The 285,570-nt window shown below is 47.1% G+C and overlaps 20 protein-coding genes across 25 annotated transcripts; 6 read left to right on the top strand and 14 right to left on the bottom strand.

The window, feature by feature from the left end:
* Window positions 1-59,057: 59,057 nt before the first annotated feature.
* On the bottom strand, window positions 59,058-136,595 carry LOC128725292 (uncharacterized). The gene is made up of 5 exons (XM_053819026.1): window positions 136,116-136,595; window positions 133,397-133,516; window positions 67,956-68,186; window positions 63,966-64,405; window positions 59,058-60,426 (listed from the first exon to the last, which is right to left on the bottom strand). The coding sequence occupies exons 1-5, from the start codon at window positions 136,593-136,595 to the stop codon at window positions 59,058-59,060; spliced, it is 2,640 nt and encodes an 879-aa protein (XP_053675001.1).
* A 2,702-nt stretch (window positions 136,596-139,297) lies between these two features.
* Window positions 139,298-145,664, top strand: LOC128727480 (uncharacterized). Its single transcript, XM_053821397.1, has 7 exons — window positions 139,298-139,573; window positions 139,671-139,730; window positions 142,054-142,721; window positions 142,791-143,080; window positions 143,148-143,374; window positions 143,460-144,312; window positions 144,380-145,664. Exons 1-7 carry the CDS (start codon window positions 139,298-139,300, stop codon window positions 144,985-144,987), a joined length of 2,982 nt encoding a protein of 993 aa, XP_053677372.1. The 3' UTR covers window positions 144,988-145,664.
* Window positions 145,665-145,854: 190 nt separating this feature from the next.
* Window positions 145,855-146,444, bottom strand: LOC128725483 (U3 small nucleolar ribonucleoprotein protein IMP3-like). The gene has a single exon (XM_053819235.1). The coding sequence runs from the start codon at window positions 146,404-146,406 to the stop codon at window positions 145,861-145,863; it is 546 nt and encodes a 181-aa protein (XP_053675210.1). The 5' UTR covers window positions 146,407-146,444; the 3' UTR covers window positions 145,855-145,860.
* A 787-nt stretch (window positions 146,445-147,231) lies between these two features.
* LOC128726354 (alpha-amylase I-like) lies at window positions 147,232-149,227 on the top strand. The gene is made up of 2 exons (XM_053820157.1): window positions 147,232-148,354; window positions 148,414-149,227. The coding sequence occupies exons 1-2, from the start codon at window positions 147,486-147,488 to the stop codon at window positions 149,153-149,155; spliced, it is 1,611 nt and encodes a 536-aa protein (XP_053676132.1). The 5' UTR covers window positions 147,232-147,485; the 3' UTR covers window positions 149,156-149,227.
* A 40-nt stretch (window positions 149,228-149,267) lies between these two features.
* Window positions 149,268-152,707, bottom strand: LOC128724689 (uncharacterized PE-PGRS family protein PE_PGRS54). Its single transcript, XM_053818409.1, has 7 exons — window positions 152,227-152,707; window positions 151,662-151,808; window positions 151,475-151,594; window positions 151,220-151,405; window positions 150,324-151,138; window positions 149,896-150,245; window positions 149,268-149,802 (listed from the first exon to the last, which is right to left on the bottom strand). The coding sequence occupies exons 1-7, from the start codon at window positions 152,516-152,518 to the stop codon at window positions 149,268-149,270; spliced, it is 2,445 nt and encodes an 814-aa protein (XP_053674384.1). The 5' UTR covers window positions 152,519-152,707.
* A 1,885-nt stretch (window positions 152,708-154,592) lies between these two features.
* LOC128726353 (uncharacterized) lies at window positions 154,593-157,290 on the bottom strand. Its single transcript, XM_053820156.1, has 4 exons — window positions 157,184-157,290; window positions 156,912-157,052; window positions 155,793-156,176; window positions 154,593-155,727 (listed from the first exon to the last, which is right to left on the bottom strand). Exons 1-4 carry the CDS (start codon window positions 157,288-157,290, stop codon window positions 154,593-154,595), a joined length of 1,767 nt encoding a protein of 588 aa, XP_053676131.1.
* Window positions 157,291-161,755: 4,465 nt separating this feature from the next.
* Window positions 161,756-164,033, bottom strand: LOC128726336 (general odorant-binding protein 70). Its single transcript, XM_053820140.1, has 4 exons — window positions 163,932-164,033; window positions 162,204-162,425; window positions 161,931-162,123; window positions 161,756-161,853 (listed from the first exon to the last, which is right to left on the bottom strand). The coding sequence occupies exons 1-4, from the start codon at window positions 164,031-164,033 to the stop codon at window positions 161,756-161,758; spliced, it is 615 nt and encodes a 204-aa protein (XP_053676115.1).
* Window positions 164,034-169,112: 5,079 nt separating this feature from the next.
* Window positions 169,113-186,103, top strand: LOC128726866 (2-oxoglutarate dehydrogenase complex component E1-like). Of its 3 annotated transcripts, none has more exons than XM_053820708.1 (11): window positions 169,113-169,192; window positions 173,977-174,192; window positions 174,274-174,414; window positions 174,488-174,691; window positions 177,133-177,235; window positions 178,972-179,462; window positions 179,537-181,152; window positions 181,235-181,379; window positions 181,446-181,600; window positions 183,581-183,715; window positions 185,044-186,103. In XM_053820708.1, exons 2-11 carry the CDS (start codon window positions 174,106-174,108, stop codon window positions 185,141-185,143), a joined length of 3,177 nt encoding a protein of 1,058 aa, XP_053676683.1. In that variant the 5' UTR covers window positions 169,113-169,192; window positions 173,977-174,105; the 3' UTR covers window positions 185,144-186,103. The 3 variants fall into 3 exon arrangements, with proteins under 3 accessions (XP_053676683.1, XP_053676682.1, XP_053676684.1); XM_053820707.1 differs by lacking the exon at window positions 177,133-177,235 and adding an exon at window positions 175,674-175,791; XM_053820709.1 differs by lacking the exons at window positions 177,133-177,235; window positions 183,581-183,715 and adding an exon at window positions 175,674-175,791.
* A 1,517-nt stretch (window positions 186,104-187,620) lies between these two features.
* On the bottom strand, window positions 187,621-188,318 carry LOC128723630 (RNA-binding protein 8A). Its single transcript, XM_053817389.1, has one exon. It carries the CDS (start codon window positions 188,264-188,266, stop codon window positions 187,772-187,774), a length of 495 nt encoding a protein of 164 aa, XP_053673364.1. The 5' UTR covers window positions 188,267-188,318; the 3' UTR covers window positions 187,621-187,771.
* Window positions 188,319-188,502: 184 nt separating this feature from the next.
* On the bottom strand, window positions 188,503-194,141 carry LOC128722526 (iron-sulfur clusters transporter ABCB7, mitochondrial). Of its 2 annotated transcripts, none has more exons than XM_053816196.1 (7): window positions 194,013-194,141; window positions 191,819-192,003; window positions 190,750-191,133; window positions 190,528-190,682; window positions 190,297-190,463; window positions 189,026-190,207; window positions 188,503-188,956 (listed from the first exon to the last, which is right to left on the bottom strand). In XM_053816196.1, exons 1-7 carry the CDS (start codon window positions 194,139-194,141, stop codon window positions 188,705-188,707), a joined length of 2,454 nt encoding a protein of 817 aa, XP_053672171.1. In that variant the 3' UTR covers window positions 188,503-188,704. The 2 variants fall into 2 exon arrangements, with proteins under 2 accessions (XP_053672171.1, XP_053672170.1); XM_053816195.1 differs by having other exon boundaries at window positions 190,750-191,149; window positions 191,835-192,003.
* Window positions 194,142-194,344: 203 nt separating this feature from the next.
* Window positions 194,345-196,554, bottom strand: LOC128723387 (vitamin K-dependent gamma-carboxylase). The gene is made up of 2 exons (XM_053817120.1): window positions 196,103-196,554; window positions 194,345-196,027 (listed from the first exon to the last, which is right to left on the bottom strand). The coding sequence occupies exons 1-2, from the start codon at window positions 196,552-196,554 to the stop codon at window positions 194,521-194,523; spliced, it is 1,959 nt and encodes a 652-aa protein (XP_053673095.1). The 3' UTR covers window positions 194,345-194,520.
* Window positions 196,555-201,547: 4,993 nt separating this feature from the next.
* Window positions 201,548-203,781, bottom strand: LOC128724688 (uncharacterized). The gene is made up of 3 exons (XM_053818408.1): window positions 203,684-203,781; window positions 202,504-203,580; window positions 201,548-202,415 (listed from the first exon to the last, which is right to left on the bottom strand). The coding sequence occupies exons 1-3, from the start codon at window positions 203,779-203,781 to the stop codon at window positions 202,184-202,186; spliced, it is 1,407 nt and encodes a 468-aa protein (XP_053674383.1). The 3' UTR covers window positions 201,548-202,183.
* A 4,105-nt stretch (window positions 203,782-207,886) lies between these two features.
* Window positions 207,887-225,291, bottom strand: LOC128727177 (uncharacterized). 2 transcript variants are annotated; one of them, XM_053821056.1, is made up of 12 exons: window positions 225,070-225,291; window positions 224,841-224,968; window positions 218,246-218,498; window positions 217,719-218,156; window positions 217,381-217,647; window positions 215,957-216,079; window positions 215,099-215,101; window positions 214,266-214,576; window positions 212,527-214,194; window positions 210,073-212,445; window positions 209,739-209,998; window positions 207,887-209,668 (listed from the first exon to the last, which is right to left on the bottom strand). In XM_053821056.1, the coding sequence occupies exons 1-12, from the start codon at window positions 225,274-225,276 to the stop codon at window positions 209,427-209,429; spliced, it is 6,273 nt and encodes a 2,090-aa protein (XP_053677031.1). In that variant the 5' UTR covers window positions 225,277-225,291; the 3' UTR covers window positions 207,887-209,426. The 2 variants fall into 2 exon arrangements, with proteins under 2 accessions (XP_053677031.1, XP_053677030.1); XM_053821055.1 differs by lacking the exon at window positions 215,099-215,101.
* Window positions 225,292-234,492: 9,201 nt separating this feature from the next.
* Window positions 234,493-235,863, top strand: LOC128727691 (dynein axonemal assembly factor 10). Its single transcript, XM_053821629.1, has 2 exons — window positions 234,493-235,458; window positions 235,523-235,863. Exons 1-2 carry the CDS (start codon window positions 234,557-234,559, stop codon window positions 235,728-235,730), a joined length of 1,110 nt encoding a protein of 369 aa, XP_053677604.1. The 5' UTR covers window positions 234,493-234,556; the 3' UTR covers window positions 235,731-235,863.
* On the bottom strand, window positions 235,827-243,243 carry LOC128724687 (tetratricopeptide repeat protein 27). Its single transcript, XM_053818407.1, has 3 exons — window positions 242,765-243,243; window positions 237,368-238,216; window positions 235,827-237,294 (listed from the first exon to the last, which is right to left on the bottom strand). The coding sequence occupies exons 1-3, from the start codon at window positions 243,241-243,243 to the stop codon at window positions 235,827-235,829; spliced, it is 2,796 nt and encodes a 931-aa protein (XP_053674382.1).
* Window positions 239,013-241,842, top strand: LOC128727578 (DDB1- and CUL4-associated factor 8-like). The gene is made up of 7 exons (XM_053821507.1): window positions 239,013-239,188; window positions 239,250-239,574; window positions 239,695-239,951; window positions 240,014-240,106; window positions 240,180-240,900; window positions 240,979-241,130; window positions 241,210-241,842. Exons 1-7 carry the CDS (start codon window positions 239,013-239,015, stop codon window positions 241,730-241,732), a joined length of 2,247 nt encoding a protein of 748 aa, XP_053677482.1. The 3' UTR covers window positions 241,733-241,842.
* Window positions 243,244-243,539: 296 nt separating the features above from the next.
* On the bottom strand, window positions 243,540-244,914 carry LOC128726175 (general transcription factor IIE subunit 1). Its single transcript, XM_053819966.1, has 2 exons — window positions 244,268-244,914; window positions 243,540-244,197 (listed from the first exon to the last, which is right to left on the bottom strand). The coding sequence occupies exons 1-2, from the start codon at window positions 244,912-244,914 to the stop codon at window positions 243,540-243,542; spliced, it is 1,305 nt and encodes a 434-aa protein (XP_053675941.1).
* A 377-nt stretch (window positions 244,915-245,291) lies between these two features.
* LOC128727673 (rab-like protein 3) lies at window positions 245,292-246,557 on the top strand. Of its 2 annotated transcripts, none has more exons than XM_053821610.1 (3): window positions 245,292-245,345; window positions 245,737-246,098; window positions 246,185-246,557. In XM_053821610.1, exons 1-3 carry the CDS (start codon window positions 245,300-245,302, stop codon window positions 246,548-246,550), a joined length of 774 nt encoding a protein of 257 aa, XP_053677585.1. In that variant the 5' UTR covers window positions 245,292-245,299; the 3' UTR covers window positions 246,551-246,557. The 2 variants fall into 2 exon arrangements, with proteins under 2 accessions (XP_053677585.1, XP_053677584.1); XM_053821609.1 differs by having other exon boundaries at window positions 246,170-246,557.
* A 21-nt stretch (window positions 246,558-246,578) lies between these two features.
* On the bottom strand, window positions 246,579-247,097 carry LOC128727672 (adenosine 5'-monophosphoramidase HINT1). Its single transcript, XM_053821608.1, has 2 exons — window positions 246,974-247,097; window positions 246,579-246,913 (listed from the first exon to the last, which is right to left on the bottom strand). Exons 1-2 carry the CDS (start codon window positions 247,085-247,087, stop codon window positions 246,644-246,646), a joined length of 384 nt encoding a protein of 127 aa, XP_053677583.1. The 5' UTR covers window positions 247,088-247,097; the 3' UTR covers window positions 246,579-246,643.
* Window positions 247,098-247,570: 473 nt separating this feature from the next.
* On the bottom strand, window positions 247,571-256,909 carry LOC128726605 (twitchin-like). Its single transcript, XM_053820420.1, has 6 exons — window positions 256,798-256,909; window positions 250,636-251,025; window positions 248,220-248,345; window positions 248,005-248,150; window positions 247,781-247,940; window positions 247,571-247,701 (listed from the first exon to the last, which is right to left on the bottom strand). The coding sequence occupies exons 1-6, from the start codon at window positions 256,823-256,825 to the stop codon at window positions 247,571-247,573; spliced, it is 981 nt and encodes a 326-aa protein (XP_053676395.1). The 5' UTR covers window positions 256,826-256,909.
* Window positions 256,910-285,570: the final 28,661 nt, after the last annotated feature.

The following is a 285,570-nucleotide window of genomic DNA, read 5'->3' as shown; positions in this document are numbered from 1 at the left end:
GTTGATCTCTAACAACCGTAAAGTAATACCCATTACACACACACACACACACGCGCTCGTACAGAGAGCGAGCAGGGCGGATGGAGAAAACAACCGCCATTACGGATCGGAAAACCTCCAAATGGCGTACGAGCAAAGCGAGGATGGAAGAGCAAAATTATTCTCGTAAAACGGAAATGTACCGCAAGGAAGCTGTTCCATCCCGTGCGGTTCCAACCGTTCTTTGCCGTTCTCTGCCGAGCTAGTTGTCCCACGCGCAGTATTTCGTTAGTGGCCCTGTACCGCTATCCTACAAGTTGTCGATCTGCCACCGTTTCGTTTGAGTCTTCTCCGGTACCGGTACCGGTGCCACACGCGGACGCATCCCTGCCGGCCCCAATCCAATCGAGCGAATTGATATTTTGCTCCACCGCAGAACGGAACGACAGCAGCAGCGGTACGAGCAACCGTCCCATCTTCCTTGGGAAGCCCTTTTGTGCATCGACATGCTGATCTTGCTCGCTGGCGTCCCAAAACGAGGCGGGTGGTCGGACCGGCGTTTTTGTGATGCGATACGATCCGCTTTTCTTTTTTGGTTTGTGCCACCCGGTGGCACCATTCTTGGCAGGCGAACCAGTTCCGTGCCATTCCGTGGGTCCGTTGATGCCGTCCATGCCGATTGTTGCTTCTCCGCTGGAAGCAACACACTGGTGGAGACGCACGATCGTAAAAGAGGAAAATGAGACACACACACACACACACAGAAAAAAACTCGGTGGGTGTTTTCTACCCTCATCGAAGCCCGACCACCCGTGGCGTTCGGATGGCAAGGACACACAAAAACCCAAGCATCTCAAAACCAAGCGAGACTCCTCCCTCGTGATAAATGAACGCACGTTCGTACGTGGGAGCTTTTCGGGGGACCACCGTCTTAAAGTCTACCACTCGAGCGGAAACGTCGCCAGGCTTCATTTCATTTCATTCTCGTTCTCGTACGGTGACATTTCTTATTAAGACACTGGGCGGTGTTCTTCGCCTTGTTTATTAGCTCTTCTTTCGGTGGGTGGAAACGTCGTGGGATAGTCACTTCTAATTATGCTGATACGCCATCCAATTGCAGCGTCCAATCTCAGTCGCGAAGGCGACAGCAATCGAGACATATTAGCTTCTGATGGTTCGGACAAGTTTGTTATGGGGGTGTGATAAATTCGGGTGCATTTCGTGGGTGAATATGTTTTCTTTTCGCACACCCGCGCATATCTCATTCATCGGAAAATGGAATCCTTAAAAGGATGAGCATGCTCCGGTGGCATGCTTGGTGGAAAACGCAAAACGCACGGAAAACGTAATTTTCCCGATCGTGAAAATAAAGTAATAAAATGCAAAAGCTCGCTGTATACCCGCGCACCGGCTATGATTTATGTATTATTGCGAGCGTGTGGAGTTGTCACTTCTTATAAGACGTTAAAAAAGCAATATCACCATCATCTTCCCGAGAGCTCGCATTTTGTGGGGGCTTTCGTACGAGAAGATGCAGAGCTTTTATCCACCATCGCGCGACACTTCATAAACCACCAGGCACTGCTCGTACCCTGTACGAGCTTGAAGCGATTGTTCAAGCTAATGGTGGATGGCGGCTGCAGCTGCAGCAACATCAACATCATCAGCATAATCATGACTCACGAACGACAGTGGGGCGGTGCAGTTTGGCCACAAGACGTGCACTGAGATAAAGGCACTGATGCTCCCCCCCGGGAAGCTGCGCGTATTGGTATTCAAATGGACCCCGAGATTGCAACTCGTGGCCGAAGTGCATATCGCCAAAACCGTGACCGTACGCCTGCCAACCAGGGGCGCTGAAGTGTAAGCTCAACTGACTAAAGAAGGACTGGTGGACAAGGACGGAGCAGGTTTCGGCCGGTTCCACCCGCTGCTTAATATTCAGCTCTCGCAGCAAACAGATAGAATTTATTCATGGCCTGCCCGCCCGCAGCGATGGGACGGGGGACCGCGAGAATGTTTGTCATTCCATCTTCCATATGACGATCCCAAAATCCAAGCTGGAGCTTTTAGAAAGGCTAGAAGGGAACCAGGGCGGGGAGGCAGCAAGGCAGAGGACGGCAAATGAAGAAAGTGGAGAAATAATGTTGTGGTTGTGTGCCGACGAATTGGCTACCGATGGTTTTTTAAGGCTAGAAATGAGATCAGGCACGACTCGCTTGGCTCAGCTGCGACCGTGGTACAGTAGTTTGCAATTTATAACGTGCGCGAAACCGATAGTGTCGATCAAGAGCTTTTCTCTTATTGAATCGAATGTTACCACCCACAAATATCGAACGTTTTATATCAGCGTTTTCCTCGGAAAGGTATTTCAACATAAGCCTTTGGAACACCATTGGTATAAAAAACTGCTCACCACTGTATGCTAAGCGCTAAACGAGCCAACGATCGCTCGTGCACACTAACCATGATCACATACGGGCAGGGTCCAGCGAAAAAATAAAAACGGGACTGTAAAAACCACCGAAAGCATAAACTTGCCCGACCCGGGGAATAGTTCGGAAGGTGGGCTTTACTTCATTTGAATACATATTACTGGCGAAATTTGCCGGCCCCGTTTGCACGGTACCATGTGCAAACGTGGGCAAAAATGTCACAGCGCCGGTTACGGAACGTGGCGCTTGCGGTAGTGCTGCAGTGCAAGAATTGAATTGCTCGCTTTCGGACCGCTCGCCGGTGTTTTGTGTGTCAATCATTAATGGCGAAGCGAGTTGGGAAAAGTTCTCCAACTACGTGACATTGGCTGAATGGAGGCGGTGTCGCAAAAGCACAAGCGAAAGGCAGAGAAAAAAAAACATCACATCCCACGGGGTTGGTGTTTGTGCGCGGGAGGCACATAAAGCGAGATTGGAGCAAACATTTGCAGCACACTTTTAGCGCGGTGTATTGAGCTAATAATGATTATGTGCCTTGTACGTGGTGAACGCGATTTGACAACAAATTTGCGCTTTCGAAAGTTCGCTTGGAGAGCAATGCCATTCGAACATGTCACAGCCATCTAGGATATCGTTGAAGATATTATGTTTTGAAATTATTTTCATAGATTTTTGTGCTGCGAAAGTGTAATAAAAAATCAACAATATATCCGATCTTTATCGAACGCGAAAACCCACGAATAGCCTTCACGTGCGTCATCCTTACCTTGCGCTGGACATAACACCAACCGGTGTGGCGGGTACTAACGAATATAAATGGTCCTAACACCGTGTCGATGTTCGATAAAGTATCATTATTTTCCAGACCATCGAAACCACGGGCTCAGTTCTGCAAGAAACACCCGAACCAAAACGAAAAATGCACCCCCGAGGTGTATCCACGGCACGGCAAGGAAACTTCCCCAACCGGCCATGGTTCGACAGGATTTTGCACGACCAAAACCGACGATCGGTGCTCGGCCAAAACCACAAAATATTAGCAAATAAAAAGTCCCGCAAATGCGTCAGCCCACCACAGCAGCAAGTGCAACCCAAGGGCGCATAAATATTCGTTATCGTGCGATGCGAACCATGAAAAGCATACGCGTGGTGTCTGCTGCCGTGGTCCCTAGGGCGTGTGCAAAATACAAACAAGCAAAAAAAACGCGAGCCAACTTGCACCCTCCGAAAAAATGGCACGCCAGCGCTTGGAGGATGCTGAATCGATTTTCGGCCCAATTTCGTTACTGACCGAACGGGAGGAAAAAGTGTCCATTGTTGTGTAAAATTGTGCTCTTGTGATCATGGCCAAATCTCGTTACACTATTTTACTCCATTCGTGCTGGCGATGGATCTAGCGTCGTAAAAATTACTATGCTGCTTGCGAACCTTTCCATAGTGACTAGCAAATCGCAAACGAACAAAGCAAGTGACATCGCATCAGTGGTTACTGGCGAAATAAAATAAAGATAACGCGCACAAGTCGTGCGTCGCTTGGCTAAAAATAAAACCATACAAAAGCAGGAAGATGGAGGTATGCCCAAGCCCATGCCGTGGAAACTGCCGTTGAAGCTGCATAAAACAATAGCTGGCCCAGTGGCGGCCAGCCTCAGTCAACGCGAACTATCAACCGACCGGCCAATCAATAATTCAGATCACAGATAACAGAGAGTGGAAAGGGACATCCAGCAGCGGATGGATCGGATGGCTAGTAAAAGGGGAAGCACAAAACAACCCCCAACAAAGGGCGGTACAAAAATCGAACGATCAAGCAAACACGCCTCGGGGGAAGGCAGTCGGGAAAACCGATGGAAAACTACATCCCACATATGGAGCACGGTACCGTTTTGGGGTGGATTTGGGTAGCCAGGCTTCACCTTGGGTCCTCGGCACCGGAAGAGATAGCGGGCGACGGAAGTCCCGGGTGGTGGGGGTGGATTGAAAAGTGCGAACCGGATGCCTTTACTTCCGACTAGCGACCAGCGGCGGAAATGGCGAAAGCGAGAACACAAGAACCAACCCCAAAAGGCGTCCGTTTGGCAGTTGGGTGGATGGTTTTTTTTTCTATTCGTAAGACGTTTTTCATCTTCCGTTTCGCTTGTTCCCGTGCTCCCGGTAGCTTCCGGTTCCGTGCGAAGACCGGTGTTTATGCTTACGTGGAAACTTGCCCCGCTTTTTTCACCATACGCTGGCCGCCGCTTTCCCCGGCCCGGAAGAGATGAAAAATTAAATGGATGTATAGACAATTGGCACCACCGCGGCTAGGGTTCGAGCCAAGTTTTGCGCCATCCCCATTTCGCCAGCCGCCATTTTGGGCATCAGAAACAAACCGCCCACCCGACGCCGGGCGTGGGAATGTGTTTTAGAATGATTGCATGTGACCTACATAGCGGCACGGAAATCTGGGCGCCCGTTTCCAGTGGCGGCCTCCTTCATGGACCATGCGATAACGCAATCAGTTTTCGAATGGTTTCCAGCGGTGGGAGAGCGTTTTGCCTTCCGTTCTCGGGCTGCTTCTTTATGCAGCCCCAGCGAAGCGCTTTCAAATGCTTCCCGAAATTGGGAATAACTTCTTGTTTATGCATTTCCTTCGGGCTTCCATTTGGCAAACGGGTTCAATTCTGTGCCCTGCTCGAGCCGTGGCTACCTCAGGCGGCAAACTTAGAAATAATCTCCCGCAAACTAGTTTTTGTACCGCTTTGCTGGCGCTGATTTCCTTTTTCCATGGTTTTTTTTTTTCTGTGAATGATTCACCCCCAGCCATCCACACCCGCGCGTGGTTACGATCGTTTGATTTTCATCTGCCAGATTGCGGAAAATCGCTCCCCATCCGCACGTTGAACGGTTTCATGCATTATTTACAAAACACTTCACTCGCCCACCGGTACCGAAGGTTATTTCATCAATGGGCCACACCGCTGCTCGGAACAACACCGGGCGTCCGGTGGGAGTTTCCGTGCGCACTGAAATATACATGCGAAGGTATGAAAAGTTCACAGTCACCCGCTTCTGTCCCTCTGATTCTGGGTTCTGATGAAGCGGCCACGCTCGAGAACGAGTTTCTTGAGCCACCCGGTAAATTTTTCGTATCACACGGCGAACGCCGTTGGGCATGAATAGTGCGGTTAAGCTCGTGATAAGCGCGTGTTTTATATGAGCGGTTAAAATGAGCTGCTGGCAAATAAATATCGACTCGCTTTCACGTTGGCACGGCCACCGAACTGCCGTCCTCGTTCGGGCTAATATTTTGACTCGAGCAACATATTTATAGCGGGGGGTTAGAAGAATGTACTGCCAGCACAACATAAAGCCGCTGATTTAATCTCATCCAACACGCACACGCCAAACACACTCACACGCACTCTCAAGTCGGTCGCTGGAAGGGGAACGATTAAGACGGTTAAAAAGAACAACGCCGTCACGGCCAAGGTAGAGCACGGCAATGGAAGCGAAAGCGGAAAAGCGATAGAAAAAAGAAGGTGGAAAATGCTGGATTTTCCACCCCGACATTTATGCTCGTGTTCGACGGGATATGGCTTTATAAATATCCAGCAGCATTGGACCGATGCGGGCAGCAGTTCGAACTGCCAAAAGCCATTTCCACCGAGCAGTTAGTTTATTGTGAGGAACGGCAACCCTCGACGCACTGTAAGATAGTTGCGAGAACTCGGGGAACCACTTAATTTGTCCCCATTCAGCTTGCTCGGCGGAATGGTTAGTTTGTTTCTTTTCTGTTTTTTTTTTTCGTTACTGCAAGATTTACCGCCATCCGGACCCGGGACGGATGTGAGATTCTCGACCGAACGGTATTTTCCTAATGTTGCTGCCATGCTGTGGGTCATGTGACACCCGTGTGACGCCCGACTTTATTATGTTGCCTGAGGTCCACGGTAATTTTAGGAGGCCCTTCCTGTGTTTGCATGCGTTCTGTGTATTTTTCCACCCTCTCTCACGTGGTCTTTATTTTCCTGTGATCGTCAAATCAACATACGCACCAGCCTACGGTGAAGCAGACAGCCGAGAATCCGGCGTTGTTTATCGTTACATTATGGGACACAAATATAAACGGACGCCATCGTCACCGAACGCACGCACGCCCATTAGCTTCCACCGATAAATTTGCCCAAAATATCATGTCAGAACAAATGATCGCGATCTCGCTCAGCGCGGCCCGCGTATTCTTAGTCCAACCCGGTAGCCAAACCGAAGCGAGGCACGTGAGAAGGATCAAAGCATTTTCCCTCATTTCCCACCCGAAACAGAGCGCACCGTGGAACAGATGTAATTGTGCGCCCGAAGTGACGATTGCCTCAGCTATTAGCGCCCGTGTACACTCACTTAGCTCATGGCCAAACCTGCTCGGTAGTAATCCACTCTCCTACCGGGTGTTGGGGTGGCGCTCGTAAAACCACCTTCACCACCCACCGAAAGCCCCGTCAATATTGATTTAGTGGGGCATCAGAAAGCGGCCAGAAGTTTTCACTTACCTGAAACGAGAAACGAGAAGAGAATCGAAAATAACTCGATTAGAATTTGTTATCGCATCGGAACCCATAAACTAAAGCAGCACCACCCGGCAGCTAACCTTCGGTGGTAGGGCGTACGCACGATCGTTTGTTCGTCCGAACGCCGTCCATACTCGAGGCGTACTCATAAAACAAGATTTTCGTCTTTGCCAGGGACCAAGGACCACGGTGGCCTGAGCCTCACGAAGGACTCACGGTTGATTTATCGTAATAATAAGGAAAAGGCCTGCCTCGGACGGTGCTCGAGGTGCGGGAAAATCGATTCCCCCGAAGGAAAATGCCCCGAATGTTGCTTGCGCCCTTCGCCGAATGTTACTCCAGCGTGTAGTGGGGCTTCTTAACGCAATCAAGGAGATAGAATTGATTACTCTTCAGCAGGGGGCCAAGAAAGTAATAAGAGAGACCGAAGGAGAGAGAGAGAGAGAGAGAGCAAAAAAAAAGACCTGCCTACAAGTAACCCCTTCGAAGGGGTTTTGTGTGGTTCGGTTTGCTTGCGCCGTGGACCGGAAAAAAGGACATAAAGTTTTAATTTTTTCCTACTCCCCCAATGTCGCCCTGCGCTGGGCTCGTTCGTGCAGAAAATCCATCGGCTTTGGCATAAATAAATAACAGCTTGCCATCAATATTAATCAAAATTCGGACCACCGGAAGCCAACGGCAAAAAGGTGGGCGGTTGCGTGCCGTCCAAGCCCGCCTAATCCTTGCCGAGTGAATTTCAATTCCCAAAGCACACAGCAAGAAGCCGTCCAGCGGGATATGCATGTGTTCTGTGCGAAATGCACACACCCGTGGCTGGAACTCCAGCAGGATGTCACAGTGCAACAGCACCGAATTGGGGGGGGATCGGTACGGTTTAATTGATATATAATAGCCATAAAATGAGATCCCACCAGGGAAGGTCGTAAGATCGTTCGGTAGTCGTAAACATTCCATTCGACTCCCGTTCGAGCCAAGGCTAGCTGCTACAATCAAAGGGTTCTGCCAGTGGGTGGGTCCTGGTGACCAGAACTTCCTGACTTTCCTCTCGTGTTCCCGGAAGGTCTTGCTGGGAAAATTTTCGGTGAAAATAACGGCTCGGCTAGCCTTTAATATTGATCACTTTTCCTTATGCCTGCGTGCCGTTCGCTACGACGCTCGAGGTTGTAAATCGTGTGTAATCGCCGTAGCCCATGGGAGGGCTCGTTTCATCCTGACATTTGACTTTGATTGTATTTTTGCCACCAAGGTTTATAGAGCAACGTATGAGCAGGGAGGCTCCATCATTAGTGAAAGATCCTTTTACCTCGTAATACGCCTAGACAGTGTCGTAAAATGAATTTGATGGTGTTTTGAAACAGTTCGAAATAGCTTCTGTTCATTTTTTGAAGCTCATTGCGAAAATGAAATGACGCAGGATCGAACCAAGCGTTCTGTTTCTTCGATTCTTCTTCAAGTAGGTATATTAAAATCCTGCCACAATGTCTGCCAGTGACGTTCGCCCCGCTAGAGCAGGACCAATTTGTATTAAATTTTTATCGCTGCGTTTCGCGACGAGCGAGAAAAGAAAACCCAAACAGAAATGGGGGATGTCCCTTCGGTATTGCCTGTCGGTTCTCGGCGATCGGGTAGCAAATAAAAAATGAACAACCAAAATCAACCGATTGGCGATTGGATTCGAGCCTCCGTTTTACTGCTTGGTGACTTCGCTCCGTGCCTCCGTTAAGGCAGCGTGTACGTTTTATTGTTATTGCCTCGTATCAACAACAATCAGGGAAAAAATGGCCCCAAACATGGACGACGAGTTTCCAAGCCGACAGGAAGCATTAAAAAAAGAATAAGGAGAAGGAAGAAGGAGAGAGAGAGAGCAAAACCGAGAACAAAAAAGCAACACTGGAGACTTTCAACCATTTTCCGTCAAAACGGTTCACGAGCGCCGAAGACATGGCGGCATACAAATCCCTCCGGAAAAGCCCCGTTTTGAGCGATGGGCAACGCCGGAGAAATCGATGCCAGGCCGAGGGGTTGAAGTTTTGTCAAGCCCGGTTCCGACCGGTGGTCAAATGTGGGAGCATTTCGTGCTTCGAAACGTTGTTCCTCCCTTGGGGAAACCGGCACACTCCACGACGACACAGCTCGGCGCCGTTGAAAGCTAGCGAAAACATGCCAACCTTCTGTCGGCTCGATCGATGAACAACGCAGATGGCTTGTGTTCCCTCGCAGAAGTGAGAACGACAAAAAGTAGCGTTGTCACAGTGAGTAAACTATTGCAAATATGAAAAGTTATCCAATTTAAACTAAACTGCAACCATATCAATATATCCTGAATGCAACAGATTGGAAGGGTGGGAATGAAAAACAAAAATCACACCCCCTAAGAAAGGACGTCGGCGATCATTAGTTCGGTCGCAAATAATTCCCGGTGAAGGCGTGCTTCAAACTTTTGACCTCCCCCGCTCAAGTGGTGCTTTTCCATTTAATCTTCCAAAGGCACCTTCTAAAGAAGCGCAGCGGGACAAGCTAAACGTAGCAGCAGTAACAAAAAGAAAATCTCGCCCGTCTCGTGTCTGCAAATAATGTAATTACATTGCACTCGGGCCACTTTTCGCAACATGCACTCGCCAGATTCGTAGCGCTGGTCTTACTTTTCGCACGTTGCGCTTCAAAATATTCCAACGCCGTCGTTCCACCGGCTTACGCGGCTGCTTTCACTCTGCTCCTGGTGAGCTTTCGACCCGTTCTAGATGCTAGTTTCCGAGCGATAATCGCTGCTCGCGTGACCAACTGTTTACCAGCGCCCGGGCAAGGTGTGAAAATTCGATCCGCTGAGTGCGACCTTTTCTTGAGGAATGAACTTTTGCCTCCGAGCACGGGTGGCAATGGGTTTTCTTGTTTGCCTTTTTTTTCCTACTCTCATCTTCTCTTTGTGTCTGGGTCTGTTCGAGGGCTTCTGCTAGTCCGTGATCTTCAACCTCGCAAAGTTGCATCAACGGAGAGAAGAAAAAAACGCAACCCAATCGAATTATATCTCGTTCCAGTCCCCGAGCAAGTGTGAGATGGCTTTTTTTCACTGCTCTCGCATTTGCTCGAATAAATTCGCACCATTCGAGCGTTTATTGGAGTGCTTGTCGTTCGGTTTCGTGGTTGTTTATTTGTTCCCTCCCTTTTACGCGTCATCATATTTCTCCAAGCTTACCGGGCAATCGAGAACCAAACCGAACGATCGCCATTCGATCGGCTTAAACCGAGCAAACTGTGTACATTCCAATTAACACTTCCGGCCACCGGCGGCCTGACAACTTTTCCTCTTCAGTCGCTCCGGTCGAGTGTTTGCTTTCGTTCCGAAGCTACCGTCGCGGCTTCTCCAACCAACAAGCGAGGCGCCTAAAGCCGTCCCGAAGATTCAAAACAGCTCGTTTTCGGTCGCCCACCCAGCCACACCATCTCGGCGAGAACCGAAGGTAAACTAAAACTAGTAACATCATTATTTTTCATCTTCGCTTGTTGATACCCTCGGAAGGACGCGCTCCTTCACCGGGCGCCATTCCGGGTTTCTTTGCATCTTATTGTTGACACGGCTTCTCGCTTTTTTCTCCACCTCTTTTTGTTCGTTTCTCTGTTAGCTCATCCATCTTGCGCTCGGTGGTGCTTTTGTGGCGAGGGCACGCGAGCTGGAGATTTCTACATTTCCCCCGGCAATCGGAGTGGCAAAAGTGGAGCTCAAGCCCAGAGATGCTGCCACCGGGTCCGTTCGGGCGTAGGTAAACTGCTGATGCCACGAATTTATAATTTAATTTGATATAAGACGCTAACCGAAGCAGCACGATCCGTACACATACAGAGGCGGTCCCGTACTGATGATCTATTTCCTCCACGTAAAAAATAGATGACTGTTGCCTGGAAGGGCTCCGGAAGCCCGGTTTAGGTGCTCGATCCGCCCAAAATGTTCGAGATCGAAGCTTGGGGATTTTTTTTATGAAAACCACACCAAGTTCATCAACTAAATTGCATGAAAACGTACAAAAAAATGGCAGATGTCAAAGATGCTCTTGCATAGGAAAATAACTCATTTGAATTTCCCTTAACTGCTCGCCACGACGATCGTAAAACACCACTACCCGCACTAGTTCCAGCTTGCCGTTCATCATCATGGATGGCCATTTTCGCATCCCGCCGCCTTTACGATGGACGCAGGAGTGCATCCGTGGCACCCGAGAGCGCGCGTGATGCATTAACCGACGCTTACACGCGCAGTTACGATGCGTGGTCGGACGCGCATAAACATGCCATACCCGCGAAGCGAGTGCCGGACCGGAAAAGCGACACGAAGGAAAACTCCCATTAAGCGGAGCAACGACAAAAAAAAAGCGAAACACTCACGCTTAACCGGTGGCCGCTCATCAGTATGCAGCGTGCGGGCTTCAGTTCCTGGCCGATGAAGCGCATCCGCTTTGGCGATCGTTTACGAGGCTTTTTTTCCCTTCGCTTCGGGGTGCCATTATTTGCAGCGTTTTTTTTTTGTTTTGTTCATTCCTTCTCCATCCCGTATTAAACATTTATTAGCCTTTTATGCCCGGCCGGCCCTATCACTTTCGAATAATTTCCCACGTACACACGCACGCAGGCACACTCACACACACGCCCTCTAATAGGGGAGGGCTCGATGCTGCGAACGATGCTGAGGCTAAACACCAACGAGCGTTTGGGCTGATAGAAAATCACCACAGACGGGAGCACACAATGGAGGAAAAATACACACATACAACATACACACACACATATGGTCCATCGTTTCGTTTCCGGGACCCGGCCCCAAAACGATCCTTTTATGCTATTCCGTGCGTGTTTTTCTTCTTTATTTTCTCACTCTCTCTCTCTCTCTCTCTCACGCTCTTGTTCTTCTCTCGACTCCGACCCATCCCTTAATTCATGCTGACATCGATTTGGCAAACTGGCTCCACAGGGGGTTGCCGGCTTTTGTTTTCTTCGGTCGCATCCCTCCGGCAATCCTCGGCCGCTTAAGGAGGCTCCAGAAGGATATCAACACGCAAATCGACTGACACTCGAAGCGGATAAATATACCCGCACTCGATGCCCAGCTCGGCTTCCCTCGATCTTGAAAGGAGGTGATGTTTTGGAGATGGAAAAACCGCTCGTTTTCGGAGGGAGCGATGAAGAAGTAGCAGTGAATCAAATGGGAATGGGGATTTTTCTCGGGTTGCTGGAATCGAGCAACGTCGCTTCGACAAAGCAAACAAGGATACACTCAAGGACCACCGGCACATTAAAGGGGTTGTAGCAAGTCACTAGTTGTTTGATTGTGTTTGACATTTATTCAAAAAAGGACCGACGGCAACCGATGCGAACAATGAAACAATACACTAGTGGTGCACGAACAGGATGTCACTTAATGTCCTTTTCTTTCGTGTTTTTCTACCTTTTTCATACATACAACGTTGTGCTAACACAGCCATACAAAATGCGCGTTTCTGACGAATCAATCCGGCGGAAATTTGGCCCACCCAATGGGCAAAACCGGCAATTCGACAGCATCGATAACATCAAACAAATCGTCCCCGCGGCTCGTTCGTCCTTCACGCACAGCAGGGCCACTCTGCCTGGTGTCGTGCTGGGATTCAATTAGATGCCCGAATGGCGCTTCCACGAACGGCCGGTACATATGTTTGCCGATCCGGAAGCCAGATATAAATCGGCGGGCGTGCTTCCGGCGGCGTCCGGTATCAAACGGCGCATAAAACAGCACAAAACACCGCGTACCGAGCCGGTAAATTATGCGCAATTCCCAATTCATAAAGCTGCCGGTGGTGCTAATATTTAAATCCCGCAGCATCCCCATTCATCTCGGGGACGGGGTGGCCAACATCGTTTTAGCGTTTCCATTCACGACCATCTGCTGGAGACCGACAGCTGGCCCCCGTAAGCAGCAGCTGCTTCCGTTTATTCCCGCGCAGCGAACAGAAAATGAAGCACCTAATAGATTTATTGCCTAACGATGGTGGCCAGCACCAGTAGTGTGTTTTTGGAGAGTGAAAAGTTTCATTACACTCGTCCCAATGCCGTCCGCATTTGCCTCCAGCCCCAGCTAACACGACTTCAAACATAGCGCTTTTCACTCGCACTCTGATTTGATCGCCAAGTTCTTCGCCGGTCCAGATGGGTGAAAACTTTTCCTTCTACCCACCCACTCGAACCGGCTACCCAGGCACGTGCCGGTGCCGGTGCTGACTCATTTCATTTCGATTCATTATCGCACGGATCCCATCGGATGCTGTTGCTCGTGCCGCAAAGAGCGGACCGTGGCCCGAAAAATCTCCGCCACTGCACCGAAGCGGAAGGACTTTGTCATGGCCCGAGTGCCTCATTACTCCTGCCACCCGTCCAACAGAACCGGTCCGACCGAACCCGACTGCTGATCCGGTCGTAAGCTTGGTTTTATACAAGGATAATTTAATAAAAATAAGCCCGGTTAATTAATCCTTGCGGAATGGTGTCCTTTTTTCGTTTGCACTCGAACCGGCATCGGGTGGGGTTTCGGTGCGCCATCCTCGTGACCGAATTTCCCGGCCGATTCTACCTGCTTTTCTTCGTCCGGGTCGTTAGGAAAATACTGCAACGATTTGCCACCGTTTTGCGTACCGGATTTTCTTTGTCACCGAGTGCCCGTGGGTGCGTGTGTAGAGCCGGAGCCTTGAGCCTGTACAGCCTCCCACGGGTGCCGAAAACGGTTGAGAACGTCCGTGAGCACGATTCTAGCAACAAGCGCTAGTTCGCACTCGTAGCACGCAAAAAAAAACGAAAGCGTTGTCCCTTAGGGAAGCGCTTCTTTTATCTTTTTTATTCTTTCTTTTTCTCTCTCTCTCTCTCTCGAGCTGCCATAGTTAAACATTCTACCACGGCAGCGAATAGAGCCCAGAACGGAAAAGAACAAAACGCTAGACGAATGTTAATTTTGTGGAAAAGAAAATGAACCAAAATCGAAATTGGATTTCCCTCTTACGGGCTTTTTCTTTTCCCACCGCCTGGCCGGGGGGCAGTGTCCTTGTGCGACCGGAAACACCTCGGAACCACTCCACCACCGTTCGCTACTGTTTGATTGAACTTATTACATCAGGGAGCCCTGGCTCGGAATGCCCGCGAACCAAAGCGTATCCTTGAGAGGATACTCTTGTTTTTTTTCGGGCCCATTTCCTTTCTTCTTCAGCTCTGTCGCAAACCCGTAGTCCTGCGGGTTTGCAGGGTGGATTTTTTTCATCCAACTCGATGGGCTTGCTGGTGCGCCACGGGCGGAAGTAGTAAAACTAACAGAGACTAAATTTATCTTCAAATTAAAAGTTAACTAATTAGGGCCCGCGTCATCGCCCTCTCGCCTCAGTGATATTTGCTGACGCCGCCCACCGGTTTCTTTCTGCCCAGGTAGGGATGAGCTTTGATAATGACATGCGAAAAATAAAGCTGGGATGGAGGAAAAAAACATTACACCACCAACGCGGACAAAAATCAATACCGCACCCGAACCGTAATCATCATCAGCCGGGTCCGCATCCGCTGCTCGGTTCGCCTTCGCACAAGGGCTCCGGATCGTAACCAGACAAACCGAACGACTTCGGGAAGCGTTCGGGAAAATTGAATGAAATTATAACTTATAATTGAAAACAGCCAGCGTCGGGGACCGGAAGTGGATGGAATTAAATAATGCGCTCGCTTCCTTTGCGGTGTGCGCAATTTTCTTCGCGCCCGTCGTGCGGCGGCAGAATTTTTGGTAAATATTTAGCCCGTAGTTCCGTACGGCGGCACCGTTCGCTGTTTGAAATAATCATATCGAACGCGAATTCCATCCCGCGTCGTTCATTGCTGCTATTTACCGCCGGCGTGACAACCCTTCGTTTTGCCCTGTGCTTGGCTGGCAGCCAACGTGGGAGCGCAAAAGCAACGTGGGGAAGAAAATTCAAATTCGAAAATATCTGCCCGCAACGAGGCTGCTTTGATGGGCGAACCATCGCGATGGTCCGCTCGCTTCGTTCATTCACAAGACGAACCGTACTCCACGGGTTGCCATGGCAATGGTGGAGGAAAACGAGCCGCAAAAAGGACGTACGACAAGAACCAGGAAAACCTATGCTTCTACGTAATGAACCGCAGCGGTGCGTACGTCAACAAATCGGGCCCTCACTCGGGATCACAGCACAGCAGCACACGGCCATGAATGACAAATTTCATTGATTTGATTAGCGACGGGAATGCGAAAGATTTCGGCCAGGCCTGCTTGAGATAGGCTCCGTGGCAGAAAGCGCACAGGAACGCACGAATAGGGCATCTCCTCCCAAAAACGAGACATTCGCCGGTGGTGCTGGTGGGCGCTCGAACGATTTTCTATTAATAATCGACCTGCCCTCGGTGCGGCAGACAGATGAATGGCCTCCGCCGCGATGCTCGAGCCACGACAAACATTTAGCCAATTAAGTGGTCACTAATTATGAGAAATTGTTTCTGTCCCTGCCACTAGCCTGCCATCGGTCCATCTTGAATGCCACCGGCCCAGCAGGGAATGTTTTGGGAAGATTTCCACCGCTTAGATCAGGTGCAGACCGACCGATTGCGGTGGGAAATCTCGCCTGAAAGCGAACCGGAGCACACGAACGGACCTCCCAGCGCCGTCGAAGGTGGGTAAAAAAGGGCTTATCTTGATTACATCGGTGGATTAAACGGGAGAAAAAAGACCGCCAGGTACGCCACCGGGAACCCACAGACCGCACAGCATAAACGGTGCGTCAGCTCTGCCTTTCATAAGGCCGCCCGTGTTTCGTCGTCCCGCGTGGCGAAGGGAACAGGGCATAATTTATTGTTTTTATTATGAGACCTGAGGCCGGTCCGTCGTGAAGGGCTCGCGTTCGCGTTATCGTGCAGCCAAAAGGCCACTCAAATTATGCCAAAAACGACGCACACGGCCGTCCTTCGCAAGGGCAACGGGCAACGTATGCGCGGTGGGAGGGCGGCATAATTACAATGTGTAACAATGATATTAAATATTAATTAATGAACACCGCGCGAACACATTCCGCGGTGTCGCCCTTGGGTTAGGTGAAATTATGCCGGCGGTTTTTGGTGCGGAAAATGAACAAGGAAGGGTTGAGTCATGTGCCTCAAAATGTCAAGCGTTGATTAACCTGAGGAAAAGAATTGTGTGATTTTTTTATTATTTACAACTTTTTGAAAACTAATTTTTAGAAGTGAATTTGCTCTTATTTTGAAGCGAATATTCTTACTTCTCAGGCAAATTTTGAAGCTCAAGACGATTTTCCCTCTAAAGGAAAATTGTGTCATCTTAAGTTTGTTCATTTCAGATTGCTTTGAACATTTGAGACTAGTCCTTTCTTAAGTGCAAGAAATACTAAAGGTAAACCAACTCTTGTAAAGCCCCCCAAATGGTCTCAATGCTAACCTTTCCCTCCCACAAATACGGTGACTAACCCTCTTCGGCGGGGAAATCGATCTGTTCAATTTGGTTGAAAATTTGATGCATTGCAGCTCATTGTGCACGACCGAATACGCGCGCTTGCATCACGTTGCAACGATGCCAGTGGCACGTTCGTTCGATTTAACGTTCTCCTTGCGGCTGGATGGCCACCCCGGAGCAGGAAAATCCCTTAACCACCAGAACGCATGTGTGTGTGTGTGTGTGTGTGTGTGTGTGTGTGTGTGTGTGTGTGTGTCTGTCCTTACGATCCGCAGCTCGAGTTTTTCGTTCTCCGAAGCTCTCTGGACGATGTCATTGCGAACCCAGTCCGCCATTGCAGCTGCACGTCTCTTGGGTGTGTGTGAGTGCATTTTTTTCTCTTTTCCTGCTTCCTGTGCAGCGGAAAAATTAATGAGTCGTGTAATTTTCCAAATCCGCACCGAATCGCACGTCCCGCGGCTTCGATTCCATTCCGCACGTTCGGGCGATTTGAGCGAAGTGAACGATGAAGAGCTCTTTTCTCTCTCTCTCGCTCTCTCTCTCCTCGCACGATCATTCTATTTTTTTTTCAAGGAAAATCTATTGGAAAAGCAGATCAATATGCAAGACATTGGGGAAATAAACGAGCCATGCGCTTTTTTCCCTGCTTGTCGAGCGCTTTTTTTGCCAATTTCTTATCATGCATTTCGTTCGGTGCCATGCACTGTGCTCAGCGAACGAATGAACGGACCTGAATGAGAGGTCTGCAACAAAGTAGTGCCACCCTTCGGTTTGTGTCCTCTCCCACGATCACGAAAGAGCCGTGCACATGCAGGAGTGCAGTATAATTTTTGGCGACCGCAATTGAACCACCCACCCGCTCGTTCGCCGACAAACAAACCACCACCACCGCTAATGCCAAAACGACCGGCGAAATTACCCTCCGTACGGACCGCATTTCCCTTGTTGCCGTGCATTTACATGCGTTTGTATTTCACTTCTCCCGCAAAACGCCATTCGTGCCGACTTACGTACGTCTTCGAGCGGGTTCCAAACGCCGGAGGAAGAAGCATAAACACAAATAAGTAACTAACTGAGGAGCGATAAACCCTTTCCCAAACGTTCGTTTGCGTTCCGTTGGAGTTTTTGTTTTTCGTTTTTCGAGACCTTAGTTTGTTTTCCAGCAAGCCCGCTTCGAGCCCAAAAGGGGTGGAATCGTAAATTGCTGTGGTCGGACGTTATCAAGATTCATTTTCGTGCGATCGCGGCCCAGCCGGGCTGGAAGTTTACTCCCTTGATTTGGTGCTGGCAGGTTTTTCCCTCAACCGACCGGCAGTGGCAAAAGCGTTGGTGTTATTTTCACCGGTCGGGAAAAAAAGAGATGCCAAGCATACGGCGTTTGGCCGAAGGACGCTAAAAACCGGCCCCGTGTGCGGGTGGAAAGTGGATTTTATGGTGAAGATGGTACGTGGAATGTCTGCGCTGAAAACTCACCCACAATCCCGGAGGGCCGAATGGAAAGGAGCGCACGAGAGTAAATTTATTTTTATGACACAATCAAAGCCCAACGCCGCGGCCACGGTCGCTCATAAAAAGGACGCGACCAAAAGGGCCCATCTAGGGTCCCGAGGCCTACAACCCCACCCGGGGGGAGACATTATCGTGGTGGATATTTAAAACGCGGAACACAGGTTTCTGAGTGCCGGGGCACTACGAGTGGGAAAACATCTCCACCGTGACAATTATAAATAGTGAGCAAGGATAGCACACAGCGGTTTGGTTTTGTTTGCCGTGTCCAACCGACAGCAATTTATATTTCATTATCGTTGTACGACTTTTCCCGGGCGATAAGTGTCTCATAAAACATTCCTTCGCTTTTATGTGACTGCTGCTCGCGAAGTGTTGCAAATGCAACATAGAAGTGGAGTGGAGATGAAGAAAAAAAAACTCCCACGCCATGGCCGCTCACGATGGCGCTGCAATGTCGATTATGTATCATCATAAACAACCTCAAAACTGTTCCGCTTCCGAGTCAGAGTTCACTATCGTAAAGTTTAAAATAAAATCAACTCGGGACGTAACCCTTTCCCGCACGAAGCACACCAAGCGGAAATGGCGTCCTTGTGAAGGCGCATCACCACCAAACAAGAACTAGAGCTTCCTTTGCCCGATCAACACATCGTAGGCACGATATCAATTTATGCAGCCATACACAGCCATCCGCCGGGCTCTGGGAGCGATGTGGTAGCGAAGTTTGTTTTCCTTTCACCTCCAGCGGCAGATGGCTTTTCATATTTCCGTCCACCAGCCAGAACCCAGCGAAAGGATGTCTCCGAGAGTGAAAAGCAAAAAAAGAATGAAAAGCCGTAAGAACAAGCATCATTTCAGCACGGAAAGGACAACATCGCATGCGGTTCCTACCGATTCTAGACCGCCGGAACGGATAAGAGAAACTCACCCGAGTAGCCGAGACAAGGAGGCGACTGGAAGTAAAATAAAAAGCATCTGCTCGTTTCTGTTGAGAATACGGAACGAGAAGCTTGATGCTGGAAAAAGCTCGCACACGTACACGCTGCAAAAAAAAGGTCCTCCGCACACTTTATCGCCACCAGCCACCGAGGTTTGCCAAGCCGAGGTTATGCCCGGCCCAGCAGGAAAAGTTATTTATTGCCAGCGGGCAGCCTTAGGATCGGGCATACACGCACCGGCGTCGGCTTCCTCCTAGTCAGTTGTGTCGTATGAGCTATCGCTAGCCAGGATCAATTTTCTGCCCAGGCACGAACGCGGAATGCCAGCCAAAACACAACAGCACCCGAAACGACGGCAAAAAGGACACCGAAATGCCCGTGGAATGCTACCCTGGGAGATGTCCTCCGAACCATCCCGGCGTGATCCCACTCGGGTGGAAAAAGGAAAAGAAAAAGAAAAATCCCCCCTGTGACGAAAATGTGTTTTCAATTTAAATTAGTTTGGAAAACTGTCAAACCCACCGAACGCGTGCCGTGGACCGAGCGAAAGATCATCATAACTTTCGATTGAGTGGATACACGGCTGCCGGGATCATTCGGTCGCGGTCGGTGGTCGTGTTTTTCGGTGGTTGCGCTTATTCTTCTTCCTTAGCCGCTGCAAAAAGCGGCGCATTTTGTTTTCCTGTTTCCTGTCTGACCCTGACGCACGCAGCTCCTCAGTTCTCAGTTCAACCGCGCTGGGTGCGTTGTGGAAATTTTTCAATCTAAGTACGCCATTTCGGGTCGCCACTGTCGATAAGTTTATCCTTGACATGCATCAATGGAGGCGCCTGGTGCCTGCTGGCAGCCCGGGCTCCATGGGGCGGAAGTTTACAATCCATTGAGCAGCGGGCGCGCATTCGATGACAAATGACGGTTGCGAATTGTTGATTCATTGGATGGAGCATATTTGAACCCCTTTCGATCGGTGCGCTGTAAGTGGTGGTTGCGGCCAAATGGCAGGTACATAAAATTGCGATGACTTTTTGCGTCCAATCTGTGTGTGCGTGTTCTTTTTTTTGCTCTCTTTTTTTCCCGTCATCCGCAGAGACTTAATGGATTTATGCAAATTTCACAGAGGTTTTGTCCGTGGTTGCAACATTTTAGTTCTTTTTCCAGCTTGGCCCTTGAACTCCAACGGAAGCATGACAGCAGATCACAAATTATACCGATTTACGGTGAATGGTGGAGAACGGAATGGAAAAATCATAATAATTGAAAACACGATTCGCTTTTTTAGTACACTCTTGAAGCATAATGTTCTTGTAAAATGTTGTAAAATCAACGCCACCGTAACACAACGCCATATGGCTGTGAAGGATGAGAGTAAGCGAAATGGCGTACCAGAAGAAAAAAAGAAACTGTTACATTGACAGTGGCGCAAATCAACGCCTGCTTCGACGCAAATGAAGAGTAAACACCGTTTCGCGAAGGACAAAAGTGGTTCCTTCAGCTGCCAAAACCACGTCGAATGTGGCGTGGCATGCTATCGTCTCCTGTCAGACGAACCCGAGATCCACCGCGACGGACCGCATTTTGTAATCTAACAAATTCGAAACCGATACAATTTGACAGCGTAATAAAATGCCTCCATCGGAGAGCCATCCGTGGTTCCCGGTATCGCAGATGGGTAGGCAGCAGCAAAGCCAAAAGGAAGCAAAGGTTTTTGTACCTGTCCCAAAACAGCCATAGGCAGAGAAATGCGACACCATTGGTGGCCGCGGATGGAACTCCGTGGCGTACAGATGAAACCTCTGCGATCGGAAAATTCAACCACACACACACACACACAAGCAAGTGCATGAAATACCGGTAGCTGGAAAAGTCTCACATTCGGCATTCTGGTAATGGTCCGGTTCTTGCTGGTGCCATTTCTACCGGTAATAGGACCGTCGAACCTGAAAAGCCTACACGCACAGTCGGAAAACAAGCCTCGGTGGTGGTCCAAATTGGCTCAGAATCAATTTCCCAAACATCAACATACATCGCACAGGATTTTACATTTGTGTGATATGTACCATACATTCCGGATTCACGCATTATTTTGACCATTCAACATCCTCTCAAATCAGCCCACTATACACCCGTGCCGATCGATTCAATAAAGACAAACCCCGAAGCCGCCGGTTTCCCAACGACAACGGGTTTCTCGCGTGGAAAATGCTGGCCACCACCGCACCCTCTCGACACACAGAAAAGGCCCCTCCCGAAGCACTCGGGGCTCGGAGCGGCTTGAAGAAAAGATTTTATTTTCGGCAACTTAATGAAATGTCGTGAAATGCTCGCTACCAACCCGCTTGTCGTTGGGGGCCGCTCGCTTGCCAAGAAAACCGGCCGAAGACGTTGTCGAACACGGGACCAAACCGTCCCGGTGCCGGTGTCTCAACGCTGCTCACGTCGCCGAGAAGATGCGCGCTGTTCGTCTTCTTCGTCGTGGCCACGCACCATCCACGAGGTGGCAGTATGAAGAGGGGGGGGGGAGGAGGGTAAAACGCACCACCCACTCACCTCACTCTCACCCAGCTTAGAACGCGTCCCAACCCCAACGGGTCTCTATCTTTCCCGCGGCGCGCGATCTACCGTTTGCGTCTACGCCATAGCATACACGTCAGATCGGCCATCACGTGGACCGAGATGACGACAGTGCGCGGAAAATATGTTCCCCACTCGATGGTTTTCCTTTTGCCCCTTTTCGACCCTCGCTTGCCTCAGATGTTTCGTCCGCTCGGTCACGTCAGAGGTTCTAGCGATGCCGTTTTTATTCACCGCACTCGACCCGACTCGAGCTTTGCGATCTTATCACCGGATGTTGCTTCAGCCGGTGAAAGGACTCGCCGCCGAAACGGTCCGGTAATGGATGGCCGATTATTTCAAACCTCCCGTTCCCCGAGCAGTCGGGATTGCTTGGGATCGAACGTGACGAAACACGAACCAAACCTGGGGTTGACCTTTTGCACCGTGTTGCTGCCCCGGTTCCCGATAGCGCTGATTCAGCACCAAGCCACCAGCATGAGTGAGAGCGATCTGGCCGCTTTCGGTTCCATGTTCAGCTTCGCGTTTAGCCGCCGGTTCGGTTTGCGGTGCGATCGGGCATCGAGCGAGTAGCGATCGGTGCTAAATTTGTGCATTGCAGGCAAAATACCACTAAACTAATTTTAAACCGGGCGGCTAAAATTAACCCTCCGGCACTGGCACCGCGGGTCCGCTGTTCCCGCTCGCCGGCCCGTAAGAGACTAAGTGACTCGGGTCTGGTCTGGCTGATTGACGGCGGCGTGAGGCGTATTGGTGCGATCTCCGAGTGCGCTCCCACAGCCAGACCAGGAGTCACACACGGACCCCAGCACGGCTTGGGATGCTTTGGGTCCCATCGACGGGGTTTGCTTCGAAACGCACGGTCCCGTTTGGAGTGAGCACGTGAACCCGCCTGTCGGTGCGGTGCGGCTCGGTGGCCCGGAGGTTCGTGTAATAAAAAGTATTTTTATGATCGTACCCAAATAATGGGACAGCGGTGCGGCACCGGCATTAGCTGACATTTGCAATTCATCACGCCGCCATCGCTGGGCTGCTTCGTTACGGTTTTGCGCGCGTTTTTTATTTTGTTTTTTTGCAACAACCGATGCGCCGCGTTGTTGGCACAATATGCTACGCCTATCGAACGATGTCTTATGATTTATCGACGGCAGATGATGATCTGTTAAGGGTGCGTGCGTACCGGGGCTCGTTCACGTTCGTCCGTTCTGTTCGGTCGTTGTTTTGAGAGCCGTTTAGGTAAATTACAGTGACATTAAACACGGGCCGCGTTTGAGCACGGCTTTCGTACACGCAATTTTACGCACAACATTAAGGCGACAGGGTGATTCAGCGCTGAGACGATTCGCAAATGGTTGCTGTGCTCGAGGGAGAAATAAAACGAAAAACCAAAATCATCCCCAAAAACCTCCCCCATTATGATCTCGAAACGGACACGTTGACACGGACGCTATCTGCATTTCGAAATCCGCTTTCGCTCGCCACTCAGCACCATCGGAGCCATTTTACGAAATTTCAATCAAATATTCCCACCACCACGTTCGGATGGAGCCGAAGAAAAACTGCAACCGAAACCCATTTCCAATTCTCTCGATCTCGGTGCAACTTTTTTCACCAACCATCGAAGAAGCTCCCAACAGCGTTGGTTGCCAGCGATCGTTTTTCTTTATTTCTCGAAGCAACCCGAAGCCACGGGCACTTGTCAGGATTTCTTCTCGACCGATCGACGTACGATAACGATGCCGCTCGGGTGGACGGCCAGAGTGTGTGTCGGTGTGGGTGGCACAAGGAAAATGCGCAGGGAAAGCTCAACCCCGTACCCTGCTCGAGCGTCACCGCGGCTGCTGGCAGCGCTCCAAAACCGTGTTACAGTTTACATTTTTGTTTGTGCCACATCAGCTAGAAGCCATGGCCACGTCCACTTCCTGCTGTGGCCATTGCTTCGGACGTGAAGAAATAACCTTCATAACTCAGCAGTATTTGTGCTTCCACCCGCACCGGCCAGCGGCAACGGAAGGCTTGGTATTCTCGATAACGAGGGCGAGAGCGCTGGGACAGCAAAAAGAAAACAGAAGAAAAAAAAAATAACAGAACACAACCCATTCTAGGAAAAATGCAGCACGTAGGATAAAGCAGGGAAAAAGCACCAGCAAACAAAAGCTCGCTCTTTTTCATTCACCCTTCGTACCACCTTAATCATGCTGGCGCTTTCCAGCGTGGCCGAGGCTTGCATTAGCCGATGCATCCCGCCAGGACGACGGTGAGGCTCGCGAGGAAAGGAATAATTCGCCCATTTTCCAACCGGGCAATCGAGAGCCCCATTTTGGCACCGGCAATGCGGCAAAAGCGAATGTAATCACAACATACCGCGTGCGTCCTTCACCCACACCCATGCCGATGTTGCCCATCCCCAGGGATCGTGGATGACGGCATTAAAAGAAAGTAGATGTGTGTATTTTGCCGCTTCGCATCTGTATTTTTTTTTTCGTTCGTTTGCTTCCGAGAAATGATGCAGATTGCTGCAGCACCGCCCGAAACCACGCTACAGTTTGCGGCATGTTTTTACGCTCATGTGAACCAATAATTTAAGATAGCAAAATGTAAGCGCAAACAGCCGAAAAAGATGCCTGAAAGAGCAGAAGGTGAACAAAAAAATACTGTTTCACCACCACCACCACAAGGAACGTGAAACCGCAGAACGGAGCAGATTGGTCGTCGAACCTATTTTTAAAAAATGCTCAAAATCATTACATGCGCCGCACCGTAGCCGCCATCTAGTAGCCTTTGTCGTGCCAATGGGAGGATGCGTTCGCAGCATGCAGCAGCTGCTGCTCGTATAGGGGTGGAGTGCATGTGCACTGCCAAAAGCGCCCGAAACCAATGCACACTCGATCGGTTTGACCGGTTTGGCGAACCGTTAAGCATTTCTCTCTCTCTTTTTTTCCGTTACCACCCTGTACGCTATCGAATGGGTTTTCCGCGGAATTCGGCGCTAATTCTCGACCGTTTGAGCAGCAGAGGTCACTGATTGCTTTACCGGCACCACAATGTATGCACTCGATGAGACCGCTTGTACGTAGTACGATGAAAAATGGCTACGAGCAGCTGCAATCACTGCAAGCAAATGCATTATATTAGGGCGTGCCTCGTCAACCTGCCAAAATGCCACAGTAGGAAGCGTGCTTGCGATTTGCGGCCCATCATCGATCAGCCATACGTCACTGCGAGGCATCTTGCAAACCGGACGGTGATGGCACGGATGTGATTGTGCAAAAAACCAGTTGCCGATCTCTCCTCCCGTTTGGGGTCGGCTTGCCATTTCCCGGTGCCAAATTAACGTCACGAAACCATCGAGCGGATCGGTCGGATGCTGTAATGGATTTCCATTCCATCTGTCGTGGGGTGCATGTGGCATGACTAATGCCGACTTCGAGCATGAGCAGAGGAAAACCGACGTTAAAACGAAATGCACTGTTTGTTCAATTCCAACGAACCGACTCTAAGCAACTGGGTTCGATTACGGCGCCGGGTGATGTGAAGCCTTTCGGAAAATCGGAAAACTCACCTAACGACGTTTGCCTTGGCATAGCGATTACGGTCGGGAAAGCTGTTTTCAATCCAAATATTTTCCCACGCCCCATGCAACTACGAGGTCACTTGCACAATCGCAGCGAGTTCGACATATGGGTCCGCTCCTGCTACTGGATCGGGATGCATTTCTGCCCTTTCCTCACCGAGAACGAGTTCATTAAGCGAACAGCAATCGCACCCTGCGATCGGTGGCAGACCAATAAACATATTCCGCCCGCAACAACAAACAAGAAAAAACTATCCGCCCACTAATTTGGATGGTTATTAATTCGCCGCTCGCTGCGTCGGAAACGATGCTCGGAAAAACATATTTCCCTCGGCTGGGACACGCGTCCCGGCCAGGTCGGGATTTGTTTTTCAAACCTCTCGCATCAGCCCCCACGCGAACCGATCAATTTAATACCTGCTAAGAGCCCCGTTCCGTCTCGCTGGTTGCGTATAAATTCCAATCCACTTCAAGTCATTCGATGCCCGCTGTTTGAGGGCTTCGGGGTGCTGGCGCATAAAAATGTCGCCCCATAAATCATGCGCATCGTTCGGCGTACCTTCACCTTCGGTCGGAGGCCGGATCGGCGAAGCAGTAGGCGTCAGATGAACACGACGATCGCGATCCTCGGTACGGTGGACGCGTACGAGGGAAAAAAATACACGGCTTCATTTTTCACACCGTGTGCGAACTGCACGCATCCCGGTGAAGGTTCTATTTTCTCGAACGCCTCCAAACGTAGGCCCCCGGTCTCGTGGAAAGCGGGAAAAGCGATTCACTTGTCAGCACCACCCCCGCACAAGGCAGGCAGGTCCGGTCTCCTCCCGGACGAAGGTTAATCGAGCATTAGAACACCGGTACGACCGGAGAAGCGAAAACAAATGCCTCCACATAACGGTTTGTTTTGCTTCGTGATGGAATTTTGAATGCGAAATAACATAAAACCCACCCGGCCCCGGGGATCGTGGTTCGATCTTACACGATTAGTTCATCCACGCGTGTGAACGCGTAATCGAGGTTTGGAAGTGCGCGTTTTTTTTTTTGCTTCTCACTTCGAACGAGAGCGATCTTGCGATGGCTCAATCGTAGCATCTCCATAAAAAACCGGAACACCGCACCAAGGCCATGGTTTGAATTTCAATTATTTTGTTTGCCCATCGGTGAAGGTTTTAGATCAGCTAGAGCGTTGTGTATTCTTTTCCTAAGGGGGTATCCTCAAAAACTTCACTCTCAATCAGCATATCCACGCTGAACATCGGCTCCAATCGAAACCGAGACGGTGAAATGGACCGAAACATTCCAACGGCCAACAGCACCCATGGCAGCATGACAGCAGCATCAACTTGTATAGCAAACCGGTCCCAAGCGACCCAGCGGTGGAAAATCATTCGGAAAAACCGCGTGCCATTCTTCAACATCGACCGACGACGACCACTTGACAGGCGCCCGCGCAATGGCGAGACTGGCCGGGAGTCCCTTCCGGCAATTCCACCCTTCCGAAACTCTAACCTTTCGTAGCTCCAACGCCAGTCTACAGTTCAAAAAGGCTGTGTACGACGATAATGACGCTGCGAACCGAGGCAGCTGGCCAACTGCATGGTGGTGGCTTGTCAAGGATGAAGCGAGAAGCACGATAGATAGAGCAGACAAAAAGACACATTGCAAACGCAGGTTCACTTTGAGTGAGAACGAAAGCATGCCTCGCTTTTGCGTACGAACGGAGAAAGAGGACATGATTCATGCAAAAGGTCTGTTAAATTTCAATGTGAAAAGTCACATTAGAAGCACCCGGGGGGGTGGCTCGCGGACGGAGACTTCTCCGTATTTTTAGCATTTGCACTTCGTCGATGATGGATTTACTTTGACTTTTTACTGCCAGCCAGGTACACACGGATGCGAGCTGTTTGCTTGCGCACTGGTTCACTTGCGTCGCATTGTGCAGTACTCAGGCCGCCTGTGGTCCAAGATGGCGGTGCGCTCTGACATTTTTGTGACGTCTCGCGAATTGTCGTGGCGTCTTACAATGTGTGATCGAGCTTGTATGATGCGTTGATGCTTACCTGGAAATAAAAGAGAGAATTGAAAATCCGATCAGTATCACTGCGATGCATTGCATTTCGCGTTTCGTTTGTATGCGAGAGTTGAAAATTACTGCAACGAAGTGGCCATCCCGTACAATAACCCCATCCTATCGGTTAAGCACACGACGCATTGGTGCAATAAATTTCACGAAACAATTTGCGACCATCCGCTGCACAATGGGGCTTGCGTCTCCCATCGCATAAGAAAACCACCCCCAGTACCATAAAATCCACCACCAAAACCGAGCTTCACCCGAAACGATAAAGCGCCACAATGACAGCTTCATTAGCTGCCGCACGATAAATTAGCACGGCAAATAGGTACGATAATTTGTTATCGTTTGGCATCTCATTTTTGCAAATCCACCCTGCGCCCGGTGGTGCGGTCGTTTGCTCGTCGATCATTTTCATCCCCTCCCATCGCCCGTAATCGTGCCACAAAAGGGACAGAAAACGGGACCCTTTTGCAACCCGCGGACGCACGAACGCGTGCGATTATCTGGCGCTCGGGTGGGTTTCGCACCAGCATAAGCACTGCGAAAAGGGCTGGGAAAACTGCTGCATCGGGGCATGACCCCGATTACCGCCTCGATTCGGCTACATAATAAGCGCGCCATAAATTTCGTCGTCCTCGAGGCCCTTCCGCACGAGTATGCCCTCCAAACGGGTAGAAATCCACAAGTGAGCTCGCCCACGTGGCGCCAGAGCCCTTTCCGGAGGAGGGTGTCTTTTCACGTGCTTCAAAGATTCGCCAGCACAAGCATGATGCGCGAATGATCTCCTTCGATTCCGTCCCGGCGCGATGCTCATTAGCTCGGAATAAACACCCCATGCGCGCTGTTGTGTTTGAAGGGATTTTCCACATTAATCCTCCCACCGTGGAGCGCCTCGGTTCACTTGCAAATTGGACTTTTTTTTTCGATTCCCCAAAGCCGTTTGAAGCGTTGTTGGAATGTATGTCTCCACGAGCGCGGGGATATTAAATTGATCAATCATGTCCTTTGAAAGCGATATTTTCCCTTTCAATGTTCTTCGGTGTATCTCCTTCTACAAGACAAACCACTTCTCTTCGCTTCATATTTTCCCTGACTCCCAAACCGTTTTTTTTTCTTTGGTTTTCATGGAAAACCACCCTCAAAGAGACCCGCGCACCTGCCGTGCGTAAACATCATGACGGAAATCGGGCAAACATTTCATTCCCGTCTGGCCGGTAGCATGAAATCGTACCTCAATTACGACCACACTAATGTCGTCTACCTTTCCCCGGACCACATCGTTACCAGTTGGGCCGCTGCACCCCGGTAGCGCAACCCGGTTCAGCTTTAAATAAATGACGGACCAATTTTTCCCGCTTTTCTCCGATCACGGGATGGTGCATTTTTGTGTGCCCACCGTGCTCGCACTCCGGCTGTCCGACGAGGAGGGGATGATTTTCCAACCCCAAACCAAACCTGGTGTAATGAAGTAATGGCACATAATTGCCAATAAATTACAGTGTGCGCGCTCGCGTAATGGCAACTGCGGTTGGACGTCGGGTTCGGTTCATCAATGTCGTACCGATCGGAATTCAATTGACCAGCCCGGGTGGTCCATGGCCGTCCCGGTTGTAATGGGTGTAATAAATTTAGCTATTCGCCGCAAAGGCTAATTCAAATTTCGATACGGCACGGTGTCGCTTTTGACCGTTTGGTAGGTAGCTTTCATAAACCGACAGCTCGTTTCAAGTCGGGAACAAGTTTAACTGGAGCTCTTTCTGAAACTCCAATAAACTTACTCAATCAATTGATAAGCCACGTTCTGAAGCTACGGTTCGTGGTGCATTATGTCGCTTTAAACAGCTCCAAAAGTATATTTTTAGAGTTTTCTCACTTCCTCCAACTCCATCGCTCTCGCTCTCTCCCTTTTGCCTGTGAAATAAGAAAAGTTTTGTGCTGCCTTTTGCTGGTTCCTTTTCTCCGACCTGCAGTACACGTGGAGAAACAGTCGAGGTGCCCATGGTGGTGAAGCTGCACCCGGACCCGGTTCCGAAACCCAGCCTCGAAACCGGTCATAAATCATCCACCCAAAACGCGAGCCCCGAGCACAGCGTTCGCTGAATTGCAACCATTTGCTAATGTCCCCGCTCGGAATCCCACTTCCAGCGCACCCATATCTGTCACGCCAGCCTCAGAGAGCCGGAAGCCCCCACCCAGCAATTGGAAATGACATTTCGATTTATTTTTCTGACAGTTCCACTGTCAGACTTTCGCCACAATCCGCACCACACAATGTAACGGCGGCCGCTTGGGGGCAACTTTGCATCGCCGGTCACGGCCGGATGGATTTGTCTTGCCGCTGGCTCGGGCAAGCGGGTGAGCCCACGGATGCTTCGATGCGAAGTATTTAGCGCTTTATTTATTACGCCAAACGTGTCTGCGGATTTGCCGACTGACCGTTAGAGGCTAAACCGACCGCCAGAGCGATTGCCGCGAGCCGCAACCGACTCGATATCTCACTTACAGCTGATCGGGTTTTGCGCCCCGAGACGAACTGATGGGAAGCAATCAATCAATTTCAGCTTCCCCCGTTTGGTGTTTCGCCACCCTTTGGGAAGTGGAGCTAGCCACCACGATTGGCCATTCGTGCGGTCGCAAATGCCAAAAGGATAAAGGAAAACACTGGAGGGTGTATCATCTTGAAGACGCCACCCTGCCCTAGAACGCTGCTATTATGTGCCGCTCGAGTAGCTGCCGTCCCCGGTGAGCAAGATTAATTTACCCACGAGCCATTGGACTCGGAGCACCAATGGCAGAAAAATGGAACCGGATCATTCGGGGCAGTAATAAACAACCCGATTCCCAGTGAATCCGGTGTTGTTTATTGGCGCTAGTTGTAAGCTCTTGCTCAAGCACACCATCAAACCACCGCTCTTTGGGGCGTGTTTGTGGCCAAATATTACCTACCTTCCGCGATTAGGAACTGCTCACATGCGTGGTAGAGCAAATCCGGCAAGTTTTTCGTGGTGTTCTGTTAAAACGCCTCACTTAAAATGCGCCTGTCGACAACGACCAGGCGTCTCCATCTCAAGTGGACCGACCGAGATCGCTGGTTGATCTGGTAGCGGGAGACTTTTTTTTCGCTAGTTTTCAACGCACCTAAGTGCGATGGCTGGCCATGGCCAATGCGATCGAGCGAATGATTCAATTCCCCACCCCCCAAACATGCCGAACATCGGTGCAAACATGCTCCGAACCCGCAAGCTCCGCGAACCGTTCCGCATCGCGTAGGTCAGGACTATTTATACCATCGGCACCGAGCGATCGATCCCGCTCAAAGATTCGGCGATCAATGGCTTCTTTTGGGGAAGCAGAAGCACCACCAGAAGTGCGCCCCACCAGAATGGCCATTCGAAACCGGCGTCGGTTGGTAGTGGTATCTGCACGCCAAGGATCGGGGTAGTTGTGATAGCGGGTTGCAGCTTGAAACAATTTCGGCTCACTGTGCTGGCATGTGCTGGCAGACGAAACACTGATCTCATCACTCGCGCTTCGTGTTGGATGGCGATCAAAGGGAAGGAATTGAACAGTGTTGCCTTTTTCTATCGAACTAGCACTAACACCTCCACTAATTCGAGACTTTTCGGAGCGTAGCGGATACTATTTTGATCGCCGGTTCTTCACTGAATTAAATCGAATTAGTTTTTATTTGAACAAACATGCTGCCATTCGATGCAACATCGTATTGACTCTCGTTCACGTGTACCAATCAATCAAAAACTCACTCGACAACATCATAAACCACCCCATAGATCGAATGCATCTAAGCATAAATCATCACCTGCGATCGTGGGAAAGCATCTCCAAAAGGGGCTAGCTTCTTCAAAGAGGTTCACTCACAAAACGACTCAATTTTCCTGCACCCCTGCAGTTTCCCAGCTCAACCAGGCCATTGCGATGATGCAAGCTCGCGGTGGACAATTAATTGGAAGCGCAAACGGTATGCCCCGCAATATTGACTGTTCCGGGACTCGAGGCAAAGGCAAACACACAGAGCCATGTTACACCGGGTGTTAATAAATTGTTCGAACAGCCCTACCCAATACCCCATGAGCGACAAGCAATCGCTCGTTATCAATCACTCGTCTCTGCTCGAGTAAAACCACCACGATGAGGGCCACTTGAAACGCCACGCCATCTTCGATCCATCAAATCGCCTCTCCGCGTCTTGTCTCCGGCACCGGTGATAAGTGATCCCCCGATCGGCCCACGGAGGTCGGGTGCGTTCGTCGATCCACTTGCACGAACGGGGTTGAAATATAAATCAATTATGGTTTATTGCTAATTGTTGCCGTTCCCTGGCCCCATGGCGAGCGAAGACGGAATTGGACACGATCGGGCACCCCTCCCGCTTGTGTAAGTGGGTTTTGGTGTGACACTCACTTATCACCACAGGAAGATGTCAAACGCTGATACTGCGAGGATTGATTGCAGCTACGGCTGACGGCGCCAGCGTAAGGCACAACATAGCCACATTGCGATTGCCACGGCCTGCAGGTGGACGGTTGCATCGGCAAACAAAACTATTACCGATGGCGTGTGAATAAGATGTTGAAACAATATATGTCACACACGTAACGTGGCGCCCACCCGGGACGCGTGCGAAAGGGTCACCTTTCCACATCGGGATAGACAAGGGCAGTCCTTATCACAAGGTGTCTCGGTGCGTTCAAATGTAACGCCATATGGGCGCGTGAAGTGTGGAATTAAAGATGCATTAAAGAGCCATTATTTAATGACAAGGTACACAACGTATACGTGTAATAAACGCACCTCACATGGTATCGGGAAATGAACTCGTTCCGAGAAGCATTCCGATCGTCTCGCTTTCACTCCATTAACGCCGACACCAGAAGCACCAACACCAGTACCTAGCGAGGATGATGAAACAGTCCAGCGTCCAAAACAAACAACGCCGTAACTCAGAGATCGCTCCGGAAACGGTGGGCCTCGGTCACCAAACACACGCCCAACCAGCGCTTCGTGCGAGTGACCGTGAAATTTTCTTTCGTCCCGCTATGAGGAAGGGCATTCCAATTCCTTCATTCAGATGGTAGTAAAATTGATTGAACAACAACCGCCTCTTGCCGCACCCGTACTTCGGCTAATGTCGTCACTGTGTCACGGTACATTTATGATAATTTCACTGCGTGTGTGTGTGTGTCTGAAGGGGAGGGATATCTCAAAGCACACGCTGGGGTATCGCAAGACGTCCCGCGTTTCGTCAATTCTTCAATCAAGATCCATTGCGGGTATCTGCGCACCCGCGGGCCCATTGCGTCAGCGTTATCATCTCGTGCGAGCACCAAACGGACCAGTCTGACGTGAGGAAAAGACTAATGAATCCGTCCATTAATCACGCGACTCGCACACATCAACCGGCACTGTTATGCTGCGAGAGCCCTCGACACCGATGACAGGTGTAATTAAATCAACAAATGTTGAGCAGACCTCGGGTCTTTTTATCTCTCTCTCTCTCTCTCTCTCTCTCTCTCTCCCTTCTAGCTCTTACCCCATTCAAGTGATAATGCATCAGTTGTCGTCGGACGGGAAAATGATCGCACTCGATAGCGTCTCAAAAATAGCCCAGTGGTGTCGAAAATAGCTGCAACCGGATATGGGGAATTTATTAGCTTGCCACCGTAAAAACACACCGTGGCCGCTCCAATTGGCGCAAAACCCATTCGTCAAAAGGCGATGTCGAAAGGTGACGGTCTAATTGACCCGAGAATAAACATTAAAAAACGTGTTTTCCCACAACCCAATCTCAAACCACTTAGTGGGTGGTGAGGAAACTTTGCCCACATTTTCAAGCACATTTTAATGTTGAATTCGTTTTTTTTCTCGTTTTTGCCTGACTCATTTTCACCCTAACCCAGATGCTCGGTTTTCGGTTTCCAAAACATACGTGCCCTCGAACCCCGGTAGCCCAAGCGATCGGAAAATAGGAAAACTATCGCGGCGAGCTTCGTCTCCAGCGGCCTAGCGGGCGCACCCGCCAGCATGTTTTGTCAACATGCGCCGTGTCGATTAGTGTAGACAACATGTTTTCTCATAAAACGCTCATTAACACCCTGCCGCGAACGGAACAACCGGAGCAACCGGAGTCGACCGGGGCTTCCGCTTCGAACGGGTGCTTCTGCTGGGTTTTACGTTCGTTTTTTTCTCTTTCACTCTCTCTATTTCTCTGCTGTCCTCGCCGATCATCGATCGAAGCAAGGGAAGCCAAAGCCACCAAGCGACAAATGCCGCGCTAGTGGCATTCCGAAAAACAGCCTAGAACGAAGGAACGAAGAAAAAAAATAGCCCCAAGCGAGCGAACAAACCAGCACCCATCCGAACATGGCAACATTTTTCACATTAGCTTAGTTTCGCTAATTTTAAATTTGTATTTACCATTAAAAACTCGTCTTCGTGCTTTCCGTGCAGCCGCCCAGGCAGGGCAGCATAGAACGGATTGCCACGGTAGTGACTCTACGAGCTTTGGTGCTTCTGGCACCGTGTCGCGTTCGAGCATCGGCTTCGATGGCCTCGTGTCGATGGCGATGTGTCAGTCAAAGTCGTTCGAAGGAAGATTTTCTTCGACGTCTAGGTGTGTGACTGCTGCTGCTGCTTCTGCTGGTGTTGCCTTTTTTTATTTTTTGTCACCCCCTCCCATAGTCACCAAGGTTCGATTCTTATTCCTACTCGACTCTCTTCTCTCGCGAACGTTGTGCCGTTGTTGTCTATTTTTTCTCACCAACCCGTCCCTAAAACCGAACCGATTCCACTCGCCCAGTTGTCGTCGAACTACCCTTTTCGCCATGCCCACTCGATGGTTGTTTCATTTTTTTTTCTTTCTCGTTCTGGTCCGTTTCTTTTTCAAAATCCTCGCAGCATTTTCCTCGCTGTTGTCGGGCGGCGATCGACGAGCGAAATAAAACAAAGATTCGTGTCATGTGTCACATTCGAGTTCGGGGACACCACACCCCGCTCAACTCTCGTCCCGTACCGCAAGGACCCTTCACTGATCGACCGGTTGCTTGGGGATGGTTTTTCTTTCGATTCCTATTTGTTGCATTACGCTTCCTGTCCCTTAAAAAGGGTGGCTGAGACGGCTTTACCGGTGTGCATTCTCGCTCTCGCTCCCTTTTCGCGCTAAGCAACCTTTTTTTAGGAGCACCCAAGCATCGAGTAGTCATTGGAAAATGTGACCGTAATGGTGGGACACGCATCGTGCAATCGTCACCCGGAACGCGTCGCTTTTCACCTGCTTTATCCACGTGTCCTTGTACGGTTCCCGTTCGCGACTTTTCGCAAATGGCTGCCGCGCCTAATGCGATCGCCGAAAGCTTAGAATTCTAATGGCACCCATTAAATGGGAGTGATTTTCGCCGTACTTTTTGACGGCGCAAGAAAAACGGCTGCCTGCGCCTACTACGCGATTCCAAACCAGGCGTACCGATACACAAACACACCGGTAGAAGTATCGATTTCGCCGCGTTTTTTTTTCGGTTGTGGGCTGCTCACTCACGTACCTTCATTATTGTTTCCCGTACCGTGCCATTCGTTACACGAGCTCGGGCTTCGGTTTCAAGCGCAGAATGAAGGGGAAATGGCATCCAAACCACCTTACGAAGAGAGGCTCCATTTTAGCCCTCCCACCCACCCACATGTACAGCCGAAGGACGAACGAGGTCGAACTTTTTTGACTGACTATTTTCACATTTTCGGTGCATGATCTGCGCGCACGGTGTTTTTTTTTCTTTACCTTCATGTGTTGTTCTTTTCTGCTCTCCCCCAGCTACCATTTTCCAGCCGGTATTGTGTCGTTTTCAGACCCCTGCTCAACCGTTACAATTCATTCGCCGTAACGGGGGTTGACTTCCGACGTGGGAAGCGTAGGTGGTATCGAATAATGGACCTGTGTGTGTGTTATGGTTCGATATTTCCTGCAGCACATTTGTTTCCCGACGGGCGCCCGAGGTGCCACACCAGACGCTCAGATCCTTCGGAGCCTTTTTTTCTGGCCTTCTGCAAGTTTCTATCTTTTTTGTCGCGCTTCGAACCATTGAGGGAAACACGTCTACGTCCCTGACAAAGAACGAAGAGCAAATTCCCATACAATGCAGCGTGCGCCATCGTTGCACACGGTTCCATGCAGGTGTAACATCCTGCTGTCCTTTTCGCACCAATGCGCACCAGCTTTTCCCACACTCGATGGAACCGGCCTTGCCTGGTTGAGGCCGGAAAACTTGAAGGCTCGTGGTGAAGCAAATTTAGGTTAAGTGTGTATCGAAGCCTCCGGCGTGCGGCCATTCCACCCGAATCCTCGCTCCCTGCTCTGGTGGGCTTATCTGGCGCTCAATACATGCACGTGAAAATGAATTCCACAACCAGCTCATTCATCCCGTTCACTAGCACCAACGATGGAAGCAAGAACTTCAGATAAGGCAAGCAGATTGAGCGGATGGAAAGAAATGAGGGAAAACAGCCCGCACCAAAACGTCTCCCACTCGGCCACCGCAACGAAGGAAACTCGCTCCCGGCGAACGGCATAATGAAGCGTTTTCTATTCCAGCCGGCTACCACACGGGAACGGCCTTCTTGCTCCACCGGCACATTATGCACCCATGCACGCCCTTCGGGAGGCCTTTCCCTTTCGTTAAATTTTGCCCGTCTGCTCCAGCCCGGAAGTCCCACAAGCACAAGGTTCCGCACGGGGTTTCAAAAGCGAAGCCAATCCTTCGAAGACACCCCCGACAAGGGCCGTCTCAACCCGCAAGCCCAACATGGGCAAACAGTGGTGCTAGTGCCGTGCCGGCGTATCGAATAGGGTCGGGAATGGGCCTTTCGGTCGACCGAATCCGTCATCCGAAAAGGTCGAACCATCATCCGGTCTCTGGGGGGCGGTGGGTCGTGGCTGGTCACAAAAGCTTTGCCCTGTGGTTGGGCAGGAAGAGATTGGAAAAATTCTGCCAACGTAACCGTACTCTTTCTCTCTCTCTCGCTCTCTCTCTCTCTCTCTCTCTCTCTCTCTCGCACTCTCTCCTTCACATACATACATTCTTTCGTTTACACGATTAGCAAACCGTCATTACCATCCCCGTACGGGTGCAAGCCCTGGGAAGCCTTAACCCATCCGGAACAACGTCAGGTTTCACCTGAACCATTTCGCCTCGAACACCCGCAAACGCTACAATTCTCACCCTCCAAGGAAAGTTACGTTTGCCCTACACCCCACACTCTCTCTTACTTTTGCCCATCCCAGAAGCTCGTTAAGAACCGTGTTTGCCCTGGTCGGGTTTACCTTTATTTACAGCTTAGAATCCGCCGCCCTTCGCATGCGGCCCCGTGTAAATCCCATTGCCGTCTGGCAGGGATCCCCCCCACAAGGGAAAGGCAGGAAGAAAGGCGGAGAAAGTTTTGTTAAGTTAACCACCCTTGCAGAGATAACGACGAAATGAGTGCACGAATGTGGCGCTCTTTGCACTTAAACGCCTTAGCGTCTTGAGGTCAGTGTTTACTTGCCGTACTCCTCGAGGGTGGGTGTGTGTGTGTGTGTGGTTGGGTGGAGGGGTTTGGGGGGGGAGGCGAGTTCTACCCACCCACGGCTTAGCCCGCTCTCAGCCAGGTGTACCAGGAGGTAGGATGGGATTTGTGTGAGGGAAAAAATAAACTTTTAACTCAACATGACTTTGTCGCGCCCGGACCCCGGGATGGACTTCCTTGTTTGCGAACAAGCACGGGGCGGACAAGAGCCGTCTGCGTGGAGACACTTCACGTCACGCAGGTAACACAATGTAAAAGAGGCGGAGGGTGGTGGTTGCATTGTCACACCGAACCCCTTTTTCGTGCTCGAGTGCGATGCGAAGGACGAGACGAGAAAAATGGGGCATTTTAGCTGCCACGCCATCACCGTAATGCGCTCGATTTCAGCCACGAGATTACATTTAGCACCGAGTTTAGTGCTACTTTGTCGAGCTTGTGTAGGGCCTTTCCGAAACCCACCACCGGCATTTTCTATTTTACAAACCGCGCACTTGAAGGGTTACAAAAAACCACCCTTACGCCCGATATTTGGCTGTCGAAAACCCCGTCGAAGCATCACCACGCGCATCATCGGATATCGGTTTCATCACATGCAGCTGATGCTCTCGAAAACTCCACCGTGCAGCGAACATCCCCGAAAACACCGAACAGGGTGCTAATCGGGAGGGAAAATACATCACTTAGTGCGCGCGTCGTAAATGTGTTTGATATCCGTTTTCCAAACCCGACAACCGTGCCGGCTTCCATCAATCCACCCGCCCATGAACCGATCGTTTCGTTTAGCACGCTGCGAACCGCGAGCGGCGTGAATTAGATCAATAAATTCCTCGCTACGCCTCGAGGAAAGGCCACGACGGGCGTCTGGTGGCAAATTTGGAATCGACACTGCCAGCAGCCCGCTCGGCTAGCGCAAGCAACTAATCAAATAATCGCAAAACTCGCAACAAGACCGACTCGCGAAGGATGCTCCCAGGGATGCTGGCGAGTTTTGAGCGTCTTCCCAAAATGCAAAACCCCGTCTTCACGTTTCGAGCGCACGCTTCAAAGTAGTTTGCCGAAGCACGGAACGGTTTCTCATCAGCGCGGGCAAAACTACTTGCATGCGGCGTTAGACCTCGCTATACTCCACAAGTCAAGCGCGTACGAGCGATCAGATTATGCCCAAGCACGTCCCCAGGCATGGTGGGGATTTTTTTTTCATTTTTTTCCACCACCTCCCACACCAGGGAAGTTAGAATCGACATTGGCAGCGCGCCGTACTTGCCATAAACAAACCCCGTTTCGCAGGCACTTGTAGCGCGCGGATTCGACGCAGTCGATTAAAGAGAAATCTCTTCAAGAATTTACGGCCGCGGCGTGACATCGAAATCGTCGCTTTGATGTTGATTAAAATCAGCGCCTCCCCCGCTCGAATCCTGGCGTGACAAACCTCCTCCCTTCGGCCTCGTAATTGCGGCAGACAGATATTTTGGAGCTGCATATTTCATGCGACCACCTCGACAAAACCTCCCGCCCGGGTGGCCATTAGTGCCGGTGGGGCGATGCGCCGAAGATAAATAATATGCATTTCTCGCGCGGGCGCTTGCAAAAAGCTGTAAGCGCAAATATTCGCACTCATTGCAGCCGGCAAATGCGGTGAAGCGAGAGGAAAAATAATCACCCGATCATTTCGCTCCACCTGGCGTCCCCATTTGCATTCGTTGGCGTGCGATTGGGTAATTTTTACCGCGCGTCATATCGAATAAATTAAGCACCGGCGTACGAAGGACCTTGGCCGGGTGCGATGAGTGTCATCGTGTTTGCTTGGCCCGGGGGTTGTGAATAATCACAGGTAGCCACGGGGATCTTCTGGCGCGCGTTTGTAAGACTGATCAACGAACGGGACGTCCTATCCAGATCGATGGATACCCATCTCTTAGCTCGTTAGTGTCGGGGAAAATATATCCACAGAGCCACATGCAAGTGGGAGAAAAGCAAAACATAAACGACACCCCCCCAAAAGCATGTAAAAATAATCCCCCGGCATCCGGATCGACATGAGTGAGGCGACAGTAAAAATTAAAATTAAAATCCCACCCGCGCTACATTGTTGGCCCGTAAATCACGGGCTCCCCCACATGCGCAGGCCATAATCCCGACCGGGCTTGGTTCTAATTAGCCCAAACCAGTCCAACCACCCAGGTACCGGTGCGCATTCGGTGGAAATTAGCGTTCGCGGTTTTTATTGCTCCCGTACGTTTGCGCGCGTTTTTCGGTGCCGGCATTCCACTGGAACGCCACAAAAACCCCAACGACCCCGTCCAGCTGCAGCCGTGCAGCATCAACGTCGGCACGTTCGACTTTTAACACGTTTTTCCCACCCATCGAGGGCAGCCGCTCGACGTCGTAAAATGCCAATCCTGGCCACGCGGCCGAGTACGCGGATGGAATTCCAATCGCGGCCAGTTTCAGTGTCAAGTGCGGGATCGCCCGTCGCCAACGAACGGTGAGAGTTTTCCACACTCACACACACACACACACACACACACACACACACATGTATGTGGCTGCTGCGCCAGGACGTCCGCGAAAAGACACCCGCCTTCGGGGCGGTTGTCGGTTTGCGATGGCGCAACTCCCGCACCGCTAGGTTACTGCGCAGCATCTTGACAGCCGCGGGATTACGACGCGCGAGTCGACCGCGCAGGGCGGAATTATTATTAAGTAATATCTGCCACATCCGGAGCGTGCCGTATCGCTCGAGCTGGGGAGGTAGCTCGAGAAGTGGCGGTCGTCTGGCAATAAAAAAGAAACCTGAAGCAACTGCGACACTCGTCGCACCAACCTGACCTGGCGAGTGGTGCACTACAGTGGAGGCCGTATGTTTGATGTTGCCGGTGTGGTGTTTTTTTTTTCTTCTGATTTTATAGCCAACTTTAGCGAGAACATAGAAATGTTTTGCCATTTAAAATTAAATACAATAGAATGTGTGTCCAATCGAATGTACCGGTGCCGTTAATCAGGGAATATAAACACCTGTCAAATTGACACGCTGGAAGCTTCATGGCATCCTTGGTTGTGTTAACGAAGCTCCTTATTGAATCGATCAATTTCCATGCCAGCCTTGCTTGGTGTTACGTCCAGCAACAGTGACGGCTAGCGTCCTGCTGTCATAGTTTATTTCCTCTACGCGAGAAACCACATCCTCCCTATCACTTAAAGTAAGTTGTCAAACATGTTTTACTATTTCTACCATGTGTAGCAATGCTTGGCGGCATAAAAAAAATACAACAAACCAAAATACCCGCAAGGCACTCTTTCATCGATCCAGTACCGTTGCGTGCAACACTGTAGCGCCCGGTCGGTGGCGCTTAATCAATTCGTACCGCACCGAGGTCCGTGTGTTTTGCACAAAAATGGTTGTTTTTCTTTTTCTCTCCCCCCCCTTCCCCTCCACCCGCTGCTCGCTAATTCACTCGCTTGTTTTATTTGCGCCTCGCTCTATTGCGCACTGCACGGTGGCTTTCGCGCGCATGGATCGTTAGTGATAAGAGCGGGTCGCGCAACTAGTACTCTCGCGGTCGTCCTGCGTTCGGTACGTGCCACATCATACGAACAGCATCAGCAAACCCTTTCCCCGGGCGGAGGGGGAGAGGAGACGACCCCGTTGCGAACGAAAACCCACCCCTTCACCCGGCAGACCCTTGGGATGGCAGATAGCGAGACAGTGAAATCTCCGAGCCCAATCAATCGACCGAAGGCCGCCATTTGCAGCCAGCTCTGCGCCAGCACTGGTTTGTTTGTGCAACATTGTGCTCGATAAACAACCGGCGGCTCGCTCCCGTGCCGACAAATGAAAGTTTTTCGCGAGTGGAAACCCTCCCCCCCCCACCTCCCACCTCTGCTCCTGGCCGTCGTCGGGAAAAGCGCCCCACCGACACTTGAAAAGCCAATTCGCTCGAACAAACAATTTCACCTACCGGCCAGATTTTCCACGAAGGGGGTGGCGCGACAATCGGTTGACAATCGATTGTTGCCGAGGCCGGCCCGTGGAACGGCCGCACAAGAAAATGGCCCCCAAGACGCGGCGTGTGCAAAGAATGAGCCGCTTCCTGCGCGACTCCCAAGACAACCGCGCGAAAGGAGGCACGCGAAACGAGGTCAATTGACATAACTGTGCCCCGTATCTGTCTGCAGTCGGGCCTCTCCAAACCTCCGTGCGGGGTCGATATGGGAGGGATGCGTGGGGTTGGAAAATAAAAATAACCTCCAATGGACGGGTGGGGCAATGTTTTTACGATTCTCCGAAGGATTTCATCTCACTTCCCAATCGACCAGTTCGAAGCGGACACACTTGCGCCCCACCGGCCGGTTTATGCTGTTATTCGGTGAGCGGAGAAATTGGAAGCATGAATATTTCACGCTAAATCTCATCGACCACGGGAAAAAGGGAAAATGTGGCGCACCTTCCACCGGCTGCATGCCTTATTTATTGCGTTGTTCTTTCATTACGTTTTTTTTTCCTTCCATCCATCCTTCACTCAGCGTCAGATCGCCGGACGGTTCCTGGGGGCATCTAATCACTCCAACACGCGGTCGTTAGAGGCATACAAAAAAAAAACGCCACCATCACCGGACGACCGATAACCTTTGCATGTTGTTGCGCCCTTTTCGGTCGTATAAGTGTTGAGAGCGCGCAGGAACCGGGTCGGCGGGCAAGGAAACGCGCTTAATGGTAATTGGCCAGGCAACGGACCGGACGAGATCGCACTTGCTGCTTCATTCTGCAGCAAGTAGCGCTCGTTTACTTCGTGACCTTGACGTAATATATTCTTTTTTTTTTCTTACGCTTCCTCCTTCGATGACGATGGCATAACATGGCGCTACGATCGTGCGTTCGTTTTGCGATTACATCGCGCGATCAATTCACATCCCTCTCGTATATACACACACACACAGACCCCTTGCCTCAATCTTGCTGGTTGTGACACAATTTCCAACAACGACACCCATGAAATGGCACCCCCTTACGAGCAGCTAATGGCCCTGGTGGTGGAATAATGCGCGCCCCAAAAACCCGCACCCACCATTACTTACTTTGGACATTTTCCAAAACTAATTCAATTAATTCTCCCACGTACTAAACACCCCCGTTCGGGGCTTCCGGCAACAATGTGTACCGGGGGCGTTTTGAAGTCGTTCGGGTGCCAAAAACACACACACAGGAGAAAAAAAAATTATGGGAGCATAAAAAAGACTCCTCCACCGGAACGTTGATCGATCGATTGGTAACCGATTGGCGGAAAAAAAATGCCCCCTTCAGATGCCAAGCGGGTGGAAAACAGAACCGGGTGTTTCCATGAACGTGCCGTTGATTGGCGGACCCGAGGATTCGGTGCTGTAAATTTACAAATAACAAACGGCGCTTGGGCGAAGCGACAAGCAGAAACACAGCTCGGACACACACACGGACGGACCTGATTGGGGTGAGTTTCCCAACTCGCCTCCCACGCTACGGCTTCCAATTCAGAAAAGGGATGTGTGCGTGTGTGTGTATTGTTGATATGCGAAATTGCTAAACAAAGCATAAAATCACACACAAGCACACACACGTACGAAGCGAAAGATCGACGAGAGGATCGATGTGCAACTGGAGCACCATCGGGGCGGTTAATGCAATCGAACCGGCTTGAGGGAACCAGCATTTTCCGACCATGTTTTCCTGCTGGCGGGTGTGTTTTTCTCACCCACCTTCTATCCTTCTCTCTCACACTCTCTCTCTCTCTCTCTCTCTCTCTCTCTCTCTCTCTTTCTCTCTCTCCCGTTTTAATCTTTTTATAAACTCCAGCCAACCGGCAGAAGTGAAACCCCGGTCGTGCGGATGATGGCACGCGTGGAGGTGGCCCGGCGATGAGAAAATTCTTCACGATAAAAATAAACCGCCCCCCAAAACGCACCCGGCGTTGTTGCCGCCTCCATCACCCAACCACCACGCCGACATCTCGCCCCCTCCCTGCCCAGCCGACTCAGAATTACGTGGGCGAAAATTTCCCAGCACGCGACCGATTTCCCACAACTCCGGCCACCAAAAACCCTCCCACCCTTTCGGTCCTTCTCTACGCCAATTGGGTGCGTGCAAATTGTGTTTCCCGACCCATCGCGTGCTGGTAGTGGTAGCACTTTTTCCAACCTCCCGTCTGGTCTGGTCCGGTGGAACGGAACGCACCGTGTCCCGACGTGCCCGGGTCGAGGCATTGTTTCGGTGTGAGAGCAAAAACCGCGCCCTTCCAAAGGGTCGCCATTTCAAGAACGAACTGTGTGTATGGGTGTGGGGTGGGGGGGGGGGTTGGGAGGGAGGGAAGATCGGTGGGTGGAAGAAGAAAGAGAAGAAGAAGGGAATGACCGAAGCACACACGGGGCTTGTGCTGTAATAAAATGACATAATGATAGCTCACAATAATTACGCCTAACCTGACGATGATGGGGCGTTGTTGACTACAGAGGGGTGGGCGGGGGGGGGGGGGTTTAAAGGGAAAAGGGGTGGGGTGGGGGTGTCATGCGGGAGGGTACCGGCATAACAACAAAACCCCCTCCCGTTTGGCCGTCGTCCGGCCGGTGATGCGCACGTTGCGCATTATTAAGCGCTCGTATGTGCGCTCGTTTGCGAGTGCATCCGACCCGGTTTGTGTTGCGCGATGCACCCGAATGCATCCGATTGCATCGTCCGTCCGTCCCCCCCTCTCTCAGTGGAGTACAGTGCGTGTGTAATGTTCTGTTCTAGCAGCTGGAGGCAATCCTTTCACCCGAGACCCGCTGTTACTAGCTGACCGATCTCGATCGTATCAGCTGATGGAGGCTGATGAGGTCGATATTGCGCTATCCGTTATTAAGATGGAACCAAGCCAGGTCGTTTGCCAAGCGTTTTGTTACACGATTCTGATCAAGAGGGGCTTGTCATGTGTTCTAAATTAAGGGAAATGTTAAGCGATGCTTGTATACCTCATCGGCTAGATTACTTTAATAAAGATTTATCAACAAAGATAGTTTTGCAATAGCAATGTGTTACAATAACCTTGTGAAATAACCTTTAACAAAAATGCAATAAACAGTTATCAAAAACATGTAAAAGCTTACATCGCCCTGTATCGCCCAAAGTTCGCACCGCATTGTACACGCCATCGGTCTGGCGGCTTCCACAACCGGCCGCTCATTTATCTGTCCCGCACAAAGTCAACCTGCGCCGTTTCCCATGTCTCCACCCCCATGGGTGTCCATAATTTCACCACCCTGCCGCAACGTAACCACCCACCGGGGGGAGAAATCCCCACATCAACACAATCCTGGAAACGGGTTGCGCCTCAACCTGCGGGTTGCACCGGCGGCCAATTGGAAAGCCTCCGTCTCGCTGCTTGCTGCTGCGGGATTTTGTCGCATAGTGGGCCATAAAAAAAAACGCCACAAACAAGCAAAAGCAAAAAAGGTGGTGCAAGTAGATAGAGACCAGATAGGGTAAGAAGCGTATCCCCGGGAACCGTATCGTCCTCGCTGGCGCATCGGTCGGTGTTTCGTACAAATCGATTTACCGCAAGCAACGTCGCGCTTCTCGGCCACCGAACGATACCGATTACGACAGGTAATTATCGGAATAGCCTCCGTCCGGTCGTCGCGAAGGGTCAGGCGGGAATTCCTGCTGGAATCACCCACCCATAGGGGGTGGGTGGGGGTTGGGGGGAGGCGCCTTCCATACACGTGCTCGCTTCGCTTAATAGGTGATTTTGTGGGATTTCTTGGAATTATTCAGCCATAACACCCAATACGGCCCCAATATCGTAACGTGTCTCAGGGGGTGGGAATGGGAGCGAGAGGGGTTTGTGTGTGGGAGTTTTGTTATTGCTTCCTGTACCACCACCACCACCCCCTGCCCACCCGCCCTGCTGGGATGTTTTTCGTTTTTCACTCCAATCCCACCGGGAAAGGACCACAGAAAGAAGATGAAAAAAAAAGAAACGTACCACGGGGGGTGATGGGAATTAGCCCTTGAAGAGGGCCACTTTTGCGAAATGCCCACCTTGGGTGGGTGGGGGAAGGATTTCGATTCACTTGCCATTGCCCATTTCCAGCCGTCTCCATCGCGCGATCGTTACACGGTGCCAATTTCGGAGGCCGCCCAGGACGATGAAACGCCCCATCAACATCGATGCAATCCGGTGAAATCGTAAAACAAGTAACCTCGCTCCTGCCGCTTGCTGGACCCCCTTTTCTTCCGTCTTATTCCCTCTCACTCTATTGCCGCTGCGTATCCTTCGTCCCTTTTATCGCTCCCCGTTCCAAAAACCAAACCTCGGAGCTTCCGTTCGCGTGGCTCCACACAGTATACTATTGCCACGATTTATCGATCGGCTCGAGCGAAAAAGGACCAGTGGCTCGGTCGGTGAAGTTGTCTTTACGTTGGCACAACACACCCCCGCAAGACGAATAGGCCCTTCACCCTGTAGGGTGGGTGCTGACCACGAAGAAAGAATCCTTCTCTCGCTCTTCCCGCGGGTTTGGGTCGGGTTTAATGGTGTCTATTAAAATTATAGAAAATCATTCCAATCCGCCTGGAATTTGACGATCAAGGCATTAGCCCGGTGTTCGAGGCCGGGGGCTGGAAAACGTCGTAAAGATTAGCCGGGTCCGATAGAGCTTCCACGGTGAGCGAATGGGGCGGGCAATATAATTCCATCATCACAATGGCGCAGCGAACCAGCCGGACAGCTCAAGCTGAAGGTTCTTTAATTTGCATCTGTCGAGAGGGTTTCATTGTAGAGCTGATGGAGCATTTAAGGCTTTTCCTTTCCCTCGAAACTAAGGGGGAAAATTAACGCTTCAAATAGCGCATTAAGCGATACGGCGTCGGGGGCGATGTCTTCATTTTGAAGTCTGCTTTGCACGTCTAAGCATTAGCCTTTCATTACCTAATAACGGTGTAATGCGATTGTAATTTGACGGGAGAGTCGAGCGAGAATAATGAAAAATGCTGCCTTACTTTGGACATTCGGAACGAATTGCCCTGTTCGAAAAACTCATTGGCAACATTTTGTACTCAATTTTTTAGCCCCTGCGAAAGCTAATCCATCGACGACCGGTATAAATGATCGATCGGTCTTTGTTAGGCGAAGGCTATAACAACCCGCTTATCCTGCAACAGCTGCAACACCGTCACCCATATCCGTCGAGTATCGAGGTCAAAGGACAAATTATCCCTGCTCCCGGGAACCGACCGTAATGCACCTTCCCAATCGAATGCATTCCTCGCTAACGGCAATTGAATTGCACCGCTTCCATTCGCAAAAATTGATTAATTTCCCAAAAAGCCCCTGGCCGGCCCACGGGCCACCCTCCTCCGGGAAATGTTGCGAAAATCGATCGACATCCCACCCACCTGGAGGAGGGCCACTCTTAATTTTATCACGACACGCTTCTGCCCGGCTCCAGCTCGACGGCGTGATTTGGCCCAGTTGGCTCGGTGCGATCGAAATGGAAATTGTAACAAAAAAAAAAAAAAGAAAAACCGACTAGCCGAATCTGGTCCACTACCAAACCCATCTAGCGCAATTCCAATCCATTCTCTCCGGCCAGATTCTCACTCGCTTCGGGTCGGTTTTGTTATCACCGTCGGACTTCATCGATTTAAAGCCACCTCTGAAGCCACTGGAACACACACGCCTCGTGTGGTATAAACTCAACCCTTGTCCTCTTCCAGTAGTCCCCAGTGCACTCACCATTCGTCCCGCTTATCAGCGGGTAGTTGCTATCGCGGCCACCTATCAGCGTCTTTAATCCCGTCTCGATCAGCGTCGGTGACGCTCGCTCCCGATCGCTCATGATTGCGGCGGTTGTTGCAGCAGCAACTGCTGCTGCTGCTGCTGCTGCACCTGCTGCTGCTGCTGCACCTGCTGCTGCGGAGGCCGCCTCCGGCGATGAACCGCCACAGATGCCGCCCCGGTTTTGCTGCTGTTGTGGCGTCCACGAGAACAGCGGGACGTCGGACGCTCGCACTACGGGCAGCTCTATTTTCGCCGCCGTGGTTCCGAACTGGGCGCGCCGAGGATCGAGCGAACCTTTCTCTCACTCTCTCTCTCTCTCGCTCACTAACTCGCGCACACACACACGCACTCACACGCACAAAGGACGTTAACTTTTAGTGGGGTTTTGGGGGTTGGTGGGTGGGATGTAACAACGTGGACGAAGAACCAACCCAACAACCGACCGACGGGGGTTTCAACTTTCAACAAATTATCAACTCGCAGCACTCGTGCCAACACGCTAACGCAGTTCCCAGGATATGGTGCGGCAGGATATCGCGAATCCTATCCCACCCGCACTAGTATTGCTTTGGTGAATTTTTGCGCGCCTTTTTCTTCTTCTTCCGCGCACCGAATCACACGTACACGCGACCCGCTCGGGATCGCATCACAGCCAGGAAGCGGGGAGCGATTTTTTTTGTTGGCTCGCCGGACGGGGAGGTTTTTCTTTGCTTTCTTGGAAACCGGGGGGCGGGGGTAGATGGAAATCGAAGCGCTCCTGAGGGCAACCGGATCCGGATCCGGTACCACGCGGGACACCTCTCAAGGTGAAGCTGTAACAATTCACCACGCGCGCGCTCCTTGAGGACGCGTAGCACAAACACTGGCGTAACAAAAACCAACGGCGCGGCAAACAGGACACACGGAAACGGAAACAGTGGGAGCGGTTGGGTTGGGAGGGTCACACTTGAACGGAAGGTGGCTGCTACTAACTGACACGGTACGATCGGAACGAACCAACAGCCACCGGTGACCAGCAGATCATTTTACGCCACAACCGCGTCCCGGGAGTCGACAGTTTCACTTTGCAGGCACGAGTTTCGGGGGTGGGCGTGTTTTTTTTTTGTTTCACGCGCTTTTCCGGAGCGTTTTTCGTATTTTTTGTTTTGTTTTCGGAGCGTTGTCCAGGAGGATGGGCGCGATCACAGGTGCTCTAGAAGTACTCCCACTCCCAGAAGCCACTGGCCGGGTTCATTTAGCTCGTGTTGGTTTTGACAACGGCACGTGGTCCTCCCGTCAAACGTACGCTCGCCTGCTTTGTCACCACAACGAGCAAACCAAACACGAGGACGCAGAAACGAGCGATTTCAGCCGATCGGAGGGGGTTGAAATTTGGTGGTTTGTTTTCGTGGCGCTGCCGTCCGTCCGGAGAAGCGTATCCTTTACACACCGTGCCGCGGTTTACTACTAACTGTGCACCCCGAACGGTAGTCGCACGGAAAATTCAGCTCGAATGCCCGTCTCCTCTCTCTCTCTCGCGCGCTCGCGCTTTTGCTCTTTTCAACACTCGCACACACACGCGCACACGGTTTGCTCACCCACCGGCTAGGAGCGCTCTCGATTTTCTCGCCACGCCGGAGGAAAAATCGTAGCAACCATTGCTTGTTTTTCCCCCACCCCGAAAAAGGCAATCCTTCGTTCGGTCGTTCGGGTTGTTATTGCTTGCTTTCGGTTCGGTTTCTTTTTTTTTCGAGTACTTTATCGAGCACACACCACACGTTCGAGCAGTTCCACTTTGCACTACTAGCCTACTGAGGCATCTCGGTTCGCTGGCCGGTTGAAACCAGGGGGGGGGGGGGATTTCCGAAATTTTTGCAACACACCCGGAAAATGCTCACGTGCACCGTTACTCGATACGGTGGCTGCTTTTCTCTCACTCACGCTTCACTCACTCGCACACAGCTGCGGCAAACGGTACACGAACGGCACGCGGGACACGAACCGTGCTAGAAAAGTCGTTCAGCATCAGATATGGGCGAAGGAGTTTTCCTGAACCAAAATAAGCGGTGCAGTCTCACAGTTTTCCCACTCGCGCACCGGGTTCGAAGGGGGGTTTTTTCTTGTCCTTTCGGCGGAGGGTTTTTCTTCGTTTCGTTTTTTTTGTTTCTTTGCTTCCTCGCGAGCTCTCCCACGCTCGAGCTCTGGCTCCGTTTGCTTCACATGCGTACCGTTGAGCGTCTGAGCGCGCGATGATTCCCAACTCTGGCGCGAGGGAGTAACGTGCACCGCCTACTGTGGTAGTGGTGATAAGGCTCACCGTATTCGGTAGAGGAGGCACTAATCACCCTTCGTCACTATCGCACTACCATTCGTGCGCTGTAAGGAACAAAACAAACGCAAAAACCTGTACGAAACAATAACAACGGCCCCGTGGAGTAGAAAATGCGAACGTACACACACGCGCACAACAGGGGGTGGTTAGAAGACACTTTACATTTTCCCACACACTTGCTGTTGGGTAGTAAGGATCTCCCGGTCGGTGTCCCGTTTATTCGTCACGATTGTTCACGTGCCTCTCGCAGGACATAAACATTTCTGATTGCGCTGGTAGGATGTGATTTCTACCTGCTACCCTGTCAGCCTTCTTTCCACCCACTTCGCAAGGATATGCTGCCCACCCAACTAGCTCCTGGAGGCCTTCGCTAGCGCTCATCGGTTCATCGATTCTGCAGCGCCTAGAATCGTTGTAATTACTTTTACCGATCAGAGCGGCGAAGCAGAAGCAACTTTTTTACCACCTTTGGACCTATTTCCCTTCCAAGCTTATTTTCCACCACCCCGGTTGACCCCACACCACACATTAGCTACATTCTGCCACTCTCCCAATTCTGTCTATCTCGCTTTTGCTCTTGCTCACTGCCCCGTGCTTGGAAGAAGGCGAAAAGCTTCCCATTTGAATCACGTTCGACAGGACACGCACGATTGCACCGAAGGAGCCATAAAATGCTCCTCGATTCTTGGCCCACCTCCCACTACTGGGAGCCGACAATTGCAGGATAACCATTAAAATGAAGTTTTACTGCCGGATCGAGCATTGGCGCCTTCGCGAACCTCGGGCCCTTGCAACTTACACTTTATTATTGCTTCTTGGAAGGGATTCTTTTTTTTTGTTTTAGTTGCTCACAACCTTCATCCTCACAGACACACACACACGTACACACACATCTCACTCGATAACAGCGGGAGGGGAGTTTTTCGGGAAGTTTTGGCTACATTCCTGCGCCCTGGCACAACTTGTGTGTAAGTATTTTTGTTTCTTCTTTCACTCACGGGGCTGCAGATTCCAAATTCCTTTTCACAAGTGTTTGTCCCTCCCCCGAGCACTTTCGGAATGTCGCCGTTTTGGGGGTGATTATTTTCAATGTCCCAATCCCGCGCTCCACCAGCGTGTGAAACGAGGAAAAGCTCAGTGTCGTCACTGGCGAAGCCTCCCCGTTTCAGAGCCCACGGTGAGCCTGAGCTTTTCCCTCTCTCACTTAACCTTTCGCTCTCTCTCTCTCTCTCTCTCACTCTCTCTTTCGTAACTTCTCTTAGAGCCCCACAGTGAGACCATTGGGTTGGGAGATTTTTTTTGGCAAATTTCACGAGCACCTTGCTCTTGTTTTCCTTCCCATCTTCGCTTCGTCCTTCGAGTGTTCCACCCACACCGATTGAGCACCTGCCACCCTCGGTTGGGGTTGTTTCGTTGAATGAAGAGAGCAGCCACACTGGGGCGTCTTAGACACACGGGACCCAACAACACACCACGGAAGGCTTCACGTCACGAACGAAACACACACCCTTCAAATTGAACAGCACGCACTTTTTTCACCCGGCTCTCCCGGCCACCCAAAAAGGTCCTGGTGGGGGAGGGATGCGCGATCGAACTTTTCCACCGGGCAACGGAAACGCACCGAACGAGACGCACGCTTCGTTGAGTTCTGACAGCGCGCGCGGTCATTCTAGTCGTGCTTCACGTTCTGGGAGGCACTCAACGCACTCACGAGAGTACCACCCCCCCCCCCCCCAAATGGAGCACGTGAACAATCCCAAAAGATTGAAGCCACTCTCTCTCTCTCGCTCTCTGTGAAAACAGCCGTGAGAACAGCCACGCACCTCCATCGATGGATCGGAATTGATGCGAGAACAAGAATGTTCTGAGTGTGCAAAAAAAAAAAATAACAAGAACCGATCGACACGCGGTCGAGTCGCGCACACACCAACACTGCAGCACCAACGCGCGTACGCACGCAAAATGGAGTGCGTGTATCCCTACGCCATCACGCCAACAACACAAAAAACCTCCTCGCCGGGAGTGTCACTAACGCGCCCACCAAAACCCACCCACAGTCACTATCACCACCCACCGCTAGTAGAGGCGCTAGTGTATGTGTACGCGTACGCGTACGCGTTCGTCGAGCGATGCTTGCACGCGTGCACTAGCCGAAAGCTAATGGCGCGCACCGGGCTGCTGATGGGACACTAAACCGTCGTCCCGGCGGTGACCGCTATCTTGAGCCTGTAACGGTACCTGTTTCGTGCTTGATTGTGTTAGCTAGTTATCACGTCGGCTCCGGCTTCACCGGTCGCAGTGTTGAATGGTGGCCCGTTTTTTATTGTTGGCCTTCTCAGAGGAGGATAAATTCGTGTGTATTTTTTTTTGTTCGTTTTGGAATACGCGTACGTCACTTGATTTTTTTCATCTTCTCCCGCAGCCCAACGTGCGCTAATGCGTATTCGAATATTTTCTGTTTTGTGCAGTGCGTTTATTTTTTGTGAATGTTCAAAGTGATCCAAACCTGAAGAAAAAGCGCACGATAGAGAGAACGAACGGTTTGTGATGGTGCACGCGGTGCCACGCGAGGTTTCGAACGCCTAAAACAGACAGGCAAACAAACCGAAGCAAACGCAAACGAAAAGTCCGCCATTTGCGCATTTTAACCACACAAAAAAGTACAACATACCACCACGGTGGGAACTCGATCTTGGCCGCGGAAAGACGAAACGACCGGCAACTCCTCGCGGGGTAAAATCTTTCTTCATTTAGCCGGAATGAAAGCAAAACGCAACACGCGGTCGAAGGCTTACCAAAATGTGCCTTCCTAAGCAGAATGTTTAGCGGCGCGTGTATGTGTTCGATCGCGACGCAAAGAACCTGTAGATAACACACCCGAACCGCGTGGTTTTTTTTGTTCGCCTAACACCGGCCCAAGCCGGTCTGTTATCTGTTTTCTTCAGCCTACCCGTGCATGATACCCTCGTACGTGTTTGTTTTTCGGTTAATGTCTTCCTGCTATACCATCCACTATCTCTCCTTCTCTCTCTCACTCTCTCACTCTCATTCGTTTGCTTTTGCTTTCACGTTCTTCACTCACACGCCAACTCCATTTCGTCCTTTCTCGTGCCGGTGGCCGATTCTACCTCCCGGGAGCCGATCGATAAGTTTAACCTTATTCAAATTTCGTCACCTACAGGCGCACGAATATGAACCCCGGTGCGTGCCCTTTCCACCATCGACGCCACTAAGTCATGCGCACCAACGTTAATTTACGAAACAAAACAAAAAACAAAAGAAACACGCACGAAAGAACGAACGCTCTCCATCGGGCGCGAACATTTGACTGCTCAACGCGCAATGAACGATCTCTATCCAGATCCATTCATTCTCTCCTTCGCCGTTCTCTTTCTCACTCTCACTTTTGCATCTCTCTTTTTCTTCCTCGCTCGCTGTCGCATTCTTTCCAAAAAACCAAATGATCTTAACAACTTTTTTTGTATAACATCTTCAAAGAGCCGTATTCGTCACACGTCCAATTGGAAACGAACGTCTTGCAACGTCAGTTACGGTGAGATCGCGCATGCGAAGGCGCTTTAAATGTTGCTCCAGCATTAATGCAAAGGAAATGCAAATGCAAATGATCTCTGCTTCTTTTAGAAAATCTGTTAAATTTGCAGCTCGAATGGAGCAATATTTGTTTTAATCAAAATAAAATGTTCGCAGTTCCTTGTTTGTGTCTCTTTTCCTTTCCCTTTTTCCAAACTCTGTTAAACTCAATCAGCGAAGTGCATGGAAAAGGAATCACACTGATCAGTCTCGCGATCATTCAAATGCTGTTTTTTGCTTCATTTTTATCTCTCTCTCTTTCTCTCTCGCTTTTTCTCATTGAGTCTCCTTCGATTCTGTTTTGCGTGTTCCTTTATTCCTTTTCTTATGTCGCGTTTTTCGCTCGTCTGAAAAAGCACGTGCTGGAGGGAAATTGTCGTCATCCAACTCGAGAGCTGTCTGCCCCAAAACGAGCCTCTTGCCAACCATTGCGAATCGAACTAGTCCCAATGGCAAAGGGTTAAAACTGAACCACTGATGTCTGAGCTGAGTCTGCTTTTGTTTCGGGCTCTGTTTTGTCTAACGCTTCATTCGCGACCCATTTTGTCTACCCATTTCACTAAATAGCATTCTTTGGCGGACGTTTTCTTTTCGCTTTTCTTTTCGGAAGCTAGATTCCACGGGAAGGATTGGATACATTCGTCAAACGTGCTAACTTGCCATCTATAAGCCATCATTCTCGTTTGACGAGTTTATAAACCCGCCGGGCACTCGGTGTGCCAATGACCGCACTGAAAGCCACTGCTATAGGTCCTGCAGCAACCAAACAGCAATGAAATTGGAAACAATAAGTACATTAAAAACATTGCCTCGCTCTAACATTTCCATGCAATAGAGAGGCTGTTCGAAGGCAGGAATAAAGCACGTGTACGCTGCTTGTAGAACACATGTTAAGGTTTTTGCATTACATAAATGCAACAACAAAAAAAATCATTATCACCAAACTACATCCCCTTCGCTATGAAATGAGCCCCTCCAATTGTTGAACATTATTTGATTTGGAAAGGAAAAACTCCACAAAGGTCAACGGGGGACGAAGGCCCAAAGTCCATCATGGACGTGTTCCGCGTGAAATACGTTTATTATTATTATTTCTTCCTCACCTCATCGGCGTATCGAACTAACCTTTACAATGCTGATAAAAAATAAACGATCTCGCACGGAATTCATAAAATATCGCCGATATAAAAAAAACCAGCAAACAATCCACCACCCTAAAACCCACCCGATACGCGCCTGAATCGATGATGCTCTGAACAATCGCAACATTACATTCGCCCTGGTACATGCCAAATGCGTATGCGCTGTATCGAGCCAAACGCAACAAAAACAACTCCCGCTCTAAGTTCCTAATCCACAACCTCGCCCGGTTGGTGGGATGTTGGGAGAAGGAAAAAAAAACGAGCGACATGTTTTCGAAGAGTGAAGTTTTGCAAATGGAAACAAAACCAAACAAACAAACAAAAAACCGTGGCTCGGGTCACCGCTGCTACCGCACCGGAATATATATGTGCCTTTGCCCTTGCGTGCCTTGATGCACTGTGACGCAAGAAGCGTTACGTTTTGCAATTCTAGGCCGGCCGGCCCAGGTCCCAGGGCGACAAACGCGAACACAATCGGCCGATAAATGGCCACCGGGTACCGCCCTACGGAGCGTTCTTGCTAGCCCCGCGTCACACTATAATGAACGATGATTGGAGATCATTTTCAACGGTAGCGCACACGACACACGCCGCGCGTGCGGTGTTCGTCACCTAATACGGCTTCCGAATTGGACCACAACGGACACACACAATCCCGCCGGAAACGGGCCCAGTCCGCGTGGTGATCACGAACAGATCACGATCACGGTGTGTAACGCAGAAATGGGCGAAAGTTGTGTGCAACACTGTCACTCAGAGGGTTTTTGCGCACTTTGCAGTGGGGGAACCGTTTGCCAATTAACATAGGTACCCTACCCGTCCACGGTTGTCTGTTTCCAAGCAGTCATGCTGGCGCGCTGACTTTCCGAGCTCGGTTTTTCAAGATTCTCGCGGAACGAGCAGCTGAGGAACGTCAGCAAAAAAACGTCGGGGACACGTGGGGTCCTCACGGCGGAGACCTAGCCGAGATGCGTTACGAGGGTTCGTTGGGGGTGTGCAAGAGGTGGCCCTTCACCACCCACCCAACCACCCACTGAGGCTGTCACGTGAGGCTCATCCGTCATCATGTTTTTCCTGCAGCATGTGTTAAGGGGAGCGAATAAGAAGCGGCAAAAGATGGAGAGAACCCCAGCGCTCATTTGCTCTCGAGTGCCGGGTTAAAAGAGAAACAACAGCGAGAAAGAGAGAGATAGAGAGAGAGAGAAAGAGAGAGAGAGAGAGAGAGAGAGAGAGAGAGAGAGAGAGAGAGAAAGAGACTCACTCTCTCGGTAACCCCTCACGAGAGCTGCGATCAGCACTCGATCACTTAAGCCAATAAACTCGACCAAACAACTTCTAAACGATCTACGCTCGATCTTCAAAAAATGCTGCGTCCAAACAACTGCTTTGGCATGTGCGCGATCATGCTTTTAAAAATAATACTCCACCATTTCGCGCTCTTTGATGGCGTCACAAGGTAGCTCATCAGGCTCTGTTTTGTTTGGAGTTATGAAAGTTTGTTTGTTTCGAGTCTTTTTTCTTTGCCATTGCTGTTGTCGTCAGATTATCACCACATAAAAAACCTAACGAGTTGGAGGAGGTACACCTTCAGAACCGGTATCGATGGAATACCCTGATCGTGTGGTTCTCGAGCCACGCACAAGCCACAGTGTACAATGAGGGGCTTTCCTAACCTCGTGATCGACCTCCCGCACCGGTGCTGGAACGTTTTGCTTCATCACCACGTGGTCGATGTCGCGGAGGTGCCTCGTCGACGCCCTTCGAACGACCTTCGATCCCGGTGCAGTTACGCCTCGATCGGTCGCGTACTGATGGCAGAGACAGAGAAGGTTCACTGTGCGTAGTAAAAGGTCTCGTTATTTATACTCACTCAAGTTGCACGGTGTGCATCTCGGGATAGGGTTTGCCCTTTCGAATGTTCCCTTCAAGATGGGGTGCTCGGTTTGGGACAATCTTTTCCGATCGCGTGTTCTTTCTCGCCCTAGGGCAGAACAGCTGGTCAAGAACACCGTTCGCCGGTTTGCGTATGCCACGCCAGGCATACCCAACAATGCCGCCCGTTGATTAATAATTCAACAGCACGTGGTCGCGGGCTACGATAAGCCCCGCGTGTTAGATTGTTCACGACCACAAGCACGACAAACCTGGGCCGTGCCGTCACAAGCACATGGATGCGTTTTTTTAGCTGCCGGTTCGCGCCACATCCCCAAAACCGTCCGGCCCCATGTGACTCCGTGTGGGGAGATAACGAGATTTCTTAACTAATTCCACGCGTGCGTCGTCGTTAGCATGTTGATTTGCGGACCGCGCAACTATGTGTTGAGCTGCCGCTTCGAATGGTAATATTGCTCCATGAACGTAATTTCAAATTGCTTTTGAACATCGGACCGTGTAAGGAAAAATAGAACGAAAAACGAATCTAGCCGCATTACTTTGATAACAATTTACGCGCAATTTATAAAAACTTCGAATCATTTCAAAACTATTAGAAAATATTGAAACATTTCAGCGGAGTTTGCAATTTCAAGTGAAAACCACAGCTATCAAATTTCATATGAAATATTGAGCAAACCAGTTGGCATTAATTTGTGATATTGTAAAAATATGAATATACGACAAAAAACACCTAATTTTGTAACGATTGCATCCCAGCAAAGTCCGAAAAATATAATAAGGCAGATCAAAAACTAGCTGCGAATTCAAACTCTTGAAATATTTCACGCGTTGAAAATGGTTGATATGCTTCATTCTTTTATACAGCGCCTTCTATGAGACAATGTGTTATACTTGTCATACAGCGCTACCTATGGGAAAATGTAGTATACTAGTCCTACAGCGTCATTTATGGGAAAATATGTTTTACTTGACATACAGCGCTATCTATGGGAAAATGTGTTATACACTGTCATACAGCGCCATCTAGTGCGCGTTACATGAAGCACATGTGGTTTCAAATTAGCGCCATCTATTGGTCGATCAAACGGCATGCAGCCTCCTAGCTGGTATGCTCTCCTGTTACTTCGCCAAAAAATGGGCTCGATTTGACCGAAAAATTGGCTCGAGGGAATTTTCTGTTTTCACGCCGATTTCACAGAACAGCTACAGGAGCGCATGTGAACGGGAGATGGCATTTTTTTAAATCGAACCTTGCTCTTTGAAGTTAGTTATACATAAAACCACGACATTTCTCAAATGTTTTACATAAAATAATCGACTTTAAAACTTTGTGTGACGCGTCACCCAAATAAGGGTGACGGCAAAAACGCTTGATTTTAAAATGCATTTTTTTAGTATTTAGAACAGCTATTATTCTGAAATATCAAACTTATGATCAAACAGAAATACGAATGCACGTTTAGAAAGCCAAAAACTCATCACAAACGTAGAACGTGAAGAATTAGAGCCGGTGTAACCGTGGCTAAAAAACGCTTGAATCGTGGCAATATGAGGAAATTCCTTTAAAAATGCGCGGTACACAAAGTGTTAAAACAAAAAAGGATTCCTGCGGAGGAGATTTCGGACCAATTTATCTTGTTTTCTCAAAAATATAAGCAGTTAAAAAACATACAATTATAACGATTATATTTTATGCATTTTTCTTTATTTTAGTAGTTCGGGTAGTGTTGTTAGCAATAGATGGTACGAGAGTTCGTCGCTGCAGCGGCGTGTTCTGTTATTGCAATAGTACAAAGTTAGTTGTAATGAAACTATGAACATTGGAGTATCGATAGAGTGTAGACGGGCGTTATTCGTAGGATTTATTTTAAACTCAATTTTGAAACATAATTACTGTCGTAAAACAGTCGCTCAAATAAATCAGAACCCATCGCATGGAGATTTCATTCAAAAAGGTTCAATTTCGATGGAAAGCATTACTCAAACGCCTTTAGGACCTTCTGGCGGATTGCGGTTTTACGATCGGGACACATTGTGTATCATACATATGGATGGAAAAACTTCTGTTTCCTATCACCTGGTACATGTTAGCGATCCATAGCAAAGATTTGGTGTTCTGTTGGCGGGTCCTGCATTTACCACCCTTCTGATTACTTTCACTCGACGACGCCATCGACGCAATGTTCTGTTGCTGCCTGCATTACACAAATTAAATAGCTATTGTCCTCTTGATCTCACGCTGCTGGTGACTGCAAGCCAGCAGCCGCCGTCCGTTTCGTTTAAAACAAATTATCATCCTTGTTAATCCGTTAGAACGCGTTTAAATGCCTGACGTATTCGTACTGTTAAACTAGCGTTACATTCTAACTCTACGAGATACACGCGTCGCAATGCGTTCAATCATTCGATTACAAAAATGATTTTTATTCGCCTTCTTCGGCCATCGCGACGCAGCGTTACGGGTATTACGATGCTAGCCCTAGCGGTTGATTAATTCGCGTTAAAATTATCGCATATAATGCTTTCATAGTTACGGGGGCCATAATTTAAAAGAATGGAAAACTTACACTGCACGAATCTAACATCTTCTTAACACTAACAGCTGAAGGAGTCAATGCGTTTGAGCCGACCACTCATGTACCTCTCTCTCTCTCTCTTCTAAGCTGCCCCTTTTCGACCATCATTTGGAAGCCACTGTGTTAATATTATTTTCCTGTACCATCCCGCTTCCGTTCGCTCGACATTCCGCAGAATCTTTGTATTCCTTTGGTTGTGTGTTTGGGTATATAAAAAAATCAGCTTTCTTATCAGAGAAGTTTATTTCAGCGCTTCCGTACATTTTGCAATGGATTAGTTTTAATCATTTTCCGCGGAAACGACACAGCAATGGCCTGGGTGTAACATGGTACTTGGTGTGTTAAGTACTCGCTTAGTATCCCCCAGGTTGTTCTGCTAGTTCACACATTGAAATATACATTTTTTGTTTCGTGAGCTTGTCCTGTATCGTAAACGCGCATGTAAACTGTCGAATTGATTACGCCGCGTGCCATAGGTTAAATCACTGAACAACGGGTATCGGAACGAGCGCATTTGTTCCGCTAGTAGGTATCTTTTATCAACTCATTCTCGCTCCCGTGGATTTGGCGAATCTTGCGACACCGTCGGATGTCGTATAAAACGTAGCCTGCTAGCAGTGTCCTTCTGGGCGAGGACAAACGCAGAACCATTTCAGCATACGTAGGAAATTAAATGCAATTGATAATCAGCCTGCGCTCGGGCGATAAAACGCGGTCTCTGCGGGGACGTAAATGGGGAACCGCCGTGGGGACGGTCGTGGATGTCCCGAAATTATACATGACAACATTTGAGGACACATTAGATCAGTATGTAAGAATGTACTAAATAAATTATTTACATAAAACAAGGAGAGAGAAAAAAACACCACCGTCTGACAAACTGAAGAGAACGAAGTGTTCTGCTAAACTAATCCATTCGGGGTATGAAAGGAGGAAGAACGCAAACAAAAAGGCTGTCTAATCGGGACCATCGGGGGCCTAAGCGGCTTCTTTACAGTGCACAAATGCAGTGGGAGAGAAATGCGAGGAAACCTGCAGGGCGACGGCGTCCGGTGGCTGCACCTTCCGGTCGCTTCTATCTCTGCTACACCCAGAGAACACGCGACACGGTGTCAGTCTCGCTGGCGTGTATCTTCAGCTTCGGTGGCACCACCGGGGCCGAATCCCACCGACGGTGGTTAATAAAGTGCGTATGATGCTCGTAGCTGGCCGATTGTGCCACTCGCAGCGGTGATCCTCCGACCGTGGTCGTTCCAGGCGAGCTGCCACTTCCACCGGCGCTCGTTGAAGTGACCGTCGCGGTCACACTACCCATCCCCGAGCCGGCGGCTTTACTGCTGGACGGTGACGATGGAATGCCCAGCTTGTTGGCACTACTGTTGCTGTTCGCCATGCTCTCACCGGCCCTGTTCCCGATCGTTGTCGGGATGACGGTGTTTTCGCGCAACTCCGACGAATCATCCGACACACCGTACGCACTGGCACCGGCACCACCTCCAGAACCACCACCGTTACTGCTGCTCGTTGCTCCATCGGTCGAGGACGAAGATCCACCCCCAATCGAGCCGGTGCTAACACCGTGGCTGCTTCCCACCGACGACAGCATGGTGGAGTTGATCAGCGGCAGTCCGATCTCCTGGAACGAGTTCATCGAGCTAAATCCGCTTTCGTCCTCCGCCGAGCTCGAAATCATCATCTCCTTGATCCGCTCGATGTTGGCACTGTACCGATGCGCCGGATTATGGTGATGATGGTGATGATGATGATGGTGGTGCCCATTTCCACTGATGCTCCCGTTGCCGGAAGTGCTGCTGCTGCAGCTACTGCTGCTACTACCCCCACCAGCCATGGTTCCCGCTCCATTCACACCCCCACCACCCGCCTGGTGGTGCAGCAGATGATGATGGTGATGATGGTGCGCTAGTAGCAACGGTGGCGAAGGACGATCCGTGTTGTCCTCGTCGGTCTCTGTCTTCGTGGAGGACGAGGTCGAGTGCACCGAATCGGCCGTGCTGCTGCGTACCGAGAGGCGGCTTCCGCGCATGTTCAACTTTCGGCTGAACCCAACCGTACTGCGGGTGTTGACCAGTGGTCCGATCGCGCCCGAACCATGCCCATTTGAACCCGCGATGTTCCCTCCGCTACTGGAAGCTCCTGCACCACCACCACCACTACTGCCGGTTCCGGTGAGGGTCGGAGTGCTGCCAAGGACGGCACCGGAAGCGGAAAGACCGACACCGGTGAGTGTGGTGTTGCTGCCGCAGCTGGATGCCGCCGTTGAGGCCGAGATCAGGCTGTCCAGTGCGTTCGTCGATTGGGCCAGCGTCGGTTCCTGGGTGTTGAGCAGGTTCTGCACCGTCCGCAGCAAACGGAACGCCTCCTGGGCCAGCTTCTCCGGGTCAACTTCGTTGCTGGAAATTGGCAGAGTCTGGGTTCGTTTCGGTGAGCGTCGCCTGCAAAGGGAGCAAAGCATAAATATATGTATTAGTTGAATGTTTTAGCCAACCGAAAAAAGAAAGGGGAGAAACAGAAGTTTGTGCTTGGTGGCAGCAAATGTGTTCTGACACCAGGCCGCAGAGACCTTTCCATTCCACGCCAGCCAGGCGTGATTGGATAATGGTTCGCGCTAAAGGAGACGCGCACAGGGACACCCGGACCAGGCGCTAGTTGATTTATATTTGAACCGATTTACCGAAGACGACCGCGTCCTCGTGCAGCACATTCCCGCCACGGCAAACTGGCCATCGTATCGGTTACCATCAGCAAAAGTATCGCATTTCTGGCACACATTCGAAGGCGCGAGAAGTGTTGGCCGTAAAATTACCAGCATCACCAGGAGGGTGTCGTAGTCTTCCGGCACACCACCGGCGCGAATACTCAATCTGACAGACGGCTCAATTGGAGCGCGTAAAGACGATTCCAAAAAATGGGGCTGGCCCTTTACGATCTCCCACTCCCTGGGATAGTGCACAGTCGATCCTTATTCAAGTACCTTAATCATGTAAAATGCAATGAACGGATTTCTTTACTGATTTCGATGCAGAATGTAGCATTCTTCGCGTTACAAAGATGTGAATGCTTGAGAACGTGCATTAGTTGATGGGGTATATTGTTTTTTTACTTGTTTTTTTTGGGGCATTCCAAACCCCGAACCACCTAACGGATGTAAGTTTTCGCTCCACAGGTCCACGCAGCGTAAACAAACAGCTGTTTTTGGGCGAGGGAGAGGATGTAATATGTGTGCCAAATAATTCAATCCCATCCCATTCAACATAATACCACCCCACGGCAGGAGTTTGTCAACAACGGGAGAATTATGTTCGCAGCATCCCGACATCGTTTGGGGCCCATCTATCACGCCCGATTACGAAATCTATCCGTTAAAAATGTGTTCCATCGCGTGGCCACCGAACGCTCGATTCGCTCCGCTTTTGCTTACTTTCCTTCTTGGTGGTGGTGCGCTTCTTGCTCACAAAAACCCAACCGTTTACATGTAGTTTGCTGGTTCAATCGTGCGGCCGCCACCACAAATCGACCATGTCCGGCGTGGCGATCGAGACACACGCCGCCTTAAAGAACCACGTCTGGAACGGTTTTCGCCCCCGGATCAACTTCGCAGACACAGGCTGCTGAACCCACCGGGATATTATTGACTATCAAGTGAAATTTATCACCTACCGACCAGCGGCCAAATGGTAAATACGGGGGGCTTTCTGCACCCTTGATCGGTGACCACGTGAATCAAACCGGTGAATATTTGCTTTTAAAACGCGGATGCGATCACACAACCGTAAACACCGTAAACAAACGCCTAGAAGCGAGAGAGAGAGAGAGAGAGAGAGAGAGAGAGAGAGAGAGAGAGAAAAAAAAAAACAAGGACCAGAGGTTGCAATAAAGGAGCATAACGAAGGAATATAATCCACGCATTTTTTTTTCACTCCAAACCGGCCTGTGTTGTTAACCAAAACATAAACACACTCTCTTTTATAAAGTTCTTGTTTTTTTGTTGTTTTTTTGTGTGTGTTTTGTCTATCGCCTATGCTCGATAAACCTGAACGACATGCAAATGTATACGAAACCGCTCCGTTTCCGGATAAATCATCACGGCTAGCAGCAACTCCTTTGGCGCTTCGGAATCGGTCAGCTTAACAGCGGAGGCGTAGCGCTGAATCATCGATGCGTACACGCAAACGCATTCCTACACCCCAGTGTTTTTCCCACTGAGCTAACCCAGCTAACAGAGGGATCCCCCCGTTCAACTCCAAGTGTTGATCCTTTCGGATTCACTGCCCTGCCTGCACGCGTGCAGTTTCCCATGGGCGAGTGGGCAGCAATGTGATGTAGGGCGCGCATGGCTCATGATTGATGATGACAAATCGATTCGCACGCAAATGACCTGCCACTGCTGCTAGGACGAACGGGACGACGCGTTTCATCCAGTGGCGTAGATAATTTTACCATTTATATTCTTGCGTTCACAACGCAACACAGAGTCCGACCAGCAGCCGGAGATTCTGTAAGCGACGCGAGTTTACAGTCTGCAAACGTTCTTTGCCAACAGGGGATGGCTTTTGGGGCCGGATGTCACGGATTTAATGGCTCGTAATGGATTTGACTTAGTGACCCCCTGCTGATGCTCATATAGCGCCATGTATTCGGGATGGTGTTTGCAATGACAGTGGAGAGTGCAGTTTTTTAGTCGGTGCCCCCCACATGCTTATGCTGAACCTAATCGTGCATCGAAATGCACCTTGCAGGTTGGAGGGATGGAGTTTTACTTAAAAAAAGGCCCCACGTTCATGAACAAGATTGATCAATGTACGATCAACCATATGAGGGCTCAACCATGTGTTGCCTCAATAACAATCGAATTGTTTACAGTATGTTGCATTATGCATTAAAAAAAATCATCAAGCTTGGTAAAATCATGAATGATTTTTATTTTTCTGATCCGGGTAAGGCTTTCTGTTTAATCAAACATCAATCAGAGTACGCTTATTCGGGACGCAAACCATAATCTCTCGCTTCAAACAAAACTTTCCTAGTTAAAACAATCGAGCCAAGAATTATTTGGAATGTCGCCGCGCCTAAGGCAACGTGGCCAACAGAATGCTGTCTGTCTCCCGCACGTGGTAACGAACCCGAAGATGGATAACAACCTGAGGAATATAATCCAAGGCACGCTCTTCATCCCAGCCGCCGAAGGTACGTCGTGATGGGTTTTCAGTGCACCGGCGGTGGAATTTCTCGATCCATTGGCAAGCGCCGAACGTCTCGAAGACGACGGCGAACCCGACGACAGGCAATTAACGTATGTGTCTAATAAATTAGCACTCGATTTATGTATTGAGACGTTAGCGCACGAGACCCCGCACTGAAAGCTGAGCGCGCAAAGTGTGAAACCTAAATAAACCTGCGGGCGTTCGGGGAGCTTGATTTGAGGATTACACCGCGAGCATGCCACCATGCGTGATAGTGCCGTCTCGAGTGGAAAATCTCCTCCCTTGGTTTGTGGAGACAGAAAGAGTGACAGAGAGAGAGAGAGAGAGAGAGAGAGAGAGAGAGAGAGAGAGAGAGAGACATAAGACGTTCGCGCCTCCATCCATTACCAACCTGTCGCGCAGGGAAGCAACAACCCGTTAATTTTCATTCAATACTCCTCTGGGATGGAGAGTAGGCACGGGATCACGATCTAGGGAAATCTATTTTAATGCCTATTGATACCCTTGACACATGCATGGGCATGTTTCACTTACGGTATGAGACAAAAAATGCTCCTTCAGAAGCGTGTGGCTTAAACGCGATGAAGGTAGCTTATGGGATTCAAAGGCTTCTCGTTCAGTACCACAATGTGAGTAAATAGTTGATAAAATCTTCACAACAATGAATAAAGAGGTCACGATCGGAGGGTTTAGAATAGGTATGTACTTTTCTGTAGCTCCTTTGGAAGATCCCAAGAGCAAGAAAAGTAGATTGAAACAAATACACTTACCAAGTAAAATCTCTAAAATTGCTATAGGAGCTGGCAGGTGATGGCGGAACGACGCAATCGTCCTCGTGGTGCGTTGACGATACCGTATGCTGACTCGCAGTCGACGATGAGTTTGGGATCAACGTCAGGGACGATGGTTGCTGATGATCCAAACGTCCATTCTGGCCGGTTCCTCCGGTGGCTTTGCTGTAGGGCTTCTGTTGGGCATCGATCAGATTGGTGCTGCTGCGTGCTCGAGGACTGCTGGCACTGCTGCTATCGGAATCGTGCTGGTGGTGATGGTGTGGATGCTGCGTCCCATTGGTTTTGGACACTTGCAGTACACTTTTCGAACGACCGATCTGTCCGCTCTGTAGCGCGTCCAGGGAGCGATAGCAACGGTCCAGAAATCGCACGACTTCTTCCATCACCGCTCGGTGCATGCGTCTGCTGGAATCAACCTGCCGAATAAATGATTCAATCAATAACGAAGCATAACTAACATGCGTAAAATTTACCACACTGAGGTTAAGTAGCTAATCATGTAACTTTGTTTTAGAAAATATCACCTACTCAGTTCCCCACAGAACAGACAACTAAAAACAGACCTCTAAAAATCATAAAAGCACATGCGTGAAGAGAGATTTATGGCTACATATCTCATACATGAATGTGCGACACGGGTTGACATTTTCCAACACAGATCTATCCTGGATTAAAACTTGCGCAGCCACAATCCACCTGCGGTTGGCTCCAGCTTCTCTCCCAGCAATTGTCAAAACGTTAAGTGTTTTTGGGTGTTTACTTCTCGCTTCCGGCTTTGTAAAACCCAACGCAATATCTTATACTACGCCACCTGCTCCTACTGCAGTTTCCCCCAAACATGTGATCATTCCGTGTAAACATAGAGCTAAACGGCCATTTCGTACCCCTTTCTAGGCCACACCAATGTGCACATAGCGATTACCGTCATTCTCCAAACAGAAAGACCGGTGCTTCGGGAGGATTTGTATACGCCTTGTTTGTGCGAGGATTTGTAATCCATCTGCTCCTCTACAAAGCCGGCAGTTTTTTCTTTCTCCTCGTCTAGCTCTCTCCCAAAATTTCACTCAAAACTTGACGATTAGAGCACGAAAACTATACCAAGCTTGTCGAGTGCACCAGCAACGGATGGGATCAAAGTCTGAAGACGTTCTCATAATGTCGTCGCCAACGCTGGGGCAAGCAAACACCAAGAATAGATCCAAACAACCAAACATCAGTGAAGCGCATCATAAATATGGCCGGGCCATTTTGAAGATGCCATTGCCCTGGGAATACTACAACCGCGCTGCTAGTGGAATAATGTTTGCATTGATCCTGTAGCGTGTAGAACGAGCGACTGATGTTTTGATTTTACAATGCCTCGCTGCCTTTTTGGTGGGCGTTTGATGGTGGCTTGCTTTAGCTGTTCGTTTGATAGGCCTTGGGATGGGGGAATAAAACAACGATTCTCAAACTTGATTGCATCATCAATAAACAATCAGATAAAAGCGTATGTATAAATAACACACAGTTTTTCAAATTGCTGCATGTATTGTTGTAGAACTAATTTTAAAGCATTTTAACAAATGACTAACACGATTACGATCGTGTATGCCCGCGATCGTATGGTACACAAACGTGCTTTCCAGTAATTGCTATTGCCCAATATGGACGGATCAAAGAGAAAAGATCCCCAAATCCACACGGTCTTACAAAGCAAAAAAAACGGACACAAACAGCCCGCCGTCCGCTTGGAGCCGAATTCCAAAATATCTTTTTTTCATCACTCGACTCGACCATGCGATCGGTGGAACGCACGCGCGCGCGAACCTTAACGCTACCCGCTACCTACTGTCGCCATGGTTGCCGATCAGTAATTAAGCATAAATGGAGCAGAGAATCGGGAGCAAATATTCCCAACGGTGTCGCCGTCTGATGCAGCCGTTGTCGCGGCATCACGTCCCCCCATCAGTCACGGTAACGCCGTCGGAACACGCGACGCGATTGGCAGATGGCTGGCGCTACTCTCCTTGCTAACATGCTCTGGTACGCGCGCACTTGCTCATTTGGTTCCACTTCCGTTCACTTCGAACCGCGAACTCCACTGCTCCAGGCGAACAAGGATACACACCCCAAGAATTGCCAAGAGTGCAACATTCACCATCACAAAGCGAAACTGCTCAAAATTGCGCGGGTGGTACTTGTTCTTGCTAAACATTTGGATCGTCTCTTAACCGGTCCAGCGACAAAGAGCATGGTGCACGCAAAGACCTGGCGACCTGGGCTTGCTGGTTGAAATGACGGATGAGCCGCACACAGGCTGCTAGAAACCATCTGTTCCGTCAAACCAAACACTAACGGTTCTCTCATCAGCCGAGCGTTAAAAGCGCACAGCGCGGATACATTCCAGGCATTTACGAATTCGCTAAAACAATCTCAACTGCCACCGACGATGCGAGTGGAGCAACCTAGACCTACGGGCCCAAACGGCCTGGTGTTTGCAGTGGAAATTTGACACAAATGCCCTTTGATACAGAGCGAAACCCCCGGTATCGTAACAGTGCACATCAATTACCCCCAACGTGTGGTTGCGCGATTCCAATTGCCTGGCGGAGCGAAGCTTCAAGTCAGCAGATCTAGAGATTAGAGTTCGCGCTCGGGAAGAAGCGTCCGTGAAACGAAACGCACCAGAAAAAAAAGACGGAATTTCGATTGCACTTGCAAATGCACGTGTGAATCGTGATGTAACAGTGAAAAATTGCATGAAATTATTTAGTACCTATTACTCTGCACTGCCACCGAGAGTACTTCTGACCTGAGGTTACGGTACGATTTGCTTGAGCAAACGGTGTTACACAGACCTGATCTTTATCCAATCATTGCAAATGTGTATCATCTTGGTCTGTTTGCGGTAAAATTACCTCGTGGCAGCAGCCTAGGTCATGCCAAATGACCACAAAATTGATGATGAAGATGCTTGTATGCTGAAACAAGCGTTCACGCAGTTCCACCAAACATCACATTCAACGCCAATAAGGTAGAGAAGGGACAACGCTAGCTCAAGACCTTAAACAATCGTAGGCCAGCTTAAATTTACATTAAAGGTTAATGAATAAATTCCGAGCCACTCCGATGGCAGCGCGATAGCGAGCCATCAATGGGAGAGCCAGAACAAGCTAACCTCTAAAAACTGTCCCTCGATGGGCCGTATGCAGATATGGCAACGGTAAACAGTGCAGCGCTAATACTGCTGAACACCCTCTCATCACTACCCTTGTGGGCCAGTAGTTGCTGGCTGCTGGTGCTGACCGAGATGGTCAACCGACCGTTGAATCACTGAACCGGTGCACGCGGCCACTCCAACAAGGGACACCCTACAATTCCTCCCTCTTTCGCGCCGTGCTTTGTTACACGGCAAATGTCACCGGCTAAATAATTGACTCATTTGCTACCGGTGCACTAACAAAAACGCTCACACAGCCCTAGGCAGAATTGCAGTTGGAATGCAGCAGCAACGCCGGTCCGAATATCTTCATCTCTCGGCGGACTCCCTTCCACGTCGCGTGCCCTTGGTAGAACGTGAGTTGGCCAGCCAAAGTCGATCTACCCAAAAGCATGCGCTTGGCTCTAGTCTAATTAACTACGTCATCGCTTCGCGAGGGCGCAACGATGGGGTTTTCAACCACGCATTTGGTCACGATGAGGTCTGAACATAATTACGCAACGGATTGGCCCGTCCAGAGACCTCGTCGGCAATGACCGTCCTCCTGCTTTGTGACCGGCTGCGACGACTGTTACAGATCGTTACATGGCTAACTGACTGAAGAATCATTGCGAAAGGGTGCTCAAAGATGAACTCCTCGTGGGGTAATACAAATCAATGCGGATGATTCGGTACGTCGCAATGGCTCGTTTTTTAACCAAGCTCCTCATCATCCGACGATAACACGTGAAATGTTAATGTTAAAAGTCATTGGAATAACATACCTGCTTTAGTTGCCACTGCAGCGTTTCGACTTGGGTTTGCAGGATCACAGATTCAACACTAGAATAGCTTCCACCGTTGGGCGCCCCCATGCCCAGGGTTGCCAGATTTCCGGATCCACTCAACGCACCGTTGAGAAGGCCGTTGATCGCGTAGTTGCCACCAAGACTGTTTCCACCGTTGGTCGCTAAGCTTACTAGGCGACGGTTTTCTTCTATTAAATTTTGGCATTCCTGAGAAAGAAAATATAAAAACATGAAAAGTTAATTTAAAGTGTCGGTAGAATGTGAAAAAAGCTAATAAAAACTCAATGTTTAGCTAAAACATGTGAAACAATAAAAACTAATCACAAACCGCAAGCGTAAACCAGAGAAATACGTTGTGTATGGATGACTCCAAAAGTTCATTTCGAAAACGCATCGCGAAACTGGCGGATAAAAAGCGTGACTTTGCATGCCATGTGCAATTCGCACGTTCGAAGGAAAAAAAAGCCACCCAATCAAAAAGTCGTCTAATGTCCAACGTGAGGACAAAAAATGTTCAATTCATTCTCGCGTGTACACACACGAAACTCAAACGAATGCCAATGCAATGTCGTCCCTTGCATAACACAGACCTTAACCTCCACACCAGCGCCGCCAAACAAGATACGCGAAGCTAAACTGATTAGGCGTACCGAGCTTGTGCGCCACCCAGGAGAGCTAATCGTGTGCCCTTTTGTTTGCCTAAGCATAAAACCATGCGCGACGATAGGCAACGTAGGAACAAAAAAAAACAGCATCTCTCGTTTGTTCTAGTTGCTGTGGCCGGCGATTCGTGGGAGTGTGTTGATCGGGGGGTAAAACATGAAAAAAAGCCCCCTACCATTCTCGAGCACCGGGCAATGACAGTTTGGCGTCGTCGTCACGCTTGCCGGCGGAAATGACTGCAACAAATTTGCATTTAATGAGCGCAACACGCAAGTGCCACCAACCAAGCGCTGGGGCTCTATCCATCGGACAAGTGTTGCAGAGATGCCGAGGGAGAAGGAGGAGGATTTCAGTTCCAATTGGATTCGCCGTCTGGTTAGAAATTAGAAGCGCAGCAAATCGGACAAATGACAGAGGGTAGGTCCGATGATGGTTAACAAGCACCCGCAGCTAGAATACACGAGTACGAGTAGTGTGCAGTGAAGGGCATGAGAGAAAGGTTACAGTCGATGGCGGCCATCTAATCAAAATAAAAAAAGAGTCATCGAAAGGAAGAAGTAAATCTCTTTTTTGTCTAGCAACTGACAGAGGGCGACTGATGGAAGAGACTCTGTCTATCAAAAACAGCAAAGTTCAAGGATCGATAATAATTAATGACTACAAAATGCAATATTTCCGCAAGAAGAAATGGCATGATGCAATTCCGACAGCCACCAATATACGCCGCAACCACATGAAACCCGCACTCACGGGAGATTAATTCAAAACTTCCTCAATTTAAATTGGGCAGAATTAATTAGTTCGTCTACCACGACTGCAAGCGCGGCCATTCCATTCTTGAAGTTCACCACCATGGGAATACTTGTTCAGCTTTCCTGAATGCGTTTCTTCATCCTTCGTGTGTATTCGTTGCACCTAGCGGTACACGGTAGATGTAAAGTAATTTGTCACCTTTTAGCCATTTTTGGCTAAAGACCAGCATAAGGGCAAATGCGTCTACGCCTTGCCTACGGCTGGCTGCGAGAAAGCAAGATGAAGCTCGCCTCTTTCATCTGGTTCCTCTTAATTGCGAGATGTTTCCTGATTTCCAAGCTTGAACGGCGGAAGGGTGCCTCGAATAAAGCGTCAACAGGGAATGGATAAATGAACGTGGATTACTTAATACGGTGTACACGAGCTCATAAATATACTCTATCCACCCGAACGCGCGCACTTCAAACCTCGAACAACGAATACACATTGCATAATTGCACCACATCGCGACGCAAATGGACGAAAAAGGAGAGGAGAATGTTGCCCATTCTTCTGCAACCTTTCTCCCAGAGGATCAGAGATCTCCACCCGGTGTAGCCATCCTTCACAAGCTGTGCTTGCATTTCTCATTCCTTTCTTCGGGTGTTCTTGTCTCGTGACTATTCAGTTTGGATTTGTCCACGCACCATAAACTCGAAATTATTCCAATTATGTGCCCCACAGGAATGTGGCGCCTTCACTTCTCACGTGCTCTTCTCTGTTTTCTTCTCGATGTTCAGAGTTCTATAAAAAAAATCCTTCTCACTACATTATACACCGTCATATTTGTTTCCCCGGCAGTGCCTTCGCGAATGAAAACATCCTTTAAAATATGTAACTTTGTACAACCTTCTATGTTTCGACACAATACTTGATTCTTACACAGAAATATTCGCGTCTTTTTGTGCAACTTTCACATTATTTTATTTCCGTGAAGGGCGATCTTAATCTCACATACACGAAGTCCTCCGCTGAGATCTGTCTATTTGTTCCATCATCCAGATATTGCTAGCAAAAAATTGGAAGTATCTTTCTATGATATTTTTTTTTGCCAACCATTTCTTGAATTTATTATAACCATCACGCATCGTTGTGCTCTTTCCAACGCCCTTTCAATCGGACCAGAGTGAAGTGTCAAGATCTATTCAATACAGATGTGAGCCGCAGGTGAGCCAAAAACTCAGATAGTGATGATTGACAAAATAATATACCTACGATTTCGATCCTACCACAGACGTAATCAACAACATGAAATCAATCTGCTCTGCATCGAAGGCATGAAGTCCATGGGTAACATGGCTTCATTGCATTAGGGACAATAATGGCACCTCCATTTATCTGTTACCACAGCCATTGAAGGGTTTGACATGAATTCGACAGAGACACATTGAATAATGTGCGAAACGCGAGTGAACGGTTCTTATTTAATGTTATAACACGATGTTATTCAACGATTTTAATCGAGTCCCTATAGAAGGGACCGAAACATTCATTCAATATCAGTCGTAGCATGGCACTATTGTATAAATCAATTTGAGGAAACAATTTTTATCTACGTTATTACTAATAAGAAAGCTAAGAAATGTTATCTGTAGTTTCATCGGAATTTACGGAATTAACGAGCATATTATTCGAAGCTTATTATTGTAAATTGAGTTCATTATTTTTAGCAAACATAATAACTGTCTTCCTAGAATAAAATATGAATTTAATTCTGGCCATGCCTTGAGACAAGCAGCTGCAGCTGTCAACAAATCGTTGTCACTAAGAATGAAGACTCCCATCGATCGGTACATAAAGAAACAATTTCCGACGTAAATCAGCTTCGCTCTGGCGTTAAGCACTTTTCTTCATTTTCCATTGTTGCCTTTGTTTTTCATTCTTTGTTGCCATCATCCTCAACATCAGTATTGATTTTAAATCTCTCAGTTAGTGGAAGTTTACACAATATCATTCAAACTCCGAATTGATCATATGTTTATACTCAATTTGTGTATAACTTTCAATCGCTTTGCAAATAATGAAACCGATCCCAAACGACCTCAAATTTTCATTATCGAAACACGTTTGTTTACGTTTAAGCTCTATTTAAAAAAAATTTCCACCGATCGCCACCAATGTGTGCGGCGTAATTTTACCGCCTGGAGAAGATCGCTGCCAGACTTGGCCGACAACCAACGCAAATACTACCAGCGGCACAGGCTTTTTGGCACTGGGATGAAAAAAGGTTGGCCCTGTGGCGTACGCTAGCAAACCGGAAGACGGGTTTCTCTTGTCGCCCAGGATACAGACCAGGCAACCTGCTCCCTCCTGGCAAGAAAGTGATTTACTGCAGCTTTGCTGGCAATAAATTTTTCACCACCGGCGTCGGCATCACCTTCTCTTCGCATCAGCACGCGTGGCAATCAAAGCGCCGAGGCGAACCCAGTCTGCTTGCCGCGTTCCGCGGATCACATGTCCGTGCCGGGTAGGCTAGCCGTGGCCGTTGCCGAACCGCCGATTTTCGTATCGCTACGCACTAATTTGCACGATCGCTGCTCAATATTGGCGAAAATGGTTTGTTATTCTGTGCCAGTTTCGATGCCATGCGGAAGCATACGTTATTCCATAATTAGAAAAGCGTTCGAATCTTCCCGTGCCATCCGGTGAAAGACAAGCCGGTACTCAGTATTTATCTTGGAAAACGATTAACGTCACTAGAGGAAGTGTAATTATTGAAACCAATTTTAGGTGGACTATTAATAATAAATTACCACCTTCTGTGCAAAGAAATAAATAATATACAAAATATATATGAATAAAAATAAAAAATACTATAAAGTTACCATACAACGGTAGAGCATATACAGCTGAAACATAATCCTTCCTGCCACAATTTTTTTTACTGTATACTTCATTCCGTTTTCGCACCATGAAATTCACTACCGGCGTCGGCAGGAAAAAGGAAAAATTTATTTCAGTGCATTCCTTCGGGGACCATAAATTTTACCATTTTCAATAGTTCCCTTTCGTAAGGGGGAATAAATAGCCGAGCTATGGAAATCTTTCACGGGCCCAAAATGGCGCACGCAGTGTTTCGCTTTTATACGCTTGTGAAAACGCACCGATAAACCAATCGGCGGCCCGCAAAAGTGGTTGGAAGTGTAAATTATCAATCGTGTATGAACTTTTTCGTAAACGTTTCAGCACCTCCTCGGGCGCATCAGCCGTAACGCAGTTCCATTGCATTGCAAAAATACATTCCATACCATTTTTGTGCACCTGCACCGTGCTGGGTGGTATGGTGCAGTTTTGCTCGCACAACAGAGGACTTTTTTTTGCAGTTATTGCCCGCTTCCCCATTTTCCAACACCGCATAATATAACTCCCATTACACATTATGCACTCATTTTTAAACTAGTGCGCTGATATTCGTTCAATAAAATGTTGATCGTTATAAAACCTTTTTTGACATTTAAATGCTACAGTGATAATAAAAATACACTATGTTATCACTTCACTTTCTAATCTGCTCGACAAACAACGAGACAATGCTTTGACGAAGTATTAGATGCTCGAAAGAACAGAACAAAGATAGTGTCACCTAGAACATTAACGATCGACGCGTAACCCAGAAAAACAAAAACTATTCTTCTCGTCACTGTTCGATAGCAACAACTGGGTGGTGCGATCAACACAAGCACGCAACCTGCTGCCGAAACTCGGCTTTCGGCTCATAAAATACAGATTTAACACCTCAAAAATGCACTTATGAAACCACCACCAGCATTAACACGCTCGCGTCCAACCATCATTGACTATCAATCTCGCTCGCTAAGGGTTACGATGGGAGGGTTTATATGGACGAGAACGCAGAACGACCACGATGACAACGACCCGACAGGGTGGTGTTCCTTTAGTACCGTTAGCCAAGCGCCGTGCAGCAGCTTCGTCACAAATGCACTTCTAATGCAATTCCCCACTCTTGCTATCTCTCTCTCTCTCAAACTCTCCCCGACCACTGAGAATCCTAGAAGCGTGATAAAACGCCGATGATCTCCTAACGCAAGTGTAAAACTGATCTCTCCACCTTCGGTATATGTTTTCCGGATGCAGCAGTAGCAGATCTGTGAAAAAGGGGACCCTATGGCGTCGTCTCTATCCCCAAAAATAGCATGCACGTTTGGTCAACCACTTTTCGCGCAGAAGTCACGCATCGGGTACTAAATAGGGGCCAGAAATTCGATCCCTTCGCTAGGGGAATTGCCAAACCGCTACTAAACACTCGAGTTCGGCCGAGAATGGTTACACGCTGTCTCTTCTCCTATGTACCCAGTAACGATGCGACGGCACAGGAAAAACAACCTTCGAAGACAGAAATGCGAGCAGATCGAGAGGACTGCAACGATCGTTGATATGGTATCCGTGGCCTAGCAGTAAGCCATGGCGCAAAGTACGCTACTTTTTAGGAAGGTGGCGGAGATTTCCCCCAAAACGGGAACGAAGGTCTGGCAGATAGAAAAATGTTGTGACTGCGCCACGATAGACCATGTCCCGGTGGGTTCTATTCAAAACCGACTTAGGTCAGACGCTGTTGATCTGTTTTTCAAAATGAAATGCTAGAAACGACGTATCCTCGCTAGCAGACACCATAACACGTTCGTTAAAGCTGTAAATTTGCGCAACTAGCGTCAGTGCTACTAACGCACGACATCTTCGATGACAGGTCGACAGGGAATCGACGGACTTTCCGTCACAGTGATGCAGGCGTTTACGCGTGGTTTAGCGGTTAAGGTGTTGCATGTCAATCGAAAAACGGAATTGAGTTTAAAGGACATATGGCACAAGTAAGAATGAGACGAATGGACCATTATACTTTTTCAGTAGTAGGGTAGTGATATTGAACAGTGTTTCATATTGTTTCAGGCATATTCTATTGAGAGTACTTAAATAAAAAGATCTTTTGAAATGTCTACTTTTTCTCGGACAAAGTGCATGCATGCAACACACACATATGAAACACAATTTGCACACCTTATCGCATCATTTTTCAAGCCTTTCAAGAGCAGTTAAGCGCCAGTTAAGACATCCAAAAAGTGCTCATCGACCAATGAAGGCACTCCGTGCGTCGACAAATGGCAAGTACGCACTTGCGAGCCAACCGGCTGAGACAACAACCACACCAAAGGCTCCGCTCCGAGGAGGTCAGTTTCTGCTTCACCGATTTAGTAGGTCTCTGCACACGGTTGCTCCGAGTGCCCGCCCAGAGGCGTTGCCTCCGGACGAAGTCTACTGCCCGTCATCCTGCCGGGCAGGTGGTACTGAGCTTCACCGACCGATGAGACGCTTTTCCTTGGCCATGGACAACACCGGTCGTTAGGCTACAGCTAGTTAGTCGCAGGCCTCCCCCGACGAGGCAAGGTGATCGAAAACTGTTTCGAACACAGGGGCTTGGTCGCTATTTTCAATGCTGACGCGCGCGCGATCGCGTTGCGTAGCAGCGGCGCATCTTCGTGCGCGTGTGCTGTGTGTGTTATGGAAATGGATCTAGCCTTCAATTGATTGAATTGACAATGGAGAAAAGCGTATATCTATCTGACTTTGGCATTGGGAAGTTGGGCAATTAACAAATGCATTAACCTTCGCTCCGAAAAAAAATAGTAAAACAATGTCAAACGTAGCACTACTACAGTAGCTCCGGAACACCATTCGTTTCGTGCGCACTTGTTTTGGCGACCAAACATTCAAATCGAAGTTGAAAAAAATGGAGAAAATTTGGGAAACCGAAATCCAAATATTTACCAACTGTTAAACAGGGAAACAAATATATGTTCCATTTTGAATGGCTTCGTTGTTTTTGTATTTCGTCACTGTTAATCACACAGCATTCTGAAAGATGGGAAAATTTTGCAATCAATGCGGACCCATGGAACGTGTGTCCACATTTTTCGTAGTCCTCAGACTGCCACGGTAAACAACTCAAGGTTCCTTTTGAGAAATGAATATCGATTAATAAACTTCGCCCACGATCGAAAGTCAACTGGTTTACCTTAAGAATATGCTTCTCCGGCGCAGTGTGGAACATATCAACAGGCGTAAAGTGGTTTCCATTAAATAAAATAACATGGTATATGGGTCACGAAAGGAAGACGATACTCGATAACCTAGATTCGGATGCACTAATGTCGCTCTAGGTTGATGGTCTCAAACCATTCCACGCGTACACGAAACCAGGAGTTGAGAGTTTTGTTGAAATCTGCACTGCTGTTCTAAGACCCAAATGTTTGTACCTTTGCATTTATTCGCCTGTAAACCCTTTTCCAAGCAGATCGCGTCTCCGGTTTCACGACGTCATCTCCGCTCTAAGACAGCATGGTTATAACGTCCATATCAAAAAAAAGAAACGAAGCCAAAATTGCCACAGACTAAATACCGAAAGCGAAGGTGTTCCACACCACGATGAAATCACCGACCCTTGCGGCAACGACCGCCGACCGACGTTAACTACACACCGCGGGACCAAAATCACCACCGATGCGACGCCAGACGGAAATACTGCACCGTTTATTAATAGTGACAAACGATCATCCCTAATTTGTGTCATTTTCATTAGTTTGCATTGCGACGGGATGAGCGGTAAATTCCTGCAGCGGTAAACCGCAACCGACGATGGCGACGGGATCGAAGTATGGCTGTGTGCGCTATCGCCCTCTTCGGAACCGGATGGGTGCTGCTCTTCAGATGATGAAGAACATATGCACGCGCTAAGGCAACTGCGCGCTTAGGCAACCCCGACCGGACAGGCGAGGTGTGGCAAAAGTTAACCTAAATTCTTCGCCGATCCCTGACCCATCCGAACTCCACTGAATGGTTGCGGCGACATTTTCCAAACCATGAAGCATGAAGCTCAGTCACCTTGCGAGATCGTACCGTGAGCTAGAACCATCATAACTGTATCGAATCCAAACCGAAAAGACCATTACATCATCAATGGAGTACACTGCATTCCCTACACTTACATTCAGGAATCAAAATGTTGCCAAAATTAGGCGAGAAACATGTGTGGAAAAATGCCGTTTAATCGATGCAATCAATTGCATGAGTTCATAGCCTGTTTTGTGGGTTAACAGCCTGCAGTCAGCCATCTGCTCACAAGTCGAGACATTTAATTCCTCCCGCAAAGTACCGTAATTCTTCGGAAACAATAGAGGAAATTGCTATTATTTTCGTTTTAAAGAACTCTTTTGCACCTTTTTATGCCCCTCCCATCGAGGGCTGCGTTTTTTTGTTTCGCATTTGGTCTAGTTCGCTTCGCAAGCATGCAAGAATTTGCGTGAGTGTTAAGCAAAAAAGGGGGAAAAAAGCAAAAGCAAAAGGAAAAACCAGCAGAGCATTGGAAAGTGTCGTTGAACTTGAGCTGGATAGAGGCGACCGGGGGAAAACGAAATATACAGAATAGATGCGCGCAGAGAGCGAACTCGCGTGGATCTAGAAGAACCTCTAGGTCTAGAGACAAAGGTAACGCTGCTGCGCGTGCAAAACGTACACAGGTCTGGCGCGCAGCTTTCCGTTCCGGAACCGTTTTGATTCTTCGCCGGTTATGGTCTGTTTGAGGCAGCTCACAACCCAACACGCAGGTCGTTTGGAAAGGTGTATTTAGAGGCACACGAGTGGCCTAACGTGAGGAGGACGCCTCCATTCCGAAGCCAACTAGTGTGTCTTGTCGTGACTTTTCGGCGACCGGCAGCACGGTCGGCACGCGTCCAAATAATCACGGTCACGAACGGGTGCGCTCGCAGCAATTGAGAGGCTTCTTTCCCACCTGCAAAAGAGGCCCTCGAGAGAGTCTCGAGCTTTTGCCACCTCCGGCACGCACCCGATACGCCCCGGTCGTTAGAACTCTGCCAAAATCAGCACCTGTACAAGTAGCTCATGCCGCAGAAGGTTTTGTTAAAAAAAAAGCTCTTGCGAAGATCGCATGTCATGGTCGGGGGGTTGCTTTGCTGTTGCTAGGATGGCGTGCTAGAAACATGTTTCACATTTCCCGTAATTTGGTTTTCCTTTCGCAAACCGGTACTCTTTTCGCAACTGAATACGACAGGGCCGTACACGCACGCTCAACGGAAGATGATGCGGCAAGATAATCGTGACATACCTGCCCCGCCATGATGAGATATTCAGCTATCAACCTATCGTTCGGTGGAGGTCGATCAGATGATCCACCGATATCAACCGGATCGACAGAGAGAGAAATAGTGAAAGAGGGGTTAGGGTAATCGATAGGCAATTATATTAAGGCCATTCGTACGAGCCGATAATTAACCATTCTCTCGCCGCGAGTAAAACGAGGTTACGCGCTGAAATACGGCCGAATCGAGATGCCTTATCCAACCGAAACCGCGGGCACCGCTTCTCGATCGATCGAAGTGGAAATCCATCTCGTTCGATAGCAACTAACCCGCCAAAAACGGTTGCACAACACAATACACGCACTATGTCTTGCGGAAAGATTAAAAACATGCTGAATAAGACGGTAAGCGAGCCCGAAGCGCTGTGGCACGTTTTGGCCGCGCGAAATTTCTCTTCAATTATGATCCACCTTTCTCAATCTTCCAGCACTGCACCGCACGGGGCGGGTGAAAAGCACCACACGTTTGTTGACCTCGATTCCTCGATACCGTCCGCACCCGTCGATTGTAGCATGAGATGCCTCCCAGCAGCAAGGGGTGATCCCAGCTGGACGACGGGAAGCAAAACCTTGAACCGAACAAATCTCTACAAATCGGCTTACGGTCACTAAGCGCCCAACCTATGGCTCACTGTAGGAAAAGAAACGGAAGGAAAACTCGGCTGCTTTCTGATGAATAGCAAAAAAAAAGACGACCCAAGAATGTCTTTCCGATCGGGCGTAACACAATGAGGAATAAATTTTCACCTCCAGCATCAAGTCACGCATAACATGCAGCGCGAGATGATGATGATCAACTCATCTAGTTTAATTAATGTTCGCAGACGACGCCATGCATGGCGCCTCGGTGAGAACTGGTGCAAGCAGCAGCTCTCTCGGCACACGATCGAAAATATGCGGAAAATCTCATCGAATAACAAGCAGGCACATACATCACACGCCCTGAGTTGAAGAGACACCAACAGGCACCCTCGGCGCAGAGGGAGACAAACGCCGCGTGCAGGCGTTGGCGCCTTGACAAGGAAGTAGAACACCTTAGGGCGCAAGCTAGCAGCTTTAGGACCGTGGCCGTGCCGTGTTTGCGTTGGCCAGGCATAATCTTCCCATGTACTTTAATAACATACCAGCCGAGGTCACACACTAAAGCCGTGTGAAATCACTATTTTATTGTCATTCTTCAAACGAACGTTTTTCGTGGGCACTTTTTGGAAAGGGGTTTGTCTTCTATCGCCATCTCTCTTTGTCGCTCGCCAGAATTAATGGAAGTGATTTAGAACACTTGTAAGTTTTCTAGAATTAATTAGTGATGAGAAGCAGTTGGGTGCTGGAGCTCACCTTAATTTGATGACGCAGTATTTTATCCATCACGAAATTGACAAGTACCGGAAGATAAAACTAGGTATAATTATGTTCAGTTTCTATGTTTCATTTGAATAGTTGCATGCACTGAATAAAAAGAAAAGCACTTTTAAAATGTTTCCGTTCTTTACAGAAACAGCATACATCGGTTAAAAATTTGAAAATAATGTTTCACCGTTGTTACACTGCGATAAAGATATTCACAACTTTTGCTCTACAGCACAGATCACTAAAATCGAAATAGGTCTCGCCGCAAAACACTTGATCACACGTTCGACAGATCGCTCAGGAGGTTCGGGCAACACTAGCACTCCGGAAAACCGCAAAACGCTCGTTTGGCCGATGGCAAAAATAACCCTAAATGCCCCTACCCGAAATTCTCGTGGAAAATGAACGTCTTCCCGAGTCCCGCGATCCTCCAGAACTCTCCTCTGCCGGACATGTCCGTCAATGGTCAGAAAGAAGCTTTAGGTCGAGCCCCACCGGAGCGCAGGTAAGAGAGAGAAACACAAAGCTTCTCCAACCATAAAAAGACGTCTGCGGAACGTGGAGAAGAATGTTTTGTCCGATGGATGGATCATAAAGCAGGAACGCGCTCGCATTTTGGGTGAAGCGGGTAATCGCAACACGATGTTTAATACCCACATGACGTGTATACGCATTAAGACGCGAACGGGAACACAAAAAGTCCAGCTACGACAAAGCCCGACAGCGTGTCTAAAAAGGGCCCTTGCAATCTGCCTTATTTTTTGCGGAATCACCAATTTCCATGCATTCGTTTCGGGCATGGGTGGGAAAAATTACGGCAGGAAACTGGCATGGTACCGTCACGAACAGTGGGGTTAGGACATGTAAATTGTAATGCGTAATAATGCTGGCCAACAATGAATTGATATTAACCAAATTAATGCTGCGGATGACTCATAACGCATATAGATACTTTGTATGTAAATTTTTATTAAGGCTCTCTGTTGTGGCAAACACTGTCAATCTGTTTCAGGTAGTCTACATCTTTTAAAAGAGACTTAACCTAAGAAACATTAACCGCAAAATCAACAATGCCGCTAACCACCATCTTTCATGACATCTTTCTCGCGCTATCAATGAGGTCATAGAGCGTGAAGGCACACAAATCAGTAAGAAAAGGTGCCATCACGCCCTTTTTCTGCTTAAAACAGTTATAAAGCATGCCTCGAAAACGCACGCTTTCAGCCAACACGCACATAAACCATACAACCAGATTGTTAACGAAACGCACAACGAATTGAGACAATTACAGTTTACAGAGGAGTTTATCTTTCATGCACTACACTATAATTATATAACTGGTTCTAAAAACTACCGTTTCTAATAATCAACGATTGTGGAGTTAATCTTCCGTAAAAGAATTAGAATTGCGGAACGATTCTAAACCAGTGAACTACGCACATTTTCGAATATAACAACACTGTCTTAATACGCTGTGGTTTTCTACCTATAAAATCACTGTTCACCGTTCTACGAACTATTGGAATATGTTTCATGATCCTTTCTGTTGACCTACTGAACACCATCTGCACCAATGTTCCAAGTTTTGGTTGAATATGAAGTGTAAAAATGCAACACAATGACATGCGAGCTTGAAATATGCAAGACCCGCTCGAAGCCATCGAAGACAGCCATTTTTACTCACACCTTCGAGGAGATCACGATCACGATCTCCGCAAATCTGGAACAAGTTCAAATCATCATCCCACTTTCCGCTGATCGCGGGTGAAAGGTTGATCCTGTCTCTCTTTTGGATCTGGTTAATCCCTTCGTTATCTCTCTATCTTTTGCATTGCTTTCCTTCTCTCTGCATTTCGTTCCCTCTCTCACTCGCTGTTTCATGTGTCCCATCCACTGGCAAGCCACGAATGCCATGAAAGCACCCTATATCAATTAACCAGCCGCTTGTTTATGGACTACGCGTGTCCTGAAACTCGACTTTCCGCTCTCCGAAGGTTGAAGCATGCACCGTGTGGGAAGTAATCACGGTCACAAACAGGCGCCGTTGGTGGCAGACGACCCGCGATCGGTCGATAATCTTCCAGGGAGTAAATTACCTACCAACAATGGCTTCGCCGCCGTTCATCGCCGCTCTACTGACCAAGATGGCCGTACTTGACGAAGGTCGTCAAGATTCTTCGACTTCCCAATCGAACGGAGTGACCCTAGTGTGCAACAGAGAGAAAGAGATAGCGAGTACGAGCCTCGGCGGATCGCTCTCCTATTGACTACTACCCTAGTCTCAGGCTAGAGCCTCGATGATCGCGATCAGTTTGATCAACTTATGGCTTCTTGCGAGGCATGTCGGAACCTGATACAACAACAAACCGCTCGGTTTCTACCTTTGATGTTGCGATCCTATCTTGACGGGTTCGATCGTGGTGGCTTATGAAGGCTTATTCCTGCCGTGATTTTTGTTTCATCTGATCCTTTCATTCTCCTGCGCTGAGGCGTTCGGGGGTCAGACTTCGCGGCCGCCTTATATCGCTGTCGGCGATAAAGAGCGCTATTAATCGCGTGCCGGCAGTTCACCGCTGAGCCCACGCGTGCTGCAGCTGCGGCCATTGAATCTAATGACTTTATAAAGCGGTTCTTTTTTCCAATTAGGCTTCCAAAAATGAAAGGCCAGTCAGCTGGCAGTTTGGCCTTGCAGCAGCTGTTGCTCATTAGAATATGGCTAATATATTTCCGACCGCCTCACCATATTCATTGTACAGTGAATATTGAAATCTATAGAAAAAATGCCCTTAATTGATTGCTGATCATTTACCGTCTTTTGGAAACGAATGATCATTTAGTGTTACCGATACGGTGTATTTACCGTAATAAAAGTTTCATTGCGATCAGTTTTCTTAAGAAATTGATATATAAGCAAAAATAAATTGCAGTTTCTGGCAATGAATAAAATTTGAATTTTATGCGCAATAAATGAAAAGAACAAATAAATAAATAAAATAAACAGAGGACCCATTGGAATTATGTTATCGTAATTTAGTAAGCTTTGAAAAGACTTTTATTCAACATAGTAGGGCAACGAAAACATGTGTTTGAAGCAAACCTTCCTATTCAAACTCTTGTATCAAAGCTTGTCATATTTTAGGGCGACATTTCATCAAAGATATTAGCATCAGGAATAACAGCTCAAGCTAAGAACACTCCTTGCTCTCTAGTTTCAGTTTTTGTCCCGCTTCTCTTGCTTTTTAACGCATGCAAATTAATCATAATTAAATTCGTACTCGTCACTTCCCATCTCTTGCTATCGTTATGCATTTCCCGCGTACAGCAAAAACCCATCCATCTCATGCGAGCGATTGATGCAGCAATTGCGAGCAGGAAAAGCCCACCAAGCGCCACGCGCACTTGAGTTATAGGAAAATTATGATGATAAATATTTACACCTCTAATTAGCGCCTGGTGCCAAGGGTGCCTGCTTTTCCCAATGGAGAAAAGGCGAGCAAGTGCCGCCGCTATCATCTGCAGGCCCATTACTCCTTGGCGGCTCACACGCAGAGCCGGCAATTGAGATGCTGATTTCGGCCTCACCAAACAAGACAACAAACGCGTACCGACGCGGATCGCTCCGACGAAAGGGTGTGTTTTTGCATGGCACCGCTCCTTTACGGTTGTGCAATGAATCAGCGAGGCCAGAAAGAAAGGCCACACCGCAATTTAACTAGATAAAACTAACGCTTTTTTCCACCAACCGAAGGACCGATTCTCCTACGCGCGAAGTCTCCGTCGGAATAGGCATACACAGTCTAGGCGCACGGTGGATTTCCTACTCTAATGAGGGAAAATATAAATCACCACCCCACCCGCGGGAATGATTGATAATTTGGCTTCGTCTTGGAGCGGTCATGGGCCGCAGTTCATCATCAGCAACATTCGTGGAAAGGATGGAAAACGGGATCGTGTCATAAAATGCATTACCATCGCCTTCATCGTGTTCTTAAATGTTGCCAAAATATTTTCCTACTCAGCTATATGACTCGTTTTCCAAAAGAAAAATAATATCTAGGATTAATAAAGTATCGTATGAATTTGGAGAAATATATCAATTGCGAATGCATAAATTCCCACCTGCACATCTAATGGACGTTAACGATTTCCACATACGAACCAAACATATTTCGTGTTTGCCCCGCTAAATGGTTTCAGCGAAAATGATCTGAAATCTGCATACGACCCCAAAATACACCTCTATATTTTTGGCTCGTAAGCATTCTGCAAATTTTGTTAATTTCACAAATTTAATTTGTTTCTCCCACTCTTTCCAACTTCTGCGTCCCCTGCCAAGGCCAGAACGCCCGCATTAAGCGCCAAAGATACAAAGAAACGAACGCGCAATTCCTTCGATGTGAGCAATCACGATTGTGCTGGGGCTTTAGTAATTTTGGTACATTTGCATACATACATCTCTCCCTGTAATTGGTGAATTTTATAGGTGCGACATACAAACCGCAAATGAGGCATAAATGCACAATTAATTTCCATGGCCGCTCCTCTGTTGGTTAATTCTCGTTGCATTACTACGACACCGACCAGTTTAAAACAGTTTTTGAGCCAAATAATTGAATTATCAAAATATGTGCATGAATAAAAGATTCTCGAATTGACAGAAGATTCAACAATATAATTATACTTCATTAGTTACCTAGCAATGTCAAACTAAAAATTAATAAACATTTTCTTCATTCTTCAGAGAAGAGATATAATACAATATAATAAGTAAAAAGTTCAAATTTTTTAAAAGCGAATAGAAAAAGTATACTATAATATAAATCATCACCACTCGAGCTGCTCGCAAAAAACATCAATAAATAATGGCATATTTGGACTTGCACTAGCAATCGATCAACAGCTCGTTTCAAAATAACCGGCTCGTTTCCTTTTCTAGAGTTAGACCGACAGACACAGCATCTGGCCAGCGAACGTGTGAAAAAGATAAATGAAGAAGAAAGATATAAAACGTGAAATGAATAATACTGGACCGTTTGCCTTATTCGGTGCGGTCAAGATCGCCGCTGGCAGAGCAAGGATTTTGCCAACAAGTGCATATGAATGAAGGAGACGAGATGTATGATGCACCCTGCTGCTTCTACAGAAGCTATTCGCACATTTTGTCAACAAGATTATCAAGGTTACAGTGTTGAAGTTTCCTGCAAATTCACTGAAACATTTCGAAGAAATTATTTAACCACACATAACTGTGTAGGAGCTTTAAATAGTTGATAATAACATCTTGAATACTGTTTAAACACTAATGCCTGGTGTGTAAAATGTTTATGTTTTTAACTATTTTATATTAAAACGCTATAAAATCTGAAACAATTCTGAGCTACAACCGAAAGCCGCTTTGAGCCATTTGTGATCCATGGCCGAAAAAGTTTCGGAAAAAATATATAAGAATCACAAATATGTACAATGAATAAGACCAAACACGAGCGAGCATTGAAGGGAAAACTTTCCCTGATGAATCTTTCCCTACCCTACCTCAATTCGCAGGCTGCCACCCACTCGCAGATCCCGATTATTGTTACGTTACAATGCAACGAGCGTCATCATCAGTTACACGGATACATTATTGCATCGTAAAACGAATTGTGTGCTTTTCTCCCATGCGTGGGATCGACCAAGGTGTACACAAAATGTCCGTGCCCTTTTACTGAATGGCAGTGGAAGGTGCAACAAACAAAGAAATTTCGGTGCACCGAGACATCCCAGCTATCTCTACTGCCGCTGTTCCTCTGCACGAAGAGTCATTCGAACTCATAACATGGGTAACAACAAAACTCCTCCCCCACGCAAACCAAGAAACAGAAGATAGGCAATTAATTTACCATCGCCAAATTGAGAACTTAAAATCCCATTAAAAATTGAATGAATTGTATCTGTGCAGCGGGCACACAACCGGATGCATTCGTTAGCGAAGGAACGACCGAAAACAAAACGAGACACACACACACACACACCCACAAATTACAGCAGAAAAATGCGCCAGATGCACATTTCCGGAGGTTTTCATTTAACCTCGATTATTATTTCACTTGTTTTCGTTCCGCGATGCGCTTGGCTGAGAGAAAATATGAAACATTTTCCGCCACGAATATTCGGATCAGCCCAATTTGTACGATGATTTTCCAAAAAAAAATTCTCGAGAAGTTGAACATTTTTTCAAGATCTTGTCATGCATAAAAATTCAAAATGCATAAGAACTTTTACAACAAAAAATATTATCATTATTATCTCATAATATGTTCATGTTTTTTTTCTTCACATCTACATTGAGTAATAAAATCGATAGCTTTTGACATTATCGCGATGCGATCATCAATTTCATTTTTCGGCTGATGCGCATTTTATTGCTTTAAACTAAAATCCAAACGGTCATCCGATTAGGGGTGCTGTTTAACGAGCTGACACGCTGCCGATATCGATCGAGCTAGCAAAACGATGTGAATATTTATTACTTTTTTATTGGACGGCATCAATCCTGCAGCCGAGCCGCGAGGTTGTGGACAGCAACATATGGCATCTACTTTTTTGCCATCTGAAACAGATTGCTTGTCGACATTTCTGCGGTTCGTTCAGATGTCATACGTGTGTTTTTATTTTTCCTTGAATCGCGAAACGCGTGTCCAAACCCGTTCGACATCATGTGATTGATCACGTTCGAGGGAGTTCACACCTGCTTCCTATTATCTTGACGGCACAACCTTGTCTTCCTGTGCCTCTGTTTGGAGATGGCGAATATCAAAATCGTTTTTTACGTAAGTAACCAGGTAAGGTATGTTAGTGACACGGTTTAAAACGAAAAAAAAACAACGTGCTCAAACGAAAACTAGATTAAAGTAACAAGAACGCCGGTCACCCTAGGCATTACCAAATGCATTCTAGACATGCAATGCCAAAGCCGAAACTCGAAAATCGATACTCTGCACCATATGCCCTAATGACCGAGAAAAAGTCGGAAAGCACACCGGAACCGTCGGACCACAAACGGATTTGAGCTCACCCTCATGTCTAAAAGTAATTTTGCGCCCAACTTAAAAATAAAACAACTTAACGATACACCCTCATCCTTTTTGTGTCAGTGTGTTTGAATCACATTGTCCAGATGGAAGCAGTAACCAATAGTACGTACTGCCTGCATGCGATGGGTTGCAATTTCGCACAACATAACACATAAGCGCATTACGCGACTGGCCCACTTCCCACTAGGTCGCATACGACAACAGGCGACTTCTAACGTGCCATTTTACTTCAAGCCACACCAATTTGGCTCTCTCGCTCACTTCCGATACGGCCGCGCGGCATGCTTAATCTGATTCCGACAATGAAAAAGGACCTGCGGGTATTCGGCTGAGATGGAGTGTTACGCAACGCCACCGGAGACAAACAAGTCGCCCGAACACTGCCGGTTGCTTCCTGGACGGAGGGCGAGAAAAAAAAACACAATGCACCACACTATCGGCGTCAACGCCACAATGTGTCAACGGTTTGTTAGCAGGTGTAACGGTGGCCCAGAGCGAGAGCATCGCGGGTATGGCGGGACATATAATAAGGTGATTACACCCGAACCGAACGGCTCGAGGTATTGCTAACACGGTTACACCTTTCCGTTGTTTGCAGCGATAAATTAAACTCCATTACAAGGGTTGTAATTATTTGTTACATATTGGTACTCTCCTTTTCTTTCTCCCTTCAAGTGCCCATCCTCGCCGACCCGGTCAGGGGATGCCGAGGGTGGCCAATAAACCACTCAAGGGAGTTCCATCCACCGAGCGAGCTGCACTTTTAACGAACATCATAACAAACCCCAAGAGAGACTGCATCATTCGAGGAGGCTTGCCGTAAAGAGCCTTCGGGTGTGGATGATTATTCGCGCTCCATGCATTGCATCCAACAAATCAGACTTTAATCCGAAAATATGCACATTGCAGTCCATGTATGGCAAGTGCACTGCTCGTTCACAAATTGCACTGTAAACGATTATACGATTTATTATGGAACCACAGACCAAAAATTTAAGCACAGCAAAAAACTTAAACCCATTCTTGGCATTGATATTTCCATTTGCAGAAAACCCATAGCCAATTACTCCAACGCTGCTCATAATTTATTTTATACTTTTAAGGCAATGAAGATCCAATTTCTCAAACTCCTACGATCAAACATGGATGAAGCACCTAATTTTTGCTCAACTGAACTAAGTCCAATGGAGCAGTCGTATATACTTCGCACATTTTCGTGAACGGAAAACAACTTATGGCACTACTTTCAACCCTTGCAGAGCGGTACGTAAAGCTTCAGATTCGTCGAGGTGGAGGTGTACCGCAGTTCACTTGGAGGTTTCATCGACACCTCCGATACACCCCATTGCACAAGTTCGCCTGTCCATCTCACCGCCCGTGTCTGACCATCGACTAGCGAATCGAACGGAACGAATCGGCCTGCAGTTTGCAGCCGTCGCGCCGCTGCCACTACCGAATTTGATGCGGACAATTCATTAATTAACTGCCCATGCTCTGCTGTCGGCCGTCGTTTCGGGTGCCCCTCGAACGGAGGCCTGAACGGAGTGGAGGAGCAAGTGTTCCGCAACGCACTACTATACGCCGTCACCGCCTCCGTACAAGCGCGCTCCGACAAGCCCGTTAGGCGTGAAGGTGGAAATCGATTAATAAACCCATTCACCTATTAATTCCCACAACCACGTGCAGCGCCGCTAGTCGCCACCAAACCAGGGCGTGGAGGATAGAACACCGCCGGCTGGTAAACAAATTCACGAACAGAACCACACAATATCGACCACGGGGGCAATTTATTGCGCGTTGCGTTTCAATCAAGTTTCCCTCTTCACCCGCATTTCAGTCTCTCGTGGTGGTACGGTTTTTGGTAACGGGGCGCACCCCACGGGCATCAAAGATTTTTGTTTGTATTTCTCACCGTAGGCTGAACTCATTGCCAGTGACCTTGGGGAAGCGATTTCCTCCTTTCTCTAGCTAACTATCACAAGATAAACATACCAAAAATTCGTTTACCAAGCGCAGTTTGGTGCATGAAATCTAACGGGAAATTATTCGACCAACTTACAGGGGACGAATATAAAATGAATGCCGATCTCATTTCATCGGCATCGTAAATCACCAATCCGATTCGTGCGCCACCGACAAAGCTGTGCCATACCAAATCGATAGAGCCATTAGGACAGCGCGGACAAATTGCTAGCGATTAGGGGTTTATCCCTCGTGCAGCCTGAACGGGCTAGATGCTTGAGACTGGACAAAAAGCGCCGGTCCTTTGACTACCGGGCTTCATATTTCCTATTTCTCAACTAGCAGCCGCGCACACACAGCTAATCTACCACATCGATCTATTTGGCTTCGTGAATCGATCCTCGATATCACTCTCAACCCGTTTCCCTTGTAGTGGGGGGGGCTCACGGCATCAGAAACGAAAAAAAAACATATCGTCAAATTAAGCACACCAACCTTCGCCTACACACTACGTCCACAGCCTATTTGGAGATCGTAAAACATTCCCGCCGATCTCCTACCGCCTCGAGTGGCGATGTTCGGCATCGGCCGGCTGTTGCCCCAGAGATGTTGCTAGGATCGAACGAAAACTTCCCGCTGAGAAGTGGCCCCAAATGGACTAAAACCAATTCGCCGGACAAGGAAAAGGTGCTCACAGTTGGTGTCTGCCTGAACAAGAAAACCGCAAGGCAAGGGCATTATTCGACCCATATTACGCCCATCTTTTTAAGATCTGTTATTTCCCCCCTTGGGTTGTCAATAACTGTTGCAATTGATTCGTAAATGTTGCTACGTTCATTCATTGTTTCGAAACTAATTCAAAAGAAAAATGAAAAATTTAACTAAAACTGCGATTTCACTGTAACTTAATGCATCCACATATATTCGAAAGATGCTCTTTGGCTAAAAAAAAGCTCTTTCCAACGAAATTCTTGGCATTAGTCAACACGCATCTTGAAAAACAACGATCGTTAACCTTTCAAGTAAAAATATAAATTAATTTTATTGCTATGCCAGCAATAAAAAAATACCTGTCACCAGCAGCAATTTGCACAGCAAAACGAAAGCAAGCTACCTAGTCGAAAGCCTTGACTCCAACAACACATGCGAAGCGATGTAGCCTTTCTTTCAACTGCACTCGACGCTGCAATCGAAGGGCGTTTGGCTAGAGAGTGCTTAAAATTTATCGCTAATGGTTTACCAGTTAAACATTAAGCCCAACCGTTAGTGCTGGCCAATGTTTTAGCGTGGTAAAAATCTAATGATTTATATGGGCTTCTTTTCTTTTGCGCTGCACTTTCTTCGACGCTGGCCAATTGAACGTCGCGCGCAGATGCAAACAACAGGACGGTGGGTGCTTTTTAAGCTAGTTCTCCGCCGCGTTACATTTCACATGTTTCATCACCCTTCCGTCCATTAGCACCATCCAAGTACAGGAGACCGTTTCGTTATATTTATGCATCCATTCACAAAACTAACCACTTTTCCGCGGTAAGATACGTTTGACTTCAGCCTCTGCTACAGGAACATAAAAAAGCTCCCGAAAGCGATTATGGGTTTCAATTAAATATGAAAAAGAAAGAAGGTTATGCATTAAACACGCAAAGGGATACGAATTCTTGGCAACGAGTACGATATAGCTGACTTCGCGTGAAGCCTTACATCGATTGAAACGCAAGGCCATAGGGTTTCACTTTCCTGACTTATGATAGCGGACACGCGGTTGATAACTGACACGCGCAGGTAAGCCATAGTTACCGCGCGCAAGTTTAGCGCACGGAAGCAAAATGCAACGCGCGTGCAGCCATATCGGTTTTCCTGCATCCGCTGCACTTTTGGCGCCGCCAGCGATTACTCTTCGCGACCAAAGCAAATAAGTAGTTTCGTCATCAAATGGACGATGCATCTAGCAACAACGAATCAGTGCGTAAACCAGCGTTGAAAAAACAATCTATTTTCACCTACCGATTCATGTGCATTAGCGAGACTTAAAGAATTTTTTGCCTAATGAATGAGATAACATGAGACTTTCCGCAACGTTTACGCGTAACAAACCTATTCATGATTGTCTCTTTTTTGCTTGCACTATGGGACGTGCATTTCCTGACTGTGAGATGTCTGGAAGGGCACGCATTTGCTGCCGGCAGATAGCCCCGTGAGAGTGCACCACTTTATTGTTCTAGAATGCGGAACGAGATTGAAAGCTCTTGAAACACTTGCATAAAATAACATGACTCGTGTTTCAAGTGCGCGTCGGCTTTCTGTGACTGATGTGCTTCTTGCCGCAAACATCTCATCACCCACGAGCTGCAGAAGTACACCTCATAAATAGTATTTTCTGCCACAACGAATCTAGCGCGTACGCCTTCCCATGGCCTTGGAGTGAAGTGAAAGTCGGCAATTTCTTGACACGGCATCACGTCGCGCAGAGTCTTGGGTAACAGACAAACAAAATCGCACACGCATTACTGCAAGACCCAACGATGATCAACTCCACGACAGATCACAATCCCAGTCGCTTCTTTGTGCGGGAAATTGAAAGTCGCGAATTCGTTCCGGAACGATGGTGAACGTTAAGAACAAGCGACATCTGGCTATAACCATAGCAGCGTGGTAAGAATCTCTCCTCCATTCACTTGGATGCCAGCATTGTTTATGCTAGAAGAATCTTCTACCCCGAACGGTGGCGAGGAATGAAAATTACCTCCCGAGAACGCAAAAGCAATCGAGCAGGAATTTTGCTACTCAGCTTGTTCCAGAGCTCCCACATGCAAGTGCCTTCCTTTCAGACCTCATATCATCGATTTCTGCGCACAATGCTTTCAATTTTGCATATAATGGATAGCCTGCATCAACCGCGGCCTGCCTGTGAAGAAATTCCATCAAAACCACCTTCCACACATGCCCGCGTTCCCGCAAATCATTATCATGTGGCACTTCATTTCGCTGCTCCTTTCTGGAGCAATTTAATGAATTACTTCCATTTCTCGCATGATACTCAAGCGTGAAATCACCAGCAAACCTAAGCAAAAATACATCGTGCTTCACCAGATGAGGAACGTTGGGACGTCGACTGACCCTAGCGAGCTCGGCCGGACATCGCCTAGTGCTGTGAAATTACTTTTCCGAGCCACGGGGTCCGAGATCCGGCGGTTTGTCCGTCGTCTGGTTTAGAAACCCTCTACCTTTCTCTTTCTGCCCTTCCTTCTCTCGATCGCTCTCTGGAGTGCATCGTACCGACTACCAGAACCGGTAGCCAAGAATCGGTTCGTTCGTTCTATTACTTCCAAAGTGAATGACCACACAACATACACACCACCCTTAGTCAGGGAATTGGCCAACCGCATCGGCCAAAGCCAACGTAATTTCATTCGTTAGTGCAATCGCCCAGCCCACCACCAACCGGTTCGAAAAACCATTGTAGAGCGCGCTTTTGGGGGATGGATTAAAGAAAAAAGCCAACGCACAAATTCGAGAATCGTAGCGTGCAATCTCGTCAATGTGGCGCGGGGTATGTCGTCTTGCGCACGGACAAATTTGCCAACCATCGCCATGAAGAATGCCAAGCGTATCGTTCCTTCTTCTAGGCGCTGCTGCTTTCTCATCGGTCGACGCATTTCCGACCCTTCCGAGCGGATATCAAATTGTTATGCATCGCAGGTCTTGCGTGAAGCGGCGTGTAGCCTCAGTCGCACACAAACACCCACAACGCAAGCGCGTTCACCTCCGGTGCGGTCCGGTGGTGCACTAACAGCACAGGTGTGGTTGTTGGCCACCGCAGCTGGCCTGCCTGGGTGCTGGTTGATGAGAATTAGCACCCACATGCTGGCACCTGCCGAATGGCGGCACGGCTTGTGGCTTGCAGAATTCTCACGGACCGCTGGAAGTCGTTGGTCGATTATCTGTCTGCTGGCGAAATAGCTTTTCGTTGAATAGTTCTGGGTGGAGCTTTTTTTTTGCTACTGGCAACGAATTTCAAGGTGCGATTTATCTTCCGATGAGTAATTTATTTATGCAAACGGTTACGAGTCAGTATTTGCAATTTAGCATCTATTCGCAATTTGCGCGTAATGTGAGCAAAAAAAACAAATCCAAATAAAATCATAGACAAAAAAATCTACACTAACGTAATTCGCTGTGTCGCTATATGGTCGTAATTAATCTGCGCCATGAAACATTCAGCAGTCTATCAGTCGGGGTGGTTTAAATGTTCAACTCCATGCTGCATTGCCGTCGAGGTCCCTATATCGAGCAGCGACCGACCGTTGCTCCCGAAAGACCAATTGAAACTGCAGTTTGGCACGATTTAATTACCATTTCCCAACCCCTGATCGACTGAAAAGTCGTACCACGTTTCGCTTATCTTTACCTAAACCTACCCAGCCGGGTCGCCGGGGGATTGCAAAAAGGTTGGCTGGGAACGTTGCAGAACCTAATCTAGAGGTCGTCGGTATAAAGCGCAGTGAGCAGCACAATTAATGCTCCTGATGCATCAGAAACAATGCACATGAAAGCGTAGCTAACCGGCATGATTCACCGAGGTGTCTGGACTATGGCGGGATGGAGGTGTTGTTATTCAGGACGCCATGCAGGATTTATAGACTTTTGTCAGGATAGTATACGATAAAGAGGCTCCCCTAGAGTTCGTTTATCTCCTGACCCAGCTCTGTGACGAGGTATGCACGCGATTGATAAACTTCAACATTCGTAAAAAAGACGCGAAATTAGAGCAAAGCACAGAAATAAGCTCTTTATTATTATGTCATTTAGACATACATATTTTAAAAGGATAAATGTGAATCTCAGCCTTTTTCAAACTCAACAAACCAATTTATTTCAAAAGTAATATCCCAAAAAAATGACGTTTAATTACTTGATTATATTTAATATTTCTCACTTGCACTATGTTAAACAATAAGATATACAACAAGTGAAAACAAACACTTGAATTATTCTTTACTAAATGAATAATTATCCACTTTGCCAAATGATCCATTCAATTCCATAAATTCATACACCGTCACGGTTTTGAGTCGACTATTTAGCTACATACTAATAGTTCCCATATGTTTTTTTGTTTGTTTTTTTTTCGCGGAAGACACATGTGGAAGGACTAAGGGTTGCCATTGGAATACCTTAAGGTGACTTACTCACGATGCGTGTTAATTAAGATTTGGCCAAACAAAGGCCTGTCAGATATCAGACACAAAACAAAAGCCATTAACCTTCACTAGAATATGCTACACTTGAGCAATGGTATGGCTCACTGCTTTGAAAGTAACGTGAAAGAATGAACAGTTTGTCTGTAGAAAGAGCCCGGCTATAAAATACAACAAAACATACTTTTGTATAGATTTGCAAAACAAGATAATCTGAGTTGATGCTAAAAACTCCATTTTTTATCCAAGTCCTTTGGCACCGGAAAGATTTTGCAGTAGTGGCACAAACGGAATACACATGCAGATGTATCACTTACGTAAAACGATCGCGATATAAATCTATAGCATAATTGTACTGCTGCTAGATTCAAAATAAATATGTTAACGTGAAATTAGAGCGGAAAGGTGCCCTAATTATATACATATCATAAAACCACACCTTGCATCGCCAGCTATCAAGAACCCGCTGCAAGTTACGTAAGCACTTAATGGACTTTCCATTTCAGTACCAAAATCGTAATGACCTCGAAAGCATACAGAGCTCAGGAAATTATGATTTATGCTTCAACTCTCCACCACAATCCGCACTATCGCTAGCCGACCCAGATTGACCGATTGATCCAAATAAACGCGTATGCTATGCGTTCTTTGTACGTACGGTGATGCAACAATGAAGTCGCGTGTGGAAAATTGATGATCCACATGCCAGCTGTTGCAATGCACATACCCCCCCCCCCCCCACACGCCCATCACTTTTGGCCACTGGAAGATATATTTTCCCCTCAATCACGGTCGATCGATAGCTACCCGAAGGAAGGAGCATTCCGATGGGCTGCCGCCAGTGCAGCGAAATATAAATTCCAAAATAACCGAGGCTAAATTTAAACCATCCGCAGCGGTGAGAATTGGCTTGCCCCAAACCAACCGCCAGACGGACAGTCCCGAGGGAGCACGATAAATTCGATTGAGTCCGGCTTGCGCAAGGGATACCAATACACTTCATTCCAGACTGCTCCACACCTCGCAATAGGTGCCGGCATTGCAATCATTCGCCACCGTTGGTTCCGACCAAGGTACGAGGGATAATGAAATTCCCTTCGCATTTACCAGCTTCCTGGATGACTTAATCAACGGAATGGATAGCTCATTCCATGGGAATGCGGATTGAAAGCCTGATACAACCATAAATAGTATTTTCCAAACACCAAATTAGCCTAGGATCACGAAAGAAGGAGTAATCCAGCCGATTCAAACATTCCGTACGCTCCAACGAAAAGTACTGGATAACATCGTGGCAACTGAAAAGTACCATATTGATTGAACTGGTAGAGGCGGGCAATATCAGTTATTGAATCAATAGAAAGGATTTCCGAAGGGCCTATGGGACGATTGTGATCGATCAAAAAACCGCGGATTAATGAGAGCCCCAGAGCACGTCTTTAAAGATTCCATAACAGCCGGCTTCAAGAGATTGTCCCACTTAAGCTCGTTTGAAACCTAAAGGCAATCGTTTGCGATCTACTGGGCCATCATGGCGAAGGTAACTTAAAAGATGTAGCTCTGATTTACTGAAGGAATTGAAAGAGGTTTTCGAATAGAATTGAGGAAATAATCAACGCCTCCCTGTGGATTGAGCAACTCGATGTAGAAAACTGCTCCTACGGTTCACAGCCTTGTGGTTCAAATGTATCGAGGTCGACAAATGATGCACAAATGGCCTCGTAATCATTTCCTGTTGGCAAGACAATCACGGTGAGTTCGAAAAAAAACATATGCCACGGTTACTACACAACCCAGCACGCCAGCCAAACTGGGCTATCGAGAATAACGCCCCCGGGTCGGGGAGGTCCGTAGGTCATCAGATGAACGGATAATCGTAGGGTAGAATTGTTATGCAATGCAACAACATCCACCCATAAATGATACCTAATCTGGACTAGATCGCTTCAACTACTGTTATATGTCCGAATGATCTAAACAAGGAAGTATTCACACATACGTTTTCATCGCGATTGTTTGATGAATGAACTATGATGGCCATACCTGAAAAGAAATAGATAAAATGAAAATTTACAACTCTCTTCAATAAAAATTGACGCGATAAATATTCAACTACTAAAAACGCGAACTAATTGCAAACAACCTTAAACAGTCTTCAATAGGAAGGAAGCATAACCAGTTTAGCAACGCGGAGGAAGAAATTTGCGCTCGATTGCGTGGTTTGTAGCGACAACGCCAGCAAACGAGAGGTAAATTTTACCAAGCCAGTCTCCCGATCGATGCAATCCGAACCCGATGGCTATTCACTTATTTGTCGTTATAATTTAATTTAACGAGCACGCAACCATCGTCTGCGCACTGGTTTGCGCACTGTTAACCTTTTCTCGTGTGAATTACCCACGCGTGGCTCCGGTTAGCTTGACGCCCAGTGGCATTATTCAGCGGTCACCTGTTTTGCATGCAACTGCATCGGAGAGCTGGTGCAGGCATTGGTTGAGTGTGCTTGGTGAATATTAAAGGTATAAACTCATATTCGCCACACATACATGCAACTACATTCCAGTGATTTAACATCATCGAGACTCGAAAACGAAGTTTTTTTACGAATTTTTGAGGAAATAAAACAGCAAATACGCACAAGCTGCCATTTAACAGGAAATGTTGTCGATGAATATATATGGCAAGGCGTCTAACAACCACCTTCGTGTGATCGCTTTTAAGTGAGCGCAAATATCTTGGACCCACGATTTCCATGAACCGTCGTAACAGCTCTCACAAAAATGGCCTACGCAGGAAAACGGATGAATCAATATTATTAACAGCTCATAACCACAGCCGTTTGGCGATACTGTCTTCAACAGAAAACATACGGCGAGTTGAGGCCGTAGGTATGGACTCAACATTGCAATCGTTATCGCACTTGATACGAGACTACATGCTGAAGTTTCAGGCACATATGTTAAAAAAATAAAAACAAAAAACAGCTTTCTCCCATCTCAAAACTAAAACTTAATCAATATCTGCTTTTTCTAGCCTTACAAAAGTGGAGCACATTTTCTTTTCGTGTTAGGAAAATCTACCAACTGAAGACACTTACAAAACATTGAACATTTTTCAAGAAAAACCATAAATGCAAAGAGCCATTACATGCTAAATGAATTTTGTGCCGACAAATTGTTCGAAACTATAATAAAAGACACTTGAAACATAGCCAAGCGACGTTATTCTGAAATAAGCGTAACTCAAAGCAACTGTGGCGATATTTGAACTATGCCACTATGCATGTAGTATCGTCTTGAACGTACGTCAAATTTTTTTCCAAAGTTCGCATATTACAGCAATGGAAACCGTTTCTTAAGGCACATAAAAAATCACAAATGACGCAAATACATATACCACCTAGCCACGCCAAACAGCTGCCTAATCAACAAAACTGTAACTGCAAATTGAAAAACAGATCTATTCAAAATCGCGATCTGCTCTGGCTAAGCACACCATCCCAGCCTGACGTTGCGATGAAACTCGATAATTTTATTCACCTCATCTGCAACGACCAGCCAGTCTGAAGCTTACACCTACACGCTGCTGGTTGAAAAAGAACTCCAGCTTAAAACGGTACTCCTCTTTCCCCGAGTTCCGATATCTGGTACGAATGTTCTGCTTCCCATTTTCGTGGGAGTCAGAAACCGTTGAATTTTCACCATCCGAAAACCCGTTGGAGATTACACCAAGTTCGTGCCAGTTTACGGCGAGAACTCAGGGTTTTAGCGCGCAATTGCAACCGGTCGTACTAGCCAAGAATGACGGGAGCAAATGTATGAAAATACATCATACAACCATTTATGTCAAAAATATAAACGCCCTTCTGTAGAATGAAACGACATCACATGAGGTCCACATCTACTGTTTTCGAAATTCCCACATTTAAGTTGTGCTCCCCGAAGACACGGAAATTGGACACAAAAGCAATTGTTTGTTTATCATGCAACGCTGCTGTTCACATTGGCCCCTTTTACTCCCTTTAATATTCATTAAAATTACCTACTGGTGCCCGTATTCTTGCGATATTGGACAGAAAAGGAACCATGACAGGTCGTGGTTGTCAGCAAACAACAAAAATACAAACGGTTTTCTCCGTGTTGGTGCCAATCAATTGCTAGTTTTCATTGAGCTAATTTTTCCCTATTATATTCACTTCAACAAATTGTGAGAGCCGCACGTACGAGTACAAAAATATGTGCAGCATAATAATTGAAATATAAATCAATGAAAACAAAGCGAAACAAATGCACATTAAACCTTATGTTTATCATCGGCCTTGTTGACCCTTTGCGACCCTTTGTCATTAGACACCGTTTGTTTTCGTACTTTTCTCATCATATCTAGCAACCAATAGCACACTTTCAAACAACCTTTGGTTCCTCCCAAGCAATCATTATCCGCTGCAGATATCGACGGTAAAGGAATAGCTAGATCATTTCAAGCTCGTGGGAAATTTGTCATCATTATATCGAGAAACGAGGGAACAAACATTCGACCGTGCTTCTTCTGAGCAAAGGTAGAAACTTTCGTGAGAGTGATGCAATTAATTCAATCATTACCTTTAAAATTAATCTGTCGATGAAGGTTGCAAAAAATGTTTAAACAACATAATTTGCTGTCTCTTTTGCATAGAGGTGTTTGAATTTCTGCAAGAAACCTAATAAATCCCGGTCACTGAGCCAGCTGGCTTGATTGTTTAGTTAATTTCTTCACATGTTCCTCATTCTCCGAACATTTTTGTCGAGCAAAGAAAGCGAATCAGCCACAACGAAACCGTAGCAACTGGAGCACTTTTCTTGCTTCCCCAGCATAGGCTATTCCATATTCGCTTCGACATGCCTGCCCTACACACTGCATATGCCAAGGCCGGGTTTAGTTCAAGTCGTAATTGCCTTATACTGCTAAATATCGAACAGGAAGCAATCGAGGTGCGTGAATGGGTGGATTTTCTAAAAAAGGAACTGGAGCAACCGGTCGAATTCCGGGAAATATCTCTAGATCGGGCGGACGCTGAGTCCGATAAGTCCATCAAGCCAGTTGCATCACGTAGAAAAAATTTTCGAATACTATCGATTTTGGCAACATGAACACGAATAATTCGAATAATTCAATGATCTTTTTAAGCAAATAAAAATATTTTTCATTGAGGCTAAATAAAACAATAATTTAAAACATTAGTGAAAACAATATAACTAGCACAAAAAACAGTACCTAAGAACCGATACTACAATAACATTGATAATTAAATCGATTCTTTCGCCACAACCTGTCTAACCTTTCACATTTGTAACATTCAATTTACAGCATCTTGATGCTTTGTTTGACTTTTTAAAATTGAATTGGTTCACTTTCAATCCGTCACCGGAAGGTCGTGCCCAGCCTGTGTCACTAATTGCTAGCACCCTTGGATTCGAAAAATCGTATCGATCACTCACGAACGTTCGCACCGGTACGAAAGACGGGTACACGACAGCTCGATGGCTCGGACCGCGCATTTATCAACCTCCTAACCACTGGGTATAGCATAACTCATATCGGCACATGACGTTGCAGTTGGATTGTTTTTTACCGTTTGCTTTACGACTAATCCATCACCGGACGTAACGACCAAAAAAAATAATAATTATAAAACCATCAGACCAAAGTCAAGTTCGACCAATGAACACTGATGCGCGAAGAAGACACTTCGCCTAATTTACGACAAAACCGTGGTATAGAAATAAAAGGTGGGGATTAGAGACAGTATGAAATGCTAATCGAAAAATATATGCTCAACGCTTCAATAACCCCAAGCGATAACAGAAGCTTAACTAGATATATTTGCGAGAAATAACATAAATTGAAAAACAACAAGCTCAATATTCTTCCCACTGTAGCATTCAAAACATCATAAACTAAAATGGTAAGACTTCTGCAGTCATTAGCAAGAGCATACGAGTACAGCACCTTGAATACTTGTGAGCAATCAAAATCGTGTAACGGATGGGCCTCGACAACGGGTTCTAGAATTTTTGGAGCGAAACGATACCAACAAATTTCGAGCATCCCGTGATAAATGGTGGTAGTTACAAAATAAGTGCAACGATTTTGCTTACAGGAAACAGTTACCAACTGAAATCATACTGAATACACACGCTTTGTTTAGACAGGGTATTTTTCAAAATTGAAACCCACCTTCTTACGGCGCTACACAAAAAAAAAAACATTAAAAAAAACTGTTTATCTACGCAGCGAACTTCATCCTACGTCACACTGTATACTTTAGATTGGTGTTTTAATACATCCAAATTGAGTAAGTTTGAAGCCACGTTTACGCAATAAAAACATGGTGCCAAGACTTAGAAGCGGCTTTACTTAACACATCACATCTATGAGCATCGCTCGAAGAGATCAGACAGACGACATGACAGATTTTGAAAGAGAGTATCACTTCAGCTGACAGTTGAATGTGCAATTGTTTTAGACATCAGTTTGCCATCTGCATCTTCGGGCCAATTGAAACGAACGAATGAAAAAAACCGTATCAATCGCGAATGCAAATGATCAACGCAAACAACGTTCATTTCGATCGTTATCCATAGCTCGCTTGTTCGTTGAAAACAGTCCCTTAAAAAGAGGAGCAAAACATGCTTGATAAAAAAAATAAACAGAAGCGTGAAAACATGCACGATTGGTGCACAAAACAAGTGTTTCATTTTGCAACAAGCTGTATAATGAAAAACAACAAAATTTGAGGCATTAACAAGGTAAGAGTGCGATTATAATCTCCTCGTTTTGGTAAAATACCACAGTGTTTTAACAAATTTCATTAAAGAAACCATCCGTCTACTTGAGAACAATTATAGTTCGAATGATTCAACAGTAGATTCATGTACCTAACCTTTCTACAACTAAACCAATCGCACAACAAATGAGGCCACTTTAGTTTGATGTTAGCGCGTTCAGCAGCCGGCGACCCACATTTTGGAGCGCCTGATATTTATTTAACACCACCCAGTGCGACTTCTAAAACACCCCTTTCCGATCCACTGTAAAGGCGATTGATATAAAAACACAATTCTTCATTAACCAAACAAAAAACTAACACAACTAACAAACTTCAATCAACATTCAACGGCCGATCGGGCATAGTCGTGGTTTTCCATTCGCGCCAGAGGGCACCTCAACGAGACCTCGCGGCCTACAAATGCTTCCAAAATCGAAAGCACCAGAAGCGACGCTAATCCAAATCTTCATGATCGTGCCAGGAACCTGAGCCAAGCATTCATGACCTGTGCGTATTTTTCTCCCTTTTTTGTATGTCAACAATATAAAAAAATGCCCAAAACCAAGCGGAATCACGTGTACGTTGAGCAACGACAACGACAACAGCGCGGAAAAGGGCGAACAGCCTTTCAGTTTCTACTCGGTGGCTATCTTTTTGGGAGCGCCAGTAAATCTGGCCAGGGGCGGGTGGATGTTTGTGCGCACCTAATCTTCTCATTGAAAATTAGTTCACCTTTTCATCAGAAGCCTGGCACCAAGACCTAGCTTTACAACATTTAGAGAGGTGCAAAAAAGTCGCTGTCCTAAATAATGCTCTATTTATTTTGTAAACAAAATTTTGAGCTTTAGCTACACCCATTTGGCTTCACATAGGTGGTTTAATTTTTTGGTAAAAACCAGCCTTGTTTTAGGCGTTTATTTTCGTCATTTTAATCACTTTACCCGTTTAATAAATGTTGACAATGCTGTACGTTTGACCATCTTAAAAATGGATTCCAATCGTGCTAACAAAGAACGCTTGAACGAAAGCAAAAGTAAATCCCTAGCTCTTCTTTATCGTCATCAGTCCAAAAGACAATATGTTGCATCAGAGCCATTCCTCTCTATCGGCCCAAACGCGGAACCGTGGAAGCATCCACGTCTGTCTGTTAAGCCAGTTGGTATGCTATGTACCTTTCAAAGCAACTCCTTACTTTCGTAGTAGCTCTACGCCCTATGAAGCTTGGAGGAAGAGATTAAAAATCAAACCACTCTTGCCGACAATCAGTTGACAGGAAAGGAAGATGAATGTTTTCTCCGGCATTTACGAGTGCAAACAATGGACTTGCAGAGCAGCCGATCTGACGATTGCCCATTTTTCTCCAGCGACGCTTTCCTTCTTGGAGTGGCGTACCGCACTGGAAAATTGAATTCAACCTCTCCCACCCTTCTGAACCGATTGTGAGCCGGCTGATGTCTGTCAACCGCACGGGTCGTAGCAGCAGTACATCCAATTGAAATGACGGAAGCACCCACCCACGCCAACGCAAGGAAAGAGTTACGGAGGTGATACAAATTTCGTCTAGTTCGGATGAATATTTTGCTTTCCCATCCAACTCCCTCTCCCTGAATGTGGGAGCCATTGCCAGTTGATGGAAACTACAAGGCACGTTTAATTTCGCAACCTGTCACCAAAGCCGACGTTGTTGTATACGGAAGGTCGCACTCCACGATCTATTACAGATAAACCAAAGACAAAATAGCCATGCAGGGCAATGGAGGTGGCGAAAGAAACCCTGACTCTAAACAACAAAAAATACGTGGTAAGCAAACGTGGCTGCACCGGAACTTCAGTGGAAAACTGAAACAAAATAGCGACATAAATTAAGTAAACAAAATTGTTAGTCGGTGGAGCAAAAAAAAAACAAACGGAGCACAAAAAGAAAAAATAACACAACGTAACGAAGCTTGACAGAGAAAGTTCACAGGTGCGGGTAGCAGCACGGCTGCAGGTAAGAACGAGAAAAGCGTACCGGGACCGGAAAATTATGCATTTCCACCTGCGCGATTCCGGCGACAGCAGACGTCATTGTTGATTAGGGCACTACTACAGTTATCGAGACGACATGACGTGAGATTGAAAGCAGCATGCATTAAACGCCGGCATCGTGGTGCTGACAATGACGAGGAAAAAAGGAAAGAACAACAACATCGTGGCGACGAAGTTGAGTGATAACAAACACATTGGTTGGTCTAACGGAGGGGCCATCCAAAATGATTGTTATTTGGTTCATGTGCAAACTTAGGAGGTCTTTTCTTCTTGGTATCAATATGCATATCGAAAAAGAAACAACATAAAGCCAAATAAATGAAACAAATTTTCAACAAAAAGTTCGAGGGTCCGTGCCATAGAAGATGTCAATGTATCAATAAAATGCTAACATAAAACAAATTGCTACATCATGAGGTGAAACATAAAGATTTAAAATATGCTTTAAACTGCTCAAACTAACGTTTTGTAATTGAGTATTGGAGCACACTCTTTCCCACTTATACTCTTATCTCAGTTCAGATCCGATAGCACATAGAAACAAATCTTTATGTGAACATAAATTACGATAATGATCTACTTTCTTAAGATGTTCCTGCAGATTAACACTTAAAATTCGCCCTCAATCACCTATTTGGAGCAGATTATCCGACAGATGATTCTGTTTTCTGTCAGATAACCTTCCTGCAAAAATGCTGTGCTTACACCTATCCAAGTGTTAAGTGCCTATTACGAGGAAGAGATCAACGAACGAAAGGCTGGATGGTTCCATTCGCAGCTATTTGGTTTTCAAGTACTCTGTCTAAATATAGATAAATTTATTACCAAGATTTAGCGCATTCCTGAACGCTGCAATATTCTCTCGGAAAGCGAACCGTCACTGTCGGAATATTGCTGCCATACCACAGCAGGGAGTTTGTTAGTATTATTCTTTGTACATTTTACCCCTCTTAACTTTATGGCCGGGAATTTTCACCTCCCAACCAAACGCGTCCAGACTACACAACGCAAAATCGATTGTTTGAAAAGATGAGATCGGACGCTTATGACGGTCGTATACTTGGGAAAAACGTGCACATGATTACCACCTTACAATAAAGTGGCCACAAACCATGACGGCTGAAAAATGTCTGTCCGTGATTGCTGCAAACATCCAGGGATGAGTTCATTCTTGTCAAGTTTCTTGACCTTTCAACCGGATATAATACGGAACACGATAAAAGTGTTCTAATATTAGCTGGTTTTTTGTATATAGCCTGAGCATTTTTTTTACGACAAAAGAAATTTAGATGTAAACAAAAAGGCCTATATTAGGAAAATTCTGGCAGAGATATTAGGTTATGAAAATACATTAGAGTATAAGCTATGCGATCGCATAACTTTAAACCCTCCTCGAATAGGTTTGGAAACGAAGTACAAACAAGTGGGACCACCCAACATGCAACGTAATTGCAAAAAAGCTAGCAACCGTAATTAAGGATAGTTTTTGTGGATTATTCTTATTTTAGTTTCTAGCAATTCGCATCTCCCGACACGCAATGTTAGTCGTCTTAGCTCTCTAAGACCGTTTTCCTCTCCCACAGAGCAATTAATGCACCATCTCCCAAGTGAGTGAGCTCCTCCCTTCTTCACGGTTGGTTAGACCACCCGTGGGATCTTAAGAAGGTCTTCGTTGGCGGGTTTCGTGTCGCTGCGTCTATTTGTCTGCCTAATACTTTAGGTAAATGCGACGGTCTTTTGCTGTCCCGACGTATCAGCTCGTGTTCCTCTACGATGCTCTACAGCATTTTGCTACGACTAGTTCGTAAGCAATTGCGGGTGAAATCCAGCAACAAACGGCTACACTTGCACGCGCCAACCAAAGCAGTGATCAGTTTTTTTCCAAATTATGGCAATTAAAATGACCGGATGGTGTTTAAAAACCACCAAAGCATAGGTTTTTGCGGTGCGTGTTGCCTCCATAATACGTCCTCCTTCGGCTGACCACTTCAGATGTCTCGCTTGCGGTTTTTCTCCAACGATCAACACCGTCGTGAGACAAATAAGAGTGTCAGGCAAAGGTACCCACAAACAACACCAATCTCGCTTCACTAGAAGGTATGCTTCGTTTCGACTCATTAGCAAACGGTTTGGTCGCAAAGCACCGCGTGAGAATTGCAGCGCGTCGATGGCGGCGTGAATTGTTCCGTGCGGAACTTTCGTGCTTTAAAAAAAACGACCAGAAAATGTAAATTTCTATTTGCTGCTACAAAAAGACCATTACTATTCATTCCCTAAGGTACTGGTAGATTGTAAAACATCGGAAAATGAATTGCTCTCCGACATCCGGTTGTTTTTACTCGAAAACTAACGGGCTAACGATTTTTTTCCCGATTGAACGCTGAAACTGGCACCTGCATGAAGATTTGTTTTTTTTTTCTTACAGGAACATTAGAAAAACTTAATCCAGGTTTTTCTTTTTGAAAAAGAACTAGGTTATACATCAAATCGTAGTATTAAAATCATTTCAATAAACCTTCCACAAACAGAAGTCTTCGATGATGCAAATACTAAAAAGAACATTAATAACTTTGCCACCTGTTTCTAATACTGTAGGCAATATTCACTCCTGCCAATCGTACGTAATTTCAGCGAAACATTATCACTTGTTGCCTGTCATAAGCAACACTTCCTACAGAAATCATTTTCACTGTTATACAAAACCCCTCATCATGACCAAGACTCCTCACAGACTATGTTGGACAAGAAGTACGGGAGACATTTCTACGGCGCCACATCCCACAAATGATACTCTCGCCCCAGATGCAGGCGAATTTTTTTTTTCATTCATTGGTAATGTTTGAATGCTTCCTTGAGCACGGCTGTATGCGCCGATCATTATGTTTCCACATTATGCTGCGTACGTCTCGCGTGTTCGCTACCGCTATAGTTGGCAGCCTCATGAAATGGGACCGCGGAATTATTGCGCTACGGAAAAAAGGCAAATCATTTCATCCCGAAGAAGTGTGGCGCAGCTTCACGCCAGTTCGGAGAGTGAAAATGAAAGTACGAGAAGAAAATGATGCAAACCGGAAAATTAACCAGCGCATGGGGAGTTAGTCAATGCTGCTTTGTGCTGGCTTAAAGAGCAATACCTATCGCTGTCTGCTGTGCTTCTGTAAAATGTTACTCTTTTCCAATGCGCACTTTACATCATGAACAGTCGCACCAAATGACCCAAAATGAATATGAACATATTCTATCAACTCACATTCAAACATAAAGCTTCTGCTTAAACAACATAACTTTAACAAAAACTTAAATAACAAAACATTGAACTTGACCGAGCTCTACACTTTCCTTTTGCTTTCCGAATCAGTCTACAACAATTTCTCTTTTTTTGCTGTTCTTACTAGCTGTATCAAGTTTTTTCCCAACTCATGTCACAAAATGTTCGTTTGCTGGTCGAAACACGTCGCATGAAACGTCTTCCCACGGAAGCATGTTGTTTTAAGACCGGACAGGCTGCATGTTTGTATAACACAAACATTTAACATGCATTCGGCCGGATGCAGATATACAGCGTTGAACCCTGGTGTAGAAAAGCTTGATAATTTTAGCCGCTACAGTGAGAAACTTTTTTCTTCGTCACTGAAAACGAAAACGACTCTACGGTCAATGTCAACCTTAAGCCCTAATGTACTGGGAAAATCCGAAAAGAATGCACCGAAAGAAACGAACAAATGCAAACCATGAACATCAGTGCCGAAATTCAGCCAATGGTGGAGAAGTGGAAATAACGTTTCAGTTTCTATAGCAAATGTGTAAAACGGAACGAAACCTCGTGCCATCAATTGCTGTTTTGAGCATCTTACACACTATTAGCGGTGAAATACAATGTATTACACGTTGTCGAATCAAATGAATTTCTCTACCTATACATTCTTTGCTATGGTACATCCTAAGTTGCCGACCGGATGCACAAATCACCGGAACATATTGCAAAACTCTTTGCGACAACAATGCTTACGCGGGTTTTTATGGGTGAAATTGTCATTGGCAAGCTATTGCTATGAGTGACGAACGGCAACAATTGGGCATTTGGACTGCAAAACGAATCAATTCTATTTTTAATCGGAATCGGTACTGGGAAATTTATCTAAGGCCAAGACCATGATTGCACAACATCCTCGTAGCAAATTTTATATAGAGAAAATCTACACAATCGTGCTTTTTGCGGTAAATTAGCCCTACCAAATACTCAAAAAAAAAACATGTAAATAAAAATATATTAACGGATTGATGTGTTGATTAAGAACTTGTTGAGAAAATTTCAATCATGTATTGCTAAATTTTCGCTGCAAAAACGACACATAACCATATTAAAACTTTGGAAATAATTTGACCAGAAGTATTGTTCGATATACTCAAAGTTTCGCAATAACTCAAAGAGGAATTTTTTTAATCAATGTTGAACTACCAAATGAAATTGTATAGAAAGTTCCACACCGTTTAGATCGGTTTGTCACATTTACCACTATCGTGGATCATCCTTTGCTATTGCAAGAGAATGGATTCTTCATTTGTGATGAAATATCAATAACTCAACACATCCCATACGCAACTCAATCTCCACAGCTCACTGCACTATCGACATCTCCAAATATGCCGAGGTGGCTTCAACATGGCGCAGCGTCACATCCGGATCACGCTGCGAACGGTAGCAAGTTAACGAGCGTCAAAACACCCCAATGACCTTCGAAGGACCTTACCACACGTCGGAATGAAAACGATTAAAATTCTTCAAGGGCTTTGATGCCTTCTCAACTAGCGCGAGGCGTTTAAAACTCGTATGCCGTTATGCTACTGCTGCCGCAACAACGAAAATCACACTTTCCTACGCGATTTCGTCAAAAACCGGACAATGATGACCAAAACGCTGGCTAGGAGATGAAGCCAAGAGACTGGTCACTTGAAGTAAATCCATCCATCTAAAACCCATTATCATCCGTAAAGTGCCAACAACAACATCATCAACAGGATATCCGAAAATAAGCCGATAAGATCGACAGACCCTAGACTGACACCGTTGGGTTGGAGGGTGGAAGAAAGGCATAATTTAAGGGGTTACTAATCTCCTTCGACAGCCACGTCAACGGTGGCGCTTTTTCATGGGTTGCGAGATACCTTCCTGCCAGCCTGCACATCTTCTTCGTCTCTAACACCACCATCTCTTAATTTAACTTTCGTCAAATGAAACCTCTGCAGCAAAGGCCCTGAATTCCTTCCTTCGCGTAAGGTGTTAGCTGCTGCGTTCGCACAGCATAAATTTTGTAAGCTATTAAAAATGATTTCCGTTGACACCTCGAGAGCATGATTGAAAATAAGCAATGGTAATGAAAATTGAAAACATGAACCTAGATGGCTTTAACACAACATGGTTCAGCAATTTCCCACCCCAGTTAGCATCGATAGAAAACCGTCTAGCAATGCAGCACAGCAGACTGGAGAACATTTATTGTATTTTTTTTCAATGTGTTTTTTACATCGCAAAGCTCAACAATATTTAATATATTAAAAATTTAGTTTAATAATATTTGCAAGAATAAATAATATTTAAAATATTGATTGAGTGCTTTGAAAAATTGTCGTAAATTTATAAAAATCGTCAAGCTTTCAGCAACGTGTTAGGAAAATCTAACTCACATGTTGAGTTCAAAACAACACATAGCCATAACACCGACAATACCTACGCCGATTCGATAGCAAAACAATTTGGAACGTTGTGTTGCATATTCGGTGCAGAAAATTTCATCGAAACCCAAGCTCAATCGATTGTGTCACCCGTCTATTCTACAACGGTTTGCTATGCACGGCATTTTGTGTCATTGGGAGAGCTTTGCTATGCGTGTTTCTTTCTCCTCTTGTTCCGAAACTATTCTCTCATCCCAACTCGAGATGAACGATGGCAACATTTTACCGGAAGCACGGTTTCCAACATTGGACCAATCTACCCAAAGCTATGTTGACGCGTGGAAGAAAAAAAAAACCAGGCTAACGAAAAAATCGAGCATCTCACCAAAAGAAGCCGTTGGAATTTATTTTTCGGTGTTAATGGGGCGCCAACATGATCACGGTTGGTTGCACGAACGGCGAACCATCGCCAATGGGTGGTCCTCCCTTTGGCTGAGCCGACTACATTCCAAGGGAAGGTGCGACTTACGGTTTGTTGAATGTCAACACCCGCTGGCTGAGATGTGGAACAGCCCTTTTTCCAGATGTTGAAACTATACTCACTGACAGCGCTATGGGGATTCTGACGCATTGGAAAATTAAGCTCTTGCTCTTTATGATCTAAATAGTATCAACACTAATCATCCTCGTCTGTATGCACCGTAAGCAAATATACACACAAAAAAGTAAGTTATTCATTATACCTGCGATTAATAGCCACGATAACCTATTGGCATACCTTCTGTGTTATCATAAAAAAAAACCAAAAGCAATCACAACGAACACACACAAAATTACACTCTTCTATGGTTGTTATGATCTGCGACAAACAAAAACAGTCATTTAACGTCGAATAAATCCCATCATATTGAACAATACTCCAGAGATGCTTCAACGATTTGATCATACAAAAACTTAAATTTAAAAGCCACCAAACTATGACCAACCAATATCCAAGGTCACATACTGCAGCATTGTAAAAACTAACAATACTATCTGCTAAAACAATTCAAGAAAAAACACGAATAAAAGTAATGTAAAAAAAATCACACTCAACGCCCGTTACTTTTCAATTTTCAACCGCCAATTCACACTGCGAGATCCAGAGACAAAAATAGGTTACTATGGACAAAGGGCAACTTTCAGCAGCGAGAAAATAGCATCATATCACACTTATCAAGCTTCGCATAACGCAGTTGGATATGAGAGCATGTCATAAATCCCATGCACTCCTAACCTCAAACGATTCACAACTTCATCACCTCTCAACGACTCCCAAGACATTCCGCAAGGCGGGAATGACGAACTGTGGGATCCTCATGACATGGGAACATCACCCATTTCACAGCAAAAATCAAAGCAATCATAGCCCCAACGAGACGGTATACGGAAATGAACTGTTTTTAGTTTCTTCTTCAAAAACCTTCGCCCGCATCGAAATTGGGACGACGCAAGGGATGATATGCCTACGCCCTGTTCATCTGTTCCAACCCTTACTAGTTTTTGTTTTGAACCATGCCCTTATGCACCGATTATCTATTTTCTGACACTCGGTGGGAGTTCGCACCCATTCACGTTCGCTCGCTGGCACATAGCATCCGTGTGTCCGCATTCTTGCTCTATACTGCCTAAATACCGAACCCTTAAAAACGGTAACGGTAATTTATTGCGGGATACACGCGGAAAATGGGTTGGGAAAAAGACAGGCGCCAATTCAATGCGCAAAATTGGTTCATCTCCACACTAAACCGAAGACGGATGAGCTTTGTCAAATCATCGACACCGCATGCAAGCAAAACCAGCTCCCAGACGATGCAACGAAAATGGCGAATGCTATCAACACACTTTACGACTGCAGAGCACGACGACTGCACCACCGGAGACGATAAACACAATAGCACAGACTGAGCAACGTGGCAGCAGACCCATTTCCCAGCACACCAAAGGCCCTTTCGCAGACTTCGCGCATAATAGGGGCGTTTCTGGATGCATCTTAGGATGCGACCGCCTTGCAATTAATGCTAACCCTCATAGATGTGGCGCCATTTATGCGCTAAACGTTCCTAATCCACCAGGGAAACAATGCTCAAGCGAAACATATTTTCCAGTTTTCCCAAACCCTTTCCAAAAAATAGTACACCGAGCATGGGATGGGTTTTGGACATGAGGATGTGGTGAGCGTTGGGCGATACATTTCTTCTCTCGGTAGTAGAACACTACGAGCTGAAATGTATCTCCCATTGTTACCAGCACGGAACGTAGATTGATGGATTTTACCGACCAGCTGAAACTTAGGCTGAAACAATCGCATCGCAAAATGCCCACCTGGAACGGGAAAGCCGGTGAGAACAACGCGCCGAATGGGTGGGTAAATGGATCGTACAGATCAAACCATTTCCAATCCCCGATGGAGCTGTTTAACGTTTCGAAATGGCTCATTAAGCACGCGGTAAAGTCAGCACCCTGGCAACATCGATCAGACTGAGTCACACGTACGCAAGCGAAGGCCCACCCTGAAGGAGATGAGGTTGAATCGATCGGGAAAATGGTCGGAGCCGCGAATCAAACACCATGCAACCTATCAATTACAGCGTCCCCTAACGGAAGAACAATTTTCCTCTTCTCTAGCACCAGGCAGAACGGCGAACGGTACAATTTTGCACTTTGCTCTTTTCCCGAGATTTCTATTTTTTATGTACACCACCCAACGAAACAACCATCCGTCGTGTGTGGTGCCACGAGTTTTTCACCAAAAACAATAGAGAGTACGGTGCAACGGAAACGCCCGTCTGCGAAGATCATCCTCCCGAAACAAAACGGTAAATGCATTTCATCGGGCAAAGATCAATACGGTCGACACGGCAGCATAGCTCGGCTAAGACAAGGAAACGTAGCATACGAATTCAAGGGAAGGGGGAAGTGAATCCCGCTCGAGCCATTACGTCGAGAGAAGATACAATTGAATTGGGAAAACTTCAGCCGACCCGCGCCAAGCGATTCCTGCCCTGGGAGGGTACCGCGCGAAAACCATCATCGTCAGCATAAGATTGGTGCTCCCTGCTTGGTGCGCAAGTGGAGCATAACTTAGTCTCTTTTACAACGCTAATTTCTTTCCCTATGAACCGCTCGAAGTGAATGCCATTTCGGGCTCGAGATTGAATGTTTGTGGTCGGGTTAAATTGTGTGGTGTTACGTTTGCACCATTGTAGCGCGGACAGCTTTACAACAATGATCTCCTGCGTCCACTGGAAACGCGTGGAAAACGCGGGAAACGAGTAGGGTTATTGTTTTGGCCATGATTAGTGGCTTCATCGCTTTTCGAGTTTCCCCGACTTCCTCGATTGATTTTTGATTTACGATCCGCTAGTCCGGTACTGCAGGAAAACGATGGAGATGATCGAGTAGCTTAGTGTAACTTTGGGAGAATATATTTGCTCATTTACGTTACCAGATTAAACTTTGCTCCGTTACTACCTTTGGGAATTTTTTGAATGAATTTTGTTGCTCTTTTCTTCACGTTATTAACGCAAATTCCTACCTTTAATAAACTAGTCTTTACTTTCCACAGGATCGACTGCATTAGTTTATTGAGTAAAAATACGAAATAACCTTCGGCTAGCTGAGCTCCAATCGATGCGCAACCAAATCGATTTACGATCGCAGCAAATGATCGGTTCTTACCACCATGTAATCGATTATGAAAATGCACGCCAAAGCAAAAAAAAACTGGCAGCAGATGCGGTTAATGAATGCATTTTTATGCATGAACATTCAGGCCCTCTGCCACAGGTACTTCCCAGTCATGTATGCACCAAAGCAAGTAGATTAATTGCAGCATGTGTACCGCACAAGCGCAATCAAGATCACTTTTCCTTTCCGTGGGATTTTTTACGAACGGAAAAACCGCCTACCAAGCCGATCAAATCGAAACCCTGTGTCGGTGAGAGAGAGAGCCGCACCAGCTTCAGATCTCTGCATACAAGCCAATTTATGCGCATTGATGTTAATTGGGCATCGAAACCTACGCGCGATGCAAAAGGTGTCGATCGTATGATTGAACGGTTTCCTTGGCGCCAGAGGATCGATGCACGCGCCAAAGGCGTTGAGTTTAATTGGCCTTTTTAAAATGGCGCACGATTACTCGTTCCAGTGAGGTATGACAAAAAAGTACGCGATACCACCCGTTCCTGGGGGCAATAGAAACATGCATCGTTTATCAGCTTCATCACACGTGTGGGAAGATTTCGTTATGCGAAGTAAAAATCGGTTATACATTGGGATTAAAGCTAAATTATTTAGAAAATGCAACCATTTTATTGTCCTTTTCGAGCCATTCGATACAAAACTGTCAGACCTGGTTATGATCTTTGTGCGTCATGAAATTGGCACCATCAAGAGCCTGCGCACATCGATGCACTGCAGCATGATGCAGAGGTGCTGACTGTTGACTGAACACGAAAATGCACTCAATCGAAAAAAAAATGTCTACTGCAACGCTTTCAGATTTTTGCCAAGGTTTTTCATTATTTTACAACCAAGACTGGTAGTCAAGTTATAAACCAAGTGAGTGCATTACTGCATCCGAAGCATCTGCATGCATCAGCCGGGAAAGGAAAAGGAACCAATACGTTTCAAAACCGTGTGTTGATGCCTTAAAAATTCTCTTTTATTCCTAATGCATCAGGAACGTCCTGGACCGACTAGGAACGACCAGAAACCTTTACCATACCAGACAAACCGCCACAGTTGAAAGCTCTAATAAAGTGCGCCTCGTAATAATCGTGATATCCGGTGATGCATTCGTACAAACACAAACAATTTTGGCTCACTATTGAATAGCCGGTTCGGGGCGTACAGAAGTGATATTCAAAGCGAGAAATCATGATGCTCCCATACGACTTCCGCTTCGCTTTACACGCGTCGTGAGCCGCGAGGAAGTACGACTGCGAACGCACACGTGTGATGAGAGGAAAAATAAATAAAATCCAATGCCTGATGCACAACAAAGGCGGCCCACCGAACGGAGCAGAGCACAGAGCGAGCAAGAAAGGTTAGGCTTTTTCAACGAACACATCAATGCAACGGTCACAACTCGCCGAGCGCCGCAGCAGATAATAATGCATAGAATATTCAGGGTGCATGAAGCGGCACACCGAAAGGCTTTCCCCGGTGTACCGGATCGTTTTTGGCCTGACACGCCCTCATCGGTAGTCTTCTGCTTCAATTTGTGACATTATTTCTGTGTCACGACGCATGGAGCTTACCGGAAGGTCGACATTGAATACATTTTTATGTTACGCAAGTTTCGATTCAACCCTCCCATTCGAACCTATTGATTGGTTCTGTCGGTTTATGCTGCATTCTGGACATCGAACATAAATTAAAAATGTTTCAGCATTTTCACCTATCGACCGTTCCCTAAAGCGCAACAAACAGCAAACCTGGAAAGGTCACACAACCAAACCTGGCGCAAAAAAACACCCGTTAAACTCGTTCAGTAAAAACCATCGTTCAAGCTAGAACGGAAGTCATAACATAATGCATGGTACACACGTATAAAAAAGGGATGTTCCTTCCCATGCGCAAGCTAAACTAACACACGGTAAATATATGCAAACTGTAGGCCACCAGAAAATCTCGTAAAAAGGGTCCAAATCCCATCACTAGGGTGTTTTTATTGCATATTACACGTATCGTCTTCCGTATCGTAGAGCATCCTCAAATTTGCCCCGTACCCTTATTTCTGACAAAACCCATGCAAACCAAGTCTAACAGATTGTTCACTTTTCGTTTTAAAACGGTAATAAATATCATTTTACATTCGGTTCAAACAGTAAACTTACTTGGCCACTTGACATTGAGTGGAAATAACTAGTACCATTCTTACCTGAAAAGAAAAAGAAAATAAGGTAAAATTAATAAAGGATATTCAAATTGAAAGTGTATAAATATTTTTATTCAAAAAGATTAAGTTCATGAAGTTTTCTGTTTCAAACCAAATTCAGGACTGCGTATATTGGAAAACAACTGGTCACAAATGAGACCTCCGACCAAGCAAATACCGTCGTACAATATCCGCTCAATTAATTGCATCCATAAACATTCATTAGATGCAAAGCTGCAGGTGTTTAAACTGCACCATAAACAAGAATCGATCATGCTTGAATTCCGTAGACCACGTAGTCTAGGATGTAGCACGCAAACCAAGCAAAATCTCTTCTGAATTATTAAATGGAACAATAAATTATTACCACGATTGTTGCCGTTTCGCATTAGTATCCCGTGTTGGTGTAGCAAAAATGAACAGGCTTTAATTGCCCTCTGCAAACGGTAGCTTTTCTACCAAACGAAGGAGAGAAATACATCTGCACTTGCATATAAATAGCTTTAAATTTGGTGCATCCAATTCATTACAGCCCATGGTAACCCAGTGAAATTAAGTCATTTGCAAGCATGGAAATGAGTCATAAACCCCATGAGTTTGCATGAATTACAGTCCTTGTGCATTCGAAAAGTTGCAATTGCAATTGTTTTAATCTCGATTAAGCAATATTTTCATAAAAATATTACATACGAAAAAACGGTTTGCTCTGGATAATTTAGAGAAAAAAAAACAATGCATCAGGAAAACTCATGTGCAATGACTCTCACGAAACATCAATTCGGGTCACGCGAAAAACGAAACCAACATATACCTATTTGGTTATGCAATTTTCTTCGAGTTGATCGGCAAAAAAAAACCCCTCACCAAGGCCCTTTGACCCAGCTCTAATGACAGGTTCATAGAAGAATGCACAAACCTGTGCGACCTTCATACTTCACAAAGCAGCTAAAGCAGCATAAGCCCATTAAAATCGAATTACCAACGATCAAACGTAAGCTAGCCCTCAGAACGGGTCGGGTCGATTTTTCACCTTTCCACCAGGAGCAGGCCCGTTCGTTCACGGTCGCCAAATACGGATGTCTGAAGTTTCCTGGTCGGCGGTCGCGCACAAAAACGCACTGAGAACGGTGCAACTGCTCAGTAATGGACGGGTTTAACCTAATTTAGCAAAGCTCCAGCGAAAACGAGTACGCTACGTGAAAACGAAAAATCAATAGTCAACCTCGGGGTATATCCTACCGACAGCCACGCTGACGAGGAAATGCACCACCATTCGCGAACTGGGTCAGCAAAAATCGGTCCTTTCAGTGTGAACCGAACGAGCCGTCATATTTGTGTGTGCCGCTGCACTTGACCTTTTATCACACCCTTTCTACGTGTGTTTGTCCTGCGGGCTGACGCAGAAGGATACCACCATCGATTGCACTGTAACGATGATAGATCACGCCTGCGAATAGCACATAAGATTTCCGGGAAATTCGTGCAGCTAATTATGATATTTTAAATCCTCCTTCCCTTATTGCTGTAGGGAAAACGTGACTAATCGCTTTCATCTTTTAACCATGTCAGATTTTTTAAAGCTCCCTGCAATCTGACAAATGATGGTTTCAAGTATGATTAACTCATCAACACTAAAAAAAACTTTAAATTTGCAACATTGATCAACATTTACTCTATGCCAAACACAAGTAGAAAAGTGCATAAACAACCTAAAATGTTGCAGCATAATGATGCATAGCTATTTTTCAACTGTTCCCAAGAGGCACCTATTACTGATAGTGAGAGGCGTACAGCTTGAAGAAAGTCACGACATCTTATTTAATCACACTATACTTAAGCCTTCGAGCACTGGCTCGTTTCAATCAGCAAGAGACCCGCAGTCTGGGTTGAACAGATTCCAAACGAGTGTTGACCCCATATTTACCTATTGACCTGCTTTTGTATCTGTCCTATGCTTCCTCCCAATGTTTTATGAAAACCACTCCAGATGGAATCCGAGCGGAAATTGTTTTACACATTCGAAGCAGCCGAAAAATACGCTACAACCAACCTTGGCGCCTACCAAGTCTTGGCAACACCAGCAACATCCGCCAGCGAATAGCATCAAAATTTATGTTCTTCCTCTTTCGACATTGTCGACCGATCGGCTCTCTCATGGACCCTTGGAGGGAAATGGGAGACAAAAAAAACCTTCCACCGGACGCACAAGTGTCTATCTTCTCAATCCTACCCATCATCATTCATCGAGCATCACACCACTCACCGGGCACCAGCTGATTTCTCAATCCCTACCATCGCCCTGGTGGATGCAACGCACCACAGCGTTGTCGAAGCAACAGTCAATTAGGGGTTGAAAGAGGGCGAGCTTTCGCTGTCGCCGCATGACGTGTGTTTCCCATCCGCCGGGGTTTCTCCTTCGTCACGATGTGATTTATGCTTCACTCGAATGTCTGCTCAGATTAGTGGAGACCTTGCAAAAAAAAAAGATCGCCATTCTTTTCGGAGAGGGTTTTGTGCAATTTAATCCGAATTTCGCCAGCACGCCCAAAAGGCCCTTTCCTATCCGGCTTGGAAAGGGGGCGCTCGTTCGCTCCCAATTTCAGTCCGATTCACGGCGACCTCGCTTTCGCTTTTCCCCAGCATCATCTCTCGCGCGCGCACACACACCGAGATTCCGTTCAAATTTGGCATTCGAATGTGTAGACGAGTGGCAATTCCCGCGGCCGACAGGCAGCAATAGCAGCAACAGGAAAGATTTATTGCACTGCCCCACTAACACATCTCGCGACCGCAAAGAAAACGGTGGCTTGCCGTAAACACTTATCGCAAGGGAAATATCGGAAGCATTGCGTCCCGTAGATCTTGTCGCGACTTGGCATCCCAATCAAACGCATCAAAAGAAGGATGGATTCGAGACCGACCAGAGGATGACCCCAAATCGCAGGTATAAAACGGACTGTAAAAGGCGAAAGCCGGGCGCGACAAGAGGATCTTTGGCGGCTTATATGGTGCTGGGATGTCATAGCTTTGCCATTTGGTATCTTACTCTAAAGGGGAAAAACGCTTGGCCTTTTATGGACAAGTGATGAAATAGTAGAAAACATATCCAAGGCTTCATTTGCGTTACATCATTTGCACTCAGTGCTAAACATTAGAGGTTACGAGCTCGTATGCCATTTTCGATGAAGAAAGTAGGTTGAAGGGTATTTATGACTAACTGTTGAAAATGTTTTAATCCAGGAGCAGTTTACATTGCAGAATATATATTCATCATATGAGATTTCAAATACGGCAACTATCCACAGCTAAATATAGTTCGGACAGCGGTAATACTAATTATTATATCGACTTTGTTGTTATAAAGCGTTACTATTTTAAGGGTAGGTATTAACATTCTGAGCATGGTCCTGGCGATCAGTTAAAAAATCTAACCGAACCCAAGCCAAAGCAAACGACCACAGTCACGGCAAACTTTTAATTCTATCACGATTACGTTGGAACCAAACTGCGCACGAACCAAACCCGCCAGAACGGCTTCTCTCTCTTGTTGATTCATTGGACAATTTCATTCGCTTTTTACGACTTCTAGACGTGACTTGTCACCTAAACGCAGGCCAAAAGCACCCAAAAACGCCCGAAAAAGAGACGGCTGTATCTCGCTCGGATTTCTATGCAGACGACCACAATTAACAAACGGTTGGCGGGCCGCTTCTAGATCCAACTTATTGCGGTATCCCACACTACCCGACAACAGGTTTCCCTCCTGCGTACTCAGCGAGGATGGCAGCACATGGACCACGCGTTCGGTTGGCCCAAGAGGCGCGAGACTGGCTCTTTTCAGTGGCAATGGCGGCGACGGCGACGGTGTGATATGTTTTATGCATACCATGTATTTTACGCGCTGCAGTATCGTCGTTCATAACCTCCCGTTCTCGTTTACCCGTACGACGGTCGGGGTTGGTCGTTACATAAGCCACGTGTTCCAAACTGTCCAGTGGAAATTTCCTCATTCCGGTCGAACGTTCGCTTCAACCGTCGTTTGGTGGCGGGTGAACTTTTAAATTCTACCATGAAAAGTGAAACGAAAGCAACGGGCTTCCCTTTCTACAACTTTCATTCAGGATTTGCTGAATCTAGCTGCGTATATGCCCACAAAGGCCACCCTTTTTACTACTACAAACCAGCATAAATTTGCATAGGACAGCGATACAAATACTAAACAACAACGATGGAAAGCATTTTCCATAACTGTCAGATGGCTTCTGTTTTGAGCGATAAAGTGGGGGTTTGTTTTTCATATTTCTCTCATTAGCTGCAGTAATCTCCACCGCAAATAGCATTGTAGTACCATAAATCTCGAACATACACAGCGCGTCCGTTGATGCACCACCCTGCGGAACAGGATCGAAACTGGACATCAGCATAATTTATGTAAAATGCTATCCGATCAATTATGTCTTTCGTCCGGTCCCCGCCATGGCACGGCCATGTTCCTTACGCCAAACTTTCGAGCAACCGCACGATGAACAAAAACCCTACCCCCCGGAACTATTGCTCACCAGAGCGTATAACAATAGTCGATTAAATCAGGCAGGGAGCATCGTCTAGCACGCCCCATCAAGGAAGGGCAGGAACGAGCGCTAAAAAAATCAAATTCATATCATAAAAGGGCCCCACCGCGCAAGGGCCAAATGGTTGCTAATGCCACCGTCCGGAGGGTGCTGCTGCACCGGTTGCATCATGACGCGTCGTAAAAGAGCGCGCCCGTTTCGTTTCGAGCCCGACAGTGGAACATTTTTAATAACGGATATCTGCCATCAACATCCAGCATGATGATACCTTCCGAAAATATCTCATTAAAAACAGTGTTGATCTTTATCGTTCACTCGGTCGACCTTTTTGTAGTGTGTTGGAATTGAAAAGCGGTACAATGGTCGAAACATCGTGCCGACGACATTTGAAATTGAAATTTTCTTCCCATTCGGTTCCGCCCAAATCCAGCGAGCAATCGAATCGGCCGCTAGTAGACGCACTAATCACCATGGAAAATGCCCATTTTACAGTAATCGATTGGGTAAATGACTAGCCGAGGGTATCATTAGATAAATCATTCAAAATTATGTGACAACTTGGCAACGGACCATGTTGAGCCATAGCGTACGTACCCCAAAGCGCTCGCCCCGGCGCCTTTGCCCTCACCGGGAGGAAAAGGTCCCACCCTGAAAGCTTGCAGAAACACGGCAGCAAAAAAGACCGGCAGTAGACGAATGAAAAGTCCGCAAAAAACGGCTAATGTCACACAGTGGCTGGTCGGACCAGATGCATGCATGTGTACATAAATCTTCACCGGCAAGCGATTAATCAAAATTCAATTAAATCATACCCACAGTCGACCACCGGTCTGGTGTTGCAACGCAGATGCAGTTATACACCGGAGGGATGCTCCCCCGTATGGGAGAGAGCAAATGACGATAATCCTCCCAACAAACGATCGAAGCGAGAGCAGGGCGAACGACCGAAAGAAGGGAAACATGTTTCGGTAAGCGATTGCCAACCAGTTCCTATCCGTTCCGGGCAAGCCAATGCGCACATAGGCAGAGGTCTGCGCGCATACACACTCCCAAAGATGGCAATAATGTCGCCAGAGGTCAAGAGATTAGGCTCCGTCTCCACCGGCGTGTTAATGGGAAAAGTTTTTCCGCCCCGGGAGTGAAACCGCGACACGAAAACCACGGTGCTGATGAGGCGCGACCGATTCCCGTGTGGGGATGATGGCGGAATCACAAGCGCTTTGTGGCGCCTCGTTCACCGAAGAAGTGCCACTTACTTTCGCTGCCCAGCCAATGCCGTGTTGATGCGTGCCGTAATCATCTGGCTACCGGAACGCGGCAGAAGCACCACGACGCGGAGCCGGACCGCGATCGTTTGATTCGTGTTGTAATATTTTGCCTCCCATCTCGACACCGTGGATATGCCTTTCGCGGCGACGCGTTCTATTGTTCCGCCACACACAACGCAGGAAATCGATATGCTTCCCTGTCACGCTAAGGTGAGGCCTAAGACCGTTTTTCCACCGTCGATTCCGCATAAGCATGGGTATGGACGCACAGGCGGATGTGAGAGGAAAAACCCGCGCGCCGTTAATCGTAACCTGTGAACTCCGAGCCGTAAGGATGGATGACCGCATCGAATTCGTGACACGATCAATGTTGCCGATCAATGATCGCTCAATGTTGTCGGCCGTTCGGAACGAGCGGGCGCCGATTACATGATGGTCAGTTCCGGATGCCTCGAATGTGCCCTTCGTGGCTACTTACGGGCTCGCAAAAGGGCAGGAGAAGAGATATGGGTGTTTAAATACTTTCAACACGAAATCGAAGAAAATTTAACACTAACCAGGAATATTTTAAGCGCCAAAAAACATTGAACATGAACTTCATGCAATAGTAATTTAAAGTATACTCCATTTCCTGGACAGCTGTAAAATAAACCTAATGACCTCAAACAAAATAAAAAAAACATACATTTCATTAGTATTTGGCTGCCTTTCGATATAAGAATAAATCACTGTTCAAAGGACTCCATTCACCGGACACACGTCCCAAACGCAAAAACTGCAATGCATTTTGGCACCGCAGCCTCACGCAGGGTGACAAACAGCCGCCGCTCGTCTCGATTGCTTGCAGGATAGTTTATCTCGCATTATGCTGCATTCAGCTGTCGGAAGTGGCGATTTCTGGTTTCTGGATGGTTTTTTTCCCCCAAGCGCAAACCCTTCCAATCGACAGGCAGACGGGAACGAGCTCTTTTTCATGCGCTAACCGCAGGCGCCAGCTGAATGCAAACCGCAAGAAGCTAGCCAAGCCCTCCGGTAGCTCTCTTACTCCATTGCACGATGGAATTTTGCACGGATGGAAGGGTTTTAATCGGGTAGCGGGTGAAGTTGTTAAATGATCGAAAGTGTACTCTAGCGGCCCATGGCGATTCGGTCGTTCGAACGGCGGCACGGGGAGCTGTCGATCGCGGAGAGTGAGATTACATCTTAGCGGCTTCTGTAGATCCACCCGCAGAAGAAAGCTGCAACAAACGGGCAACATTTACGACAGAAGGTGGCAGGCGGCTTGCCGTTCGTTTGCATAACAAACCGTTCAATTGTTATTCAAATATGTAAAGTAGCATAACCATTCATCGGAAACCTACTGCTGGTTTGGTCATCAAATAGCAGTATCCCTTGAAAATTAGCCACCCACATCACTGCACGTGCAAATGCATACCCCGTTGAGATCGCTTTCTCTCTTTTTTGTAGCGAAAGAGAAGGAAATTTAGAGCTTAAGCTATTCATTTGTAACCCATTTATGCTCCCGAAAAATGATATGCAAACCGCTTCGCTCGGCTCAGAAATAAATCCCAAACGAAACCAAAACTGGCATGCAAATTAAATTCCAAATAGTTTATTCTAGATACCCGCGTTGCATTCCATGCCGATCGGCGGTGTCTGATTGCACCGCAGACAAGCTGTAGATCACATTTCACTGAAATACCCCCAACGTTCTTTCCTGCTTCTCGTAGCGTGATATCATGTTCAAGACCGCGGTTTTGTACTCGATTTTCCACCCCAATAGGGAGCGCGATTGTGTTGTGCTTCGTCGACGGCCCGTGCCAGGCGCCAGAGTGTACCCTTGCGCCATCACCAACGCTCCCAAGAGGGGCTTTTTTTACATTTTCATAACATCAACTTTAGCCGCCGCCATGGCGGCAGTTAGACGTGGAATAATCAGATCAAATATATCCACCATCGTCCCTTGGCGCGTGTTAGCTGCCGCCATCAGCCCACACCGTGGGTGGGAAAAAGGTATGCCCGACTTCCCGTTCGAAGGTGGATGTGGTTGTTAATCAGCAACACTAAACACTGTCACATTCGGGGCCGTGCCACGATCCGACGATATACTGCCGCCATGCGGCTCCACCACACGCAGATCCACTGCCTGGTCCCGGACTGGGTGAAATGCGTTCTCCTGCCTTGAACGCATTGATTTTATGCGATGCACTTCACACGCTGCACTGAAGTCTTCCGCCCTGTTTCGGGAAGGGCGACGATCGCATGCCAACCCACCGGAGGCGTCTTGTGCTTGGCGTAGTGACAATAACGGCGCCGCATCTCATTTAAATTCTTTACGGCCCGTCGGAGAGAATCACCACCGGTGAAGATCATCGTTTCTGGGCGCTTGTGCGATGGCTCGACGCGACCCCAAGGAAACTTTGCTCTTCTATGGATTACCGTTCCTTTTTTAAGTGCCTGCAGTAAAATATCGCTCCGTTGAAACCATGTCGATAATACGTGGCGGCAAGTGAATCAATGTTTTAGAACGATGAGTTGAAATCAGCACAACATATAAACACGTCTTTTCTCTTGTTGATAGCCAAAGGAAACACCGAAATGCATTTGTGCCTCACGATCAATCATACATTTCCTTCCAAATATCGCATCCTTTCCACACACCAAATTCAAACAGAACACTTCACTTTAAACCATCGCTAGTACACTTGTCCGCGTGTCCAACGATGACAATGGAGCGAGGAAGAGAGAACTGTGAACATTGACGTTGAGAAACCAGTCCCAGTCTTAAGGATGTACATCCACGATGGTAAGAACGGTAAGCGGCCAGCCGGGTGGCCACGGGAGGCATGACAACTTGATGAGTTGCAACATTGGGCAACTAAACAGAGAACCGCGCCATGAAGTACGTGACTTCCGACATCGAGAAGGGGTAGCAGAGCAGAAATAATACAGACTGTGCAGTTCCAGACGCCGGCTAGACAGACCACAGACGTGTGGAGGTGTAACCGGAAGAAAACTTTAGCAACAAGAACAGGAAGCACCACGGAAGGGTGACGTTTGTGGGCAGGGATATGCGCAGACAGAAATGGGTGCAAAGTTTCCCGGCACCGACTATTTTTCCCTGACCTGATAAGTGAAAGAAGACACACTCCAAACAACACCAGCGGGGCAGAGCAGAAAGCTAGCGAAAGAAGCAAAACATTCTTTCTCCTCCATTATGCGGCTTGCTCCGGCGGGACCTGCAATCAGTGAACAATCCATTCTGCAGACGGTAAAGTTGGTGTCGGAAAATGGGAGAAAAATAAGGAATACCGAAGAACTTCCCAATTTGCTGATTATCTGATAGAAAAGTTAGTTTGGCATCTTCTGCAACTTAAAACGATAATACGTGAGGGAAATGGATGATAAGATTCACGCCATTTACAGCTATTTAACACCTCTCCTCAAGGTCTGAACAGTAGTCTATTCTTTTACAATTGAGGATGCGGTAAACTTACAATTGCAAGCTGCATCCGTGTTATGAAAAAAGTATTATATAAGGAATGAAAATTCTCTCCAAATATACCTTCTACAAATGGTAACAAATGGTAACATCTGCTGAACGTTCTTTCGAAAAATCTCTTCATTTAGAAGAATGCATTTGCAATATGCTACCATAAATTGCAGCCACTATCCAAAGTAGAGATCTCACGAACAGCCGTCGCCAAAAAAACAGCCAAACGTGCAATCAAACTTCAAGCATATAAAGCGACGCTGAAACACGTACCAGCTCCGGCCGTTCTAGCGGTTTTGGGCAACCCAAATTGCTCTCCGCTCTGCAGCTGATCCCATGGAATGGGGTGGAATTTTGCTTCGTCCATTTCATCGAATCGATTAAACAGCGCGCTTTTCTTCGCCTTATCCGTGCACCACCGGCAACAACCCCGGCAATCAAACCCAATTTTAGACGTACCACAGAACAGTCCACAGGATGGCTTCTCGTACGGCACGTGGCACGATGCGCCGTCGTTGAGCGAGCGCAGATTAGGCATCACCTCCTTGGCTTGATGCGGTTCGATAGATTTTTTATTAGCCATCAAAGCAGCTTTGCACCGTGTGGTGCTTGCGCTGTCGTCGCATCACGGCTCGTTCCTGACATCGTCTTGACACCGTGCCAAGCTTGGGCGATGGTTTGGCAGGGAGTCATCCAAAAGATTTTCCACCAAACGAGGGTTATCGTTCTATGCAACACGCGATGCGATGCACGAATGCAGAACACCGATCCGGAACTAGCTTTATGCAGCCTTCGATGCATTTCTTTTCTCCGAAAGCAATCGGCGTTATTGATGCAATCGATATGCTACTACTGCTGCAAGATGCGCCGCTGCGATAGGAACGGAAATCATAAAAATCCCCCGAACCTTTCAAAGCCTCCGTTTCGGGGTTTTTTTCTCGCTGTGTCGATCAAAAAAAACCCTTCGCTGGCCAGGAAAAACACACCACTGCCGCCTCCAACAAGCGGACGGTTCATTCATACGAATCGGGTCGACTTGAGGTTAAGATAAGCCAAAAATAGACGCCAACTCGCCGCGGTCCGGTGTGTCCGGAGCGACCGCTTCTTCCTCCACGCAATGATGCTCTCGTTAACGCGTAGCCAGCATACGCATACGCCATCGTACGCACGCGACCAAGTCGATGGGTTTTGCCTGCAGCATCACTTCTCCACTTCGAACTCGCGCAACGACTTGCCACCGGCTTACTCGTCGCCCGCAGGCGCAGACACGCCAACAACCTGCAGGAAGATCCAGCGACAAGCGCGCCAAGGGATGTTGGGTCGCCGCGGCAAGGGCCTTACGCGCTGATTTCTTACTTTCGCCCCGTTCCCAGAACGAAACCGGTCTCGTTCGCGTGTTGCCCCGGTCTGTGCGCATGCGCTCACGCACGGGAATGCGCTCACTTAGGTGCTCGCGCTTGGACACTTGGCTAGATGTGGATTTGGTTTCCTCTTCCTACGGTGGATATCGCGTGGCATGGCGCTTGCTTGGCTCGTGCATGCTTCACCATGCCCAACGCATGTAGGAAGCCGCCTTTGGGTGAAGATTTTATCGCGCTTAATGTTGTTTTTCATTGGATTTCCCTCACACCACCGCCAGCCACACTTCCGGCACGATCGTTCTCCAGCTGATCGCCTTGTCAATAGGCGTAGCAAAACGGGGGAAATATTCAAAATCCCGTCCACGCTGGCTATTCTGCGCACAAACGCCACTGCACGTGAGTCACCGTCGCCCAAGTGAAATGCACTGAACAGCAGAGGCGTTCATTCACAGCGATATGCATCGAGGAAATCCCTTCAGGCCTCAGGCTCATCAACGCGTGGACCCCGAACCACGCAGCTTCATTGATTAATACCGAAGATTTTACGGCCACAGATGCAGCAGCCGTCCGCTCGGGTTGCGCTACTTTCGCAGCCGCTCACGCAAGCAAACACCTCGCGCGCAAGCTGAGCGTTACATACGGTGTGTCTCGCGGAAAATGTGCTGCCGTGGTGTGCGCGGACGAAGAACAGGTTGGGGTTGATGCCGGACAGGCCATCGGATATTTCGCTTCCTTGTTTCCGGCCGTACACTCGACGCGATGCTCGGTTGCAATCGAGCGCGAAGCATCGCTTGCATGCGATTGGGAAAACAAAAAAAGGAAATGTAAGCCGGGCGGTGGCTGGAGAAAATCATAAAACCTCCGCAACTAAACAACAAACATGAATAGTTTATTTACTGCTTTTTCTTCCCAGCTTGGGGGCCGGGCAGTGAATCATCGATGCTGTAAAAGGGTGTTGAACGTCTGTTGTGGCGTGTAACGATGCAAAAACATCTGGTTCTGATTACGCTTGAATTCTTGTGTTCAGCGCCACTCATCAGGTTTAACAAAGCAAATTAGTCTCAACCAATTATCAAACACTAATATGGTCAAAAACTAATTGGCCCGTGAAATCCCATCAAAAATCAATTATAATATGTCTACCATATGATTTAAGATTGCTACACGGCACTATATCCGAACCACCGAAGCAATCGTTCTGCTCAGCATTGCCAAAATTATTCACCCAAAATACGATTCGTTTCCGGTTTTGGGACCAGTGCAAACGTGTTCTGACTCAAGGCGCCCGAAACGAGCGAATTTAAAACCCCACACAAACGAAATCATTAGAACCTACGTAAAACAAGGCTCGGGAAAGTTCATGTACGGAATTTATAATGACGTGCGCAATGCAGATAACGGCCGCGACAAACCTCCTGCACTGGGTGCGACAAAAGCACCGTCGTTTGGAGGAGTTTTTCGTTGCTTTCTGTCAGACAGCTCTTAAGGGTAAGCTGACACAAATAATATAAAATATTTTCAAACAGCTTTACGTTGAATGTGAAACGAACGAAGCGTCGATTTCAAAATTGAAATATTTCGAAAAGATCCATTATATTCCCTGCACATTAAAGTGAATGTGCAAAACATTCACCTTAGATTGAAAAATTATTACCCTGGAGTGTTTATATCTACCCATAAGCACCAATAATTTCCTTCGATCAAAAGGATAACCCTTCCAACTTGCTTGTGAAAATTACCACCTAACTGGCTGCCCACAAAGTTGCATCATTCGGTATCAATTTGGAGGCAGAAATAAATAGGCCATCAACAAACCTCGATATTTCTCCCGACATCATACCAAATTACAATGCTGTAAGGTCCGGGGTCCTCCTCCTGCTCAACACGCGTCCTTCCTTTCTAACAACGCATTCGAACGAAAATGAACTTTTGCGGTAAATTGAAAAACGGCCTGGCAGTAACAACTAGGCAAGCAGCGTGGCAAAAAAAGGCGTCATAATAATTCAAAACATGAGTAAAAGCAGCTACTGGTTCAGGGCAAACCCCGGCGAAAAGAAAAACCATCATCGAAAAGCGAAAGAAATTGAGATCAAGATTAGCCTTAACGATTGCTAATGAAAGACTATCTGGAGCGGCGACCGACCTGGAGATCGTTGGGCTTCGCACCATACACACCCGACGACGGTGTACGGGGGTCAAACGTGCGGTGTTGGCTCGAGAAAAAAAAATCGCTCACACAGGAAAGCGGGAAAGTCGGGAATGGGCTCATCGCGCGTATCTCGGGCTAACACGCCAAGTAGGCAAGTAGATTGCGCCGGCCCACTGGAACAGCTCTTCGGAAAGCTGATTTTTGCTCTTTTACAACACCTGCCCCGGAGGCGACGAAAGAAATCGCACTTACCAGCGCCCCCGGGGGCAGTTGCGTATTTGGAAAATTGGAGCCCAAACAACAACAACTTTTCGGCTAGCCTTGGTGAACGAGCGCGCGCGCGCGTACACTAGCCCACCACAAGATGGCCGATTTCCGCGGAAAAGGCGGAAAGAAAGGAAACGACAGGGGTATCGGCTGACCGCAAAAGCTTGAATGGTCATTAAACAATCAATTTTCGGAGCACGGGTACCGTCGTCGCGCGGGTGAGCGCTCTAAGACAATCACTTCCTCATGGATGAAGGCGTAGATCGTTAACAGAAATGATGGCTACTTTTAGGCCGCGCGGTCTCTCGGAGGATCGCAAAAGTCATACGCCACGCCACCATAACCAGGCCTGGTCATAACGCCAATCAACTCGACTCGCAAGGATCGGACAAACTGTCCAATAATGCGATCCTTCACCTCGGTCGCGCTGCGGCACGCTGGAAAAAAGGAAGGCCCATGCGCGCTAAATCGATCAACCGATTACGGCGAGGGTGGTACTTTGCAGGCGTTTAGGCACAAAAATTGTTGATGGAGTAAATGGCGAACGTTCCGACAGCCGACGTGAACCGAGAAGCGACTCCGGACGGCAAAGAATCGTCTTGTTTCACGTCAACACTTCGGAAACATCGTGCACCCTCTCTCTGCGAAACGGGCAGCAGCGAAAATTGCAACGCAAAATCATTCGCACCCCCGGCAAAGTGGTCGAAATCGAGACCAGAGGTGAGCTGACCTTTCGGCCAATTTTCGATCGTTTCGCTCCATCATCTCCATACGTAGGAAGGTTGCTTCCTTCCCCCCTTTCTAATGGGTGCAAAAGTTCAAACCACCTCGAGGGCACCGTCGGGGGCACTGCAAATGCGCGTGGAGAGGCGCGATTAATATTAGGCGAGAGCCGAGTCGCGAAATTATCCTTCCCATTCCGATTTTGGTCTTTTTTTTTTGTTACACCCGCCGCCTCCCTCAATGCCACACAATTTTACGGCCTTTTTTTTGGCAAAAAAAATAGAAACCGAAGGTAAAACGATGATGCGGGAAAGCTTTCTTCACACCGTTCCACGCTCGTGTGATCGACAGCCAGACGTTTGATCGTCTTTTGGCAGCGAAAAACTTACACATTTTGAGTGAACCAACAGTTTTGATATTTTAGGAGAACAGAAGCATATTTCTTACGATTCCCAACAACCTGCTCTGCTCGAGCAACATACGGAGAGACGGAAGACGATGGCTGCATAATAGTATGAACCCCTTGTTAAGCACCCGAATTGGGCCATCGTGTGATAGTGCGCTCTGCCACGGATAATGACGCTAAACAGCGCGAAAAGCGAGGTCGACTGGAAATGTGATACACGCGCAGCATAAACATACACCCGCAGCATACCGACCAGCGAGCAACAGGTGTTGTTTTTCGCACAGACCCACATTCACGTTTACGTGCTCGCGCTGCCTGAAACAACGCACATGGTATGATTGCCGATGGTTTCGGGGAAGGGAAAATGTGCGTGAGCTGCCTTGCGACATCCGATACGGGGAGCCGGTTGCTAAGAAGCACCCCAGGTCTACAGCTCCTCGGTTCGATAGGTGATAGTAGCTACAACCACACACTGGTGTTTGTTACTGAAATCGGTATACTACCCATTGAGGAGGCACTTCGCACACATGCGGGAGTCAGTCAACCGAAATTCTGGCCCCAAACGTTAGCCAGTTTTCGACACTCCAAACCTACCCCATGCGCGCATGAGCGTTTCAGTGCGCATATTTCACCCTTGCAGCATGCATACACACGACGCACACCCCAAAAGTACGCCATATGCTCGCACACCAGCGCATTATGGACAACAAAAAAACAAGCACCCTACCAGAAGCGAACTCACCTGTACGCATGAAAAGCGCGACGCGCGGAGGATTTTCCACCGGCACCGGCACATACACACTCATCGTGGGGGTGCGCGTTACCCCCACACACACACATACGACGGTGTCGGCCCTCTCCTCATCCTGGGGCCGCCGTTTAGCTAAGCCTATCTCGAAATCAAATTCGACACAGATCGATGCACATCAGCGAACATTCACTGTCGTGAAACATTACTGGCGCGTTTGCGAAGAGGGGCGGCGATTGCACCGGAACGGAGAGGACATGCAAGGGCGGGCAACAGAAACCCCGGGAGGAATACCCGGGGGAGCCTCACCTGGCCTGGGTTGGGTTATGGGCAGCACAAAATTCCAACGGGAGCACCCCTAACGCGGTTGGAAGAATGATGGTTTGTATCCTGCTTTGGTTGCGACCCTTTCTCTGAATGCATATGTTCTACCAGAACCATCGGTATGAACAGGTTACGAAACGTTAAACCACAAACAGAAGCACTATTGGTGGTGCGAATGCAACTCAATTGAAAAGCGTATATCAACAGGAATCTAGTGACTCACTCAGAGACCAAAGCATCACGCCATTTAATGTTAGGAATTAATTGCCTTACGAAGGTTGGTATATAATGATTTTTTTATTGGGCACATCCACCGCCGATCAGTAGGACTGTGGCAGTATATCATTTGTAGAATTTTCTTAGAACTCATATTAAATCTACTAAAAAAAACTTTGGTAGATAACTTCACACCTTTTGCGATGTTTTTGTACCACACTGTGCTAGTTGATTTCACCTGTACTTGAACGACGACAGGTAGCATGCCATACCAGAAGCAGCGTATTGTTTATTTGAACATTCACTCTCGGTACACCGGTTGCCTCCCGCTGTGGACGGCGCCCCAGCTTCTTGGGCAACATCGGAGAAGCACCAGGTTGCAAGCGCACGCGGCTGCGCAGTAGAGCGTGACCATACGTGAGCCAGAATCTTGAACCGCAACGATCAAGATCTTGTGCCGCCGTGTGACGACGGAGCTAGGCGCGTCTCTCGATGCTTAAGGACATCTCGCTCCGACCATGCCGCATTCCATTAAGTACACCGATTTCGAAACCCTTTTGCTTGATAGGATTTAGTGGGTTTAGGGCGAAGCAACACATCATGACCCGCTGGCCTGTGTAGTACCACACCCAACATCCCTCCCAAGGCGATCGAGGGGTTAACCCTCCATAAAGATGTCCCTTCTCAACGAGCGCCCTCTCAGTGGACGCCCGTGGAAGCTTATTGCCACGACTTAATTACGAAATCAAACACCAAACGGATTGTAGGCTGGTGTGGCGCGACAAGCAAGCATTGACTCCCTCGTTTCGAGTAAAATGTTCGAATTCCAATCGACCTGCAAACGTGGGCAGCAAGCCAACCGTTGGCTGGGACCCGGACTTTACGGCCAAACGCGTCCGACAATTTATCTCCCAACATAGCCTTTCGATCTCGGTCAAGATTGTGCCGCACCGTAGTACGATTCCGTGAACGTTTGATTCTTTTATGCCATCTTAACGTTGGCAGGATCCACGGCGCAAGTCTACGGCGAGGCACCGGTGGTGGTGATGGCAACTCGAGACGACCGCAGGAGGTCATTTAGTACTTTCTAGTTTCTCGATTTGAACGTGTTTTGCGCTAATGCTAACAACACTTCAAGACGCCCAAGCAGCAGCGTGATGTATGGCAGGCCCCTTCCATGAGGCTCGTAGTACCTCACAGAACCCGACATAGCTTGAACCTCCCTTGCCAAGGACATCAGGCGATCGCTGTTTTGTTGAAAGGGGACCCGATTAGCTGTAAAACACTGGCACATCGTGGGAACCGAAGAACACGTTTCCGGGGTGTTTTGAAATTAGCATACAATCCCTCTTTTACGGATTCCTTTTTAAGCGCAAGTTGATAATCATTTTGGAATAGATAGAGCTAGCCAGATATATTCTACCCGGCCACCAAATAAAAGATTTTCGCTAACGTTAATCAAAGTTTATGCGTTTTTCCTTTGTTTCATTTCAATTTTCAATGGACTACTAACATAAATTTGGCTTTTTATTTACCCTAACATATGTACGGAAGCATCCAACATCCCTACCATAGAATAAATTCTACTATGTCAATGTAGAGCAAATTCAATTCGGAAGCAGTCGAGAAGTTAAATGACGGCAGACACAGGCTATACATTATGTCTATGTCAAGAATTTGGGGCAACATAAGCAATGCTCTAAAACTTGGCACAACCATGCGAGCTGCCATTTACTTTTTTCAAAGCTTCACCCCAGCCGCCTGCCGTCAGTGCGTAACGACATACGACGTGTTAGTTTGGACAGATTTATTATTGTAAAAATTCATCGATCACCCCACAAAGGAAGGAAGCCGCGTGCTCCAAAGTGAATATCTTCCGCGTACGAGCGCCAGCGGCCCTATTTAGCGATTGTTGAACCAGAACACCAATTCAATTATCAAGCATAACAAACTCAACGAGTAAACGATTGTAGCGAAGCCCTGGATAGAACTCATTTTCGATTCGGCTTGGTGAAGGCTAAGCCACCAAACGGTGGCGACGTATTTATTAGTAACGGTCGTTCGGCTCACCAGGTTTTTTTTTTTGGTTTTTTATAACTCAAAAAGCACGCCGAAATCGCATCGCTCCTTCGTATCGCAAAACCCATCCATACGTTGAAATTTTCCGCTTCCACTTCCTGGCCGATTGAGCAGGCAACCCGTCAGTCAACCAACCACGGTCTGATTTATTGCACTAGCTAATGACACACCGGTATAAATTATCGTCATTCCAATGCTCCCCCAGTAGTACGCAATGAAGGGTTTAATTTATGAATTAAATTTACGCCATTCGAAATAAAAAAATACACACGCACACACATCCGTATGATTTTTTACAGAATAAAAATTGCGTAAACTTATCACAAAGTACCGCAGAGCAATATTTTCCGTCGAACGCAATGGCTATTTCAGAACTCGACACCGAGAAGGACACCACGGAACGCACAACCTCGAGTTCATGGGCAGATTGATTTGCCGCATTTTCCTCCTTCTGGTATCCAAACGCCGATCGAACTGAAATTCGATTGAACCATCTTTCGAACGGATGTTTACTGACCTTCTGCCTGATCGCACTGAGCGCGCCTCAGAGTCGGCAGAACAAACGGAAAACTATGCGGAAAGAACGGAAAACCCGCCGGAAAATGTGCCTTTTTGGTGCAGATACCGACCACGATAAGAATGCGTGTCGGAGGCAACGGTGCTCGATGGCGGAGCATTTCAAAAACTATGCGTGATAAATTCGGCAATTCAAATTAAAATATGCCACTTCCTCGCTATTCAAGGAATTCGCTCGCACCAGGTGGAGAAGTGGAACGGTGCTTAGGCGAGCGTTTTTATTTACTCTGCCCCGATTGCCTGAGACGGCAGTTCCACCCCAAATAGAGAGAGAAAAAAAACTGCCCCCGAAATTACGACAAAACTGTAAGAAAGCATCGAAAGAGCGTGGAAAAATAAATCACCCGCAGATAATCGCAAACAACGGTACCGACCAAGAGAGGTGCGCGATTGCAAACCGCACTGCTAGCCGAAAAAAAAATAAATAAAAGAAGGAAGATTTTCTTCTTCACTATTCTGCTTTCGAAAAGCGGAAAAAACAACCCCTAGAGGATGTTAGTGGAACGAACCTTTTTTTTTCACACCACCACACCGAACGCCAAAGATAATCCAGTTCTTCTCTATCTCTCTCTCTCTCTCTCTCTCGAGGGAACCACACACCGACAACGGTTCGCGCTCCAAAATTACTTAATTGGCAGTTCATTACTGCGTTCGGCTTCTTCGCTACTAGTGGACCGTGAATCCGTGCATCGGAAAATCGCGCCTCTCACCCATCTTTTGTGGCCTCCCCCCGTGCATTAAACTTTTGGTCGCAGCTCTCTTTTCTTTTTTTTTTTTTTGCTGTTCGTCCCACCTTCACGTTGACATTGTTTCGCGGATACGATTCTTCCTGTGCGATATCACGAGCCCCTCCATCTGAACGCCATTTGCCATGAGAAAGCAACGTCGTGGAAACTCGTCGCTGCACCAACGGCAAGTAGCGGGAGCGCCACCTGTGCGCGCGTTTGGGGAGTGATTTTCTAGTGCGATTTTCCACCATGGAAACGCGTCATCGTAATCGACCAGAGCGATGAGAGCCGCAGCCACGTAACCGACAACAGTAGCCCCCCAACACCGTGAAGATGAGGACGCTCTTGAAAATCAAAAAAACACACAGCTGCTGCAAAGCAAACAATGCTGGGAAGGAAAAGAAAAACACAAAATTTCTAAAAAAGCAAATTACGTATGGAGCGCCTCCGCCCGACCGGTCGGCACGATAGGAGGTAACGAATGCAGGAAAATGAAATGCACTAAACGACTGAATTATATCGACCAGCAACATGGCGCCGCGTCCACATGGCGCAGAGCGAAAGAAGCAAAACAAAATAATTCAACAAACCGATACATGTCAAGGTTGACGTGGCCTGGCTAATAGACTGTACGAACAAATATTATGCTCCCCGGCGTGGGCGCCCGGGTGCGAAATACGGTAGAAACTGACCCACTGCGCGGGTGCTGCTACCGAGATACGATAAATAATTAATTCGTTTCGGTTATCGTTAAATAATTTTGCCATTGCATAAGCCACATCGTACATGGGGGTTTTCACGAACCGAACGGTGAATGCGGATCCCACAGCACGGGATCCTCCCACCCACAATCACATCCCTGGGGGTAGTTTACCTTGCGAAGACGTAAAACTTCTATCTCGTTGCCTTCGATGGATTTTCTCGATGCCAGCGTGCCGTTCGGTTTGAGTCCTATGGCCCGTTTTGCGGGGCTGCTGTTGGCCGATTTTACTTCCTGCAAGGAGATAGAAAGCAAGGAGCAATTATTAGTAAATGCAAAATTAGCAATCAATTTTCATCCCAACCTCAGGAATTAGCCGTGGCATGACTAAACAATCGGAGAAATTTTCTTCAACAGTCTGTTTTTTTGTGTCTCGGGTCGTTCGCGATCGAACCAAATTCGCCAGCCTTCACCCGTCCATCATCGGTGGAAATGGGTAGGAAATGGTGCACAAATTTAGTGGAAAACTATCGCCCGTTGTTGTAGGAAAATTGGACATATTTTTTGTTGTTGCTGTTTTCGCGCAAACACCCGTTATGGATTCAAGCGCGCCTTGCTGCACACGATGCTCCCAAATTGGTCATTTGGTCCCGCGACCGACAGAGGGTTTCCTTATTACGGGTTTATTGCGACCGAGGCGGAACCCCGCGTTTGATGGGACTTTATTTTTAGGTGTTGATGATGGTCCTCCTTGCGATCGTAGCCCCCGACGAGCGTATTAGCGATCTGTCACTGCGCAACGGAACGAAACGCCGGCAGCCCGAACGATCTGTTCTGGGATGAATCATACGGGCAGGTCTCAAAGCCATCCATGGGATCGACGATGCGCCGGTGCATTCATCAGTGCATGATGGATTTCAGAGTAAGACCCCCCACACCTAACGATACCACAGACGCGCGATGTTTGGAGCTCATTTGGCCTCGTCTGATGTTAAACCGGCAGTAAATCTTTTTCAATCTTAAAAGAGGTACCATTAATGTGCTACGAAAAAAAAGGTGGCTAGCTCACTCAATTGAAATAATTTTAAAAGTTAAAGTAACCCAACAAAACCCACGTTTGGCTATGTATTCTTGAAAGGATAATCACGCCATTTTGGTAACGATCTTTAACTCGAATTTAGCTTCTTTCACCGCACATTCGCTACATCGCACCATCATCTCAAGGGTCACACGTGCGCCCCCTCCAACCAAGCCAAGCTGTAAATTGCGTGCGCGATATGCCAAGTCCATCTACACCTCCGTGGCGTCACACAGAAAAAGGCGACACAAAATTGCGTTTTCTATTTTTACTGCTCATACGACGCCGGTCGTACGCATGCACACACACAAAAGCGCACTGCATCGGGCGGTGGTGTGCATAAGTCACGGCACGAGACAAAAAGGGTGCCAGGGGCAGCAGGGACATCCTCCGCAGCCTCCTCGTGGATGGAAAATTGATGACGGAACGGGGAAGCCAGTTTGACGAGAGTGACCGAAAACGAAAACGACCAAAAACGAAAATATAAAACGATCACCACCGCACAAACACACAAAAAAACCCCTATTTGTGCACTCTGATGCACCCGCGGTACCGATGCACCGATACGCGGAAAACGCGGCTCCCCGTGATCGGCATGGGGCATGTTTTGCATTCCCGCCGATCAGCACTCGTATTACCGAATGAAAACATGCACACACCCGATGCCGTCCCAGAACCGGCGTTGCTAGCGATTGGAGGCAACAAAAACCTGACACATTCCTGGCGCGGCACAAAATAATACATTCTCGATCGCTAAACACCCTTATCCTGTCCTGTCCGTCACGAGCGCGCTATCGGCATTCCTGTGTCCCGCGCGCCCGTTTGCTGTTGGTCAATCGGGAGCGAGCGGAAAAGCGTGGAAATCCCAAATATAAAACCAAATCCGAAAAGGTTCATCGCTCCGAGTGACTTATACCGAAGCGGGTTGCGCTTTTCTTCGAATTTCACGCAAAAGGTGCAGAGCCCTGGGAGAGCAATGTCTCGATAACGACTGGAGCACCGGCAGCGAAAGGAACGGAAAGTGCGAAGCAATAGAAAAAAAAGCATAATTAGCATAGACCTTGGACGATTATCGGGGCGAGCAGCGCACCAGGAGATGTAATTTGTCGTCTGCACCATCAAACACCCTATTCTCGCCGCCACGTGACGCCTTTTCTCTCTGCTCTCTTCCCAACAAAAAAAAAGGGGCAACATAAAAACCCATCCCACCTTGACACCTTGAAGCAAGGGTTGATATCAGATCGCGCCAGGCAATATAATTACCGACACGATCGGGAGGGGAGTGATTTTCCCAACGCAATAAAGGTGCTAATTGGGCCTGCGGGTCCTCGGCTTAAGATGGCTGATTAGAAAGGGCCACGATCACAAAAAAGCGCATCGGCCGGGCCAGATGATGGAAACCGATAGATATGTTAAACAAATTGATCTAGCTAACGAGAATGCTTTCTGCTTTTGTTTTAGAGGCGCCGCCTAATTCTGGGTATCTTTGGGGCTAGAATTTCAATTACGTAACCTCGCGATTCCATGCTAATTGCTGCCAATCCAAGGATTACATTTTTTCCACCCTTGGGAAGTGTGTCTCTCGTATTCATTGGTTAGGTGTCCAGCCATGGAAGAAAGGCGTGGACGAGCCCAGTAATGTGTGTTATGTGGGAATTATTCTGCTTCGCGGTGGAATCTACTATTCAAAAAACTGTTCCCATCCCTTTTTGGGGGCATTCGTCGGATGGGTGGCTTCTACGAAAAAAAACCTCCCTGTAATCCCAAAACAAACAGCTTATCGTCTTCCTCAACAAAGAGGAAACCAGAACCTACCTGTCCCTTGGCGTAGTTCCAGAGCGTTTTCACGATGCCACCGTTACTGGCCTCGATGCCGTTCAGTGACGCCACATCAGGATCGCTTTCGCCGCGCACCCCACCTTCGCCCTCCTCCTCGTACACCGGCGAGGCGGCCGAAGGTGTGCCCATCATCATCATCATCATCATTGGGTGTGTGGAATTGGCCTGTCCATTCACCGGATCACCGGCACCATCGTCGTTGCCCGTGATCGGATCAAAGTTCACATCGAAATCCAGCGACCGGGTGAAGTGCTGATCTGCCCCACCATAAGGGCCGCGCCCTCCGTGGCCACCACTTCCACCTCCACCCGGCCCTTGACTGAACGACAGCGAACGGGCGAATGAGCTTTTGAAGTAGTGGCACGGGGCGGCTGACGACGTCACGTCGAATTCGCTCCGTTTCTTCGGTATTCGCACCTCGTTGCTTTGCAGATGGGTTTCGATTGTTTTCGACATGATGGTGATGCTACGCGGGGGAAGGTAGGAGGAGAAGGAGGAGGTACCGACAGCTGTCACGTTGAAGGAAGTAGTTTGACGGAAGCGCTCTCTTCGCCGGAAGCGGAGAACCGAGCTACGGAAAGAGAACGCACACGTGGGGTTGCGAAACGATTGGCTGCTTTACAAATGCACTACACAGAACAGTGGCACCTTGCGGCGCATTTTGCCGGGTTATGACGAATTACACTTGGGCACACGCACGCACGGATGTTTCTAAAAACGCAACCAATTGGTTCACACACAACGCAATGGACACAGAGACACGCGGCCTACCGGAACACAGACGGTCCCTGTTTTAGAGGAAATTATAATCAGAAGGATTCGTTGACACTACCAGCTGCAAAAGCACCAACACGATGTTTGGATCGCCCGGCACAGCACCTAAATACATTAGAAGCCAAAAATGGCACCACATCGAGGCGCCATTGTGGTTTGTCAATACAACACTAAACGCACTAACCGGCAACTTTTCAACACCGGCACCGTCCTAATGCTAGACGGTCTGGGTCGGCGTATTGAAACCAAATAAGAAATAAAAACCGACTTGTGTTCTGAAACGTAACGGGACAGCTTCCGCACACAAAACCGGCATTTTTCACGACCGTGCGCCAAACTTAACCACCACTACGTCTGCCCGGTCTGCCTAGCCTGGCGGAACGATACTACTACTCACGAATATCCTGCTCATTCGCTAGAGGTCCTGCCATGCCGCACACTGTCGTAAAAGCGCATCGTGCTTTCAAAGGAAGAGCTGTCCTTCCAGGCGAAACAAATTACAAATACATTCTAGTGAGCGTGCTTGCATGCCCGCCAAAAAAAAAGTGCGAGACTGCTTATATGGTATACTTTAAAAATACTGCTTTCGAAAAAAGTAAATTAAAAAAAACATTGCATAGGCGAGAAAGACCTGAAGTTTAAAAGCTTTTAGCCGTTTTTGAAAAGAAAAATTGATTTACTGTATGGCTAATAAGTTCGCTCACTGTGAATAATTATACAAATCTAAATACGTTAAATTAATAATAATAATAACAAGATTATAACTAAATCTAACACAAACTTTTGTTATTAAACATAGTAATAGATCATGGCCCTCTACGTTCGATCGCGGAAGTTCACACTTCAGTTATGCTAAACTATTGCTACATAAACGGTATTTTTCAGGTCTACGAAAGCTGTAACCTTTCGTTATAATACCTCTGTCTCACTGTTAGTTACGGTATGCGAAATTAATTATAACACACATAAACAACTTCACGTTTTGTACCACGAACCTAGAACACGCCACGCCAGACAAACGGGAAACACTTTCGTTTTCTTTTCACCATAGACCGGCAATCGCGGTAATTCTTAGTACCCCACAAATAACACTAGCAAACTTCAGTTATATGAAAGGGATTGAAATGATTTGTATAAGAAATTGCAATAAATGGACATTAAATTCGAAGCTCTTCCAAAAGCCTCGGAATCAAAATATATTAAACACTCGTTTTACTTATTTGCGACAGGAGCTCACTCACGCAATTCACATCCGTTTCATGCACTTTTTGAAATTCGTTCCTTTTCACTGTTTGTCTGATGGTGTCTTCTTGTTGGTAGTACTTTTACATTAACTCACTGTCTTACGTTTTGTTTTACCAGTTTACTGAAACAATAGAGCAAACGCAAGGCACGGAACAACGAATATTACGTCCACACGCGACCAGCTTTTTTGAAGAAATAGTTTTTTACCGAATGGATAGCATACCCATATGCTCTGCTTACAGCGCAACTACACTGCACCACTGAAGTGTGCTAGTGTGGCACTACCAGCCACACTCGAGCTGTATGTAATTAATTTTGAATGTAATATTGCACTGAACTATATCATTAAAAAAATCAAATATTTTACGCTAACCGTAGAACATTTATTTTTCATTTACATTGCAAATACAATAAGTTTTAACGATTGTATCGCATACACTAGTGTCACACATTTTTCAATGACGTATTCTGAAAACTTCTTTACTTCAAAATGTCGTAGTACAATTTCAAACTTAAAACTAAATCAATGCAACACGGTTTGAATATTATTTAGCACTTTAATAAAAATAAAGTTTTTCATTAATTTTAAAAATGTATGGCTTTTAAATATCATGCATGTTTTGTTAACTTATCGTTATTCGATGTTCGCTTCGATTCGAACGTCAAAACGAGGCAATGCTACTTTCGTGTTAAATCTGTCATTTAAGCCAGATGAACTTTTGCTGTGCTTGTGGGCTAACCAAAGCTATTTTTTCGGTGTTAAAAGTGAAATTTCAAGACGTTTTATCACTAAAAGAGTATAAAATCTGCCGCAATCCGTGAGTTCAAGTTAAACCCCGCTAAAAAAGAACATTTGTGATACAGGTAATACTGTTTCTATTACATATGCCGCTGCAGATTGCTTAGCGTCTGAAGCCCGTGTGTTCCGCCATATTAGAATTAAATGTGTATAAAGTTCTGAAATTGAAACAACCGCACTAGAAAAAACAGAGAAACTTTCCTGTTCTTTAAGCGGCATAATCAATTTGTTTTTATTCAAAATTAATCGATTTCTATTCTTTTTGTTTATTACAGGCATTGATTTCGCCTAGTGGAGAAAAGATAAAAGAACAACAACAAGAAGAACAAGTTTGTTGAAAATGGTTTTACGTGGTATGAGAGGAGGGTACCATACTCGCGGTGGTAGTACGCGAGGCACCGGTCGAAGCTCGTACCATGGCGGAAGTGGTTACCATTCGAACCACAACAGCAGCAGCTATGACAACAGGAACGACACGCGAAACAGTCGGTATAGCAGCAGCGGCGGTGGCGGCGGCTATGATTCCCGAAACTCGCGGTATGATTCCGACTCAAGGTACTCGCGGCATGACAGCCGCAATGACGGCTACAAGCGATCCAACTCGTCGAAGTACGAGGTAAGTGGGCACAACGAACCTTTTAACGGTAGCATAAGACCACTTTTATGCCTAACTAGTTTACAAAAGACAAATTAACGTTTCCCTTTTCGTGTAGGATAATCGCGACCGCCGTTCGCCGGACCGCAAGCGCCCACGAAGCGAACACAACACGCAGGTAATTGTAGATCGAGGAAAAATGGTATTTACATTTTCTCAAGCCAAACCAAAATATTGACCGTAACCGATCTAAGTGCTAACCAGTCAATTTGTCATGTTTGATAATTAGATTCCCTAAGAGTGCCTACAAAGCACTTGGCTTTCTTCTGCAATGTTTGTTTTCGTTACCACTACCGGTTCACTCTTTATTATGCGTTACGCTACCATTTGTACCGTTTAAGATAGTGCATCTTTTTCAGTGAAACTTGCGTTTATTTCCCTCAGCTTAATCGATACGATGATATTGACCACCACATGCTATATTTCCATTTCGTCACGCAAATTTATTGATGATTTCTTTTTATTCCGTATTCAACATTGACAAATCCGTAAAACCGTTTGCAAAGAAGAAGAATCTCGAGATTAAGCTGCTACAGCTAACGATAATTTGAACATGAGAACGGGAGAACAAATGTCTATTGTGCATCCTCCCTCCCCATAAAGGACGAGGCTGTTCCAGTTTGTACCGAGCTCACCGTAATCCATGATCGCGTGCTACTTTATGTACGATCAATCAGCCAAACAAAATCGACCCTAAAGACTCACGTTATGGCGACAGAAACCCGTATCGAGGCTGAGTCATGGTCGAGGTATTGTTAAACATTTCTGTTTGATAGCGGAATGAAAGAGGAAAACTTGTTGATCCGTATTTCCTCTGTACGGCTCCATCTTCTTGGTACATATTCGATTCAAATGTGCAGATCAATACGTCTTCGACCGATACATACATGCATCAGGTACAAAAAAAACTATAACAATCTAATCTACCAATAGCTGCCGTTGCAATGTACGAATGAAGGATATGTTGCAGGAAGATGCGAACAGCAGCATGCTTCGTGCTGGGTCCGCTTAACTGCGCACAAAATAATTCTTTCAACATTACTAAGCGAAGAAGGTATCATGTCCTGATAATACTAGCTGCTTCGGAGCACTACCGATTCCAGTAACGAATGTGCCAGTCCCCTCGTTCGTTCCTCCTTCTGTTTATGTTGCATTCATCCATTTCCTGCTTCATCGATGGCGCTCTAGATAAGTTGAGATATAAAGTATCGTAAAGCGAGCCGCGTAGTTACGATCGTGTGTCATCGCGTTGCATAGCACTGGAGACAAATGATTCACCGGGCGCGACATTACACGTACACTACTGGAAAAGACAGCGCAGTTACGGCTGTTCTTATCGTCGTACATTATTTTTCTTTGTCCCTTATGTTCATCCGGTACTGCAAGTGCATTTTGACGGTGCCGTATATGGGTTTAGCGACAGTACAAACTGGCCAAAAGTTTCTCCAGCGGATGAACCAATCGATCCGATGCTAAATAGATCCACAAGGCATATGTAGAATTTGATGCACTTGCAATTAATCAGAGCGTTGACGAAGAGAAGGAGTATACTACCGCACTATTAGGCCCTCCGTGTAATCCGCTACAAATCTATCGAGCCCGCTATGCAATGGAGGAGAAAAATGCGTCGCATTGAGTCGGGAATAAGCAATATTCAAACTATCGTTCACGGGCGGTTCATGAAAATATGATCGTGTGCAGCATGATGTGTTATAAAAAAGCATACGAATGTTTTGCGGCTATCAAGGGTCGGTAGTATTTCGTTTTACTGTTGAAGGACATCGAAAGACAAAGAGAGATAAGGCGAGAAGATGAGCGAGAGAGAGATAGAGTGGGCGAGTAAGTGGAAAATGTTGATCAAACACAATCGATAAACAACACGTACATTCCATACACTCTATTGTCAGCTCCGTGTGTCTGGAGACTTTTTTTCGAAATTTTCAAACAAAATTGTAAATCGAAAAAAGTTTATGCGCGCGCGCGAAGCCCATGTTGCCACTGAGCACGTGTGGATTTGATCGCTACTACCGCAACTTGGACGCTGCTTCGGATGTGTGATATCTTCTGCCAGTGTTATCCCCAACTGCTTTATGCAACAGACGATCAAACGTTTATTTACTCAATTCGACAGCCGAATTTAAAACCAAAACCACCAATACATACCCTTATGCTATAATTCTAATGCAAATCTCTTCAACTCGAATTCCGGAACCCGTGGTGTTACAAACTACGATCGAACGGGGTGGTGTACGCGTTTGATATCGGGAAACGCGCGGTGGAACTCGGAACATGATTCATCTGCATCGTCGGGGTCAACGCACTGTGCATGCTGATATTCGCCCATCTGCATCCGCTCATCGAATCGTGAACGTTGGCGCAATCGTGATCGGCTCCACGCTGGATGGATATGGATGCACGGATGTCCCGTTGGACGAACGCAGGGAGGAAGCTCGAGGCGCGACTATAGCAGCAGCAGTACCAGCGGCGTTGGAGGTCGTGGCGCATCATCATCCAGCCGTTACCACGAGGGAGGCAGCTCCAGCTCGTCGTATGACAAGCGGGGCAGCAACGATCATCACTCCTCGACGTCGACTGGCGGAGACGGAGGCAGCAGCTCCAGCCGGAACAAGTTCGATCATCATCGTAGCAGCAGCAGCGCCAGTCGCAGCCACGGTGGTGGCGGCGATTCCGGTAGTTCTTACAGGTCTAGGGACAACCACTCTTCCAGCATGGGACCGCCACGGTCGGTGGCGATGCGGACTAACAACACCAGCACCGGGCGTTCGATGATGCGCCCCCCAATGGGTGGGAGCAATCGACCGCTCGGTATGGGCGGTAGTTCGTACATGGGTGGCGGAGGACTTCATCGCCGGGGAACTACTATGCGGGGACGAATCTCGCACTACCGCTCCGATGGACGGCGTGGCATGCTGCCGTCGCGCATGATCGGCGCGCACCATCGGCGAACGGATATGCGGCCGATGACTATGCACAACCGTCGGTTCCCTTCCATCAGGGGCCGTGGGGACATCCGCAGTCGCATCATGAGTGGCGGTAGTGACATGGGATCGAAGCGTTCGATGGACAGCACCGTAAAGATATCCAAAAAGTATGTCTTCTTCTCGCGTTTCAAACGACACGACGGTGTTCATTATGGTTTTTGCCTTTCCCTACCTAGAACTCTCATCAAGCGTGCCCTGCAGGCAGCTAAGGATGGATACGAGGAATCTCCATCCGACAATGAAGACGACGACGATGAGGACGATGATGGGGATGATGTCGATGCGGAACCATCGCGAGCCAAAAAGGCTAAGAAAACTGACGCGAGCCTCGCAGATGATGACGATCATATTAAAAAGGAAAAGGAAGAAATGTGGGATGACGACGACGACGATGAAGATGTAAAGCCAAAATCAACCCGTAACGATGACGATCGTGACGATGATGACGACGACGCAAACACAACCGGTGAGTACAACTTGGAGTGAGACATTCAGCAGTGTACCGTCTTCTAATATGCATTTTACCCGCTTAGGCGCTACAGCCGATGAAGGAGACGTGGAAAAAGAAGACGTAAAAGTGCAAAGCGTGATTAAGAAGAAAGTAATCAAAAAGGAGGACGCGAAGGACAAATCCGAGGATCGTAAGACATCGGACGAAAACGACCAGAAGCGTTCGACAAAGATCAACACCAAGTACCGCACGTCGACATTTATTAAGCTGACGTGCGTCCACTGCAAATTGAAGTGTGTCACCTTCAAGGTACGCTGAACCGATTGTGCGGCATGCGAATTAGGTCGCTGCATGAGCTATAATTCTGTCGTTTTTTTTGTTGTGCATATTCTAGGAATATCAAATGCATCTGTACGATCATTCACACAAGAAGAGAATGCGACAGCTTGCGATCAAGTGTCGCGAGCGCCTGCTCGAAATGCGTGCCGCGCAACGTAACGCCCAGAAGGACGAAGACGAAAAGTCCGAGGAGGCTGCTGGTGGCGAGGATGGTAAGCAAACGCAGCGAGCGGCGTTCTGTATGCTGTGTCGCTTAAATTACCGTCAGCCAAGGGCCATCCATCAGCAGTCTGAAGGGCATAAACAGATGAAGAAATTCCTGATGCCCTTCTGTAGCGTTTGCAACATCGGCTTCAAGAGCCCGATGGCGTACGAAACTCACCGTGCGTCGCTAGATCATCTGAAGATAAAGGCCCGTGTCGAGCGGTACGCCTCCTCGACGAAGGGTGACGATTCTGGAGAGGACACGCCAGCCGATGCAGGTGATCTGGTCGACATGGACAATCTGACCATCGTCGATGAGGTCGGTAAGGTGGATGAGATTTGTGAATCGGCCGTTGGTGGTGATGGGTCCTTCAAGAAGCGTACCTATTGGGATGGTGCGCGTGCAGGCACCGAAGACGATGATGATGAGGACGACGATGATGATGACGATGACGACGAAACGCAGATGATCATTGGTGAGGAGCACGTAAAGAAGGTACAGGTGCAATACTGCGATCTGTGTAATATGTACCTGCCGCGGCGATCGGACATCCAAGAGAAGATGCTGCGCGATCACTGCAAGAAACGATCCCACCTGAAGTTGTACATTCGTTTCCGAAACGACAAGAAGCTGCGCGAGCAGGCAGAGCGCATCCACAAGAAAAAGCTCAAGGGAGACAAGGAAGCGGCTAGTGGAAAGAAGGGTAAAGCATCGCCTTATGAGTGTTAGTGGATGACCCATTCTTACGCGAGACATAATTGCTTTTACAGGGGATGACAAGAAGACCACCGATGCAGGTAATTCCACCGGAGGATCTGCCGAAACTAAGACATCAGATGTTCCCGGCGGAGGCTCAACGAAATCCGGAACTGGCGGCGAAGCTGGCAATACGGAGAAAAAATTTGACGGCTCCACAGGGGCAGAATCTAAATCATCTACCGGTGCCAATTCCGCTGGTGCCGGCACTGCATTGCACGATGCCGACTCTTCCGAGGCAAATTTATCGCTGGATGGAAGCTCCAATTTGGCCTCAATCAGCGGCCCTGATGGTTCCGGAGCACTGACAGATGACGTCGATAAGCTGATGTGGCAGGTAGTGGACAACGACGATCTGGGAGATCTGCTTCGTGACGTGCAGGACGATGTCGAAGAGGAGGACGACGACAAGACAAACCTAGAGCGCTATGACAAGTTCCGACACACGGAAAAAAACGGACTTGAACAGAGATCTGACGCGGCTGGTGGTGATGGCGGCGAGGAAGATTGCGGCACCGGCAAAACCACCTCAAGTCAGGGGAAGAAAGCAACATCCGCAAATGGTGGCGAAACCGCTGCAAATGGTGACACGGGAAAGGAAACGAAATCGGTTGTAGGCTAGACAAGACCGACCCGAAATGTTCTTTCCCAGATATTTGTCATGTAAGGACCACGCGTGTGTTTGTGTGTATGGTAGAGCAGAAGATTGAGCCGCATTGTTCCACAACTAGGATGTAACGAAGCATTAGACGTTCGGATTTGTTTTAGCGTATGATTATTCTTGAGCACCATATGATTTGACTTCAGATCGTCCCACAATGTCCACGATGTCCAAACAAAGAATATTAATTGCACCCCAGTATATTAATGCAACAGCAGGACGCTTTATCTAAGTAAGGGCTGATCGGAAATGGCCATGGACGTAACATTTATTTAATGAGTTTTTTTTCCCGACGGCTGATGCATTTGATCAATTTTTCAAATCAATTATAATTGAAGAGAGACAACAGCTATTAACAAATTAATGTTCAGAAATGTTCAGCGAGAATCTAATTCTGTTCAGCGAGAAATTAATGTCCAGAAATGTTCAGCGAGAGAACACCATAACTAGCAGGGTACGGACTCCGAAAAGATGTAGATGGCAATGCAAAAGGTATTCAAAGGGAAATTATTCATTTTCATTGAATATGATTACCAACAACTACACGTTTATTTTACGGAATTGTTGAAGAATTATTACTTGCAGTGGTTTGAAGTAGAACTACATCATATTAACTGACTCAAATATACTGAAAAATATCAAAAATTTTAGTTATTGTTTTATATATTATATTATTCTATTATATTATTTTTGTTTTAGATATTGATTCCGCGAGCAGACTAGAAATGGACATATGTAATGGATATTTTCAAAACAGGGAAGGCTTCGGCTTTTTCTACAGAGGACAGCACTCCATTACTTAAAAACAACTCGCATATACTATGCTTGATTTATTCACATTTCAAAATCGTCTCGCATATCATTATACTCCTGCAGGTGTTTACGGATTGCCGAACCGTCGACCCAGGTGACGAAATCCTCCAGCGTGCGCGGCACTAAGAACGCGGGATCTTTAACTACTTCCACACCAACGCGCACGTGGCCATGCTCGACCATCTTGGTCGCATGGGACACGTTTTCCGACATCTTGTTACGCACCAGCACGAGCGGAAGTCTCCGGCGGCAGAACGACGATGCGCTGATCTTGTTCGCATTCTCTAGATCCCACTTTGTCGGAATTAAGCCCATAACGTACAGCTTCTCCAGCAGCAACGCACTCATTTCCGTCCGAAATGGGTGTTTCTGATCAATATCGGCAATCTTTTGTGCCAATTCGCGGACGTTCCGGGAAACCTTGTTGTATGCGGTGTAATCTTCACGCTTCTGCAGATGGTATTTGCGCATCACTTTTGACTCCTGCAAGCTGTTCGTTTCCTTCCAGTTGAAGAAGTCGACCTTTTTGAGCAGCTTTTGCTCGTGGAATTTTAATTTTCGCACCATTTTGCTTATAATTCAAATTACATCTGCTGCCCGATGCGTTTTTTCTCCAGCGCGTGTATTTGTTTTGATTCTGACTACCTCATTTGTTGTCAAAACAACACATGACAGCTGGATTGATAAGTTTCTAGTGCTATGTTTGTTTGATCACTGCCCAGTGGGCAATCCCATGCAAGCACCGGGATAAAAGTCTAGCGCCATTATTTACCACAAAATGCGATATTTATAATTTTTGTTCTGTAAAGGGTTGGATCCGACGCCTCCTGAAGGCTACTATAGGCTCTCCTTCCCAACTCCTACTCAATACGTCCGCGACGTACCGAACGGTAACTTGTCGTCTAAATATTCAAGCTTGGGTATACGGTGAAACCCACCCCCGTGGCGGATGGGCGACAAGGCTGAATTGAGGGGGGGATTAGACTGGTACTTGCAAGTATAATATAATAATTTACATAGTATAATATTCTGGTGTTAACTAAGTTTAACACTCTAGTTTCAGAATAAATTAACAACTTTCCAAAATTCTCAAATTTGTTTTCTGACTTTTAACTTTTTTGTTGTCTGAATTACTAAGTAGCTGATGCATGAGGATGAAGCTGAACAAAGGGGGGGTGTCGAAACTCAATTTAACTAAATATTTACTCTCATTAAATTTCGCTTTTACCCTTTCTTAGGTAAACACATTTATGCAAATGATTCGTTAGTTCGAGCTGAGCATGAGCTAAGCACGTGTCACATGCAACTTGCATCTAGAATTTGCATATCTTTTAAAAACCGCATGCACTCCGTATTTTTCCTCCAGTTTTTTCCAGCCTCACATCATGGTATCGTACTTTCGCTGGCTTTTGATTGCGCTAATTGCCACGTGTTGCGCCATTGAAAAAGCCAACGGTCTGCAGGTTGGGCCGTTTTCTATACCGTCGATCGATGACGGCGTCAATTTCTTTCGAAATGCTGCTTCTAACGCCGCGCGAAATGCAGTCAGTGCACTAAGTCAACTATCTAACGTTATTAGCAGACCATTTCGAAAGGAAGAGCCGAAAATTCCTGTTGCGATTGAAACAACTACAAAACCTCCAAAAATGGAGGAAAACGGTGACAGTGCGGTGAAGTCAAGTGTGAAGCTAAATTTATCATCTGCTCATGTGGAATCACATCATGAAGCACTTGATGGTGTTATCTCAACCGTTCCATTCAATCCACCGAGCACATCGCCCGAACCAATAACCCGAAATCGAGATTCTCCCATAAATCGACATGATCCTCATTTCTATCCCGGTCGGCACGTGATGGTGCATTTATTTGAATGGAAATTCGAAGACATTGCAACCGAATGCGAAAGAGTTCTCGGACCGGGTGGATTCGGTGGCGTTCAGGTGTCCCCGATCAACGAGTACGCGATAGCCCCTAACAGACCGTGGTGGGAACGATACCAACCTATCTCGTACAAAGTCAACAGCCGGTCGGGAAATGAGGAACAGTTCACGGCAATGGTACGCCGTTGTCAACGTGCTGGTGTCCGCATCTACGTGGACGTTGTGGTCAACCACATGGCAGCTGTTGGAGGCTACGGTACGGCTGGGTCTCCGAGCGATCCTGCTAATAAGGCGTATCCAGGCGTTCCTTACAATCGATCACACTTCCATGCGAATTGCACCATAAGGAACTATCAAAACGCCACCGAGGTGCGTGACTGTGCCTTGAATGGGCTGCCAGATTTGAACCAAACCGAGCCCTTCGTTCAGGAGCGTATTGTTGACTTCATGAACCGGTTGATAGGGTTCGGTGTTGCTGGATTTCGCATGGATGCCAGCAAGCACATGTGGCCTGACGATTTGGAGGCAATCTACAACCGACTGCTGCCGTTGAACCCTGCGTTTGAGTTTCCGATGTTTGCGGATCCGTACATCTACCAGGAAGTGATTGATCTTGGAAACGAACCAATAACTGCGTAAGTCTTTTCGATTATTCCATGAATGGAACGTTTTAACCACCTTTAACCTTTTGTAGTGCACAGTACACAGAGCTTGGAAGTGTGACCGAGTTCAAATATTCGTTCTTCATCGGACTGCTTTTCCGCGGGGAACTAGAAGCTACGGCACTACAAGCACTGATCGCTGAAAGAGCACCGCAGTTCGGACTGGTGCCTTCTCAATCGGCCTTGGTATTCGTGGACAACCACGACAACCAGCGTGGCCATGGAGCCGGTGGTGCCTCCATACTAACCTTCAAGGATGGCTCAAAATACGCCCAAGCAGTCGCGTTCATGCTTGCCACCGACTATGGGGTCGTCCGGCTGATGAGCTCGTACAACTTTACTGACTCTGATCAAGGACCCCCAGCCGATGAGTCAACGGTTATCCTTTCACCGGGGCTTCCAAACGTCAACGATCATGCGACCTGCGAGAATGGGTGGATTTGTGAACATCGCTGGCCAGTGGTACGGCGTATGGTGCACTTCAGGAACTTTGTGGCACCCTCCCCGATCACGGACGTGCAGATGACCAGCGGAACATTCGCGTTCTGCCGAGGAAACATTGGGTTTGCGGTGTTCAACATCGGTGCCGGTTCGCACGATGGCATATTCAACACGTGCCTGCCGCCGGGCGAGTACTGTGATCTTATCACAGGTGATAGAGTCGACACGAAGTGTACAGCTACGCGTGTCCTTGTGAACGGCGACGGAACGGTCAGTTTAACCCTTCCAAGCTCGTCAGGCGTTGTGCTGGACCTGTTAAATCGAGTTACGTGACACCAAACGCCGATGGCATATTGCTTATGCAAATAATACAAAAAAGTAGGCAGCCCCTTTTATTTAGATCAAATGCAAGGATTCGTTTCGATGGTGTTTTGCGATTTGTTTCCTATCCCGAAACACGTTTCCCATTGGTAAAGGCACCTGCATTCTCACCGAATCCGTTCGCACCATATCCCCGGAAAGTAGTAGTTTGTTGAGCTTCGTCAAAGTTAACGTTCGTACTTTGATCTGTTTCCTCATCACCAGCGAATCCTGACTGCACTGAACCATCCGTAGTAGTCAACCCGCCATCGTTCCATCTGCCAGCGTTAGTAGCAGTTCCTAAGGCACCGTTAGCCTGCTGCTGCACACTCAAACTGGGATGACGCTGTCCAATGGTAGCATCTTCTACCACCGGGCTTCTAGTAACGGGCTGTCGAGATGGTACTTGACCTCCCGAAAATCCGACAGACGATCCAGTACCAGCTCCTGAAGGAAATCCTGAACCACCTTGGAATGATCGTCCATCGTTGACATTAAACCCACCGTTAGCTCCACCAAAGGCACCATTGCCCGTTGAGCCTACTCCACCATTGTTAGCACCCCGGAACAGTCCATTCGGAACCGATAGACTTCCTCCAGTAGACCGGAAGCCCGTACCAGCACCAGCGACATACTGCAAATCGTTACGGCCTGCCGCGTTGTTGTACGCATAAGATCCACGAACATTTCCAGCACCATCCGCGGATTCTTCACGCGCTGCATCTTGCGTCTGATAACCGAACCGATACGTACCGTCACGTGCACCAGCACTACCAGTGGCAGAAGCACCATTCGGGAGTCCATTCGGAACGGATAGACTGCCCCCGATAGGACGGAACCCGGTACCAGCTCCGGCAACATACTGCAAATCGTTCCGACCAGCCTCGTTATTGTACGCAAACGCTCCACGAACGGTTCCTTCCCTGTCGGCAGCTTCCTGTCTGCTAGCGTCTGGCGTTTGGTACGCAAAATTGTACGAAGGATCGTTATCCGGACGCTTAACCACCTGCTCAACCGGTCGTTCCAGCGGACGAGGAGTTACCAATGGGTCGACGAGCGCATTCTGTCCATTATTCGCTCGGAAACTACCTCCATCGAGCTCGTTGGATACTGTACGATCACCAGCGCCTTCCAGACGAACACCGGAAGCGGTGGAAGATTGTCCATCACCGACATTACTTGCGAGACTGGGTTCGGTCGATCCTCGAACGACTTGATTTCGAGCGGTCGGACGTGAAGAATCAGCTCTTTCCGCAGGTCCTTTCGGTGGTAAACCAACAACGGCAAGCGATGCCTCATTAACGGCACCTTGAGGATTCCAGACACCTTGTGATCCGGCACCATTAACATCGTTTCTGTTGTTTCCCCAAGTGTTGACTCCAGAAGGAGTTTGTGCATTTCCACCCATCGCCGATAAGCCAACGTTACGGCCTCCATCGGGAGATGCATTTGGTACCAGCGGCAAACGAGCCCGAGAGTGAACAGACTGAGGTCCATAGTCCTCAGGACGGAGGCTACCGGGTGGTGCATTGGTTCCATCCGCACCTACATTAGTACGTAGATCTACCTCCGGCGCAGGTCCAGCACTGAATGAAAAGTTATGCTTCGCTCCATCGTTCTGGAAGCCGTACGTTCCAGCGACATTTCCTTTGCCATCTCCGGTTTCTTCACGTGCCAACGTTGGCGTGTGGTAGGAGAAGCTGTAACTCCCGTCCGGGTTGGTATGAGCAACTGGAACACGATAAACGTAGCCACTGTGACCATGCCATGGCCATTGGGTTCCTCCATAGCCGTTGAGGACCACTGGAGAACCATATCGCCAAGGTACAGACGAATGCGGGCCACCAGGATGGGATCCTGCAAAGGGTCGAGCTCCATACAGCGGACCATGCCCACAGGAATGGTGTCCCGTTCCAGCGCCAAGCCCAGGTCCAAAGCTCGTTCCACCTGGCCGGCCTGCAACCAAATAGAAAAGAAATCAACCTTTGTTATTCGACGTTCAGAAGAAAAAAAACATTTCAGCTTTTATAACGTTACCTCCGGCAAAGGCTGTGGCAGGGTTGAATCCATCGCCTTGTTGAAAACCAGCTTCTCCGTCTGTTCCATCTCCTGTACCAACATCACCACCACTTCCTACATCTACATCACCTTCTGAAGGATCACCGGCAACGTCCAGACTCTTGCCGTCTCCATCAACCCACTGTTGATCTCCAACACTAGGTCCTGTTTGTAGAAGGACAACGGATCAATTTCATCCTTCCATCATAATGCAATTTGATTCAGTAACGCTACCTCCGCTAGCTTGGAATACTCCATCGTTTCCAGAGAATCCAGCTCCTCCAAGGCCTTGATTTGGTAACCCTGCGCCGACACCAGCTGCACCTGCATTCCAAGGTCCAACACCTGCTCCAGCTGTAAAGAATTAACAGTTTCGTTTGGATGAAGCTAGATGCAAAATACGGTTGAAGTAGTGTACTACCTTGGCCAGAACTGGGGAAGAGATTGGAAGGTCCTGCGCCCGCATTCCATGGTCCAGCACCTCCCTGGCTCAGATTCGGCACTCCTCCGCCTACTCCTGCATTACCACCTGCGGCACCTGCATTCCAAGGTCCAGGACTCACTCCAGCTATAAATTGGCAATTGTTTCGATTTTAGCACTGCGTTTAATTCATGTTCGCGCGATCGATATTACCTCCACCTAACTGGCCTTGATTCGGAAAACCTCCACCAAACCCTTGGAAACCATTGGTTGGAGCTGCACCTCCAACACCTGGATTCCATGATCCGGTATCTGATCCTGCTAAAAGTAAGACACAAAGTCGATTGTTACTGTATTGCGCACTACTCTTTAGGTTCGCAAGATAAGTACTACCTCCACCAGATAAGCCTTGGGTCTGGAAACCACCTCCAACGCCGGGTGGTGCATTGGAAGGACCAACACCTGTATTCCATGATCCGGGTCCTGCTCCAGCTCCAGATCCAGCTAGAATCAAGACACCATTCCAATAACTTCTGTAACCATCAATGAGTTCCACCTGACGAACCTAATGCACCTTGATTCGCAAATCCTCCACCTGCACCAGAGAACGCATTGTACGGTCGTGGGCCTCCCACACCAGCATTCCACGCTCCAGCACCTGCCGTTCCAGCCTGACCACCTACTACACCACCAGATCCTCCAAACTGACCAGCACTACTTCCAAACGATCCTCCACCTCTTTGGTAAAACGAATTGGGTAGGTTCCAACCATTTCCTTGCGAAGATACACCCACCAAAAGTAGCACAACGAGAAGAGTAGGTTTCAGGAACACGACATCGGAAGCGTCTATCGCCATGGTTACCACTGGGATTCTTCCCTTCGTTCTAGCACCGAACACACTGTTAGGCGAGGCCTACTAGGTCGCTGGGTTTTATAAGCTGCCACCAAAGGTCTCACTAAAACAGCGCCACCACACTAATAGCCACATCCAGATGACTTAATACCTCGAGAACCGGTATAGTCGGGATGCGTTTGGCGGGGCATTCCTGTCATAAGGTTGTCCAAACGCTCGCGATATCGGATATGCGACAGATCGTCGCACCACCCGCTACGTGCATGAAACGGGGAAAAAAATACACTACTCACCTTCCCCCAGGGGGTGAAGCTTCGTCATACATCTCCGGTAATTAACCACCTTGTGCATTCTCAAAAGCCGGTTCCGTAGAAGCCCTAGCCAGCTGGCAGGCAGGCAGACTCACAGACACTGCGGGATGTATGACTACCCGCACGTAAGGGCAGCATCCCCGTGGAAGTCTCCGGCCCAAAGCCCTGCGGGCAAGCAATAATTCGTTGCGTGCCAATCCGCGACGTGCCCGTGACATCAACGTGCACTATTAGAACGTTAATTGTACCGCACCCGGGATTCGACATGCCCCGCGGGCGGGATTTGCCCGATTAATCTTTGTGGATCATCTTCGTGTGCGGGGTCCGGGACAACGTATGTTTAAGGGCGATGCAGCCATCCTGGGTTTGCGTTTCAATCACGTCAGCCCTTGGATGGTGCTTTGTAGCTAAATGAGTCCTTCGGGCAATGGCTGTTCGGCGGCACGACGATCGATGCTGTTTCAAGAACGGCCAATCGATCGATGATTGCTACCCTTTCGCTAATAATCCGGCGCAGTTTGTTAAAACAATAATGCTGCTGTCTTGGCGTGAGGTGAACTCCATTAATCTGAGGCTTATTGCTACGATGAGCGGTGTAATTTACCAATTAGCAGCGATTTTACTATTTCTTACATAGTGCTGTTGTTAGTTGATAACAGGATGTGAAGGTTCCACTACTTCCTACTTTATTAGAGGTGATTTTAATACAGGTTTTGAGTATTTTTATCATACAAATCAGTTCTACATGAGCCATACATCCGTTAAGAGGTTGCGAAACGCTGCATCGAGCAGTTGATTGGAACCAATTATGAATCCCTATGGTAAAAAGCGCATGTGGTTCTAACGCCTCCACGAGTCCGTATCTTCATCGCCTACTTCCGCTTCATGTCAAGCAATTTCATATTTGGCTGCATTCTCCCGTCATTACAATCGCGTTGCCAGGGAAACCGTTGGCGAGCTCGCTTGATCCCCTTCTCCAATTGATCGATTAGTTCGTTGTTTTTTGCTATGTTTTTTCCTCGTTCGATTGTATGCAAAAATGTGCAGTGTGAAAACATCTCGCCAAGCCCGTAGCCGCTATGCGAGGTGTTGTTGAACATGGAACTGAAAAACGGTTTAACAGACGGGAGCCCTTTTGTTGGTTTTAAATGATACAAGTGTTTCGTTGGTAGAGTTTTTTTTTTCGTTAGTGCCTACCGGATGGAAGCAATCGAGACGCATCTCATGTTCGTTCAATTTGTCAGCTGATTCAGACAAATTGACGCCCACGGAGGCGCTAATCAAAGGTGGCATTGGATCCTCTATCATTACGGTTGCTTATTTTGTGTCGATATTTCGATATAAAACCGTTACTTTTTTCATATTTTCCTTGGGATAGGTGCTTCTAATCTTTTCTGTTCTATATATCCTATAGTAGTATTCACCAATCGACTAAAAAAACTAGAATTATGAAATTAGTATGCTATATAACAACAAATTCTTGCAGACATTGAGCATCACGCCCGTTTATTGTAAGAATTAATAAAAATGAAATACAAATCATAAAAGCAGAACATGTTCATAGCGGGCGGCTTGAAAATAAAAAAAAAACATCTCGCTCTCATAGCTCACCTGCTTGCTGCTTTTAACGCACGTCTTCGCTCGCAGAGAACAACCCGATCGCTCTTATTTCTACTCGTTGTGCAATAATTTATTTACATAACTAATCGTCACCTTTCGCCTTCCCACCCACAGCCTTGCGCTTGGGGAATCTCCTTCCTGTTCTCCTACCGCTTTTCGTACGGTTTCCTGCGACCGGTAGAGCTCGATTTAGCCTGCGCCTGTGTGTCCCGACGCAGTGCATCCCCCGGTGAAGGTGCTCGACCACCGTACGGCAGCAGATCGATGTTCTGTATGTGCGCTCGAACGGATGCACCCGGTGCCAGGCCCACATACCAATCGCCCACGTTTTTGATGATGGTCGAGTCCTTGGCAAAATCACGCCAGTCCTTTTTGCGGTCATCCTCTAGCTTCTTCTGATCGTACGTCACCTCGGGAAAGCCAGCAAAATCGTTCGAGTTAAACGCGTTTGTCCCGGGGGCGGATTCACCAAAGCTCGGATACGGTGCCGGTCCCGATGGTCCACTCGAGATTGCCACATCGAACGGGCCGGAGAGTGGTGGTTGGTCGTGGTCGGGATCAGCCCCACTCGAACCAGGTCCAGATCCTCCCGCTTCGTAATCGTACTTAGGTGGCAAGAGTCCGATGATGCTGTCGTCCCCGTAACCCCCAAGATCATGATCGGATGAGTCGTCCGGACGTGGGTATTTCTCGCGGGACGCTTCGCTCGAGTCGCTTGGTGCCGTTGGACGATCCGTGGTCGGAGGACGAAGACTGGGAGGATTCGTCGTGGGACGCTTGCTATCGAAGTCTTCCTCGTCGAATCCCTGGCCCGTTGGACGACCGTTATCCGGGTATCCCGATCCGGACGGTTTCGATCCATCCGGATAAGGGCTTCCAGCGCCCGATGGACCTGTTGGTGGATCGTACGAGCCTCCTGGAGCCGTGGGTCGGTTTGAACCACCATCGTAACCACCGGAACCCGTTGGTCGAGCCACGTGGTCGTATCCTGCGCCGGGACGCTCACTGGCTGGTCCGGATGGGGCCGTCTGGTAGGAAGGATTGTTGTTGTCCCCAATTTCACTCTGCTCGACGTGGTTCACGCCGAAATTGGGCTGTGGTAAACGATGCGTCCCGGCACCAACCGTGCTCTGAACCACCTTGTAACCGATACCGGCTCCTGCAATGTACTGAACCGTACGCTGTACACCCTTATCGTCCAGATAGGAGTAGGAGCCACGCGTCACTCCATCCGGACCGGTCGTTTCCGCACGTCGCTGGTCAGGACCCACGGAAAGCAACCTATATGGGGCGTTGAAAATAGCATATATAGTGTCACGAAACCCTATCGACTTCTTTTGACTTACTTATACTGGCCAGATCCGGTAGGTCCGCTCTCGAATGCCACCTTCCCGCGCACTTGCTTGTGCGTTTTGTACAGCGGACTTTCGTAGGCGATCGTGTTCGGTGCGTCCGGAATGGGGTTGGCCACCTCGTATCCCGTACCCGATCCAGCTGAATACCGCACAGAGTGCTTCTCACCCACGTCGTCGATGTACGTGTAGAGACCGTTCACGCGTCCATTGCTGTCGGAGCCTTCCCGCCGTTGGTAGTTGCGCGTCTTGAACTGGAAATCGTAGCTCGGATCATCGTACGGATCCGCTTGCGGGTCTTCAGGCGTTCCAACGGGACCACGTGGGACCTGCGAGAGACTCTGCTTGCGATGAATCTTCGGCCCACGGGCACGGAAACTGCAGTGGAAGAAATGATAACCAAACCGTATGTACAAATTATTCCAAAGGTTCGTGTCTTATCCGGCTGTTGAAGTCTCTCGTTTCAAGCCGGCTTCAGATCACCAAAAACAGGTAACCAAAAACGTACGCACAAAATTGTGCGTTTGTGTTATCGAAAAAAAAACTAATTTAATTGCAGTTTCATGCCACAAAACGCCATAGAACATCTGCGTTAATGTATTGCGCGCGATTAAGTGTAATTTAAAAGGGCTGTTACGGTTTAAGCTCTATTATACTTTGATCCATTGACAGACAAAAATCGACAGTTAACATAAACTTCTACCATGAAGACGGCTCGCTAGTCATCTGGGTATCTGAACGAAGGATCATTTATGTACCTCACCCACCGCCAACAATGCCATCAAAATTTCCACCCAGCGTGAATGCAGACCGGTCCATCATGCACAATAGCCCCGCTCTGTTAAAAACCCATCCCAAACGCAAGGCCAAGTCCACCGGTTGCGTACCGGTTCGGTGGTATTCCCAGCACCGCAGCATGGCATTATTCTTCTCGCGCACAATCGCCACGTGACCTCTAAATAATTACGCTTCTTTAACGGTGTGATAAATGCTAAATTAGTGGCTCACTTCGCCCTCTTCGCTCTTTTTTCCTCGCTCGCAGCCAGCCGGATTCAAATAAAAATCAAGTTCAACATTGGGAAACCTTTCACCGGAGAGCGAGATCGGACTTACCCGCGTGGTCCCGCAGTGTAGATCGTTTCCTCGACGCGCCCCGTGTCCGGCTGGCGGCTTCCGTAACGGCCTCGAACAATCGTCTTCGGGTTGCCACTGGCCGTGTGGTAATGGGCGCCGGGTGTGTCGGAGTTTTTCAGGCTTCAGGCGCGACGCGTAGATTATCGTAAACCAAAAAGTAAAGCGAACAAAAAAAAACAAGAACGATCACACATCTGCTTGATACCGAGTAAAACACGGGCTCCTAATTTTTGGTGCATTTTCCACTCTACCCGAACGCAAACGATCCATCCGAGTTGATGTGATTGAAATCCGTCTGATCCGAACGCACTGTCAATAGGTTGGCCAGCACCACACAGACGATCACAAGCACTTTCATTGTGAAAAGATTTTTCTCTGATTTGTTCTAACCCTTTTTAGCTTTGAATGCTTTTTAGAAGAAATAACACTGAATGCTTCCAAGAACACACACACTTTATTATTTATCGATTCTTTTTCACTCGGGTCGTATCCCAATTTCAGCATGAATGGCCTTCCTGATAACCATCGACACTCATTACGTTCCGTTCGTCACTGTAAAAATACTCCCCTACAGTCAACGTCCAACGTCCAGATGGAGTGATTTTCCCAGATCAACCCTTACACACGCCTATCAACCCGCCACCCACGCAGCCAACTGTCTGGTGCGGCGAAAAATGCACTCCTCTTTATATACACTCCGGGTGTTCCTTAACTCACCATCCACACCCCACACGACCCTCGCTGGGTAATGGTGATTTTCCGTCAAAAAATTAGGCAGCAAAAAATGTAAAGAAAAGCGCCCCAACGTGAAGGGTGGATGGTCGGAGGTGAAACAATAACGATACCAAGATGCCACCCACCACCAGCCGAGGATGGAAGGGTGTTTGTTTTTCGGTGACGACGAATCGGGTGATGAAGCGTGGTAGAGAGGGCAGCTGAATTCTCGAGAGCACCCACCGGACCACGTGCAGATCGCCTCGTGCTAGTGCGAGATGGCGATCACGATCGCGCCTTTTGGCTCAGCTGGAGGGGCGAAAAACCCTGTTCCGTTTGGCGGTTTTCCTCGTGCGCGTGCGCGCGCGGTTCGGATTCTTTTACGAGATTTTAGATTAAGGAACAAAGTCAACGAGAGGCTGGCTGGCAATGGTGCCGCCTAGAGGCAGGGCAGCCCAACGCATGCGCATGCGTGTTGATTAGATGGTTCTATGACGCGTTTTGTGTGCCAGTGTGTGGCAAGTGTGCTAGTGGCGCGGGTCGCGAAACAATGGCGATCTAGAGGAGCCCGTGGCCCATTCCCAGCCCAAATCGGCTGCCGGCAGCTGCTCGATATTGATCTTTTTTTGCTTCCATCCCCTCTCGGTCCTTTTGCGAACTGCGCCTTGCCACGATCGAGCGAAATGCAACGACTGGGCTAGGGAACGCCAGAGCAGCAGGTCATGATTTTTGCATGAGTGCGTTTTACCCGCGCCCGAATGCACACGATGATCGTGTCCGTTGGGTGGAAGAGGTGACGCCTGGGGGAGTGGTTTTCATTCATAAAATGTTTATCTTTATGCTGGCTGCGTTCGGTTCAATGGCGATCTGCTGGAACGGTGGGGAATCGTTGTCTTCGCGTGTGGAGCTCTTTCGCGAAATGAAACCAACGTTTATGAATCACTTTTTCGAGCTGACGAGTTGATCAAAAATCAGAAGCATAAATTCAGATGGACGATATTCCTAATGAAACGTATTCTTCGTACATCTTGGGAATAAGTTGTGAATGTAACCTTAAGAGTACCTACATACAATTTTGTTGGAAAAATAGTATACTTTTTTGATTTCATAGTATGCATGATTTATATTTCAAATCTATTAGATCCATCCATAAAACTGATTTATTCTTTTCACATCTAATGCACATATTTTTTTTACAAATAACGTTTTAATAGGGTCTTTTGAATGAAGAACGACAGAATCATTTTATTTCATTCATAGAGCCATCGCCTCGGTATGTTTCGAAATTTCGTGTGCTACCGTCCATCATTACCATCTGATCCACGCCCCGCGATCGATCGCTCAGCACACCTGATAAACGGATGCGATCGCGCGAAAAAGCGCCCACAGGCTGATCACTTCACAGTGGGCACTCTCATGCAAGCACCGGGATAAAAGTCTAGCGCCATTATTTACCACAAAATTTGATTTAAATATGCAATTCGGTACTACTGAAAACGATATATGATCAGTTTTTGATAATTCTTGCACTTTTGCACATTAAAAATCCCTAAAAAAGTTTTTCATGTATTCCAACGTCTGTATGTATACAATTTGCTACTTGATCTATTAAAACACACTCTTGTGTTATCTTCCATGTGTTGTTTTTAAATAAACTTTGCCAATAAAAGGCCATATTCAAAGAAATTTAACTTAAATTACCGTCAACGACACGGGTCATAAAAAAATCATTATCTTATAATTGCCGCTCATTGGACTAAGATCAGAATATTGGACTAAGATCCATAATATTTTGGTGTTAAATAAGTTTAACTCTCTTGTTTCAGAATAAAATACCAATTTTCCAAAAATCTCAAATTTGTTCTTTAACTTTTATCCCGGCAATTGCCCACTTTGCACTGGCAAGAGTTTTCCCGCTCCCGCGAAGATACAAGTCAAGGGCAACCATCATACATAATGACGGCGCGCTTAGCCACCGCGGGATCGCACCACCATTTCAATTGTTTCCACGCGATCGCGATCACGATCTGCCTGGCGTCGTTCCTGCCCCCCAGAGAGACGAGAATCTCGCTCAATGAAAAGCACCACGAAACCATGACCTAAAGGTGGGCGAGGCTCGCGTGTCTAAGGCGAGCTTTTTGGCTGACCGGACGAGGGTTATTTTGGCAGGATTTCCTCCTTCTTCGGCACACGTCGGGATCGGAATGATGGATCGCCGACAGCATGGGTGACGGTTTCACCGGATTTTCGTACACTCGACCCAACACGAGTCCTCTCACCTTCTCAGCGGAGGCTCATTAGGACTGACCGAACAATGGCCACCTGAAGACAGTCGGATTTTCGCGAGCTACGGAAGTGGTTCCGTCGATGGGTGGACTCCGGTGGTTCTCGGTGGATTCGGACACTACTCTGCCGCATGCCGCCACCCATCGTCCATTAGTATTGCCCTCATTCACACCGGGCAGATGGCCGGTAGTTGCTATTAGACCTAGCTGATGATTTATGACTGCGAAACGATCCCAGCATGATATGCAACACCCTCGCGGGCCGTGAACCGGATGTACGGCGTGGGCGATGAAGATTAGGGTGCTGTGAAGCTACTCCTTTGCTGACGTGCTAAAACTGACACGTTGGCAAAACAGCACTTTGTTAATGAGGCTTACCATGGTTTTAACGCTTTAAATTGTTTCGTTAGCCTTTAGCGAATTATTTGTGTGCTACGAAAATGTTCACTACATACGAACACGTGTTGTTTAGACGATTCCCATTTCCCACGTTGCACGTTCGGTTAATTAAAATGACCGATAAAACGGCGATCCATCTCCTTTAGCCCTATTCGTGGCTGCATAGCGGCTTATCACGGAACACATGCGTGCGATGATGGCTATCGATCATGCATTAGAAACCCCACACAACCTGTCCAGCCTTCTTTAACGGATTGAATTTAAAATGTGTGCTAATGGAATCAGCCATCTGCCGTGTTTGAATTCAAACGTTTTTCGAAACGTGTTCATTTTCATTCACGATCACGGGCACGTTTTTTTCATGGTCATTGTGTGATTCCCTCTTGGAAATCGTTCCCCAAAATTGTGCCAAAGCAGCACCTGTAATAAGATTAGTTTTCACCTTCCTTTCCAAGAAAATCGCGCCACAGAATGACCCTCTTCACCGGAAGGATTTAATTGGATAGCTCCCCAAATCGATCCCTATCCGCTGGATCGCTCGCGCGCTACACAATGCCGTTTTCCAGGGTGTTGCGCAAAATCCACCACCGTTCACCATTCCCAGCGGTGGGCGCTTTTAGGATCTCTATTGGGCGAAGACAATCGGCTGACCGTGGTGGAACGTTCGCAACAATAAGCGCACGGGGCCAGCAAACGCAATTATATGTGTCGGATGCGATCGTAATCGGACCGTGTACTGTCGCCGAGCCAGCAACACGGTGACGCTTGTTTACTTAGCCCTCCGGAACCCATTGTCCACCCAACGGTGGCCCTGATGCAGGAAGGAAGTGTAGAACCGGTGCCGTAAAATGCTTCCTTTCCTTCTTTCCCATCGTCGTATAAGCGCATGGTCGATGACGGGACAAAAGTTGTAGATGATTTCTACCTTAATGTGGTACGTAGCTAAATATTCTTTATAAGAAATAACATCATTAGGTGGTACATTTGCGTGGTGGCTGCATAGCTTCCTTATTCGAGCATTATTCACTGCAGACGTTGTTGCGAGTCAAATTAGCATGGCATTCTTTCGTGGATGGCGCGTTATGATGATCTTCATTTAAATACGAGCAAGAAAAAAAAGGCCCCGAGTGATCATCAGAAGCTGTACAATAACCCCGGAAAATCATCAAGCCACGCTGGGGGCTCATTTACGTATCATTGTTTGGACCGTTTTCTCACAGGGCTTCCACCGAGTGATCTTCTTTCGTTTGCGAAGTGGAGAGTGAGTCGCAGAATCATAAGACATTTTTAGCGTTTTAGAGCTTTTTTTTACTAACAAGATACCAACATAAAATCACATTTCTTTCTCCCTCGCTCACTTTTACCCATAACTTATGTCTACCCTTAGGTGTTAATACCTGTCGCCTGTTGTTAGCCTAGAAAGGCTTAGTGATCATGCTCCGACTGGCCGCTGCAGTAGTCCGTGATCATGTCCGAAATGCAATCAAACACATCGAAGGCCACCTCACACTGCTCGAAGTTTTCTAAAAAATCGTTTGCGAAAAAAGCGATCTCATTAGTTCGCAATCGAAGCTGAGGATCGCGAGATTATCTGCCTTACCTGCTGCATCGTTCCGTTTGATTTGATACTTTTTAGATGTTCCCTTGAGACAGCGATCGACGCCTCGCAGCGTGGCCATGAAGTAACCGTGCTCGTTGACCCCATCCGTATAGAGACTGACCAGCCCATCCAGCGTTGGCCAGCCGTTTTTGTCGATAGCGTCATTTTTGCGGTACACACACTGCATCAGGCACTGCAATTTTGAGAAAGGTTAGTTACGGGTGCACATGGGGACTTTCCTGCTGTGAAAAGACCCGCCGGATGGAGACTTACGCCAGCGATCCACTTGTCTTCATGCGAAACGATCGTCGGGTGAGAGAAGTCCAACGCTCCCTCTGTGGCATCCCGCTTCCGGCGCTTATCGTGCCAATGGCCATGTTCCGCCGTGAAGATCTTGAGCGCATCCTCGATCAGGTCCGATTTGATCTCCTCCTGGCACTGGTAGATCACCATGTCCACCTTCTTCGAGACGGTCGGCTTCGTGAGGCATCGCTTCTGGGGAGGAGAGAAAACAAAGGCCATTCAAACGAGACGTATCGAGACATCTGCGGACTGTTCAACCCCTTGCAAGGGAAGCAGCCATTCCGCGAGCGGTGTAAAAGGCATCGGTGTAATCGCTACCAGTTTACCGGATAACAAGCCGGACCCGGCATCGGAGAAATGCAACCGCAAATTTCACATTCAACCAAACGGCACGGCTTGGGAACCCGTTTTGGGTTCGCTTTCCTCGCATCGCAACCATCCGGCGGGCCATTTTCGCGCATGAAAACGAAAACTTGTCCCCTAGCCATAATGTGCCCGCGTAAGGGTGCCTTTCCCATCCGTCCGCTTTAAACGAGCCTTCGTCTTCATGCGGGCGGTGTAAGTGGCATCGGTTGGCAAAAAAAAGCACCTTCACGACTGCGAGTGATGTAATAATTCTCCCACTGCCTCTCAAAAAGCGAGGCGTGTATTTATCTGACGTTTTTTACTTGACGATTCAAGCTAATGAATCTACAACGGTCGTAAATTTCATTCACTCGATCATTCAGATAATTTGGTGATTACGCTCGATCGGTATGATAAATCAGCGAATTACAAACTCAAAGCTCCAAACAGCAATGGCCGATTATCCAAAGCGAAAGTAAAGATATGTCTATCAGAAACATTTTTTTTTCACTATCACCCAAACGTTGGTCAAGGTGAGTCGCTTTAATAGCCACCTCCAGTAAACTAAGGCTCCCCTACTCAACGGATGGTCTACCGGCAATCTTGAGCGGATCTAGCGTCCGTAGCATGGTTCACTGGTGCCAAGGTTGTGTTTAACGTTTAAACTTTGAGGTTAAAATGCACACAAAAAACACTAACCCCCTAAACAGGCTACTTGTCCGAGCCTTTAAGATGGGCGCAAGAAGATCATATTGGACGCGTGGTTTACATACATACGACACATTAAGTTGGACCGGCAGAAACAGATGAGTGATGAGTGATGCATCATTGAACCATCCGGCTGTGGGCTCGTCATCATCGTCGGTTCATCAACACGTAAGGCCTTGCACGGTGTTGGACCGTATGCTTGTGCAAGCCGCGCTCGAGGATACCGGGGATGACTTTGAAAACGCTTGCAACGGAACGGAAAAGCCGTTACAAAAGCTCGATTTGCTGATCCGCGCCGATCGATCATTTCGCTTTCCCGCGCTCGTGGAGGAAAGCATTACACAAGAAAATTAATTCTACCATCGATTCGAACGGTAAATTGAATCACACCCGCCCATCGTAACGCCAGGTTACATGGCACGTGTTCTGGACGTTCCAAAAAGGAATCGATTACAATGACATTGGTCGGTTCGATCAAAAGGAGAAAAATGTAATCATCAAAATGCACACCCCACCACGAATTGTGCAAGTGTTTGTGACCCTCCCAATGGAGGCGCGTGCACCAAAAACGGTTGCATAACCGTAACGCGTACGGTAGCGTTAATGGATGATGGGTGAACTACAAATCAGCGCCGTCAAACTCACTTTCGGTGCATCGGCCCGGACCACCGGCTGCAGGTCGCTGCAGGCGATCGTCATCCACAGCAGCAGCAGTACGGTTGGAGCCCAGGAGCGCTGACACTTCATCGTACGTTGAACTTTCTCGCGCGATTTAAACTACACTTCTTCCGCGCCAGTACGCCACTTCACACGCACTTTTACCGCACAGTTAAACTGCACCACGCGAGCCGCTTCAAGACGCAGACAACCTTCCGGAACGGATTCACGATCGCTAGTGGCTCACCCCGAGAATCCTGCCGACCGTCCGGCGGCGACAGGTTCAAAATTTCACTCCAACCCATCCAAATGCTCCCACCCCTTCTGGCACGTTTGCGGCTCACGCGACCAAAGAGGGGTTGTTTGTATGTTTTTTTTTTATTTTTCTCCTTCGGCCACCCATTTGCGCACGCCATCGTAACGCACCGTGAACCAAGGCGACGGTTAGCTGTTTCTCTCCTTTTTCGCGGCCTCCGTTACCTTTTCTCCGCCGTCTTGCGGATCGCGGTTGTCGATCGAGTGGCACATGGTGGGAGCGGCAGGTGATATGGCTAGCGATGCATCTTCAAACGATGAAGGGAATTTGTGGCCCATTTGGAAACGCATATGCAAAAACCGGTGACCACCCTTGGGAGGGTTAATCTTTAGGTGGGTTTGGTAAGGACAGCTTTGCAAATCTGCCCTCCACGGCCATGTGGGCCCCCCATGGGGGATGAGATGCTGCTGTCGATGTTGCGAATGATGCGCAACGCTGCGCACGCCATGCAATTATGGTTTTGTGTTGTAATGTAGAGACGCACAGGCTGTGTCCGCTGAGGAAATCCTCTCCGTGGAGTGTCTTGAGCCGTTGGTGGACGTACCGGAGAAGATTCACTTTCTTCATCCCAAAAAAGTAATCATGAAAAAAAAACGGCTTTGACTGGGCTTTGCGCTGCACTGCGGAATGGTGTAGAGTTGTAAGATCAAGAGGAAGGATTGACACACCATATGCATGCGAATAAGAAGGCGTTATGCAAATTACGATCGAGAAAGATCTGCTGTGAAAAATGGTGGATCAACTTGAGCCCAATCGTATGTATTTCTCTAGCACCGATTTTTAATTGAATCCGTTGATGCTGTTATAGTTAAAATACCACTATAATCCTTTTTCGGATAATCGTGTTTAAAAATTAATCGCATTTCTCGATTGTGTTACAATAACCACCTTTTTTTGAATTAGAAAAAGCGTTACCCGATACCCGTTACGTCCTTTTTCTTTTTCATGTACTTTAAAGCGGAATCTATCCTCGTATATTTGACCCGTGAGGTCAAATTTTATATCATCAACTGTATATTCTACCCCATAATTGCCATTACGAATATCATTTGAATCAATCTTCCCGTATTAGATATGCCGATGTAAATTATTTCTCATGCTGTCTGAACCTCGAGGACACCATCGTTATCCTTGCAGTCCCTTACGTCTAAAACCGCCATCTCAGCAACTGGCCGTTCTAGAAAACCGTTTTTGGGTGTCAATATTAGCTCGGTTAAACTCTCCGCCAACAATTAATACTTCTCTTTAAAATTTATTCGGATTGGGAGAAATTACTTCGCACCACGTGTTGCGGTGGGTAATAGTCTGACATCCATCTTTGCCAGAGCATATCTGCGTTTCTTTGCTATGAGTTTATTGACTAGTTAATTAGGGATTTCAGGGCTTAGTCGCATCTGTAAAAGTACTCTTCTCAATAATGCTTTAGAGTCGTTGCTATTCTCACATCAGTTAAAATTCAGTTATATCTATAAAAAAATTCAAAAAAGACAATTCAAAAAAAATAATTACGTTACGTAAGCATCTAATTATTTATCGTGATATTTAACTTAAAGCTACGTTTAAATATGGTATTGATGCCCTCATGGTATATAGCCGTTCATGTAATATAGCGTATAGCTATGGAATTTAGCCCTTCATGATATTTAGCTACCCTTTTAGGTCCAACCTGTTCTATGCGTTGTTGTCATAAATTGAGCGCAATCACGATGCCTTCAAATTTGCCCAGTTTGCATTCATGTAAATTTGAATTTATATTTTAAAATACTTTACAGGATTAGATTTTGTACAACTCTCTATGAAAGTGGTCTTTTATGTTTTGTTAGCAAAATTCAATGTTTGGTTTTACTTACAATGCTTATGTAAAACTCTACAAAAATATATTCGACTACCCTCTCCTTGGCACATCTGCACCATATACACCTTGTCTTTGCCTCGCTCGCCAGTTTGACGTTTCGATTGAGCCTAGCGTTTCTGGTGCGTGCGTGTGCGTTGTGAGGTAAAAGAAAATTCCTTCTACAATTTGTTTCACAATTCTTTCGCTTTATTACCGCAAGTATCCTTAAATTGCTTATCTAATTCCTAATCGATAAACGTTGCGTGTAAGTTGGTGCGTTCGTGTTCCGTTGCTGGTCTCAGGTGGGCGGCTAGACGCGAACGCATTATGTAATGAAAATCGGCGCCGGAAAAGGACTATCGAGGCGGATATGAGGACCATGTGTCCTTGTGCTGGATGCACCAATTAGAAGTAGTGCAGTAGTTGCAATTCTGTGCGTGTGTGTGTGTGTGCGTGCGTATGTGTGTTTCGAAAATGTGGGCCAGTGTCGCCGAGCCAGCGTTGCACTTTTCGTATCCACGTGCCACCCCCCACGCCATGATGTAGTGTGGTGCAATTAATGGCATTTCACCGGCTGAAGCAATAGTTCGGCTTCGTGGCAGTCGCTTGTGGGGGAAAGGGGGGAAGGAGAGCTAGCGTAAAACACGGTCCTTATCGCCACCCACCTGACGGGCTTATACGTCACTGTTCCACCTTTCACCGCCCAAGTGTGATATGTTGGGAGAGGACCAAGGGTGAAGAGTTGCAAAAATGGACTGCTGGCTGCGGTATCTATTAAGCATAGAAGAGGTGGTACACGGTCCGCAAATATTTGTTTCTAAGACTCCACGGGACGCCTTCCATCTGTATTTAATGAAAACGTGTCCCTATATGCAACGTGATCTGGTGGCGATCACGTCGCGAAAAGCTGTTCCCTCTAATCTTTTTTCAGGTTAAACAATATTGTCTGGATGATTGTCCTTTTTTGTAGGATTCACTAAACACATTCGCGTAACGACGCACTAGTCAAAATGTGTGGCCACGCAGCACTCTCTCCCAAACGGGTGTACGATTAATGGGGCCCGGTGCGTTTGATTAATGAGGTCAAAAGTCTCGCACGATTATCAAGCTCGTACCTAGACGAGCCTCCCGCCTGTCAGACGCATGATGGTTGCCTTTTTTTGTTCGGATTAAAGCCAGCTGATAACCGAGCCCACACGCCACCATGTGGAAAGGAGAGGGCTAGCCCGTGCGCTCGATCGTACAATCGAATGCCCTTCATCTCCTATCAAAACACTCGCTCCACATGATACGCCGCGAAGCGGAACCAATGCTCGCACGGGTTACCACCATTCGACCGCCTGCAACCGGTTCTGGCAGTGGTGACAATGACACCAGCTTCCAGCTGGCACGACAAGAGACGAGGTATGGCGAGACGACGCGCCTCACGGGAGGGCGTTAATTTTATAAGGACGATTATTGTCGATCGAGACAGGGAAGATAGCAGGGTGTTAAGTTGCCATTGCGAAAACCCTGGGCAGCGTGTCACGAGCAAAACGATGATAATTGGATGCGGTGGCCGTGTGTCGTGTGACCACTAGGCGGAGGAAGTAGCAAAAAACTGTCACATCGCGAGGGCATTATCACCTTCCGTTCCGGCTGGATCTGGTTCACGGGTAACTTAGGAACCGAACTGCGCAGTTCATCCGAGCCGAATGCACTCGTCCGCAAGGATTGTCGATGTTTTGTGGCACGGTGTGTCCGATGTCACACCAGGGGTGTCGTTCTACTTGTGAGATGCTGATAAGCATCATTGAGCATTCAAAGTTCAGTCTCCGTAAGTGGCTATAACTGCGATAGACCGGTGTGACTCCCGGTGGCGAGAGCGCACGATGCGCCCGAGTGGTTCATTGACGGTGCGAGGGTCTTGAGAAAATTTCAAACAATTGAATTTTAAATCCCCAATCCGTCCTTCAGCTGGGGTTGGAGTTTCGCCTTTGCCATGACATGCATTGCGTGTGCAGCTGTATTAGAACCACCAGCTATTGCTGCTCAATTTCGTTCCGATCGGCGCTAGGCGATGGAACACGAACTACTTAAAACTGATTTGCTTTGATATCCTTTCTCTTGCGGGCCAACTCACCAAACGTATGATTTGTGAGGCATGGCTAATATTAGCGCAGGTATTCGATTTCGGAGGTGTGGTAGGTTAAAGACCGGATTTGATGATTGGAAGACCGTAAGCGGTGCAGGTTTCTCCTGCACCACGCCAAGGTCGAAAAGTGATTGCGGCGCTTGTTTTTAAGCAAGATAACTCCTAAGGTTGCTAAGCGTCCGAGGAGTTTCCACTATTATTGGAAACTGTTTTTTGACAGATCGTGGACACATCGACAATAGAACACGATCAGTAAACAATTCCCCGTTGCTACCGGTGACTTTGTAAGCGATTTACGGTGCCGTCTAACCGACACGACACGTGGGTTTAAATTGCACCATAGCCAACCGTTCGTGGGACCGCGCGTTCACGTTTGCGAGTTATTTCTCTCGAGCTCCCCTACCAAATCCGCGATCACCCTACCGTCAGACCCTTGGCGGAGATACTGGTCACGTTCCAAATCGCTCTCGCGGTCGCATACTGTGTCTCCGACGGTGCAAAACTCAGAGAGCCCGCGGACCGTGTGGCCGGTTCCCTTGAGGTCGTGGCACGTTTTTTTTTCGCGAATCAAAGGAATGATTTTGGCCACCCAACCACCAGACTTCAGTCAATTCGAAGGGAAAGGAAGCAAACCGGCGGGCCCCAAAATTCGAAGAGTCACTTTATTGCTTTATAGCTTTCCCTTTATAAAAAAAAACACCCCCTTTCGCAACCCTAGGATGGGAAGCACACACAGGTGGCCACAGAAGTAGGCCCCCACGGAGACGGCATTAGAGACACTGACGTGTGTTGGTACATTGTTTGCGTCCGCTAGCCTCTATCTATCCGGCTGTTGTCTCGTGGCCAATCCGCGCGCACACACGCGACCAGTCGCTCGCGAGCTGTCGTTGCGCGAACATACGAACCTTTACCGCGACAGGGCGAGATCCGTTCTTCGGTACCGTAACCATTGCTGACCGGGCAAGGTATGTTGAGCCGTGAATAGCACCGTTTAGAGAGGATTTTCCGTTTTGTTTGTTGGCCGTAAACGCGCGTGTGTGGTGGGTGGGTGGGTGAAGTGTCCTTCGAACTGTGTATCAGTTGGGCCGTACTAATAAGCTCGCCGGTATGCTTTCTGCACTGGAGATCAATATTGATCGCTTCACTGACCCGTGGGAAACCTGGCATCGGAATCGGTCTATCGAATTTGGAGGAAGATCATCGCAGAACATCGACGAAAGCGGACTTTTGGCCATCTTTTCACGTGTTACATAACGGAACAAAACGGGCAACGGAGCGTTCCTGGCTGGGAGAGGAATTGAGATCGTTTCAGCAGCATGCCAGAAATCAAACCACCTTTTTTCGACGATCGTGATGATCGATCGTCGACCACAGGCAGATGGGCTATTCCTTGCGTTGGTTTCACGCGAAAACCGGCCCCTTGCCGGGTGGATAGCCTCGGTCATTCGCATCAGCCTTGAACTTTCTGGGCCATTGATTTGTTGTGCCTGTTTATAACAGGCATGCCCTAACCACCGGTCGGTCAAATCGTTCAAACGAACCTTCGATCCCTCTTAGATAACGTCAAACGAACAGCCAACCCAAGTGGATTCTCAATTTCCCGAACGTGTTGGGGTTTTTTTTGTTCGTTTACTCCTCGCCGCTTTCCACGACCGTCGGATCCCTCGCGAGATCATTTGCCTCCCGAGATGCGATGTGAAAATGGTCAAAAATAGAAATTGTGTTTTAGCACAGCAGCTTGCTTGCCCTCCCGTTTGATGCTGCTGACGCCCGTGTGTGTTACTTTGGCTACCGTTGTTTTGTTTTTAGCGCAAGGTTCTGTGGTTATGCAAAATGACCGCTAGCTTACCCACCCGCCACCGATCGCATTTTCCCATAGCAGATCGATCGGGCAGAGAGAGGCCTCAGATGGGGGGGGAAAATCGGACCCCTCGAACAAACAGTTGTGCGTCAATTTTTCCATCACGTTTTATCTCTGACGTCTTCGGCATCGCGCTTTCTGCGCGATTGCATTTATCTTATCCACCTAACGCAGCCGGGTGTGTTTGTTACCGTGCAGCAAACGGAAGTTATTCAGTCCCCGCTGTCAATTCTAAAACACACATGATCGTTTGACAGAGAAATGCACCACCTGGCGGCATTATCGGACGGCCCTCCGGACGGACGTTGGAATTAGCGGAAGGCGTCACGTTTGACCGCCTGACGTAGCCAGATAGTGGCGTCTAATGCTGATAAACTTCAGCGAATGTCGCAGCGTAAAGGCGCGATAGGGTTTTGTTTTACACGCGGTACATTCGGTGGAAACTGATCGACCTCCAAAACCGGTGGGCGGGTTTCGCCATTAAATCGAAAGTGATCTCACTGTTCTGTATCGAATTGTTGGTGCATTGCCAAAATCACACTGAGCCGCCCGATCTACATACCTTCGACGATGAATTCTAGCAGCAACCGAGCGCACGCTAAAAGTTTACGGGGACAAGGCCAAAGCCTGCCTCAGGGCCAAAACGCGAGCCTTTACTGGGCACGGCGAAAGGGGGTACCGTCCTCTACCGTCGAAATTCGCACCGGCAGGAGAACGTTTTTGTTGTTATTTTTTTTTTTGCTGGGTTTATGCCACATCAAAACCGGTTGTGATCGGGAGAATATTACTTCCCCATGAGTCAATGAATTCACGGTCGTTATTTCCACTCCATTGGCGAAGAAACCCGGCGACAGAAGTTTTATTTCGTGCAATTAAATTCACTCAGCGACGGAACTAAAGTGTTGTTATGTTATCAAACTGTTATCCGGTTGAGTCAGGTTTTTGTCTTAAAAAAATATGTTGCGCAAAAACGCGCTTGTGACCACCGTAACCGTCGTATCTGCTTACCATGCAGCGAGCTTGGTCGTACAATTATCGCTGATTCCGTGAAATTCCAATTCCGTGCGGTTCTCCCGGGTGGAGGAGGAAACATGGATGGCACGATGCGGTGAATCACGTGCTTCGTTGATTAGCGAAACTGAGCGCGCCTCCGCAACGTGGTCAGGCTGATTCTCGCGCCGTCAGCTTCGTCGATGGTGACGCATTTTGCGCACTCTGCGTTGCGCGAGAGATACACACACTTCGAAAACGTATGCGTCATCGAAATGTGCGTCGTATGAGGTCATGGTGTAATGGAAAGGAAACGGATGTTGTGACGAAATTTTATCAAGTTTGCTTTTTTCGTCCTGAATCGATCAAAGAGTGCGGTGGCTTTCCCTGTTTTCCCCCACAAGCGATCACGTTGGCTGTGGGTTTGATTTTTAACTTGTGCTTCGAGCAGCATCGAGAATCATTTTTGCAGAAATAAACAATGCTGCGCAGTAGAACTGACCCTCCGGTATATCCTCAAGTAGGATGGGATGGGTTGTTCTTAGCGAATCGATGTTAATTAAACGTTCGTACGAGTTTGATAGCTTTCGCGGAGCAACTCGACTGTGTCGTGACAATTCTATTTTGCTACTCTCGTTTGACACGCGGCAGTAGTGCGTTGTTTTTCCACCAACCAACTCTTGGTATCGTTTTGATTACGTTCATGCACCTCACGATGACGTGGTAAATGTCATCCGTTGGAGCTGTGGATTTTCCTGCGAATTTTCTAGCGATAAGCTGAGTCGGTGATACTACCGACTTAAACCAGCCCGAAAGTCTCCCATATCTACCATTGCTGTGCACTTGTTATGTCCCAACGGTCACAATCGATAGCGTAAATACGTGCCAGGGGAAGAACACGAACCCGTATTCGCGTGGTTCAATGTCAAGGTCGCACACGATAGTCTCGCACACAGCAGTTGAACGTTTTGTGAAGGCGGCATATAATGCCGCGCGTCTCAACGGTTCCACCGTCACGCGATAATCACGTCCTGCCTTTGGTCTAATCGTGGTAAAAAAAAACACTAGACAGTAGGCTATTGACCAGCTCTGGCCACCTACTTCAGTAATGTTAATGTTTTATTTATAGCTCATGAGAGCGGTTGAAAAAGCTCATGTGCCATCGCTCAGTACGGTGCAGGATAATGGAGCAAGGGATGGCCATGAGAGGTAAAGCAAAGGTATCGGAAAATGTCGACGTGCTTAGCTTGGATACTGAGCCTTTTTTCCAATAGAGAATGAGAGAGAGACAGATGTTGGCTGAATTTTGACGTTTTTTGCTAACAAAACCATACGCCACATATTATTGGTCTGTCGTTATGCAACGGATTATGAATGCTTCTTATAGTGGCATGCCAAAATTGTTTGTTTTTCTCGTTTCTCGTTGACTTCTTAAATATAACTCAATAGTATTATAATAAGGATCATCTACATCCTCCCACTTAGAAGAACGTTTAATAATGTTGAAGAAATTTGAATAACAGATGTAGAACTCTGATGGCAATTGTATTTTACGGTCAAATGCTATAAAAACCTTCCTTTGATACTCGCCGCTGTTTTAAGAGTTGCAACTTTTAATGGCTTTGGTCTGCAGCAATAAAATTCTGGAAGAATTTTCAAACGAACTTATACATGTGCGTAATTGTCTCCTGATAGCTGTTATTCAGCTACAAACGTACCTGTCCTGCTTTATATAAACCGCTTCATTGCTAAATAAATTCGCAATTTTACCTTTGCTGCATATAAAAATGTTGGCCTGTTTAACACGTCACTGTTTCGTATCACGTTTGTTGGGCTGTTTACGGGCTATAACTATTTTTGCTCGTTTCCAATAAAATGCGATTATTCTGCGGTGTATTCAGGCGGGTAGTGAGTTCATTTAGTTGGCCACCTGGTGCAAACCGGAATGAAATACAAACAGACCATGAGCACATGTTTAAATAATTGGCCACGATATGTGAGTCTTGTTTCAGGCAGCAACAGATAGCGGCATTATGTTGCATCATCGAAACTTTATTAAGTGTACGATAAGAACTAATGACACAGTATATTAAACGTCTAGCTGAAGGACTAGACAATGAAGGCTAGGAATTACCTTTGTTAGGCTAGGCTAGGGTTAGGAATAAGGCTTGAATTACCTTTGTTAGGTAGTTACAAAGATGATCTACTTAAACTCAACTTACATACGTTTAATCTACTATGGCAATGGAATGTAAGATGATTCGATGTGTTCTAAATCCTTGAACATAAATAGCTTGAAGATATCCACGACTCATGGCGACGCATAATGGATTTTTTTCAAAGCAACGGTTACGTAAGACCGAAAAGAATAATATGCGCATCCTACTATCTGCTATAGTAAACTAATCACAAATAAGACATGTTTCTTTTAAACAAAATCAGCTGAAATGATCATTATTTCCCGAATGGAGATCATTATAGTCGAAATTGTTATTATTTGAAATGGAGTATGGCGCAGCAGCCAAGAATCGGTAGATGTCGGGGGACTACATCTTCTGGGAGATGGAACTTGGGCCGCATTCGTACTACTCCTCTCAGTTCAGCATTGATAAGCATAATCATTTGACTAGATGCTATGTCGTAGTGGTGACAATCTTCTTATGCGACACATTGATAAGGACATCGTAGTTAAGCGACACAAACACACACAGTAACGTAAAAACACAGCACGCGTGCGGGATTGTTATGCAGTCCTTTCACCCCTTTTCAACCGACAAAGTAGGCTTCGCTCTGACATATAACACTAGCAAAATTTTAGTTAAACCAACCGGCTCTGTTTTCGTTACGTATTCCAAATAATTCGCGATATTCGTTTAACCGTTTCGTTTCCCGCTTCAGAATCTGATCCAAATCGTCGTCCACCGACGCACCGTTTCTTCGGTACGGGTCACTTGAAATCCGTCGTCTGAACCTTTGGGCTAGCACCTCTCATTCAGCTCCACGAGATAAGGCAAACGAATCGCCAAAATGCATCGCGCAAGAACAGCTCTCCATATGGTCAATCCAATGGGCCAGCAGAACTTTGGTTCGTTTTTCCTGAAGAAGCCCTCGAAGGTAAATTGTGGTGTGCAGTGTTGTGGGGCCGTTTCAGCATACGAGTGAATTCAAAAAATATTTTTTCTCAATCCCCTCCAGCTGACAACGGAACTGGTTGCGGCATCATCCGTGAAGCTGTACAACTCCGCCGCAGCTGAACCATTCCTGAATGGTTCCTCGTCAAACTACATTGACGACATGTACAATGCTTGGCTGCGTGATCCGGCGTCCGTGCATGCGGTACGAAAACAATAGAAAACATGCCGTACACATTCCTTTGCAATGTCTAAACTATTCGTATTATTATGTGCAGTCCTGGGATGCATATTTCAGGAACAACTCCTACGCAGCACCGCCGAGCCTTGCCCCAGTACCGAAAAATCACGTCCCCGCCTCACAGTATTTAGGCAGCTCGCTACCGGCCATAGCTGGCGCTGGTGCCGCCGTCGGTGGTCGTATCGATGATAAGCTGATCGATGATCATCTTGCCGTGCAAGCTATCATTCGTAGCTATCAGGTAATTTTCCGTGATAATTTTTCAGCCATCCCTTATTTTTTCCTCAATATCATTCCCTATTTTCCCAATCAAAGTCTTCCCAAAAGCAGCGTATATCACGGATAATCGTCATACTTTGTGCAGGGCCTTTTGATTTGACTTTCGCCACAATCTTTTGCTCTATCTGTCTACCTATTTCGCTCATATGTCTTTCCCTGACCCTGCGACTTGTTTTTTGTTTGTACTTGCATTTTAATTTTGGCGGTTCGTACAAGTTTTTTTTGTCATAGTTAAATTCCCCAATCCCTTACTTTAATTCAGCAATAGCAACCGTATGCTCTTTTCCGTGTGTTTGTCTTCCTTATTGTTGGAGACGATTCTGTTTCGTACGCTAAGTAATTTTGATTTATCTTAATTTGTTTTGCAAACCTTTGCAAAATTCATTATTGTAATTTTTTGTTCCTATTAAACATTGCAGCTAAATATTATGATTGTGTTCTTTTATATTGACTTTCATTGCGGTCTATATATTTCTAAATCGATTTAGAATTGCATGCATGATTATTGATGTTGATCCTTGAACGGATCTTCTTTAACAGGATAATAGTCATTTTTATTTGTTTAATGAATATGGAATAGAACATGACGATAAGTTAATAATAATTATACAAAAACAATATAGGCATTAAGCAAAAATATTATTCATAGCATTGACAATTGATGATATATTCAATTGAGGAAGAAAATAATCATAACAAAACAAGTTTAATTGCCTGATAAGCCGTCCACAAACTGCCTGTAGAGGGGTATAACAATGACCATCAAACATGAACCATACTGATTGCTTGTGCAGATATGGAGAAAAAATGCAATTATTTCAGACTATCTGGTACTGATAAAATAAACGAAACACGCATCCAAACATTCACTAAACACGAGGAAGACACTAAAATTTAACATAATATATTTAATCCCCACTCCCTCATCGACACTCATTCTGCAGTCCCGTGGGCACCTGGTTGCGGACATCGATCCGCTGGGTATTCTGAATGCTGAAATCAACCCGGAAAGAGCGAATCTGCGTGCGAATGAAAAAGTTACCCGCAGTTATATGAACTTCGGTAAATTGAAATGCCTTACTTACTTGTTCCCCTTTTTGCCTTACTGCTAATACTTATTATAATACTTAGCTTCGCCTCTAATACCCAATGCGCATTTAGTTTTAAGCTATATTTCTTTCAAATTTATTTGAAAGGTTTCCTAGTTCCGCTTTAGATTGAGATTCGGATGATGCAAGAGAGAATTATTAGGTCTTATAACTGTTACATATGTGACCGTGAATATAGTGTACTCTTTATCTGATGTAAAGTTTGGATAAACTCATAAAGGTTTTAAGCAAGGCGTATTGTTAAGTCTAACATGCAGTGAGAGACTGATAACTAGGAACAAGCTATAAGTTGTACAATTACCTCAACGGACATTAACAACTAATCAAAAGTTTGTAAGAGTGGTGTGTTTTTTGTATAATCTAGTTAATTTAACTATTTTGGGCTATTTTATGCTGTATCAACTTTAAAGCGTGTTAAGAACTACTCTATTGATCATCAATCATAAAATCAGTATATGATAATATATTCCGATTTAAATTTCAATTGCATAAGATGCTTAATAATATATCAATATCTGGTTTGAGTACTTGTTCTTTTTTTAGCACGCTTTAAAATTGTCTTCTTGGTACATTTCGGAGTAAATTTTATTTGCTTTATATTTATGAGTGTCGTGTGCTGTTTTACCCTATATCCTGATCGTGTTGTGTTGTGCATTTTTTGACGTTTATTTTTATTAATGATTATGTTATTGCCGCTTATTGTCCTTTTTGTCGTCAACATCTCTATTTTCTCTATCCGTTTCCTTATGTTGTAAAACATCTTCCTTCGTTCGTCAATTCTACCATCTGCGACCTCTGATGAAAAGTTCATATGAAAAAAGTTTACTACATTTTCTCATTTCCAAATAGATTATCCTCTCATAATTATTTACTGTAGCAGAAGAAATTGAGACTGATTTTTACCTTTTTTCTCATCCATCCTTTTTCTCTTTTACGTTGGCGATTGTTTGGTATACGTATTTTATGTACAAAACGAAACGGAATCCCAAATTCAATTAAAATATTACATAAATACTCCATCCACACGTGCGTGTGCTCAATGCAAATATCTCACAAACGCAATAACCTAACCTCTGCCAACCGCTATTCACAACGATTTTCGTCACTTAACAAAACTCCAAAATTCCTACTTTGTGTGCACCACCGCAACATGCGCGATTGACGGCCGACAATCACCAACACCTCACGGAATCTCGCACCAACAATATGGGCTACTCCGTGTGTGTTCGCGTTTGGGTGTGTATGTGGCTTTGTATGTGTCTATGTATGCGCGTATGTGTGTAACGTTGTACAGATCAGAGGGCACAATGTAGCCCGCCTTGACCCGCTCGGCATCAATAGTGCAGACTTGGACGATAAAACTCCACCCGAGTTGCTGTACTCGTCCTACCGATTTGGTGAGTATCGATCGCATCGAAAAGAAAAGGATACATGTGTAATTGTGTAGAGCAGTAAGCCACCAAGATGCCATCACCTTCCAGCTACTCACGCGTATAGGGCCATTATCACCATCATATTACATCTTTCTATTGCATACCTTTTGGAGTCTTGTGCTTGTTTTTGAACAAACAAAAAAAACAAAATGTTAGGCCAGGCGCAAGATTTATCCTTTTCAAAATTGCAATCATTTCACCATATTGATTTGATGCCTGTTACATTTGTTATAAAATCTATACCTTCTAAGTGTTTCTTTTAATAGTGTGTCTTACGATTACACGAGCTTCAGATTTCCTTATTTGGTCTAGAGTATTATAAATTAGTCCGTCTTTGGAATTATGCTTGCATTCTGTTCTATTTCTATTGTTTCTCACTTCATTATCAACCTGAAAGGATCCGCTTGTCCGATATTCTGCTAGATGAACATAACTTCTATTTAATATGAGTGAATTGATAGAGCTTTGAAACAATGTCTCAATTATATTTTGTTTCTGATTCCGTTTTCTTTTTCTTTCTTTGAACGTTTTCTTCATTTTCCATTCGATGTGTTTCGTTTGAGAATTTATTTTTCACTCTTCATTACCTCAATCAAATAGTACACCAATGGATCTTGCAGTGTGTAAGCGATGAAGATCGTCTACTACTGTTGGGGATGAGTAAGGAAGAAAGAGAAAATGAATAAGAATGGGAGAATATTTATATTCCTCTGTTCACAATGAAAAATCAAGCTAATTTATATTGATACGCTAGAAACTTCTTGATGCATTATATAATAAGATGCTTCATTTTTTTAAACATTTTTAGCATCAAATACTTGTTTAAATCTATTATTAATCTTTTGTATATATTTTTATTTGTATTATTTTTATACTACTAACTACACTAGAACGTATTTGCTTTTCCTGTTTACTTGCTATGCCTGTAATGCTGTAAACTCTGCATAACTAACAATTGACTAGGGAAACTAATGACAAAATATCATTGTAGCGACAAAGAGCATATCGTGCAATGAACTCTACTGCATTTTCTTATTTCTTTTTAATATCGCTTAAGAATGTAGCAAATTTTGAAATGAGAATGATTTTTTGTTTGACACAACAGTGGTAAATTGTTTATTAATCAAGCTTTACTATGGTTATTTTTAAAACTTAATGCTTTCAATGTAAAATAATGACTGAAGAACAACACTGCATGAAATCTGACTATAGCAATTTTTTCCAGTAGATCTTTTTCTATTAAATCATTTTTAGATTTAAGTATTACAGCTCATTTTTCAAACTCCAAAATTATCCGAATTTCAATCTTATTGTTTTAATGTTGATTATAGCTTAGGTTTTGTAAGTTGCTTGAATGTGGGATGTGATGTAACTAAAATGTTGAAAAACAATTCGGTGATATACTTTAACAAGATTTTATTGTTACAAATATACACAGAAGTTTTTTCCACAATATTTTAACTACACACAACTCCAGAAATGTAGAGCTAATGTAACTTTTTAATGAAATAGCTTATATTAGTATAACAAAGAACGCAACCAGTTTAAAACAAATTAATCTTGTATGAAAAGATTGCGTTATTTGATTTAAAAATTGTGAGTGCAATTATGTGTGTCAATATTTCTATTACGGTGTTGAATGCACTCTAATGTGTGTCAAATGCTTAATCTATGTTCTTCTTGATGACTACGTACAACAGAGGAAGCTGATATGGAGCGAGTCTTTAAGCTGCCGAGCACGACGTTCATTGGAGGCAAGGAAAAGTTTTTGCCGCTCCGTGACATCCTTGGCCGGCTGGAGAAGGCATACTGCAACAAAATCGGTGTTGAGTTTATGTTCATTAACTCGCTAGAGCAGTGTAACTGGATTCGTGAGCGCTTCGAAACGCCAAACATCATGAACTACTCGAACGATGAAAAGCGACTTATTCTGGCTCGTTTGACCCGCGCAACTGGCTTCGAGGCTTTCCTGGCGAAGAAGTTCTCCTCTGAGAAGCGTTTTGGTCTGGAGGGTTGCGAAATAATGATTCCCGCGATGAAGGAGGTAATCGATGTGTCGACCCGGCTTGGCGTCGAGTCGATCATCATGGGTATGCCACATCGTGGTCGTTTGAACGTTCTGGCGAATGTTTGCCGTAAGCCCCTGCATCAAATCTTCACGCAGTTCGCCGGTTTAGAAGCTGCCGATGATGTGCGTAAAGTGGAGAATGAGTAGTAGAAGTTCATGATTAGAAATGTCATCTAACGTTACTATCTTCATTGTAGGGATCTGGTGATGTGAAATACCATTTGGGAACGTACATCGAGCGTTTGAATCGAGTGACGAACAAGAATATTCGCCTGGCCGTTGTAGCAAACCCATCTCATCTGGAGGCTGTCGACCCGGTAGTGCAGGGTAAGACGCGTGCCGAGCAGTTCTACCGCGGTGACGGCGAGGGTAAGAAGGTGATGTCCATTCTGCTTCACGGTGACGCTGCCTTCTGCGGGCAGGGTGTGGTGTTTGAGACCATGCACTTGTCTGATCTACCCGACTACACGACGCACGGTACCATCCACATTGTGGTGAATAATCAAATCGGTTTCACTACCGATCCGCGTCACTCGCGCTCCTCGCCCTACTGTACGGACGTGGCACGTGTGGTCAACGCACCGATTTTCCACGTCAACGGCGACGATCCGGAAGCAGTGATGCATGTGTGCAAGGTGGCTGCTGAGTGGCGCGCCACTTTCCATAAGGATGTCATTATCGATATTGTGAGCTACCGTCGCAACGGACACAACGAGATTGACGAGCCGATGTTCACGCAGCCGCTCATGTACAAGAAGATCCGTGGCACGAAGCCCGCTCTTGACATTTACGCCAACCAACTGATCAGTGAGGGTGTAGTGACATCCGAGGAAGTCAAGAGCGTCAAGGACAAGTACGAAAAAATCTGCGAGGAAGCTTTTGAGCAGGCCAAGACGGAAACGCACATCAAATACAAGGACTGGATCGATTCCCCATGGTCTGGTTTCTTCGAGGGAAAGGACCCCCTGAAGGTCGCTCCTACTGGTGTGATCGAAGAGACGTTGGTGCACATTGGCAACCGCTTCTCATCGCCGCCTCCGAACGCCGCCGAGTTCGTCATTCACAAGGGCCTGTTGCGTGTGTTGGCCGCGCGCAAGGACATGTTGGAGAATAAAACCATCGATTGGGCTCTTGCCGAAGCGATGGCATTCGGATCGCTGTTGAAGGAAGGCATTCACGTTCGTTTGTCCGGTCAGGACGTAGAACGTGGCACTTTCTCACATCGTCACCACGTGCTGCACCACCAGACGGTAGACAAGGCTACCTACCGGCCACTGTGCCACCTGTACCCGGATCAGGCTCCGTACACTGTCTGCAACAGCTCACTGTCAGAGTTCGGTGTGCTCGGCTTCGAGCTGGGCTACTCGATGACCAACCCGAACGCACTCGTCTGCTGGGAGGCCCAGTTCGGCGACTTCAACAACACCGCACAGTGCATTATTGATCAGTTCGTGTCCTCCGGACAGGCAAAATGGGTACGCCAGAGTGGTCTGGTGATGTTGTTGCCGCACGGTATGGAGGGTATGGGTCCAGAGCATTCTTCGGCCCGTGTCGAACGGTTCCTTCAGATGTGCTCGGATGATCCTGATTATTTCCCACCAGAATCCGAGGAATTTGCCATTCGGCAGTTGCACGACATCAACTGGATCGTGGCAAACTGTTCGACACCGGGTAACTATTTCCACCTTTTGCGCCGACAAATTGCGTTGCCGTTCCGTAAACCACTAATCGTGCTGACGCCCAAGTCTCTGCTGCGTCATCCGGAATGTAAGAGCAACTTTAGCGAAATGACCGACGGAACCGAATTCCAGAGGTAAGGTGCCGGTTCGCAGCTATGAGCAAACACTGAGTCAACGTCTCGATACAAGCTAACAAGTCATTGGTTTGCTTTCTAGATTGATCCCAGATGCTTTGACCGCCCAGAATCCAAACCAGGTCAAGCGAGTGATCTTCTGTACTGGCCGTGTGTACTACGACTTGCTGAAGGCACGTCGTGATCGTAAACTGGAGAACGATATCGCAATCAGCCGCGTTGAACAGGTTAGTAAATTTTACGCGATCAAATGATAAAGAGTGATATTAAAATTGAGCTTCACTTGTTTTTAGATCTCTCCCTTCCCGTACGACCTGGTGAAGGCCGAGTGCGCCAAATACGCAAACGCTGAACTGGTATGGGCTCAGGAAGAGCATAAGAACCAGGGTTGCTGGACTTACGTGCAGCCACGCTTCGACACTGCGATCAACTCGACTCGTGATTTCAGGTAAGATCTCTCCTAGATGCGCTAACGTGTGGTTATTTTTCTTGTGTTCGTTGCTCATCCATTTGATATTCATTTAAGATACATTAAACGACCTCATATCAGACACGAACGTAAACAAAAACTAAAAACTCCTTTGGTTCGGATTTTTTGATAAGATTGTTTCTCCTCTCAGTATTTCGATTTATTTTCGGCCTGCCTGTTCGAAAACTATCACTTTCTGTCCGTTATTAAAATTAGTCGTCTATGTTGACTCGAATCCTTCTGTATACTCCCTCCTTTTGGTATGGATGTGTACTGCAGTCTCGATAATTGGTATAAAACATGGACACATACAACACGCTCACACATATCATATCTATTATGCACTACCTTTTTCCTCATCTGCCATTTTTCCTCACTCATCCAATATATAACTGTTTTAGTCCACCTCGACAGAATACCTTTCTCTTTGAATAGGTAAAAGGCATCACGATACCTTTTGCTGCACCTCTTTTTACTTAACTGCTGTGCGATTTCTTCTAGTTTCTCTCTAATAAACAACGTACTGTTTTTCTTTAGAAAAAAGCACACCCTAAATCTACTACTACTGCACCTTTCCGCCTTTTACTCTATGCAGCGTTCTCTTCCAGCCTTGCTGTCACTCTTTCCCTATGTCTATTTTATTCTCTAGTTATTCATCTTTTACCTGTTCTTTATCGTATGCTAGTAGAAATGCGCATTAGTAGACGGTACCGTATATTAGTACACAATTGGCTATTCGGAGTTCAATGTACATGATTGGTCACGATTGGAATGATTATCCTCAACATGGGGGTTGTGGGTTAGATTATTGTGTGGCGGATCCACTGGGAGTGCGCGACTCAAAATTTCACTAGAAACCTCATAGTATTAAAATTTTGACAATTCGGTGTATTGTAAAAATTTTCAACTTATATCGGTGAAGGGGTAATGGCCTATTTAGTGAAATTTAAATTTGTAATTTGTAATGGAGCATTCTTGATCTTTGTAAATCTTGCATTTTGCTTCAAACCAATCTTACCCCGTCCGCAACAGTTTGATTTCCTCAATTTTGTTTGAATAGTATTCTGGCTTTTCTCACAAACCATTTGAAGTAGGTTTCTCATTGATTAAATCGTGTTTCAACTCCTTATATAAATCATTATTATTTGTTTTATTTACGTTAATCTACGTACCCAGAATATGTTTGAATTTCAGTTTACATTCGTTGATATATTAAGCTTGATTTATGTATTGTTTGATTTGTAGTTTTTTCCTCGTTTTGTTTGCTTTAGTTTAATGATGTTCGTCTTAATCCAAGAGTGATATAACGTATCGAATTATTTTATCGTCCCGTGTTCCCAAGATCGATACAAATTGTCCTCAAATTATAGCTAGGCGTGTAGGCACTTATGTTATAATTGCTTCAACGATAGATTTACGTATAGCTGCGAAAATATAAGTAAAAACTCCTCACTCGTTCCATAAATCAAAAACAATTCCTCACGAACACAATTGAATCCTACGCCACTAGCCAAAAATTCGACCAACACGAGGCCCTCCCTCTCGTTCTCCATTTTGCAGCGTCGAGGGAACTAGCGACGGTTACAAAGATGTGTTTGAAGCATACACACCTAAAAAACGGCCATCGACCGATAGCAACGAGGCCGCTGGCAGTGATAATCGACAACAGCCCACGGTTTCAGTGCATTCGTCTCCCAGTACAAGTACCACCTCGGTCCCCGATGGAACTGCGAACTCCTCTTGGTTTAGTCGTATCTTTGGGTTCGGCAGTAAAACTCCCGCCGCCAATGCTAGTGCTACCGCTACCCAAGCACCAGTCCAACCAACACAACAAACCATAGTATCCTCTTCATCTTCATTCCCGCCATCCACATCCGCCACCACCACCACCCTCACTAACGATAACCGTAGCGAACGTGCCAATATTCATAACCACAACCCTCATGCCCGTATTGACAGCGTGCAAGAAGAAAAGCTTGTGCAGCAGAAAACCGGCCAAGGATTCAATATCCCGCAGGGTACCTTTAACTCTCCGACGAGCGGTTCTGCGGCCAGCAAGGGTCACAAAGTGCGAATCTCAGCGCGACCACTTAGGTGAGGGGCCTCCAGAAGAACTTGCACAGACTCAATCTCTCTCTACCTACTACCCCTAATGTTGTATAGCACATAAATTCGGTAGCCGCAGCTGCATTAGGAGCGGCTACTGTTTACCATATTTGCTTTTTACTATTCGCTGGTGTCGACGGTGCGCAGTAGATGTAAATTGGAGCAATCATTTAAAATCCGTCTGCAAATGCATCTAAGTCTAGTCTCCGGGCTTACCTCACCGATCATCAGCTAAGCCGTTTGCCGTTTAATTTATGATTTGTTTCATCATACTTTTGCCATCATTTGTCCTTGATTGCTTGATGCTTTTTGTTCTTTCGTTTTATTATTGATTCCGATGCAATCGGTTCGAATCATTCTTCTGAAGAGCAATGTGCCTACGTTTGACTAGATTAGAGATGCTTCTGCATATTGTTATCGTCTTTGCTGCGCACTGTTCTCCATCTGTGTTTTTTCGTACCCAATTGGCTCGCTTGTCGGTTATTTAGTTGATTTTTTGTTGCGATAAATATTGATTGGCATTTACCTATATTACGAATTTATTCGAATATGCACACGATATTCCGTTCAAGGATTTAACATGTGACCTTATATTATTTTATTATTTATTTCTCTTTTATTTTTATTCTAATTTAAATAACAATCATATTGTACACATATATTGCAGCGCTAGGTTAATCGATATATCTTTTAATTTTATTTTTGTTAACTTCTAACGGTTTGGTCCGTATTGTGATTACTAACTTTTGTTTTGAGTTTTTCATTTGTAAAACTAATGCAATTAGTACAGTTCTTAATAGCGTAGCATGAAGTGCTTTATTTCAATACTATTGTCTGCTTCACTTCCATCCTTTTAGTCATTTATTTCTAACATTGCAATGCTTGAGCATTCCTAATTCAATATGGTATGAATTTGCTTGTAAGCGGCATGATTGTTAGTAAAGGCTAGAGCTTGTGAGCCCGTAAAGTAGCGTAAAACATTATGCATTACTCTATATACACACAAATCCATGTTTGTTCTGTTTATGTTTAGTCCCAAATTCATTTTGTTATCGCCGTATTCAACAACTTCTCCATCGTAAATATAAATGTCGGCATTTGTCATCTTTTTTGTGTTTTGTAAGAAACTAATACCCAAATTATGCAACAACGCATTTTTGTTGAGTTGCCCTAGAAATTTATAAAGGAACCTACTTATACACTGAACGAAGAAAACTGGTGCTGAATTGTTCTCATACTTGCCTGTTTTACTTTTTCCCCTCTTACGACTCTTGCCGTTTACCATCGATCTACTATCGTGCACTTGACTCTCTTAGCTATGTTGGCCGTCCGTGTGGAGCATCGACCGCCACGGGCTCCAAAGCCCAGCATATGAAGGAGCTAAAAAATCTCCTGGACGACGCCATGGCTCTGTAAATTAGACTCAACTCGTCATGCGGCACTTTAGGGTGAATTTATACTACCGGAGCAAAACCAACCTGCAGCTAAGCGACCGGCGACAACTCCTTACTGGACGAGCATGGCGCGCTGATTCTTCGAATGATGTTTCCTATCTTTTGATCTAATTGATTACCACATCATCATAATAACGATGACAACAGTGCAAAACGGTGACGCAACACGGACACAGGGACCTCTAAGAATCGATTTTGTCGACCGCTACACCATATTCTACGATATTACGAGAAGCAATGGGATATCCTTCAACAAGCTACGAGACAAGCACAGCAAAAGCGCTAGCATGCTCGGTTATTTATGAAGTTTTCGCTAGTTTTAGTAGTTCTATTTAATACCGATAGGTGCGAAGGAAGAAATGGCAACAGTAGTACATTTAACCATTAAAAGTTAGAAAGTGAGCCGTGAACGGTGAAAATACAAAACTAAGCTAATGCTTATAGCAACAGCAGCGCGGGTATGTGTAGCATCAGTTGGAGGTTTTTGTTTGTATCTTGCTTACACAACCCTTTACTCCTAATCATAATAGCGTCAAGGAAAAGGATGCAAATCCTGAAAGGATAGCAGAACTACACACACGCTAACAAGTACACGCGCATATGAATATGTATACACATTTTATTTAATTACTTAGTGAAAAATGAAAAGATAATCGCCCTAGTAGCATCCTGCTTCTTCCATCGCACGTTACTCGCAGTAGAGTGAATGATGGAAGGGCGCAAACATATTTATTTATATACATTCATATGTTCTTTTTCGCTGTTGAATGCAATAATGAATTTTGCAATCAAAACATGAACTAGTTTTTTTTTAATGGAATAAGCCAGGGCAGTTAATCGTTCTTGTCACGCGTGATTGTTGGAGGATTCAGCGGATATAACATATCTGTCGCTCAATAAATGCACAGATGAATTAAAATCATTTTGTTTATGTTGAGTTCTTTTATTTGTTAGAGTATTGCAGCATGTTTTTAAAAATTATTCTTAATTCAAGTTACATATGATTTTTTTTCCATTTTGAAACTGAAATGTTGTACAGCCATTAACATAGTTGTGATTGTTTTATGTATCAGTAGCACAAATTTTTATTTTCCCACAGTTAGCAACTAATGCGTGCTGATTCGCAAAGTTTTGAATAGTGGTATTAAGATAGATATGGGTCCTTTGAGCCTATGGACGTAGTTTTACGTTGCCCTTACGTCCCTTGGTTTTTAAGGGCGTGTCTCAGCTTTATGTAGAGACGTATGCTGTTCAGTCACTGGACTGACGCCAAGCGAATGAATTTACTCTTGCTGATAGATACAAACGTGAAACGCGGAAAACGTGAAAATATGTTATCACTATGAAACCAATTGGTGCTTTCATTTTGAAGAGAAACAACACATCTCATTCTTCTGATAAATCTTTAAGCAACCATTCGCATACGACGAACGTGTCCCGTTCGCTTTGTTGAACGATATTAAACTCACAAGTCACTACATGATAGACGATAAATACAAACAGTAAAATGTTAAACGAATACAAATCGTGAATAAGCTAACCCTATAGCTGTAGCTATTTACTCTTTTCCTCTTTATATGTAGTACACATTACCCATTCAAACTAAACGACACGTGTTATTGATAAATGCTAAAATAGCGTGTTGTAATAAGACAAAAATACCCCCCCAGCATGTGCACGCTCTCAATCGCTAATGAACTCTTAGGCAGACTATACATTCAAACGCACAAAGTGCTTTATATGGTTGTAAATACACTTGTTGTTAGGGAAAAGGCGACTATAAAATTTGCCAGAACAACCATGGACCTTGAAATGATTTAAGAACCTCTCTAACGTTATTGTAGCAGTCGAGAGGAAGAGGGCGGCAAAGCTACAAGTAAGCATATATTTTGGATGCACTTTTTAGCACTACTACTAGCACTGAGTTCCGGCACAGGTTAAAGTAAAATGTCTAACGAAACTGATCAAAACCGACCCTTCAACAACAACCGATTCCAGTGATACGGTATGAGTATGGGCCAAATAAAGCGACCGTCAGGTGGACGCATAGTTAAATTGCTGAAATACAAATGGCAACGTTTAAAATTAGACAGTGGCTTCCTTCCTGCAGATGACATTTTAATTTTTTGCTTTCGTATACTTAAACGATGCTCTGTTTGTTTCAGTTACGTCGGGCGAACCGTTTCCTCTTCCACGGCCACCGGTACAAAGGCGACGAACCTACGAGAACACGATCTCCTGATGAAGGATGCGATAAGCACAGGTAAGCCTCCGAAGAGAATGCCTCCATCGAACAATTCATTGCATCCGGGCGGAAAACCTCAGAAGACCACATTGAAAATTCAGCGCTTAGGATTTGCTTCGTTCTTGTTTTAATACTAAGTGATTCTTAGGACATAAGGATACACCATCTTTGGATACTGTGTTGTCCTGGTTTAATTTATTCGGTATAAATTTTACATGCGCATTATTTTGGGATGGGAGCGTGACTCGCGACTCAAGCTCATTGAGTACTCGCTCATACAGACGTAAGCTACTTATGAGTTTGCAGATATTTTACGTTCCATAGGTGTCCGTAGTCTCCCGCGTTCTATCGACGGCGTCTGTCGCTGGATTTTTTAAGTTTCTTAGGTCCTTTTACGAAGCACCAATCGACGGCGATGGTTTGACCCAGGACTTCCGAGCCGTTCAAGGCATCTTTGGCCGCCAACGCTTGTTTGTATGTTTCGTACTCCACCAACGCGTATCCTTTAAGGAAGCCGGTTCGGCGGTCGAGGTTAAGGTGGATGTTCTTGATGTCGCCAAACTCGCAGAACTTTTCCTGTATGTCGTCCTCCTGAGCTTCCTCGTGGATCGACGTTACGAACAAAATCCATCCCTCGACGGAGCGCTGCGGGCCTGGTTCGGCTTCCTCCTCATCTTCCTGTAGCCGCTCGTAGTCGATCGTTTCACGGGGGATGCTTTCGTTGCCGAAACCGCGTCCTTTTCGCTTGCGGGCCTTCTCCTTCAGCCGGGCGATTCCCTGATCGCCGTCTTCGTCCACCTCAAACTCCTCGTGGTTGTAGATGTCAAGCACGTCGGCCATCGTGTACTTTTCGTCCTTATTCTGTAGAATGCTTCACAAACTTTCCACGGTTGTGTTTGCAAACTTTCTCCTCCAAATGCTTCTGTTTTTCTTCTCAATTCACACCAGTCAGGAGGGCTGTCAAAACATAACTTGACATCCAGAACTGCATGCTGTCAGTTGATGCTGTGAGATAGCCTTTCGGAATGAACGAAATAAGCTGTGTTTTTACTTTTAAATTTATTCGTATTCACTGTACACTATATGCAACAATTTCCGTAAAATGATTGTAATAATGTCGAATTCTCATCACATATAAAATCATTTCCAATACTTCTTTGCTACCACTGTCCGGGGCTTCTCGAGGCTAAGTGGACATCGTTGGGGCTTAAAAGTAGTCAACAATGGTTTTTTCTTCTATTCTCTCGTGGTATGGGGCTCATGTATTCTAAAAAAAGATTATGCCTTCTGTTCGTCGTCTTTTTTGGTTGTTTTGTTGGTTCCACCGATATTGTAAAGCCGGTTTTGTGTATCCCAAAGCTTCGTGTACAAACCACCGCTTCTGAGCAGCTGATCGTGAGTACCACGTTGACCGACACGTCCGTTCTCCAGCACCAAAATTTCATCCGCATCCATCACAGTCGACAATCGGTGAGCAATGCATATGCTGGTACGATTATCTGTAGCCCGTGACAGAGCTTGAAGGATGTGCTACAAATAAGGGTAATGATTGGTTGGTTTATACTGAAAGTTGCTCAACGATTCATGCCATCAACTCACGTGTTCGGTGATGGAGTCAAGGCTGCTCGTAGCTTCGTCGAATATTAGGATGGGCGAATTTTTCAAGATTGCACGTGCTATCGCCACCCGTTGCTTTTCGCCACCGGACAGCTTGAGGCCTCGTTCTCCGACCTGCGTGTCGTACTGCTTCGGCCACTGCACGATGGATTCGTGCAGATCCGCCATACGAGCAGCATTTTCAAGCTGTTCCTGCGAGCTCGTCAAATCCCCGTAATGAATGTTGTGACGGATCGTGTCGTGAAACAACACCGAATCTTGTGGTACGACCGCGATGGCACGCCGCAAACTTTGCAAATCAACCTCCCGAATGTTCTGCCCGTTGATCAGAATCTCGCCCGTGGTTGGTTCGAAAAATCGGTACAGCAACCGCACCATGGAGGACTTTCCCGAACCAGACCCACCGACGATGGCTATCTTCTTGCCGGCTGGGATAGTAAACGAAAGGTCTTTAAAGATCTCGTTGCTCTGTGCATAGCGGAAACCGACGTTACGGAACTCGATCGAAGCTGTTTCCCGTCGAACATCAAGCAGCGGAGCATTTACTTTGCTCTGAATCGCGCTCTGGACACCCATCAGCGTGAACATGGTGCGCATGTCGAGCAGTGCCTGGCGCACTTCGCGATACACACTCCCCAGGAAACCGAGCGGAATCGATAGCTGAAAGAGCAACCCATTGACCATCACCAGATCGCCTACGGTCATTCGACCCTGGGCGATTTCATTCGCGGCCATCACCATGATCGCGCTAAGTGCCACACTGAAGATGGCATTCTGGCCAAAGTTCAGCAGCGCGAGGCTAGTGCTCGTCTTCAGACTGGCCTCTTCGTACTTCTTGAGCACGTGATCGTACCGGTTCGCTTCGTACTGCTCGTTGTTGAAGTATTTCACCGTTTCGTAGTTGATAAGCGAATCGACCGCCTTGTTACCCGCCTCATTCTCCGCCTGGTTCATATAGATGCGGAACTTGGTGCGCCACTGCGTCACCGCAAGCGTGTACGCGCTGTACACACCGACACAGCCCATCGAAAGGGCGGCATAGGCAGCGCCACATTTCAGCCCCAGTATGCTGGACACTAGCGCCAGCTCGAACATCGTCGGTACGACATTGAACACCATGGCGGTGAGAACGAAATTGATACCACGTGATCCACGATCGATGGTCTGTAAAAGCGTAGAGATCCAGAGAAAAAGAAAGCGAACTTTTAACACCACAAGCCAGTATTCGCTTCTCCCCACCGTTACAATGTTACCTTCGATAGGGCACCGGTTTGTTTGCTGAGATGAAACTGGAGGTCGAGATTATGCAGATGTAAGAACACGTTGGTGGCAATTTTGCGGATCGAATGTTGCGCTACTCGCGCGAAAACGGCATTCCGCAGCTCGTTGAAACCGGCTGCACCAGCACGTGCGATACCATCTGCAATGGAAAAAATACGTTTGGTCAACTTGCTTCCGGCGTTTCACAACACGCTAAACCGTACATCCTAGCAGCACGGATATGGTTAGAGCTGAAGCGGCTTGAGGCACCGTATCCATGCTTAGGAGGTTCAAATTGTCGACACCCATCTTGAAGAGGAACGGAACGCACACGTTCAACACCTTTGCCCCACCGAGCAAGCTCAAGGAGATCAGGACCCTTGCGGAAGAAAAGAATGGAATAAAATTAAGCGGCCCGCATAATAGCACACGACGGATTCACTCACCGCTTGCGCACCATCGCATCGTCCTTCGGCCAGATGTAGGTCGCCATCGCTTTGATCATGTCGGTAGCCGTAATCTCCGGTCCATCGTACGTGCCGATCGATTCACCTGACGCCGGATGGTGCCCTACATGGAAACAATGACGAATGGGTGTGGGTTGTTTCGTGAATGGAGCTGGCAGTAAGCTTGGTTGTAGGAAGGAAGCCTCGGTCGAGGTTAGGCTGGTAGTTCGATTTGCTAGTGGCCCCGTGAGCGGTGAGGATGGATGACACCGATTCACAGGACGATCGCTTCGATGATAGTGCCGCTGTTGGTGGAATTGTTGCCATTGCCGTTTCCAGCTGCGGTGGTTCAGGTTTGCGGAGAATCCTGGCGGAGTATCGCAACTAGACAGACCCGTTGCTGCCAGGTGGAAAGGCATTCGTTCGATTTGTTCGACAATTGAAGCAAGGAGGGAACATTTTCATTTCGATTTGTAATAGGAAAAAAGAAGAGAAAGAGAGATACGAACCAGAGAATAGCGTATTTGTATTAGAACAAATACGATCACAATTGAGCACACAGTTATGACCTGCAGTTGCATTTTTTTAATCATTCAATCAAACACATTGCCAAACTCCAACGGAACGAATAAAACATACTGCGAGTGTAAATTTACAAATCAAAACGAGTGCGACAAGTATCAAGTTAGTTGACCGGTTCTAAAAGGCCATTAGAAAGCGTGGCAGCGTGGTGCTAGAAAGATGATGGGGAATGCACATGAAAGTGCTGAAAAAACAAACAAACAAATGAAGATCCAAACAACGTGCACTGCAAGAATCGCAAGCAGAAAATCCAATGGCGAATCGAAATGTAAATGGGTTAAACAATGGGTGAAAATGAACATGTTCCATATGTGTGCTGTTCACACAGGGATACATCTTCACATAAATTTAAATTTCATTGTAAAATGATTGCTCCGATATGGTTTAATTAAAAATAGATGAAAGCTTGATTACTAATTAGTAAATTATTATAAAAAAGGGGTTTAATTGCAACATAATTTCGCGATATTTTGGTGATTAGCGAAACATCATTAAGCGCTTACCCTTTTTCTTCTTTTGAAATATGTTCAGGAGGGCGTTTTCAGTCGCCTGCTGGGTATTCTTCGGTAGTCCTGCGCTGGAGTAGCTTCTCCGCTGGATCCATGTCTCTTGCTTCCGTTTCCGAGAGTCATGGTGCAAACTAGAGACGGCGGCCGCTCTAACCCCCAGCACCTAGGCAGCCGGATTGATGAAATGAATAACTAAAATCTTTTCTTTGTTTTCTCATGCGGTCAAATGAACTCTTAAAAAATATAGCAAATCAATTTTTCTTCTATCCGATGGTAAAACCATTATTAAGCGTTGGTAATAAGGTTCCTGCTGTAGTCTTAAATAATGTGCTTTTTAAAACGAACATTCAACCGCACGTGGTAGATTTAAATATTGAACGGACTCGAACACGTGTTCTAGAAACTAGCTTTGATTTTATTCAAAAAGACTGCACACTCGCGACGGTACTCTCGGTAGGCATTACCGGCCGGGCTGAGCTGCGGAAGCGTGGCCAACCCCGCAACACTTTGGGCGATTTCGAGCAGGAGAAAATCGAGCAATCGAAGCGCGATGGCGCGAATCGGTTCGAGTGGTGGCGTCGCCGCGAATGCAACCGCGTTCATTTTGTGAATATTGCGCTCCACAAACAGCACCGTAAGGCAGACGGCGAGATTGTGGCTCAGCAGATCCTCCGGGACGAAAAACAGCTGCTCGTCCAGCCGATGGTCGGCCAGGAAGCGATACTTCTCACGCGGTAACCGCAAACATCGCAGCTCCGGATCGTGTTTGATGAACGCGTTTATGGTGCCGATCGTCAGTTCGACGAAATCGTCCGGATTCGAGGGAATGCAGAACCCGTACTCCAGCAGCAACTTGGTGTTATTGTGCGACCCGTAGCTGATGTAGATCTGCTGGCCTGCCGGGTATGCCGTGTGTGTGCGCAGGGTGTAGAACAGCTCGAGCGGTTGTTCTTTCAGCAAACGATCACGTATCTGAGAGACCGATAACGATAGCTCGCTTTTCGTCTTCGTGTTGCTCTGGTGGTTGAAGAAGTCCAGAAAAGGCGCCAAAGCCATAGTGGGTTCATCGGCAAGTATGCACTCGAAGAACGAACCATCCGGAAGGAAGCTGTTGATCATTCTCACCGCATCCGGTTCCACAAATACGCTGCGTGTGTTGACCAAAAAGTAGGCCCATTTGAATCGTTCCAACTCGATCGCAGTTTTCCATTCAGGGCGCAAAATGGACGTGATTTTCTCTAAACCACTTTTGATCAGCCCGTTTTGCTCCACCATCCTTTGCAGCAACACTTCCGACAGGAAGGCCAACTCGTGCTTAGTGCAGAAGTACGGATTCGTGAATGCAGTCGGAAGAGACCGCAAGTAGGCATCGAGGGACGCAGGTTTTGTGACGCACAAGTAAAACGTCAGTAGCGATTGGAAAGGCAGCTTTTCGGAAGGCACGATCATATCCTGCATGGCGCCCTCGTCGAACATTGCCCGGAAGTCGGCATCCTTTTCAAGGACATTCAGCCCAATCAGTGCCTCGAAAGGAAGCGCTATCAGACAGTCTCCTTCGCTGATGGGTTTGCGCGAGTACAGTCCCTTTCCGGTGTGCTCAAACGAACCGATTCTCAGCGCCGTCTCGTTGCTCCATCCTAAGGCTTTCAACCACCGGAACAGTGCTATATGCTCTACGCACTCTGACGGGTATTTAGCGCCTTTTTTTCTTCCCCTCTGTAACGAGGTCAGCACGTTGGCTGTCATAACGGGTGCGTTATGTAAGCTCGCAGCTGTTTGTACGTCCGTGCGAGCGTAATATTTGGCCTTGGCCGTGATAAGCCACCTTTCGGGCCTATTGCCCTGTTACTATTTTAAACGATGCACTGTTCCCGGTGCAACGTGCGCACGCGATAACGGAGGAAGAGAGTGAAGAGTCGGGTTGGGGCTGAAATTGGACGGATGCAGATCAGTCAATCATCATGGGGAGGTGTAATGCTAGGCGGAAACACCCATCGCGACCAGCTCTTCACTCTCAACCATCCGATATTGCACAGTCAAACCGCGCAGCAACGACGTGCCCAGCAGGAAAAGATTACACGCAGTTTGCGAGAGTACCGTCGACGAGGCATCGAGTCGTTGAGTCAGGCGAGTAAAGCCGGCACGGGGACGTAACCCACCACCATTACTTACCCGCGAATATAGCCTGCAATATGTTTCACCGAGAGGATGATGATTTTTGTAGGAAATCCTTATTCCCTCCAGCAGGCTGCGATTGATTTGCGGAGCTTGTTTTGATACGACCTGAAGCAGCGCGGCCATTTTTTACCTGACGTTTCCGACTGACAGCATTGACACATGTGACGAGAAACGTGCTACTTTAATTTAAATATTTGAATTTCTAAGGACGAATGTAATTTTACGAGTAGCGAATAGAAACAGATTATTTTATGGTACAGTAGTTAAAGTAGTATGAGAGTAGTATTTTAACGAATGTTTTGAAGAAAGAAAGAAAAATATTGTTGTCATGGTTACGTCTGGCTGTTTGGTTATGTATATTGCCAGCGATTTGTAAGATGCCAATATTTTATTTCCTTAATCCCATGTAGTCAATTCAATCTCTCTTAAAACAAAATAAAAAAAAAATCCTCTATCAACGACTCATTTCACAACATTAACACACATATGCATACAATAATTATCAATGACTATCATCGACGAGCGCTTTAAGACGCCTTGGCATCGGGACACCGTACAGCTCGTAAAGTAGCGAATTTCCAACGTGCTGCAGAAAGCGGACGAAATTTTCCCACCGATGTTGAAATTCGTCCCCCAACGGAAGTATAGCGTGTGAGGATTTCACGCCTGGGCCACCATGCAGTGTCGCCTCCCGTTCTTTGGTGCGATTAACAAACGTGTATACGTAGCAGGACGGTTCGTTTCCGATCGTTTCAACGGCATGGAATCTACCCGACTGGAGTGAAACGCTCTGCCCAAGCTGAAGGATTGTTGGGTGATCGTTTTCCTGCGCCGATTCATACCGAACCGTGCCCTGTAGCACGTGGAGCGTCACGTTGTACAGGTCATCGCTGACGAAGTTGCGAAGCGTCAGCCCCGGAAAATCCGCAATAAACAGGACATCCGAATGGTTGCTCCAGCTGAGCACCTCCTCTGTTCGGTGCCGCATAAGCGTGTCTCGTAGCCCGTTGAATTGATGCAGCACCGGAAGTACCCAATCGACGGATTCAAACGGTGACCACGTGGCCCGCAGAATGTCAACGTTCGGATTGAATACTCTCTGTTGAAAGCGCCCGTTCATGCTGCACCAGATGTCGAAGAAAATGGAAACGTTGCGACTCGCGGGAGGGATCGTACTGGGACCGATCGATGCCCATTGACCGGTGGCTTCCTGGCGTACATTTCGCTCGACACAGCGCGCAAACTGGACGGCCATGTCGGCGTGCTTCGTCCAGCGATCGTTGTCGGTGAAGGCGAACGGTTCAACGTAGTGTACCTGCTCCTGATTGTCACGATCCACAACACGGATGCCGATCAGGATCGTGTCCCAGGCGTGCACCATCATATCCCACGAGTACCCGTACAACCCATTCGTCCAGTTGTTGTATCCTTGCGTCAGGAAGTGCGAATACGGCAGGAAGAGCTGCAACGCGCAGTACACCAGCATGGCGAACATCGACCACCTTCTTCTGCGGTGTTTGTGAGTATCCTTCCCACTCCTCGGTAGCTTAGCATTCCGTTGATCCGGTTCGGTTTTTGCAGCATTCATTAGGCGAACTTTCCGTGGCCAACTAAAGCTGTAGTACAGGGGCAGCTGCGTGAGGCAAACCCACGGAAACATACCGATGGTGAAAAGCCGCGAGTTCATCAAATGAAACGCGCCGGAAAACAGAGTGGCCATTTTGCGCGTACGACCGTACACGAGGAAAAACGCAACCGTCGTGTCGAAGAAACACCCGAACCAATGCACAACCAGCAGATCGGTCAGCTTCGGGCCAATAAGCACGCGGAAAGGAAAAAACACCCAGTGGTAGCTGAGGTTCGTCATGGCGTACCCGGACAACCACTCGTGGCACAGTTTCTTCAAACCGGCCAGAAAGTACAGCACAAAGAACTGAAACTTTAGTATGAAATAGTTCCAGAAGGGCACCGTTTGCGGGCCGATGGGCTTTCGCCACGCATCGATCGACCTGCAAAGGGAAAAGGACAGCCGTGAAGATCGCTCGTTTGCGGAAAAGCATTCTTAAAAAAAAAGAAAAACTTACCAACACCGATGAGCATCGGTGAAAAGCAGAATGGTTCCCAGCAACCCGTACAGGTAGCTGTGGTTGTTCCAGACACTTTTGTCCAGCAAAAACACGTACCAGTACGTCCCGGCGAAAATGGCAGCCGATGTGCGGAAGTGAAAGCCCAGCATTATGCCGGCTGCACCGAGCCACATCAGCCCGTAGATAAGTCCCAGCTTTGGCAGTGAGGGTGGAAGCATCGTGTGGATAAGCGGAAACCGGCAGTCCCGGGGTTCACCCCAGCGCAGATCCAAATCTCCACCGCCGCGCTCCTCGGGTATGTCGATCAGCATGGCCAGTCCGAAAAGTGCCCGAGCCACACCAAGGGCCGCACCGTCCACGTGACGGTACATGCACCGGTGGACGAAAGCGTCGAAGGATGATAGACAACGTGTGTCATGTCCTGTGGTAGCGCGAAGGAACGAATCCATCCTGCCGGTGGGACCGCACGCGTGTCCATGCGAGGGATCGTCCTGTGGCCGGGTGGAAACGGAGCTTATGGCTCCCGAAGTAAGCGTACCTTCCGTAGTCGTCATTTTGGTGAAGGATTTCCGGGATGCAACGCGAGCTTTGTAGGCTGACTACATCTTACCGGGTGCTGTGAAGAACACTTGCTTTCGTTACAAGGCTTCGTAAGGTGGAGCAGATAATCCATGCGATGCTACTTACATGATTTTGGAGAGAAATTCACAGCAGAACAGCACACGCAGGATCCTTTCGAATGACTTTAATCCTAGTTCAACACAGAGTCTCGTGTGAAAGCGGAGAAATTCTCGTAGTCTTGCTTTTATACTTTCGTTTCAGAGGGCGCCAAAAGGCAGGAAAGAGACGGCTTTAAGATAGTTCAGTGCATCTCCGATGCATTACTATCGTTGGAAACGTGGGGATGCTGGATCATGCGCACTGAGCATCACTGTTTTTTTTGCTCCTTAATCGTGCTGTTTACAAATTACGACAGCGAAATAACGGATATCCTGGATGCCGAAGCAGGAAACCGTCTCTTTTTTGGTTTTCTTTTCTAGCATTTACTCGTTTCCACGACTCGTAGAACAACCAGTAAGATCGAAGATAATTTGGAAAATTATTCGCTGATTGAATTTATGCTTTTGAACGTTTGTGTTTCACGCGTTGATACGAGACCATTTCCACGACGCGAAGCACTAAAATCAATCAGCATTTGGCTACCACACCGAGATCGTGCTCCACGTAACGCACCACGTGTGGGAGAAAATGTTATAACTTCCTTCTTCAAACAATCACGGGCCACGGTGTGATTCCGGTCTCCCGCCCGGCAATAACCGGTACACGGCGCCATGTAATTGAGTTTTATTGCCCTCCCATGTTCGCTGCTCTGCACCTGTTGCTCACGTGCCGGTGAGATAGTGCACAAAGCAACATAAAAAATCATGAAACCACCTAATGAGCTCGGATCGATCGCAATATCGCGCAACCCTCCCTTTTGGCACTGATTGGCAAGGCAATAAGTGGCACACGGTGCTTGTCCTTTTGGTTTTTGGATGCTGCGGACCGACGACCGTCACCGGAAAAGCATATCCCACCTTCGTGTGTGTGTGGCGACATAATTCCCGCTGCAGATAACCGACGTTGGTTCGCAGTTCGGAAGAGTTCGCAGGATTGCGTGCGCCTTGCGATTGAATAATCTCCCACCGACCACATGCGGACATACCGACGATGCGTCATCACGGCAGATCCGCATTGCCCGTGCGGAGGTTTTTGAATGTGAACGGACGGGTGGGGGATTCACGAGAAAAAGCCGTCGGTGCCGATGAAAGTAAGCAAACCGATGTCCACCTCCGCAGTTGAGATGAGGTGTTGTTTTTTTGCCGACCCGACGACCGTGACGATGGACGGGTTGAATTTGAAGACTCCCGAAAATGGTAGCGTGAACTTTCGTTGCGAAAGTATTTCTTTTTTTTTGCCTCCCAGGGTTTTTGATCGTCCATATTCACAGTCCTTCAATTTTGAATGAAAAGGGTCAACAAATTATCACGCATGTTTATTTGCACTCTAAAATTCATAAAATTTAAAGTTTGTATTCTGTTTTGTTGAAGTTTTATGCTAAATAATGATAATTGGTTTAGTGTTTCCGAAAATTAGCTAAAAACTGCTTGATTGTTTTCAATATCAATGAATTCTATTCAGAGTCTTATTATAATATTTAGTTTCTTTGCGTAGCTTTTAACCGCACTTGTTTCTGCACGAACCATGGCTGGTGGGCGTTTCCTTCCATAAAAAATTGTAGTAATTTATAAAAATTGAACGATTTAAACACATATATTCATAGAGAATCTATGCATGCTCATAAAAAATGAAGAAATATCAGTGCACAAGGCAAATGAGGAAGAAAGAATAAAGTTTAAGTAAAACTACCCGAGCTGCATCAGAAGATACACGCTTGCATGCAACAATTGCACAAAAATCAAGCCCACGCTCGTCGCTAAGCGGTTCGATTCGGCGTCGCAATTTGAACGCCAAAATCGCCAAATTTGAATTCGCTAGTAACGAGAGATCATGCGTCGAAGAGGATGCATGCACCAGCTGGTTTATCGCACTGAATTTAATGTATTTCCCCTCCAAATGTTATCGGTACATATCGTCGATCTTTCCGGCGCATGATAATCAGCATCCCATCTCGTTTGCTCTCGTTTGCTATGGATCGCATTGCTCTACGCACACTGTACGATCTTATTGAGCGTCGTATCTTGCCGGTCATAATTCGGTCGCAGTATTTCGTCGGTTATAATAAATTGTCAATCTGGATACATTAAATCCTTTTATGATACAAAATAAAGTAGCAAACTGTGAGCGAAAACTTTCTATTCTTAAACCACTGTTCTCCATATCATTGAGCATTTTTTTATCACAAAACTATATGAAAATAGCGGGATGATGAAACACGGTGTCGAATTAGCACTCATCACTCCATAGTGCAAGCCATGTCACCTCCTACGTTCGCCTGGTATAAAATATAGTAGCTCGTCCTTGTTGCGCTCACGTGCTGCTTCCGTTATCCGAAATAGTAATCTTTAAACCCGTGGCACACGCCTTTTATCAACAGTGCCAAATCTGGCGTCGTTGCGCATGTTTTTCGCGTATGTGGATATCACAAAAATTAATTCGATTGGCCACCAATATCGGAACGATTTGAACGCACGCTGCTCATCGGAAGGATTTCGGCGTCGGATTTTGAACGCCAAAATCACCAAATTTGAATTCGCTAGTAACAAGAGATCATGCGTCGAAGAGGATACATGCACCAGCTGGTTTATCGCACTAAAGCTATTGGCTTTCCCCTCCAAATATTATCGGTACATATCGTCGATCTTTCTGGCGCATGATAATCAGCATGCCATCTCGTTTGCTATCGTTTGCTATCGATCGGATTATTCTACGCACACTGTACGATCTTATTGAGTGTCGTATGTTACCGGTCATAATTTGGTCGCAGTATTTTGCCGGTCATAATAAATGTTATCAGCACATATCGTCGATCACTCTAGCACGTGATAATCTGCAACCCATCTTATTTACCATCGATCTCATTGCTCTAAGCACACTATGAGATATCCGTATCGATCTTGGTGACCATAAGTCGTGAGATTTAAATATAACTTATGTTGTTTTACCACCTATAAGTATAGTTTTGAACGTAAAACAAAGAAGAAAACTGTATGCGACTAATTTCTGTGATGGAATTCAATATATTCGCTAGCTTTGAATGTTTGTTTTGGACGACACCAGATGATATTACACCGCTAAGAAATGCAGTGTCCGTTTGTCGTACGCGTCAGTTCATAGTGCGGTTAGACCAATCACGTCGCTCGATAACATCCATCGAGGAGGCTGCACGCTCCTGATACTATCGATGATCCTGCTTATATACTTACGCACCCACGTGCCATATGCCAAATGATAATTTTTAATTGCCATCAAGTTATATTTGACCAGCAGTGCCAAATGTGCCTTCGCCACGGACGGTTACCGTGCGCTTAAATATTCCGCGAAAAATTAAAACGACGCTGAAAAACGTGCCAAAAACGGCCCGATTTTGATGGATTCTGGCCACTTTCGTACCGAGAGAACATGCGTCTAGGAGGCTGCACGCGCCTGATCCTATCGATGAACTTGCTGTTCTGCTCACGCACCTGATCCTATCGATGATCTTGCTGTTCTGCTCATGCGCCCACGTGCAATATGTAAAATAATCATTTTTAATTGCCATCGAAAAAGGTCAAACCAGCAGTGCCAAATGAGCCTTCGCCACGGACGGTTGCCGTGCGCTTAAATATTCCGCGAAAAATTAAAACGACGCCGAAAAACGTGCCAAAAACGACCCGTTTTTGATGGATTCTGGCTTCGTTAGTACCGAGAGAGCATGCGTCAAGGAGGCTGCACCTAGCTGATACCTTGGGCAAGCGATCTCGATGGTCACTCCAGGGATGCTCTCGCTCCCACGCATTGGCAAATATGATTACTTTCTCCCTCTAATGTTATCAGCACATATCGTCGATCGCTCTAGCACGTGATAATCCGCAACCCATCTTATTTACCATCGATCCGATCGATAGCTAACGAGAGCAAACGAGATGGCATGCTGATTATCATGCGCCGGAAAGATCGACGATATGTACCGATAATATTTGGAGGGGAAAGCCAATAGCTTTAGTGCGATAAACCAGCTGGTGCATGTATCCTCCTCGACGCATGATCTCTCGTTACTAGCGAATTCAAATTTGGCGATTTTGGCGTTCAAATTGCGACGCCGAATCGAACCGCTTAGCGACGAGCGTGGGCTTGATTTTTGTGCAATTGTTGCATGCAAGCGTGTATCTTCTGATGCAGCTCGGGTAGTTTTACTTAAACTTTATTCTTTCTTCCTCATTTGCCTTGTGCACTGATATTTCTTCATTTTTTATGAGCATGCATAGATTCTCTATGAATATATGTGTTTAAATCGTTAAATTTTTATAAATTACTACATTTTTTTATAGAAGGAAATGCCCACCAGCCATGGTTCGTGCAAAGTCAAATGCGGTTAAAAGCTACGCAAAGAAACTAAATATTATTATAAGACTCTGAATAGAATTCCTTGCTCTAGGCAAAAGGAAACTACGATGAAATTTAAATTACTTTCAAAAATAAAATTCATTGATATTGAAAACAAGCAAGCAGTTTTTAACTAATTTTCTAAAACACTGAACCAATTATCATTATTTCGCATAAAATCTCAACAAAAAAGAACACAAACTTTAAATTTTATGAAGTTTAGAGCACGTGTTTTCCAAACCACAAATAAAAATGGGTGACAATTTTTTGACCTTACATTTAATTTCTCATGGACTGTCAGCTAATTGATTGATGGCCTAAAATTGTTTGAAATTAATTTATTTGATTATTCTTCCACTTACGCTAATGCACCACCTCCGTCTTGTTAATCGTCACTGCACGTGCAGTGGCTAAACGACTCAAAATGATGTGTTAAATAGTTTTTTAAAAATCACGCCGCTAGCTCATTGCGTAATCATGCGTGAACGTGAACGCCAAGCGCCACGGGCAGAATGCCGGTTTTCCCCCGCAACTCACAACGATATAATATCGCTTTTCTTCTGCTTCTTCTTCTTCTTCTGCTTTTTTTTTACTATATCTCAGTAGCGTGCGATAACCAAGAAATGAGCTTTCCCACCTCTCGCTATTCCAATTGCGCGCCTTTCCCACAGTAGGCCGGGTTGCGGGTTGCCATTAGGTACACTAGATTGCTTGCAACACACTCACCACGTTTGAAGCACCATTTTTTTTTCCGTTGATTCGACACACATACCCACGCTACTATTGGGCAATTGTCGTACAATAAATAACACCGCGTTTGGAAGACAAAAAGCTACTATTTCTTATCCACCCCTTCCGATTGGCACATCGTGGTCGTCGTCGTCGTCGTCGTCAGCGTCGTCGCTCAGCTTCCTGCTTTCCATTAGCCGGGAGCTCCCACGTGGTTTGGGGGTGGTGGGTTTTTCATCGTTTGATCAACTCACCCCCCTACTCTTAGCCGTACTGCTGCTGTTGCTGTTGGTGTGGCAAACCCTGCTGGTCGCCGTTGCTGAAGAACCGGAAAAAGCCACCCCGGTGGTTGTTGAGGTAGTACAGGATCTGCATCTCGTCCTTCGGGCATTTGGGGTAGTACGCGTCGCAGCTGTTCGCCCCGATGCCGTAGCCCAGGAGAGCCGCCCGGGAAAACTTCAACCACGGTGAGCTGTCCGGAACGGCAGTGAGAACTCTGCGAAAATGGAATACACACGAACCCGGTGAATTGAGGTAGTGAACTAATGCCTTTCGACCTCGTTCGATCCATGCTCTCTACTCACGTCGATAGTAGACCCCGGTTAACGTAACTACTGAAACCCTGCCCGCTAGAGCTGCGGGACATCATGCATATCAGCTTCGGAACACACTGCAGCTCGTCGTTGTCGGAGATGTTATCCAGCGCCTGCCGAAGCTGGCCACCGACACCCCCGAACGGGGTGGGAGCGCCAGGACTCGAGTAAACTCCCCCAGGACGCGTCGGTGCGGCATTAGTCGTCCCAAACGTGCCCGGTGCAAAGTTAAAGATGCTCTGTAACACCCCAAGGATACTCTGAGCGTTCGGTGGTTGACCAAAACCGGAAGTCTGTTGTGGTTGCGGCGTGTAGTACGATTGCGGAGGTCCTTGCTGATAGGGTCCGGTAGGATAAGGCGATTCCGAAGCGTACGGTGAAGGATATTGGTACTGATACGGACTATAAAGACCACCCGTTCCCGACGGACCAGGCGTTTGCGGGTTGCTATAATAGTTTGCACCTGAGTAAGGAGCTTTCACGTTAAACGGATACTGTGGCCTCTGCAGCTCGGGGTAGTTGTGGATCGAATTGTCGTACTGTCCCGGGGCAGGATTCGCCCCATTTGGCGTTAGATAGTTGCCCTGCAGGGGTGTTGAGAACCGTTGCGGCTCACCAAAGCTCGCGTACGCCGGATACTGCCCCTGGACAGGATCATCCGCGTGGTACACCTTCTCGTTGGCCGCAAACTTGTACGGGTTTTTCCTGCGCTTTGGTTTTTGGGGCTGCGGATTTTCTATCGGTAGCGGTGGTGGTGGCGTTATGGCGTCTCCCGGAGCACCCGCAAACTTGATCGAAGCACCCACGGTATAAAACTGATCACCCTCACGATCCCGATCAACGAAAGGTGATCCACTGGCTGGAGAACTGTCAGCTACCGTGCCTGTTCCAAAGAACCCGCCGCCGTTTGCAACACCGCTAAATGTGGACGTATCTGGCGCATCCGAAAACCGGACTCTTCCGGTGCGCTTCACTGGCACATCGGTGAATGATCCGCGAGCAGGTGCCGGTACACTCACGATCGGCTCCCGGAACACAAACTGATCCATGCCGCTGTTCGTGGCAAAGCTAGCAATCGCAAGGAAGAAATCGCACAAATTACATCACAATCACCCGAGTGTGGCCAGAAAGGGCTTTTGCTTTTTGTCCACACGCACGCCCGGTTACTTACCCGGTGTCCGTACGATAGCTGATAGCAACGGTTCGATCGGTCACCACCAGCAGAACCACCAGACACTGCACAAACGCCACCCTCGCCGGTACACGCATCCTGCCGTGTTTGGCCACACTAACCCACATTCGCGAACGCACACTGTCGGATGCCGCGAGCATGACTTCACTTCACTGTCCTCCGGTGGCGACTGGTGGCTCGAACTGGTCCCCCAATTCCGGTACGTCTGCAATTCGGTAACACACCGCGGTGGGCGACCGACGACGGGTGGACTGTCTCCCCCTATGCAGAATCCCCTACCACCGAAACCCGATGACTTCACTGGCATCCCCCTCCGGGTACGCTGAAGCCCGGCCATTTCACTTTTCACTTTTGCAAGCGCACCTCGCCGCGTTCGGTGGGTTTCGTGGGCAACCCTGAACGAAGCGATCGACGGAACGCCCGGTTTTTCGGGTGGGGATTCCGACACCCACTGGTTGGCGAAAAAAAAAAACCCGAATCCAAGGCCTCACAGTCGTCGGCAACACAGTTTTGGGTTATGTTGCTTTGCTTTTTGCGTCCGGCTCCGTCCCTGGACCAGGATGAAAGAGGAAGTTCCACTATCTGTGGAGGGGGTAGGTGAGTGTTTTTTTTTTGTATTTATGCAATACCACTCGCGATGATCGCGCATCGTTTTTATCTCGAACGTATCGTTTGCACGGAACGAGTGGCTGCATACGCGCGGCGCATAAGATCTGTTGCTCTAGTGGTGAGATAAGCCACACATGTTGAACGAGGAAATGGTTTTTATCGAAAACTACCCACAGGAAAACAGCCACATTACGAATGTGTGTCAGTTTTGAATTTCGCCCTATTCAAAACACTTACCGGTTGGGGGGTGGCCCTTTTCTTAATTTTTCTTTTCGAACACAAGTGTAGTACCTGTTGCAGGGTACTACGTACTAACCCGCTGGTTTAGACCCGTTTGGATAAAGGTTTGCCATGGCGCTTCCATAAGTGAAAGTGGAAAAAATTGGTACTCAACTAAACCCCTCTTCCGCGTGTGTGTGTGTGTTTAAACCGTCGGAAAGATATATGACCGAGCCGATTAGTAGACACGACCATGGGGGGGGGGACGAGAGAAATTGATCACAAAGAAAAGGGGCACCCGCGCGAGAGCCCTTAAGCGGCCCTACTACATGCTTTGGGGGTTCGCTGCGATCACGCTTTAATAATGCTGATTTAGCCAATGAAGCAAAGCGAACCGGAAGCAATCACGTGTTGATGGGAATACGTCTGTTTCCAGCGATCGCGATCGCGTCACATTGTGTATCATTTTAAGGGTCTTGCGGGGCAAATACGATCGTACAATTTGAAGGACATAATTTAGATTAAAAACATTCTCATTTGATAGTTGTTTGTTTGCACGATATGCACAAACACTCTCTCTCTCTCTCTCTCTCTCGCTCTCTCTCGCTCTAGCTCTCTCTCTATTTCAGCTTGCACCCTCCCTAGTTTCGGTAGAGCTTTCATTTCGCGCGGTTTAACTTGCCCTTTTTCCGATTGCCATAGTTTAGCGCGGTTCGCTGCGCTTTCGGTTTCCTTTCGCTGCCCACCAACTACCCCACCGCCAATTGCCCATTTCACCTCTGGGTCGGTTAATGCAGCATCGCTTACCGAAAATCACATAAATATGCATCGACATGTGGTGCGCAGCCGCCTCCATCGGTGCGTAACGATAGCGAGATAAGGCGGTAAAAATGGCGGCAAAAAAAAAAAAGAATGGTTAAAGTAAATCCCGCGATCGCATCGCATACGCGCTTCATAAACCGGTGTGTCCCGCATACCGCGCAAGGATGGAAAAGGTGAAACTATGATAATGCGGTACTACGGTTGGATGCGCGTTGATTTGACCTATCGTGTGTGCCAAAACAACAAAAAAATGCCATCTGCAATTTGGCCTGTGCGAAAGTGCAAAATATAATTTCACCCGCTTATGGACGGTGACCCGGTGAAATTGAACTTGAAATAGAGAGTGAACTTGAATCCGTTTTGAATTGGGGATGCTTTGCTTTATCGAAAAACCCGCGAGCTTCTGGTTGACCATGTTTTGCACACAAATGTTGCCTCCATCGCTCATCGATATCCTTTTTCTTCTTTTACTGATCACTTTCCCAACAAACGGTCCCTGCCAAACCCGGTCAGCATTGTCCTTCAGCCCCCTTTTCCCGGTCGATACGCGTGAGCAGAAATACGATTGCAGTTTCTAACATTATTGAACAGGTTTTAATTTGCATTGTCTGGTGTACATATTATGTATAAGTATATGTTTGCAAAGATTTTCTCGTGCATGCTTGTATATAGTGCGTATTGTTGTCCTCGACAGTATATGCCAATCGTTTGAAAGCGTTACAATTTAGAACAATATAACAACGGTTTTTCTTCGAATATAACTGCTCTTAAATAGGTTAAGTTACGACAGTACCTTTTCAGTATCGGTGAAGTATAGATAGATGCAGTTGTGGTCGTTTAAACCATTTAAATCTGGTTGGAATTACGGCTGTTGATATGAAAACCTTGCACGATGATCCTTTGAAAAGGAAAGCCATGATGCAAATGGCGCTTAAAATGTTGTGAATGAAAAAAAAATGCATCTCCATATGTCTAGAACTCCACTTTTTTCCAACATGAATGAGAATGCGGTATAGAAACATATACAGCCGTTTCTGCCCGATGCCCACTATTTAAACAATTTTAGAATATTTTAATTCAATCATGATCATGATCTGCCGTTTCTGAGGGAAAAACAGTAACTAGAATTCTTTGACGAGTGTACCGCTGTTCACATTTGATTTGTAAGAGTTGCCTTCTGTTCGTTTTTAGTCGTGCAGATTTTCAATTGTACATAGATAAAGCGTTACATGCGTATAAGCATTTCTTTTTTTGAGCTTTAGTGTATATCATAAGCGCATTTTTCAATGAACTGCTCTACTACAATAACAAATACTAACAACAATTTAAATGTGCCAATGTGTAATGCATTTTTCCCACGTGCGTTCTTCCGATTACAATTGATTTCCTTCAGCATTGCGCATTCTATTGGAAGGAGACTTCCCCGTTCCCTGTTTGCTTGGTGTCTTTGACTATCTGCTTTTCAAACCGTTCCTTCGAAATGTTTTCCTTTTAACGTTGTTCTTCAGTTTACGGCAAAAAACACGGATACATGTACTATTTGGGCAATATTGGACACGTGCAAACGAACAGTACCTTTTAGATGGCTAATAATTGCATGTTTACAATAGTTTTCCTCGAACGCGTGTTTAATCGTTTTCCTATGCTTATAAGTTTGTTCATCAATACAACAATTTGTAAATAGACACAATGGTTAATGATTTGTTGCGTGCCGTTCATGAATGTTTCAAAACCCATAGCTCAAGCTACATGCGTTATGCTGCGTTCGTCTAGTTTGGCTTACAGATGCAATCATTTTCGGAACAATTTGTTTCGTCATAGTTGTTTTTCAGTTTCCATTGAATATTTGATGAATGTTTTTCATTACCTCAACCATTTCTTAGACATATAATCAATCTTATACTTTTCACGCTAATTATTGTCATAACACGTCCACGATTTTGATCGTTTCCCCTCCGGGGATACTGCTTCCTACTCATACCTCTAGAGATGCTCCTCCATATTTAATAGCGCTGCCCGTGTTTATGTTCATCCTCATTTTACGTCTCAACAGTGCTCAGTCCCAGCATGGACAAACGATGAATCGTTTACTGGAAGAATTTGAATTCCTGTACGATTGGATAACCATTTCAGCAAGACACGTTTGCAACGTTCGCTGTGTGACTACAGAAAGGGATATGCGATGCAGATAGTAACAAAACAGGATGTTTTCATCATGTCCGTGATCTAATGTGTGTCTAATTGACTTTAAAAGGCCGGATATATGCCGGCCGGGCCGGTCGCTTTCCTAGTGGCTCCTATGCTACACAAAACTGAAGCGAAGTGGTGAATTCAATCGAATGTAAAACGGACGTATTGATATACACTTCTGTAAACCGTTTCTTAATTGGAGGGTGGTACCGGGTTTCAAGATACACGCAGTAGCGTATCGCGCCTGAGGTAAGTTTCTGCTGCATTGTCCGTTAGGACGTCCATACACGTGACTTCTGCGTTGTGATAGGTGAATACGATGGATGAAAAGAAAATAAAACACACCTTCAAAAATAATATATTTCTGGCATTCTTCTTTGAAGAAAATCTCAGAGCCTTAACGAGACGAATGTTCGCTAGACAAACCTGGATCAGAAATTAACAGATCAAAACAAATGTCATCCAATAATATTATTTGTTTAACACACTAGGGAATCTATAACACAGATCTCGTATGGTAGACGGATACGGCACTTGTTTTCGCTCGTGATGACTCCAATAATAGAAAATATATATCATAACTAAACAATATACGGACGAAATGATTTCGTCGCACAACAAACGCTTTCCCTAAAAACAAATCACATATTTTCCGGCCATCCGCTGTCCCGCATGTGTACGTTCACATCACAGTTTACGCATGCAGCACCTTTGGCGACGGGTTCAGACCATGCAAACGTGTCATGGATACTCATCCGAAGGGAAAATGTGTCGATTAGCGAATAGGAAAGCGAAAGCGTGGACGAAAAGCAGCCATTGTTGATCGCAAAAGTGGGATTCTGTGCTAGCCGTTTGGACAAAGGAGAAACATAACTTAAAACGTTCAAGCCCTTTCAAGGCAGCTTATTCCATTCTCACTTGTAGACCCGTCGCTCTGCTAATCCTATAAAATATTATCATGTATCACACCATTTAATGGTAGCCGGTTGTGACATGGGTGGATTTTGATTCCATTTTACATCGCTTTGCTCCTATGATACTAGTTCCTATCTCTTCGTTTCTGTTCACGCTACTCAAATAAAGTTAGCATTAACATGCGTACGTTGGTATTTTAGAAATGCATTTCTTACTCACAACGATAGAACGTACTGGTGGATGATGACCGAGTAAACAAGATTTGTGGTGTTGGCGGGAAATAAAATAAAACCTTTAAAGCTATCCGAACAGCATGCATTTGAAATTGATTTAAAATTTATGCTCGTGCATACGCACAGGAATGACAACAGCTGGAAAATGAAAAGAGCTCATTTTCCTTAGAAAACCTTTTTTCTAATTAATGCTTTTCTGATTGCCATCACCGTCACGTGCTTTCGTACTCCTCGTTGTGTGACTGATTGGATCAGTAATGCTTGCTTAAATCATTTGCAATCATTCACAGTATTGTTTGCACAATTTGGTTCCTTTCTAAATAGCATGAAGTAACCTTAATAAAAGATACCTGGTACCCAATTAATTATCTTATAAATTGTTCTTTTCCTCATGCCCCAGCATTGTGCGTAATGATGTCATTCTTTCGCTGAATATGTTTGAATATGCTAAGCTATTTTTGCTTCACAATCGGAAGATAAAAATAAGAGCAAACCACAATGCTCATCCATAAGCTAATATGAAATAAGTTTTTTTCATAACCGCAATAAATATTACATTTTCCTTGCAATGCATTTCGAGTAAAAACCCCTCCTGTTCCTCCCGTTGTTCCTTGTGCCTGGTCAACAGTACTGTTCGCTGTAAGGAGCCTCTCGGAAGAGATAAATCCCACGATTTTTTTCCATCAATTTAGGATAATTTTACATCAAACGTTCCACGAGATTGCTGTACATGTTTAGACATTGACTGCAATTGGTGAACGCGTAGTATCTATAACACCTCCAGGACCGGGCAGAGAACTTGGTTTTCCAATCAAATACGTGTCGATTTGACGAGCGGCCTGTCGACCTTCTGATATTGCCCAAACTACAAGCGATTGTCCACGCCGACAATCACCGGCAGCAAACACCTTCGGGTTAGCCGTTCCATATGTTCCAGCGGCGGTCTTAATATTACCTCGTCCGTCTAACTCCAAATCTGGGATTAAAATGAAGAAACACAACAAATATTAATATCACAATTGATGAGTAGCTAGGCTTAGACGTACTCATTTCTGTTGGGGCTTGCTTCTCCGGTCCTAGGAATCCCATAGCGAGTAAGATCAAATCGGCCGGATAATACTTTTCGGATCCAGGAACTTCCTTCATGCTCCACTGTCCAGTCGGGGTTTTCGTCCACTCGACTTGAACCGTGTTAACACCCTTGATGTGACCGTTACCATCGCTTACAAACTCCTTGGTCGTGGTGGAATACTGACGGGGATCTTTTCCCCACTTAACGCGCACTTCCTCATGGCCGTAATCGACACTGCGTGGGAATGAAGGATTAGATGATAATTATTTTGCATACATAAAAGCATTATTTCATGTTCTCAAACTCACCGGAAAATGCGTGGCCATTGCGGCCATGGATTATCCTGAGCGCGCTTCTCGGACGGAATAGGCAGGATCTCGAATGTAGTGATAGATTTGGCACCCTGGCGTAACGATGTTGCAATGCAATCGCATCCTGTGTCACCTCCGCCAATTACGATCACGTCCTTGCCTTCAGCCGAGATCCAATCCGGACGCGTACCAAGCAGCTTCTTTTGACTTGCCTCCAGGAACTCCATCGCAAAGTGAATGCCTTTCAAGTCGCGGTTCGGTAGATTCAGATCACGTGGCCATGTAGCACCTGTTGTAAACAGCACTGCGTCGTACTCTTGCTCCAGCTGAGAGCCCATAACGTCACGACCAATGTGCACGTTGCACCGGAACTCGATACCTTCTGCCACCATCAAATCAAGCCGACGTTGGACAACGGTTTTTGAGAGTTTCATCGTTGGAATGCCGTACTGCAGTAATCCGCCCGGACGATCGTTACGCTCAAACACTGTCACCTGGTGGCCAGCTTTGTTCAACTGCTGTGCCGCGGCCAATCCAGCCGGTCCAGCGCCTACGACTGCAACGCGTTTTCCTGTGCGCACTCGTGGAATCTGAGGCGTAATCCATCCCTGTTCGAAAGCATGATCAATGATAGTGCACTCGATGTTCTTGATCGTGACGGCTGGCTCGGAGATACCAAGAACACAGGCGCCTTCACACGGTGCCGGACAAACGCGACCAGTAAACTCGGGGAAGTTGTTTGTCTGCAGCAGCTGATTGAGTGCTTCCTGCCAGTTGCCGTTGAACACGAGATCGTTCCACTTCGGGATGATGTTGCCAAGTGGACAGCCATGCGAGTTCGATTGGCAAAACGGTACGCCACATTCCATGCATCGAGCAGCCTGCACTTTCAGATTAGAGCGAACGTGAGGGAAATTGAACACCTCTTTCCAATCCTGCTGGCGTTCGGCTGCGTTACGGTAGACCGTTGTTTCGCGCTTGTACTTAATAAAACCACGCGTTTTATCCAACACCTGATCAAGCTTCTTCTTAGCCAGTTGGCCATCCTGAATTGACTCTTCGATGTCCTTTACCTGTGGTTCTTTCGCGTGACCATTCGCGGCAATTGCCTTCGCAACGGTCTTCTCTTCTTTGAGTGCTTTCAATGCCTTCTGATACTCATACGGGAACACCTTCACGAACTGCTGGCACGGTTCCGGCCATTTGGAAAGCAGCTCCTTCGCTACTTCTGACCCGGTTTCGTTAACAAACTCCTGCAGCAATTCCTTCACCGTTTGGCGATCTTCATCAAGCTCGAGACCCAACAGTTCCACCATTCCCGGGTTGACCTTCGAGCGGAAAGTTCCATCGACATCCAGCACGTAAGCGATACCTCCCGACATTCCGGCAGCGAAATTGCGTCCAGTAAGGCCGAGAATGACAACCATTCCTCCCGTCATATATTCGCAGCCATGATCACCGACACCTTCTACCACGGCCGTTACACCAGAATTGCGGACGCAGAAACGCTCGGCAGCAATGCCACGGAAATATGCACGGCCTGAGGTAGCACCGTAAAGGCACACGTTGCCTACGATGACGTTCAGGTGCGACTCGAACGTGGTACCCTCCGGTGGGCGAATCACTAAAGTTCCTCCGGAGAGACTCTTGCCAACGTAATCGTTCGCGTCACCGTGCAATGTCATCTTGACACCCTTCACCAGGAAGGCACCGAAGCTCTGGCCGGCTGAACCGGTGAGATTCACATTGATCGTACGCCCGTCCGGCAATCCAACATCACCGTATCGTCGTGCAATCTCATAGCTGAGTGTGCTTGAGAAAGCACGCTCTTCATTATTAATCTTCATAGTGATCGTTAAATGCGGATCGGTTGCCGTTCCCTCGATGATACCCATGGCACGTTTGATTAACTCGTTATCGGCTCGTTTCTCTAGCACAAAGTCTTGACGCAGCGAACCGCCGACAATGTTCGTGCCGGGACGCAAATCTAAGGCGCTTTTAAGGAGCAACTCCAGATCCAAAAGCGACGCTTTGTATGACACCGTTTCGCGCACTTTCAGCAAATCCGTACGACCGATTAGTTCCTGGAAGCGGCGCAGGCCGAGATTGGCCATGATTTCACGGATTTCTTCCGCAAGCATGAAGAAGTAATTAATGACGTGCTCCGGTTTACCCGCAAACTTGGCTCTCAGCACAGGATCTTGAGTAGCAATACCAACAGGACACGTGTTTAGATGACATTTGCGCATCATCGTACAACCCATTACGATAAGCGGTGCGGTACTGAATCCGAACTCGTCGGCACCAAGCAATGCAGCAACTACTACATCAAATCCGGTACGCAGTTGTCCATCAGCTTGCACAACCACTCTGTTGAAGAAAAACCATCGTTAGTGACAATTGAAAGACTTTTCGTTTTGGGGACATCCCAAACGATGTTAACTTAATTACCTGGAACGAAGATCGTTCAGAACAAGCACTTGATGGGTTTCGGCAATTCCCAGCTCCCATGGCAAACCGGCCGATTTGATACCGGTCCAGCTGCTAGCACCGGTTCCACCATCGTGCCCAGAGATAACAATGTGTTCGGCTTTGCCCTTCGCAACACCGGATGCAACCACACCAACGCCAACTTCTGACACGAGCTTAACGCTGATGCGCGCCCTAGGATTTGCGCACTTCAAATCGAAAATCAATTCAGCTAAATCCTCGATGGAGTAGATGTCGTGATGGGGCGGTGGCGAGATCAAACCAACGCCTGGCACAGAGTGACGTGTGTCAGCAATATCTTGCGACACCTTGTATCCGGGCAGCTCACCACCCTCGCCTGGTTTGGCACCTTGTGCCATCTTGATTTGCAAATCATCAGCATTTGCGACGTACGCCGCCGTTACACCAAAGCGTCCTGACGCGACCTGCTTGATGGCCGATCGCCGGTTGTGTTGAGGGTCCTGATTCATGTAGCGATCAGCGTTCTCACCACCTTCTCCGGTGTTGCTCTTTCCGCCAATGCGATTCATCGAGATGGCAAGAGTCGAATGCGCTTCCAGGGAAATACTTCCGAAGCTCATCGCACCCGTGGCAAAGCGCTTCACAATCTCACTGGCAGGTTCAACCTCAGAAAGCTCGACTCGTGGACGACCTTTAACGAATTCAAGCTGTCCTCGCAGGGTGCACAGCTGCACGCTACGCATAGTAGTGTCACGGAACGTAGCATACGCACCCTTGCTCTCGTTAACGGCCGCCTCCTGCAGGGCTGCGATGGCACCAGGTTCGTTGATGTGACCCTCACCACCGGCACGCCAGTGAAACTGGCCTGGATTGCGCAGAATTTTTGCGTCAGTATGGTTCGTACCGTGCACAAGCTCATGACGCTCAAGGCCTTCCCGTGCAAGCACTTCTAAAGTGACACCACCAATGCGGGATTGCGTGCCTCGGAAGCATAGATCGATGACATCCACGCCCATTCCGACAGCTTCGAAGATTTGTGCTCCCTTATAGGATTGCAGCGTTGAAATACCCATCTTGGCCATTACCTTCAGGATACCCGTCTCGATGGCCGTCGCGTACGCACGGTAGATGGCGTCATCGGTCAGCGCAGGATCGAGGACACACTCGTCACGCAGGGCTCCTGCCATTTCAAACACCAAGTACGGACAGATCGCATCGGCGCCATATCCCAGCAGTACGCAGATGTGATGCACCTCCCGAGCTTCTGCAGTCTCCACTATCAGTCCAACCTTCATGCGCTGGCGTGATTCGATCAGATGATGATGGACCGCTCCTAGAGCCAACAGGGATGAAATCGGAGCCCGCTCTGCGCTTGCTCCACGATCGGACAACACCAACAGCTGATATCCAGTTTGGGCGGCCGTTTGCGCCTCGGCACAGACACGTCGCAACCCGTTCAAGTAACCCGGTGGACCCTCGTTCGCTGGGAATGTAACATCGAGAACCTTAGTTTTCCATCCGCGATGCTGGTTCCGTTTCAGAACTTCAGCATCTGGAATGCTTAGGATCGGATTATCCAACCAGATGCGATGTACCTGCGAGGGCGAGGCTACCAGCAGGTTCGCCTCTGGCCCGACTGGGCACTGCAGTGACATGATGATTTTTTCACTAAACACAAACAGTAGAAATTTAAATATTAATTATAGCGAAACGTAACAGTAGTGAAACAATCTAATTACCGGAATGGATCGATTGGTGGGTTTGTGACCTGGGCGAACAGCTGCTTGAAGTATTCGTAAGGAAGCGGCTGGAAGGCGGACAGACAAGCAAGCGGCGCATCGTTACCCATCGAGCCGAGAGCTTCCTTTTTGTTCTTGATCATCGGCAGCAAAAGCATGTGAATCGTTTCGGTCGTGTAACCGTACAGCTGCAAACGTGGATCCAGAATACCCTTCTTTTCCGCTAGTTGGCTGTCAGGATGTGCTACTGCTGGTTGAGTGGTGCCGTTCGTGGTTCCGCTGGCTTCGCGACGAATATCGTCCATGGAAATCTGAAATATTCGATTACAGTGTTATTGCAAACCATTGTACCATTTTTGTGTTCAAAGAAAAACGAAGCTAAAACAGCGAAAGCATCACGCACACGTAACACAACAAAAATTAGAGAACCTAGAAATAAACTTAACCAATTAAAAACAATATACAATAATAAATAAATTATACACATAAATTGTATAACCATTGAAAACTTAATGTATTTTCAGATACATGCAAAACTTGATAAGATGAAATGGCACGTAATCAATCGAAAAAAATGCCAATGAGAGTAGAAATTGAAAGAGTAGCCTGCATGTTATCGTTCAAAAAGCCAAATTTCTTTGCATACTACATGTAATATCTTTGTACTTCATCATGTTCAGAATAACTAGTAAAGAATTATTCACGTGAAAGCAATCAGCGTAAATTAGTTGAAAGCACGGTAAATAGCTGCAAGCGTGAAATTACTTTGTCCACTACGCACACTCAAACGCCTCGATGGGCAAATTAAAACCTATTAATTTTAATCCACTTACCATCTGTGTTGGCATGACGATGTTGTAATTTGATGATTTAGTATTGTTGTTGGAATTTGGTACATGAGGAATACAGATTTGGGGTTACAGCATTCATAGTTGTAAAGGTTCAGACGTTACGTATTGTTGTTATGAGTTTTGTATAGAATTTTTGTATAAAAAAATCCAATCGTTGTGCATAAATCAATTAGAGCGCATAACGGAGATGTGGTGAATCATTAAATCATAATGAATTGCAGAGGAGTGTTATATGAGTAGTCAAAACAGAAAAATTTAAAAATAAAATCAATCACCAATATTGGCCCATGGTAAAGATGACAAATACAGTTTATATGAGATGAAGACGAATAATGTAGACGGACGATAGCAAAAAGGAAAGAGAAAGAGAAGAAAGAAAGTATAGTTGAACAATTAGTAAGGATGACAAATCGTGAGTTTTAAGAGACTCATCATTTTTGTTAAACTATCCATTATTGAAGACCCAGACGGTACAACACCACAGATAAGGAGCAGTACATTAGTGAGGAGTTTTAACGATGCCATCAGATATAGGCCAAACACCAGAAAATTGCAAAAATTATCAAATGGAAAAGGATTTACAGCACAGACGAGGAATGAAAGTGAACTTTAACAATGAGATTGACGATCCAAAATACGACTGATTCGTGCAATAACTTCATTCTACAACATTTGTTCTTCTTTAGACTGCCACTATGTCCAGTTCTTATAACCGAACATGAAGATCCATACTGACGGCAATCGTACAAGCTTTCTGTGTCTCACCTGGGGTTTATTTTTCCGACCTATGCTATATAAAAATATACATACAAAAGATATTATTTGCAATGCAGTGCTTACCTGCTGTTTCAGCCATTCGGTATGTGGACGAGACTTTGCAATTTCCGCCTTGAGCTCGATGTCCTGGATCAGTGACTTTTGCTCCGTATCCACCAGCAGCATACGACCGGGTTTCAATCGGCTCTATATAGTCCCAAGTTGCCCATCCAACAAGATTTCCAACGTACGTCAACCGGACATATTATTTGTTCGAAAAAGTGTATTTCAATCCAGCATATGTGTAAGGATATAAAACGATGCAAGGAATTTATAATGTTGCATTCGAACAAATAGTGTCAGTTGTCGTCGTGGTAATCATACGGCAATACGCGTCGAATTAGGCAGTGAGTAGGAGATAGAGAGAACACGTTTGCGTTGCGATGTTTTAGGAAAAAGAATAGGGAAACATTGGCTTGATTAGAAAAGTTATGGATAATTTAAGGAATTGGCTATCGCCGGAACACAACGGAAGCATTATTGCCTTTCGCATGATGGTGATCCTGACAAGTGTTCAAATTCGAATGAGTCGCTGCCTATAGGTAAATTAAGGACATGCGCATTGTTTGTATGATGTTTTTTTGTTTCTATTTGTTCCTACAGCGCTAGTATGTGTATGCGATTGAATGCACGCAACAGACGAGACGAGATGAAGGAAGAGAACACGATCGTGACGATCTCTGACTGGTTAACTTGAATAATAAGAAGAAGAAAAAACATACAAGACGAGAAATGAAAATGCCTTAAGAGCTACGGGCGAGAAGCATTACCGCTCACATGTCCCGGGATATTCCCAACGCTAACGGGGGAAGATTTGTGGTGCACGCGCACAGACAGTTTAATCCTGCCGGAGCATACTCCACTGGAGCCACCAGGGAACAGAGACCCACGAGGCATGCCCAGCCACCCATGCTTTCATCCCTTTTCCACCCACACATCCACACACACACAAATGGTTCACGCTCGTCTACTGCTGCACAATGTGCACGGTTAGTCCTGCATTTGAATGCATTCAAAGCGGCCATGTTTGGCGAGCAGATCGAAGAATTCGAAAATGCTTCCGTTCACTATCTTATTGATGGCCATGGCTAATTTTCGTATTCATTTACTTCATTTGCCCATGTAGCTCGCGGAATCCTTTTGAACGACGATGACGACGATGACAACGATGGCGATGTGATCGACAACGATCGATCGGGACAATGATTCGATGGCATCAACCGATTCCAGACAGTCGATCATTCCGTGGGCAAGAAGCCATGTGACACCGGTTATTGAATGACGCAGGGTGCTTCTTGGTTTTTGCGTGATATGAGACGGTACATTGCCGTGTGTGTGGTGGTGGTGGTGGTGATGATGGTGGGGGGATAAAACGATTTGTATTTATGAGCGCATGTTTTAAACCAATCTACAAAAAGAAAAACCGCATAAGTACACAATGATTCTACCTTTAGCGTAACGTCTTTGGGATCTACGTCGTAAACGCCGACTTCCGAAGCCATAACGAGCAGGTTGTCCCGGGTAACGTAGAAACGCGACGGGCGCAACCCATTTCGATCAAGTATGGCACCAATGTAGCGACCGTCGGTGAACGAAATCAGGGCCGGACCGTCCCACGGCTCCATCACGCACGCGGACCAATGGTAGAAGTCGCGCTTTTCCTGCGACATAGTACGATCATTCTGCCAAGCTTCCGGCACCATCGTCATGACGGCCTGTAAGTAGCGGAGTGCACATGAAACAAAGATCAGTGGCTGGTCATCGGTAAGATTACACTGTAACATACCTCCGGTAGAGAACGATTTCCGACTTGAGTCAGAAACTCGAGCACGCAATCGCATGAGCCCGAATCGGAAAGGTTAGGCTCGACGACCGGATAGAGCTTTTTCAGTTCATTGCCAAACTGCTCGCTTTTCATGACACCCTCGCGGGCTTTCATGAGGTTGACATTGCCTCGCAGCGTATTAATTTCACCGTTGTGCGCTAGCACACGCAGCGGATGAGCCCTTTCCCATGAAGGGAATGTATTCGTGCTGAAGCGCGTGTGCACCAGGGCCAGATAGGTCATAAATTCGGGGTTTTTCAAGTCAAGATAATACTCCCACAGTTGATCCGACGTGAACAGACCTTTGTACACGACCGTTTTTGGCGTCAAGGAGCAAATGTAGAACCGACGTCCTGGGCGTTGCAGCTCGTGAGTGGCACGCTTGCGCAAGATGAACACCTAACAAAACACAAAATGACAATACGAGTGCATTAAAGCTCATTGCAATATACTTCGTTTTCTTCTGCGTAGATGAGCAGATCACTTACCTGTCGCTTGAATGTGTCTTCGTCTACGTCCGCGGTTACAAAAACCTGACGGGACAGCGGTTCGCTCTTACGAGCGACTGCACCAACTGCGTTCTGGTTGGTGGGAACATCTCGCCAGTAGATTACTTGCATGCCGAGGCTTTCTGCCAAAAGGTTGAACTCTTTTTCCGCCTCCACGTGCGTGATCTTATCCAGATAGAAGATTCCCGTGGCGTAACGGCCAAATTCCGGAAGTTCGATGCCATGGGAAGCCCTGCGAATGAAAAAGGATATAAAATATAACCAACCTAAATCTCTATACATTCGTTTTATTTATTAAATTTTTAATAGATCGACGATTGTCAAACCTTATATCTAACGGATAATAAATTACTTTCTTTTTGAAATTATCAACCTATCAACTCAATCAAAGTTTAATCTGTATAAATGCAATTAAATTTTGCTCAATGAAGAAAGAAAGTGATGTGAAAGCATCAACTGGAATCAAAATATACAACTGACGTAACACTGACGTCGTAGCCACTGCATAGACTAAGCTTTTGTTCGATTGCGTTCTACTTGCATCCTACTAGTCATCCTATAACGCATCAACGTAGGTTGTTATTGATCTGTTATATTTACAAAGCGAGGGAGATAAGTAATATACTGTATGTATGAACGTATGTAATTGACGTAAGTTGGCTGCTGTAGTGTATAATATGCTAGGTTGAAGATGTTCCAGATATGAAATTTCAACGCTTTATAGAATTATCAAATGTGTATTAATTGATCCCAGCAAACAAAATTTGTTGCATTTTAAAATGGTAATCAAATTTAAAAAATTAGACAAAGTGTTTTTTTTTTATTTGTATGAAACAGCTTTGGTCATTACTTTGATGGTCGGAAAGCACTGTTCGTAACGAGTTTTATCAGAACAATTAGCCCGCAATAAAGTCGTTTCCCTGAGGACGACTCGAAGGTATACCGGTTCAATGCGGTTGAGCCCTGGCGGTATTTAAACCGTACCCGTTCTTATCATAATCAACTCTTGCATCACTGGGCTTTTACAGTGATTATTTCGCTCATTCCCCAAGTAAACTCTCGTTGCTCGTGTTATATTTCGGTTAGTCTACTGCACGCGAACAAGGCGTGGACTTGCTAAGCACCGCAAAAACGAGGATAGTTGAAGAAAGTTTTGCACAGCAACCCGTGTATACCCGTGCTGATACCACACTTTTTTAAGATTCACGCACCAATGCTAATTAACAAATTTCTTCTAAAAGTGTTTGAAAAAATCTTAACAGTTCAAATTTGCGAATAGAAGAAAACCTTTTCCTTCGATACGTGATCGGTTCGTTATCGAACGACGATCATTATCACCATTATCAACCTCGCAACCGCTCAGCTGACGGACAGGCAAGCAGATTGCCTTCGTTATCGACATCTTGGTGACATTGAGCTGACCTTGTCCAGCTTAACCCGCTTGGTGCGGTTTTGTGGAGTGTGTGATCTGGGCGGTACCAGATGCCTTTGATGGAGAAAACGATAATGAACCATGGGGTTCGCACCACATGCCAAAGTGATGCCGCTGTTTCTCGTTGGAAACCGAGTGTGCTAATACACAGCATGGAAAAATAATTGTCACCTACGTTTCTAGTAGCATTCGCGATGAGGATGTAGCATCCAACCAGTTCTAACGATATGCTGCTTGAATTTACATACAGTTGTTAACTGTTAAAAGCAACAACAGAGTTGCGAAATGAATAACAATTCAACCCGCTCCTTTTTCACGCACGCTTTCTCTAGAATACGCAAGCTCAATATACATTTATCATAATTTGATCTCAACCATCGTGCCCAAAGCATTCTGCATACTATTTGAACAACACGTCGTACACTTACCACAAATTTATTGCGCACTGTCGAGTCATTAGCACATCTAGTGTTACGTCAGGATTTTCTCTTGATGCTAATTGCAAAGCAAAATAAAAAAAATAGCCTCTGTTGGAAAACAACCCCACCATTCCGTCAACATTTCACAAACAACTTTTTTTCGCCATATTGCGAAAGACTTGAGCCGAAAATTTCTTTGTAGCAAAACCCACGATTTTACGAGGTGCGCCATTTAATAATTGACACATGCGACTGGGAGGTCGCCGACATTGTTGATGATGTACATGGAAAGGCCGTTGACATAGTAAAAATAATATACGAACGATCATCAAGATGCAGTAAACAACAATATAGCGCCACGAGGCGGAAAATGATGACGTTAGGCATAATAAGGTAATATTTCGTTGACTGTTTAAAATAAACCTCTTCTTTAACCAGCCAAATCCATGTAAAGATAGCAAGCACAGCAACAGCTGCTACATGTGCTGCAATATCACGCTTTCTCTTCATGCAATTGACTGCACGCGAGTCCTGCTCTGCAACGCGCAACAGCAACACACCTCGAAACGCTGGCGGCTGCACAACGATAAGAGATTAGCAAACTCACATATTCGGCAAAGTGCGGGCGCTTCCTCGTTTAAGAGACGCCAGAAGAAAAAAAACAACCAGGCAAGCAATAAAACCGTACGTGACATCGAGAAGACGCAAATGTGCGGCGATCACGCGCTACCGGCGTGATTCTGATTGCCGCTAGCATTCCGGCGGACATTCGTGCATTCATAAAAGTGTCGTAGAATGTAGACGCGAAGCGCGTGGCGACACGCGGTGGAATAGTCATCCTACACTGAATCGTTCAGTGTTTAGCGGTTTATGGTTGAGATACCCTTCACGCTTGCCGAACCGCGATCCGCGCGAGTTTGAAACTCCGATGTTCTAGCGGCAGCAGCGACTAGATCGCGTGCGTTCGAAGCGTAGTAGTGACGACGCGGTGGCGTAGTAGAATGATGTTACGAACGCTGGGGGTGAAATTGGGACCCACACGAAAGGGTGCAAGGGGGGGTTGAGATAAAAATAGCCAACAACGCATGCGCTGCAAACCTTTTGATGAATATCAATTCGGAAGGGAAATTCTATTATACCCTATCCACCCATGAACTTGAGATCGCCCAGCTCGGCACACGTATGTGCTGAGTAGTATAAAAGCTAAAGTATCATTTGAAACAGATAACTACAACTATTATCATGGTTTCAGCAAAGATGTCGGAAGACACAACACCTCGAAAAACGCCGATGTTATTTGTGCAGCGATTTTTGCTTTGTAAATAACCTCGAGGAAGGCGGGCCTGCCTGCTCTTGTGAAATGTTTTTTGAAACATGTGGGTGAGTGCGCACGAGGGCAATTATTTGTTCAAAACAAACCTACACAAAAACACACATATAAAAAGCACCGGGTAGTTTAAACGTTTAAATATACCATCTGCTCGTGAGAAAAATAAATCTAATCGAACAAAAAAAAGGAAGACGACGCAAAACAAGAAACTCCCTTTTGCTGACCACCCGTCCCTAAGGAAGGCGTCGGCTCGTGGCGCACATGTTTTCGAAATGCCGCGATGGTCGGAACACTTGTTTGCTACCGACCACTGCACCTAACACAGAGACGTGTGCCTGGTAGGCAAAAGTTACTAATTTTAAAAATATTTCGTCTACCACCGGCGATTTCAGCAACAGATTGTTGAACGTGATCATCTTGTGCTCGCGAAACGTGTGCGGTTGCTCGCCTGTCTGACGTTTTGTGGTTACTAATACCTGTGAAAATTCTCCTGTCGAACAACAGCAGAATCTCGCAAAGAAGGTAAGAGGATGATCAATAAAATGCCAATTTTATTACTTTTTTAATAATTTAAATTATTAGACCTTTAACGGCGATGTTACAATACAAGAAATATGGTTCGCTCAATCGTAAACTATAAATTTCGACTAGACATTGCCAAGATGAAAGAAGGGAAAGATTTGGCTTCTTGGCACGCAGTTGCTCTAGGAACGAGTAAATTCGGTGGCAAGCCAAAGAGCAATTAAAAATATTTCAGTTTAATTAATGCCACGCTTTAGCTAACAACAAACGGTGTTGTGTCCGATTTTGGCACTTATCTTGTGTCTTAAAGAGCACACGAAACATTCCGAAACGAATTTGACTTGATATAAGATTGTGCCTCCGTTGAACCGTGGGTCTTTTATAGAGCTTCATATGATGCAATATTGCGCCGGATGCGTTAATGCTCTAATCGGAACAATTCAAAAGCAACGTTAGTCAGCAGCTATCATCTTCCTGCTACGTTAATTCCGCGCACACACAGCAGCCAATAAACAAACCAAGGTTCGTAACAACAAATAGCGCCTTCAAATCGAGACAAATCGAAGCGTAATTCATCAGCGCCCTTATCAATCATTCATCAGCCCGGTGTCGGCATGCCGTTTGTTTGGCTGATTAGTTCTCGTCCTAGGATGGACACGGGTGCATCTGTCACAGGACGCCACAGAGCTTATCGCTGATCGACTGTCAAATATGTAATCCAAAGATTGACACAGTTGATAAATATTCGACTTTTGGATTGATGTAACAGTTTAGGATTCAATTACACAGATAGAAAAGAGAACACGCTAAGCGTTCTCATGTGGCGATGTGCGTTTCTCAATAGAAACAAGTCATAAGAATAAAAACGAACATTTCTTGGGCACGTGCTAAGGTTGCATACATTCGTTGAAGCCGGTCTGTTGAAGCGTATATTTTTAAACCCCAATTTGTGTTTCCCCGAAATCAAGAAACTGTTGCCTTGAATTAATCGACCAAAATGCTTGGGATCTTTGAACCCAAACCTCCTGCGAGTACCAAAAATTCTATTTTAGCAACATTGTTTTCAGAGTTGCTAGACTTTAGTCCACTTATCATCTACTTCATGGTAATGAGTTTTGCGAAACATTTGCAAAAAACAAACGCAAAACAACCCTTGTGGATTTATACAAAAACAACGTCCTCAGTAAACACGCTTCTGCATAGGCGTTTCTTGTGTAGATTTATTACAGTCTAAAAATATATAAGACATCCTCCTTCAGGATCCTCGTCACGGACGAACGTGCTATCACACTCGTTTGTCGCAAATTTCTTTTCCCTACGCATGCAGCACATGTCCGGCGTTTATCGGACCGTCAGCAAAGAGTAAACCGCGAACCACACTCTATAGCATATCCATCAATGTCAGAAGTAACCACACGAGACTACAGCCCGAGCCAACGCTTCGCAAATGCTAACATGCGTCACTACATGTGAGCCGACGTACCATTCCACGCATCCTTCACGATCCTACACAAAGACTGCGATTACTTCGGTTTGGTTGTCCGCGTCAATCAGGCATACCATAAGAGCCTTGGATGCAACCAATGAGCGGCGACTGCCAGTGTCATATTAACATTTAATCGAGTTAAATCATATCGAATGACCTACGAGTAATCGATGAGAAGGCAAAAGCGAGCGAGGACGTCAGCAGCGGTACGTGAGAAGAAAATATGCTGTCGCAGATACGAGCGGATCATGGATAAAATTAATTGCACCATGGGCGAAGGGAATTAGGACAGTAGCAGCAGTCAGCAATGCCACTGTAAGGCTAGCGGCTCCGTTGTGATGCGAAGGAGAGGTGGTATCGACAGGGTGACACTAAAAAACTTTTTCCGGCCGCCTAACTACCTTAGGGGGGAGGGTTCTTATCTCTCGCTAAGCTACCGAAGCAGCCTAGCGCCGTTTGTGCAACGTCCAGTGAATATATCGTCATATCGGGTTGAATGTAATGAACCCTTATCTTCCATACTCTTATCCACTCTCTCAAACGGTAAATGCGAACTATCGTAAGCTTAGGATATGTGGCTGTTTGCTTTAATATGCATTACACGCATGTTTTCGTTGAAATGCAATACGTGTAAATAAACTTAGTTTGTCGATCGTTATTGAGTAACGTCCGTATAATTTACGAACAAAGCATCTGGAATGCACCGCGGTTTTGTAGCCAACCTGACGAGACGTGTCACGTGGAAACTGCATTCCTTTGTAGCGAAAAACAAACTCACGTTCATCCTGACGTTACGTCTACCTGGAGGGCATACTGATAATCGTAGTGTTCAAATCGACAAATCAAATAAAACCGGTCTTACTACCTGACGTGTAGTAAGTCTGCTTCTGCAAGATAAATGCAACACGTGCCCTCAAAGGAAGGACACCTTTGGCGACTTTAGTCAGCTTTACAGGCTAAGGACCAACCTGGGTCAGGTGCGCATTTAATTAACCAAGCTTGTAATGGCATAATTAAATTTTATACGAATCATCGAAACCCACTGTGATGAACATTCCGTCATCACATAAACTACAACTCGGTGAAGGTTACAACGCACGTAGAGAGGACATCCAGAAACAAGACTCTTAATGAGCAATAAGAGTACCCAATAAAAATATCTCTTCGACTTGAATCCAAAATACCCTTCCAAGTAACGTAACGAAAAACCTCCCCACGCTCGAGTAAGAAATAGAAGAGATCCCGCTGTGATTACTGTAGGAACGCTGTAGGAAAGGCGTAATAAATCAGATGACGATAAGGGTGGAAGTCCACGAGCGTCCACCGTCAACAAGCGTCTCAGTGAAAGCCGGAACATATGGCGCCATAATAAACAAAACACTTACAGCTCCTTGGCGTACAGCTGATGCGGAATCGAGGTGCAAACGCCTGCACCATCGCCGGTGTCATTATCACAGGCGCACGCACCTCGGTGGTTCATACGTATGGCAAGCGTTTGAGCATCGCGCAGGATCTGCAAGATGGCAGGTGGAGCAGAACAAAAAATCGGTCAAATCATCCAACATTCTGGAGCACCTTTAGAGCCGCTTGATTTGGAGCATCATCCATGCTTACCTTATGGTTCGGTTTGCCCTCAATCGACACGATAAAACCGACACCGCACGCCTCGTGCTCATTTTGTGGATCGTACAAACCCTGCGCGACCGGCGCCTCCCAGGACATCTGCGACTTGAGCTGGTCAGCATTTTCCGTGGACCGATCATCCGCCGCGACGACATTGGGGATCATTTCGTACGAGCACTCATTATTAGGTGGGGCCATTCTAACCGGCGAAATAGAAGCCCAATAAATTTGTCTTTGCAAACTTCACCAGGAAAACGTCCGATGCGTTTATTTTAACAATTTTATATCCTGTATTTGCTATTCACTGTTTCGCTGCTGGGTCAAGCGTTTAGCACAGTTCGCACACTATAGATCTTTTGGAGCTTTCCAAACACACTTGGCTTGCAATTATTGTTTAGATTAACGTTTATTACTAACCACGCGATTAATGATTATTATACACTTGAGAACGCAAACTCACTGCTGATACACTTGTATAACGAATTGCACACCGCGCAATGGCGACTGAATAATTGTGTGGTACTTGGTACACTAATAATCGCTCCCAGCACACTAGATGGCTGACTTACAAGCTTCCGAGTGGAAGTCAAACACTCACACACACACTTCTGCGGAAACCAAACTCCGGTCTGAGTCTGCAGAGCACAGCACTCAAGGAAGACTGATGATGATGAAATATCGCTGGGACACAAGGTTACCGTGGTTGATGCTGAAATGAAGATGAAGCGCAAAACACACAAAAAAACACAATCAGGAAAATTTGAAACATGAAGGCTAGTGGACACAGCTGTCAGGGTCGTGACAAAACTGAGCAATTAAAATTTGAGTAACGAAGATAACAAGGGGCGTATGGTTGGGCGGCGGTGTTCATCATTGCACAATCACTGCAGCCGGAAGCTGAATTACAATAAATCACCCCGAAAATATTGGCCACCGTCGATGAAATTAATGTCTCATTAGCAGGATCATTAGCGTCGCTACCGATGGTTTTGGAGCGCAAGACTGGCACTGAACCAGAAGCGGATGCGACTGACTGTTCCTGGTCGTTTGGCTTTCCGATAAAGCAGACGTGTGCCGAGAGAAGTACCCTGCTCTGATTACATGCGTTTTCTCTTTTTTTACCCTGCAGCTGTGGAATTGATTCGAGAGAGGTTATCACCAGTACCGGCGTAATTATCCCCTGCCGTTGCGGGTCAACTGCAGCGCCAATGGCACTGAGGAAAGCACGTGCAGATAAGGTACAAAACATCTTCCTTCACGTGCCCTGCTGCCTATTTGCAGGTTCCGCCATGAAGGACTGCGTATATTGTATATGGAGCACTACATCTGATCAAAGCTGTCAATCAAACGGTGGTGTGATATGTTGATGGCTTCTGTTGTATTAAATGAGTCGAAATTCCTTTCACATGGTTGACCTACATATCCCTAGGTATTTTTGTTGAATGTGCTTGCTTTTATGCAGCTAAAAACGGCTAGAGTTTGTAGCCAGACAAACCACTGTTATAATGTTGAAACGAGAAAAGCGCAGAAAAAATTCACCCATTTAGTGTATCGAGAGATATTTAACAATCGTTAGAAAGGCTCCGTTGGTGCCATTATTTGCCTTGGCCATTATTTGTACTACACTTTAAACTTATTTCACCCCGTGTAAACGGCTGGGGGGAGGCATGAGACAAGTCGAAGCAGTTGGCAATTATTTACATTTCTACATTTCCCGCCGTACTAAGCAACGGCTCTAAGAAACCTCATTCGCCTCGATACGCTTGGAAAAACTGCATCGTTGTTCCCGTTAGACCGTAGAAATACAGCTAACGGATTTATCCGTCGTGAAAAGCTGCATTTGGCAGGCCCATATCTTAGAAAAAGATAATGTTTCAAATATCAAGAAATGTCACATTTTTACTAGCTACACAATCTCGCAAAAATCGCGGAATACACTCAACCATTTTTAACCGCACGGAAAGCAGCAAATGTAAGTAATAAAAGTATTAAATTTATCGCAATGATATCGTGTTCCGTTCGCCGCTTCCACCCAGCGGAAACACGATTAATAAACACGCAATCGCTTAAACGTTGTCGCCGTTGTGGAGCCGAGGTATTTTCACTCACACATCGCCGGAAAACGGCAGAAGCATGGAATAAATAAACCATCTACGGTCGGTTCACGATACCGATAAGAAAATTCATGCTCGGTTAGTCACCCGCGAGGCCAATTTGGGGTTCAAAGTATGCTCCCAGCTGTGCATGGGAGCATTTTCAATTCACAAGAGCCAAACATCCCTTAGAACAGCATTGCTCGTTAGCAGCTGCTATCACTCTATCATAGTTTAAGAATTCAAAACATACATTTGAACTTGTTGCTTGTGTGTGTCCTTATAGCGTCCTTTCGCTGGATCCACTATGGATCATTCCACAAGACCACAGACAACGAACAAGCTGGTTGAATTCAATTCTCACTTTACGAAACTCGACCCAAACTGCAACATTTCTCACGCATCGTTTTTGAAACCGTGCAAAACTTTGAAGGACTATGAACAGAGGCACAAAAAAAATAAGACCCTACGGCGCATTGCAACAGGCCATGCGCCGCGTTGGCATGGCTTCTTGCGAGGAGTTGTTGCTTCTTTTTCGATATTCTTCCCTCCAACATTGCTCCCTGCCGTTCGATAAGTCTCGTGATGGCTTCCCACGGGGTGGCGGGACCCGACACCGGAGCACAGGGAGCACCACTTCTAGTTGTCCTCCCAACCGTGGCGGGAAGGAATCTATTTCCGTCCGCGAACGCGCACTCCGTCGCTTCGGGTCGGGTCGGTTTCTGCGCTGAGGCATACAAAAAAACGCTACCGAAAGTCTTACAATTAGCGTAGGTCTTGGAGCACACGCACTGTACGCACACATATGCACAAGCCTCCCCCGAGCGGAGGGTTGCTTGAGGGAAAAATGGATCAACCTTGAAGCAGGGTGTCACGTTTGGGGAGAAGATCTGCGCTGCCAGCCACCATTCCAGCCGCTAATTTTCCACCCAACCAGAGTTTCTCACTTCCGCGTGATTTTCGTTGGCACTTACGTGTGAAAATGGAGCAACAAACAGCCTGGTGAAAATGAGGCAACAGCACAAACTAGAGTTCTATTTGAACAGTATCGCGTGTACCCGCGTATTAGAGGCAACAGGGAACACAACCGTCACGCTCGACCGTCGACAACGAACAATGATGTACGCCGCGAGCTGCACTCCGAAGGGGCCGTTTTTCCTGAACGTCGCGGACTACGCGAGAGCGCTCGCGGTTCTCCCGTTTCGTGTGGTTTCATTATCATCGAAATGCGCCATTCGAGAGAGCATCTTGTCTCGCCCCAACGGAGGACCAGTTCGCTTAATGCAGCCCGCAGGCCACGATCAGCCATCAGATCGTGCACTGAGCAGGTCAGTCGGTCGAACTGGCGCTAACGATCGAGTGATCGAGAAGCACGAGACTGCGCGTGAGGTTGATGTGCTCGCTCAGCCGACAAAACGCGAATGACAGCTCGCAGGCGAACGATCGTCTTTGGTGAAAATTGAAGACACGCCTGTATTTCATCATGTAGAGAGAGACTCCTAAGGATTTGAAGATGCCTCCAAAAAACGGTAGCTCCAACATCAGCCACATTGGATGCTGGAAGAAAACCTTGCCAGTCTTTCCCAAAGTCAACGAACTTCCCAATAACCTGGAGCTCCCGAATGGCTGTAGAAAAGCATCCTAGAAGAAGAACCGGTCCCCCGAACGATCTACACCACATGGACGTAATAATTAAACGAAGAGAAGCAATCATGAAGAAGACTACTACTGCGAAGGGGTAGTAAACCCCGCAGTTTAAGACTCGGCGAGGATTCTCTATTTTAAGCCAAAGCGCCAGAAGACTATGACACGTTGGCAGGCGCAAGACCTTAACGTTCGGGCTTGTGCGTCTGATGGTGGTTTGTCTAGACACGCAGTTCCTGTCGTAGGAAAAGCGAGCGAGAGAGATAGAAAAAAATGCCGGCCGGCCGGCTTAAAAGCCGGTTCCGTTCCCCATTCACGAAGCTGCATTTGTAACGAGCTCGCTGCAGCACTTTATTTGCTAAAGGTGGCGCGTTCGACAAAGAGGAGTAGTTTGGAACGAAGTCGCTGCTTCGTCCGGTGCATCTCCGGGGACTTTGTTTCTATTTTTAATCGAAATATCCGGTATTTGCTTCGTTCAGTAACACATCCACTTCGGCCAGAGAGGAAGACCTCTTTTTTGAAGAGGTGTCGATGGTGGACAACTTGTCATTAATGGCTTACAAATACGGTACCAAACGTGTATCCATTAAGACCAACACTTGAATGATAGGAATACCCTATGATGTTAAAAAAAACACCTACGTATATAACAGGTTTAATAGAATATGATGTGCTTAAAAAAGTTGTAAATCATGTAAAACAGCGTTGATGATGCATGCGCGATTGAGATAAAATGAATCATTTACATACATGGCATCGTAACGCCCTGCCCATTCCTGGGGACGTGATGCATTTTTTCGCTGCATCAGCGCAATTTCATCAATTGCGCATTGCCCATAACATTTACAGTTGGCGGAATCGAGTTTAATCAAACTCCGCCACCAATCGTCTTGCTCGTCTGACGAATGCCGTTCCACTGTATGCAGAGCTGTGTTTTATTATCAAAACGTCACGGATAGTCACGCTTGATTTCGGGTGTGAGTCAAACATACAGTAACCATACTCTTCCACCAATTGGGATGTTGATGTATCGCGCTTAAATAAAGGAGTTTCATTTGAGCGAACTAGTCTTTGCGCAAACTTATGCAACGTACCATTCAGTGTGCGGGACTAAAAGCGACGCATCGAATGCATGCCAAAAGCACGTTTTGGATTATTGTCCTCGAACGCGTCGCAAATACACAACAACAAAAATCTTCCCAGTTCGTGCTTAATACCCCGTAGATGACAATTGCAAAGATTTTCTCGAGGTTTAACTACGTATTTCAATTTACGACAGCCGAAGCTTATTTTCTGTTCCATTATAACATGATATATTCCTTTAGTGCATAAATATGTCTACACAATTGGATGTTAAAATTCGGTCATAAAAACGTGTTCGTTATTTATCGCCGGAATCTAAATTTGTGGCAATTTTCTTTTGTGCATATCTTTATTTAGCAGCGATGGAATGAACAGACAAGTTGCTAATAAAATTCTGCACTTCTGGAGCTCATCTGATTGCTTGTGACAGCGCTTGACTAATTGATATGACTTTGAAAGCATTTCACAGCTTCGTAACGTTACGAAATTGCAGAATGAGGCAATATTTATGGGCAATATTAAGCGAAGCTTATGCACAGAATTAACTTGGCAACCTATTATGCAGCTTAAAATAATACCTATAAATCAACATTTAAATCAATAAAACTCGTGCCTGAGAAGCCGTATCGATGCAGACGATTCTTGAATAATTCATATTGCTCCTGTGCCCAGACTTCAAATCTTCTAACCAACCCAGACAAGCATAACAGTTCGTCGCCAAAGTTCATTGGCCCACGGATTTCTAATGGCGCGTGGTGGTTTAGGGTGGCAATATACACATCCTTCCGTTGGCTGGGCGCCAAGCATGTACTTTTGCTGGTGCAGCCGGCAAAAAAGAGCCTTGGTACACAATAACAAAAACGAAGCCAGTTACGACATGACTAACTACGTGACGAAGAGGACGCAAAGAAAACGCTTGCCTTTGGCAATGGAGCAACAAATGTAAGGATATGCGCAGGTGAAGCAAACACGTAAAATATGCAACAGGTTGCACGGATGATGTAAACTCTAATAAAGAGAGCCGATTGACATAACAGGCACTGTATTGTTTCAGAACGCTAATCATTTGGCGTAATAAACAAAAAATATCCTCTTTAGAAATGTTCGTTTACTATACTTTTCTTCTTGATGTTGGAGGTTCAATGAAGTAAAACAATACCACAGAAATCGTGCCATTTAAGCTGTTTAAAGATTCTTCTCTCGAGTCTGTTCACGTTTTTGTAACGTGCATACGTTATTCCTACTGAAACGCCTCTCGAGCTGTGAGCTTTGGTCGTCTCAAGGTTATTCCCCGTCGGACAGGATAGGATTGCTAAAAGCTTAGAAACGATTCTGATCTTCTGGGGCTCTCTACGGGAACATAAAAGAGTTGGAATTTGACCCCCTTGTTCCTCGCGCGAATATTTCTTGCCGTTTCTTCTTAACGTTGTTTGTGTAATAAAACAACAAAAAAGCACGCCTCCCTACTATCGATTCGCCCACGGGGTCAACAATCTCGTTGTGGGGTTGATGGTGGATGGTAAAAGATTTATTGTGTTTTCGAAGAACCGCTGCGACGATCGTAAAACCGTATGTAAATGGCGATCTGAGTTGTGCATAGAAGTCGGAAGCCAAATTCTCTTACTCCCATCTAGCAACCTGTCTTTTGAATATCATGACATACTTCTCTTGCAGACTCAACACAACAACCGCGTATAATTCTCACAGAGCACTGGTCGTCTAATAAGGTAACACGTGCTTTTCGTTAGCGTTCGCAGAAGAAGCAAATTATCGGCAATGATGAAGCTTTGGCTTCGTTTAATACATCGCCTAAAGGATAGCATGTCCTGATAATCTCGTTACCATTGATGCGAGTCAACCAAATATCGGATACTATTAGGTTAATGTGGCACATATGATGTTCTCCTTTAGCTCATCTTTTGCTAGAGGGTTAATATTCTCACTGTCCCAAATTCGATACGCCTACTATGAGATGGATATGATACTGAGAAACCAATTAAAAAGGATGTTAAATATTAATACAAAAAACAAATCTTTTCAAGGTTCTGCTGCTTAATAGCAACAAATAATGTCGGTTGCATAAATTGAAAATCTTCCTTCACATTATAATACCCACTTTCTTGACCTTCCTCAGCAAAACTTTGTAGGAAGCTGAAGCATTCAGAGAATTGCGAACAAGTGCAAAGGAAACGGTTACGCATAAACTGCGAATTTCGCAACTCGACAAAACAGGGATTGCTCTGCGGAGGAGACATGTTGGCAGAATATGAGAACGTGTTTCGTGGAGAGAAAACGTGAAGTGGCAAAGCACGTCTCATATCAGATTGCACTTTTTGTTTCTTCTTTCAATATTCTTCCGGCGGACTTTTCTGCAATCCTACGCACGACAGGCACGGATAGTCAAGTTCTTTTTGTCGTTCTGCAAACCATCCGCGTGATGATAAAAGCAGTCCTACATTTCTTCATTCATTTTCGAAACGTTACACTCATTTCAAGTGAGAATCTCTTCCTCCCGCAGACGCACTCGTGACGTATTGAAGTGCAACGCACGAAACGTCTCTTCCCTCTCCCCCTCATCTGCCCAGCCCCCATTGCCAGCATCATCATCACATTTTATCGATCCGGTTTTCCTTTGGCAGTTTGTTCTCAAGGGCAAACTCAAAGAGAGAGAGTGAACGAGAGAAATCCGTCGGCGTGGAGTAGCCGGCAAAACGGTTTTTCATTTGCCCTTCAGGAGTCCTGAAGTTCTGAGGGAAAGCAATTTCCCAGAACGATGGGACACGGAAGGAAGCGGAGGGTATGAAATCGATCCGTTTCGCAAATATATACAGCACGCACCACGGACGTCATCGACTTCACCCCCACAAACTCGCACGCACTTACAGCTGCGCGAAAAATTGATCCCGTGACCGGAAAATTTTCACTGAAAGGAACGGCCAAGGAAGGAGTTGGCATCTACATTATATGACCTGCATTCCAGTACGGCATACGTTTGGCAGGGGGAATTTATATCTAGGAGAAAAATGCTAGCACATTCTTCACGAGGAATTATTATCCTATAGAAAACCTTTACCACTAGCACGCTGATTATGTAATTGTCCTGTAATAACGGTCTTAATAACGCACAGCATTGGGGTTCACTGCGAATTGCAATGCCTTTAACTGTCCCATTTTCGTCACAACACGCTCCCAAAAGTGCACGTGGCACAGTATTTTAACAACATTTACTAAAAAATCCTTACAAGACAACGGTTTGCTAATTTTTGGTCGGTTAATATAATCCGAGCCGCACTAGTAGAAAGCGAGGTTATGTTAAGGAAGAGCTTCGTATGCTGGAATCTTTATCTAAGTAAACAATGTCATACAAACTGTGTTATATACCTTTCCCTTACAAGGAAAGGAAAAGAATTATTCTAAGTTTTCCTCAGACCAGCTCTAATTTCGAAATATATGAAAATCAGTATAAGACTAAATCTAAAAATAAATAAATTGAACATTACGGCTCGTAAAGCTACAAAATGCACGAAACACGGCTCAGTCTCGTGTGCACTATAGAAATTGCTGAACAATACCCATGTAAAAAGAGGCGATTATTTAATAATGGCTGTTATTTTTACTGCCATTTTTGCGTTAGGATAATGATGTTAAACACTTCAATACATATATAACAGGTAACAGAACTAACCGTAAGCAAATCTCGGTATCCAAACTCTCACGATGACCGAAATTGTACGCGAAACACACGAAAAAACCACAGATCACACGGCACTTCACTTCCTTTTGCAAGGAGCACTCGTCCTTTCGAGATACGATATGTTTTAGCGTATATAGCTGTGACTGTAGAAAATTGTATGCACTTAATCGGTAACCGATATCCTGTCCGACGGACACGTCCTGCGGGGTGGTTGCAGGTATATGCTTGTCAGTCACGGCTACGTAGTTAAACGACCAGAAAACACGATTTTTCCTTGCGATGATACTAATTCTTTGCAATATGCACGGAATATGCACGGAATACACACGGAAACCAGTACTTGAAACACGCTGATAACCTCAACTGCAGACGTACGATTGAATCGCCTAAACAAAGTGAGACTAGCGTTTCTGTCACCGTTCGAAGTAAGCTGTGGTTACGTCAAAACGATTTTTTATACTCTCTCTCTGAGGAAATTTATCGCAAATTTATCAGAACAAAATTTAGTGTACACGTAGCTGCAATTTGTTGGATGTTTTATTGTTTTTATGCTGATGTTGAATGAGTTTAATTGAAGGTAAAATTCTTTTTGATAGTTGACCAACTTCAAATCTCGTGATCTTTGATTTTCGTCATGTGGCTTGCTTAGATAGGCTGACAGTCGATTAACGTCGAGAAGCTGGTTTAATAGAAAATTGCTTTAGTTTCTAGTACTTTTATTTTTCAGCTTTTATAACGCTTTTCATAAAAACAATAGTCTGAAATTTAAAATCAAATAAATCCCCCATTTAAGTCACGCTATCTAAAATCGTCAAGATGGATTGACTGAGCTAACCTGGGTCAGCTTAGTGTCCTTGAATTGTTTACAAATCCTAGCAACGACGGTTGCCGGTGGTTGCTCCGGTTCTTATAAAAAGAAAGTTGTACTATTTACTAGTATGGTGCCAGTAGAAGTTGCTTCACGATGGATTCCGTTCAGATGATATCTCACATTGAGAAGCCTCTCAACTATTCGGTGTACGACGTAAAATGGATACCATGTACGGCGAAGTTCGTTGCCATCGGATCGAAACCAAAAGGCACGGGAGCGATGCAAATTTACGAATTGAACCGCGGCTCACTAGAATTAGTCAAGGAATGGGAAAAAGACAAATCGTTGAAATGTTGCTCGTTTGGTGCCTCCAAGCTACGAACCGAGCATCTCGCTGTGGGTGATTTCGCTGGTAAGCTTTCGGTGTACGATCTCGACCGGTTGGACGCGCCTGTGTACGAGGTAGCTGCCCACGAGGGCATCATAAATTCGCTCGATGCAATCGGCGGATCGTCGGTTAACTGTGGTGCACCGGAAATTGTCACCGGTGGCCGGGATGGTTCGGTGAAAGTATGGGATCCACGTCAACCCGGCGAGCCGGTAGCTAACATCTGCCCAGCAAGTAACCAGCCAGGCGAACGGCGGGACTGTTGGGCCGTTGGATTTGGCGATTCGTACAATTCCGTCGAAAGAGTCGTCTGCTCCGGGTACGACAATGGTGACTTAAAACTGGTGGATCTTCGCAACCTAAAGCTGCGCTGGGAATCGAACGTAAACAACGGTGTCTGCTCACTCGAGTTCGACCGTAAGGACATACGCATGAACAAACTGGTCGTAACCACGCTGGAAGGAGGCCTGATCGTGCACGACATGCGTACGCAGCATTCAGAGAAAGGATTCGCTTCGGTGCGTGAGAAAACGGTTGGCCAATCGCTCGGAAGCAATGGAGTCATCAGTGGGGCAAAGTCGACCGTGTGGACGGTGAAACACCTTCCTCAGAACAGGGATATTTTCATGACGGGAGGCGGATCGGGGAATGTTCGCATTTGGCTTTAGTAAGTGATTAACGATTGCTTCCTGCTGTGAAAACCGTATATATTGTTTTCTTTCTTCTTGCAGCCGATACCCGGAGAAACGATGCAAAACGCTGTCGGACGGAGAAGAGCAAGGAATTGCTGGAACGTTGGAAATGTTGCATGCCACCACTCTCTCAACTCAACCCGTCCACACCTTTGATTGGAGCCCGGATCGCCAAGGCCTTGCAGTGTGTGGATCGTTCGATCAGACCGTTCGTGTGCTCGTTACCACAAACTTAAATCTTCATTAGCGGGCTTACTGTGAATACGGAGGGTTTCATATTAAATCAATTTTCTGCAAGAACGGCATGTTTTATTGTTCGCTTTAAGAAAATGCGCCCACGTTGTTACTGTGCCATTGCCTCCTTCAATTCGGTCGTTAGTTTTCCTATTAGTTCTTCTAGCGCGGCTAATGGCTCAACACATTCTGGCCACGCTTCGTTCGTAGCCGATCGCAAACATGCCTGTCCGGTAAGGCGTGCCGAAGAAAGCTGCGATCGATGTGCTACGAATTGGTCCTTGTTTGACTTGGCTGCCTGAAACGCCTGCAGGCTGCACTCGCAAAGATCCACACAAAGATTCACAACCGTGAGACAGCTTTGGGCGGCTTTTGCCCACTGGCTATTCGATTGCGTGTAGCCTCGGTAGGCATTCTGCAGTTTCTGGCAGCGTTTGAGCTGGTCTGTGTCCTCCAGCTCAGCGGCCAACGCGTACAGATAACCATTGTTCGGTTGCTGAGCACACGCGTGACCGAGCAGTTTGATGGCTTTCTTTTTCAGCCGAGCGCACGATTGTCCATCGGCGTCCTTCTCGTCCAGTGCTATCGCTCGTACGACAATGTCCAGCACTTGCCTGTCGTAGAAGCGTTCTTTCAGCGCTAGCAACTGTTCATACGCGTTCAAAGCATCCTCGACGTTGCGGGTGTCCACACTGACGATAAGAAAGTTCTCCCATACCTTCCAATTGCTGAAGTTGCACTTCAAGGCTTCCTGTAGCACTTTGTGAGCACGCGTTTTTTCGCCCAGCATGATGTACGCTTTGGCCAAATTGTTCCACGATTCGAAACCGTGACTTTCGAAGGACGTGTACAACCGGTAGGCGTAAGCAGCTTCCTCCCAACGTTCGAGCTGTAGGGCAGCATAACCGAGCCGCAGTAGTGTCGGCTCCTGCAGACAATTGATCTCTATCGAGCGGCGCAAATGCCCGATCGCTGCATTGTAGTCCTTGCGGACAAAGTAATGATTACCCCAGTGTCGTTGGGCGGTTGCACTTTTCTCCTCGGAAAGCTCCCAAGCTTTCTGATAGCATGCGACGTCATCGGTGGCATCACCGAGCATGCAGTACAAGCGCACCGAGGGTCCATTGCGCTCTATCAGCTGACCGATAACCTCCGCAGCAAGGTGGCGCATCTCGAGAACCGTGTAGCAGTCGATCACATTCTCCCAGCTCTGCACGTTGATGTAGATATCGAGGGCGCCTTTTACCATACCCAGGCTAACCATAATGTCTGCCAGTTTCTCTTGTAACTGCCAGCTGGAAATGAGCCACGAACTGAACACCAGCGAAAGACGATCAGTGATAGCTACCGTTGGTGTCTCCTTGGCTGGAAGATCCAGTTGCTGAGCCAGCTCTTCAATCTGTCGCAAGGATCTGTCAACGGTGCGTTTATGCGTTGCTTCCATGCTGGCGTTGAGAAAAAGTGCGGCCACTCTCGTAGCCCACGGCCCGAATCGTTGGTATGCGAGTGAAGTAATGTATGGGGACAACTCTTCCAGCGTTAACTGCTCCTTCGGTTGAGAGACATAAAGCAAATATCTGCCAAAGAAAGAAAATACCTTCATCATCTATTGCTCTTAAGCAAAGCAAATGAGCCACGAAGGTTACATACAATTTTCCCAGCACCATATTCTGTATCAGGGCAGGAAGTTGCACGTCGTCATTTTCTTCGTCATTTACAAATTTTATCTTATCCAAACGTACGTCGTCCTCGAGTTTTAGGATTGTTGGTAAGGCCACGTGCCCATGGGTTTCAGAGGAGTCTGGTAATCCGAGTCCATCGGTACCCTGCACGCGTAGCGTTAGCTGTGGCAATGGATTTTGCTGAAACTTTGTGCGTACACCTAGAGCTCCCTCGACGGAAACTGTTATGCCCGTTGCAGATTCTAGCTTGTTTAACCACTGTTCTGATTTAGTGATTCGTTTGAATTGTATATACCCGAGAAGAATTTCTAAGTAATGTTCTAGCTTCGTCGTCGTATCGGCTTCGACCAGAGCACTCTCGAGTACGGCCACATTGGCGTTGAACCGTTCGTACAAGCTATGCGTGAGATCATCCAAACAGCGCTGATGTATGAGCAGATATCGTTGATACCAAATGCGTACACCAAGCTCGGTAGGTGCATCGGTTGAATGGATGAGGTGATCAAAAATTTTTTTACAAACTAACAAACATTCAGGTCGCCTCACGTTCACGTTCAGCTCTTCTCCGTCGAACTTAAGTTGCGTTAAAACCACCTTTGATCCATGATCACCATGTGTTCCATCTTCGTTGTGGGTTTCTCGAGGACCTAAAAAATTATACTGCACCAACGTCAGTAGGCTGCCAACGGCGAGATGCAGTAATTCATCAGTTGAAGCGCTTGTTTGAAACAGTTCCGTGTTGAGCACCTCCGCAAAATCGTCTGATTCTAGTAAAACATTCCATTCGTTTCTCAGCAGATGATCGTAGTAACGACCATGTTGGCCTGCACCAATTGTAAGTATATCAAAGGGGCGTTAATGTAGCGCGTTGGTCGCCAGAAATAGTTCCTAACCAAACAATGTACTTACCATCGGTTGGCTGCAAGCTTGCCAGCAAAACTTCCATCGCAATTCAACCGTAAGCAGATGGGAAGTTCAAAAGATTTCCACGGGCGTGCACAAGGCAAATATAAACACGAACCATGTGTTTATGGTGCGCAGTGTTGCCAAAAATGAGAGTGAAATTCCATATCAAAACAAGATTGAAAGTAATTACAAATATAGTTCTATTCCTTGGAAGTTTATCGCTAATTTTTAGTGTGAAAATAGTACACAAAATTACAAGAAATAATTTAAAATAAGTTTCATTTACATCCAATTTCCAATGGCAACCCTGCACCGCTCAGTTGCTGTCAGCGGCAAGGGATTGTATATGTGTCAATCGTTGGCAATCGAATCAACAACACTTTTGTGCGTAATTTTGGTTTCTTAGTTTGGATTTTGTGGTTTAGAAAAGACTATCTTAGCAGTGAACTTCAGGACTCGTGCTTATTCAAACTACAAATCTTTCTCATGCGATATGTAATGAAAGAACTTTGCAAGTCCTTCGTGTAGTCGGCGCTTTGTAGTGTGGAATGGGTCGTAGTCAGGAATAGAGAACTACGAATTTGAAGAATCCAGTAGAATAATAGAAAGAATATTGCCTACATTTAGGACGGGTGTTGTACTGTTACTTCGCTGAAATCCCCTTGGGTTCTAAATCATACCTAGCTTGATCAATCGAAGCCAGCTCGATGGAAGAAGATAGCTCTTCCAATAGTGGCGAAAATGTCGCTGAAGAAAACAGTCCGTCTAAGAAAGCAAAACTGGATGATCAACAGCCATCTACGTCGTCCGCCGGATCTTCAGTGTCATCTGACACCAAATCGTCAGCTTCCTCTGTTCCACACGTCAGCGATTCTGCAGAAAAGTATGTTAATGCGCGTTGGTGCTGCTTGATGAAGAATTGTATCTACTTTCAATACTTTCAGCGCTACCAGCCAGCAAATGGAGCACGCTATCGACCCACCCAATGAAACCGGCAGCCAGAGCACTGCTGCCGCGAGCGCTCCGACAAACGCAGCTAGCAGCTCGGTGGAACGGAACGGTGCAGCTTCTCGCCGTAACAGTCGAGGAGCGGCTAATGAACGGGAGGGGATCAACATTTGGAATCTGGAACGATCGGTAGAACTACTGCGCCGAAATGTGTACCGTCTTACCTACCAACGTGGCAGAGCTGAAGATGGAGAAAATGTGGCTGGAGGACCTTCCCGCCCAGCTGAAAACGAAGATGCAGATAGTCGCATTATAAACGAGGTTTGTGAAGCAGTATGAACCTTACATGTTACGATAGAATATTAGGGGGTTTTCCTCTCTTGATAGCTTAACTTTAATCGCAATCTTAACATCAACCTTTTACTCTTATTGTTTCCAAAGAGCATATTTGAGGCACAGGTCGCCAACGAATTAGTGCAGTTACTCGTACCGGGAGGTTTTCAAGGCTACGAAAGCCGCTCCGATGATGAACAACTAGGCGACGAAGAAGAAGAGGCAGAAGTGGAAATCAATAATGAATTTGAAATAGCGGAACAAATCGATGACGCTTTGTCCGATTCATCTTCCAGCTCGTCCGATTCATCTTCAGTGTCATCAACAACAACATCGTCTTCGGACTCGCTGCTGTCCATTCCACGGTAGAAAAGAGAAAAAATGAATAAGCATAAGAACATTTATCTACTTTCGTCCTTTTTTGCAGCTCTAGCGGATCGGAACTGGAATATCCGGATGGTGCCCTTCGAGACTCTGTTGATGTGAGCGATCTCGATTGCCTTAAGACGGACACCGTCAAGTATGTTCACATCGTAATGCTGCTGGCGGGTAGAAGATAGATAAGTTTCCTTTTTTTTTCTTCCATCAATCAGGGGCGATTGGAACATAATGCGCGAGATTGGGCAGCGCCAGCACGGTGTACAGTTTCACAAAGTTCCTGCCACAGTCGGCAGTAATCAGTACAATCCGAGCCAATTCCAAAAACGTGCCTACGGTTCCGTGCACCTAGTGCAACGGATGGGGCTGCTGCACAAACTGGTGTACCATACAGGTTGCGTGAATAGCTTGAATTTCCATCCCAACGGCAAGCTTCTCGCCAGCGGATCGGACGATCTACGCATTAATCTTTGGAACTGGGAATCGAAGAAGCTGCTCAAGTCGATCTGCAGCGGTCACATAAACAACGTGTTTCAGACGAAATTCATGGTGAGCGAGGGGTACGAAAATGACATTGAAGTTATCTCCACCGGCCGCGATGGCCACGTGCGCCACACATTGATCGTACCGTCCGGCTACTCGAGTACGAAGGTACTGTTTCAGTCACCGTTGCCGATACATAAGGTTGCAATACCGGCACGCAACGATCGCGTGTTTTTGATGGCCGGTGAGGACGCTCGGGTGCGCCTGTGCGACATACGGCAGAACAAGATACAGACGTTGGTAAATGTGAGCCGACGACTTTACAGTATCGCGGCCCATCCGCACGATCCAGAGTTTTGTGTTTCGGGCAATGACGCCATGGTGCGGGTGTACGATCTTCGGCGCGTCAAAAAACCGATCAAAACGCTGGTTCCTTATCGGCTACCGGAACAGGTAGTTAAAACGTTTTTGCAATTTTTTTTATTCCTAAACTTTTACGATCTTTTTGCTTCTTCGTTGTTTGTAAAACAGTCTATATCTGCTCATGCGAGTGTAACGTGCGCCGTGTACAACTTCGATGGCACGGAGATTCTTGCCAGCTATTGTGATGACGACATCTATCTATTCGATAACACCAGCGAGGGCAATTTGATACAGCCCATCAGTCGCTTCCAGGGTCATTGGTAAGAATCGCTCATTCACACGTGTGACCATCGTTGTAATTTAATATTTTCTTCTCCATGGTTTTACGTTCTTTTTTAGCAATACACAAACCATTAAGGGCGTAAATTATTTTGGACCACGCTCGGAATTTGTGGTTAGTGGCAGCGACTGTGGCTATATATACATCTGGGAAAAGCGCAGCAAAAGCATTGTCAACTGGCTCAAGAGCAGTGCGGGCGGGGTCGTGAATTGCCTCGAACCGCACCCGGAATTCCCAATAATGGCCACCTCCGGGGTGGATGACGACATCAAGATTTGGGTACCGAAAGGTTTGAATGATGAACAAACTGCACCTGTTTTTGCATCGCATGATTTGAAGCGCCACGTGCGGCGCAATATCAATCATCGGCAGTCGCTTCGGGGTAATATCATGGATCTGCGTGCTCCAATTTCGCGGTTTTTCTCGGCCCACGCGATTCGGCGTCGCGCTAATATAGTACGCGCAAATCGTGCCGGTCCGCCTGCCGAAGGCAACAGAAACATCGTCATTGACCTGTTCGACGGCGATGAGCTTGACTCCGATAACGTTGATAATCCGCTTCTAAATTGCAGCCCGTCATAAGCTGTTTTCGTCGTTGAGTAGGACGGGCAAGCTTTCAGGATCACAAAACCTTTAATTATCGTTAAGTAAAAGGAAAAAAGATGTCATTTTCCATGCTGTATAAACGATGAATGGACAGCGTAAGATGGAATAAATAGGACAGATTGGTGAAGTAAATTTAGAATTTGTTAAATAAAAATCTTATGAAAGAAAGTATAACGATGGTTGTTGGGAAAACGACATTTATTTATGACATTATGTATCATCTTAGAGCTGGCGAAATTAGAACGACAAAAGCTACTAAAGCTGATATCTCAAAAACCATATTTGCTTTGAGTCTGTCGTCGGGATTGTCTGTTGGCGGCCCACATCGCTTCAAGCTCCTGGGCGTTAGCCTGAGCCTTGCTCGCGAGCTGTGTGATGTGGGATTTCCGTTTGCTGGTACAGGTCCAGTCTCCAACCAGGTGTCCCGTCGGTACATAACCCGTCTCGTCCTGTAGCTGGCGCCGAAGGAAGTCTTCCTTTGAGGGGACAATATCCGCAGACGTAATTTCAATCAGATCGACCTGCTCGATACGCGCTCGCTTCGCCCGGTTGCCTCCTATTAACGCGGAAAGGGCAGTTTCGCTCGCCAAGTCTTCCGATGCATCGGGCACGTTATTCCTCTGATCACTGAATGTAGTTTCGTTGGACATAGAGTTTGTTGCTTGAACATCTTCTTCCGGCGCAGAGTACTTTCGAACATTTTCAGCAATTTTGGCTGCTTTCTTTGCGACCATCGCGCAAATTTCGTTATTGCTAACAGTCGGCAAATCCTCTTTTTTGTTGAAAGAAAAGAAATCATCCATTTCCTCGTCACTATCTTCGTCCTCGCTGTTGTTAGCCGGGGTAGCCGTTGATGTGGTTGATTTGAGTGGCTTCCCTGGGGTAGTTTTAGTTTTTTGTATGCTCATGGGAACGTTTCGTGGCCGGTTGGCCACAGAATCAGGTACCAGTCGCTTGCTGATGGGTTTGCTGGCACTGATCGAGCTTTCTGCGGAGCCTCCTGACGATGAGGGCTTTGGCGCATCAAACATGGACGTTCTAGGTTTCGGTAGTAAACTCAACAGACTTGTGCTTTTTTTAGGTAATGCTGCTCCAATCATCTGCTTTTCTATCTTTTTTGTTTCCTTAGTATCGTCGATGTCGTTGAACTCTTTCATGGACGGAATGGTAATCTGCACCTTACCGTTTCGAATCTTAGGTTTTATTGTTAAATTAGTCGCTGCTGGTGGTTTCTCTAGTGCAATGTTATCAGGTATTGCTTTTTTGTGTAGGAATTCGTCGTCATCTTCCTCTACGTTAAGATCGTTTGTCTTCTTGGGAGCTGGAAGGTGCAAATGTTTCACGGGGGTGTTTTCGATATCTACTTCCATTGATTCTTCAGGATGCGTCCGCTTTTGCGTTGTTGCTACCGGATCCTGATTTGGTTCGCCTGACTCATCACCGTCCGATCCCTCATCGCTACTATATTCGTAAGCCACAAGAGACATGGCTCCAACAGGACAAATATTAGCGCTTTATAACCGAGAAAAACTATTCAGTGTTTTAGTTTAGATTGTTTTGGTTTCGTTCAGAAACATAATAATAAACAATATGCTGTCAGTTACAGCCAGCGATTGACATTGTAAAGCAATGCTGGCAGCACTGCAATACATCCGTGGCGGGAATTTGAACAGTTCACGTTTGGCCATTTTAAAATGTTTGTGCTCAGTTTAAAGTTTATGTTACTTCAGAGAAAAGGTGTATGTGTTGAAATTCATTTTTTATTACTACACTAGCTCTAGCATTAATCGTAAATATGACTGAAATGGTCCTGATACACTTGTATGTAGGTCTCCTTTTCCTGCGGGGTCATGTCCGCTATCAACGTGTCATTGATTTCATCCAATGGGTATGGCTTTCCAGCCACGGTCACCGATGGCATATCGTCATCGGACGCCGAATCCATAATTTCTACACTTGGTATTTCTGCGTTTTCGATATCTCTATCGTCATCGCTAGTATCACTAGAATTGCCATCGTTATTTCTACCAAGACCTCGAACGGCATCGTTTGCGGCATTGCTGGCGCTCTGTTTTTCGTGCTGAAGCAGCACAGACATGATGTCGTCAGCATCCTTGCGACCGCGAGTGGACGACATGACGTTCGTGGTGGCGTTATGGCCCCCAAGGCTGCCACCGCTGCCCAAAACGGACGGTGGCTGTGTAGACGTATAGGCAGCTTTCTCCAAGATGGCATCGACCGAATTTTCATCCATTTCGTTCGAAATAACGGTCGACTCTGTCATCCAGACTGGCCGGTCTTTACGCTGTGTACCAGTGTCCAGCGTATCATTATCACCGATCGTAATATCAACCCGCGTTTCCTCGACGGCGAACCCACTGGACCGGGTGGCTTCGCCTGACCATTGCTCCGTTGGTGCTTTGGTAGTAGGTTTTGCGATTCTGCAATGAATGGAATAAGACATTAAAAGGATGAGCTCCATTATAGGATTCCAATGCATTCTTAACGTACCCCCGAATTGTATCTATATCTACTGGCTCTGGTTCCAAAATCTCTGGTGCCAGTTTAATACCCTCGACCTGCCGTAACAGATCGTACAGCGGTTGCAGCTGTTCGTTAAACTTTGCTAGTAACAGTCTTGAGTCCTTTTTCGGTAGCGCGGAACTGTCTTCCTCCACGGCACTACCACAGTACGTGCAACGGAATTCGTCTGTATTGAAATCGTACAGCTGATCAGCTTCGAGATCAGTAAATGTTTTGTTGCAGGAAGGACACTTGAAACTCGCTCTGCTAGTGGCATCGCGCTCCTCTGTTTCCATTCGTTTGCGCATATGATCCAGTTTGTACTTCACCACGTTGACGAACGTTTTGTAGTTGATGAAGTAGTAGTTTACCTTCTGCGCTTTTCCGTCCGGTCCGGTTTCCATTTTCAATCGAACCTGTAGGAATTTATCATTTCGCAGGATTGCTATTCGGGCACGAAGCATTTTTCGTTCAAATTTCAATAGCTCGCAAATATCGTCCTCTTTCATGCAGGGATTTCGGACCAGCATATCCACCACGAGAGCATCTTCGATTGTGTAGAAGCCGCGTACTACAAATCGCGCCAGCTGTTTGAGACTGCTGGGAATCTCGGTGACGTATCGTTGGTCTCCCATTATGTCAGTGCAGTGTCTTTCGTTGGCGTAAAAGTAAGAAAATTGTTATGCATTTATAGCGCAAACCGTTTCATGTTCAACTTGCGCAAATTGGTGGATCCTCCGACACATTTTTGAGTCCCTGGCTGCTAGATTTTCAAACATAAACAAACTGCAATTGAAGCGTTTCTCTCACTGACATCAACTGCTCATCTCACGAGGAGCGAACCTTCTCACTAGAGCGTATGACAGCTGATTTCGAGCGTCTCAGGGCGACGTGATTATGCGCAAAGCGTGATGTGACCACTGCTCCGCTCTATTGTGCTGGATTGTGCTTCTCACTCAGTTTGTTGTTCGTTTTCACGAAGGCCAGGCTCGGTGCTTGCACGAATTTTCACTTCACTGTATGGCGGCTATAGACAAAGTTCGCGTTCTAGTTGTGGGCGATTCCGGTAACGAGTTACATTGCGCGTCGATTGTTCTGTATTTGGGGGCTTTCTGTGTTGGATAACTGCGTCGGATTTAACGCTTTTCCGCTAGCCGAACTGGAACAGTGCGAAGTGGCGGTGCGCCATGTTGGAAATTGGCATTAGGCAGTGCTGCCAGCACGTGTAACGCGTTTGCCGGTAGTTTTTTGGCCTGCTGCTTGCACTGTTGTTTGTTTTGGTTTTTTGACACATGAAAATTGGCGAGAATTTTGATATGAAAATGCGATTCACTGCTCTGCGAGCATCCTTGCAATTATCCTTTTTTTTTCTATGAGTCCTTCCTTTATTTGTCTGCCTACCTAATACACCTAGGTTGCATTTCTGAATTCATAGCATTTCGTTTTGGGCCTTGCAGGAGTGGGTAAAACGTCGCTTACACACCTGATTGCCAACAATGAACCGCTCACGTCTCCTGGCTGGACGGTAGGCTGCTCGGTGGAGGTTAGGCTGCATGAGTACAAGGAAGGAACGCCCTCACAAAACACTTTCTTCGTCGAACTGTGGGATGTAGGAGGCTCCATAAGCCATAAAAATACCCGCGGCGTGTTTTACAACCCCACGCACGGCATCATCCTTGTGCACGATCTAACCAACCGCAAGAGCCAAGAAAATCTGCAGCGATGGCTAACAGAGATCCTCAACAAAGACGGGAAGGACGTACTCAAGGGTACCGATACATTGGAAATCGATCCAGAGCAGTTTCTCGGCTCGACACAGGTATTGGCGGCTTACTCAAGCATTGTTTTATGCTCGAATCGTCGTTCAGAAAAACTTAAATGATTGATTAGTTCAAAATTTGTCAGATTCCCATTCTGGTGATTGGAACAAAGCTCGATATGTTGGATGACGGCCACAAGCAGAAGATACTGAATCGCACCTCGGCCGGAAGCATAGCCGAACAATGCGGGGCTGATGAGATTTGTCTTAATTGCCACGAAGCACGATCGCTTGCTGCAGGAACGACAGATTCCGTGAAGTTGGCGCGGTTCTTCGACAAAGTGATCGAGCGAAAGTATTATAACCGAGACTCCGGGCGCAAGTATACCTCGAACTATACGTCTACGGCAACGAACCCGTTCGGAAGTTTTCCTGCACAGCCGATCTCGTCGCAAGGCGTTGGTTCGTTCAATTATCTCAATGCTAATCCCATGAGTGAAAGTTTATCTTAATACAACAATTTCATACAAATTTGCGTCACTAGCGCTAGGCGCTGCTTTATTTTCTCATCCGATAAGACCGTAAAACCCACGTAATCCGACTGATTAGCCAGGAGGCCATTGCATTTGACGCCCTCCTAGGAAATGCAGGTGAAGATGGTATACCGACTGGGCGCCGTTTTTACCATCATTGATAACGACACGAAAACCTTCTTCTAGTCCTTGTTCGGCTGCCACTTTCTTACCGACCATCATGAGATGCCCCAAAAGCGCCGTATCGTCTTCCGACGCTTTTGAAAGTTGAGGAATAGTCTTCCGCGGGATTACGAGGAAGTGCACTGGGGCTTGCGGTGCAACATCATTAAAGGCAACGCACTATAGATATGGGGTAAGGATGTGAATAACTGCAATCGGAGCAGCGAACATTCTATTTACCTTATCATCCTCATAGATAAACTTGGCCGGAATTTCGTTGCGCAGAATCTTACCGAAGATGGTGTCGTTTGCTGCGGCATCGGCTGCCTGAGCCTTGGCCACTTCGTCAGACATTTTTAACCGGTGAACTACTATTAATCGAAAATAGTAGAACCTTCGCTAGAAAGTAATAGCTAACAATCAACTTGGGCCAAAGGTGACATGTCAGAATGTCAAGAGAGGGTTGTCAGTTCACAGGGTTTAAATGTGCTTTTTGTCAAAATCATAGTCGTTACAAATAAGCACAAATAAATTAATTTTTTATTTATTAATTAGGCATAAAGCTTTTAAAATCAAGTGATAAAACTTCATTTTAAATTAAATTAATAGATCTTATGCTTGAAATACCGATTTCAGCATGAAAAAAACATTCAGCAGCAACGCACATGGTCGTTAGGTAAAATGGCCGTCTAAAGCTTTATTATTGAATATTTTGGAAATATTCTATGCTAGAGTGATAATGAACAAATGAAACACACCATTTTTGAGTCGTTTGGCATCAAGTTAGTTTATTTACAGTATTTACACAGTGGAATTATCGCTCGCGGCCATGTTACACTAACTCATCCTATCGCGGTGATTGTAAAGTATATTCAGAGACGTGAACAACTGCAGCGCTCCGTAGAGAAGGTTCGTCACCGAACTTATCTGCCCACCATTGGAACTGTTAAACTCTTGCGCTTCTTCGCCTGCAACGGAGCGGGACGGTATTTTAAAATTAGACTGTCTACTAAACGATCGCGTGCAACATCACGCAACGATCCTTACCATCTAGAATGTGCACAATGGTGCTGGCGCTAGGGTACAGCTCCGGGGCGCAGGTATAGTTTCCAGCGTCATCAAATTCGGCGTTTCGTATCAGATGAAACGACGTGATGCTGTTGAGGGATGACCGTCCTCGTTTACGCAGCGACTCGTAGGCAACGATCTGTAAATTGACGGATAGCATCGGAGTTACCGGAGCACAACTTCAAGGGACAGTTCCTACTCACGTCGTTCTTATGGTACCAAACGATGTGACTGGGCCGCCGGTCATAGTTGTGTTTGACGATGCAGGTGAGATTAAGATTTTGTCCCTTGTAACCATACACGATCGTGCCCTCCAGGATTTGGGTGTTGGCCGTTAGAAACATGTAATCTAAAAGTCGAAACAAAAAAAAATAATTTCGAGAAGCCTTCGAGGCACAAATTGTTGCTAAAACCTTACCGTTCACTCGATCCGCATACATCCGGTTGTAGACATCACCCGCTTTCGTGTCCCCCAAATGCTCCCCGGACGATGGCGGAATGTCGTAAAGTATGTCGTCCTGTCGGCGAACAAGCTGTGCCTCATCTGAAGAGAAGAGAAAACGATAGAGCGAGATTAAAAAAAGAGCTCAGATCCGCAGGATTTATGATTATGGTTCGTTAAGCGATGATCGATCGCGTGGTTGGAGGTCCCGCTGGAAGCCATGTTTGTGCCGTTTGTCACTCGCAGGTCGTTAGTTGTCCAAATTGAATAAATTAAAAATAAATTAAGTGAAAGTGGCACACTTCACGCGTCGCTCTGCGCGGAATGATAAAGTGTAGGTGCTCCGCGGTCGGAGAAATACAAAAAAAATAACGAAGGTACGGAAACTTGCCGAAAGACTAAATCGGCACAGTGAAATATGAAATGAGGCATAATTTATTGGACCGTTTGCCCTCTGGCAGGACTCTCACGTTGCGGTTGAAAGCCGAGGTCTTGCGTGGGTGTCGTATCCCCGGTCGGTCGTTCGTTCGTTTCCCGCCGAACGGAATTCTTCTCGTATGTCAGCGGAGATGTAAATGAACCATTTAATACGTCTGAACACCACATTTATAAAGCTGTGAGTGTCAAAATAAATGTCACCGCCTGTTGAAACACAACCGGTAGAGAGTGGTTTTGTTTGTCCAATAGCTCCCCGGTCCCGGGGGCTGGAATTGCCCGTCGAAACGCGTGCCGCCGGTGAAATCAAAGCCCCTGTGATTGATAAAATTAGTCCTAGAACATGCTGTCGGATTTTGGAGCGCGTGTCTCTGCCCCACCACGTGGTTGCGTGGGGACGCATGGTTGTTGGAATGCTGCTGGCGACGGTGAACGATCGCTTGCCGACAATGTAGGTGTTAGGATGCGAACGTAAGAGTCATGTTTTGTATCCTGTTCCTGAACGTTTGACGTCAGCCGACAAGGGGGCAGCCAATGATGGATAAACTGTAGCGGGCGTTCTAAAAATATGGGAACCGGTAGGAGGAAATAATGACCTGCATTTGAGGCGTTTAATTGGCTTTCATCATAACTATTTATCGCTAAGCTTTTACCATTCGCCGCCGAGGAAGGTCATTTTTAACGGTTATTAAGGCTATATTTAAACTGATACCTCACATATTTAGATTTGACGAGTCAGACATGCAAAAATTTTAAGATAAATTGTGCGGAAATCACCATTTTTAAATGTAAATAAGTGGCACCACAATTGAGCGATCATCATTTTCGTAGCTGACATCACAGAAACACGGTTTATGACGCAGATCGTCAGTCTCACCTACCGGCTTACAAAGTGAACATGCTTGCTTTGATTGCACGACGGCGATATTACAGCTGATGAAGCTACCGTTCAAAAATGCACCCCCTCAAAAACAGATAATGCAAACCCTCAGCTACACTTGAGCGAGCCAATATTTGCAGCCCTGCAAGCATGTTTGCCGTTCGCCTGCGGAGCCGCGAATTGGGAACGGTTGCAATAAATAATAATACTCGTGTGCGCGGTCTTGACGCGTAAATAAACTTCTTCTCACTCATTTCCCCGTTGGTGGCATCAAACGGGTTGGTTGCTAAAAATTGCCTCCCTTGCCATGTGGCAGAGCTGGAACGAAGGGATTGTTTATTTGCTTCACGCCCTTCAAGTAGCTTCGGTGTCCAATGTTTATCGATGGCCAGCGAACACACCGACTCTGGTGGACCTCCAATGTACTAGACGCACGAATAAACCACAGTCTTGCCCGTTGAATCGACGGAAGGTTGTGATTGTGGTTCTCGATGTTCGATTGTTTGCAGTAGCCCGTGAACCAACCGTGCGATCGTCTCAGTTGCACCGTGGAAACGTACCGCTCGGGTGCCGCTGGAGACAGGTTTTCCGCGTGCGAAAAACGTTCCCTCGGTGGGTGGTTCCGACGTTCCAACGTGTAAGCAAAACGTTCGCCTATCAAATTCAAACCGCATTCCCATTCCGCGGCCAACGCAAACAACAGCTTTTGCGAAGTTTCGAACGACACCCAGCCAGTGGGTGTACACCCTCTGTTGAGGGGGATGAAATTGCATTGTGTGTCGGTTGCATGTGATTTAGTGCGAGTGGCAAGTGTATTTATGATGCCTCCCCAACGCCCCAAAAGCCGTTCCCGAACGTTAGGTATCGATTTCGCATCGATCAAACCGCACCAAACTCGTTCCGCATCGGTGGTAATTGAATAAAAAACCACTAAAGCACGGCTCGGTAATGATAATCGCTGTAAATCAACCCATGGCAAACGCATTTTACGACGTCCCTATTCGGTGGTTTCTGCCAACCGAGGCCTACAATTGACCATTTGTCATTAGATCTCCCACCGAGGGTTGGTTGGCTTACCGAGCACAATCAGATACAGCTGCAGGCTCTTGACGGGCATGGTGGATAGCTGGCATTCGTAGATGCCGGTGTCCTTCCGGCGCGTCCGCGTGATCTTCAACGTCCACTCGTTGGTTTGCGTGTCGTGCAGCGCCTGGAACCGCTCGTCGGTGGTAAACGTGTCACCGTTGATGGCCAGTATGTGAAGGTCGTGATGTCGCACCCAGGAGATGCTGTACCGGGCCTGGTTTTCCACCCGGCAGGTGAGGATTGCGGTTTCGCCTTCCCGTACGGTGACGTTGCGCGAGACGCTTAGATCGAAGTATGGGTCGGTCCATTGAGGTTGGGCTGCAGGATGTTCCGGGTATCGCCGGGTGGAGGTCACGCTCTCGTACCACGCGCTGGTGGTGCCTGAAACGGGAAAGACAATTGGGTGTGAGTTTGTGTTTGGCTGGTTATAGGACCCCAACGTCCTACTAACATCATTTTGGGGACATCATCCAATAGAGGAGACATTGAATAGAGGAACATGAGAATCATGCCTATCGGATTGTTAGGTTAATTTGTGCAGACAGCGAGAGATGGGCGGCGTTATGCGTTTCCCCACAAATGCTCGCTTTTGATAAGTCACCGATGATTAAAGCAATCCATTATAAGCCTTTCCCAGCCGCAAGAATTAGTCATGAGCGGAGATCTCCCCGAGTGGAATTGCATGCAGGTGCTAGAAAGCAGCGTACGAGTCGCAAGAGTTCGGTTATTTAATTTAACGCTTCGCGCGTCTTAATGGCCTGTTAACTCGACGGCCGTGTCGTGGCCAGTTTTCTCCCAAAAGCAAAAAAAAAAAATACTTCGTTAGTCACCACCATCTCTCGCGAGAGTTCCTCAAACGAGTCCGGGGCCTTATTACGCGCGCCCAACACACGCCTCACTGTCGGCTGACGTACGGACTCCACGGAGACGGATCGGAAACAGGCAACAGGCAGGCTCACACATATTTTACGCACATTTAGCGTCTGGCGTTTGTTGTGGTCTTCTTTCTGCTGTTTGTTTGCCCTTTTGCGCCGACCGGGTCGGGTTATTTTTCATCGCCCCATCCCACCCCAAAAGGCGCTTGGCGCAGGGCTAATGGGGCGGGAGGTCTAAATTTAAAATGGCCCGCCACGGCCAGCTCCACTTGCGTTAATCACCGTGTGAAACCCAATTTCTTGCGATTTTGCAGCATATTTGCTTGCGTACGCGAGCCGCGACCGGCCCAACGTGGATGAAAACATGTGGAAAACACTCCCATGCAACCGTCGTTAGCAACGTGGCGAGCGATAGGGAGATGCTGGTAGGCCTACTTTGATAATTTCAGCTTCAAAGCAACCACATTGCAGCTGGGGAATAGGCGCGTAGAAAGCAGTGAAGCAAGCAGAGAAGCAAAAAGCAAATTACAAACAACAACAACATCATCGTAAAACGTCTATTTATACGCTGAATTTATTGGCGTGAAATTGCTCGCATTGTTGGTTCGCGTCCCATTTCCACTTCCCAGCGGACACATATATTCCTCTCGGGGAACGTACGCCCCGAGGCCACTTTCCGCACCTCGTTCGCTTTAATGGTAATGAAGCTGGTAGGAAATATAATATCCGCACTAGACCGCTAAAGCTGTCACCGGATGGGCTTTTTTTTTGTTCGAACTTGATCTCGATCTTCGATACGCGTATGCGTGTGGTATGTGTTCCGCGAACGAAGGCGAATAAGGAGACGAGCTTGTGACAATCCTCTCACCCCCGAAAAAGGGTGACGTGGCGAATGTCCTTGACGAACAAGCAAAAGTGAGGTTAATTTTGAGATATGCAAAAAAAATGGCACAGCTTTAGCAGATGAAGCAGAAAGACAAAGCGAAACAGCTCCAATTCCATCGAAACCGCGCATGAAATTATGCGCGCTCAAAACGCAATTCCACAATTTCCTTTTGCTGTGCTCGAACGGTGGGAAATTTCACCACTACTCGCACGCACGCTAAGGACCCTTTTTCGCTGATGAGGATCATTTAATTTTGACTACCGCTAATACGGTCCTTCGCACGCAAACACCTGCCACGGGCACGTCCATAGGTGTGTGTTCGCGAGCAAAGAGGTTCATGACCGAATGGCGTCACCGAACAAGTCGTCCCAGGTTGCGGCACACCCGTGCACGATTGATGGCGGTGGGTCGGATCGGGAGGGCCCGGGAAAACTCGCACGTCTTCCCGCGGCCACGACGAACACTCGAGTGTTGCAATAGTCATGAAACTGTCACCCGTTGTGTGCGCGTGTAACCCACACTGGGATGGGGGCTTTCTGGCGGAGGACAATTTATTGCGATCCATTTTCTTCTCAGCGGAAACTCACCGCGGCATTGGGATTGGGGTAGGATTTGTGCAGACTCCGGGCACATGGGCTCCTTTCCCCCCCACCCAACCCATTCTGATGTGATCCCCACCCTGCTTACAGGGTTAAAGTAAATTAATTAAAGGCATTGTTGTGTGTCGGAAACAATACTCCTCGTGATGGCGTGCGGCGCATTCCTAAGGGCTCGGTATGATTCGGCTTTTTTGTGTGTGCTGTTTATACTACCACTCGTACTTTGCCCTTTTTTTCTGCTTTTGCTTTTGCTTCGTCTGTCATTGGAGGCCACGAGCGTGGTTAATTGGTGGGGTTAGGACCGCGCGTTCGAAGGTCACCATGCTGGAAGCGTAATCAGGAAATGTGTTTTTTTTTCCGCTGCGGTCCGTCCGGCGGCAAGCCCAGCTTTAATAGCCATCATGTTACGGGGTGTATCGGGTTTCGCCATGAATCATGGCTCCGACGGGAGGGTTTTAGCGAAAATTTGTTTCAATTATTTCGGGTTGTGCTTTGTTTCGAAGAAGAAAAGTGGATGGGGGCAAAAAAAAAACACGAACGTCGGAAAAGCCCGTTACATGCTTCTCCATGCGATGTAGATCCACTTGCTTTGGTCCTTCGAGTCGGGTTCAATTTCATTTTGGAGTTTTGAATGAATAATCAACTCCCGCAGAGTGATGGGTAGGTTTTCTGGACGGAAATCGCATTCCATCTCGATATTGTCGCAAGTTAAAATGGATGGAAAATGCTCAACTGGAAACAGCGTGCCATTGAATTATCCAAACTGCAGGATTATCACGCCCCATGTTGGGATACAATTTAAGTTTCACACGTTTTCGTGTTCAAATCGCTTCAAAGCACCTGCTATTGGGACCGGAAAATGTCAAGCCATACCTAGTATCAATTGGATCCTTTTGCACAAGAGTTGCCGCTAGCATCGTCACACGGTCAGTGCTGTATCGTTCAACAATTGGCTGGCTGGCGAGTCCTGGCGCTTCGTCGCTACTCATTAGCCTTAATCTTCTCTCTCTCTCTCTCGCTCGTGTGTAACCACCTTTGGCACATCCCGGGACACGAAGCGTACACCCAGACAGGGGTCGAGACTGTCACGGCCAGACAGTTGGCCAGAGGACCAGCGCCAACGTCAATCAACCGAACCGAACCGCACGCCCAGCGGCCAAACCAGGAGTCTCCGTTCGCGTCACGCCAGAGCTGAAGCCTCGGAACCGGGACCGGGCGAACGTCGTCAGCCCGTACCACGGCGAGGGCCGCTTGTGTTTGCGCACCCGTGATTTTGAAAATAACCGCGTCACGTGGTTTGGGGCTTGTTTTAGTGATGGTGATTTTCAAAGTCGTATAAATATCACACATGATTTACGGTCAAAATTGCGAGCGATAAGTGACCAGCAGGAGGGGGGGGGGGGGGGGAGGTAGCATAATCACCCTCGTTGAGGTCAGTTCTAGCTACTCCGGCTCTCAGTCGCGGACCATTAATCTTACCTAGCTGGCGGGGTTTTTCGCGCGGTGGCGTAATTGTATTGGATCGAATTTTACCTCTAACACCTCTTAACGGGGGTGGGGGATTGGGTGGTCCATCCTTTCAGCGGAGCCAATTCGTGCGAATTTCATCCCCCAAACCCTCAACACCTAGCGGAACAGAGAACGTAGCCGCGCAAGCGAAACACAGAAACAATACATGCATCCTCTCGCCGAGGATCAACACAATAATGAACCGTCGCACACCCACGCAAGCGGTTCCGCCCACTTCACGCGGTGTGGCATGCTTTTGTTTTCGGGGTTGTTCTCGAAAGTGTTTTCCCACACCGCAACCCCCCTCTCCCCCCACACACGCCGTCGAGAGGCCGCTCTTGGTTCTTGGTGGGGCAAAGATGGCGCGAAGGACCTCTCCCCAACCGAAGGAGCGCTTCAAAGCCGCGGGTGGTTCTTTTTTTTTTTTTGATAAATATATAGCGCTCCGTTTTGTTGTTTGTTTTTCAGCGTACTCTTGCGGTCGCTCCGGTGCGCGGTGTTTTTACACCGTCGTGACACCGCCGTGACAGGGAGCCTTTCTAAAACGCTCTCTTGCATTCTACTGGGGACGGGCTGTTTGCGTAATGCCAGCGCGGTGCGTATTTCGCATTTTTTGGCACATTTTTTTATGCTGTTGTTATTTAGGAAGCGAATAAAAATCCATTCACCACCTACGTGTGGGCCTATCAAGCGCTGAAATGCTCGTATTAAGTAAGCACTGCCATCGGTCGTGGGATAAAAACCCGAATTGGTGGTGAGGTTTTTTTTATGTTTGAAACAAAACACTTACTCTTCCCCACCGTTTAGGTGGCGCAGGGTCCCAACGCTGGGGTGTCTCTAATTTTGTGGGTTTTAAATTTATTTTTCTATCGCATTGACCCCGAGGCTTTGAGGGCATAATCGAGGGCTTGGGGCCAACCAGAAAGTAAAACAAACGACTCAACGCAACGCAACGGACGTCACGCAAATTGCAACCTCACCGCATCGGAATTGCCAATCCCCACGGTGCTCATATATACCGAGCCGCGTGTCCTGCTTCCTTTTGGGTGCGCTTTTTATTTTCTCCTCCTTTTTCCACCCCAAAAACCAACCGGCCGGCTGGTAACCGATGATTAAGTCACGTTTTTGTAAAATCACAATCGAAAATAGCTCGCCCGGTAGCGCTCGCGTCCCGTTCGGTGGTGGATTTTCATTTTTTATTGGCCGCGCGTTTGTTTTTCTCTCTCTCTCTCTCTCTCTCTCTCTCTCTTGTTCACCTTTTCGTACGCTTGCGTTACCTGCACCCCCCGGGGGGGAAGCTGGCCTGAGGACATTAAGAATCGGTATCTGCGCTTGTAATGGACCGCAGCCATACAAGGCCACGTGACGGGATTACCCCGGGGCAATCCCTTCGTGCGCCTGGTGGAGGACTTATGCGGTTCGGTTGCACCCTTTTTTTTTTTTGGGGGCCAATTTTCGCGCCATCCCCGGGCAGTGTGTACGTGTGGACAGATTTATGCGGTGCGGTACCACGCGTGCATAAATTTGCCTCCAAAAACCACAAAACCGACGTGGACGAGGAGCCTGTCCCCCGGGGCTGGAAGCTGGAACTGGGGGCGCTTCCGCTGATTGATATGATGAGCGCCGCGTTAAGATCGGGTGGTTTGGCGCATCCCTTTTTTGTGGGATCTGAAGCCTCGGTGCTACGGACACCGGGAGCTGGTTGGGGCGTAATTTGACTAATTAAAATGGGTGATATTGTTGGTACATGGTTTAATGCTCCGTCATCGCTTGCAGTCAGCTTGGTGTGTGGTGCATCCTTTGTGCACGAGGATCATGATCGTGACAAATTGCGCATTACTGTTTGTTGTATGCTTTTGCACAATTTAAAATGCATTACGACATAACAAATGATTTAAGTTCCAGTCGGAATGAGATTAAAGTGCACTATATTTTTTGAATAATGACCGTTGAGTTGATGTTTTCTGATAGATGATAGTTTTAAAAATCATACACAATCATACAATCTAAAAACAATAGAAAGTAATCACCGGAAAATTCGAGCAGTGCAGGGAGAATATTGTTTATTCGTTATCAAATCATATCAAACGTAAAACTTTTATGTAGAGCATTTTGCATGGCAGAGTAAAGCTTCGTAAAGGTTGAAATTGGCTACAACACAAGATTTAAAACAATAAAATTTCCCTCCCTACAATGCAGTAGTCAGTGTTACACCAGCTTCCTATGTGAAATTACTCGCTAAGCTTCTTAGCGTTCTCGCGTGGACAGTTTCGGCGCTACTCACCCAAAATGCAGAGCAGTATAATCAGCATCACGTGCGCGGGAATCTTGGCAGGTGTTAATTAAAACAAAAAATGAAAACCAAAAATCTCACAACGTTTTGGGGCGGCTGTGCCGCTTCACAAACGATCCGTCCGGTGCGGTGTGGGGCGCCCTTCGGGCGACGATTAACGTTGATCCCGTGGCACTGGCCCGTGGGGCAATTATTTCACATGGTCACATAATTTTCACGTTTTTCGCTCCGTCCGTTTGCTGCTCCACACGTTTTCGCGTCCACACATGTCGAACCGGTTGCGTGGGCCGTGTGGGCCGGTTAAATTGGCATTAAGCGGTGGTGCGGTTTCCTATTTATTACTGCTGGTTTCTTTTTTTTTTGTTTCGTTCGCTTCACTTTTCGGCCCAAATTTTCCACCAAACTTGCTGCAACACGTTGCGGGTAATTTCACGGCCGTGCTTCACCAGGAGGCCACTTCTCACGTGTGCTGTGACGATACGGCACGACACTGGTAAATTGGACCGACTAAACAGGGTTTTTGCTTCTGACAACAAAAGTTGCAGTACACGGGCGCTGTTGGTTTTCCTTCGTACGTAATTTCACACTAAACTAGAGCACCGTTTCGAAGACCTGCGGGTTTTGTTTGTCACTGAAGCGAGGTGTAATTTATTAATTGACGTATAAATAGATACACAATGCACGGTGGCAGGCACAAAAGTATACCGGGCAAACGACTTGTTCTCGGTACGTTTAAACCACTCGAGAACGGGGCTTCGGGAATCACATCACCAATGTCGGATGGTACGATAAATCACGCTCGATAAACTTCGCGCCTGCTGCAGGAAGTAACGCTCATGGAAACCCCCATTAGGAGGTTGGGTATCAATGGGCGCACATGGTAGAGCGCAAATTCATCTAAACCATCGAAGCACATGTAAAAGGGTAGTAACACATGGACTCACACGCGCAACTAAACACGGAAACACCTGGTTGCATCTGGAAGATCCCATTTATCTCGTTGGGAGACATCGTTAGCTGTCAGGATACTAACGATGGAGCCTAACCTCGCAATCGCAATGACAGCGTGCGTAACGAGCTTTCATTAACGCATGTCAACAATGTAAACAAATGAGAACGCGGCCCGCGTGCAGTCGTGTAGTGTAATTAAATGATAAATCTTCCAATCGAAAGTGAATTGCTGAAGTGTTTCTCAGTGTTTGGTGTTGTGTTGGCCTTTCGGGAAGTAACGCTGATGTGTTTACAATCGAGTGGAAGCCGCGAACCGACCTAATGGGTGCTGAATCCGATATCCGGCACGTCACCCCAGAACTGACTGACACCGTTGAGCTCGATCTCGACACTGGACCCCTAGGTGGCCAGGGTGCTTGATCCGCCATGATCCGAGCGAGCTGAGTCGGTTTGGGAAAGCTGAAAGTATTAAAAAAAAACACACACATTTTGTGCTCTCGTCGGCCAAAAACACTCTCTGCCTTTCGCTCTCGCGGATGCTGCGTTTGACGTTTGTGGGCCTAAATATAGCATGGCCTGCTGCTGCGAAGACGAATGAACGTTAAATATGCCGATCCGCAAGAACATTCTAACCTGTTGTCGCGCTTTGTCACGCGCTGATCATCCTGCTGCCGTGGCCACTTCTGCCACAGGCGGCACCGTCTCATGTACGATCGGCCAGGGTCACCAGCGCTCGGTGCGGGAGGCTAACGAAACAAAAACACGCATTCACAGCGCAGGTATGCTGATCCATCGGAATGGTGGCCGGCCGACGGTTGTGACAGCCGTGCGTGATAAATTTGCTTACCGGCAGAAGATCGATGGTGGTGGGACAGCCCAGTGCCATCGTCGCTAGTGGTGCCTTGCATCCATCATCGAAATCCCATCCGCATAACGACGTCGATAAATATTATGATGGGGCGTGTTTTCGGGGGGGGGGGGGGGGGGGGTGGTAGGGGATAGAATTTTAATTTCCCGTGTGTCGTTTGCGCTTGCTTGATGCGTTAAGTGAAGGAGTGTAGTTGAGATAAGGATCACCAGTTATGATTGATAAATGTAATTTTCTGCCACAAAAACTGCTACTAAACAGACCGGAAGTACAATTTATTTACTGTGAGCAATTAACCGAGTCAGCCCGGGATAAGGCTCTCAGCCAGGCTGTTTTTAGGAAATACCTTTCAGCTCACAAATAATTATACAAATCTAAATACGGCCAGGCCGTGCTTAAATAAATAACTAACTAACTACTTTGAGCAATCCGCGGGGCAGATCAGACGATTAGACGGCAAATTATGTTCTACGTGAAAAGCGGCAGTAGCTACTAATAAGTAAGTTAGTCAGCAAAATGCTTCCGAATGTAACTTTTGCACCCCAAAAACACAGCTGCTTGCGCACGTTGAAAAGTCAAGTTTAAACACAACCACCTAGTCGCAGGACGATACGTAGGGCAGTACATTTACCATCCAGCCACGAGCGGCTGTGGGCACGTTAACCGAGCGCCCTACCACCTCGCTAGATAAGATAAATAGAAGTAGATAATCGGAATCAACAGGTCTGGGGAAAGCCCGCAGCTTCGAAATACACGCGCGCGAAAGGAAGCCAATCGCCAGCTGTGCCCTCGTGCGTTCATCCCGGGCATCAGCGCGTGTGTTCATCCCACGCGGCACTGAGTGCCGGATAAAGTCACTCGCCGTGAGCGGCAATCAGGACACGAATCAGCGCAGAAGAGAACTCTCGATTTCGGGCCAGACGGGTGGGTTGGCATCCCGCAAACGGCACGCAGCTTCCTCCGAGCGGCAGGGAGCGATCGATGTCCAACCCCCCCCCCCCCAGCGTCGTCCTTTCACTGAGCGTCCTTTTGCTGTGCACGGTCCATCTTCACGCTGGCACGGTGGCACGGCAGCACACGTCAGTACTCCTCGGGACGTCAGTCGCATCGGATCGGTTTACTCGGTGCTCCGGCTCAATCCCGGCGTGTGGGCAAACCTTCGGAACCATCGCCGGTCCGGCCAGTGTGTGCGCATCCCATTCCGGTCCCGTTACGAAGGCGGTGTTCGAAGGCGTGCTCTCGACGCGTGCTGCATCCATCTCGACGGTGCGCGGTTTATTGTTTTATTTCCACTCCACCTGGGTGGGGGTGGGAGAACGAGTGGGCTCGGGAAGTGGGGAGATGGGGAGCATATCATACGCACGTTGCTGGATCCGCAATCGTACCGCGGCAACGTGACGGAACATGCTGACGTGAATTTTGGGCGGTTGCGAGTGGCACACGTGGATGGAGGCGCCTGGTGGTTTGCTCCCGGGCGTGTCTTCTGTTGCTACTGGTGGGGCCACCATTGCTGCTCATCTTCTTCACCGTTGTTGCACCTGTGCGGACGAGGGGGGCGTGGGCGTGAGTGTGTGTAAGTGAAAACAACGGAGGTCATCAAACTGTAGCTTGCGGTGCCATGCGGCCCTAACTTTGTTACCGCCGCCAACGCTGCTCGGACACACGTGCGGTTGGGGTGGGGTCTTCACCGTGAAGAGTGGCGGCTGTGGGATGGGGATGGAAGAGGAAGGAAGTGCCAGTAGGCGAGTGCGAGAGCCTGCCACATTCGGCCGGTGTAGTGGTGCCCGCTGCTCGCTTTTAAATTATTCAAAAGGATAATAATCGTTAGATGAAGAAGAAAGCTTTCGGTTGACAAAGCGCCCGGTGCCCGGTGTAGGAGAAGATGTCCACCGGTACGGTACGGAAGCGGAAAGCGTGGGTTCGCGGGTGGAGGCTGGCATTAGTAGTAGTAGTAGTAGTAGTAGGCTCGCTACACAGCCGAACCTTGTTACGGTAGGTAACAGGATCCAGTGCTGTGGGTTTTGGATGCGGTTTCGGCAACGTTCGCGCGATAGTGTGGCCAGGATTTGCAGCACCCCGCACGCGGCAGGATCCCCACCATCCTGGAACGCGTGGGTGGAATTTTCCCGAAAAATATTTGCCTTCTAGATTACATCTCCCACCGTCGATAGGTTCGCGCCGATAGGACGCCGTACGGTGGCATGGGTCGTTTCGATCGGAAGGTTTTAATGAAGTAGTGAATGTATAAATAATGCGTCAAAATGCAAATCCCGTTTCCCGTTCGCGTTCGGTTACCCGTGGCTGGGCTGTAAATATGTTACCGATCCAGCTGTTGCAATGTGTGTGTGTTTGTGTGTGTTTGTGTATAAGCGTGAGTAAGTGTTTGCCCTAGAAGGGCTCGGTGACAGGGCCTACTCTTTGGAAACACCCGTCCCAAAGGGCCTCTGGAAAATCGGCTCCAGAAGAAGCAGAAAAAAAACGCAGTGAAGAAGAAAATAAATCATAGCAACCGCCACGGCGAGTATGGCTCCAGGTGAAGTGATTAGGCGCAAAATGTAACAGCAATCGTTTTCGGGTGCCTCCTTCGGCCAAACCAGTGCATTAGTAAATGAGAGAGTAGGTGAAGAAGTGGCGAAGAAGAAAACAAAACCAAGAAGAAAAAAACAACCAACAACGAAACGGAAGGCAAATGTACATTAACACGAAAAATTCATCATCAACGAGGCGGCCCTTGACGATCGATTGACTGACGACCGACCCCAAGACCGCCGGTGAGTGTTTTCTGGCCTCTCTGAAGTGCTTTCGGTTGCGTCCGGCGGGCGCTTGTGGCGCAATCGAGTTCTTAGTACACTGAAAATCAATCGCAGGATAATGCTACATCGCTGTTAATGTGAGCCCGCACTGCCGGCAGCCGGATTGCGACAGCCTCCAGAAGGGCGGTCGTCTGGCGGCGTCCCGTCACCAGCAGGCTCGTTGTAGGCGCGGATCCACTCGAGGTAAGCACGGTCAGTCACCCACTGGGGGTCGTTTGATCCCTTACGCGCGCCCATTGGCGTCGATCAACGAACGAAATCAATCCGACAAGGGTGTGCCCGAGGCATTGGTTGCGATGGTTTCCAATCTGCTCCATGGCATGCTTGAACCCTCGTCCAAGGCACACTTTTTTGGGCGTTTTTATTGCCTCTAAAGCTTGCTGGCAGACAAAAAAGAAAGCAGCAAAAAACACACGCACAAGAGAAACAAACGAGTGGTGCTCGATAAAAATTGAATTTTAAACAGCAAGTAAACCAGCCCTTCACTCGGTTTGAAGATTCCCACCCTAAGATCCGCGCGCTGCCAATCTCGTACGCACGGAGTTCGTGGTCCGGGGTGAATTATTACCATCGTCAGGCGCACGCTTTCGGATCGCCGGAAGGACGAGCGACAAAAGCCGAGAAAAGAAAGCCCCCGTTTTCACCTGTAGAAACCTTCGGGAATCTGGCCGGAGATTCGAGCCGGCCACCCTTTTTTTTAAGCTCACAATCGACCGGATTCTCCTGCTGGGTTGTGTTCCTTTTTTATGTGTGTGTGTGTGTTCTGCCCCGTCCAATTTCGCCTAAAGCATGACATTAACATACCATCCGGTCGCGCATGCCCGGTTTGCCGCTGCGAAAGAAGGGTTTCTTGCTCGTTGGTTTGGTTAAATATTTTCCCTTCATTCCTGGGGATCCACTGGTTTGGAATGAATTTATTTACCAAAACAAAACGGCATCCTGCCTGTTATCGTTACGAGCGATACCGAGATGGTTGGCATTTTTTATGCGTTTCATGCTCGTCCAAACACTGCCGATGAGTTGTAATTTAAATCGCTGGCGTCGCTTTCTTGGAACGTTTTATCGCCACCAGCGCGTTTGTTCGAAGCGCTAATTAATCAGCTTGATAGCGTACCTCTTCGAGGGAAGAGGAGTACATTCGGAGGTGTGTCTGGCAAATGGAGTAAAGTTTCCGCGAACTAAAATCAAACGCTGCTTGCAGCTGTTGGCAAAACCGATGGAGCTAATTCAGCACAACGGGTGCAATGAATCGAACGGAAACCGAGCGTTCAGCTCGAAACCTGCCGCTTCAGTTCGCTGTGTGGCATTCCAAATGGCTGGGGAACCAGGTTTCGAAACGAGATTGTTTGAGTTCGTCTGCGAACTGCTGGTGCGGCCAGTTATTATCTGCCAGCTGCAGCGAGCGAGTGGCACCGTTTTTCGCGAAGAGAAGAATGCGGGCGAACCCGGGTGGCAAACTTTTCATTACATTAGATCATATCGTTTCGATATTCCGTTTTACGGAAGCTAAATTAGGCTTTTGTTCAAACACCACCCACGCTCTGATCTTCCTTTCCCGCTCTTTTCCCGTGAAGGGTTGGTTTAGGGGAAAGTTTTCGCACTTCCTCTCCTCCCATCCTACGAACCTTTGCCACGTGGGAATTATCCGTTTGCGCGTGTTTCGGTTCGGTTTGGGACGTCCTGCCCACCAGCCGTGCTGCGTGGCATAAATCCTTTCGCGCACGAGCCGGAACTGGTGCAAGAACTTTCCGACTGACGTGTGTACGTGCGTGTGTGTGTGTGTGTGTGCCACTGGTGTGCCATCATTAGTCTTGCGAGTGTCAACACCTGTCACGGGAACTGACGGGATGAGTTTTGTGGTGCACATTCGCTGCTCGCTGTCGGATTTGCACGGGCTTTGCCCCTGGGTTTGCGAGCGGATTTTAGACGCATTCGGTGCACTTGCACCACAAATCGGAGGCAACGGGGGGGGGGGGGGGGGATGCAGGGACCCGCATCGTCGCGACTCCGGTTGCAGGAGGAATCGAATTTAATTTCCAAATCCCTTGCCGGGCGCCCTTTACCAAACACCTGAAGTTTCGGTGCTCTTATTAGTTCCGATCGGACGTGGAAATCCGAGCCTTCGAAATCAGAGCGAGAACATCGAACGTAGAAGTGCAAAGAAAGAAGATGCGAGGCCAGTGTTTGTGAAAGTTTTCAGCCGAAAAGTGGAGCAGGTGCCGAAGTTTCCAACCGTTGCTTCGATTCCACGCGGGCGAAAGTTTAATTCGATCGCCACTGCTCCTGTTGGGTGCGCTTTCCGCTTCCCACAGCCGATCGTGGGTGGAAAGTGATAAGCGAGAACTTTTCCTGTTGCCCAGGAACCCACTACCCCCCCCCCCCCACTCTCCCAACCACCGCTTTACTGCACTAGAAGTTAATGTGCGAGGTGGAGAGCGTGCTCTAAAGTTTCGGTTGATTTGGCGCCGCAGATAGGGACGCGCACATTGGCAGTTTGTTCGTTTACTCCCAATTAATTATGCTTTCGTAGGCGGAATCGAACGGTGGACGATGAATGGGTTTTTGTTCTCTTCGTGTTCGCTTTCTTTTATTTACGGCACCGATCGATCGAGCGGGTCGTTACTTCGTTAAATGCGCCCCGCGGGAATGAACACTGCAAATCGTTACAAATTAGTGCCACGCTTAGTACGCAGGATGATCGCGGTATCAGGTGCGCGGTTTTTTCTTTTTCCCTGATCTCTCGATCCTCCGCTTTCTCACATTCTCTGTCCTACGCGTTATTTCTCTCGTCCGACGGCCCAACGTGAGCTAATTGATGAATGTATTTCTCGACCATCGATTGCTGACTTTTATCTGTGATTGGGCGAGTTTCGTAAGAAAACAAACCACGGCGCGCCGTTTCGCCGGTCTGGGTTCGCTTTCCCGGCGGCCATTGTAACGGACGGAGGCAGTTCCGGAGGCTTATCGCTGCCGGGCGGCCCAACTTCTTATCGTTTCGCTTTCCGTTTCGCTCGGTTCTGTTTATTTACGTTTCCACCAAATAGCAGACTGGTTGGGTGAATTCACTGCCCATTCCGTGCCCCTCCCTAACTTCCCTCAAACCCCTAAACTGCCCCCATCCACCCCCTGGGGGACGATTGTTGCGCACAGCTCGGCATCGCCGGCGGTTCTGTGTCTTTGGCTAATAAATAAATATCGCAAGCGGGCGATTGTTTGCTTTCCCAAGGGGCGGTTCGGGTCTTGTTTTTGCCACGGTTGGCTTCCGAAACCTTGGCGATGCGAAATCGGGGCCTCAACCGAGGCTAAAGGCTCGCCATTCAGGCCGCTGGAATGGTGTGCCCGGGCGGCAACCACCATCACCGTCGAGGCTAATGGATGCGTAACTTTTGCGTGCCGAGTTGGTACGAATTGATTTTTCGGTAAGTTGATTTATTTTCAATTTAATTCACTCTCACCCCAAACCGAGCGATTGGTGGCGAACCGATTTAGCGCACAAAATGGTTCGCTAAATAATGCCCCGGTTGCAACGTGGAAAGTGACGGTGAATTTTTGAAAGGCTTTTATGCGAGGGCTTCATCATCGCATGACTGGCATGCATGAGAAAATAAATATTTTGTCGCACCCAATCGTAGTTGATGGTGCATTTTTAATGTCACGCCCGAGCGCGCCCTCGAATTTGATTTGATTTTTCTATTTTCTTCACCCACAATATTACGTTTTCCGTGCAACGGATTTTTCTGGCGGTTTGCCCAAGCGATTTGCTCCATCGTGATGTGAGTATGTGGGCGGCAGTTTCGAGCTTGTGGCTGGTAATTGAATATAAAACAACTCTGACAACTTTCTATGGACGGCTTTGTACGGTCGGCCGAGTTAGGGCTTGTGAGTCATGGTTGGCGGCGATGGTCGGCTAGGCGGGTTGAAAAATAAAGCCCTTACGATCGGTGCAAGCGCTTCCACCCGATCGATCGGTGATAAATTGTAACGATTATGGGTCAGCTTTTGTTTGCCGACGATGGTGGTGCCGATGGATTACTCATCTTTTTGATGCGCTTTTCGCGATAAGGCCAGCCGGGAGCCCTTTTCGAGGGACCCACACGGGGGTAGGCTTTACGTAGGGCTTTAGCATTTTATTGCCGAGTCCTGCACGTCCTCTGGGTGTGATAGTGGTGGCGAATAGAAAAAAAGTCCACAAAAGTTTGAATTAATGCCACCGTTCGTTGAGCTGTCGGAGCCGTCGTTTCCAATCTGATGGATTACATTTTAAACCTCAAGCGAGCGGGTCGAGAGCGAAATCGATTCAGGTGAAGGTCGAAGGGATGGTGTATGCATTTGCTGACGAAATTAACCAGACGAAATTCGGCTCGTTCTGTGGTGGCCCATTCAGCGCAGCAAATGGAATTTGAACTACCGCATTCGTTTAATGCACTCACGGTGCAGAAGTGCTTCTTTTGCAGCCCGTTTGTGGAATTTGTTCCACTTCGCACAGAAATCTGGTGCAATGCATCAGCCGTATTGATCCACTGGTTAGAACTTGGTTGGGTTCGCTTTTCTTCGCCCGATTGTGCGATGTGTGATGAGAGAGCAGAATATGAGACGAAGGAATAGTCTAACACATTAAACGAGCTTGGCGGAATGGGGTTTTTATTGCAATTTCATCTGAAAAAAAAAATATACACCTTGCCTCTAACAAACCAACAGCAAATTGTTGTTGAAATGCAAATTAAAACCGATTTCTTTTTTTTTATCACGACACGCAAACGGAGAAAAATACGAGAGCTTAAAGGCTAAAATCCCACGCGATAAAAATATGCTCGTTCGCAGAACCGTGAACTAGCGCGTGGCATATCTCTTGAGCAAACTCTCACCCGACAGCATCCGTCTTTGTGCGAGCTCAAGAGGCACGCTTCCCCCGGCAGATCGCATTACGGTGGTCGAGGAATTCGGCGGGTAGGACAAAAGGTGCGCGTAAAATGGGAACACAAAACAAACAGACGAGAGAAACAGGAAGAAGAAAAATCACTTCACTTTGTTCGCTTATCTGTGGGGCTTGTGTCTGACGGTGGCATACGAAAGGCACGATTCTCTGCACTGCCCGTTAAGTCCTTCCCCGCGGGAACAACGTTCCGCCATTTAATTGTGTGGCTTGTGTGCGGTTGGCTCCACGGAACGAATTATCACATTAACTTCTCTATGCGGCCAACATAACTAGTCCGGTTCGTAAAACACCGGTTGCAGCCACCGACCGTGGGACCACGGGGTGCCTCTGTCTTGCGGGTTTTCAGTGCGGTACAACCAAGCAAGGACCTCTCGAGCCGCGGCCGGAGCAAGTTCGCCCGCTGGGTGTGTGCATTAGTTTCGCTGGAATTCGTACATAATTGAAGGACACGCGAATGCGGAGGATTTGAGCACGCTCTTGGTAGCACACTCTTTTCTGTTCGCGCTCTTTCGTGCGCCACACTCGCGGGCATGCCAAAGGGCATAGCGAAGAATTCCATTCGTCTTGCCATATGCGCGTGGGCTTTCGAAATATTATGCTTCTACAAACAGGCTGCCCGGCGGGTGAGGATCAACCGGGTAAGCTTGCTACAGTGTCACCGAAACCGTGTCGCTTTTTCGGTGAACTTTTCACGGCGTGCGCGCGTATTTCATGGGAGTTGCTGCGTTACAGGAACCGTTTTCGCTGGGGAAGGCACCGAACAATGGTGCTTTCGGCTTGTTACGCATGGTTTCAGCCACCCCGATAAGGCGCGCCGCCACCAAAGAAAAGCAAGCAAGTTCACGCAACCGTTCGCACTTAATCTGGCGCGGGCACGCATTAACTAGGGTGGCAGGGTTTCACGGGAGCTTGTGAGGTAGTGAGGTGCGCCGAAAAGGGGGGTTTGGGATGAGTTTTCCCAGCGGAAATCTTCCACAACGCCCGGTTGCGGAAAAGCACCACAGTACGAGCGCGCAGGGACGTGCGATGTTTATCTTCGCGCCTTTCCACGCAAAGGAAAGAATCAGCAAACAAGGGGTGTATCCGCACCCGCCCGTGGAAGGATCCATCCAAGTGAGCTAATGGAGCATCGGGTGGAGGTGGTGGTGTTGGCGGAGGAGGTGGGGGATAATGGAGGTGTCAAATAAGTGAGCAATCCAAGTGAAAATAGCACCGAAAACGTTTTTACCGGCGTTAAATAGAATCATCTTTCCGGCCGCAACGAAGCACCGATGGCAGCGAGGCTGTAAATCAAAGCCGTGTGGCTCGATCAACCGTGTGGGAGGAACATTTGGTGGTGGTTGGTTCGAGGGCCAGAATGGTGGAAAATTATTACCGTGCATGATTGAATAAAAAATCATCACCTTGGTCCCGGGGTCGAAGGTGTCGGTGGATCGGCTTACGCGAGGCAGGCAGAAACATAAACCCCGAAGGCACTTTGGGGTTTTCGTGTGAGCGCGTGTACGTGTGTGTATGTGTTGGAGGAAAAATGTTACTTTTTCTAGGTTCTTTCAGCGCTAACGAACCGAAAACGCGTCCTAGTGGAAAGATTTACCCGATGGGTCGAAGTAGGCATCGCTTGTACACCTCCACGGATGGCGAAGGGACAGAAACGAGAAGATCAAAGATGGCACGGCCTGCTGGAAACCTTCCCGAACGGAAACGTGACTTTGGGTATCGGCTCTTCCGCATCCCGAAGCAGGCGAACGAAAGCCTCACTTTTCAACGTAAATGCGCGCGTAAAGGCTCATTGCGGAAATTTAAATGACAGTCGATTCGGCGGGATACGGCCACGTGCCCGTCGGTTCGAAGTAATGTAGCGTGCAACGCGTTAACTGACGGGTCAGCCTCAGTGCCCGGGTTCGGGTCGAACCGGCACCAAACAGCCGCAAGCTTAGGGACCGGTTTTAAGCGCTTTATCAGTTAACTACGGGTGCGAGCTTAAACTGAAGTTGAAGAAGCTAAAGAAAAAAACGGGTGCCTACAGCAAGTGAATCTCCTCGGGCGGATATCTGTTGTTACAATTTATCGTAGGTTGCTCTCAAATTGTTCCGTCTCAAAGGGACTTAAAGCAGAAATGAAGGGCCCGGAACGAGAGAGAGAAAGAGAGACGATGTAAGAGAGTGTAAAACGAATCTTGAACAAAGCGACGGATATTGGCGGGCCTGAGAGAACGGGACCGTGGGATAATCTGTGCCATAATGTGTTTTATGGTGCCATTAAATTCATATTACAGCAAATGTGCTCTCAGTATTTCGGTCGCACGGTAAAACGGAGGCAACGCACAAGAGACGCAAGCGTTCCTCAAACGGTTAATTACATCAGTGCAAAGATCATGCCAACGACCGGTTCGTGATCGGGGCAGCCGGTGCGGTGTTGTAAGCGCTTTCCCTGCTGTTCCATGAAGCTGTTCATCCTTCCTTGTGCTTGCAGCTGATTTAATGGCGTATCAGGAAGGGCGTGGCGTGATGCCGCGTGGAAGAAGCATTTATTGTGGCTCCCTTTTTATACGTCATCATTAGTGGAAGCGAAGAAAATATGTCCTTATGCCGTCATGTTCACAGCGGAAGCACGACCATCGGACGAGCGTGGATCAATTATTTGTGCAATTGTAGCGAACAAAAGCAGGGCAAAAAATTTCCCATCAACCCGGGTATCGTATTGAGCATGGGCGCAGGGTTCGATGGGAATGTGAAGAAAAATATGAACTACAAAAAAAAAAGAAAGCATCCAGTAAGCAACAAAAATGATGCGGACCGATCGGAAGGTGAAGCAAAACGGAACCGTGGAAAATTTATTTCCACTTCTTCAGTCGCATCATGACCATGACGCAGGACCAATGTCCAAGGGGAGTACCGTTTTGCTGCCTGACGTAGCGAAAAGGCAGCGGCGGGAGCAAAAGTTGAGAATGCCAATAATTTCTAGCTGACTGCATGCGAGCGGAAGGTTTAATTTGTGCTTCGATACACTTCGGCATCGAATCCAGTGCCGATGCTGGGGTTGATAATTTATCACGGACACGGGTCCCTGCGAGCCCCGTGCCGGGCAACTTTTGCTGGCCGTTGACTTTCGGCAATCGGCGGGCGTTTTGCTGGCGTACCGGGGGTGTGGTAAACGGATGGCCCTTTGGGTCGGTCCAGTCGGTCCGAAAGGATGGACGCTCTCTCGAGCGTCTTTCAACGAACAATCTTGTCGATGGAGAATGTTGTGCTAGCGACAGGATGACATTTACGGTTTATTTATGTTGACAGTCCGTGCCTCTCGGTCAGCCACGGTTGATGCTTCTTTCTGTGGTACGAGAAAGTCAGATGGGAAGTTATGTTGAAGTTGAGCATTACGGTGAATTAATGGCCATCTGGAGCGCCTAGCGACGGAAGTCAATGTTCGTTTCGGTTTGTCGGGTTTGTATATAATTATTAACCTTTTTATGCGGCTCGTTTTATGGCGACGCTATGAATGATAAGCAAGTATTATTTTTATCTCAACAATCGGCATGCCGTACGTTTTGCTTTTGAAGAGAACGTGAAAGAATGTCGGAAGCTACAAAACACCAGGCGTCTCCATCACAATCGCTAATATCTGAGAACTTCTAGCGATTTGATTGCCGATCACGTGTCTGTACAATATTTTTTATTTATTTTTTCATTATTACATTCAGTATCAATCAGGCGGACCCAATACAAGCATGAACAATCTGGCTGTTACTTCACATTTATGAAGAACCAGGCGCCTCTACCACACAAACAACCAGGCGCCTCCATGTGCTCGTATGAAAGTTGCCAAATTTGTAAACAAATGTGTAAAAAACATAAAATCATACATTACGAACTTATTAAGAGGCCATAAATTAAAAGTATGATTTTAGAAACTGTCTAAAATTTTGCCAATTTCTCCTAAAATGATAATTTCATCTCAAATATGCAACGATTTCTGTCTACACATGCTTTAGGACTGATTTTCGTACCGGCTATCAGCGGCTATGCATTCCAGATTAGTACACGCCGGCAGAGCAGCAGGTTCATTTGCATCTATTTTGTGACCGTACGCCTGGAGCCGGTGGACCCAGAGCGCACTCGAAGCGGGACTAAAAACTAGAACAAACTAAACTATCGATTTCCGGCAGTCAACGCGGACGACGCAAAACTCCTGGCTTCGCTTTGTCACCACCGAAATGCAAACGATTAGGTATTGAATATTAAAACGAGCGTGCGTGCGAACGTTTTTGTCTAATTGTTTCGCACCGGCGGTGAAATATTCATCGGTTTCAGCGTCACGCCAAAACGGGTGCCACTGGCGCCAGCGGTAATCGTGGGGCAGAATTGAGTTGAGCATACATAATTCACGGTGAGCTGGTGGTGCATTTTTGCACCCATAGGCCCCGTTAGGCCCCCACCGGGATCGCAGTGCTGTAATACCGGTAGCTCGTGCACCGGACATCTGTCGAAGCCATCCGGAGCCATCCGGAGCTGGCGAGCAGATTCATTTTAGCGCCTTGTACTGCCGCCCACTGTTGCTTCGGAGCACCGGGACGCCTGCAACGAGTGATGCTGTCATTGCCAAGCGGTTACCGTAACCGGCAAACGGCAGACTTTATTCTTCACCAGACACTTTTGCCCACGCGATGACGATGTGTTCCCGCGGTGCGGATACTTTCTTTCCGGCGCTGAGTTTGCGGGGATGAGTTTTGAATAATTTGTGCTCTTTCCCGCCATCCAGCCCCTTAGAAGGGCGCTCCAGTGCTCAATACTGAAAGCTTTTATGTGTCGTTAGATTACAAGCGCGCCGCCAAATTATTTCCCCATCGACGGATGGTTGCCACGTGGCGACGGTGTCCCTTTTCCGGGGGGGTTGTTTCGTTTGTGGGAGAGCGACAAACTGACGCAAAGCAAGCAGCTTGATGAAAATTTAATTCCCCAAACGTGGGGCTTTACGACCCATTACGCAAATGGGACCGAGGAAAAAGCTGCCACCCGCAGGATGGTTGAGTGTGGCAACACGCTGCAAGCGGTGTAAAGGAGAAAAGAAAATAAAAGAGGCGGAGAAAACAGAAAGAACGATACACTGGGATGTTCCACGTGCCTTTTCAACCGGAGCTTGTGGCGGGAAAAAACGGTCGAAACCATTGCGCCAGCGGTGCATCACGAGCAGGCAATGGGTGGTAAGAGCACCCGTGTGTGTATGTGTGGGTGGATGGGTTGGTGCTAATGCCACCGATTCGTTAACGTACAGTTATTTAAACAAACGCAAACGTGACCGACGGCACGGTGCAGTGACTGTAATTGGCCTCGTTTTTGGTGGCGAGGAAATTGGGCGTGAAAATTGGCTTTCCCGGTTTCCCGGCTGGCAAACGAAATGAACGAAGCGAACACGTCACTCGAGGAGAGGGGCGAAGGCAGGATCAATTCCGTCACATCCGCACCGAAAAATAACATGCCACCGTTTTGAATGGCAAATTATTGTCCACTTCTCGTTTTTGGCCGGAATAGCAACGCGATTGAGCCCGTGAGTGTGCCGGGGAAGTGAAATAAATAATTCCTTCCCATTGGCCAAAACGGGTTGGGTGAGTTTCGAGGAAAAGCGCTTGCACAACGGAATCCCGGAAGTATCCGTTCGAATCAAATCGAGCAGACACTCACACAATGTTGCAACGATGCGATCGATGCGAGCGATACGATTTTATCTCTCGTTTACTTTGCCTTCTATCCAAATCGAGAAGAAATACAATAACCGGATGTGTCTTTGTTATTCTTGTCTATCAAAACTTCGGCTCTCTAGGGGCGAGTCTGGACGTGGTGTAGTAAAAAGAAAAAGCTCACTCGAAACTGCTGGTGCTGCAGTAGATTTGTCGTTCTGGTTTTATTTCTTTCCCTTTCGCATTGGGGATGGAAAATGACACCGTAGGAAAAACAACTCGAACGTAGGGAAAAAGGGCCGACGATGTAGGTCACACACTCGCTGCACCATGCATTATGGCCCAGATTTTCCTCCCTGCCCGGTACGATGCAGCGATGTCCGAGCGAACTTGGTAGGAAGGCGATTTCCACCCAAGCCCTACCTGTTAACGGCCGGAACGACCTTGCTAACGACCGAGGACTTAAATATCTCGGTTCGGTTCTCGGTCCTTGGCAGTATCATCATGATCACCATCACCATCATCATCATCATCATCGCTCCCATCCGGCCACCATGTTCTGCCCGTGGGTCGAGTCGGCCCCGTTTTGTCGTGTTGCTTTGTCTTCCGGCATGTCGAGTCCAAAACTTCAAACGCCAAAACACGGGACGCCATCTGCAAATGAGTCTTCGGTGTTGTTACGGCCTTATGAAACTTACCCTTCGGACCGCTCGGCTCCAGTGTACCACTGGATGTTTGGTGTTGAGCATTTTTTTTCCACGTTTTTCGGCCCGCTCGCTTCTTCGTTCTTAAATTACGCGCACGCTTGACGGTTGATTTGAAATGTAAATAATTTGCCGATGGCGAGCAGGTTTTTCGTGCGATCGTCGTGGTCGATTTGTGTGTGAATGTTGTGAGGGACGTAAATAAATTTTGGCCACAAGCCACGGACTGGCCAAACTGGCTGGCTGGAAACGAACCCATCGCCGGAGGAATGGTTTATTGTTTTAATAGATGCGTTGCTGCTTGCTGAAAACTCTCGCAAAACCTGCTGGCAGGGCGCTCCATAAATTACCCCACGGATTTTCGCTAAATGATGATTTTGTTGTGACTTAATTTGCTTGCACAATGAACGCGACGTGGCGTAGCACACGAGATCCGGCATTTTTTCTGCTCGTCAACGCGAATCTCTCGTTCGGGGCAAGTTGCGCTAGCAGCTGGAGGGTTGTTTTGTAACTCGAAATAATTAACGATTCGAGTTGGTAGCTTCAGGTGGAAATGGTAAAGGGCCATTGGAAACTCACGCTCCTTTCCCCTGGGGAAGAATAAAAGCTGTCATGGTTGTGTGTGTGCGTGGGTGTGGGTGCGCTTTGTTCAGGCAATCCGACACAGGTGTTAGAACTTCTGCGCTGCAACGTGTCGAACGGATCGGTTTTAATTGCTCGTTATACGTCCGTTCCTACGAAGGGTTGCCTGCTTCCGAACGGCAGAAGAGCAACTACAATGCAACAATAAAAAAAGGACCAAAGAAAGACAAAAAAGGATGTTAATAGTTTATGTAGCAACGTGTAATTATTCTGCATCTGATAGTCGTCGGCTTCCGTTTTCCGCGCCATCTCACAGCGGTCTCACGTTGAGTGTCACGTGCTATGGATGGATCTTTCCCAACCGCAAGGGGTTTTTCCCGTGGTGGCAAAGAGGCTCTCTAGAATCGGCATCCTTCCACCGTAGCCACGGTAAAGCCATGACGCTTATCTGGAATGTGCAACACTTAATCATTCTAGTCCGGGCGGGTGGCCCTCGTTACCGGGAACTACTTCCCACCGTGATTTACGTACCTGTTTACGGTCGTCCTTTTTGCGCGCGCGTCACCAGCACCGGAAGAGGCTGCGGGACGTGAGCGAGTGGGTGTATAAAACATGTGCGCCAAACACAAAGGCCAGCCTCGGGACGCATCTTCATCGAGGCGGGAGTACTCTACATCGTGCGAGGCGGTTCTGGTTGCTGAGCCTGAACGACCCAACGTCGACGGTTGGCGACGGCCGTGTGGCAATTAATCATTATTCAGTTTTGCTCGGGCGTACACGGTGGCGTGCTGATTGGTTTTAGCGATAGCTGGAGCATGATGACACACTCAGCGGCTCAGCGGGGAGTCCTTATGTCGTACGATGCTTTGGCAGGCGTATGGCACTGTCTGACATGCGTTACGGCAGACTCCGGGATCTTCGTGTATTATCTTCATTATCTGTCCGTGCTATCGTGTGGAATGGTTTTGCGACAACACAAAAGGGACGTAAAAGCGGGAGAACGTAGGGATTCCTTCCGAGAAAATGTGATCCATAAACCTAAGCGACTACTACTAATAATTCTTACAACGGGTTCATAAGAAATGCTGCCTTTAAAGGTATAATCAGAAAAACTAATCTCTTCATATGGAATCTATGTTTGTTTGTGTTTTTTTTGCTCTACACGCCAACGCAGCGGAAGCTCCAGCGTACACTGTTTATATGTAGCGAATTTTGCTCCGCTACGGTATGCATAATAAATTACATCCCGTATTTTTTCTTATCACCGTACGCCACGGCTAGCCTATCGGTCGGTTTCCCTGATTTAATGAATAGTTTGTCGGGCACATTAGCGTAATGACAGCGGCAGATAGCCGCTAGGCGGTTGTAGAAGTAAAAATTATAGGTTACCCACCAGCACCGGACCGGGCGGGCGAGCGTGTTTGTTTCGTGTTCCGTTCCTACTACGGGCGGAAGTTTTTTCCATTCGGCAAATCGTACGTAACTCCCAGCGACGCCTGCCAACGGCCTGCTAAAAGCGTAGTAGGCGCTGTCAAAGCGAAAGACGCCAGGCTGCTGCGATGGAATGAGTAAGGCCAGGATAGAGTGATAAAAAAAGTAATTCCTCCGATTGCGCTGGTTTTACGAATGAAAAAAGTAAGAGACGGTGATGGTGAGTGAAAAAAAAAAACACACACACACATACGGACCCACACGAAAACCACACGGAAAACGGCGTTCAGAAGAAAGCAATCCGTCACCGGGTTTGCAATCCCCCCGGGGTCACCAGTCCGGGAGTCCTGCAAGGAATGTTAGTCGCTTTTGAGTTCCCAGAGCGCCAATCCACCGTATGGGATGGGTATTCGCGTGGTGCCATCGTCCGGAGGCAAGGTTTGCTTGCCTTTTCCGGTTCTGGTTGGGCTTTTTTTTTTCTTCTCTTCAACCCGTGGATGGGACTCCACCGGCCGGCCAACCAGCGCCGGAACGATGTTGTGCCGAAATTGCTTTCAGTCACTCTGTAACTTTAACGCCGGTTAGGTTGGGGTGCAAAAAAAAAACGCCCCGTCCTATCCCCCTGGGGCTGGTAAAGCTGAGTGTGAGTGTGTGAGCCGGCGAGTGAAGCTCTGTGGGAAATGTTATACCTTCAATTACGCCCCGAAAGAAGGGGGTGAAAAATTAAATCGAAAGCCCGTGACGCACAGTCATACGTATTTCAATTCGCTCCGGGTGATTTGCCGTTTTCCGTTGACAGAACCCTGAGCGAAACGAGGGACGTTATTGGATTTGTGTCAAGGGTAAACAAAGGCAAAAAAGGGAGCGAATGGCGAAAAAAAAATGCCACCAAAGTGCGACCGACAAAAGCGTCCAACAATTCACGTTAGTTGACGTTAGGGCTGAGAGTGGCGGAGTCGTTACTCACTGGGTTTTATGCGGCTCTCTTCTCAAAATAAAAACAAAAATAACACCGGCCATGTTTTGGGGGATTGTTTGTGCATAGTTTTTTTGTTTGCCACCCGGGGGTGAGACGCACTCAGGGATGCTAATCAAAACGGGGAGGGTCCTTTCAAGGACATGCGGGACATCCGAACATTGTCCCCGTGTCTAGTCACTAATTAAAGTTTGGAGCAGAAACTTTTCGGCTTTTGAATGCGCGTTCTGGGGACAATTAAAATCAATAAGTAAAGTGCGCTGCTGGTGCTATATACAAAGCACCACCGGTGAGAGCCAGGCACTTAGGAGTGCGATTGGGAATCGTCGTTTCCGGTGGTTTAGATGATGCTTCCAGCTCTCGCCGGGCAGCGGATGCCACAGGAAGTGAGTTTAAAATCCGATTATGGAATATTTGCACATCAAAGACAAAGTTTATGGGCTGGAGTGGTGGCATGGTGCTGATGGGGAAGGGATTGATTTCTTTCTTTGCTATCTTTGTCCACCGTCCTCTCCCGAGGGGCAACTCATTAAGGAGCAGCACAGGTAGGGGATGAATTTTGCCCGAGCTACCGATGGTGGGATGTTTTATAATCAAAAGCTGCAGTTTAGTTGGACCATTTTGAATTATAATTATATTTCAGATTTATTTATGGCGAGCATTCCTGGCAGCACGTACTGCTTCTTTGTTTCTTCACTACAGAAACGTTACGTTTTCGCGCGTACGTTTCACTCAATTTAATGAGAGTATTATAAAAGCAAATCATGGAAGCGTATTAAGTATTTGCAGTGGGAAAATGTCGAACAAAAAATAAATGAATTTCCAAAGAACAGATAAGATGGAAACGATAAGCAAAAGCGAGATGGCGCTGGCAAAAGTGCTTTACAAACTTAATTAAAGTATGTCCCATGCAGACGCAGTAAAGAGTAGTTTCATGTACTCCCAATCCAACTCTGGCTGCTGCTGCTGCTGTTTGTTTAAAGTTTGCCCAAGTGTATGCACTGGGAAAAGGCGCTCCTTTTTGCGAAATTGTTTCCTTGCATCGCTTCTCGCCAGCGTCCCGTCCACCCGCATGCTCACAAAACACACCACAACTTCGGCGGAGCAGCTTGGCCAGCAAGTGGCGCAGAGTGGCAAATAGGGAATTTATGCGCCAGCGTCCGGTGGTTTCGCAAAGTGATAATAAATCCGCCAGTTATAAATTCGCTATGAATTGCGCTTTCGGGATTATGCCAGGACCGAGTGACGCCAGCACGGCCTGGGAAGCGACCAGCCAATGGGGCGCGCTGCCGCTTCCCATTTCGCTGGCGAAATTCCTTGCTTCCATGTTTTTTTTTGGTTGCTCTCCCATCCAACCCCTCGGCTGCCGGGAGTTGCTGTTTTTCGTCGTAAGTTCCGCCGCTACACGGCTCCGAACCGATCCCTGCTGGCGGTGAATGACAAGCGCGTTCCGTTCCGCGTGGAACCAAGGAATGCGGGTGTCGCTTTTTTTTTTTTTTTGTTTTGTGGTTGTTTGTTTGCCAGTGCCACTGTCTCGCCACCAGCGAACCGGAACAGTTGTACATCGTCGTAATCCTCCGGCCCCCGAGCCATCGGCGTAACGGCTTTCCGGCAGGAGTGAGAGCCGCACACGAGAAGGCGCCGGGAGTTGGGCGTGCGGAAAATGAACCGAGCGGGGTTAAATTGAGTTTCATAAAGGAAAAGTATCACCACAAATAAATACGTACGCTCTGACCGTCATGGGGGCCGTCAGCTGAGACCGAGCAAAGGGACAGCAGTTAAAGATAAACCGAGCATAATTGAGACGCTAGTTTGGCGTTCGGAACGATTGCATATTCAGTAGTGGAACCGCCAGTGGGTGGGCAGGCCGCCATTTTGGAATGGAATGGATGTGGGGTTGAGCAGCCGAACTGGTGCGGATGGGCTTTTTGTCGTTTGTCTGTTTTTTTTGGTCTTTTTCTGCAAATCATTGCCACACACTTTGCATTCGATCGTGCCGGGCGCATTTCCTTGGGTCAGCATTCAGCAGGCTTTAGGGGTCCCTAACCAGATTTGATTAACCGAAAACGGTCTTGGCGCGCTGGGTGCGCATTACAGCGGCTTATTACGGCTACCGGGAAGCGAAATAACGACAAATAAACCGCTGAACTAGAGGCGTCATATTGGCTTATTGGATTGGATACTATTTGTGGGTTTGACAGCTTCACGGTAGAATGCTGGCTAAACTCATTCCCCCCACGCTTGGCTGCTTGGATCCGGGGCACGTTGTTCTTCACGGTTCAGCAGTACACCAGCTTCATGACGTCATTGTTGTCATGGAAGCGCCACCGCTCAGAATGATGATGTTTTCATCTGAGCTGATTTGACAGCTCGAACCGTTTTTTGGAGGGGTCTGAACCGTGTCCCTTGGCGGCGTGTGGGCATGTTTGGTAAGTTTCTTGGAAAGTTAATTTTCTTTTCCACCCAGCCCGGTGGGTTGGGAGATTATATTTAAGTTGAAGCACGTTCGCAAACATGTCACACCGTGTGCACGGTATTTTTGAAGCATTTCGTGATAAATGTTGACCTGACTCGAAATATTGGCTGCGAGCACTTCTTCGAAGTGCAATTTAATTGTATTTGAACGAAACAAAACCCCCGGAGGTGGGGAAGCCATTTCGTGCAAACGAATGTTCCAAGTAGCTCAGGTTTCTTTTTGCGATGCAAATGGCGATACGAACATGCAAATTGACACCCAAGCGCTGGTATTATCAATGCAGGAGCACACGATGCTTCACCCTTTTGCATCCGATCGGGGTGAGAGGGCTGATTGCCATCATGGAGCGGAAGCGAAAACGGAGTTCACAAATTTCCAACCACCTTAACCGCATCCTGGCGTTCGTCTAGGGCATCGCACCGCACCATCCCTCGGTTGTGTTTGATCTTCGATGGTATGTCGGTGGCCTTCCGAAGGGTTCACGTTATCTAACACAGATTGGAAGGGAAGAAATCAACCACGATGAACCGAGGTGCAGTTGCATCCCTCCCAGGAACGTGTAAGCATGCAAGCGAAAAAACGAGCATAAATCGAAGCGAAAAACCGAAACCGAAAACAATATAAAAAAAGACTCACCACCACCATCGGCAAGCGGAAGCGCCATCGGGGTCATCTGTGTGTCGGTCCCGTGAATCCTTCCACCCACATTTTCCATTGTTTACGTGGCAAACCGGGAAGGGATTACACATGTCCGCGCGCGCGAACACCAGCTCTCGGATGCACTCGGGGGAAAAAACCGGGAGGGAAAAGATGGCGGAAACATCTCGTTCGCTCGCTGTAATGGCGGTGTGGCCGGTGGTAGTTTTCGGGTCGTACCATTCACCAGCGCGTAAGCACCCGGTTTTGCGGTAGAGTCGGACGGAAATTGTCCCGGGGGCGGTGACATTCATGGGAGTATTTTCAGCAACTTTAGTGCTCGTTTTTCTGGTGTAGGGAAGCGTGCGGGTGGAGCTGGCAAAGAAGAGAACTTTGTGGAAAAGGGCAATCATTTCCACAATGCCACGGCACATGGCGCCGATGGGGTGGCGTTGGGCAGAAAAATGACGCTTACGGATTACGCTTCCTGAATGCATTTTCTGCGGTCAGCTCGATCGTCACAGAGGCAGAGAGAGAGCGAGAGAACGAGAAAGAGTGAGTGAGTGAGAGCGAGAGAACCGCTGATGGAGTGAGCGGTATTTGGACACTTCCCGGTCAAAGCCCGCAACGGCGGATGTAATCTGGTGACCGTTTCCGTCGCCGCTTTTGTCCGCGTATGTCGACGATTGGTCGACGCCGTTCCCGGAGCCGTTTGTCGATCGTATCAAACTTTCTTACGCCGGCCACACGGGCGACGGATGCTCCCTGCTTTTGGGATCGGTTTTTGGGGCCAACTCAATTAAGGCAACCCGGTTCGCCAACTTAGTTACGTGTTTTGTGGCTGTTTTTTTTTCAGAAACGAATCGTTTTTACCGAACGAAACGTTACCCCGTAGCAACAGGATGTGTCGTTTGGCTGTGCCGCTGGTCGAAGGCTAAATGGCAGCGTTAGCATCCGAGGTGTCACCTCACGGGAGGGGCTTAAGGTGGAGGAATAAAGGGCGTCCGCACGTCTGTTGATTGTGTGTTCGGATCCTCAAGCCGGCTGGAGGATGACGCGAGAGCAGGCTTTCGTCGAACGTGACTCGAATGCGGACGTGCGAAGAGTGTCGGAACGCGTTGACGCCACGCGGCATCCTCCCAAAGGACCACCGGGTGGTTTCAGGATGAAGCGACGGTTCCCGCTAATGCATAATAAATGGTCAGTTTGTAAATAATTGGATACACTTCGGGTGAAGCCGACGGTCCAGATTACAAGGTGATTCACGGCCGATCATTAGGCCGGTGGCGTGGTGGCACGTTTTTCCCGCTGACGAATGACGTGCCGTGCACGTGATTGATAAACGTGAAACCCCGCCCGAGCATGGCTAGGGGATGTGTAATGTAAAACGCCTCATCTGCAGCGGGAAACGGGAACGATTCGATCCCTTCCATCGAGTGGCCATTTTGTCAACGGGTGGTAACCGGTGGAAAAGCGCATTGGAAGTTCATCATAATTGTTCGCATCGGTTGGTGCAAGGGTGAAAATTATGCTCTCCATTGCGACCTGAGCCCCGTGCGTTATTAGTGCGCTATTGTTGGCGCAAGGAATGCCAACGAAGGGCGCAAATAGTACCGCGAGTCGCGAAGGGAAAACCGCGAGTCGGTGGTGATATTATAATTGATGTGCTTTAATTATGGACGCGTGGCCTTGTGCTTTAATAATGATTGCTTGCTGAGCCTGGTGCGCACTCGGTGGAGAGCAGTGTCAATATTACTTTGGCCTCGGTGGTGTACTTGAAGAGCGGAAAACCAACAGCTTGACGTCGGAGAGATTTTCACCGCGTGCTCGATAGCTTAATATAACGCTTAATTAATCTGCCTTTTTTGAGCTGGTTGATGTTACGAACGCTAGTTGTATTGTTTTCATGGTAATACACAAAAAAACCGTTTTTGCTCTTCGATATCGAAGATCGAAGATACTTTCTCAACTCTCCGTTGGTTGGGCATAACTAAAAGCGGTGCTAAACTCCGCAAAGTTCTCCTGAGATGTGTGCGAGCGTTCACGAGCCATATGTACAGTGTGCACCATTACCAAAATCACCAAATCTGCATACGCTCGAGCCTCAGATTCGACGAAATGTTGCATTCATGGAGAAGGAAGCAAAAACACTCAGCCACACAAACCAAGAGCCGAAAGAAGCACAAACTAAATTACGACAGTCAATATTGTCACAGAAGGAGACCGAAAATGGAAACCCATTATGGGTGGGCCAGGATTGAAGCATCGACGTTTATTATTGACATTGCATGTAAGAGCACTCATACATACCGAAGAAATCAACAAAAGGATTAGTGCCAGCGAGGATGGCAAGCGACGGTAACGTTGGTCGGATGTGGCGCTGTGCCAGGGTTTGTCCCTACCGTAGCACAGTAGCACGGGCCCTTCTCGAGGCGCTGAGTCGATGCTTTTCCGACGTCGACGAGAAGCACGACGACTCCAGAGACCACGTTTAAAGCCCGCCAGCTCGCTTGGCTTGGCTTGATGGGCGTTCCTTTCATTCACTTCCTTCGCTGGGAGCTTTGGAAGAGCTGGGTTTTTCCGCAGGAAACCCACACGAGCGCGCACACGAACGGTACGCCGGAAGCCGTGCGTCAAGCGAGCGGGCGTAAAATTGGAAAGCAAAATAAAGCCGGCAAGCTTATCGGGGCGTGCGAGCATGTATTATACATTTTTTATTATCTACAATTATCTTCGGCAAGCGCTTTTCGGAGACTGTGGAGGCACATAAGGCGCTCGCAATAAAACCCTTCGAGACGGGGTACGGTTGAACACGTGGATTGAAAGAAACAGTCTAACAGCGTTCTTAAAACACTTCCAGTGATTTACACAAACTAATGGGGCTTGCGCTAGCACGGGTGCTTCCTTAACGACCCAATAACACAATGCACAAACCGACTTTGGCAGCGATGGTTCTGCGAGAAGTTGTAAGAATAATTACAAGAACTTCATTACGCGCGGGCTCGAGTCACGGTGTGAGTAATCATAAAATATCATTAACACAAGGGGCGATGTTTTTTTTTCTTCTTCGTTGGCGTATGATCAATCATATTAGTGAGGCGAGCAAATGAGATTTGCGTGATAAATAGTGGCTCGCGTGGCGGCAACTGAGAAGCCGCCCACCCATTAATGCCGTTGCCGTAACGACGGTCGAAACATCAACTTTCAGCGCCTGCTGAGCACGCTGCTCACGTCGGGGTGCTTTTTGAGCGCCCAGAACCGTGCCCTTTGATGCTTGACGGCCGCTCCGTCGCTTTCGGCGGATGTGCGGTTGTGACGTCGACGATGCCACATCTTCTTTCATCAGCAAATGAAAATGGCCGCCCGATCTAGGCGTGAGCCGAACGTGAGCCGTTGTTTCAGAAGGTTATTTATGTATGGCCCATATTTCCGCACCAAGTCGCACAAAGCGCACGACGCCATGATGAATCGATCCCGGTGAGGGTGTAGTAATTTGAATGGAAGGCTTACATCTTTCGCACCCAACCCCCCAACCTACCAGGGGATGGGTTCAAGAAAATGGAAGCTTTTTCCTGCTTCACGTTCTTGCTCAAGATGGAAAACGGCGTTACAACTGGAGCCTTGGATCGGCGTCGTTCCAGATGCTTTTTCCGAAACCAGGCCAATTGCAACGGTCCTCGTCAGTTGAATTATTAATCGTTTAGTTTTGTGTTCCATATTTGGTTGTTTGCGCGTCCGGGGGTTGGACCGGGACGCGCATTCACCAAAACTCTCACGCCCGGCAGCTGGGTGACCTTTTGGGGCAATCTCGTTTCCGAGAAAAACATTTGCCCTACGGGTCTTTTTCACAAATCCCGGCCCCCGCCAAGATGAAGGATCACGATTATGAGCATGAGCTGGGGAACGCGATTTTGGGGTCGGGTATGTGTTTCTCTCAATATTCGATACGCTCGAAGGATGCCCTTTCACTCGTTGAGCCATTTTTGCCGCATTATTCCGTCCGGCTTGGCGGTGTTCGGTGGGGGGCAGGTCGTGGTTCGGTTCCGCGAATTCGGATGAACGCGAATTTTGCGAATGGTGAAACATCGAACAAATCGCGATGGATCCCGTTGGCCGCCGGCGACGAAAAAGTGAACCGAAACGAACGGAAAACGCCAAAAACAGTGGCTGAATGTGAGCCCAACTGATAAGGCCTTTTCGACCTTTAAGGGTGCCTTTAAACTGTGCAGCATCTTCCCACTAGCCTCCTCTCAGGGACCTTGCCTCAAGGCTTCGGTAACGCATCACCAAAGCTGCTCATCGATTTCCCGCGGGCAGAATAAATCAAGGATTCCGGCACGGAAGCAAAACCAAAGCCCGCACCCGTGTGCAGGGTTACACTCTCGAACACGGCGCCCCCACCCCGAAAACGTGTAATTAAAATCGTGGCCTCGGTGGGCCCCGATTCCGGGCAATTTGTTCCCCAGCCACCGGGAGCCTGTCATCGGGAGCGATGCTGGTGACGAGTTAGAAACCGCGTCGCTTGCGGTTCGTGGACCGGGCCGGGCTAATCGAGCTGATGTTCATTCCACCGGCGGGTGGAAAATGTGCCCGCCTCTCGGTGGCGGTTGTGGATTCGATCGATTTTCAGCCCCAGTTCGACCCGTTTTGTCGACCTCGTTTTTTGGGGGCCCTTGCCGGGGGGGGAGTCGATCGAACGCGCGTGCGAAGCGGGTGGTTATTAAATTTTAAGCGTAATATCAAATTTCACTCTCGAATTGATAGCGTGGGAGGATGATGGAACTGCAGCAGAACGGTGACGTTCGTGCGCGCGTGCATACATTATGCAAGCACGGTTTATCGCGCGTAAATTATCGGCAGGGAAATGGGTGAATGCATTTTTTGATCGATTTTTTTTTGTTCATTGTACTCGTTAAAACCGCCAACGTTTATCGCGCTGGAAGCGCTATAACAAATCTGAAATGTTTACGGTACACCGGGAAGCGAAGCATCAAACCACATGGCGCAGAACATCATGGCACCCTTGGATCATACAATCGTGTGGCCTACTACGAGCAGGCTCCCGTCAAAGTGCTTCTAAATATCATCCGGTTGGAGGAACTTTCACCCGTTGGAAGCCTCGACCATCGACGGCGCTATTTACATTCCGGTTCCGTTTCCACTCAACCAGGTGAACGAGGATGTGCACCTGGTTCCGTGCTTTATTCCACGCCCCCTAGCAAACGTGTTCCCTTTCGGGGTCGGGTATTGTTGAACCCCGTGCGCTGTGAGAAATGGCACGTAGTGTGTTGCATTCGAAGGGGAATTATTTATGTTGCATCCACCAAGAAGAGTAGTGCCGGTTGCAGCCACACTAGCGCTCCGCGTTTTACGAGCCCGTCCGCCGGTGGCGCAAAAGATGAGCTTAGAGCCTGTTTGTTTTTTTTTTATTTTACAAGCAGCGGAATTACCGTGCTGTAATTTTTAACAAGAATTTATTACCGATCCTGCGGCACATTACTTATTGAGCGCACGGGCGGTTGCAGCAGCTGTGCAGGAGCGAATCAATCAATACCGGAGTGTTTGCAAATCCAATTTGTGTGCGATGCAAATCTTCTCGACGGTAAAAGGGCCGCTTTTCCGACGCCCTTCCTTGCGGGTGGCGCATGAAGGAGCTTTCCGTCGGTGTTACGAATCGGGTTTCGTTAGGCTCCCATGTGTAATTGAAGATATCGCCCGTTTTTGAACTGAAGCGTGTAGTAAACCTCATCGAACGTCGGTTTGATCCCAGTTTTCATCTCGTTGAGGGATCTGATGCCGGATGTTGGGTTTAATTTCGTATGAATATTTATTAGCATTAGTTGTGAGTAAAGTTCGACCGAGCGGAAGAGAAAAATGGCGCTTGTAGCTAAATTTATATCCTGTTTGATTCATAGAAGTTCCTGGTTCCATAACCAAATCTAGTCGTCATTAGAATAATATATTTAGAAAAAAAAAAGTTCGTACTAACTTTGATGAAGCTTTTATTGTGCCTATAAATATTTCCTGCGATGTGGGGTTTCAGGAGGAACGCGTTTAACGAGCCGCGTTACTTATGGTCGTGGGTGGTCTTATCCAGTTTAGTTAAGAGCAACCTACGCCTTTTCCAGGACTTCTCATTATGCGGTACGTTTACGATGGAGCTTCCGGACGATCCTTCCTTCCAACACCTACCAGAGGTTACGATGACTCGGCGTCACCATCGTGACCGCAATGAATCCGTGACAACCGTGGCCACAAGATGAAACGCCTTAACCGAACCATAGCACGCTAATGCCCACCCGGATCTGAAGGGCACGTCCGAGTGGAACCGCAAACTAGCAGATTCTTTTTCTTTTTTGACCCACCACTCTACTGTTGATTCACGAGCCTTGCGTGGTATCGAAGTTACAAAGCAGCTAATAATGAATGCTGAAATAATTTAGCTGGCATAATTAAATAGACGGCATTTTAATTATAAATTCCTTTTATTAGAGCGCAAGATCAACACGCCGCACGTCCGCACGCTGCCTCTTATCCACCATCCTCTCCCAGGGGGTGGTTGGCCAACCCGTGCCGGAACCCGCAACGTTGAAGCCACGTGAAAGTTTGTCCTTTATTCGGTCGGGCCGAGCGGTGTGCCGAAAATCGAACCAACTTCCAGGTGAAGAGTGAAGCCTGTACATAATGTAAAGCAGGCCTCGCGTGAGGGAGTAACCACCC

The sequence above is a fragment of the Anopheles nili genome, chromosome 3 (assembly GCF_943737925.1).
Source record: "Anopheles nili chromosome 3, idAnoNiliSN_F5_01, whole genome shotgun sequence".
Lineage (NCBI taxonomy): Eukaryota > Metazoa > Arthropoda > Insecta > Diptera > Culicidae > Anopheles > Anopheles nili.
Note: the sequence above shows the minus strand (reverse complement) of the source record. Positions and strands in the feature narration are given on the sequence as shown.

Bases quoted from the DNA above. Each gene is read 5' to 3' on its own strand.
- LOC128725292 (XM_053819026.1), bottom strand. From the start codon at position 136,595: ATGTCGAAAACAATCGAAACCCATCTGCAAAGCAACGAGGTGCGAATA. The intron at 133,517-136,115 runs GTAGGTTCTGGT...ATCTCCTTGCAG, and splicing joins GGAACTACGCCAAGGGACAG to GAAGTAAAATCGGCCAACAG. The intron at 64,406-67,955 runs GTATGTTATTCC...TTTATTCGGCAG, and splicing joins TGCAGTGGCAACTAAAGCAG to GTTGATTCCAGCAGACGCAT.
- LOC128727480 (XM_053821397.1), top strand. From the start codon at position 139,298: ATGGTTTTACGTGGTATGAGAGGAGGGTACCATACTCGCGGTGGTAGT. The intron at 139,574-139,670 runs GTAAGTGGGCAC...CTTTTCGTGTAG, and splicing joins CCAACTCGTCGAAGTACGAG to GATAATCGCGACCGCCGTTC. The intron at 142,722-142,790 runs GTATGTCTTCTT...TTCCCTACCTAG, and splicing joins ACCGTAAAGATATCCAAAAA to AACTCTCATCAAGCGTGCCC.
- LOC128725483 (XM_053819235.1), bottom strand. From the start codon at position 146,406: ATGGTGCGAAAATTAAAATTCCACGAGCAAAAGCTGCTCAAAAAGGTC.
- LOC128726354 (XM_053820157.1), top strand. From the start codon at position 147,486: ATGGAGGAAAACGGTGACAGTGCGGTGAAGTCAAGTGTGAAGCTAAAT. The intron at 148,355-148,413 runs GTAAGTCTTTTC...AACCTTTTGTAG, and splicing joins GGAAACGAACCAATAACTGC to TGCACAGTACACAGAGCTTG.
- LOC128724689 (XM_053818409.1), bottom strand. From the start codon at position 152,518: ATGGCGATAGACGCTTCCGATGTCGTGTTCCTGAAACCTACTCTTCTC. The intron at 151,809-152,226 runs GTTCGTCAGGTG...GCCAATTTATAG, and splicing joins TGCGAATCAAGGTGCATTAG to CTGGAGTGAGTCCTGGACCT. The intron at 151,406-151,474 runs GTAGCGTTACTG...TTCTACAAACAG, and splicing joins AGTATTCCAAGCTAGCGGAG to GACCTAGTGTTGGAGATCAA.
- LOC128726353 (XM_053820156.1), bottom strand. From the start codon at position 157,290: ATGAAAGTGCTTGTGATCGTCTGTGTGGTGCTGGCCAACCTATTGACA. The intron at 157,053-157,183 runs GTAGAGTGGAAA...TCGCGCCTGAAG, and splicing joins GATGGATCGTTTGCGTTCGG to CCTGAAAAACTCCGACACAC. The intron at 155,728-155,792 runs GTAAGTCAAAAG...CGCCCCATATAG, and splicing joins ACCGGATCTGGCCAGTATAA to GTTGCTTTCCGTGGGTCCTG.
- LOC128726336 (XM_053820140.1), bottom strand. From the start codon at position 164,033: ATGAAGTGTCAGCGCTCCTGGGCTCCAACCGTACTGCTGCTGCTGTGG. The intron at 162,124-162,203 runs GTAAGTCTCCAT...TCAAAATTGCAG, and splicing joins AAGACAAGTGGATCGCTGGC to TGCCTGATGCAGTGTGTGTA. The intron at 161,854-161,930 runs GTAAGGCAGATA...ACGATTTTTTAG, and splicing joins CAAACGGAACGATGCAGCAG to AAAACTTCGAGCAGTGTGAG.
- LOC128726866 (XM_053820707.1), top strand. From the start codon at position 174,106: ATGCATCGCGCAAGAACAGCTCTCCATATGGTCAATCCAATGGGCCAG. The intron at 181,153-181,234 runs GTAAGGTGCCGG...TTTGCTTTCTAG, and splicing joins GACGGAACCGAATTCCAGAG to ATTGATCCCAGATGCTTTGA. The intron at 183,716-185,043 runs GTGAGGGGCCTC...TGACTCTCTTAG, and splicing joins ATCTCAGCGCGACCACTTAG to CTATGTTGGCCGTCCGTGTG.
- LOC128723630 (XM_053817389.1), bottom strand. From the start codon at position 188,266: ATGGCCGACGTGCTTGACATCTACAACCACGAGGAGTTTGAGGTGGAC.
- LOC128722526 (XM_053816196.1), bottom strand. From the start codon at position 194,141: ATGGCCGCGCTGCTTCAGGTCGTATCAAAACAAGCTCCGCAAATCAAT. The intron at 192,004-194,012 runs GTAAGTAATGGT...CCGGCTGCCTAG, and splicing joins ATTGCAGGCTATATTCGCGG to GTGCTGGGGGTTAGAGCGGC. The intron at 188,957-189,025 runs GTGAGTTGATGG...CCTTATTTGTAG, and splicing joins TTGACTCCATCACCGAACAC to CACATCCTTCAAGCTCTGTC.
- LOC128723387 (XM_053817120.1), bottom strand. From the start codon at position 196,554: ATGGATTCGTTCCTTCGCGCTACCACAGGACATGACACACGTTGTCTA. The intron at 196,028-196,102 runs GTAAGTTTTTCT...TTCCCTTTGCAG, and splicing joins ACCGATGCTCATCGGTGTTG to GTCGATCGATGCGTGGCGAA.
- LOC128724688 (XM_053818408.1), bottom strand. From the start codon at position 203,781: ATGCGTGTACCGGCGAGGGTGGCGTTTGTGCAGTGTCTGGTGGTTCTG. The intron at 203,581-203,683 runs GTAAGTAACCGG...TGCGATTGCTAG, and splicing joins AGCTATCGTACGGACACCGG to CTTTGCCACGAACAGCGGCA. The intron at 202,416-202,503 runs GTGAGTAGAGAG...CCATTTTCGCAG, and splicing joins AACCGGGGTCTACTATCGAC to AGTTCTCACTGCCGTTCCGG.
- LOC128727177 (XM_053821056.1), bottom strand. From the start codon at position 225,276: ATGGCCCCACCTAATAATGAGTGCTCGTACGAAATGATCCCCAATGTC. The intron at 218,499-224,840 runs GTAAGTGTTTTG...TTTCATTCGCAG, and splicing joins CAGCTGTACGCCAAGGAGCT to GGCTTCCCATGGCATCGAAC. The intron at 218,157-218,245 runs GTAAGTGATCTG...GTGTTTTGTTAG, and splicing joins AAGACACATTCAAGCGACAG to GTGTTCATCTTGCGCAAGCG.
- LOC128727691 (XM_053821629.1), top strand. From the start codon at position 234,557: ATGGATTCCGTTCAGATGATATCTCACATTGAGAAGCCTCTCAACTAT. The intron at 235,459-235,522 runs GTAAGTGATTAA...TTCTTCTTGCAG, and splicing joins AATGTTCGCATTTGGCTTTA to CCGATACCCGGAGAAACGAT.
- LOC128727578 (XM_053821507.1), top strand. From the start codon at position 239,013: ATGGAAGAAGATAGCTCTTCCAATAGTGGCGAAAATGTCGCTGAAGAA. The intron at 239,952-240,013 runs GTAGAAAAGAGA...CCTTTTTTGCAG, and splicing joins TCGCTGCTGTCCATTCCACG to CTCTAGCGGATCGGAACTGG. The intron at 240,901-240,978 runs GTAGTTAAAACG...TTTGTAAAACAG, and splicing joins CTTATCGGCTACCGGAACAG to TCTATATCTGCTCATGCGAG.
- LOC128724687 (XM_053818407.1), bottom strand. From the start codon at position 243,243: ATGTCTCTTGTGGCTTACGAATATAGTAGCGATGAGGGATCGGACGGT. The intron at 238,217-242,764 runs ATCGTCAGGAGG...TGCAGGCCAACA, and splicing joins TTTGATGCGCCAAAGCCCTC to TGGTCGTTACTACGATCATC. The intron at 237,295-237,367 runs GTATGTAACCTT...TTTCTTTGGCAG, and splicing joins AATATGGTGCTGGGAAAATT to ATATTTGCTTTATGTCTCTC.
- LOC128726175 (XM_053819966.1), bottom strand. From the start codon at position 244,914: ATGGGAGACCAACGATACGTCACCGAGATTCCCAGCAGTCTCAAACAG. The intron at 244,198-244,267 runs GTACGTTAAGAA...CATTCATTGCAG, and splicing joins GATATAGATACAATTCGGGG to AATCGCAAAACCTACTACCA.
- LOC128727673 (XM_053821609.1), top strand. From the start codon at position 245,300: ATGGCGGCTATAGACAAAGTTCGCGTTCTAGTTGTGGGCGATTCCG. The intron at 245,346-245,736 runs GTAACGAGTTAC...TGGGCCTTGCAG, and splicing joins TCTAGTTGTGGGCGATTCCG to GAGTGGGTAAAACGTCGCTT. The intron at 246,099-246,169 runs GTATTGGCGGCT...ATGATTGATTAG, and splicing joins AGTTTCTCGGCTCGACACAG to TTCAAAATTTGTCAGATTCC.
- LOC128727672 (XM_053821608.1), bottom strand. From the start codon at position 247,087: ATGTCTGACGAAGTGGCCAAGGCTCAGGCAGCCGATGCCGCAGCAAAC. The intron at 246,914-246,973 runs GTAAATAGAATG...CCATATCTATAG, and splicing joins TTATCTATGAGGATGATAAG to TGCGTTGCCTTTAATGATGT.
- LOC128726605 (XM_053820420.1), bottom strand. From the start codon at position 256,825: ATGCTGATTATACTGCTCTGCATTTTGG. The intron at 251,026-256,797 runs GTGAGTAGCGCC...TTCCCGTTTCAG, and splicing joins TATACTGCTCTGCATTTTGG to GCACCACCAGCGCGTGGTAC. The intron at 247,702-247,780 runs GTAAGGATCGTT...GCTCCGTTGCAG, and splicing joins CATTGTGCACATTCTAGATG to GCGAAGAAGCGCAAGAGTTT.